General features: G+C 43.5%; 1 protein-coding gene across 1 annotated transcript; it reads right to left on the bottom strand.

Moving 5' to 3' along the window:
- Window positions 1-111,223: 111,223 nt before the first annotated feature.
- On the bottom strand, window positions 111,224-207,552 carry FGF10 (fibroblast growth factor 10). Its single transcript, XM_028748650.2, has 4 exons — window positions 207,060-207,552; window positions 205,971-206,903; window positions 123,159-123,262; window positions 111,224-116,898 (listed from the first exon to the last, which is right to left on the bottom strand). The coding sequence occupies exons 2-4, from the start codon at window positions 206,359-206,361 to the stop codon at window positions 116,680-116,682; spliced, it is 714 nt and encodes a 237-aa protein (XP_028604483.2). The 5' UTR covers window positions 206,362-206,903; window positions 207,060-207,552; the 3' UTR covers window positions 111,224-116,679.
- Between the last annotated feature and the right edge of the window lie 80,806 nt (window positions 207,553-288,358).

Below are 288,358 nucleotides of genomic sequence, written 5' to 3'. Positions count from 1 at the left end.
GTTTAAAACTTCTGCTGCACTTGGATGAGATTACTAAGGCTTTGCTAAGATGCCGTCTGTCAGATTTCTGGCTTACTAATCTTCACCATGTTCCACTACAACAAAATAATAACAAACAATTAAAACAACAACAGCAACTAAAGCTTACCGTCCTTTTATCAGGAAAGTGCAGGCAGTAAGCGAAGGGGATGGAGGCCAGTTGTCACACTAAATGGCAACAATGGGTGAAGCTACAAATTCAATTATGAAATGGGAAGTGTAAGGGAAAAATAAGAAAAAGGTGAAATGAACAATAGGAGTACAGAGGTAATTGGCATCTGGCAGTGCTTACTGCAATGAAGGATAGGCCAAAGGAGGTCACTCAAAAAAAGAAGAAGAAAAAAGAAATAAAGCCCAGGATCCAAAGAAATGTACAACTGGTTCCATCTGCCCAAAGGGCACATGTTTCTCAAACAGCAGCTTTTCACTGTGTACACACACAACATAGTCCAATGAGGTATGACTGAAATCAGCTTCCCAATTTAGATCCTCAGCCCACCTCCCTGGCCCTCTATAGGCCACACAAATTTATATAACTCTTACTCCAACTCTGTGAAGCAAAAATGGAAGTAGAAGCAAAATGTAACGGAGCAGACAAAATAGATACAGTGGTACCTCGGGTTACATATGCTTCAGGTTACATATGCTTCAGGTTACAGACTCCACTAACCCAGAAATAATACCTCGGGTTAAGAACTTAGCTTCAGGATGAGAATAGAAATCGTGCTCTGGCGGCGCGGCGGCAGCAGGAGGCCCCATTAGCTAAAGTGGTGCTTCAGGTTAAGAACAGTTTCAGGTTAAGAACAGACCTATGGAATGAATTAAGTACTTAATCTGAGGTACCACTGTATTTAGTGTTCCCATGTGGGAATACCAGTCCTTCTCTGAGAAAATTCAGAGAAATAAAAGATCCAACATTTAGATGTATGGTCACTTCTTATGCTTATGTAATCTAGCTTGCTGTTTACCTTGCTGCCAATGCTTGTATTACACAATCCCTCTCTATTTGGCTCTGTATCAGACTACAATGGTACCTCTGGTTATGAACTTAATTTGTTCCAGAGGTCCGTTCTTAACCTGAAACTGTTCTTAACCTGAGGTACCGCTTTAGCTAATGGGGCCACTCGCTGCTGCTGCACCGCCGTCGTCCGATTTCTGTTCTCATCCTGGGGCAAAGTTCTTAACCCGAGGTACTACTTTTGGGTTAGCAGAGTTTGTAACCTGAGGTACCACTGTAATACAGAAGGAGCCATCAAAAATGCAGTATCAGTTTTCCTGTATATGTCCATTCAGAAGTAAGCCCCATTGAGTTTGATGGGAGCTACTTCCAGTTAAAGACAGTGTTGCTCTCCCTGCAGCTTGCATGGAGTAGACTGGTATATGAGCCCACATAGAACTCAAAATTTTTTTATCTCTAAATCCTACAAGTGCTTTGTCTTAATGAAACAACTTGGTTTGCTGAATTCAGGTTCCATGCAAGTGCTGGTAATATAATTAGCTAGCTAACTAACTAACTGGGTTTTTATACAGAGCCCTGGCAAGATCCTGAATCTAGGCCTGCAGCCTTGGGCAGATGAGTTGGAGTGTCATGTATGACTTTATTGTTTAATTACTTTGACTTTCACTGCTAGGAAGGAGGGGTGGCACTTGTGAAATTTTCTGCCTTAGGTGCTGAAAAAGCTTGACTGGCCCTGGATACCACACACCTTGGTAGGGATGTGTGTGGCATGCACTGCCTCAGGGAGCAAATGACTTGGGTTGCCCTTTGTTGGGCTTAAATAGTATACAGTTGCTTCACTGAGCCTCAGTCCAGAGCAGAGGTGGACAGGCTTCAGGCTCGCAGGATCTACCAGAGGAGTGCAAAGGGGGTCACTGCCTTACCAACCTCAGCCTGCCCTCAACCAGCCCCTACCTGTCTGCCTCCTTATTTAACAACCAGTTCAAGGGGTGACATTGCCTGCCAACTTCATCTTCCTTTGCCTCAGTGTGACCCTTGAAGAACTCAGCTGGGGGGTGGATAGGCTCTGCTTGTCATTGACTCTGGCTCCACTTCCTGCTGGTTTCCCTGTCTTCTGCCCCACCAGCCCCTATGGAGACCAGCTGCCACGTGACTTGTTTGTGCTGGAGCTTTAAGAGCCACCAACCAGATCCAGGTGTGCTACACAGGCATTTGTTCTGAGTACCTGAACCAGATTGTTTTGAGTACCTGAACCAGCCACAACCAGGACCTTGGTGCTGAGAAGATTATGGTGTTCCCCACAAGTAATTTAAAATAAAAAACGATGCTAAACCGTTACACACACATATTGCAGATATTAATATTGCGCAGTTTGAAGCGACTGAATGGCCAAAAGACTGTTCCTTTTGGAATAATGCATTGTCCAGATCTGTAAGTTATTGTTCAAAATTTTACTTGCAGGACTTTCTTTAAAACAGAAAACATCAAATGTACATCAAAGATATCCATACAATAGCTTGTGCTGTCCAGCACTGGATCAGCATCTTAGAAAATATGAAATAATAATAACAGGCCTATAAGCAAAGGTCTCTCTCCTTCAGCATCCATTTTGCCTGGAGCTGTTTTCCTGGAAAGCTTCATTTTCATCCTCACTCCACAGAGTTTGAGAGCGAACAAAGACTAAAGGCAGCTCCTTTCAAAATGGCGATTTGCAACCAAATACCTTTGTCACCTGATCTAAGGTTAAAACACTCACGTGCTAGCTAGTTGCTAGAGAACAACTATCAGTTAATTATCAACTAGTAAAAGCTCAGAGAGACCCCTTCTTGCTGTTCATTAGCTTCAATGAAATCTCCCCATGTTAAACCTTCCACCAATAAAAATTTACCCATTCCCATTTCAGTGTAAATTAAACCAATTATACTTAACAACACACACACATGCATATATGATACAAAATGTACATGTATGCTGGAATCAAAATTCTGGATAAGTTGATCAAAGCTGACTCAACAAAGCATGTTAGTAGGATGCCCCCTAGTTTGGTGGGGGTGAGTAATAGAAGGAGAACAAAAAAAAATGGAGAAAGACCATGTAAGTCTACCAAAATTCTGATCATTTCCACAATGTCTGCTTTGGTGCTTTTTTCAAAATATCAAATGTAAAATTAATTCCAAAAACAGTCTCCTTTTTTGGGGTGGTGCCTTAAGCACATGCTTAGTCTGCCTGTTGGATAACCCAGCACCCAACTGAGCTCATGCACACACTCTGGGTTACCCTCCGCACCCCAGCTTTCAATTGGTTCTGCTTCAGATCACCCAGAGACCTACCCAATAGATCCGCCTTTTGCCCTCTGCTGTTCTAGACCACCAAGACCCCCCTGGGAAACACTCAGAGACCCCAACAGGCAGGTGGGCAGGAAGGATGGATTAGGCTGCAAATGACTGGAGTCCCTTTCCGAGTTCCATACTTGGGGGGGATTTTCATCAAACGCTGTGCCAGAAGGTAAGCCATTTCCTAGTCTGAGAAAGAGTTGTGTCTGGTTGAACATGCACGCTCTGGTTACGGGCTTCTAATGAAACCTGCCAAGACTGATTGGAAAAGCAACAGTTCAAGACGAGGTTGAGAAAGTAATTCTGACCAGGATGTCCTGTTTTACTGGTTTGGCTGTGCTGATTGAAACCGTCTGTGAAACAACAGGCTTTGCGTGATAGGCCCAGACACAAATTAATCGGCCGACAGTTTGTTGACCTACTAAACAGAAAGCACAACAGCTCCGTAACGACAAACAGACCCCAGTTCCTTTACTGCTTGGTTAAAAACTTCTCTCTGCAGAAGTGTTTCTTTTGCTAAAAAAAACCCCCAAAGCCCAACAACAACAACAACACTGTAACTTTTTGGGGGTTGAATGCAGAATTCTCTCGTAGACGCACACACCCATCTAAAGCTTATGTTTTGTATGATGCAACACGCCAGTCAAGGCATTTCTTAAAGCACATGAAAGGATGAAAATATAATAATTGCTTTGCTGGAGAGAAGCAAGGATCCATCTAATTGAGCACTGTGTTCCCAACCAGGGGCCAGCCAGATGCCTTTTAGAAGGCAAAAACAGCTCAGAGAGGCCAAAGCCTCTTTGGATAGTGTCTAGTTTCAGAGGTATACTGCCTTTGAATATGGCAGGTCCATTTAGCACTGCCACCCCTCCCCCAGGGCAGACCCACACCATCCATTTAAAGCAAATCCAATGTACATTCAAAACACACGGCCTCTTCTAAAGAATCCTGGGGACTATTGTTTGTTCAGGATTCCTGGGAATTGTAGCTCTGTGAGGTGTAAACTATAGTTCCCAGGGTTCTTTGGGGGAAGCCATCTTGTTTGAATGTTAATTAAATAGGTGGAGTGGATCTAGCCTTAGGGCCAAACTGCACCTGATACAACACCTGATAGCATCAGCTGAGGGTATGTGGGCTTATAATTAATGGAATCAGAGCAGACATGTAGAGAAAATTTATACATTCCTTCCCCTACTGCAATCCTCTTCTGCAGCTAGTGTGTTGGAAAAAGCTAGTGCTTAAAAAATAAATAAATCATGCTTGTGTTCTGAGCAAACTGTATACAATGATATATACAAAAGGAGAGTGTTTCTACTAACACCTGACCAGTTGAAGACATTTAAAACCAGTCTTTTCCAGAGGAGGTTAACGTTTGTTAACTGTTTGGACGTGAAATCCAGTCCACCTCTGCCCTCCCCAGAAATCTGGGGGGAAAAACCACCCTAGACTGAAGGAATAAAAACAAAAGGATGTCACAGATATGAGATGTTCCAAGTCCTGTTTTCATTTGTTATATGAGCGTTAGACAGGGAAGCAAATCAAAACTGTTTGGGGGTTTCAAGTATTAATCTCATTGTCAAATAGCCTATTCAATTTATTGCTTCTCCTTCCAATTTCTAAATTCCAAATTCAATTGGCCTAATGATTTCCATATTGAAGGTCGTCTCGCAGCATGAACAAAGTATGGATTTTCCCATGAAAAGTACAGACAGCAGAGGCTAACAACAACATCCATCAGTTTATCACCAACATTCTGGCACGAGGAAAAGAGCATTATTTGGTCTTAGCATTCTTTGGTTTGTATTCCTCTTGCCTTCATCCTACATCTTTCTGGGGTTAGTTTTATGTTGTAGCGAGAGTGATTGGAGAGTGCTGAAATGCTTATGCAGAAACACGCTAGAAAATGCGAACTGGTTCTGGATATCTAAGCCTTCGATATTATTGCATGCAATGCCACAAGCCAGGTGTTTTTAGAAGACTTCAACCGAGGGCTGTTTTCCACATTACCAGGTTTTGAGTTCACAAAGCTGCATTTGCCCACATTCATTTCTCCCTGCTCTTTGCTTCTCATTGCCTGCCTATTCCCCCCCCCCCTTCCATTGTCTTTTCTTAAGACGGTGAGCTCCTGGGAGAAGAGACCTGCTGAGTTTTGCCTGAATGACTATGTAAGGCATCATGTTCGCCGATGGTACTACTGTTTATATACTGTATACGATACATTATTGCAATGTGTTATAGGCAGGGCTGCCTCTGAAGCCGTTTCAGAAACTGCAGCTGGTGCAGAATTTGGTGGCCAGGCTGATCACTGGGGCAAGAGGGTTGGAGCATATTACTCTGATCCTGGACTGATTGCAGTGGCTTCCAATTAGTTTCAGGGCCCAATTCACAGTGCTAGTTTTGACCCATAAAGCCTTAAGTGGCTCAGGACCGCAGCATCTCAAGGACTGCTTCTCCACATATGAACTGATCTGGACTCTATGATCTTCACCTGAGGCAGTTCCCAAAAGCCTGTCCCATAACGCCCTACATAGGGGTAGCCAACGTGGTGCATTCTAAAGGACTACAACTGCCATTCATTTCTACAATGTACAAGAGGACTACATTGCTATGGGCTAAAACTCCCATCGTCCCATTGACCATCCTGGCTGGGGCTGATGAGAGTTGTAGTAGAAAACATCTGGAGGGTGCAGGCAGATTTGCCAAATGTATATGAATATACAAAGCTGAGTGAGATCGCTGAGGCATCTACCTGAGTTTAGACTTCACTGTATCTGTCAGAAGCCTTCCAGAGTCATAGGCAGAGTTCCATCACAACCTTGAAGATATAAGGTTCCAGGGGACTGATCGTTCAAAACATGTGCTCTACCACTGAGCTATGACTCCCAGTTAAGGCATGTATCTAAGGCATCATGAATCTTCTAAAGCAACAGTGCTTCCCAACACATTTTAGTGTGTGGATTAGGACAAGTAACGTAGTTAGTGGTCATAATAGCTGTTTTACCCAAGCAGTTTAATATAATGCAGCAAGCGCGATGACATTTTCAATGGATTTCAGACCACTGAGTTGGCTTTTGAGCACTCTTGTTTTGAGCGCTTATTTGAACACATATGTCAGAATATTCACAACCAGCCAATATCCACTCAGAGACCAAAGCTCGGTTGACCACAATGTAAACAAAATTTAACAAGTAAAATATTAGATCCCGAGAGCTGGTTCGCACATGCTCTGTTTGATGTGGTACAGTCCTGTGATGAGACTCAACCAACACAGGATTCAGTCAAAAGGACTGAGAAGGTTAAGAAATCTCTGGTGTCAGTTTTCTATGCTCAGGAACATAGTGATGAGAGAGAAACAATTTACGCATGTATTCTGAGACGCTATAAGCTCAAAGGAATGTACTATGACCCCTTTCTGAAAGCCAGGAGAAATGTACATCTACTATCAGGGCCAGCATGGTCAATGGACACATCTGAGGCTGTTGGGGACAGCTGAACAGGCAACTCCCATTTACGCAATGGCTACGTTCCAAGGCACTGTGCATTTTAGTGAAATCCCGTGTATTTGAAACGCCATTGAAAAAGCCTGCAAATACCCTCCCCTGCCCCATTTCACCCCTTTTGGTGATGTTTTTGTGACATTTTCAGTGTGATGCACATGGTCACAGTTGCGCACCTATTGGACTCACCTAAAATGGTCGCTACCTGGGGCAGTGTAGATTGACCAGAATGAAGAAGACTTTGAAGGCAGGTGGGAAACCAAAACAGATAGTATCAAAGAAGTGAAGTGATTGATAGGGAAATCAGCTACAGAGTTTATTCACCACAAAAAAGGATGTTGTAGAGTTGGAAAAGGTTCAGCATAGGGCAACCAAGGTGATCAAGGAGCTAGAGCAACTCCCTTATGACAACATCTGGGGCTTTTTAGTTCAAAGAAAAGACAAGTCAGAGGCTATGTGATAGAAGTACAGTGGTACCTCGGTTTAAGAACAGCCCTGTTAACAAACTATTCGGGTTACGAAGTCCGCAAAACCATAAGTATTGTTCCGGTTAGCAAACTTTATCTCGGTCTAAGAACGGAAGCTGAACGGTGGAAGGGCATCGGCGGTGGGAGGCCTCATTAAGGAAAGAGCACCTTGGTTTAAGAACGGTTTCAGTTTAAGAATGGATTTATGGAACGGATTAAGTTCGTAGACTGAGGTACCGCTGTATGTACAATTATGCCAGGTGTGGAGAAATTGAACAGAGATAACTTTTTCTCCCTCTCTTGTAACACTAGAACTCAGGGACATCCAATTAAGCTGAATGTTGAAACACATGCAAAAAAGTGCTTCTCCATGCACTACATAATTAAACTGTGGGATTTACTTGCACAAGAGACAGTGATGGCAACCAGCGTGGAAGGCTTTGAAAGAGGATTAGACAAATTCATGCAGGATAAGTGAAATATACTCGGAGTCGAGTGTGGATTTCATGCTCTTTATTCAGCTCATAGTAGTGAGGAATACCAGTTTCCCCGAAATGTCTGCTTTATATACATTATTTACGCAATGGGCCCCATGTGATTGGCTAATTCCTGTAGGCCAATCAGGTTGCGGATTCACTTCCACCTGGAGTTGGATTGGGTGGCTCCTGCGGACTAATCAGACTGCTGCATTCTGGATCCTATTCAACTCAGTACATAACAGTAAGGCTTGTCAATGGCTACTAACCCTGAGGGATATGTTCTACCTCCACAGGAGGGGAGAGGGCTCTTGTGCTCTGGTCCTGCTTGTGGGCTTTCCATGGGCATCTGGTTGGTCACTGTGAGAACAGGATGCTGGAGAAGATGGGCGACTAGCCTGGTTCAGCAGACTCCTCTTGCGTTCTTAGGTGCTCATCTAGGGTGCCTGTCTATTGCAGGTTGACCCTGTTTGCATTTGACCTGCTTCTATGAGCATATGCTTAAAAACATTTTTATTTAAAGCAGAGAAGAGGATCCCATGGACAGTTAAAAGTGGACAATTAAAAGTGGGGAAATATTTGGGTTTCAGCCATCTTACCGCTGCTTTTGGGAAAGAAGGGAGATGATGGTGAGATCTTTGGATTATTTCCAACCTGCTATTTTCATTTATAGGGCGGTCAATTGTCTGCTTGCTCCCAAAGTAGCTGCTGCCCTGCAGGAAGAAAGGAATTTTCACCAGAATCCTTTTCTATAATATGGATCCAAATACTTTAACATCTGACATTTATGGTTCCAATATTATTCACTTTCTTTTGATTAGGTGTGGGTCCTGGAACAGGAGTTTTGGGAGGGAAATGTAACCATTCTGAGTTAGAATGAGAGCCTTCTTGCCTTCTGTTCTCTTGGAAGTGAAACCTGGAAGTGGTTTCAGAATCTGACATTAACATCTAGGAACCCAAATCATCCCTATTACTAATTTACTAGGAATGCTTTCCTGCATGCCTACAAGTTGTGTGAATATCTCTGAGATATTATATGTATAATAATGTGCTTAATGATGTGCACATTATTTTTAGTGGACTGGAATTGGGGTGGGGGGTGGGACACCTCATTTCTCATTGTGGTTATGATGTGAGATGGGAATTAGACAAAAATCCGTGTGGATAAGCTTGCCATCAAGTTTTTCAGAAAACCACACCCCTTTTCTCTTCTTCCATGACTTCCCGTGGCATGAACTTTTGTAGGCAGCAGAGTCTGCTTTGTGAGATGCACGTCGTAAACACAAGCAGCTCCCTTTTTGTGCCTCACTGGTTTCTCAGTCCCTGACTCTGGAACTGTGCATAGCCAAGGGTCTGCCTGCCTGCAAAGCCACCTCTGGCAGAACTTGGACCAGGAGGGTTTAGTTCATGGGTTACACAGGCAATCTCTCCAGAAGGCAACACAGGGGACCAGAACGCCCAGGACTCTGGCCTGTGTTCTTTCAAAGACCACCCAGATTCTATTGGTAGCTCACTAGAATGCAGGCTGACCGACCTTTTGGCGCATGATGCAAGGCATGTCGTTGGAGTGAAATATTTGTTGGATTATGCAGCACTGGGATTTTTCCTATGATGTGCTGAGGTAATATAGGGAGGGGGCTGTTTATAATTGTCTCTTTTTTGGGGCCAGTTTCATACATTTATTGTTTCTCTTGTTTATAACGTCTTCTGTGCCCAGATGCTGTGGCATGCAAATATCATTACACTGAAATTAATAAGGACATGTGGCCAATAGTAGCCGTGAAGAATAGTTCCTTTGCTTGTTTGTTTTGCTTTAAGGCAGGCTGATTCGTCATGTCCCAAGCAGCTTGATCCTGCTACCAAAAGGAGTTGTCAGCTCAAGGCTTTGATCTAACAGTGTGAGATTCATGGCTTGATTCTATGGGCTCGTCAAACTGATTGATCTGAATTATCTCAGCTTGGAAAGTGTAGTAGCTATTTGTGCTGTTGTTCAGAGCTTGTCTCCTCTCTCTGGGGCAGTGTCAATGCCAGCAAGGCTGAAACCAGAGTCCTTTGTTTTTGGTCTTCCTGTAAGCAGGAGGCCAAACAGATCAACCCCAAGCATTTTTCTGCCTGAGCTAGAGCAACAAATGTCTAAATTATTTTGGCACCTGAGACAACCCCCCCCCCAAAGTCCTTTTCCCTGAGAGTAAAAATGCAACAATAACAAATTAAAACAACTGTGGGATAACCTGTCTCATATAACCAGCTTGCTTACATCTAATTAACACATGAAGGGGTTAAGATCATAGAGTAAGCTGTCCTGCCAGGCTTAGCATAGGTCCCTCCCCCTCACCTTGAGAGGAAGGGAATCAAGCCTATTGTTGTATCTCAGTCTACCTGAGAAGCTCAGCATGTGAAGAGGTTCTGAGCTGGTTGCTCCAGCTCAAACCAAATGGTTCTCATCAGCCATCCTTGAGTTCCTGTACCAATAATTTAGGAACTGCCTGTGCAACTTTTTCTGAATGATGTATGGGAAAGTACATGAAACTGACCTTTGGAGAATTTGTAAATAAACCATTTTTCACTCACCAAGCATGTGGTCTTTTTCTATGCTAGGGGAAGAGGGAAATTAAGGAACTCACAAGGGCATATTTTAAAGGTCTAACATCCTATATTTCCACACTTTACTTTGCTGCCTATTTTGTGATTTTTAATCTCTCACCAAAGTGTACTTGCCCCAAACTTGGATCTTGGCATGTAGGAATTCTCCTTTATATTTATATTTTTAACTTGAACCAAGAATAACGAGCAATTTGCTGCCCTTTCGTGTCACCTCAGATCAGCTGTCTGTCAAAGCAGCTTCACTCTGTTTAATGGTAGGGCTGGGCCTGCAAATCCAAGTACTTCGCAGGTAGCTTCAGCTCAGCATCGGAGTTAAAGAGTGACACCAGTTACAAATAATATGCCAGGCTGTTGCAAGATTGTCATTTTGAGTTTCTTTATTTCTTATATCACCAAATCTCTGCATTGGGGTGCCAGGTTGATCTCCTCAGAGAGGTCCTGTGTCTCTAAAACAGATTTGGGCAACTGGCAGACAATGGGCATGAACTGGTGTACCAAGCCTTCCTGATTGTCCTGCCAGCCCCATCCCAGTCTATCAGTGGTTGCATTGTCACTGGAGTGGGGGGGGGGGACCCCCAACCATACTGAATAGAGGTCACAGCTTCCTCTGTTAAGCAGCACAAAGTAGCGAAGCGCTTTGTGCCTCCTCTATTCCCTGTTCAGATGCTTTGTTTATTGCTAACTGTTGCTTTGGCAAAGAGGGTTGTTTGTGTGGCCACGGCCACTGTTGAACGTGTCCCCAAAAGGAGTGGCAAAGAGGGAATTTGGCCCTCCACTACTCTAAGAGTTGCACTGAGGGGAAATTCTGCCGGAATCCATTTCTGACCACATAGTAATTTGATGCCAGAATAACGATCCCTTCTTTGCAACTCTTAAAGACACAGAGATCTTTTTATGGGTAGAATCTGCTAACAATGTTGTTTAGTGTTCTGCAGACTGACCTCCTGGTTTATGACTTTTGCTTGCTTCTTGCACGGTGGATGGATTCTTTGAACAACTGCTTTGTACCTGTCCAGATGGGTTTGTGTTACTGTTTCTCTGAGCCTTCAGAAGTGCCTAGGAAAGATCTCTGGGCTTCCAATGTTCTGGATCATGATAGCTGGTCACTGAGCAATTCAGCATCTCAGAATTCTGGCACGACCTGACTGAACTGCACCTCTGATCAGGTTGGGCAGGCCCTGATCCTGCAGGTCTGATCCTGTCCAGATTTTGTTCTCAGCAGCAACCGCCACTAAAACACTGTAGAAATTGGATTTGGTAAGATAAAAATGCATTTTTCAACATGCATGTTGAAAAAGAATATCTATCCTAATGCATGTTTTCTGATTTAGAAAATTACATATGTACGGTATTTAAAAAATGATTTTTCTTTTAAATTGCAGACTCATGTGGAAAGGTCTGGAACAAACTTATGAATGAGCACATGTGGAATTGACACGGACTGGGAATACACTGATCCATCATTACCTCAATGAAGCAGAGCAGGGGCTGAGAGGGGGCAAGGCTGGTAAAAGCCAACATAACCCAATTCTTAAAAATCCATGCCAGCAGCCCAGATACTGATGTAATCTGTTCCGTATGAATGGAGTGTCTTAGCTAGTGGGACAGAGAGTGATGTGCCCAGTTAGCCAAGGGAGGCTTTTTAATGGGCTGTGATTCATAGCCTCTGACTCAAACTTCCTTTTGAGCCCTGAGAGCTAAAAATGTTCTCAGAGGCAGATATGTCTCTGTGCTCTAGTTCATACATTCATTCAGCAGAGATGCTGCAAAAGTGTGGCGAAAAAGCCATGTGTGTCCTTTCCCCCTTTGCCAGACAGTCAGGCCAAGCCAGGCCAGGCCAGGCAGGCAACAAGCAGGCAATGTTGACACCATGGCACTGGCTCCTTAAATGTGAACTTTCCAAATTCATATTTTCGGAAACAATATGCAGAACAACACACAGCCACCCTTCCAAATTCACACTTCTCTAAACTGGGCAATGCAGTTCTACCAGCCTAGCAAATGCATATACGAAGGTAAATTGTGCACAGAAAGGCATGGATTAGTGAAAGTAACATATATTAGAGAAAATTGGTTTGCAAAAAATGCACATGCTAGGCAAAATGACATCCTTAACTGTGTCTAATAGGAGACATTCTCACTAAAATGCAGATTAATTTTCGTGAGGATTTTTTTCAACAAACAAACAAACAAACAAATTGCAAATCGTGGAGGAGATGTGGAGAACTGGATTTAAGATGTGAAAAATGTGGGACCCTGAGGAGAACTTATTTTGGATTATATCCAATACAGAGGTGCCCCTGGTGGCTGCGCCGTATAACAAGCAAGATAGCAACAAAACCATTTTTACTGTATTGTCTTTTTCAACTCCCAATGGCTGAGTAGATGAAAGTTTAATTGCCTCAGAATGAGTGTACCATAGAATATTTTCACAAAACGGTTTTGCTTTGTTTTCTGATAATTTGTTGATATCACATCATGTCGGCCTTCCACAACCTGGTTCTTTCCAGATGTTTTGGACCACAGCTTTCATCAGTTCTAATCAGTGTGGCTAGATGGTCAGAGATGATGGGAGCTGTGGTCCTAAACATCTGGAAGACACCAGGTTGGGGAAGGCTGTTCTAGGCAACATTGTAGCTAGAATAAGTGTTGATGTTCTGTTGCATCTGCTGGATTCCTGAAGCTGAGTACAAATGTTCCAAGTACTGTACTACGTGGGACCTGGGTGGTGCTGTGGTCTAAAACACTGAGCCTCTTGAGTTTGCCAATCAGAAGGTTGAAGGTTCAAATCCCTGCAATGGGGTGAGCTCCCATTGCTTTGCCCCAGCTCCTGCCAACCTAATAGTTTGAAAGCACACCAGTGCAAGTAGATAAATAGGTACCGCTGTGGTGGGAAGGTAAACAGCCTTTCTGTGCGCTCTGGCTTCCATCACAGTGTTCCTTTGCGCCAGAAGCAGTTTAGCCATGCTGGCCACATGACCCGGAAAGCTGTCTGTGGACAAACACTCAGCCTGAAAGTGAGATGAGTGCCGCAACCCCATAGTTGCCTTTGACTGGACTTAACAGTCCAGGGGTCCTTTACTTTTTTTTTTTTAACTACATATGAGTATATGACCCCTGAACCCATAAAAATAAGTATATCCATCAGTGTGTTTTCAGTTATGATTGATTTCAGCCTGGAAATCCATAAGATAAGCCTTTGCTATGGTCAGCACAGAGGGTTATTATTTTCTTTTTAACAATCAAATATACCAAATATCAAGTCTGCGACAGGCCTTGCGAAATATGCTGTTCCTATAAGGAATGCGGAAGGAAAGCAAAGGTAAATGACAGGGGTAAATATTTTTCTTTCTTCTTGCAGCCTTTGGGACACAGATCTTTGACATTCTGTTTATGGATCCCAAGTGTAATTCAGTCTGGAAGACAGAATAATTGCCTGGCAGCTGCTCATGAATGTAAAATTGGGTCAGTCCATTGTGAAAGATTTAAGCATTGCCATAGTGGATCAGCCCTAGTTTTAATTCATCCACATTGGACAGGATCCAAAGAACTGTGAAACCAGTTCTATGGACCCAAGGGAACTTGAACTTGAGTTTCTCAAACAGCAGCAACAGCCTCCAACACCATGTGGCAAACGACTTTTGAAATTCAATTGAGTTTCAAAAGTTGTTTTTAATACACCACGGGAGTCATATCCTCAAAGAAAAATGGAGAGAGATTCCCACTAGACTACACTCCTTGTGGACCACCGCCATTGTCTTTCTTCTCTATCCCAGTATCTGGTGCAACATTGACCAAAGAAAATGTGTAAATCAAGAATAAGAAACCTGAACCTTCCTAAAAGCACAACCCCATACATATCTACTCAGAAGTCAGTCCCACTGAGCTCAACTGGGACGTTCCCCCCTTTAAATATGTATGGGATTGCAGCCAAAGTAGGGATGGAAGAATCTATCATTTTTGGTTTCTATTAGTTTCTCTCCCCCCCCCCCCCAGTCTCGGCTTCAGTTTGCCCAATTCTGAATTCACAAATTAGTTTGTGAAAATCTTCAGAAAACTCTGTATACACCTGAATGCACCTTTCTCCTAATCTTCTTCTCCTCCTCCTTTGGTGATCACTTGTAGCCGAGTAAGATTGTCTTCCATAAACACTGTTTTAACAATGAGTCCATAAGTGACTGTGGAGGCCAGTTCTGGATCCACACGTCCTTCCAAGTGGGGACATTGGTTTCCGGGCAGGAGTTAATCACGGTGTGGTTTAATCATTAGCGTGCCTTCCTCTTAGCATGTTTCTCCCTTGGGTCCTGAGTTTGAGTGTCTTCAAAGCCCATGACACCTTTGGTAAAGGCTCTTCTCCAATTGGAGCTCTCACAGGCCAGTGTTTCCCAATTGTTGGTGTTTATACTGCATTTTTTTAAAAAAATGCCTTAAGACAGTCCCAATAGACACATTTTGGCAAGTCATTTCCCCAGTATAATGTATCTCTGCATGCTGCTTTTGACAATAAAAACTTTTTTTGTGCACACCTACCCTTAATATAAACATTTTTAATATGCATTTTTTGGGGTTGGTGGACTGCATCACAAAATTCCGTGTTATATTCAACCAAGTCATCCCATGAGTGCAAGGACATCTGCTCACACTACAGAACTCTGCTTTCTCCTCTGGCTGCTGCTCTGGGGGTATTCCTAACTCTCTGGAACAAGTTTTTTTGGGGGGCGGGGTGGAGATGGAGGGTGCATGAGGAGAGGAGAGGAAGAGGAAGTTCCATTGTGAAAGTGGGAGGTCCTTGTGCGAACAGGACAATTTCATTGGATACAACTGTCAGAGTATTATTACAATAAGTTAAATTTATTGGTTGCTTTTTCACCAAAGTAGCTCAAAGCAGCTTGCAATATATAAACGAACAGACCGATACATTAAAATCAGTACAAAAGCATCGATAAAATGCTAAAAGATTATTCTATATTTTTTTAAAAATATATATATATATAAATTAAAATACCCCACCCACTCAAAGCTATAGAGAATTAATAACCAAAACCCTGGTGCTTTTTTGATTCACATATTGGTTTGAGAGATGCAATTTAGGTGACTTTTCATTGAAAAGTGAACCGAAACCAACTCCCGCCCCCCATTTCTAAACCTACATCAAGAAAGGGGCAGGGCTGCATAGAGGAGTATTGGAAAAAGTGGTGTCAATTGGCAACTTCCTTCACAGCATACATGGCAGCTTTGGAAGGGAGGGATATTTTTTCTTGGGACTGTGGCATGGGAGGGAAGTTTAAAGCCCACCTTCACTGCTGCTCTTCCACCTGCTATCTTAAAAAAAAAAAAAAGTTCAAGGCCAAACTATGCACTTAACTTAATGTGTAGTTTGGCCCATATGCACCTAATTTGGTATGGGATTGTGGCCCATGTAAACAATAATTTATTAAGCCCCATTAAATGATCTTCCAGGATTATTATCTCTGGTGGGTGGAATTCCTAGTTCCAAAAAGATACACAGTGACCTCCCATCCTGCTGAGTCATCTGGGAGAAGTCCATTGCTGTTACAGGCTTATCATCCACCACTGATGAAAACCCCTAAGTATGTAGGCCTGAGCGCCCAGATGCTCGTTGGTTTGTCCAGCACTGAGTGTGCAGGGGCAATGTGTTCTGCACCCTTTGCCAGGACTTCGCAAACCTGAGACGGCATCTTTCTTATTTTGGAAAGCGTATGCATTGCTTTCTGATTGATCAAGTGATCGTAGGCATCTCAATGCAGAACACTGGGTTCAGTGGGGTTACTTCCAGGTAAGTGGGTGCAGGATTGCAGCTTTAGCGAAGGATACAAAAAGGAGTGTACAAGGATTCTCCATAGCAACGGAAGCTTGTGCTGGCTACATTCCAGATTGTCCAGTGCACCCAAATGTGGGCTGTTAATTACCCTAGTAGCCACAGAATGATGCACCGGTGTGATTCATCAGAGTAGATAGGCAAAGGATGGATTAGTCATAGGGGGGGGGGAAACCCACTCCCCGGCTCCCCAAATTTGAGAAGAAAGATTGTGGTTGGCTAATTTCATGATGTGGTTGCCTTTTCACTGGATACACAAGAGTCAGGAGGATCACGTGGAGCCTAAATGTGTCTAAACTGTTTTGTACCAATGTCAGGGAATAATAAGAATGCCGTAAACAGTGCTCTCCTAAAGGACTTTTAGAATGATGGCCAGACTGCGTGCCAGAGGATGCCTCTCATTCCAAGGACATGGAAAGATGTTATTTCCACAGAGTGCTTGGCGCAGAGGGGAACAGGTGGTGAACAGACCGCAGAGAGGTCATGGAAGGGGGTGCCAATAGGAGGTAGCAGTTGGAAAGGATGCTCTGCAGTGTGTGAGGGCTAGCTGTCTTATGATGGGCTTGGAGAGCGCCGAGTGGATTAAATCAAATGCTTGGCTTTGCGAGCCAAAACCTTCCCACCCACACGTACCTTTCCAGCTATTGTCATGAGCCATGCTGAGATGTTCTTGAGTCAACGTCCGCTAATTTCAAAGGAACTTCCTCAGGAGATGTGCCACATGGATCTTAACGATAACATGTGTCTCTCTCATGGGCCTGATTGTTTAAGAACCAACACCCCACCCAGGCCTCTTACTTCCTTTGCCAAGTTGCATTTGGGATTTTCATGGCTTTGGAGAACTAAGAGTTTGGGGAAATTTTCGCCACTGGTAGGTGATGGACTTTGACGTAATTATATATAGGCACCGACACTGGGGGAGGGAAAGGGCACCTAACATGTGGCGAAAAAGATGGCTTTTTTATTATAAATTTCATGCTCTTCTGAGTTTCGAGAAGTTTTATAACCTGTTCTATGTGTAGCGGTTTATAAACACAATGCTCAGTGATTACATGATACAGGGCAGCAGATGTGTTCTATAAACAATTTTAACACTTTGGAAGATGGTAAACTACTTTGTACAACATGGGGAACTCATCAGCCTTTGCAGAATCAAGCCAGTGGAACAAATTAATGTCATGGGGTCCAGAGTCAGACATAGACGGCTCAATCCCAATTTAGCTCATGGCAAGCAACTACTCTGACTTTTGCCGGCTTCCCAGGGAATCGCTCCTATTTCACAGAAATGTATAGCTTTAGATATATGACTGGACACCTACTAATGCAAAGTGGGTTTTTTTTAAAAAAACCCACTTCAGTGACTTTGTGTGGTTAGCACATCTAGGATAATAAGGATGGTGGAGTGGCAAGTAAAATTTGGATGCCAAATGCCAGCTTTGGTCACGAAAGCCATAGCTCAGTTGTAGAGCATCAGCCTTTGATGCAGAAGGTTCAAGGTTCAATTCTCAGCATATCCAGGTGAAGCTGGGAGAAACCCCTGCCCCAAATCCTCAATAGCCTTTTTACCAGTCAGTGTGGACAGCAGTGAGCTACATGGACCAATGGTCTGACTCAATATAAAGCAGTTTCCTATGTTCCCAAGACATGGATGATCAGTTCCTTGAAAAGTCAGTACTTAACCAGAAAGGACATAAAACAGAAATGCAGCTTGATTTGCAGTAAATCAAAGAGCCAGTTCATGTGTTTATTCTTTTTATTTAAAACATTTGTACGTGAACTTTCAGTTTATCAAGACTCCCAGGCTTACAGTGTTTCACTTGAGTGTACTGAGTGACCACATGGAAGCCATTTCTCAGGAGTACCCAAGGCTAGGACCTCATAACCCTGGGCATATTTGCCCTCAGTGGTGATTCACCAGGGCTATTGTATGGAGCACCTCTAGCCAGGCAGTGGGGTTACTCTGCCCACCAAGCCGAACTGCTGGCCGCATTTTGCTACTGACCTCATTTCCTGAGGCCAAATATGCATGCAGGGTGAAGGTTATCACTTTAGAAGCCAAGAAACTCTGGCTCATGACTGAAGGAGGCCTGAATGCCTGTTTTGTGAGCAGAAATATGTGAGAATTGGAAATGTTGACAAGGCTTTAGCCCAGCTAAGACAATGCACTTGTGTGAAGAATGTTCGAGATGTGTTACTCCATGCCACTAGCAGAGCTGGGTGACCTTCATGAGTCTCCCTTTACCCCAATAAGGCTTGGGATCAATCAACCCCTAAAAAAGCAACTGTTTCTGGAGTGTTTGTCCCGAAACCTGTCATTTAACAATACAGAACTGAATTTTTAGTGAGAGAACAAGAAAATTAAGAAATTTTGGGATGTCACTGGGATTAAAAAAGAGATTGAACTCAATGTTAGAACTGATCTCTCCCCCTCCCCCCTTAGCTTCATGTTTTTCTAATGGATTTTTGCTTGTTCTGATCCGTTTGAATTCATTTGCTTTCTCTTTAATAGAAGATTTTTTTTTTTTTGCTTAGAACATGTCCCTTCTTCAGTTCTGGGGCTGCTTTCATAGCCATTCTCCTTTAAGCCAGTCCTTTGGGACTGAGGCTTTGATCAATAAACAACTTTGAACAGATTTTGATATTTGTTTGTTCCCAGGTAAGGTTTACACTTCAGCATTTTATTTTTCCAACCTTTCTCCCCTTCATCTTGATTCCTCTGGATCCCATGCAAAAGTTCACCCCTCAGCTCCTTGCTGAATCCACAGAAACTTTTATTTTAAAAATTCCTGCTCGGATTGGTAGCAATCGTATTATTTCTTTACCCTTTTCTTAATATTTAAGATAACTTACTATAAGGCTGGAATATAGCACAGCTTTTAACTGGTTTGGACTGGTGGAAGTTTTAGGGGGCAATAAAAGTAGAGTTGCATAATAGTTAAAATGTTATTAGTTTTGCATCCCATAATAACTGTAAAAGTTAAGCTGCACATAGTTCTTCTGAATAGAGTTGCATATTCAGACTCAATTTTGTTTTTTCACATAATCATTATTTGCAGATATCGTTCCTTATTTCCTCCTTCCCCAAGATTTGCATATGCTGTTGATTTCTCTTTGGTAGTATTCTCAAATCTCCCCTAAGCTGAAATGCATTCCCTGATCTTCTGCTGATGTATTTCAAATAAATATTTCCAAACAGATTCCAACCTCTTGGAACTTGTTCGGTCACCACCCTCTCATCCATTGGCGCAAATTAAGAACCTTGTTTTCACCTCCAGCAGAAAGGGCTATAAAGGCTTGCTGTTTAGACTGGGGCTTTGCAAAGACAAGGGCTGTCTTTCCTGCATATGCCTTGTTCCCTGGCTTGGCCCCCGTTGGCTTCAACCCTGGATGCATCTCCTGGCTCTGACTTTTGGCTCCACCTTGGCAACGCCCCCTTTCTGAATGTCTGGAATCCCAAACCCTTCCTCCAACTGGGTGGTCCAACATTCAGGGAAAGCTAGAGATGCTTGCCTGCCCCTCATTTCCCCCTGCGGTCGCCCAAGCCTCTGCGTGCTAATCCATGACAAGATGAAGTAGCTCCTTTTCAGAGTGAAGAGCTGGTGGTGATCAGGTTGTTTCTGATACAGCTAATGTTTTCTAAGGGGCGAGGGTAATGGCCTAGTAGATTAGTACAGATCCCTTCATACTTAGATGGAGGATGCATTCTACACGAATCCTTCACTTTTTAATGGAAATTTACAGGGCATGAAAGGAACGTAAGATGGGCCTTTCTGGATCAGGTCAAAGGACCATCTAGTCTAGCATTCTGCTCTCACAGTGGTTGTGTCTCTTCTGGGAAGCCCAAAAGCAGAGCCAGAGAGCAGCAGCTGAACTGCTGAACGCCCATGTACACAAAACTATAAAGGTCACAGTCCATGACGGAAAAGTTCCATTTGACAAACTCCATTGAAAAAATGGATAGAAGCAGTTCAAGAGCACAGAAATGTTCTTTGGGTCGGTGTAGAAATACTTCCTGGTGGATGGTGCCCAAAGTCTTGAATGCATTCAATTCAAATGTTCTGTTTTCAGCCAGAAAATCTGGACCTTAGTAGAAAGGCCTCTAGAGGAAAAGGATATTGGAGGCTGCTTCTGCCCATTGTCCATGTCAATCCACACAGTTCCTTGAAGGCCAGGACTCTGGGCCGGATCCACAGAACAGTTTTTGTGCTTCTGCTTCCACAAACAGAAGACCACGTTAGGAGTTAGTTTTACTTTGGGCTTATCCACACTTACTTTTCCTCTGCTTTCCCCAGGCACGATCCACTCTTTAAATAATAATAATAATAATAATAATAATAATAATAATAATAATAATAATAAATTTTATTTATATCCCGCCCTCCCCAGCCTTAGCCGGGCTCAGGGCGGCTAACAACAATAAAACAGTACAAAAGTACAGCATAGACAACACTCTAAAATCATTCATTCTAAAATTAATTAATTCAAGCCACTGGCAGCCATTGGGCCAGAGCTCCGCGAAGATTGCCGAAGGAGGGAGTCAGGCTGTGCCCTTGCCAAAGGCCTGGTGGAACAGCTCTGTCTTGCAGGCCCTGCGGAAAGATGTCAAGTCCCGCAGGGCCCTGGTCTCTTGTGACAGAGTGTTCCACCAGATCGGAGCCACAGCCGAAGAAGCCCTGGCTCTCGTTGAGGCCAGCCTAACTTCTCTGTGGCCTGGGACCTTCAAGATGTTTTTATTTGAAGACCGTAAGTTTCTCTGTGGGGCATACCAGGAGAGGCGGTCCCGTAGGTACGAGGGTCCTAAGCCGTATAGGGCTTTAAAGGTTAAAACCAGCACCTTAAACCTGATCCTGTACTCCACTGGGAGCCAGTGCAGCTGGTATAGCACCGGGTGAATGTGATCTCGCAGCGAAGACCTCGTAAGGAGTCTCGCTGCAGCATTCTGCACCCGCTGGAGTTTCTGGGTCAGTCTCAAGGGCAGCCCCACGTAGAGCGAGTTACAATAATCCAGTCTGGAGGTGACCGTCGCGTGGATCACAGTGGCTAGGTCAGGGCGAGAGAGGTAAGGAGCCAACTGCTTAGCTTGGCGGAGATGGAAAAATGCCGCCTTTGTTATAGCTGCAATCTGCGCCTCCATGGAAAGGGAGGTGTCGAAGATTACACCCAAACTCTTAACGGACGGTGCTGGCACTAATTGCGCCCCCGCAAGAGATGGGAGTTGCCCCCCCCCAATCCCATATCGCCCCGTCCCAGCCACAGGACCTCTGTCTTCGAAGGATTTAGCTTCAACCGGCTCCCACGTAACCATCCAGCCACAGCTTCCAAACATCTGGTCAGTGTGTCTGGGGCCAAGTCAGGATGGCCATCCATCAACAGATAGAGTTGGGTGTCATGAGCATACTGAAGCTCTGTATCCGAGCACCCCTGCCTGGTTTTTGTTTTTTTTGCTCCAGAGCTTTCGTTGTGTAAACCCATACTTTTAAAGCTTGATCAGCACAAATGGCAATCTGCAGAAAACCCAACTGGATGTTTGCTCTGGTTGAGCTGTTAAATGTGGACCTGCAGCTGGAAAGAATGGGACAAAAGGTAAGTGTAGATAAGCTGTAGCATGAGGTGTAACACAGCTCTTCAGTGAGTGAAAATGCTTAAAACGCAACTTTGAATCCAACCCCCTGAATGCCAGTGCCCAACAAGGGAAGTGCTAATGCCCCAAGTTGAAGAAATTACCAGAAGGACATGCATTTATACTCCAGTATGACCCCAAAGTTGCAAGTGATCTTGGGGTGTGCATCTCAGGTTTTGCTTTGCAGTCTCTTGAGATAGCACAATGCCTTTGGTCCAGTCATAGAATCATAGCACTGTAGAGTTGGAAGGGAATCCAAGTGTCATCTAGTCCAACCTCCCACAACGCAGGAATCTCAACTCAAGCATCCATGACAGATGGCCATCCAACCTCTGCTTAAAAACCTCCAAGGAAGGAGAACCCACAACCTTCCGTCCTGTCTATAGCATTTATATTGCATGGACCTTTGCTTCAAAAGGTTGATGGTTCTTCCAGCATCATATATACAAAGAGTGAGTACTCGGCCGTCTCTTATAATTCTGCACTCATCTACACCTTCTATCAGAGTTTTCGCCAATAATAATACAACCAAATTGAACTACGCTGGGATTAAATTTGGCCGAAGTGTTTGCTCGCCTGAGCATCATCTTGTAATTAACAAGTGTCCCACGATTTCCAGAAAGTAGCAAATTATAGCTTGCGGCATACCAGTCCTGTCATTGTTTTTCGCCAGCGAGGAGAAGAACTATTTATATGCAGCTGCCATGAGTAAAACTGTAGCTGTGCACGTAATTTGCTGCACACTTGGCCAAATAGTTGCACTTGAAAGCAAAAGGACCAAGAAGAAAAGACAGGGAAGAAATGGAGATGTTTACAACTAAGGGAAAAGAACAGAGAAAGATAGTCATAAGTCACTGTGGTGTTTGCCTCCTAGGATGGGTCATAAGGAAAGGGTTAAAATAGGTGTGATGTGATTGGCCAGTGAGAATGCAAGAGGGGAATAAAAGTTAGAGTGGGAGGTTTTGAAAGTCAGTTGAGTTGAGGTTTGGGAGTTGAAGTTGAGGTTTGGGAGCTGGGGGTTGAAGTTTGGGAGTTGAAGAAGAAAGAGGGAGGTTTAGGTGTGAGTTGGTAGAGTTGTATTGTGAGAGAGTGAGAGGAATTGTTAGGTGGAGTCAGATAGATAGTTGGAATAATCAGTTTGGAGTTGTTAGGAACTAAGAATAAGAAACTGACAAGAGAAAAATTAACTGAAACCATAAGCTTGTTCCTGCATTTAAAAATAAACTTGATTATTTGTTTATGTTAACAACTGACTGGACTCCATGTGTCCCCATGAGATACGGGGTGGTGGCAGCAGAAAAAGCAATCGCAGTGGCGGCACAGGGTCAATAGACCGTCAAACGTCCGGGGGCCCTGTGTGTGATTGCCACAGTCACAGCCATTGATCATTCAGCAATGGCTTGAAATCTGTTCTAGAGTTGCTCAGTAGAATAAGACAGGTAAAAGAGATAGGCACAAGTAAGCCAAGTAAGTTCCTATAACATTCTGCTACATCATTTTACTTTACATTTTTCAATCTTGGAGGCTTTAAAGTGGCATTGGTCATTGCTACTGGAGGCATGGAAGGTGCAAATGGGCCAATTTCAGTTTCTCATTTTTCCAATCTCACGTTCAATTCAGTTCAGCTCCACATCAGTTTAAATTTTCTAATCAGGAAATGATGTCAAGCTGATGTTTGGGCGGTTGAAATATTGCCTTCATCATTTATTCAGCCTCCCATTTAACAGGATGGTTCTTGGAACCCCTTCCACACACTACTCTCTGCACAATCTCAAAGAGGCACAGCAATAAAACTTGATGCACAGTCTCGATTCTGCTCTAAAAACACATAGGCTCCGACTCTGGAATTTTTAAAAGGGGAGGGACGGTTGTATTCACTTGTAAACACAGTAAAGCTGAAGTACCAAGATTTTGTGCTGCAGCAGAGGAGATAGGCTTCTTCTTCCTTTTGGTCTCTTGGAAGGGGATAGAAATGTTTAAGATTCTGAGAATAAATTCTCCTAACAGTGGGCAAGAGGTATGTAGTCAAATCCCTTCTCAAGAAATGGGATTTGTGCGTATGCTTCATGCATACCTGCTTTGCAAGTTTGGCCTTTGGGGTTTGCAAGGTCAGTGATCTGAGATTTTAACTCAGTAATGCCTATCATCTCTTATTCGTTGGTATCTAGTGACCTAATGAAACTGCATTCATAGATTTCTCTAATAGACAAATAAAGAAATACAGTCTTGTCTAGGATTTGCACTGGGCTTTCCTGTTAACAGTACCTAACAAAAGCACTTTGTGACATGGATACTGAATATTACTTGGTCTAGGGCCCTGAGCTCTTTCCTGTGCAGCAATGAGCCTCCATTTGGGAGACCACCTCATTGCTCCTTTATAGACCTGCAAGATCACGTAGGTGCTGAAACCATCCCAGCCAACAATTATGGTCACTCCCAAAATGGCCAAAGAGACATTACTGTAACCAGACAGTGTGTCATGACTATTCTATGGTGGTCAAATAGGCAAGAAGGGTACTGAGAAGTCTCTGACACTTTGTGGAACTGGATTTTAAAGCATTGGTCAGTCTCTGACTCATAATGAGGCACATGGTTACAGGGGTCAGCAAACTTTTTCAGCAGGGGGAGGTCCACTGTCCCTCAGAACTTGTGAGGGGCTGGACTATATTTTGAAGGGAAAAAAATGAAGAAATTCCTATGCCCCACAAATAACTCAGAGATGCATTTTAAATAACAGCACACATTCTACTCATGTAAAAACATGCTGATTCATGGGCCGGATTTAGAAGGTGATTGGGTCGGCTCCGGCCCCCGGGCCTTAGTTTGCCTACTTATGGGTTATAATGTAGCATTGGCTCATTTCAAAAACTTTTTGAAACCCGCAGTAGGCATGTTTTTGGTCATTTTGGGTGGACCTTCCTTCCATGGGCAGTGAAAAAATATGTCTCTGAGTTAGTCCTAATTAGTGTTGATTACCACAGAAGTGGTTTGTGACATATTTCAAGGGAATCCAGATTGCTGTGTGTTTTTTAAGAAAATTAAAAAATCTAGTAAAGACAGTTTTACTATAGAGATGAATACAGCAACACTGGTGTTAGCATCTTACTTCTCATAGTAACAAGCAATTCTGATCATTCCAATTAATGTTAAAAAATAAAACTTTTGTAGTGTGTTAATAAATTTAATCCTAACGACTCGCTTTCAGCAAAAGAAAGGGAGGGCGAGATTCAGCATGATTAAGAGTAGCCTTGGATGCTGGTCATTTTAGAAAAGCTGTCAGGGAATAGTTTTGGAATACATTTAGAATGCATGCTTCCAGGTTTACGGCGAAATATGCAACTTAGAAATTGGCTAATTCCTTCCAGTCTGCCTGGCTAAGCCCTCCCACGGCTGGGTATTGTACTAACCCAGTCATAGCCTCAGGTTAGGTAGGTATTGATGATGGATCACCTCAAGATATTTTAAATCTGAAGATATGTAGACATATACACAATTACTTTCCCTTTCCCGACACAAATAGCACGAAAAAGAAAGGTCACATCCAGTAACCAAAGGATGGAATGCTTAGACGTCAGATTGCGTTAGGCAAACAGTGGAAACTAGGCTAATTGCAGGCATTTACTGGAAGTTTTGCGATTTACAATGGCCTTTTGCAGGCCTTTTGTGTGTGTGTGTCAAAAGTTCATGTGCTTGACATTTATACATTTTAGGAAGAAGGCCTTCCCCCCCCATAAAAAAAACAATTTCCGTTTACACATCTTACATCACTAGAGATCATGAGCTAAGCCTTTTAATTGCGTATGCCTCTCCAACACAGTAGGATTTCAATTTTTTTTTGTATTGCACCATATATACAGGGAATCATGTGAGATGTTGGAATGGAGTTGGTGTTAACTGGAAGCAGCAGATGAACCGATGGGTTTCAGTTATGGGAAGTGAAGTGCAAAAAATATATATGGGCGGTGATCGAAGAGACTAGATTCTGGGGTTCAATTACTTTCCCCACTGCTGCCTTTGAAAAGAAGAGTTCTTGTCTGTGCCCACATGGCTTTGCCTTTTCAGCTGGAACTCTGTCGGCTCGTGGTTTTTGGCAGCAAGAAGCCAAGAAATGCACAGTCAGAATTTAGCTTCCCAGAGCCAAGTAGTTGAAGTTAAGATGAAGCCGGAATGAAACAGCAACAAGTCAGGAGTAAAGCCAAGGATTGGCTGGTAGTGCAGAATAGGAACCCTAGAAGTTTTATTCAGTTGTATGTGCATAGGATGATGGTGGTCAGGAGAGTCTAATATTAAACAAGAAATTAAATACCATAGCCATCCTAACAGGACTGCAAAAACAGTTCATAAATAGTCATTAAAATAACTAATGCACCATAGTCTAAGGGCCAGTTCACTCATTGCGTAGGATGAACCTGGTTTTGTCATGGAATCAGGGCTGGCCCTACCATTAGGTGAGGTGGCTGCCTCAGGTGGCAGATGATGCTGAGGGGCATGGAGCAAACAGAGCTGTGTGTGCAGCGTGGTTTGTCTGGCACACCCTAAAGCAAGCCAGCTGCCCCAAGTGCAGTGGAATATGCTATCCTGTGATGTTAAAGTTAGATTCAACTGCTGGTCCAGTGAGCTGCTGTATGTGGAATGAGGAACTGCTCCATCTTGTCCTTTGCCTCAGGCAGCAAAATGTCCTGGGCCAACACTGTGCAGAAGTGCACACTTGTCAGGAAGTCGTAGCCTCTCTTAGGTCACATCCACAACATACTTTCAAAGCAGTATTGTACCATTTTAACAGTCATGGTTTCCCCCAAAGAATCCTGGGAACTGTAGTTTATTAAGGGTGCTGGGAACTATAGCTCTGCAAGGGTTTTTTTTTTTGGGGGGGGGAGAGCCATGGTATAAGAATGCTTTAAATGAAGTGCTATTTAGAAAAAGAGGTGCTAGTACTCTCATAAATGCCTCCTTTCTTCTCTTATAATCGCAATGGTTCCCACCTTGAGAGGTGCTGGAACGGAGTTCCAGCAAGTTTCAGCTAAAAAAAGCCCTGTTTAAATGGATGGTGGGTGGGACCTTATCTCCCTTATGCATGCATGTGTTTGACACACTTGCTTGCAAAATTTGCATTTTACATTTTTATATGTTCCCTTAAAATATCTTAGATGATCACCTACGAAAATGATATTTGGAGAGACCCTAACATTCACTGCAAAGTTCTGATTATTTCTCTGCTTTTCTTGCACACTCCTAACCATCATGTGCCCTAATAAACAGTTTCGATTCTGCCACCCATGTCACTTTGCATTGCTCTTTTTGCATAACAAGTTCAGATTCTCTCATCCAGCTGCTAGATATGTTTACTTCCCTATTATGTTTGATCACAGAATGACATTCTCCAATGTTTCCTGCCTTCTAAAGAGTAAGCTGTAAGGGAGTAGGGCATGAATGAGAAGTGCTAGAAAGAACTGGCCAGTTAGTACCTTGAAGCAGCCACAGTCTGCAAGCTAGCTAGTGTTAATGGAAAGAATACAATAAATAGGGAAATTAGAGAATACAATGAAACTATAAAGCAAAAGATGGAACCAGATGGCTGGAGAAGGAAACACGACAAAACCAAACACAGGATTACACACACACACACACACACACACACACACACACACACAGAGAGAGAGAGAGAGAGAGAAAATAAGCATCTGAAATGCTGATGTGCATATTGACCCCTGCTCCTGAAGATTTACTAGCAATAAAAGCTGGAATGAAGGAAAATGCGAGCGGAAAATGGAAATGGAAAACTGGGCAAAGACAGAACTTTGGATCAATTGCTACAGGCCCTCGGGCTTTTACGGCATTCGATACGTATACCGCCCATGGTGCATGAAACAAGGGCTCTAAAATGTACTAGTCTTGCCTGCATTTGATACTTCATTTGCCAACTGCTAACAATGGATTGCCTTATGCTTCGTCAAAATGTAGACCGGCAGTGGAGTTCTCCTACAGCCTACCGCAGGCTGATGCAGCCCACCAGCCAGGCACCTTTAGTTATACTGCTGCTTGTCTTGCACAGTAGAAACAGTGAGAATTTCAGAGAGATGAGTCTGGAGTGTGTGGGGATGTGCATAGTTGCTCTGTGCATGACTTTTGCCCAGCAGAAGCCTCTCCCCAATGCTCTCCTTGCATTGGGTTCATGGCTGTGGGTAGGTAGTTTCTGAAGATATGGACGATGTCCCTGTGAGCTGGAACCATGAAAGCTCTGAATTCCAGCTTAAATGTGCTTAGCAGGCTACTGCACTGCAGACATGTCCTCAACGAACATACCCGCCAACATTTCTCCAATGAAAACAAGGATGTCCAATTCCATAATAATAATTTTATTTTTTATACCTTGCCCAACTTACTGGGTTGCCCCAGCCACTCTGGGTGGTTTCCAACATATATAAAAACATAATAAAACATTAAACATTTAAAAACTTCCCTATACAGGGTTGCCTTCAGATGTCTTCTAAAGGTTGTATAGTTCTCCTTGGCTCGGGGCCCACATAACTCCATGCCCTCCAACATTTCTCCAGTGAAAATAGGGACGTCCTCAGGAAAAGCAGGACATTCCAGGATCAAATAAAAAACTGGGGTGGCTTCTGTAAATTTGGGGCTGTCCCTGGAAAATAGGGACACTTGGAGGGTCTGATAGCACTGGGCTGGGTCAATGCAGGGAGCAGAGTGAATGTGTGTTGTCTTGTTGCATTGCATCAAGTGAATTACAGTGATGTGAGCCTGGACCCCCAAATAGGGCAGATATGGAAGTTCTACCTGTGATATGATGCCTGTAACAATGGCCTGTTCCCACCTCCAAGACATTATTTGCTTTTTCAGCCAAACTTAAGTATCATAGGATGAGTCGTAGTTCAGTGACAGTGCATCTCTTTTGCATGCAGAAGGTACCAGGTTCAATTCCCGACGTTTCCAAGCACAATTCAGTGTTGGTGCTGACCTTTAAAGCCCTAAACGGCCTCGGTCCAGTATATCTGAAGGAGCGTCTCCACCCCCATCGTTCTACCCTGACACTGAGGTCCAGCACCGAGGGCCTTCTGGTGGTTCCCTCACTGCGAGAAGCCAAGTTACAGGGAACCAGGCAGAGGGCCTTCTTGGTTGTGGCGCCCTCCCTGTGGAAGGCCCTCCCATCAGATGTCAAAGAGAACAACTGCCAGACTTTTAGAAGACATTTGAAGGCAGCCCTGTTTAGGGAAGCTTTTAATGTTTGATGTATTACATTATTTTAATATTTTCTGGAAGCCGCCCAGAGTGGCTGGGGAACCCCAGCCAGATGGGTGGGATATAAATAAATTATTATTATTATTATTATTATTATTATTATTATTATTATTAATCTCCAGGGGGTGGAGGAGAGACACCCCCTGTGCCTGAATTCCCGGAGAGCCACTGTCCATCATAGTAGATAATGAGCTACATGGACCAATGGTTTGGCTTCAGTATAAGACTGTTTCCTATGCTCCTAAATGATGAAGAATCTTATGTGAACCAAACCTATGGCCACAGAAGATAGATAGCAAATAGTGCAGAGTATCACCTCGGTATCAGCTGTGAAGTGCAGTTTTCAGCTTCATTTCAAATGCAGAACCATAGAAAAAAGGCTGGCTTTCCTTAGCAAGAGCACAGAGGCTCGCCTTGAAGGGTTCTCCTTCAAAAATTAAGAACTCTTTGTTTTTCCCCCCTTAACCAGTTAAAGCCGTTTCAGAATTTGGATCTGCTGCTCTTGCTGGAAGGAAAATGTCATTGATTACAAATCATGTACAAGGTTATAGTGAAAAATGCCTTCCTTCCTGGGTCTTTCTTTTACAAACACATTTGCCTGCCTCTGCATCATGAGATGCTGGTTGGGACCACCCAGTATGGGCCATTGCAAATTGGAAAATGCTTCATGTTGAACCAATTTATGGACTATCCATTTTCAAGGCGTACGAACGCAACAAATCCACTGAATTTTGTGCCTATGGCAATGCATCTATATGCGTATGTATATGTGTGTGCACATACACGAATACAGGAATTGTGAACGCGTTCTCTGAGTGCGGGTTGTTATGTAGTGCCCAAATCACAAAACAGTGCCATCCACAAACAAGAGCGAGGTATCAGTAGCTCCGAGAACCCAAACATTTACAGAACTACAAAAAAACCCCCAACACCTCTGTAAAAATAGCCTGGGGCAGGGGGCAACCCCTTAACAAAACGGAGTGGAAAATGCAGAAAATCAGGTAAGGGGGAAAGCAGTGGAGTATCATTGAAGTGGGCATGCCTGGATGTAACCCTGAAAAGGAACAATCCACACTGAAATGTGTTGCAGTTCCCACTTGTCCACTCTAGTCCCAGTGTTCAGCTGTGAGTGGCTATGTAGCATAAATAAAACCACCCAGCAGCCCAAGAAGGAGGTGCCAGTGGACTTGGGGGGAACCCTGATGCTTGCAGAAGTACAAAGAAATATTCACGGGGGGGGGGGGGACCTCAAAAGGGAGGGACACAAGAAACAGCCCGATGAGGACTGAGCATAATGAGAGGGCATGGACTGCTGGCTGAGAGGGAAGGAAGGAAAACTGGGTGGGAGGAAGGGAGGGAGAACAGACTATCTTGGAAGGATAGCTCAGCCTGTACAGCATGAGACTCTTCATCTCAGGGTCGTGGGTTTGAACCCCATCTTGGGCAAAAGATTCCTGCATTGCATTGCGGTTGGACTAGAACCCCTCTTTCTTTTTTCCTTTTTCCTTCTGTGATGGAACTCCTACTTGGGGACTTCCCTGGCTTTTTTTCTGGTCCACGTAGGACCAGTCTGGATAGTTAGCCTTGGTGAAGACTTGACATTTTCATCCCCCCAAAAGTTTTTGAGTTTCTGCCGAATTGAGGCTGCATTTTAATGTTGCATTTTAATCTTGTTTTTAAGTTGTATTTCAGTCAGTTGTTTTATATCTGGTGTTAGCCGCCCTGAGCCCGGTCCTGGCTGGGGAGGGCGGAGTATAAATAAAATTATTATTAATATTATTATTGTTATTATTGTTATTATTGTTATTATTGTTATTATTATAGATGATCCTCATGGTCCCTTCCAATTCTGCAATTCTTTTTTTAAAAAGCTTTTTTAAATTGAATTTTACAATTTACTCAGCATAATCCATAAACATAAATCACATAAGAAAGTAAGGATACATCCCCTTTCCAACCACCCATAGACTTCCCTCAACTCCCCCCTTCCGGTTCTTTCTAATATTTTCTCATTCTGCATATTCTAATCTAATCTTAATATCATTCTTCTTTACGTAAAAACTCTATTTTCTTCCAAAATCTTTTATATCAAACTATTTAAATCCCATATTCTACTTACTTATTTCCACATCATTTTTCAACATCTACCATATTCTATTTTGTTAATTGTAAAGGTTTACTCAAAACCTGCTAGTGAGTCTTGTTCTTTACAATATTTCTGTATATATAAAATAAATACATTCCAATCTTTTGTAAAGTCTTTGCTGTCCTTCTCTTTTGATCTTGCTGTAAATTTCGCCATCTCTGCATATTCCATCAACTCTGCAATTCTATGATTCTATGTTGGAAGAGAGCATGTTGGATTGAGTTGAACCATGAATAGCAGCAACTTTTTGTTTGTCGGCATACTTCTCTCTCTCTCTCTCTCTCTCTCTCTCTCTCTCTCTCTCTCTCTCTCTCTCTCTCTCTCTGTCTCTGTTAATCTAGCCAGCTAAGTAACATTATGAAGCAATGGCGCTTACTCTATCGGTATACATCAGCCTATTTTATAGTTGCTCTTTGTTGTTTCAGCTCAGTGAAACAGCACATGAAGCCAAAATTGGGTGTGTTTTAACTCACTGCTTTCCCCCCCATTTTCAAGGCTACATAGAGCAGAATTCAAGAGAAAGCAGCCACCCACCTCTTCCCCAGTCTCAAATTTGTATCCAATAGGATTAGGAAATTCCTAACAGATGTTTAATTGCATTTTTGTTTCAGAATCTGGATCTGCATACTGTATGTGGCCATCTGCAAAACCCATAGAGATGCAAAACGATGACCTAAGAATAGAAGGTTTGACCAAAGTCCTGTCCAGTCCAGCACCCTGTTTTCTAGAGTGGCCAGTGGGATGGCTTGGGAAGCCTACAAGCAGAATAGTCCTCTCCTGCTGATTTTCCCCAGCAATGTTTCCGATCCTAGAGGTGGCATACATCCATCATCAAGACTAATTGCTATGGAGAGCGTTATCCTCTATAAATTTGTCTAATTCCTTAAAAAAAACAACCACCTCTAAGTTTGTGGCCATCACCACATCTTATAGCAGGAAATTTCAGAGGTGAGTGATGAGCTGTGTAAATAAGGACACATCGTTTTGTCTGTTTTGAACCTTCCACCCCTCAGCTTCATTGGATGATCCCAGTTCCTAATGAAGTGAGAGGCAAATGCAAACTTAGTTATTTAAACTGTTTCTGTATTTCTCCACATCATGCCTGGCTTTAATGAAAGCTGGTGAGTTTGATGAACTTCTATCACACCACCCCTTGTTTTCCTCCCTCCTCCTTCTTAACTAAAACCAAACCAAACAACTGGCGTGCTATAGAAATACAGTTTAGAGAGTGGAATGGAAGCTGGACTGATTGGGAACAGATAAAAATAAAATAAGAGCTTTACACAGAGTCAGACCATTGCTCCATGTAGCTCAGTACTGTCTACACGGACTGGCAATGGCTGTCCAGGATTTCAGACCCTGTAATTGCTTGGAGGTTCAATCTGGGACCTTCTGTCTGCTCTACTACTGAACCTGTGTCTTTCCCCATACTCATGAAACAGCTAAAAGGCCAGGAGAATGTACCGCAGGGTTCATTTTGATTCCTCATCTATGGTGTATTGGAACTGTTGATGTGTGTGCAGCATCTACTCTTGGGTTTTCTTCTTTTAATTGACTTGCAGCAGAGTTTCCTTTTAATTGAGCTTCTTTATTATTTACAAAAAGTTCCACTGGCGAAATACAAATACCATAGCATGATCTTTTCTTCTTCCAACCATCTAACCAGAGACCCAATACTGACTTGTGCTCATTTACACACTGACACTTTACTCTGACCCTTATTGATCTCATGCCCTTAATAAAGGCACCTGTTGCTGGGTATATTTTTCTGTTGCCTAGCAACCTGTTCAAGACCAATTCTCAAGTTCTTTCTAGAATATCCCAACAGGAACACCAAGGGAAAGCCACCCCAAAGTGCTGGTTTCAATTTGGCCTCACGAGTAAAGCAACCACATTTATCTTCCTGTTTGTTAGAACTTTCTGAAATATGAGTCTTGAGACTATGAGGAAAGTGACAGGTTTTGATTTGCCATTAGAGTCCTCCAGAAACATAAGAAGAACCCTGCTAAATCAAACAGCATCTTTGTTCTGATACCTGATTATCTGTTGTTGTTCTTAGCTGTACTGGTTGTTCTCACTGTATTTAATTCTGGCGTTTAAAAAACTGTACCGCTGCCCTGGGATGCCTTGTTGATGAATGACGGCCTATAAATATTTTGAGTGGTAGCATTGCTCTGAGCAATGAACACAACATCATTGCAAGGAATCAGAGGACACAGCAGTAGCCCGAGGTAAGTACCCACCCCTTCCAGGGGAACACCACCCAATATACATCCCATAGTAGCTCTCCCTACCACTATGCATAATGGATCATGAAAGTGCAAACTTGAGGAGTCTGGAACTTCCATCGTATCTGATGAAAGCAGACACACTTATTTAGCACTTTATTTATTTATTCAACAAAATCTATATATAGCTTGATTGTACTGAAACCTCCAGACAATTTACAAAATGTAATTGACTCGAGGTAGTACCGAAGGCAGCCTCCACCAAGCTCAACCCCCTAGTAATTGGATGAAGTCTAAATTTCCATGTCCTCCACCTGCTCCCATGAGTGTGAATTCCGATTGGCCACTATCTCCCTGCCACTATGTGAGGGGAAAACTTGTCCTGATATGTCTGTAATGATGCAGAACTTGAATTAAACAACATTTAATCTCCCTTCTGTCCAGTCAAGAAGGAAAGCCTTTTCTATTTTCCAGCCATTGAGGGAGTTCCAAGGAGCACAGGGTGGAACCAGACTTTTGCTCATGGATGCCCTATGGAAGCTTGTCCAAGGCTGGTAACCCCTCCATACCAGGACACTGTTTTAGATCCACCACCCAGCAACCTGGACCCAGCTATGACAATGGATTTGCAGGTCATGGTGAGACCAAGGAAAACATTTCTATTTGCCCTCCCTTCCTTAACACAGGTAATTATTGGAGTTTCACTTCTTATATCCATCTCTGCCCCTCTTATTTCCCCAATTTCACTGTCTCTGAATCTTTGTGTTAGTCCAAACTGCAGTCATTTACAACTGAGCTATCCCCTAGGTGCTTAAGCTGATGGATTTGAGTAGCCTGTGCAACTTATAACCACTAAGCATCTTGATATTTTCTATTTCTGTGGTGGGGCTTCAAGCTGCACAGCCATTCACTTACTGCCTGCATTTTTTTGGTAAATAAACTGTTATATTAATTTAGTAAAGGTAAAGGTACCCCTGCCCGTACGGGCCAGTCTTGACAGACTCTAGGGTTGTGTGCTCATCTCACTCTAGAGGCCGGGAGCCAGCGCTGTCCGCAGACACTTCCGGGTCACGTGGCCAGCATGACATCGCTACTCTGGCGAGCCAGAGCCACACACGGAAACGCCATTTACCTTCCCGCTAGTAAGCGGACCCTATTTATCTACTTGCACCCTGGGGTGCTTTCGAATTGCTAGGTTGGCAGGCGCTGGGACCGAGCAGCGGGAGCGCACCCCGCCGCGGGGATTCGAACCGCTGACCATGAGATTGGCAAGTCCTAGGCGCTGAGGTTTTACCCACAGCGCCACCCGTGACCCTTAATTTAGATGGGCATTTATTGAATTTTCCCCAGATAAGCAAGACAAAATTTTAATAAGATAAGCAAGACAGTTTTAACAAATGTGCTCCACTCGGTTCATTGAAACGGGAATATTTTTTGTTTTCAGGTAATGGCTGCTACATGATTTGTTCAACTCACAACAGCTGCTGGCTGTATTTATTTTTCTTAAATGTCAGCTGTGTGATGAGTCTCTAGAATGCCTCTCAAACTTTTCATTTCTTTTCTCCTTTTATCATAATTCAAAGAAATATTCTGCAGGAGTTTGGGGTTTTTGTTGTTGTTATGGTGTGTGTGTGTGTGTGTGTGTGTGTGTGTGTGTGTGTAGAGAGAGAGAGAATGGAAAAAAACACTTCTCAACTTGGAAGGTCTTACAGGCAAAGGAAGAAAGAGTAATCTGAAATTGGGGGTGGTGCTTCTCTTTGCTACGACAAAGTCAGTTATACAAGAAATCTATCCAAAATGGATTAAAGTCAGAGGGAATGGTTCCATTTACTCGGCTGAAAATTGGAGCAGGCCTGCAGTTTTTCTTCACAGTGACCTGAGGTAAATCCCACAAAAGAAGAGAAAAAAAGAGTGTATTGTTCATTGGCAGAAGAATGGGACACACAGAGACTTTTGCAGGCTTGTTTTTCATTAAGAGGGGAAAGTTGCAGTTTGCTATAAACGAGCTGCGTGCCCATTTCCTCTTTCTTGGCAAATTTTCTTTCTCCTTCCAGTATGGATGTATGGATGAATGCCGCATGTTGAACAATTTCAATCTTGGCTGTTACCCTTTTATAAAACGTGTGTGTGTGTGTGTGTGTGTGTGTGTGTTTAAATGCTGTTACCCAAGAAATGCCCTAAAAGCATATGTGGAACAGCACCACCCAAGTTGCTGGAGCATACAGCCTTCGCAATTGCACCTACCATGTGTTTTAACAGAGAGTAGAAACACAAGGTCACTGTGTGGGCAGCAGCACTAGCGGATGTTGAGCAGCTTGCAATGTGATACCTGCTTATATCCCCGCCATGTTCTCATTTGTCCCACATGCCCATTGTACTTTCATTACTGAAGTCCAACGAATGTTGCATTCTCCATCACTGACTGCATGGGAGCAGAGCACTCATAATATTACTTTTCTTGCTTCTGAACTGCGCTTTGCTTCGCATGAGCTTGTAACTGAAGTAATTCAGCGTGGGTATGTTTGCTGTTTGCAGTGTTTAACGAAATTAATAAAATTTCTTTGTAAGAAACCACTGATCGCCTGATTCTCTATTTTCAATGCTATGTCTCAGATTTATAAATATTTGCCATATAAACTGACAGGAGTCGAGGTGAATTATCTTCATTCTGATTCTTTCAAAAGTAACCAGGAGCCTGTAACTTGAAAACTGGATCAGGCCATAGGGAAGCAACTGTGAACATAAGAAGAACCCTGCTTTATCAGATCATCTAGTCCAGCAACTCTGTTTTCCACAACCACCAATTAGATCCCTATGGCAGGGGTGGGGAACCTCAGGACCATGAGCTGAATGTGACCCCCGCCCAGGATACAAAATGCTGTCCTTGGTACTCTTCCCATTCTACACCCTCTCATATCCCTTACTCCGGACTTTTGTCTTGCTGGAATGGGACTTTGAACTGTGATTCTGCCTTTTGCTTTCCTGAATGGAGAGATGTGGAGGGACGTAGATGTAGGAATGGATTTAGGCACCAGGAGAGGATATATTGTTTAGTTACTGTCATTCCTTGACCATGTTAGTGAGATCAGCAGAGTACCATCCTTTGTAGCTTAAACTTGGAAGCTAAGACAAGGTTGATTTAACCTTCTAGCAACAATAATCCAGGGTGCTTTAAGGCAGACAGGATTTTCTTGGTTTTAGCCCTTTTCTCCCCCTGATAAACAACATTCTCTCTCTCTCTCTCTCTCTCTCTCTCTCTCTCTCTCTCACACACACACACACACACACACACACAGTTTTGTGAATAAATAAAAGTTGTATTTACTTACATAATCTAGGTACTGAAGCGTCAGCTACAGCAGCAAAATGAAGGCAGGTTTATAACCACTAAATTACAAAAGTACAAAATGTAAGCATTAAAATGGTGTCTGAGCTGCAGAGCTCAGATATGCATGCATGGTCAGCTTAGAAGCATGGTGAAAAAGAAGAGGCTGCCCAAGCTGGCAGGAATGATGTAGTGGTTTAGCATCTTGACAAGGAAAACAAAGGAAGTGATCTCACAGAGTTCTCTCTAGCAAATTTAACAGGGAAGCTCTGTGAGCTTCAGCCCCTTCATGTGCCCATCTGGCAAAACATGAATTGTTGATTTGATTGCAATAATGTCCCACAAGTAGAAGCCTCTTGACTTCCGTATGGCTGGTATGCAGGCGATTATGCAAAGGGACGCGGGTGGCGCTGTGGGTAAAACTTCAGCTCCTAGGACTTGCCAATCGTCAGGTCGGCGGTTCGAATCCCCGCGGCGGGGTGCGCTCCCGTTGCTTGGTCCCAGCGCCTGCCAACCTAGCAGTTCGAAAGCACCCCCGGGTGCAAGTAGATAAATAGGGACCGCTTACTATCGGGAAGGTAAACGGCGTTTCCATGTGCTGCGCTGGCTCGCCAGATGCAGCTTGTCACGCTGGCCACGTGACCTGGAAGTGTCTTCGGACAGCGCTGGCCCCCGGCCTCTTAAGCGAGATGGGTGCGCAACCCCAGAGTCGGACACGACTGGCCCGTACGGGCAGGGGTACCTTTACCTTTACCTTACTATTGTTCCACCTGCTGTTGTATCTGTCTGGCCCTACTCAGCACTGGCAAATTGCCATCAGGGAATGAGGTCCAGGCTCAGAGGCCAGTGTGGCTGTTGCTCATTGGGACTGATAGGGCAGAAGGCAGGGAGAACAACAGGAGGTAGAGCCAAAGTCAAGGACAGATAGAGCCCACTAATTCTAATTTTCTCCCCTTCTGATTCCTTGCTGGCTTCTAGCAAGCCTTCTGTCAGTTCCCTCACTGCAAGAAGTGAGGTTACAGGGAAACAGGCAGAGGACCTTCTCAGTAGTGGTGCCCGCCCTCTGGAATGCCCTCCTGTCAGATGTCAAGGAAATAAACATCTATCTGACTTTTAAAAGGCATCTGAAGGCAGCCCTGTTTAGGGAAGTTTTTAATGTTTGAAGTTTTATTCTGTTTTTAATGTTCTGCTGAAGGCTGCCAGATGGGCAGGGTAGAAATGATGATGATGATGATGATGATGATGATGATGATGATGATAATAATAATAATAATAATAATAATAATAATAATAATAATTCTACAGGGGCAACACTGAGATAGAGGAGGAGGAAGATGGAGCACTCATGTTCACATTCCCACTCAGGCATGAAGCTTGCTAGATGACCTTCAGTCTATTTCTTCATGGGGCACAAAAGTAGTAGTTCCTAGCAACACTTGCCTAGGAGTAAGTCCTACTGAATTCAATTCCATTGAGTGGACACGTATAGGATTATCCTCTTAAGACAATTTTATATTTAATCTGATATACGTTGCTCAGCTGAGCACAAGGTTTTCACAAGCCATGAATACTAGCCAACGATGAGCTTGATAAGCGTTTTGTTGGTGTTTTTATTTGTCTGATTGCAACTGCAAAAAATTGAGGGTAGGAAAAGGTTTTGTCATGTACTCAGGTGGCCACAGTGGATGACTAGATGACTACGTTAGATGTACAGGGTCACAGAGTCTGCAGGTGTGAACTGTACACACAAAAAACCTGTCTCTTTCTGTATGAGTGTGTCTTGCTTTTAATTAAGCATTTTTTCCGGAGCGGAGATGGCAAGAAACTACTTCATAAGTATATTCAATGTCTTTGAATTCTGTTATAAACCAGAAATTGACCACAAACTGGGCAACATCCAAAATACTTCCCCCTTCATCTAAGATTATGTGTGTTTCTTGGTATGTGCAGCAAGGCTTTCTAGTTTCATTCCAGCTAGCCACAAATGTGCTTTTTTAAAAAACTCACCGGCTAATATATTTGCATGGAAATAATGATAAATGCTCATTTTCTACTATCTTATCTATTAGTATGAAAGTACATTCTCCCCTTAGATCATCAAGTCCCGAGAAAAGGTTTTACAAGTTGCTGTTTTGCTGTTTGGACTTCCCAAGAATGCAAATGTTTTCTGGCAGAACTTGACTTCATGTTAGCTATTTACAAATTATAGCAACCTCTGGGGAAATTTGATTTAGTACAACAAGCCTGATCCACGATGCCTTCATCTCCCCTTCATGGCACAGCACAGAGAATTTTAAAATGGGTGGAGGATGAGCCGAAGAAGAGATTGTTGATCGGGGCTGTTATAAAAAACATATGACTCCCTTGCTAGAAGAACTCCACTGGCTACTGGTCTGTTTCAGGGCACAATTCAAAGTGCTGGTTATCCCTTATGAAGCCCTACACGGTTTAAGTCCAAGCTATCTGAAAGACCATAAAAACCTGCCTGGGTTTTGAGATCTTCAGGGAGGCCCTTCTCTCAGTCCCACCACCCTCCCAGGGATGCTTGGTGGGGACACGATACAGGACCTTTGTGGGAATGTTCAGGGGTGCAGGAGAGGATATATTGTTTGATTATAGCCTTTCCAACTTGTGTTAACAAGTTCACAATTTATCAGAGTAACATTCCCCTTTTTAAACTCACAGCGTATGCATTTGCTCAGGCTCGCTAAAGCCTCTATAATAACTGTTCTGGTATTTTCTCCATATTCCCTCATAAAAGATAAGACACGACACAGTCTTCTATAAAAGAATAAAAAGAGTTTACTCACATTCTGTTCACAATTGGAACCCAGAAGGCAGACTTATCTTAGAAAAGTAACATACACTTGGAAACTATCTCATAAGGAGACAGTCCCTTGTCCTCTCTTGGCTGGAAGCCAAGAGAGCATCTTTGGCTAAGCAGATGTTGCTTCTTCGATGCATGTAGTCAAAAAGAGAGAGATGGCTGCCCTGCCCTGTGCTTTTGTTGTTACCTGCACAGGTGAGGCCACGCCCACCTCTAGTCACATGCAGAGGAAGTCTGTCCCAGCCCAGAAGGAAACAGAAAGTTTACCTGCTGGCTGGACAAACATTCCTCCCCATGTGTAAACATGTTCACTCTAGGAATGTTGTACTTGACTGCTCTTGTGTTTCACATCCCACAACCTTTTCAGTGGCTGCTTCCAGATTTTGGAACTCCCTCCCTAGAAAATTTAGACTGGCCCCCTTCTTCCACTAGCAGGTGAATACTTCCTTGTCCAACAGGCATTTGGGAATTGACAGCTTTTGTGGGGGCTGTCTCTCAGCAGCTGCCTGAGGGGATCCCACCAGCACAACACCCAGCTGCTCACTTGCACATTTAGCAGGTGGAATCCGTGCCAGTGGGGTGACACTGTTACTCCCCTGTGGGCAGAGGTCCAAATCCCCTCCACCCCAGTGCAGTGGGAGTTTGGATTTCACCCTTAGTTTGTCAAGTAAATATGCTTCCCCCTCAAATATTACTTCACCAGTAGGGGGAGGAAAAAAAGCTCCAGTGGAAGGTTCCAGAATTTCTTCCCTCAAATGTTTCATGAGGGAAATTAATAGGACTCTTTTTAGGATTAGGATATCATATCTTGGAACCAGGCAAGGATTGGATTAGATAATCCACTGGGCCCTGCCAGCTATATGATTATCCTTCCGTGATTCCTGAGGAGAAAAATATAGCAGAAGACAGTAAATATGCAACTGTACAGTAAATCTTTCAAAATAGCTTTTGCAGCCCTTGGCCAAATGTACAGCTCAGCTTTATGACCCATTACCCCATCTCAAATTTATGAACCCCAAGACTGTTATTTGTTGACTTCAAACACTTATATCCTACTGTTGGGGGAAATAAAGTAGGGCCTTCATGGATAATTGGATGAGCAATATATATGCAGGTGAAAGTTCATGTTTTCATCAAACAATCCATGATAGCCTCCATTGTATACCCGGATCCTTTGTTATCCTTCCAAAGTTTCCCAAAGCTCTGGGAAACAGCAGATCCAGCTCACATCCCAGACAGTGTGTTTATTATATGGGTGAGACACTACCTGCCCCGCATTCCATAAACACAAATCCTCTTCAGGTGTTCTTAAGCCCTATGCACAGAGAAAGGGCATGGACAGCAGCGGACATTGTGGTGGGGCTACACTGCTCTCCTAGCCTCCGTCCAACTGAACTGCTGAAGATGGGAGAGGGACGTAGTGGCAGTGAAGTCAGCATGATGCAAACATGCCAGTGGACCTAATCCAGTGCTCCTGCCAGTACATTTGCACTGCACCAACCTTGATTCCTTAACACACCTCCCCCTCTCTGTCCAAATAAGTTGCAGCAACTCAGCCAGATGGAGGTCAATTGCTATATTGATAAATTGCCCAAAAGCAGTTTGAAGTCCACAATGTGATATCGGTTTCAAAAATTTCTGACCCGGCAATATATCGCAAATCATGATGTATGTGTGTGCTGTGCAAAAAATAATATGGGGGAAAAGATGAAGCCAGCCAATGCTTCTCTTGGTTTCTGCAGCCCCTGTTAGCTCTGCTGGCTCAACTTCCCCCTGCCTCCTGCAGGGGGGCAGCAAATCACAAGAGCTGGCAAAAATCACGATGTGGGAAAAACCATGAAGCCCGCCGATGCCTCTACATGGCTCCATCCTTACTTCAGACATTGTGATATAGCGGTATATCGCGATGTTTAGATGGTGATACATCATGATGTTGAAAACCACATATCATCCAGCCCTCGTGAGCAGCACATCAGCTGCTGGGATAAGGCTAAAGATTTCCAGTCCTGCTCCTTTCACCATATGAGAAGGTCTGGAAGAGGGATTGTAAGCATCTTCAGCTGAATTCTGCATGATCTAGATTTCTGATAGAGGTGAGGATTGAACATTCAGCTGAACAAGGACTGCATACACTTGAAGCCTTCCCAAAAAAGAATGATGGGAACTGTAGTCTACTCCTCATGGAGCTATAATTCCCAGCAGTGTTAAACTACAGTTCCCAGGATTCTTTGGGTGTGTGGGTGTGCTTTAATTTATTTATTTATTGCATTTATGCCTCACCTTTTTCTCCAAGGTAGTATACATGGTTCAAGGTAGTATACATGGTTCTACTCATTTAATCGCCCAACAACAATCCTGTGAGGTAGGTTAGGCTGACTGGCTAGTGACTGGCTCAAGATTACCCAGTGAGCTTCATGGCTGAGTAGGGATTTGAACCCTGGCCTCCCAGGTCCTAGTCTGATACTCTAACCACTATACCACACTGGCTCTTATATGTGCTCTGAGTAGTATGCAGTCAAAGCTTCACCCTCCTTTCAGATCTTCCTGCTCTGCAATGGAAGGGTGGAGGTGGAAAGAGTGTGGCTGTTGTACACAGTCCCCCTATTCATGGTTTGAGCTTAAGTATTGCTATGCCAATTTCTTTTTCCTACCTGCTTTGTTCTCACTGATTTTGTAACGATAAAAACAAAAGTCACTGTGAGAACCTGATTTTCCCGTTTGATCATTTTCCATTTGCCATAGAGACATCACAGTTTTGTCTACGATGAGAACGTGTGCTTCAAAGCTGCAATGCGAAATAAAAGGCTGTTTGGCCCTCGTTCCAAATGGAGACAACAGCAAGTTGATTCACAGATCTGTTAGGTAGGATGGGAATGGTTTCTTTGGACCAGCCTTTTGGCTATTTCCTTCAGGCTCTGGATAGGGGCTTCCAGGAATAATTTGGCTGACCGATGTCGGAAAAAGGAGAGCTCATCTTCTTAGGACTTTCCACAGACCTGAGCGGTTTTCTAGCCTGGCTTTCTTTAAAACAAGCAGTTTGACTCTTCCCCTTCGGCCAATAATCAGGGAGGGGGGGTACTCCTTTTGCTTTCCCAGAATTCTGTGAGTTGGACTTCGGCTCCTTTGAATTGACGGTTATGACATAGGGCCAGCTCCAAGCGGGCTTTCTGTTTTGTTTTTTTTAATAAGATATTTATTAAGCATTTTTCAAAAAAAAAAAAGGAAAAAGAAAAAGCACATAAATTTGCAAAGTAAGAAAATTACAAACAAAAGATTACAATATTAAAAAGATACATACAGAATGTAGAAAAACTAAGGAAAAAAAATAGAGATAGAAAATACATACAAAAACAAAAAAGACAAAATAGCTATAAAAGAAAAAAGTTTAAGAGCAAATTCAATTTTCAAATTTTTTAAACTCATTTGCTTATTTTCTTGACTTCCTCACACCTCCCCTTTTTGTATTCCCATTTATATAATTGCTTCAGCAAGTCCTTGCCTTCTTTCATTTATCTTAACTTCTGGTCTTAATCTATTATAACAATGTATTTTCATCCATTTATCAGTCCATATTTACATATTCTTATTACTCTTATTGCTTTCTGGTGGCCTACCAACTGGTAGACCCTGAAGGACTTATCTGACGGTGTCAGCAACAGTGGGCCTTGGTGTGCAATTGTGGGAAATATAAATGAGAACTTGACCTCGCCACCCAATGCTGCTTTGAGTGCCAGGCTGGAAAAATTAAAATGAAAGGAGAACCCAAGGCAGGTGACAGTGCTGGGGCTGCCAGCTACCTGAGGATATCAGGTGTGGATGCCATGACTGGAGAAAGGCCAGCTCAGAATGGGCCCTTTGTGTATGTGCGTGGGTGCTGTTTCTTCTTAACATGGCAGTTAAGCAAACATCGAAATGGCATTTCATGTGAGATCACACTTTTAAACAAAAAACTTGGCAGTTTCTTCCAGTCTGGCATTTATTGGCACCAGACAAATGCGAATAACAGCCTAAGCTTAAACCTATGTGTAAAATTACAACAGACTGAACACTTACTGTCATAACAGTTTATTTGATTTTGCTTCATTTTTATTTTATTTTTATTGATTCATATATTCTGTGCTATTTTCCGGTAAAACATATTCAGAGTGACTTAAACTGACTCCAGAATATATATATATATATATATATATATATATATATATATATATATATATGTGTGTGTGTGTGTGCGTGTGTGTGCGCGCGCGTGTGTGTGTGTGTGCGCGCACACACATTTTAATAACAATGAAAAACAACACCAACATAACTGCATACATGAAAAACATACTGGTGCATGTGTTTGTGTACACACATTGTTGGATATGAATTGGTCATAAACACAAGTAAATATCTGGTTATCGTACCGCTTCTGATTTCATTTGGGTTGGGGTAAGTCCTCAGAAAGCTTTAAGGATCCATTTCTGGATATATTCATAATTAAATGGGGAGAAAGCAAAGACTTAACTCTGAGCAAATATTCATAGAATTGTGCTACAGAATGTTTCAATTTGGCTGGATTGTGCCCTTAACAGGGTGGTGAACACACAATTTCTTATTATTATTGTATATATTTAAATCCAGTTAGTAAAAGTGTGTCTGCTTTCCTTATTTAAGTGGTATTCACGTCTGATTATCAGATCACTTTGATTTGTCCACAGCCACTCGGATGAACATGGCTGCATTCTGTTTACAATATGCCCTCCTTTCTATACTTCTTGGGATACTTTTGCTTTTAATATTGAAGAGCATGATTCAAAATGTCTTCAGATCTGGTCCTTGCATAGATGTTTCTCAAAATATACTCCCGTGGTCAAAACATTCCATTTCCTTAACCTACTTACCAGCTCCTTTTTACTCCTGAAGAAGGAGCTATTTGAATTGCTCAGGGCTACCATGTCGCATTGTTTAATTAGGCTGATTTGTTTTATGGATGGCTAAGAACCACACTCAGGCTCACAACCGAAGGTGTTTACATGGGAAGGCGTGTGGTGTGGGGAGGTAGTTTCTCTCAGATGTGATGGGCTGTTTCACAAGCAGATGAAAACACAGCAGCCCCGGCTAATTAACTTGCATCTTGCTGTCAAGGCACTTGAACCTGGTGACTAATTGAGCCTTTTCAAACCAAACGAGTTTCCTTCTGGATTCTCTCTCCCGCTCGCCCCCCTTGGCTACCTATTCAAACATACAATACGTATAAAGGTGTATTAAAAGTCATTCTGTTGAGTGAAAGTTGGATTCTGATACCCAGCAAAACCCTTTAGTCTAATCAAGGAGCAAAGGTGCTTCTTTTATAGTTTTGCTCCTCGGAGAATCTAACCCCTCAAGACAATTCTTTAAGAATCTGGAGAAAACATGCTTTTGTGAAGGGCCAAAATAACCCTAAGGGGTGCAATTTAATCTTTCTGTGACCTGCATATACTTTGTAAAGGCCAGTTTTCAACTGGAAGCAAAATGGAACATTAGGGACGAATTCGCAAAAATTGCTCACAAACATTCACATTTCTACTTTGAGTGTTTTTCTCTTACATCAGAGTTTCCTGTTCCCTTCCCATTTACACTGCTCTCCCTGAGCCCCTTTTGCAATTAGTTTCAGAGACGGGCTCTTAGCTGACATTCCTAGAGAGGCTGCAGTTCTTGCAGACTTCAAAGCAATAGACATGGCTTGTCACCCTGGGAAGGTAGCCATCTAGGAGAAGGAAAACTCTGATCCTAAACCTCCATTGCCTTGTGGGATATCTTTGGGAGATGAAAAGGCTATGGAGTAAATCCTACACAAAGCTGGAGCAGAGTCCCTAAGATGGTTGGATGGTGCCTCGTACGCCTCCTTCTGGCAATTCCGGCAGACATGTTGGTGCTAAATGTATTGCTCTGCTTTCCTTTGGACAACATCACTGAGGGTAAGATTGGGGTCTCATCATTTGGGCAGCCCAGGACCTCCCTACACACTGCCCTGGCTTGCAGCCCATGGTTGTCACTTTAGAGCAGAAAATGCAGCAATATGACTTCATACCCAGAGGTGCACTCCATTCTGTCTTAAGACAGGTGGATGCCAACAACAGCAGCAGCAAAGTTTTCCTGGAGAGAAAGCCTGGAGAACAGTTAGAAAAGGACCTAGCACTCAGCATGTTGAGTAAATAACAAATAGAACGTGCTGTTTTCATAAACTGGATCAGCATCTCCTTTGGAAAATAACCTGCCTGGCTAAACAGCTGGAGCAGGCAAAACAGCTTGCTGAGGGTGGTGAACCAGAGGGCAATGGAAGGGGAGGTAAAAAGAGGAAGAAGTTCATTTATCATCAGTTAACACAGCTTTTACCAAGGTAAAGTACCACAGTGTTCATGTAACTATTTGGTAAGCAGGTTGGCCTAGTTCATAGCAGGGAAATATTCGACAATGCATGAAAACACTGCCAACCACAGCACGTTATGTCAGTAATACTCATGCTGTTTTGCCAGGTTGCCAGATAATACCTCCACCACTAATTCTTGGTTGGCTGTCAACAGAATTAACCCTTAAGGTACTAACTGAATGACCCCTGCTGTTGCACTTCCAACAGATAGAGCAGAGACTGTTTTAGCATAGCACAACCGGTTGGACCGCACTGCAGGGGGTGCCACAACAATGCTGTAGAACAGAGCGCAAGAGGCAGGGGGTGCCAAATTTTAGCACTGCACAGGGTGCTGCTCAAAGTTGAGAGCCCAAAGTCTGCCACTGGATATACCGTAGTTTAGGATTTGTTCAGAGGTTCCTAGAACCCCTGACACTCTTATTTGTGCTAGATCAGGGGTCAGCAACCTTTTTCAGCCATGGGCTGGTCCATGGTCCCTCACACCATGTGGTGGGCCGAACTATATTTTTTAGGGGAAATTGAACGAATTCCTATGCCCCACAAATAACCCTGAGATGCATTTTAAATAAAAGGAGACATTCTACTCATGTAAAAATACTCTGATTCCTGGACCGTCCATGGGCCGGATTGAGAAGGCAATTGGGCTGCATCCAGCCCACGGGCCCTAGGTTGCCTACCTCTGTGTTAGACCAACCTAGAATGCCACTATTTACTGTTGTTGTTGTTGTTGTTTAGTCGTTTAGTCGTGTCCGACTCTTCGTGACCCCATGGACCAGAGCATGCCAGGCACCTCTGTCCTCCACTACTTCCCGCAGTTTGGTCAGACTCATGCTGGTAACCTCGAAAACACTATCCAACCATCTCGTCCTCTGTCGCCCCCTTCTCCTTGTGCCCTCCATCTTTCCCAGCATCAGTGTCTTCTCCAGGGAGTCTTCTCTTCTCATGAGGTGGCCAAAGTACTGGAGCCTCAGCTTCAGGATCTGCCCTTCCAGTGAGCACTCATGTCTGATTTCCTTAAGAATGGATGCGTTTGATCTTCTTGCAGTCCATGGGACTCTCAAGAGTCTTCTCCAGCACCATAATTCAAAAGCATCAATTCTTCGGCGATCAGCCTTCTTTATGGTCCAGCTCTCACTTCCATACATCACTAGCCACTATTTACTATCACTTTGCAATTCCTGCCAGAAAAGAACAGTCTTTTTCTGATTTGCCCTCGATCCATTGAAATGATACAGCACTGCTGTTTTGAGACTTGGCCATAAAATGCATCTTTTCTCCACAGCCACTCCCTGTTTCATCAGGCACATATCCATCCAGAAAGGCGGTTGTTCTGGACCTTGGACAAGACGCTTCGTTTCTGTATTATCCAAGCCAATTTGGGGCATATGGAAACACTATGCAGCATTCCCACTGAAAGGCCAACAATCCTAGCTCGGAGGGTTGAAAGCAGTCGACAGAGACCTCTCCCTTCTATCTACTCTTCTCACCTGCCTTGCCACTAATGCAGGGTCCAACTATTTGTCTCTTTGAAATACGGAGAGAAAGTGAGGTACGCACTCCTAAGGCAAGTGCGCGGTGAACATTGGCTAATTAAAACAAAGCCTTCCCGAACCCTCCTGACTGCGTACACTTGTCAGGAAATCTTTATTAGGATATTTATTCCTGTTGTGTCACAGATTGTTTGTATTAAGTTTCCCCTACCCTGTTTACTGTTCCAGGCGATTTTGGGTAGAATTGAAAGTGGAAGAGGTTGAGACAGGGAGCACGAGGCAGAGCAGCTGTCTCGTTCTTTCGATGTGTGTGTAGTATTTTAATGTGCTTCTAATTATTCATGTGTGGGAGTGTTGTCAAGAAAGGCAGGGTGTGTGGTTCCTCTTGTTCCTCGGCATCTATTGTGGTTTCAAAGTTTAAATGGGACACAAATGTGGTTTACAGTGCGTGGCAAGATGCAGTTAGAGAAAATTGGACTTTACAAGACAAACACAAGCAAGGAAGGAGAGTGTGTGCATGAACAGCGTGTTCCTGTTTGACGGGGGCTGGGAGGAATACGCCAGGCTAACTTAGCAGGATAATAATCAACACACAAAAAGCCTGCACGTAGAAATGGCTTACTTCCATGTAGTCCTAAAAATATACACAGCTGAGAAAGATGGGGCTGTGGTAGATCACAGATAATGCTGCCTTTAAGACAGATGAGCCCGAAGTGTGAGATGGCTCAAGGGAAAAAGGGAAAGTGCCACATATTTTCATGGAGAGCAAATACATTAACACAGCCACAAGCTTCTCCTTATTGCTTTAAGGCTCCATCAGGAAGTTGGAAGGGACCTGATGCATCCTCACAGCATTTGCTCACTGTGTCAGACGGTTTGTCCTTTAGAGTTTCTGTGCTCTGACCTTCAGGGGTAAGAAGAGGTGGCTCAAGACATTTTGCTGCCTGGTGCAAAGGTCAAGATGGCACCCCACCCATCCACCGCCATCCCATCCCACATACAGAAGTTGATTGGACAAGCAGTTGACTTACACTTCAGCAATGCTGCTGACGGCACAGCATCCTTCACTGTGCCTGGGGGCAGTAGGATAGCTTTGGAGGTGCAGAGCAGGCCATGTGACACACACAACTCTTTTCTGCAGCACCTCTTTTCTGCTTGCTCACTGCTCTCGCTGTTGTCCACTGGTGCCCACGTGTTAGCAAGACCCACATGTGGATGTGAGCAGAGGGACACCTCTGCAGTGACTGATGAAGTGTGTAGTCTGGGCATCATTTACCAGATGCAGGTGCCACTGTCTACTTTCTAGGTGCCCCAGAAGTGATAACCCTGCAGAGATGGAGCAAAAGAAACATTAATACATGTTCTTTTTCTATGCAACTTTTATAGTGAGGAGTGAAACAGATTGCTTTAGGGTTGCCATATTTTAAAAAAAATAAAATTCATGAAACCCGCAAATGTGCTTTTTTAAAGGAAGACCACAAAAGTGTTGAGATTTTTTTTGGAGAAACCTCCCCACAAAATAGTGATTTTAAGCTTTTGGAGCTGTTTTCCTCCCATTGTGTTGCCATACATCCAGGTTTCCCCTGACATTTCGCCAATCTTGTAAAATTCCACCCTGACGCCATTTTTACACCAGGACACGTCAAGAATTTCCCTAACGTATGGCAAGCCTAGATTGCTTACTCCTAGTAAAATATCAAGGAAGGACTTTTGAATGGTGTTTGGGTCACTTATTGGCTGGAACAAACAAAATAAGAACAGAAACCTTTGCTAGATTTCCCCTTTCTGCTGCTGCAAGGATCCAAAATAGAATTTTGTCTACTTAATCATATCTTAGTTTGCTTCTGTCCGTAGTACAATATGTTTTGTACATATGTTATAAATTGTATGATTTTGGTATTTTGATTGTTTGCTTAAGGAAAGAAAAATAATAAAAAGGCAACCCATGCTCAGACCACCCCATAAGGAATCTTTTTTAAAAACACAAAAACCCTTCACATCAAATGCAGAAATGGGACAAAATGGATGCGTTCATCCATAAATGCATTCTGTCCCATTTCAACATCGATCTACGCATTTTTGTGTTTTAAAAAACAAAAACATGAAAAGGAATGTTTAATTACACACATTAATAGGCATTTTAAATTGTATTTTCTTTCTACATTTTGAGTTCTATGCTGATATTTTTGAGCTGAAAATTGCACCTTTTTTGTGAAGCATGAAAACTTGTGGATAAGTAAGTTCCGGTCTGCACTTTTGTCCAGGAGGTGTGGATCAGGCCTCAAAATGGGAAAACATTAAATTCCTTAGCCATTTCTAATATGCTGCAGTAAAATCCAATTTATTGGGATTGTCATGATGTTGACAAATCACAGGATTGTTGCAGGTACACTTTTCTATGTTTACAAATGTTTCTCCATCCGCCTTCACCTCAGAAATGGCAAGGGGTTTTCTGTAGCTACTCTTGCAGATCTCAAAAGCTGTTAGAAATAGTGGCTAACCATTAGCCTCAAGAAATGACTTTGCTTGAAAGAAGTACATGAAAATACACCCAAAACAAAACAAACATAATTTATATCTCTCTCACATTTCATTTCTGTTTACCAGGGACATGGAACCTGTGGCCCTCCAGATGTTGTTGAACTCCAGCTCACATCTGCCCCAGTCAGCATAATAGAGTCCAACAACCTATGGTGGGACGCATACAAAAATCAAACAAGAAATGTATCTCACATCATTAGAATCATTTTCATTTGGTATCTTCCCGGGTCCATAGTCATAGAGCAATTTTCATTTATGCCATACTGAGGATATATTTTCCAATACTGAAAGAAGCTGTCCGTTATCCTAACGTTTTTGTGCCTGACTCGTTGCCTTCTCAAATGCCCCTTAGTCAATCACATGAATGCGCGCGTAAAAATCAACAACCCCCCTCCTCTTTTGACTATGTTATAGCAAAGAAAACTACAAGTTTTTCTGCCTTAGGGCATGCATGTTTTCACTGTACTGGATTATATTGTTTCATTCCACTAGTCTCTTCCACTTACTTAAAATGGTTCACAAAACATTTGATTAATGCACAGTAATTCAAAACACACGCGACTAGATGTCACACACAGTTTTTCTCTCTCTGGATTTTTCAGGGTTCCCCCGCCCCTCCTGCTAGCGCTCATGGCGAGCCTGGTACTCAGACCTTTTGATTTCTGAGTACAAATGACATTCAGGATTTTATTTATTTCATACGAAACGGCCAGGAAAAAGGCTTGCTGTGACCTACTCGGCAAAGGGCTTCCAGAAGAAGCTGCTTTCTTTCTACAAGGGGAATCTCAAGCTACCTCCATTCCCCAAAGCCCACACCCTTTACCCTATGGAGCCCCAAGCCCAGATGTGTGTGGGGGGGTTCTCAGTGGGGAACCAAAATAATTCCCGACCACTCAGCACGGAGACACCATGTATGGCAGTCAAAAGAACGGCAAGTCTTGCTCAATGCATTGTTGTACATTAGGGATGGGGAGCCACACATTCTCCCCAACAAACATCACTTCCTTCTCTTTAGCATACTCTCAACCTTTCCATAGTTCCAAACTATAGGGATAATGCTTATTAGATGGCCACACAGTGGTTCTAGACTATTTGGAAAGCTAAAACAACTGGAGGTGTGGAGGAGAGCAATTGGTGGAAGACAATAACTGAAGAGGAATGAGGGTCTCCCCCCCCCCCAATTTATGGTGGATGTGCGATCATAGAAACATAGAATTGTAAATTTGGAAGGGACCCCAAGGTCGTCTAGTCCAAGCCCATGAGATTAAGAGTCTCATATACAGTCGTACCTTGGTTGTTGAATGCCCTAGAACTCAAAGGTTTTGGCTCCCGAACACTGCATACCTGGAAGTGATTATTCCAGTTTGTAAATGTTCCTTTGGAACCCGGACGTCCGATGGGGCTTCCATGGCTTCTGATTGGCTGCAGGAGGTTTCCGAATGTTTTGGAAGTCGAACGAACTTCGGGAACGGATTCTGTTCTACCTCCAAGTTACGACTGTATTGCAAATTCTTTGGAAATTGGTAAAGAACGTAATAAATAAGACATTTCATGTACAAATCTCTATGCACCCTGTTGTTGTTTTTGCCTGTTAAATTTAAGTGAGTATAGCAACATCACAGTGATTCTGGGGGCTATATATTCTAAGATTAGTCATAATTTTGTATACCGAAGCATAGAAATAACAATTAAACCCAGTAAAATAGACTTGAATTAAAAAAAGAATCTGGGAACAAATGTACATGATAAAACTTACAATGATATGAAATAACAAGGAAAGGCTCTAGTAGCTTAATATGTCAGTAGAGAGTTTAGAGTACAGTGGTACCTCGCAAGATGAAATTAATTTGTTCTGCGAGTTTTTTCATCTTGCGAATTTTTCGTCTTGCGAAGCACGGTTTCAAAAGAAGTTTTGGAAAAGCTTCAAAAATCACCAAAGTCTTCAAAAACCTCAAAAAAGGCTACCACACCGCGTGCAACTGCACCTCTTCAAGCAATGCACCCTGGGTATTAACGGTTTTAAGAAAAAGGAAACAAACTTGCAAGACGTTTTCGTCTTGCAAAGCAAGCCCATAGGGAAATTCGTCTTGCGAAGCAACTCAAAAAACCAAAAACCCTTTCGTCTTGCGAGTTTTTCGTCTTGCGAGGCATTTGCCTTGCGAGGTACCACTGTATCAGGAAATGGTGTGGACTCTATATTAATGTAGAGGCATTGTAAAGGTAGAATAATCAATAGTATGGGAACCTGCTTTTAGTATAGGAATAAGGCTAAGTACTGGGTAAAGAATTTAAATATTCATGTGTGATAGTTGTTTCAAATGCACAATTCTGTATTATCTGTGTGATATATAGATGTTCTTGTTTTATGTTTATATATCATGTGGTTTTGTAAAAATTACATATTTGCATATATATACAGCGTGGACTGAAAAACAGAAGAGAATAACTAAACAACCTGATATGGATAAGCAACACTTTTGAGTTGCCAAGTGTATTTTGACCATATGGTCTTCTTCAGTGACAAATATTGATAAGTTGATTAGCTGCTCCAGAGTTGATCCAGAATACACACTATTTCAGGCTTGTTTGTAATCAGCAGATTGCAGTGACTGTTCACACACTTGAATCATAGCAATTTTTTTCACCCACCCCCACCAGTTTGGTGACTGGACAATTTTATTACTCAGTTTTATTTTAATTACTGGTATATGGTGAGTTCCATCTGTAATGTGTTTTACACAAAAAAAGGAGAGGAAATAAGTAGAAGAAAATATTAAATAATTCCACATCTTAGTTTTGCTAAGAGCTTGAGGCCTTATACATGATGGTACATGAATATTAAAATAGTCCATGAAGTCACTGCACTATAAGATTAGATGAATCTATTCTTCTTTCAAGGTTAGAATTAATTTCTTCTAATGAGGTGGAAATGCCTTAAATTAGCTTATCTAGACAGAACCTTTATTTTCTTTATTTATTGTAAGGATTAACAACTGGCCGCCCAGAAGCCCAGTCAGTCCCTCAGTGTAGTCATTGATCCAAAGACATCACTGCCTCTCAGCCTGATGTTTTTGGAGGAAGATCAAGATAAAAACAGCAAAATTATCCCGTTATGCTCACCCACTTCCTTAGGAGGTGAGGCGTTTGAGAGTGCTGTGGTTACTCAGCTTTGATTTCATTCAGAAGAAAGTCTTTGGAGGCTTTCTGGTGTTTTGTAATATAGTATATAGGTTGAACACAGGTGTGGCCGACACACCTTAATCAGCAGTGGGTAGAAGTCTAGTGCTTCTTTATTAGGTCTCCAAAGAGGCAGCCTAAAAGCTCAATTATCTGTATCTATCACATCTTCTATCTCCAATTCCAAATTTGTTTCTCCTCACACAGAGACATCTAGGTCAGCCCAACCTTGGCTGGAGTGGAGGGAGAAACAGTTTCCAGCCATTCAGAAGACCAGCTATTGATGGCGATTTCCCAATCTTCTTTCTAAAAAGGAAGGTTAAGTAGCAACTTTCCTGGGACTATTAAGACAGTCACCCACTCCCTTAACCTTCTCCTGTTGAAATACACACCCCTCAGTCTTTCAGCAATACAGTGGTACCTTGGGTTAAGTACTTAATTTGTTCCGGAGGTCCGTTCTTAACCTGAAACTGTTCTTAACCTGAAGCACCACTTTAGCTAATGGGGCCTCCTGCTGCCGCCGGGCCGCCGGAGCATGATTTCTGTTCTCATCCTGAAGCAAAGTTCTTAACCCGAGGTAATATTTCTGGGTTAGCAGAGTCTGTAACCTGAAGCGTATGTAACCTGAAGCGTATGTAACCCGAGGTACCACTGTATTGTGGTTGTAGTAAGCCATTGGGGTGCGCCACTTGTTTGAATCATTGATGTGACAACTGCAGTGTATCTCCCACTGGAGATTTTCAGGGGGAATTTAAAAGCATTCTTGTTTACCCAGGCATTTGGTGGTTGCAAGATATTGTTCCTGGCAACCTAGAAGATAATATTTTTAACTGTTTTAAAAATTCTTTTAAAATAATAATAATATTGATGTGCTTGCTGCACTGGCTTCCTTTGGGTAGAAGGGCAGGATTTAAACTAAATAAATAACTAAAAGCAATGATAACTGCTCATCATTTGCTAAGTGAAATGGCAGCCACCTGAGCACAGTTGGTCATTCTTATGTGTGAGCAAATGGGAATGAGCAGTTGAGGTAGATGAAGGGAGCATTATTCCAAAGTCCCTGCTGTTCTCACTGAAGATAAGTCCATTTGTTGGGTCTTAGCTTGTGAAGGATAGTCTGTGGACAAAATGAGTGTTGCATAGCCTTCAACGTTTATTCAAAATATGGCCTCAGTTTGAAAAGAGCTAATAATTACCCAGTTTGGGGACAGTTCAGAAAAACAACTACCGATATGCACTAAGTGTACTGGAAATTCACTGATTGCAGAAAATGTAGCTTCTATGAGGCAATTTGTCTTTGTAAGGAGATATGTCCATCAAGAATCCCAAGATGGAGCACACAATGTTGTTAGAAGATTTTTGCTTAATACTTTCCCCCAAGGTGCTTGACTGTATAAATGTATACAATTCATATAAATGGAGTCTATTGTTTGGTAATGGCACCAGAAAACAAATGGAACTGATGCATGCCCTGTTTTGTTTTGTTTTTTGTTTTGTTTAAAAGCATCAACAGATTCCCCAGAAGACTTGGCAGGGTTTTCTTCTAGCTTTGCGTCTCTTCATCGCTTCCTGCACCACAAAATTGAAATGTGGTCAATTGTTTGTTTTCATAATTCCCAGCCTCCAGTTCTTTCTCATTCAATTGGAGTCATTTTTTATTAGAGTAAAGTTAGGCTGTCTTCCAGAAAATGATAGCTATTTTGCCCACAAGAAACTTTCAGAAGATGACATGCTTATTAATCCAGTTTTGTTTGTGTTCCAAAATCCTTGAGAATTCCGGTTTCTAGTTCTCTCTAAGGATGGGCTCAGAGTGCAAGGCAACATCCACAATTAGCCTGTCTCTCTCTCTCTCTCTCTCTGCTGGAATCTGCTGCTGGACGCTTTGTCGGGAAGACTTGCATGGCTGAATACCTCAGTGAAGTGGGTCCCTGTTTATTGCTCAGCTTACTCCATCCTTTGCAAACCTAGTGCCCTCCAGATGTTCTGAACCACAATTCCCATCAGCTCCAGCCAGAACGTGGCTGATGAGAGTTGTAGTCCAAAACAGATGGAGGTGTCCAGTTGGTGAAGGCTGATTTACAGAGTGCCTCTAAAAAACACATATACAAGGCTTCATTCAAGGTGGCGATAAAGTTTTGTCAGGGTCCAGGCAGAAGAAAGAAAGTACTTCTTCACACAACACATCATCAATTTATGGAATTCACTGCCCCAGGATGTGGTGATAGCTGCTAGCTTACATGGCTTTAAAGGAGATCTGACAAATTCATGAAGTATTGGTGTCTCAGAGGTCTATTCACCATGATGGCTATATGGAATCTCCAGATTCAGAAGCCACATGCTGTTAAATGCCAGTTGCTGGATGAGCAACAACAGGCCCACATCCAGTCTACAGGCTGCCCAGAGGCATGTTAGATGGCTGTAAAAGCGAATTAAACAAATTCATAGAGAATAAGGCTTTTGATGGCTATTAGCCACAATGTTTATGTTCTAATTCCCCCGTTGGAGGCAGTGCCTCTGTGTCAGTTGCTGGGAATCAAAAGAAGGCAGAGTGCTTTTGTGCTCAGAGCCTGATTTTAAGAACAATTTTAAAATTACTTGGAGAATTCTGATTTGAATAATACTCTGCCTAGAATATGTGTGAAATTCCTTATTGCTCAATGGTGCCAGATTTCTCTTGCAAAAGAAACTGGCTGATATGTTGTTTTATATCACTTTGATTTAAACTGTTGCTCCATTTGTTTTGTTTTTTAAGATTTGTTATAATTTCTAATTACGTGTGCCTTCAGTTATTAGATTTTGATGTTGTTCTACTGTATTTTTTCTTTATAATTTCTTGGTGATCAGTCACATAATAATAATAATAATAATAATAATAATAATAATAATAATAATAATAATAATAATATCTTTATTGTCATTACCCCCTCTCGGGGACAACGAAATTACTTGACTGCTCCATAAAAACCCTACTTAAAACAATACAGTATAGTACAGCAAGGAAGATTAGATGACTTTCAAAGTCCAGGCTTTCCATTCAGGGCCGAGATCGCTCTGGAGAAGAAGCTGTTCTTAAGACGGTTTGTTCTTGTCTTCATCGTCCTGTATCTCCGTCCCGACGGCAGGAGCTTGAAGAGACAGTGACCAGGATGCGATGGATCTTTTACTATGTCCAGTGCCAGACATTTTGTTTGAAAAGCAGCAAAAATATTGTGTATCTATATCTATATCTATATCTAATCTATACTTCTAGTCCCTGGACTACTGTCTAGAGGCTAGGCTGGTTCTCAGATTGGCCAACCTTGCTGTAGACGAAACATGTTGCATCTGATATAATCCTAGATCTGCTAGAGCTTGAATAATAACTTACAATGTTCTGTCTTGCTTTCTGCCAGATCGACTTTCCTATACATGCTTTGATTATAGTGTTTGAGCTAAAAACACGCCCCCCCCGGGCCAAATGAAAACCACACATTATTGGAAAGTAGATATAGAAGGCAAGGTGGATGCTCTCATGAACAAAATTGTAGAATCAATACCTATAACCGCCTCTCTTTGTGTGTTCCATTTGCTGAGCAAGACCAGCCCAATGACTCAGGCAACTTAGTTACTGGAAAGGAGCTTACGCATACTATGAGCCAAAGGGCGACTGACTAATAGAATCTGCGGAGCCTCAGATCTTGTGTATATGAGTGGGGAGCTATTATATAAATATACATGTTTATTTATTCATCCATCCATCAGGATGCTTCCTAAACTGATAGCTCCAAGTCCTGTTTTCTTCTGAATTAAACTCAAAGGCACACTTCATTCTCAGAATAAGACCTACCCAGTCCCATACATCCACCTGCAGGTAAGTCTCACTGAACTCAGTGGGGCTTGTATTTGAGTAGACATATATAAGAATGCAACGTGAGTCAGTTTTCTGGGCATACAGAAAGTAGGAAATTGCAAGCCTGGAGCAGTTAGTCACTGTGATGTCATAGAAGTTCATAATTTCCTGGACTGGAATGTTCAGCATATTTATGAATTGAGCATCTGCACCCCCCCCCCCCAGTTTTAATGCTGCCCAAATTGTGAAATGGGATTGCGTGCATGGTACAGTCATCATTTAGCATACCCTTTCTCTTCATTCTCACTGCAGCATCTAGGAACATAAGCTGAGGCTGCTGGATCAGGACAATGGCTCAGCTAACCCAGCATCCTGTTCTCAGTGGCCAACCAGATGCTTATGGGAAGCTTGAAAGCATTATATTCTATGAAGGTGATCCATACTTTGGACAAACCTTTGTGATTAGAATTTTAAGGTCTTAGATGTATATTAAATGTTCATAAATGTACCAACCAAGCATGTACATAGATCAGCACAGGAAGACCGACCTGAAACCATTTTTGATTCCCAAACTGACGAAATGTTTTCTTTACAAGGAGGGAGGGGGTCAGGGAGCCTTCCCATTGTCTCAGGAATAGAGTAATCAGCATTTTAATGGGTGACAGACTATCAGGAAAGGCAATCAGATAACCTGGCAGACAGGAAAAACATTCAAATTTCTGTTTTAGACCACCATTTTTGTGATGTCTTTATGTGGCGGGTGGTCTTGGGTTACACCCCTTCTGTGATGTATGTATGATGTATGGAGGGGTGGTCTTGAGCTCCAGGGCAGGGAATTAAAAATGTCTATATAAGGGCAGGCACGCCTTGGTTTTGGGTTCCTCCTCCTTTCCAGCATGTGAGGGGAGACCCTGTTGCAACAGATCAATAAAGATCAGGCTTACTAGCCGCTTTGCTTCTCAATATTCTCTGGTTGGCCTCTGTTATTTTCTCCTATCAATAGGGACCTACGTAAGGACTTTATATGGGCTCTTGGATACCCCATGAGGGGAAAAGGGCAGATGTTTTGTTTACAATACCTTCCATTGATTGCAGTCCAGACTACTTAGACATTCACAGAATCATTGAGTTGGAAGGGATCTCAAACCTCATCTACTCCAACCCCAGCTGATGCAGGAAACCTGCTGTTACATTTCTGATAGGAGGCCATCCAGCCTCTGCAAAGAAACCTCTAAACACCTTCTGGAGCAACCTGTTCCATGCTGAACAGTTCATACCCAGTGGTGTAGGAAGGGGGGGTGCGGTGGGTGCGGGTCGCCCTGGGTGTCATCACTGAGGGGTGTGTGTGACAAAATGGCAAAAATATGTTGTCAGGGTTGCTTCAGGATCCTAGCTCACAGAGGATCACGCCAGCCAACGGTCATTAAGTAAAAGTCTTTATTGAGTTACAGTTTCCATTCTCAAGCTGCTGCGTGCAACCCTACGTCTAGTAGCTAGATCGGCGAAGCTCCGTCTGAATCTCCGCCCCTCGTACACCAACTTAATATCCTAGCCCTGCTCCACCTTTTCCGCCTGACTGTTCTTCTCTGGGTCCCTCTGCCCCCCTGGGTCTCTTCCTTCCGGGATTCTTCGGACGCTGACCCCCCGGACTCTCCTGTCTCCTTGCGCCGGGCTTTAGGACCCGGCTCTCTTTCCGGGCTGCCTACTGCGCCTCCTTCCTGTGCATTTGAACTTGGCGCGCGCGCCCAACCTTCCACCTTCCGTCTAACCGTTTCTTCGCTCCCAGATGGAGGTGTGGCCACCCCTGACTCGTGCCCTCCCTCCTGCTGTGAGCTGCCAGCGCTTGCCCCCTGGCTCCTTTCCTCTTCCCTGCTCTCTGGCGGTGACGCTGGACCCGATCTCCAACTGCTCTCCTCTGATTCCCCTCTGGCTCTATCTCCCTGGGGTGCCCCCCTAAACTCCCCCCTTGCCTTGGCCACTGGTGCTCCTTTCTGTGAATCCTCCGACTCACTGGAGAGACTCGGAGATCTCGGGTCGTCGTCATCACTCATCCTTTCTTCTGCCTCCTCCCCTTCGCTCTCTGTTTCCTCCCTTGCCCTTGCCTCTGCTCCTGAACCCCTGACATCCATCCCCCCCTCGAAGCCCCCCACTCCCCCTTCCCCTCCTTCCGGTGCTGGAGCTGGGTGCTGCTGCGTCAAGGAGACGAATGTCGGGTACCGTTCGGTTCCCGTAGCGGGCCTCCCTCCGAAGTCTTCCGGTTCTTCCTCCCTTCTCTCGTCGACGACGGTCACCTCTGCTTCCATCTCTGTGCCGCCGTGCTCGAAACCTGGATCGTCCCCGAAAATGTCCATGTCCGTCTCTCCCTCGCTTCCTCCAGGCGGCGTTGCTCGGCCTGGACCTTCTTGCCACTTCCTGCGCCACTGTTCCTCTGGTTTGTCGTCCCACCAATACGAGGGTTCTGAGGCAGATCCCGAGGGCGACCCCTCCGGGGAACGGACGTCTCGTATCGGGTCCTCGTCAGAGTCGAACCCCCGGAACGTGCTGCCCGAAAGCGTGGGTGTGAAAAGCCAGTCGTCGAAAAAGTCTGCTGGCATCGGTCTATGTGGGAAGAGGGCATGAAACTCGTCTTTGAGCAGAGGTTCGTCCAAGGCGTAGTCCGGCACCCAACTGTTCGCACTGGCCGGGGTGCCCTCCCTGGCGAGAAAGTATTCTACCCCTTCTTCCCCCCATCTGGAATCCAAAATCTCTGTGACTTCGTTGATGCGCTCCTTCTGTGCCACTCCTGCGTGCCCTGTTCTGTCTCTGGCCGGACTCTGCGCCGTTCCGGGTTCCTGAAACCTGTGCGGTGCCTTGTAGGGAGTGAGCACCGATCTGTGGAATACCGGATGCATTCTGGAACCCTCCGGAAGCGCCAGCCTGAAGGCCACCGGGTTGACCTGCTCTTCGACTTGATAGGGCCCCAGTTGCTTATGCCCTAGTTTCTTCTTGGCCAACGACCTGGCCGGCACTGCGTGGGCTGCTAACCAGACCCAGTCCCCCACGCGTAGCTCTTCGCCAACCCTTCTGCGTTTGTCCGCTTGTACCTTGTATGCGTGCTTGGCCAGCTCCAGGTGGCGCCTCAGCTGATCGTGGACTTCCTGCAGTTCCGACGCGAACGCATCTGCCGTCTGCGGCTCCCCTTCCCCCAGCCTTTCCAGTCCCGGGAAGGTTCTGGGGTGCCTCCCGTTGTTGGCGAAGAACGGTGTGACCCCCGTGGACACGTGCTTCGTGTTGTTGTAAGCGAACTCGGCGAGCGGCAGGTAATCCACCCACGTCGCAGGCTGTTGATTTGCATAGCACCTCAAGTACTGCTGCATGATGGCATTGACCCGCTCTGCTTGCCCGTTGGTTTGCGGGTGTCTCGCCGACGCCAGGTTGATCTTGACGTTCAGGAAGCCCATCAGCCGCTGCCAGAAATTTGAGATGAACTGCCGCCCCCGGTCGGACAGAATAGACCGTGGCAGACCGTGAACCTTGAACACGTGGTCTATGAACAGTTTGGCGGTTTGTTCCGCCGTGGCCACCTTCGCACACGGAATGAAATGTGCCATCTTGGAGAACAAGTCCACCACCACCAGCACTGCCGTCTTGCCCCTCGAGCTGGGCAGATCCGTGACAAAGTCCAGGGCCACCCTCTCCCAAGGTTCGGCCGGAGTTTGCAGCGGTTCCAACAGTCCGGCCGGCGGTCTAAGCACTGGCTTCGCCCTCTGGCAGGTGTCACACCTCGCCACGTAGTCCGCGACCTCCCTTCTCATTCCAGGCCACCAGAAATCCCTGGCTACTAGTTCCACCGTCTTCTCCTTGCCGAAGTGCCCTGCAGTGGGCGCGTCGTGCAGCTGCTGCAGTACCTTGGCGCGAAGTTCGTCTCCCGGCACGTAGATGGCCCCTTTACGGATGAGCAATCCATCTCTTAGCTGGAAACCGTCGGCCGCTGCCTTGCCCCTTTGCACCTCTGAGATCTTTGCTTGCGCGAAGGAGTCCCCTTGCAACGCTCGTCGCACCGCCTCCAGATCCACGGTTGCCGCGGCGCACGCCCACACTGTTGGTGCGAAGATGTGCATGGCGGCCGCTGGCGTTGCTTCCTCCAAATACTGCGGCTTGCGGGAGAGAGCGTCCGCCATGATGTTGGTGTCCCCCGGGACATACTCTATTCGGAAGTCGAAGTTCGCAAAGAACTCAGCCCAACGTATCTGCCTTTGGTTCAGGAACTGTGCTGTGCGCCAGTGCTCTAGGTTCTTGTGGTCCGTGCAAACCTGCACCGTGTGCTTGGCGCCGATCAGAAAGTGCCTCCACGCCTTGAACGCTGCATGAATGGCCAGCAACTCCCTGTCCCATATGGTGTAGTTCTGCTCGGACTTGCTGAGCTTCCTGGAGTAAAACGCTCCCGGTCGCCACACCCCCTGCGGGTCTTTCTGCAGCAGGACCGCCCCCACGGCTCTGTCCGAGGCGTCAGTCTCCACCCTCATCGGCTTGCTGGGGTTGACATGAAGCAGCTGCTCTTCCGACGCGAAGAGACGCTTGAGTGCCTGAAAGGACTGTTCCGCCTGCTCTGTCCAAATGAACTTCTTTTTCTTGGAGCTAAGCGTGTCAGTGATGGCCGCCGTCTGCATAGCGAAGCCCTTGATAAACTTGCGATAGAAGTTCGCAAAGCCGACAAACCGTTGGACCTCCTTCCGGTTGCGCGGGCTCTTCCAATCCAACACCGCTCGAACCTTGGCGCTGTCCATGGCGAGCCCCTTGTCAGACAGCTTGTAGCCCAGAAAATCCACCTCCGTCACGTCAAATTGGCACTTCTCCAGCTTGGCGTAGAGCCTATGGTGCTTCAGCCTGTTCAGTACTTCCTTGACGTGTTTGTCATGCTCCTGTTGCGACTCCGAAAAGATCAGGATGTCATCTAAGAAACAGACGCACGTCTTGTAGAGAAGTCCCGCCAACACGTGATGCATGAATGCTTGAAAAACGTGGGAGCCATTTTGCAATCCAAAAGGCATAACTCTATATTCGTAGGTCCCCAGTGGCGTGAACATGGCTGTTTTCCACTCGTCTCCCTCCCGCATGCGAATGAGGTTGTACGCACCTCGCAGATCCAATTTGGTGAACACTCTGCCCTTCCGCACCTTTGCGAGGAGGTCGTCAATTCGGGGCATGGGGAAGTCCGACGGCTTAGTCACACTGTTCAAGATCCTGTAATCCACTACGAGCCTCTTTTGGGGCGTATCCCGCTTCTTAACGAAGAACACCGGGCTGCCTCCCACCGCCTTGGACTCTCGGATGAAACCGCGCTCCAAATTATGATCTATGAACTCCTTGAGTTCTTGCAGCTCGTCCTCTGACATGGAATACAGTCTCCCCTTAGGCAGCGCCGCCCCTGGCAGCAGGTCAATCTTGCAGTCATATGGCCTGTGAGGGGGTAGCCTGTCTGCCTCCTTCTCGCAGAAAACTTCCAAAAATTCTGCGTACTTGTGGGGAATCGCTTGCAGCGTGCCTAGCAGTAGCTGTGACTCCTCTTCCTCTCCTTCCTGCCTGGGCACGATGCAGTGTTCAGCACAAAAGGAAGAGCCGAAGGTCAGCTGCCTCTGGTACCAAGCCAGCGTTGGGCTGTGTTTGTCCAGCCAACTCATGCCCAACACAATGGGCGTGTCCGACAATTGAGTGACGTTGAAGCTGATGACTTCTTGGTGATTCCCAAGTCGCATCACCATCGGTGGCGTCTGCTGCACCACTTGCCCTCCTAGCAGCTCCCTGCCATCCACCGTGACCACCTGCAGGGGCAGTGTGGCCGGCAGCAACTGTATAGCATGCTGGTTGACGAAGTCCTGCCCCATAAAGTCCGCATTGCTGCCTGAGTCAATGGTGATTGGCACGTCCATGGTGATGCCATTGGGCAGCTGGAGCGACGCGGTGAGCCTCACCACTGGTTTGGGCGGGAGGGGGTTCACGGGCTGTAAAATCTCTGGGGACTGCATCATTAATACGTCTGGCTGGGCCCCAGTGCCTCTTCCTCCAGCCAGACAGCGTCGTTTCCCTGCTGTGGTTCTCCTTGCTGCGTTGCTGCAGTCGCCATTGCTGAGGCTGCAGTGAGCTTGTGGAGCCTCTGGGGACACTCTTTCGCCATATGCCCTGGCTCCTCACAGACGTAACACTTCCTGTTCCCTCTAGGAGGCTTCGCTTTCACTGCTGCTGGTGCTAGGGCTCTGGTTGCTGACTGAGCCCTGGCACCTCCAACCTCCATCGGTTCAGCTCCTCCCCCTGGCGGAGGCGTGGATTGCGTACGTGCTGCTTCTCTGGGAAAGAAGGAGGAGCCCCTGGCTGGTTCGCGCCCTCCACGCCCTTCGTCCCTGCTCCACGGACGTCCTTCCAGCCGTACCCCCACTGCCAGCGCCCTCTGCACGACCTCCTGGGTGGTCCGGGGTCTCTCCCCCCTCGCAATCTCATCTTTTACAGAGCTGTTTAGTCCCTCCCAGAAAAGGTCTCTTACAGGGGTCGCATCTCTGTCCCATTCTAGGGCACTGGCCAAGGCGAAAAAGCGGGCATGGTACTGCCGTACGCTGGCCCTTCCCTGCTTCAGTCCATGAATCTGTTGCCGAGCAAGATCCACGTCAATGCTTGATAAAAAACACGCATCCATCGCTTTAATAAAGGCATTCGCATTTTGGAGCGCCGGATCGTTATCCCTCCATAAATTGCGCAGCCATGCTCTGGCATCCCCATGCAAATAAGACATGATGAACCCCACTTTCTCTTGCTCATCTCTAAAATCTTTACTCAGCAGTTGCAGTGCACACAGTACGTCTGCTTTAAAATTGGGATACTGTTGCAGGTTCCCATCGAAGTGAGAGACCAGACCACCTGTGCGTCTCCCCAACCCAATCCCCTCTGGTTTGGGTGTCTGTTGCCCTTGCTTCGTAAGCACTTCCAACCTGACCTGGAGATCCCTGTAGGCGGCAGCTGCGTCCTCCTCTCTCTTCCTGGATGCGAGAGCCTCGGCATTCAGCTGTGACACTGCTTCTCTGAGTTCCGCTATCTGCTGTTCAGCCGTCATGTCGGCTGCCGTTCGTGAGCTCACTAGTAGGCACCTGCTTCTCTCCTCTCCTCGAGGCTGTAGATGCCCACAATACAGTGAGACGGAGCTTACTGTCAAGGTTGCTTCAGGATCCTAGCTCACAGAGGATCACGCCAGCCAACGGTCATTAAGTAAAAGTCTTTATTGAGTTACAGTTTCCATTCTCAAGCTGCTGCGTGCAACCCTACGTCTAGTAGCTAGATCGGCGAAGCTCCGTCTGAATCTCCGCCCCTCGTACACCAACTTAATATCCTAGCCCTGCTCCACCTTTTCCGCCTGACTGTTCTTCTCTGGGTCCCTCTGCCCCCCTGGGTCTCTTCCTTCCGGGATTCTTCGGACGCTGACCCCCCGGACTCTCCTGTCTCCTTGCGCCGGGCTTTAGGACCCGGCTCTCTTTCCGGGCTGCCTACTGCGCCTCCTTCCTGTGCATTTGAACTTGGCGCGCGCGCCCAACCTTCCACCTTCCGTCTAACCGTTTCTTCGCTCCCAGATGGAGGTGTGGCCACCCCTGACTCGTGCCCTCCCTCCTGCTGTGAGCTGCCAGCGCTTGCCCCCTGGCTCCTTTCCTCTTCCCTGCTCTCTGGCGGTGACGCTGGACCCGATCTCCAACTGCTCTCCTCTGATTCCCCTCTGGCTCTATCTCCCTGGGGTGCCCCCCTAAACTCCCCCCTTGCCTTGGCCACTGGTGCTCCTTTCTGTGAATCCTCCGACTCACTGGAGAGACTCGGAGATCTCGGGTCGTCGTCATCACTCATCCTTTCTTCTGCCTCCTCCCCTTCGCTCTCTGTTTCCTCCCTTGCCCTTGCCTCTGCTCCTGAACCCCTGACATATGTGTTTTTAAAATAATTTTTTTTGGGGGGGCTCACGACACATTTGTGTGTGAAAAAAATAATATTATTTAAAACGAGTTTAATAACTTCATCTGACAATTAATTAAACTCAACAAGTCAACATAATATGTATTGAAACTTTTTAGTTCAGTCAACATTGCCCCTCAGGGGCAATGCAGTGCCCCACTGCTACTACTGCAGTAGGATTCACTACTGTATGTGGAATGAGTGCATGTGTGCACCAGTTTGCCCCTATGCCCCAGGCTGGAAAATGACTTGGGCTGGCTTTGAAGGCAATACACTTAAAATTTGTTGTTGTTTAGTCGTTTAGTCATGTCCGACTCTTCGTGACCCCATGGACCAGAGCACGCCAGGCACTTCTGTCTTCCACTGCCTCCCGCAGTTTGGTCAGACTCATGCTAGTAGCTTTGAGAACACTATCAAACCATCTCGTCCTCTGTCGTCCCCTTCTCCTTGTGCCCTCCATCTTTCCCACACTTAAAATTAAGCACATCTGAATAGATGCTCAAAGAAAGAATTCACTTTCAGTAGAAGTGAGCTTGCAGTCCTTTCAGACAAAAATCCACTCCTCGTTCCTTCCCCCAAATATATATATATATATTAAATTTCACCAGCAATGAAAGGGTGTGGAGGGAGAGGCTTTATTGTTAATGCTAGTGATAGAAGAATTGGGAGTAATATATTGTGAATCTTCTGAAAATCCATCAGAAAGCTGGTAGGTGGGGAGATCTATCTTCTGACTTCTTTTGGTTTAGAAGGTGCCCAATGGGATTATTTTTAAAAAATTAAAAAGAAGAGCACACTATGAAGAACAAAATGTTGACTCAGGGACCACTGCTTCCTTGGTAATGAAACCTGGCAGACTTGGATAAAAACTCGCAAGACAATTCCCTTTTACTATAGCCTATCCAACTATGCTCATAAACCACAGGCTATGTATCTAATAGGAGAACAATAGATCTAAATTTAGAATTTTCTGATCTGGTTTGTAAAAGACCAGTAAAAGCTAGCAATTTTGGTGATTGGCAAAAGTCCCCTTCACCTTTCCAGAGTCCTAGAGCAAATACCTGGATAACATGAAACATTTATTAGTCCTAAATGTTGCAAGATGGTTAAGCACTGTCACAGTCAAATCATCTAAGTTCTTTTTAAGCACACACACACACACACACACACACACACACACACACACGTTCTATCCAAAGCCAACATATACTTCCTAAGACCTGATCTGTCCTGAGGCAACAATTATACAATTTGTAAAGTGCCCAAGTTCAACAAGAGACATTCCTGTGAGTTCTCAAGTTTGAGACTAAGACGGGGAGTGGGGAGGAATCAACTTAGATTGACAGTGTTAGCACTTGTCTGAGTTGTGATGTCTATATTAGCACAATGGAGGGCAGCAGATGTAGACGGAAAGCTACTGGGTTGATCTGTTCCTCTACCTCAAAGGGACCAATATACTTTGGGTTCAACTTCTTGCTCAGTGGTACAGCATCTGCTTTGTATGCAGAAGAACACAGGGATAGGGATAGGAGAGATGTTGCCATATACAGTTACTGACTCACACTTGCATGCATGAAAGGGTTAACCTGAGCCTCAGCTCAAGTTAGCAGGCTCTCAACAGTCTCCCCTCCCTGCTTCTCTTTGTGCTTCCTGAAACACGTGAAGAAGGAGCCATGTGGCTATGGCTCCCTGCAAGTGAACTGAATCTCTAAAATGAGATTTTACAGCCTGAATCTTTGCTAATCCAAAGATTGTGCGATCCTTTTTGTTAGGAAACCAAATACTTTTCTTTTTAAGTCAGTTAGAACCTTTTCCTTTTCCTTTCTTTTACTGCCAACAGATGGAAACTGCTTTGATGCAATTTCTGGAAACTCTGTGAGCAAAACATTCACTTATTTTCAAAGCTAGGTGTCTGTGGTTTATTCTAGCCTAAGTGTTTTTGGTGGGAACATTTGTTTAAAGGTGGATGAGGGCAGATGTAAATCTAACCAAGTTTTAACGTGTTTGGAGTAGTCAACCTTGTGCTTAAATCTGCTATGAGAGAGTAAGGATCTCTCTCCCAAACCTCTCTTTTCAACAGGACACCCCTGCCTGAAACTCTGGAGAGTTGCTGCCAGTCTTACATGGAGACTTACTTGTAGCCTTACAGAGAGGTAAGATAAGCTTCCCTGAAAGACAGCTTGCACACTACCGGTGTAGCCATGTGCCCTACTTTCCAGAGGACACTTCCAAGACAGAAAAGGAACCATAATAAGGGGATGCAGGGGCCTTAACATTGCTGGTCAAGAATGATCTCCTGGACAGCAGACTGAACAGGTCAGCTTGTCACTGTCTTCTTCTCTATGGCAAAATGTGCTGCCTTTCTAGTTAAATTGCAGATATAATTTCTAAATTAGCATGCATACATTTTATGTGCATCTTTGGATTTTGGGGGGTATGTGTGTTAATGCATATCTTCTTCGTTTTTGCTATGCAAAGTTGCCACCCTACTGAAATTCCTATGCAACATACATGGAGTGTTGGGTGTCCCCCGGAGAACATTCTCAGTTTATGCAGGTGAAAACAGGACTGGCCACCAGCTCTAAAACAAGTTCAAAAACCCCATTTCCAAGTAATATAAGGCTTCCTTGGAGAAAACCAGATAGGGACAGGGCTTTGAGAAGAAAGAAGATTTCTGATTTAAGCCATTTCTGGCTCTTCTGAAGCAGGCATTTACAGTATCTACTTGCTGGTCTTCTCTGGTCGATTCCTCTACAGAATATATGTTCAAAAAGGATTTCAGTTTAATTCATAAACAGAAATGTAGGAAAGCCAGCTGTTGCTGTGGAGAGGGGGGAGCAACTGGGAAAAAAAAGAAAAAAGGAATGCACGACAGCTTGACTTGCTGTTGACTTCTTAAGTGACCAGTTCAAATAGCCAGGGGATATGTTAACTAAACCGACAACCAGATTCCAGCGGGTGGAGGTTATGACAACATTTGTCTTTCCAGCTGCGCGCTTGCCAAAATGGTCACAGGCAAATCTCTCTCGCTTCTGAAGCCAGCCTCTACCACACACTGTAGTTCTGTGTTTTTCATTCATTCAGCCGGTTGCTGAACTGTCACACAATTCAATCACTGGGTGAAAGACCAATTATGGAACAGTCCTAGTGCGCATTTTAAAGGCCAAATTAGATTTACTTATTATAACCAAGAATGTGTATCTGTGCCCTTTGGCAATTGTGGGGAGAAGTGTGGGGGAGAAGATTCAGATGTAAACTATCCATTGAACAAAAAGAAAAAGAAAAAAAACACAGAAGGGACATACATATGAAGCTGCTTAATGCTGAATGGGACCATTTTCCCTTCCAGTCCAGGGACTGATTCTGACCAACAGCTGTTCTCCAAAATCACAAGTGGGGATCTTATTTAGACTTTTGATTTTTTAGTGGCAGTACAAGGGATTGAATCTGGGATCTTCTGCCTAGAAGGCATGTGCCCATCCCCAACATTGCACTGTTTTACACTAGCAATGCTTAACTCGAGATGGGGCTTATGAGGCTTAGCTGCACCACCTGTTTTCAATGCCAGAGCACGAATCCATGGCACATGTGAAGCAATATGAAAGAAGGGAATAACTGAGTGCCTTCCTTCACTTTGATGTTTCTACATCTTGTTCCTCACATAGGAAGGGTTTAGCGGGTCAATGGGGATGACTTCTACGTGGCTTAGAGGCTTGATGCCCTTTTGTTTTGTACCTCAGTGGTAACAATGTTCCTGGCTCACAACCAACCTTACGGAAGTGTCCGTTGCAAAATGGTCCAGGCAACATTTGATACAAATGTCCCCATGTTCAGAGGTTAGGTGGGTAGCTACTGGCCAGAGGACCTTTTCTGTTGTTCCACCATCATTGTGGAACACCCTCTCCAGAAACACTTGTCTAGCATCATTTTTTAATAATTATTTACATGTGCACTAGATCCATCTGGTTTCTCTTGGTTTTAATACTGAACATTGATCCAATGTTAAAGTAAAGGTAAAGGTACCCCTGCCCGTACGGGCCAGTCTTGACAGACTCTGGGGTTGTGCGCCCATCTCACTCAAGAGGCGGGGGCCAGCGCTGTCCGGAGACACTTCCGGGTCACGTGGCCAGTGTGACAAAGCTGCATCTGGTGAGCCAGCGCAGCACACGGAACGCCGTTTACCTTCCCGCTGGTAAGCGGTCCCTATTTATCTACTTGCACCCGGGGGTGCTTTCGAACTGCTAGGTTGGCAGGCGCTGGGACCGAGTAGCGGGAGCGCACCCTGCCGTGGGAATTCGAACCGCCAACCTTTTGATCAGCAAGCCCTAGGCGCTGAGGCTTTTACCCACAGCGCCACTCGCGTCCCGATCCAATGTTAACCTCCTCCTATTTTTTGCTTTTTTGAACTGCTTGGGTTTTAAATCAGCTGGGATCAAGCTTCCATACCGTAAACCAGGGGTGGCTAATCTCTAGCCCTCCAGACTTTGTGGGATTACAATTCCCATCATCCATGGCCCTTAGCCATGTTGACAGGCTGGTAGGAGTTGGTCCTTCAACATCTAGAGGACTAGGTAAAGGTAAAGAGACCCCTGACCATTAGGTCCAGTTGTGACCGACTCTGGGGTTGCGGCGCTCATCTCGCTTTATTGGCTGAGGGAGCCGGCGTATAGCTTCCGGGTCATGTGGCCAGCATGACTAAGCCGCTTCTGGCGAACCAGAGCAACGCAAGGAAACACCGTTTACCTTCCCACCGGAGCGGTACCTATTTATCTACTTGCACTTTGACGTGGTTTCAAACTGCTAGGTTGGCAGGAACAGGGACCGAGCAACAGGAGCTCACCCCGTCGCGGGGATTCAAACCGCTGACCTTCTGATCGGCAAGCCCTAGGCTCTGTGGTTTAACCCACAGCACCACCCGCGTCCCTTTCTAGAGGGCTACATCTGCTCTAAACAGATAATGGCATTTAGAAGACTCAATAGAGCCTTCAGCAACTTGTAAACAGAAAAGAAGGCTCAGGAAGTGATCCTTGGTATCATAAGTGGGGAGTTACAACCATCTCCGTGCTTTCATATGTGAAATGATGGAGGGTATGAGACTGAGGCTAACACTTAAGGGAAGGGCCATCGCTCAATGGTACATTGCTATGCAAAAGGCCATAGGTTCAATTCTTAGTATCTCCTATTAGCGCTGGGAATGTGTCCCTATCCAAAACATTGGAGACCTGATGCCAAGTTGAAAATACTGACCTAGAAGGGGGAAATGATCTGACTTTGTATAAAACAGCTTCCTATGGACTGGAGTCATTTTCTTATAAGTCTTTCAGGGGAAAGCTTGTCTCATCGCTTATTTTAGCAGGGGCATAGTTGATGTTGATGCTAAGAAGAAGAACAATACGCAAAACACATTGGGATTATGGCATTTCAATACTTATTTCTTCATATATTGTTCAGGCTTGATATTTTTAATCCCACACATGTGTTTTTTCACATTTCCCCCCCTCTTTTTAAATGATTGTTGGTGCAGTCCTTTCTCTCAGTAAAAGACAGGTACCTATGTCTTTTGAATAGTCAAGTCTTGAACAGGAATACTCCTGTAAAAGCTACCTGTTGAAGGAGCAAGGCTGCATTCAGATTAGGGATGAGGGAGAACTTTGATTCCATTCTCATTCATCTAATTTGCACTTTCTGAAATAGCAATGTAGTCCTCCAGGCAAGTAATGTGTACAAAAATGCACATGCTATGTAATGTTTGCATATAAAGTGGTACCTCGGGTTACATACGCTTCAGGTTACAGACTCCACTAACCCAGAAATAGTACCTCGGGTTAAGAACTTTACCTCAGGATGTTAACAGAAGAAGAAGAAGAAGAAGAGTTTGGATTTGATATCCCGCCTTTCACTCCCTTTAAGGAGTCTCAAAGCGGCTAACATTCTCCTTTCCCTTCCTCCCCCACAACAAACACTCTGTGAGGTGAGTGGGGCTGAGAGACTTCAAGGAAGTGTGACTGGCCCAAGGTCACCCAGCAGCTGCAAGTGGAGGAGCAGAGACGCGAACCCGGTTCCCAAATTAGCAGACTACCGCTCTTAACCACTACACCACAGAAATCACGCGGCGGGAGCGGGAGGCCCCATTAGCTAAAGTGGTGCTTCAGGTTAAGAACAGTTTCAGGTTAAGAACAGACCTCTGGAACGAATTAAGTACGTAACCAGAGGTACCGCTGTACCGCTGTAAATACATATATGAATGAAAACACATACAATGCATATATTAGGAAGAATTGCTTTTCAAAAATGTGTCTATTAAGAGAAACTGGCATTAAATGTGGGTGAATTTTCATGAGGACTAATGTGGAAATGTAGAGAAACTGAATTTAAGACTGGAAAACTCAAAACTGAGAGAAACCAAAATTGGTACATTTACCCCTCCCTTATTCAAGTAAGATTACCTTCCCCCACTCTGAGCATCTCTGCAGATCCTAAAACACATTGCTGGTTTCTGAATTCCTTGACTTCAAGCTCCGCAATTGCCCCTTGAACCAATAACTTGCAGGTTAATTGCAGGATAGGAAGTGGAGGGGAAGTACAGTGATTTGCCAAATAAAGAATGGAGTTTTTCAGCAACAGAGCAATTACAGACACTGCTCCATGGTTCAGTGGGAATAATAATAATAATCATCCATCATTAACATTTATAAAATAGTTTTTTTTTAAATCAGAAATACACAAAGCGCTGTACAATTTAGAAAGCAGAAAGATAAAATCAGCAGTACAAATGCAAAGGGCACATGCATATTTTTTATGAAATAAATAAAAATAGCCTACTCAGATGCTTGTAAAGTTGAGGTAATTTAAATCTGTTTTGGTATATTAACTTTTGTATGTTTTAAATTATGGTTGTGAATTTACCCAGTTCCACTGGTTTTTTTTTTGTAAACCGCTTCAATTGTTTTTTTAAACAATCAAGCCATGTATAAATCTTATGAAATAAATAAATATGTAAATAAATGTCATAAGTCAACATAGTCATAACAAAATATAACCTGCTCACCAGCCCCAAGGAAAGCTTTACCAAAGTATGAACTTGGCTACATCTTAAGATAACATAGCCTCATTTTTCTTGATGGTTCCTGAGATCAAGGAGCTGGTATTTATGCATTTTGTATCTATGTTTGGATAAAATAAGATGCCATTTTGAATAAGCATGGTGGACCAAAGCTTTCAAAACTTCATTGATCTTAGGCACTGATTTCAAATTTTTGGTCCCTGAGAATTCCTGAGCAGCACTGGGTACAAGGCTGTGAGAAAATGATAAAACCAATATTCCAAACAGGCCCATTTAAGTGAAACAATATTCACTTAAAAACAGGCAATGATAGAATCAGATGTACCTCTCCTGGGAGGCCATTCTACATCACAGGTGCCACAACTGAAAAGGCCCTGTTTCAAATACTCACTCACGGTATTATCTCAGATGGTGGTGGGTCCCAAATGAGAGTGTCCAAAATGGAAGGGCCAAAGACTGCATAAATCAGCCACATTGCACAAGATTGCTGCCACTGGCTATACTAATACAATCACAGAATTGTAGAATTGGAAGGGAACCCAAGGGTTATCTAGATCAACCTCCTGCAATGCAGGAATCTTACCTAAAGGATCCATGACAGATGGCCACTCAACCTCTCTTTAAAAGACCTCAAAGAAAGGAGAGCCCACCGCCTTCTGAGCAAGTCCATCCCACTGTTGAACAGCTCTTACCACCATAAAGTTCGGCCTGATGTTGAGTCAGAATCTCTTTTCTTGTAAGTCAGAAGCTCCTTGCCGCCTGCTCACAAAATGGATGCCCTCTAAGAAAGTGCTTGAAATTGCATTTGCACAGGACAGCCTTTTCCAACCTGGTGCCTTCCAGGTGTTTTGGACAACTACAACCATGCTGGGTGTGGCTAATGGGAGCTGTAGTCCAAACATCTGGAGGACCCCAAGCCGGATGAAGGTTGGCGTAGGAGGTTCTCCACACAATGAACTTCTAGCATGAGGCATCTAGCCATATGTGCTGGCTGCCTGCAGTTGGCATGCAGTTTCCCTCCATGCTATTGCAAAGCACTGACAGAAATGTTTTGCGGCGATACAGAGAGTGCGGCAGTGGCCGATCTAAGGTGACAGCAAACGCTAATCCTTAAAAGCTGACGACTGATAAAACAGTGAAAAGAACAGTAGCATCCTCAGTTCCCACAGAGCCTTCTCCACACAGCTGCTATCTCAAATGCCGTCTGTGCGAAGTAGATCTGAGTCCATATCCAATCACCAATTCATTCTCTTTTCTGAAGCTGATTTGCAAGGCTCTTGACATCTGTTTCTACTCAGAAGATGAGTAAAAGTATGTAGGATTTTGAAAACGAGGGATGAGATAATAAATTGTGATAGAATTAAAAGCAATGCAGACTTTTGACTGAAACTTACATGGAACCAGAGCTGAAATGTTTTGTTCAGGTTGGGGAAGAAGCTTAAGTTAAAAAGCAATAACAAAGTTAGTGTTTGCGTGCCTTTGCTTTCCCTGGTTCTGGCAGATATGGGCAGCTAGAACGCCAAAATCCTGCAAGGCAGACTGTTTTTACTGTGTTTCTGGCCTAGTACTAGAGACTCTAAAATGTTTTAAAGGGGTTGGATAAAGCTTGACAAACACCTAAAAGCTTGGATGGTTATCACAGCCAAACCTCGGAATCCTTTGAAGTCTGTACATTCCCAGGGGGAGGAAAAAATCATCTGAAAAATATTTATTGTGGTATCTATTTTTCATTATTTTATCTTCATTATTCTATCTTCCTTAAAGGTAAAAGAGCCTACCAAATCTTCATGGGGTTGGGGTACATGCATGCAGTGGTTTCCATAAGGTTATATGGGCTCATGAAACAGGGGTCCTTAATTTACCCCAGTGGGAAACAGGGTTGTAACCAAACAGCTCCTGTTGAAAAGATTGATTTTAAATACACCAGCAGAAGAACAGCAAATGCATTTCAGCTTACAAAAGCTATGAGAATAATATAAAAGAGAAATCAACACCACATTGTACATGGATGAATCTTGGGGAACGGAAAAATAAGGAACAATCTATGCAACTAGGGATTACATGGGAAAAGATTTGAATATGCAGCTTAACAGTTTCCTCATAGGAACAACATGCAACTTAATTTGCAAACAATGATTATGGCATGCAAAACTAACATTTTTAACTATTATGCAACTGTATTTTTAATGGTCCTCTAAAACACCCCTCTTCTGAACTAGTTAAAAACCTTTGCTATGCTCCAGCTACATAGTAGGCAGCCCTGTTTAGGGAAGTTTTTAATGTCTGAAGTTTTATTCTCTTTTTAGTCCTTTGTTGGGAGCCACCCAGAGTGGCTGGGGAAACCCAGCCAGGTGGGCGGGGTATTAATAATAATAATAATAATAATAATAATAATAATAATCCTAAATGTTGAGGAAAGAGATACTATGGTAGCCACCTATCCAAGCAGGGATTCAAAGGAACCAGTTTCTGTGGGTTCAGGGACAAGCTGAGAGATGAATGTCAAGGTCCCTTGAGTAGGACCAGTGGATTCCAGATGAAGGAAAAACAGTTGGAAAAGTAAAATGGTGAAGTATAAACCTCACCCAGGAACAAGGAAAAATCAAAATCTGTTCAAAATTGTTTATTGCCACAGCCAACTTCAAATCTGAAGATGGGACAAGTTCAAAGCAAGATATCTCTTCCTCTCTTAAAAAGAAGGCAATAAGACAATCTGTCTCCCTGCAAAACAAAATGTATTTCTGTATTGGTAATCAAGAGGACACAGGACTGCAGAAACACGTTTCCATTATTTCAGGCATTGGCATGTTTCCAGGCCTTATTGGGGTACAGGGAGACCCTCAAAGGGACATTAATTGAGGAAGCATCCATAAACCAAGAGAAAGAGGGGTGAATTATATTATTGTGACGGTGAACAAGCACAATGTAGTATAAAAATCTAAGTTTGCAACAGGAGGCAGTTTGCCTGCTGAAAAATTATATTTGGATGTGTGAGAGCTTTCTCCTCTTTGCCTCAGATTGACCTGGAGATTATCAAGTTCTGTCTCCAAAACGAGAAGAACTCAAGATTGTTTTTCAAGCCAATCAGAGTCTTAGAAAATGATCCCTTTGTCAACCCTCTCAAATTTTCTCTTTCTGTTACTTTTCTGGCCAACACTGGTGGGAGAAGTGGCTGTGTGCCCAAGAGAGAAGATGTGAGGGCTGCCATTCCTCTACTTTCTATCAAGGTTTAATGGCCTATGAGGTTTGTAGGCTTCCAAATAGCTTTTGCAATGGTAATGAAGGCTTTGGGCTGGACGTCTTTGATGGGTGTGTATGTGAGAGAGAATTTGATGGCCTCCTCCAAGTGTCCTTTCTATGGTGAATTCTTTGGTGCTCATGACAGTACAGTGGTACCTCGGGTTAAGTACTTAATTCGTTCCGGAGGTCCGTTCTTAACCTGAAACTGTTCTTAACCTGAAGCACCACTTTAGCTAATGGGGCCTCCTGCTGCTGCCGCGCCACCAGAGCACGAGTTCTTAACTTGAGGTAATATTTCTGGGTTAGCGGAGTCTGTAACCTGAAGCGTGTGTAACCTGAAGCATATGTAACCCGAGGTACCACTGTATCAGGGGAGTTAAATGCAATCTTGCTTTCAATACTGTTTGTACACGCAAAACGTTTGGGGTGGACATACAGCTTTATTTCCAGTTCGCGTGTGTCTCATACCTTCCAGATGAAATCCCATAAAATTTCACAGCACAAATGCTCCAGGGCTGTTGTTTTTTTGTTCTGCTTTTGCAGTGTTGCGGCATAAGGGTGGCCCTCGAGATGGCAATAATACCATATAATTTTAATATGTGACATTTTGATGTATTTTTTAATCTTTGTTGGAAGGTGCCCAGAGTGGCTGGGGAAACCCATCCAGACGGGCGGGGTACAAATAATAAATTATTATTATTATTATTATTATTATTATTATTATTATTATTATTACACTGGGGGAAGTGTCACAGAACAACTAATAAAGCAGAATGATATGTGTCTGGTCCAGCACAAATCCCTCACTAATCAATTGCAGAATACAGTTGCGAAAAGAAAATCCTCACCACTTTGAAAGGTCCCTGAACCAATCTGATTCCATGTGGGGAACCCCATGCGCCACAGGGCAGCACTCACATGGCAGCAGCAATGTGTGTGAGAATTAGGCAGAAGTGTAATCCTGACAGCCTCACAGCTGATCTCACGTACTTCCTCTTTCCATTCAGAATATATGCCACAAATTCCAAGTAGCTGTGCCATTTGAGTGTGTTAGAACCTGTTCTTTCGGTGCTTTATTCCAGTTTCACCATACTATGCACCCACCTCATCTGATGTAGCTAGTACAGTTAGAATGATTAATTTTATTTATAGATAGATAAATCTCTCCCTTCCTTTCTGTCTCTGTCTTATGCATGCATCTCACCAACAAATAAAGTAAGTAATGAAAAAGAGGTGAATATTTATAGCTGTAGCTCTCAAGCAGGAAAAGAAAGAAAAAAGGATGATCCTGCACCATAAATTGTCACTACCTCTTCCTGCCCCTTTCATCTTTTCTTTCTTCCCCTTTGGTGCTTCTTAAAAGGATTATCACTGGTTCCCATTTGGGCCTCACAGGAAAACTCCCTTTTAAACTTCCAAGCCAAGTTGAAAACACTCTCTCTTGCACACACTTAACCATCAATCAAATTTGGAAGGAAAAAAAATCACAGGAAGGAACAGTTAAAAGCTAGGATGTAGCATTCTAGATAAGTTAAATCAATATTAAATCTCTCACAAAGAGTAAGTGTTGTGGACATTAATTGAAGAAGCCATAGATAGATAGATGATAGATATATAGACAGACAGACAGACAGATGATAGATCGATAGAAAGATGATAGATAACAATATTTATCAATCTAAAAAAAAAAATATTCTATACAGCCTTGGACACCCCAATCCAGAACATCTGTGTGAATGTATTTCCACTTTTAATGCTGGTATAACACCCTTCTAAGGTCAGTATAATGCCATATTGTTTGATATTACACTAGCATAGCTCATGATACATCCCAACTAATCATTCAGAACTGGTCTGTAAGCATGTTAATGAAATAATATATTTGTCATTGGTTAAGAACGTACTTGATTTCCTCATTTTTTCATGTATCTGTTTCTTATTATAAAACCCTCATTGAAATAAATGAGGCTTAAATAGTCTTACTTTTGAATGACCCACATATTTCCACCCACTACATTCATTATTATTATTTTTTTTTAAGATTCCGAGGGAGGGAATTGTCATTTCATTATATTTTTATGTGATGGGTCACAATTTGCTCAGGATTACAGAAGCCACCCCTCCATATGACCTGCACAAAGCTAACGTTGAAGTTAGATCATATCGGGTCTTCTCTGAGCCTTCATCCTGGTTTGTGGGGAAATGTCATGACCATGAGTATTTATCCTGAATTCATCCCAGCTTGCTTGACAAATGGCTGTAAGTCTTCCCATTAATCATTCGTTCATTTTACATAACTGCAAAAAGTCAATTTCATTTTTAAAGTGGCACCGTTACATGAAGGCAACAGAGCAGTTTAATCCACTTTAATTTGCGCCTACACCTCCTTTTTCCCTCCCACAAAATGAGCGACAACCTAAAGGCAAAAAGCAGAAAAGATCCAGAGAATTTGGAAGGCTTCTGCTTGAGAAATTTAAGCAGCGTTCCAGTAAAACCAGCAACATTTAGCAGGAATTGTGGGTGATGGTTGCACACCATGAGGTTCCCACCAAATTCCACCTACAGCTAAAACAGAGGCGTCAATCGGGTAAAAAATTATATGCTGTATAAAATGACACAGGGTGTGGAGAAAGTGGGTAGAGGAGGACATTTTCCTCCCTCTCAGAACTCAGGGTCACCCAGTGCAGCTGACTGGTTTGGCAGTAGATTCAGAAGAAAGTAGGTCACATAACACATACTTAAAATCTTCCTATGTTCTGAACATGTAAATGCATATGCAACCAGGGTGGTTAGCCTGTGGCCCTCTCATCACCACTGACCATTGCCCATGTTGGCTGGGCCTTATGAGAGTTTAGCCATCCCATAATATTTCAAAGTATACAATGCACAATGTAATTGTGAGGCTATGAAATTTATATTGCCGTGTAGGGGGCATCCGATGCTGTATGTCTGCTGATAGAAAGAATCTGTCAGTGGAACAGGGGACGCAGACAGGTGTGAGGCTCCCCCAGTTCTCAGGATAAGTTTTGGGGTGCGGGGGGACAGCCCTTGACACAACTCATGGCTGATGTGTGATATTTGTGTTTTGTTGCTGAGGTAATTTTGGCATGTATATATGTTTTAAATGTTGGACATGTTTTTGTTCAAAACAACCAAAAAATGAAAAATGAAAACAAAAGTGCACATGCAAAAATAAATCACAATCAAAAGCCACACATTTATAAAGGCAGCACAAAATGGTCAGCAGGCTCCAAATTTATTTGCATGACACCAAAAGGACAATAAAAGTTGTTTCTGGGTAGGGATGGCCACATTGTTCAGTTTCATTATCTCATTTATCAAATCTTTTATTCAGTTCTCCACATTTCCATATCAGTTTGCAATTCTTTAAAAATAAAAGTTCTCACAAAAGTTCTCTCTCACACACAAAAAACCCTCACATATATTTACCAGGATTTTAGCACATTTTCCTCCCACATCTATACATTCACATTCAATGTTGCCCAATATATACATTCTTGCAAACAATAATCTCTAATACAATGACTTTTTGCATGTTCTTTTCACTAATAAATGCATTTTTGAATACATATTCCACTAGCACATACATTTTTGTATGTGATGTTTGGTTAGAGGACCACATTGCAAAATTCAGAAAAGTATGAATTTCAAAGGGTAACTGCATTTCAGTTTGCGTATTGTTTCTGGAGACATGAATTGGACAGGTTCACAATATACCGTATTTTTCGCTCTATAAGACACACCATACCACAAGACACACCTAGTTTTTGGAGGAGGAAAACAAGAAAAAATATATTCTGAATCTCAGAAGCCAGAACAGCAAGAGGGATCGCTGCGCAGTGAAAGCAGTGATCTCTCTTGCTGGCTTCTGGGATAGCTGCACAGCCAGCATTCGCTCCATAAGACGCACACACATTTCCCCTTATTTTTTAGGAGGGAAAAAGTGAGTCTTATAGAGCAAAAAATATGGTAACAACAACAACAACAATAACCTGAATGAAATTTCTCACCCATCCCCAGTGCCAGGCAAACCTGTCTGGGGAGAGTCTTCCACAATCGGCCAACTGCACCTTCCGATGGCAAGGGCACCTGCAGAAGGTTAGGCATGGAGACAAGGAGTCCTTTGAGTACCCGGTTCCTACATTGTAAACTGGTTAAAAGATCAAAGTCTGCACTGTGAGTTGATCTCAGAAAAGATGGACTGGGAGCCAGTGAAGTTGGCACAGTCTAGGCAAGAAGCATGAAGACGTTCAACTGCCTACTAATTTGCTGTTTAGAGATAAGCCACCAATAAGTCTTAACTAACCGTTTTATTTAGCGTCTCCCAGACATTGCGCATTATAGACAAAATCCCCATCTTGCAAGGTGTTCAGATATCAGGGCTGTTCTGTATTGCCCGATAATATATAATTACCCCAACTGTTGTTTCAACAAAATTGACTCATACTTGATAATGTACAGTTTACATATAAAAAATATTTATCATGTGAATACATGAGAAAGGACCCTGCCTGCCAGATGTGTTGACATTGCTAAATTGGTTACACATGGATCCCCCTTTTCTAACTCTGATTTACTTAATGGCTTTGTTTTGCTTACTTTTCTCTCTCATCTTGCTTCTATTTTCTCTTTAATCTATGGAAAAAATGCCCCTAGGATTTTGTCACGACACTCTCTAAATGGACTTGGGTTAATGTATCTATGATAGCATAGGGAACTCCAAAAGTGTATTTATGCTTATATGTTTACATGAATATGCAGCAAAAGATTTACTGTATTAAGTTTCCAATAATAAATGAGAGCAATTAGCTCCCTGTGAGTTCAGCTCACTGGTGGGAAAAAAAAAAAGGCTAAAAGAGGGTGTACGTTAAAAATGTACCATCTTTCTTAAAATAAAAAGTGCCATTTCTAAGCTGAGTTACCTTAAACTCTTGCAAAAGGTTCTCAGAGTATTCAATACTTTCTCTTTGAAAATAGAAAAAAAAAAACAAAAAAAACATACCGGTATATCAAGTTAAGGGACGTAGGGATGAACCCATCTCAATTTTGGCTTCTCTCAGTTTCTCATTTCCCCACTCTTAACTTCAGTTCACATTTCCACATCAGTCTGTGATTTTTAAAATATAAAAATCCTCTTGAAAAATCCCTCAGCATTATAGTACAAATTCTTCTTAATATACACATTTCTGTATGCAATTTTACATAACAGAAACATTTTTGCAAGGCAATTTCCCCAAATACAATGCACACTTGTATGTTAGGTAAGTTCATATTTAAATGAGAATTGAATCAATTTTCTTCCCTATCTCTAGCTGTCAATTATATGCTGTAGAATGAGGAAAGATTTAGACTCCCCCATGCAACCAAACAGGTGATATGTGCTGTCGAAAGGACTGGTCTATCAATGCAGCTGGTACCATGTTCACATGGCATCGTGGACCATATTATACTACAGGAACCATCTAATTCAGTATCCTGTTTGCACAGTGGCCAATCAGATACCTGTGGGAAGCTCACAAGCAGAACCTGAGCACCCTCCTCTCCTGAAGTCCCCAACAACTGGTATTCAGAAGCACACTGCCTTCAACAGTGGAGGTAGAGCATAACTGTCAGGGTTAATAGCCATTGACGGCCTTATCCTCCCATGAATTTTTGTCTAATCCTCATTTAAAGTCATCCATGTTGGTGACCATGACTGTCTCTTGTGGGAGTGCATTTTACAGCTCAGCTTTGTGCTACGTGTGGAAGTACTTCTTATTGTCCAACCTGAATCTTCCAACATTCAGCTTCATTGAATGTCTGAGGGAGAAAGTTCTCTCTGTCCAATTTCTCTGCGCTGTGCATGCATGCTTTCATCCACCTCTCATCATGTGCCCTCTTGCCTTTTCTCTACCCTAAAAAACCCCAGTTGTCACCTTTCCTCAGAGGGCAGTTGCTCCATCCTCTGGGTCATTTTGGTTGCCCTTTTTGAACCTTTGCCAGATCCACAATATCCTTTTTGAGGTGAGCTGACCAGAACAGAACAGAACAGAACAGAACAGTATATAGTATAAAGTGCAGGCACATCATAGATTTGTATGACAACATTATGGTACCAGCAGTTTTATTTTCAATTCCTTTCCTAATGATTCCTCTCATGAAGTTCACCTTTTTTCAAACCTGTCACGCACTGAGTTGACATGTTCATCAAGTTATCCACTTCGACCCCAAGGTCTCATTCCTGCTCAGTCACCACCAGTTCAGACCCCATCAGGAGTTTTATTTTCAATTCCTTTCCTAATGATTCCTCTCATAGCACACATCCAATTGACACACAACCAACTTTGTAAATTAATACAAGGACATTGAACCTGAATTGGTAGTAGATGGGCAGCCATAATTGTTCTTTATACTGGAGTTGTGTAGCTTTTACGCAGTTACACTTCAGCTTTGCTAAACCAACTTTGAAAGGGACTTAGGAGCCTAGTGTAGAATAGGCCACAAGCTCTGCAGATATTATTGCTTCATGAGAAGAAGTCTGGATGAGAAATGAAGTGCTCTGTACTTTGATAGTTTCAAGATGTCTCCCTGAGGTTAAAATGTTGCTCAGTCGCATGGTATCGATGGGGTTAATTGGTGCTCTTGCCCTGTTCAACTGTTTGAGTGATTGGCCATGACTTTTGTCAAATTGCTGGTTGGTTCTTTCTGGGTTTAAAACACACTCAATCATTTAATGCCACAGACTGGGTTAAATTAAAAACTTTGTATCAGTAAATGGCTTTAACGGGTCATCAGCTTGCCCAGAAAAATCTAACATTAAAGCCAGAAATTATTTTCAAGTTTCCAAGACACAAATATCTGGTATTTAAGGTTTAATTTAATAAGAAACTATTAGCATACATGAAAGCCGAAACTCATCACTTCTATGGTCCCTCTCCAGCCTTTGTGGGAGATTGGAGGGTTTTTTTTGCACCAAAAAACATCATTAGTTATAATCTCTAATTAAGGATTTGCCTCTATTACTGTGCTTCCTATCTCCCAGAAAACAGTGAACCACAGACAGAAAATGGGGAACCAATTTGAAAAATGCCAAAAAAAGACATCTAACTTTGCCCACAGGAATGATGGAAACATTGTAGAGGGTAAACAAAGTAAGGTAACCATTATTCCATCTAGAGGCAGGCGCTATTCAGTGACCACTGAGAAGTCCTAATGTTTGAGAAAAGTCTGCATGGTGGAGGCAAATATTTAGCACAGTTCGCTGAAACTTTACAAAACTATGATGGTTTCAGCTGGATGGAGGCTGGAGTAAGGGTGGGGCAGAAACAATGAACAAACTGAAAATGAGCTACCCTTCAAAGTTCACACTTTTCTGAATTTTGCAATGCTGTTTTCCAACCAAAAATAAAGTCAATAAAGAGGCCCATAAAAACATCATTTGAAACATCAACAAAACCGATTGGATTTTTTTTAAAAAAAGAAAATTCATATTACAAAGGCCTGTCTTAAACAAAAAAAGTTTTCAAAAGGTGTCTAAAAGAGAGTAGAAGCATAAAAGAATTGAAGATGTATATTATTCTGATTATTTTCATCTTTCTCTTTTCTTCTCTCTGTTGCCTTCACTGTGCAGAAGATTGTAAGATCCTCCTGTCTGCAAAGGACCACATATAATAATGACACTATATTTTTCATCACCACCACCATCAAAAATTGTCCCTGACAATCCAGTCTGCGTAGAATGCCATGTAACTGAAAAACTTACAGGAATGAATTCCACAGTCCCAAATATTCTGAAGAAAATGTTTTATGAAATGAAGTTTCAACTAAACTCTAGTGAATCCTAGGTACTCAGTGTCTCTGGCTAGTCATGAACACACTGGATTCAAAGTCCCATAGAAATCAGGAGAATTTGTTCCCGAGTAAGGATTTTGTTGCATGGCCTCAAGATGCTAATGTGCAGTAATTATACTGTGAAGCCTGTTGGGTTACTTTGGAATAAATCATTTGAGTGTCAGAGCCACGCTCTCTGGTAGCATGACTGAAACCAAAATGGAAGCCAATCCCATAATGACAGCAGTCTAAGCTTTCTGGGGGGGGGGGGGGGGAATCCCCAAATGTGACTTGTTTGTGGAGAGGTTACCCTGCATATACACCAACAATAAAATCACGCTTTAACGTATTTTGGAACATGTTGTAAAAAGGTGGCTTTTCTATGATGGAGTAAAGAGTGATCCTAGTGGAATTACACAAAACTGTGTGCCAAAAGAAAAAGATGCCGTTGGGTGGGATGGTATGAAAGCATTTCTTCCTGTTTCACCAGATCTAGATATATTTAGTGTGGACCTTTAAAGTTAGATCCCCCTTGACATGCTTTCCCATAAGCTGAATCCTCCCTCAAATGCCTTCCTTTGACAAATCTGACCCAAGGCCCAAATTTGGGTTACCTATGCATCAAGAATAAAATGTCTTCCTTAGTTTTGGAGCTGGACTAGCCAGTATGGAATTGCTGTTGCTACAACTGCTGTCAACTCGCGGGGAGTGAATTAGGTGACGCACTTGTAAAGATGCAGTCAAGAGGCTGACATTATGAACAGAAGCATTTAGCCTGACAGCATATTTATTTTCATAAAAGTTTGAGAAGAGGAACCCATTCCGTCGAATGTGTGTGTCTATTTTTAAATTATAGGAGTGTAAGAAAGCAAACAAAATTGATAGGGGGGTGGGGGTAGAGGAAGTTACTACTTGCAGATGTCCCTCCACACTTCCATAACTCAAACATTGCTTTGTTTGCTCACACTGAAATCTTGCAGACACCCTTTTTCATAACATGGAGCTTGTAGACTGGTACTTTTGAGAAATAAACATCTACCATAGCTGAGCATATTTGTGGGGAACTGCCATGAAGTGACCCGTTTTTGCACTTGATTGCTTGCTGATGATCAGTGGATCTTTCTTCCCTGGGCATCTGGAAGATGGTTATTTAGATGGCCCATTAAAATTGGAGGTTACTCCCAACAAGGGCACACTTCCCAGCCTGGGTAGGGCGGAGAATGATAAATGTTCTGAAGGTTTGTATGTGTATGCGCGCAAAGAATTAAAAATAAAAAGATTGGTTTTGGAGATGCAATTTGACCAAAAGGACACAGAGATCTGAGATTTGCAGCTGGCTAGAAGACACAGCCTTGGGTGAAGCAACAGGGGTGAGACCAGATGGATGCTGTTTGCAATTGAGGGAAGGGATATTTTTGTTTTTTAAACAGACTAGTGTATCCTGTCTGCTCCCCCTTGCTCAACTGGTGTATTGGCGCTATGGGTTAAACCACAGAGCCTAGGACTTGCCGATCAGAAGGTCAGCGGTTTGAATCTCCATGATGGGGTGAGCTCCCATTGCTCGGTACCTGCTCCTGCCAACCTAGCAGTCGAAAGCATGTCAAAGTGCAAGTAGATAAATAGGAACCGCTCCGGCAGGAAGGTAAACGGCATTTCCGTGCGCTGCTCTGGTTCGCCAGAAGCGGCTTAGTCATGCTGGGCACATGACCACAAGCTCGCCACAAGCTGTACGCCGGCTCCCTCGGCCAATAAAGCGAGATGAGCGCCGCAACCCCAGAGTCGGCCATGACTGGACCTAATGGTCAGGGGTCCCTTTACCTTTACCTTACACACACATATAAAAAGGAGACACGAAAAGGAGACAGATTTTTGGGACTAAAATAGCAACACATTTTTTTTTACACTTAAAATATCTGCTAACAGGTAACAACTGCTATGTGAACTGAATCAGAACAGTGCTGGATCTTATAAATCTGAAGCATGCAAACATTTTGCCCATGCTTCAAGTTTTTGGGTGAATACCCTTGGCTCAGGGTCTCCAGGTAATTTCTGCTCCCTACTTTCCCCTGAAAGAGGCCTAACTGCCTGAATGAAACATTGGACCAGAGCACTTCATGCTGCAAATTTTTGTTGCTACTCCCATTTTTGTCTATTGGATTAAACCATTGTTTTAAACCAGAAACCAGCAGAGTTGAATTGCTGTCAGAAAGTGGTAAATTGATGTGGTTAGAAAAAAAGCCATGACAGTCAAACTGGTATCAAAGTGATACATGTCTGTAGTACAGGAATGTTCTAAGGGCTGTGTTATTCTTCCCAATGTAAGGGCATCACTTAAGAAAGGAATGTAATTTGTATTACTGTATCAATATATTTTAATATAATAAAATACATAGCCGCTATGTCCATGACTCAGAAGGTACAATTCCAGGCTCTGTTCTAATGAAAGGCCCACATAGGAAGATCTATTATTTCTTGGATATATAAAGCTCTTGTTAATTGCTTTCAATTTCCCCTCTTTGTTGAAAAGTTTTATTCTGCTGAGAAAGTATTCGTCTCTCTAGAAAAAGCTGGAAAATATGAATGCCTTTAAAATTCTTTTAAAAACCCACAGAGCCAAGTAATGGAAGATTCGTCTCAACCACAAATTATAGTTAGATTCCTTACTCAGCATATTCTGATTGTTTCATGGGGTCAGTGAATATTTGGAGACTGCGATTCATTGTTAGAACACGTGCATACACAAACAGATCTTAGGCCACTTGGCCTGAGGGAATAATTGTACAACCGCTTTAGGCTGAATTGCTCTAGTCTAGACACACTCTGAGTACAGAGGTACCTCGGTTTACGAACTTAATCCATTCCAGAAGTCTGTTTTAAAACCAAATCCATTCTTAAACCAAGGTGCGCTTTCCCTAATGAGGCCTCTCACCGCTGGTGCCTTTCCACCATTCGGCTTCCATTCATAGACTGAGATAAAGTTCACGAACTGGAGCACTAATTTTGGTTTTGCGGAGTTCGTAAACTGAATAGTTCGTAAACAGGAATTGTCATAAACCGAGGTACCACTGTATAGGCAGTCATGTAATTGTGCTGAAATCCACATGCTATTGATCAGAGAAGCAATACAGTGTTGTGTAGTGGTTAGAATGTTGGACTAGGACCTGGGTTCAAGTCCTGTCACCTTGGGCCAGTTGCTGCCTCTCAGACTAACCTGTCTCACAGGGTTGCTGTGGGGATTAAACAAGGGTGGAGGTAACCATCAAATTGGACTCCTTGAAAAAAAGGTAAGGTAGAAAAATAATGTAGATTATGTAAATGCATATGAAGTGTTGAAAATACGGGGGGGGGGGGGAGGTTTCCCAATACCATAGACACAGCTGTGCAGATAATTTCAGTTTAGTCCCAACAATGGGACCTGGGACAAAAAAGTTGCAGTGCACCCTCCCTCCAGCAGGAGTGCTGTTCTAGTTTGCTATTCCATCCATCCCCACCCACCCCAACTGATGCTCAACATTCTATGGCTACTTAGCATGCTCTGTACTCATTGGACTGTTTGCCTCCAGTTCCATCAGAACTCGCCACCTGAGTTTGCTCTTAGAAGAAGCGACTAATGGTCAAACAACCTGTTACATTAAAATATACCGCCATGCTTCATCCACCATCACACACATGCTACTCTGCAGACCCACTGCCACCAGTCACATGAATGAAACACACGAAGCACTGATTTCTAGTATTTCTAGCCTTGCTCTTCAGCTGAAAAGGCTACCGCTAACAGGTTAAATGGTGGCACTTCTTTGCAAGTTTTCTTGCATTGCAGCTGGCTAAATATATTTTTGTTGAAGCTCAAAGTACGTTAAAATTTAAACCAGGGCTGTCAGAGGTAAGTCCCACTCAGTTCAATGATGCTTACTTCCAGGAAACTATGAAAAGAGTTTTTCACTCATGCTGACCCCAGGAAAATAGATGTTGTGGTATGTACTTGCTGCTCTTTGATGTGAGATGGGTCAACACAGTAGTTTGCATGTTGGGTTTCTACTTATGGATGTGGCCACGGGGACTCTCATGAGCTCCTACCACACTAGGGAGTGGAGGAACCAAGAACAGGTAATCTCCCAACATAGCAGATGGATTTCCCTTCTTCCCATCTCTCCTTCTTCTGCAGCCGGATGGAATGGCTCCTTCCCTGCCCTCTAAATCATACTTACCAGGCCCTACTCCACCTCCTGTGATCATAACCGCTCACAGTATTGCTCCATAAATCACCTTAAAGCCAACTATCTGAACTCAGCTGGCTTGTGGATTGAAGTGGCAGTTTATATTGGCTATGAATCTGGGCTATTTTCCCCAGTTCCATTTATATAGCTGCTCAAAATAAAGCAGAGTTATTGTAAGAGATTGCATTGTATTGAGAAAATAAACTAGCTAAAAATGTCAGGAATTGTGGTCTTTCAACACTGCAAATTCTGAACTATTTTTAACCTTAGGGGGCAAACCCAGATCACTGTCAAGTGAATAACGCTCACTGAAACTTTGTTGTAAGGATCTGAAAAGTGTCTGGTAATTATTATTATTATTATGCCTAATGCTTTATCTTATTCCCCCCCCCAAGCCTAAATGATGAATGGAATAATATTATTATCCACAAATGCTGTTAAGTGTGTCAGTTTGTTATACATGGTTCCAGAATAATATCAATATTTCAGCACTGTATTTTACAGATACATAAATTAATGTCTCTGTGTCATTGTCCGTTCTCAATAGTCCCTTTGTCACCTTGACTAAGGCTGTAGTCCTACATGCAGTTACCTGGATGCAAGCCCCACTGAACTCAACAGGGTTTACTTCTGAGTAGAAATGCATAGGATTGTGGTGAAGGGCTACACAACCATGGGAGTAAGCCTCATTGAATTCAATGGGACTTATTTTTGTGTAACGTTTATAGGATTTGCCTGCACACAGTAGAACCCCGGCGGGTCTCTGAAGGTAGGTGACTTTGGTTGTTAGTTACCTCTTATGGAGTTCTATGTGACTGCAATTGGCAACACAGTTGGGGGAGGGCCTAAATGTTCCCTCCTCAAATAGGGGCAGGAAGTTGGTAACATCAGGAGAGAGGGATGAATCGTGCCAATTACAGTTTCTTTCTCTTTTCTTTCATTCTTGATCAGTTCAGTTCTACACATTTCGACATCAGTTTGCAATACCGATCTGGCCCACTGAAAGGCTGACCCGCTCCCCTCAAGCAAATGTTTCTGCTCATCCTTCAAGACTCCAACAATTTAGACAGGGATGGCAAAAAGAAAATAAAGAAGACACAGTGCTGGGGTGAGCAGTGGATTAAACGTATCTGTTCGACCCAGCACCCTGACTGGGGGAAGCAAATTGCCACATCTAATCAGATCAATGATTCAATGAGCTGAGAGGAGACAATAATATTAGCATGGATCAGCTGAGGGTGGGGGGGGGGGAGCTGTGAGGCGCACTTAAGAGTGAGCGTTCATGGGAAAGCCACTTCCGAGCTGGAGAGGAGGTGGGGTTGCGGGCTTCACGCCCTCCCCATGTGCGCAGGGGCTGGCTCACAGTCCCGGTGAGACTAAGGGAAGCCTCGGCAGCGTCATTTCCCTTGCCAGCCAATCGGCTGGCCCGGGAGGCGTGGCCTGTGCTATTTAGGGCTGGCTCGATCGGGTCATTTCCTCTTTCTTCGCACCAGCTGCTCCGGTTTCCCACTCCTCCCACCCTTTAGGCTTGGCTCTCTGACATTGCTATGGACTCTGGTTGGTCGCAGTCAAGGGGCCTGGTAGGAATTTTTTCCACTTGGCAAATTGGCACCAGCCATTTGGTTTTTCGCCTACCTCATAGCAAATCATCACAACTTCCTCGGCATTGGCGGTTAGGCATTGGTAAGGGGTATTGTTATGCAGATGGGGGGGGAGGAAGTGCTATCACCTTCCCCCATGTGGAAGGGTAGTCCGGTAAAGGATTCCGGGGGGCGTTGCCCTGTCCGAAGCCTATGGAGGTGTGAGCCTAAGGCATGCCCCCGAGTGGTGACCCCGGGGGATCTCCTAGTTGATGTGCATCAGCAGGACTCCCCCTACTGGCGATTAACCCTTCCCGGTCTTCAAGCAAGCAGGCTGAAGCCGGTTAGTCAATAGGACCAATGCCTAAGCCAATACCGCTCAATTCCTGTAACCAATAAAGTTGTGGCCAATTTTCGCCCATTAACCTAAAATGCTGGTGTCATGTGTCTTTATTTCCAAGGGGGGAGGCGGGAACTCACCACGCAAGGTGGGCTCCCATGCCCACTACTGGCACCCCCCCTCCCCGGAGGGTTATCCAAGCAATTATCCCGAAGGCTAATAGAATTAGCCACTCCTGGTTCTGGATAGTGTATGAGAAAAAAACCACAATAATTCTGCAGTATGCTGAGCGATGTTTCACTCAAGCCATTCTGCCACTAGATGAAACGCCGTCTTGTCAACATCCCTGCCGTTTCACTTCCACACTTCCATGGCTCCTTCCCAGCCCTGTTTTTGTTTTCAGATCTAGATGTTCTGCTGTCCAGCAGGAAATTCTCCAACTATGGTGTTGTTTAAAACTCACAAGCCCAAAATCAACATGGTAAATAAACTGGAATTACATCTGTCTGGAATTATAGTTATTTTTTCCCTCTTTCTCTTTTGTAATGTGTCTCACATGAAACTACTTTTCAATCCAATTAATAATTGAAAAGGATTTAACATAAACGGAGAAGATAAACAAAGACGGATAATTCTATTAGTGATCGCAAAATACAAACCTGATAGGAGAACTTGGGATCTTGGGGAGGAGGGAGGTAGCTTGTTCCCTGATTCCAGAACTAGCATGACCCTGGTCCCAGCCCTAGTAAGACGTTGCCCAGAACACATCAGCCGTTACTGCTGGGATGGAGAACTTGTAACACTCCAGATGTTTTGGGGCTCCAACTTTGATCAGTCCCAGCCAACCTGGCCAAGCATCAGGGATAATGGTAGCTGTAGTCCAACAACATCTGGGGAGGAGTGCAAGTTTCCCTCCCCATCTCTACTGTAAATGGCAAGGAGAGTATACTGTAAGCGGCATGTTTTGCATGCAGAAGATCCCAGATTTAGTCCTCAGCATTTCCAGGAAGGAATCGGAAATACTCCTGTCTGAAAGCTTGGGTCAGAGTAGACCAGGCATGTCCAAAGTCCATGCAGAATGTAGGCACCTTATATATAGAATTGAGCAAACCAGTGATATTTTAGGGAGCAGGCTAGCAAGCGGGACCCATGACTTACATCATAGGAGCCTACACGACACAAGACACTGTTGCTATATGTAGGTTTTATTTGTTTTGTTTTTTTATCTTATATTTTGGAAATGTACATCCAGTTGTTTTAATTTTTTGGGGGCCCCCCAAGAGAGTGGGGACCTAGGCTATAGCTTGTTTAGCTTATATGTAAATCCAGCACTGGATATCTCCCTTGTTCCAAATGTAATTAAGATCTACCCTTTCCAGTAGAAACTGGATAAGTTAAAAAAACCAAAAACACTGTTGCCAAACACCCATTTGTGATAATGTCCTGTTTGCAAATTAAGCTCCTTCCATCTTGAAGCAACCAGGACTGATCAGCTTTGAACAAAGCTGACCTGAGAAGCAATGCCTTAAAAGAACCTCAAGAAATAAGCCATGGCTCAATTTGTCTTCTTGAAAATGTGGTTGAAAACCAAGGGTGCCATAATTAAGTGCCACTTGCCAATATTTTCCAGTTTGGGGTAGTTAAATGCACATATAAAACATATTGTCCCCTGTTGTTGGCTTTTTACTTTTTATGATCCTCCGTCTATAGTAAACCCTAGACTTCAGGATGTAATTTTGTTCAGGAAACCACAATAAGGTCTTGGAATAATTGAAACGAAACACAAAGATTGAAAGTAAGATTTTGGGGTGGGTGAAGGATGAAAATTCTACGTAAAAATAACTTGTTAAGGGCAGCCATCGTAATGACCCATTTCTTTATGAAGACAAAGTCTAGCAAGCAAATGGGCATTTATGGTTGCCCCCCCCCCCACACACAGAGAGAAACACGACTGCATACAATTTGACTTAGGCATGAATTCTCCCCACAGCAGGCTTAATTCTCAACCAGAAAAAGAAAACATTTTGCTATGATAGTTTACAATCTCTTGCAGCTGCAAACAGTCCCCCTAAACAAAACAGCCAGCCCAAAGACAATATTGGACACTGCTGAAAATATAGTCTATATTAAATACTTAGAATTAGAGTTGATTTTGTTCTGATACATAAAGGCAAGGGAAGGCTGGAGGAGAACAGAGGCAGTTTGCTCAGTGGCTTTTATGGCTAGGATTTGGAATGTTATGGAGAATCTTGTACTCTGGTGCTTTCCATGATATTTCATTATAAAGACCTCCCTTAATTTGAGTCTTTATTTTTGCTGTACTGTTGCAGATGACCTGTTTACTGAACATGCATCCTGATTTGCTTGCACAAAGCTTACACAGAGGTTAGACAATGTCTGGTCTTTATTGAGCATTTGTTCCAATTTGTTTCCAGGGAGGTTACACAGCAATGAACATTTGTGCTAATTTGCTTGTGGGGTGTTTACACATCTTCTCATTAGTCATTCATCCCACATTTTTCAATGCCGATTTAAAACCCTGTCACTTTCGAAACCTCAAAATATCTGGGCTTTTTAAAAAGTGGATTTGTTGGACGAGGGTGACACAGAGCACTTGAAACACGCTAGTTCTCCATAACATCTAAGTCAGGAGAGGCTGTGCATGATGTGGACTGTTGTCTGGGTGCAATGGTGGAGTGGATAAAGGCCAAGAACCTGAGCTGTAACCCTGGAGTAACTGTGGGTTGGTGATCCCCATATCTGGAAGCTTGGTTAGTTGTCTGTTCTGGATGGGGTTGCCTCTGAAGGAACAGGTTCAGAGTTTGGGGGTACTCCTGAATCCATCTTGTTGCTGGAGGCTCAGGTGGCCTCAGTGGCTATGCATCTTGGGTAAACTGGTCAAGGTTTTCTACATTCAGTATTGATATTTACGAACTCCTATTATGGCGCCTGTTAGCTCATTTATTTAGATTTAGTGCAATACACACCTATCTGTCATTCCTTAAGTTGGGCAAGGGCCATATCACATCTGCTTTGCATGCAGAAGGTCCCAGGTCCAAAACCTGGCATCTCAAGGTAGGTGTGCTGGTCCGGGGGGGGGGGTACCGTGCTGCGTGATCTGAGTCCAGTCCAATGTCGAGGGTGTGGTATGGAGGCTGTCCGTCAAGGCTGAAGCAGAGTCCAAGGCAAGGAGTCAGCTGTGGTCAGGAACTCTGGCAGAAGAGCAGGACAGGGTGCCAGCAGGAACAGGTTACCAACAATGTTGCTCCCACAACCTGGGACTGGGCTGGCTGGCTTTTATCTGCCCCGAGGCATAGGGCGGTCCCGGTCCACAAGTGACTCGCCTCTCCTGGCCTGGAGGCGAGCACTCCTCCTGCGAGAACTTAGTTCCCTCCGCCTCTCTGTCCTGAGTGGCTCAGGTGGCCTCAGTGGCTATGCATCTTGGGTAAACTGGTCAGGGTTTTCTACATTCAATATTGAGATTTACGAACTCAAACCATGGCACCTATTAGCTCATTTATTTTGATTTAGTGCAGCTCAGGAGAAGCTGGAGGGTTACTGGACCCAGAGTCAACCTCAGCTTCCCCTGACGGGGCTGAGAGTGGAGCACCTGCAGGCAATGGGTCCTCCATCACTTCCAGAGCCAGAGCAGATTCAGCTGGTGTCTGCTCCTGAGGATCCGGCACAGGTGAGGGCCCTTCAGGTTCAAGCCCCAGTCCCGGCTCAGCTGGTCCTGGAGGCGGGGACTCCTGTGCAGGCTGAGATTCCTCAGGTTTAGCCTCTGAATCTGATTCCCAGGCCATCACAGTAGGGCTGAAAGAGAACTTGTGCTGGAGAACTGTTGCCAGTCAGTGTAGACAGCACTGTGCTAGATGGACCAATGACCTGACTGCGTATAAACCAGCTTCCTTAGTCCTGTGTTACATTTCCCACCCCTTCTGGCCACACTGAGTTTGTTTTCGCAGACCAGGTTAGGGTTCACTTAAGGATGGAAAACTCTTGGGAGCCATTTCCCCCTCAACAAACATAGCTGAGTTCAAAGCAGCAGAGGCTCAGCAGTACAAACATTATGACAGATTATGCAAAATATGTCAATTATTGGAAAAATAATTGACTTAATGATAATAATCCTGGCTTGGGAGTGGAGCAACCTCAAGAATACTCTGAGGTTGTCCTTTCCAGTTAGAAGAGGTTTCTATGACTGAGCTAGATCCAATGGATGCTAAAATATTCCCCGTGCTTGAATGTTCGTGATAGTAACATGGTGAGGTGTAAGAGCTGCCTAGGGCTGAAAACTAGGAGCCTTGCAGTATCTGGTTCAAATCTGGGGCTACCTTTGAAGGTGACCTGGAAACTGCAATTAATACAGAATGTGGCAGCTAGACTGGTGACTGGGAGTGGCTGCTGGGACCACATAACACCGGCCCTGAGAGATCTGCATTGGCTCCCAGCACATTTCCGAGCACAATTCAAAGTGTTGGTGCTGACCTTTAAAGCCCTAAACGGCCTCAGTCCTGTATACCTGAAGGAGCATCTCCACCCCCTTCGTTCAGCCCGGACACCGAGATCCAGTGCCAAGGGCCTTCTGGCAGTTCCCTCATTGTGAGTGGAGAGGTTACAGGGAACCAGACAGAGGGCCTTCTCGGTAGTGGTGCCCGCCCTGTGGAACACCCTCCCTTCAGATGTGAAGGAAATAAGCAGCTATCTTCTCTTTAAAAGGCATCTGAAGGCAGCCCTGTTCAGGGAAGTTTTTAATATTTGATGCTGTATTGTTTTTAACACTTGATTGGAAGCCGCCCAGAGTGGCTGGGGAAATTCAGCCAGATGGGCGGGTTGTTGTTGTTGTTGTTGTTGTTGTTGTTGTTGTTGTTGTTGTTGTTGTTCTTCTTCTTCTTCTTCTTCTTCTTCTTCTTCTTCTTCTTCTTCTTCTTCTTCTTCTTCTTCTTCTTCTTCTCACCTGACTAAGACACCATTTTCCTTGCCACCTGTAGTATGGGCTTAATAAAGCTGACTTCCCCCTACAGGGGTCTTACTAAGGCCTGATTTGAACATAGGTTTTCTCATACCACTGGGGTGGGGAGCCTTTTTCTGTATGAACCCCATAACACCCTGTGGGCAAATGTCTGGGGGCTGTTATGCCATGTGGTGGACAGGGCCAAACCAAATATTTCTGTAATAATAATAATGATAATAAACAATAATAATGATAAGAGTTTTATTATTTGTATCCTGCCCATCTGACTGGGTTGCCCTAGCCACTCTGGATGGCTTCCAACAAATATAAAAACAAAACAGCACACCAAACATTTAAAACTTCCCTATATAGGGCTGCCTTCAGATGTCTTCTAAATGTTGTATAGTTACTTATCTCCTTGACATCTAATTAAGGGCGTTCCACAAGGAGGGTGCCACTGCTGAGAAGGCCCTCTGCTTGGTTCCCTGTAACCTCACTTCTCGCAGCGAGGGAATCGCCAGAAGGCCCTCGGTGCTGGACCTCAGTGTCTGGGCTGAACATTGGGGGTGGAGATGCTCCTTCAGGTATACAGGGCCAAAGCCATTTAGGGCTTTAGAGGTCAGACCAAAATCTGACTTGTGCTCAGAAACATCCTGGGAGCCCATTTAAGTCTTTCAGGACCGGTATTACATGGTCCCGGCCGCTGTTCCCAGTCACCAGTGTAGCTGCTGCATTCTGGATTAGTTGTAGTTTCTGAGCCACCTTCGAAGGCAGCCCCACGTAGAGTGCATTGCAGTAGTCCAAGCTTTCTACATGCTATAGTTTTGCAAGGAAGGCAATTCAGTCCTATGAATCCCCACCCAAAGTCTAAAATGGTACAGACGAGACATATGTTTAGCAGCTCATTGAGGGCTAGGCCTGATGGCGCCATGTAGAGAGGCAACTGCTCCTGGAAAATAGAGGTAAGTATGGCTTACAAAGTGCTAGAAAGCCATGTCCCAAGAGCCTCTAACATTATGCAACGTGTGTGCGCTGGTTCTGAGTCTATGGGAACAATGAGATACAGAAGCATCCAAGAAATGATGTCATTGATGGTGACCTTTCAACAGACACAAGGCATTTCATAAGTGTTGATACATGCCATATGCACCAGTATACAGAGAGTGAGTGAGAGGGGGGGGGGGGCTCCTATTATTGTTTTCCTAATTGGAATTAAGCCTGAAATCCCAAGCACTGTTACAAGAGAGAAAGTCCCACTGAACTATGTGGGGCTTACATCTGAGTAAACACGCTTTGGACCATTCTCTAAATTAAATACACAGCCGTTCTAGAGTTTCCCATGCAGCTTCAATTCCTACAAGTAAAACAAGGCCTCCTTTTGAAATCTTTTGTTTAATTAAGAAAACAACTAAGGCATCACGGAGCAGTGGAAATGCAATGACTTCACCCAGTTAAAAAAAGAGGAAGAAGCAACCGTTGCTAATATATTATAACTTCTTGGGGCTGCCCCTGCCCTGTTCGGTTCCCATAAAACATGTACCAATACGTGTAACTACAAAGGGTTTTGCTCAAAGTACAGATGTGATCCATCCGGCACAGCACAGGTGCAGGGAACTACTGGGAAGCAAAACAGAGAACTTGATCCTCTGCTCATGGAGGAGGCTGGGGAGGGGGATGAGACGACCCAACAACAAACTGCTGTTCAGCCACCGACTTTCTCATAATTACTCAGACAAAGGCAGAACAAAAGAAGAGAGCGGATTTGTAGTGGGGAAGTCTCATCTGTGGCTGTTCAGAAATTGATGGCCGAGCTGCCAGAGTTAGTGTCTACACAGAGGGGGTTTCAGTTTCTTCTGTGTTTGGGAGCATACCAACCCATTTTGCCCCTCCCCAGGACCCATGCAAATCAAAATCTAGATATGAAGATCACCCTGCATAATCTAAAAACTGATACACTCTTGCTGTTGTTTAGTCGTTTAGTCGTGTCCGACTCTTCGTGACCCCATGGACCAGAGCACGCCAGGCACTCCTATCTTCCACTGCCTCCTGCAGTTTGGTCAGACTCATGTTTGTAGCTTCGAGAACACTGTCCAACCATCTCGTCCTCTGTCGTCCCCTTCTTCTTGTGTCCTCAATCTTTCCCAACATCAGGGTCTTTTCCAGGGAGTCTTCTCTTCTCATGAGGTGGCCAAAGTATTGGAGCCTCAGCTTCACGATCTGTCCTTCCAGTGAGCACTCAGGGCTGATTTCCTTAAGAATGGTACGTTTGATCTTCTTGCAGTCCATGGGACTCTCAAGAGTCTCCTCCAGCACCACAGTTCAAAAGCATCAATTCTTCGGCGATCGGCCTTCTTTATGGTCCAGCTCTCACTTCCATACATCACTGCTGGGAAAACCATGGCTTTTACTATACGGACCTTTGTTGGCAAGGTGATGTCTCTGCTTTTTAAGATGTTGTCTAGGTTTGCCATCGCCTTTCTCAGCCCAACAATTAGGGGTGGGGGAGAAATTTGATTCAGTTCGGATCTAAAGATGAACCTACTTAATTCACACTTTCTTTTTAAACAATATGCTATTCCAAACACAACTATCCTTCAAAACTTGTAGTTTTCTGAATTTTTCAGTGCATTTATCTGGCCAAGTAATGGGTAGCACATCTTTAAGGCAAATCATCACTTTTCGGTGATGTCTAAGTGCAATTTCTCACTCATACGGCAGCTAATGAGGCCTGCTAGAAACGGTTCAACCAACAAATTATGAGACAATTTGTATCTAGGCTGTGGCCGCACCATTTTTTTCTTTGTTGGCTAATTATATTGTGTTCATGGGCTATGTCTCTCCAAACCCCATCATAGCTACTTATCCAGATAGTGTGAGAAGAAATAAATAAAACAGGCATTTGGGCTACCACTATTCTGGAAGTACTATCACAGCCACTGTAAGATTAAGCCACTGTATTAAACATTAAAGAAATGGAGAGTGTTGTAGTTTCTTTACTAGCACACCAGCTTCAAAAGCCAACAGGGGACAGGTTATTGCAGGGTAAATGAATGCAGGCAGTAGAGGGGAGCATTTAGCACTGTGGATGGGAGAGAGATTAGGCAGTGGTTCTTGGTGTGAAGCTTGAGGTATTACAAATACACCATACTGTCACTTGGTTCACGTGTAAAACATTGGAAAATGGTGGATTGGATTATTGCCTGGGAGTCATTCTGGACTCACAGGTATCCATGGAGGTGCAGGTCAATTCCGCTTGGACTACTGCAATGTGCTCTATGTGGGGCTACCTTTGAAGGTGACTCAGAAACAACAGTTAATCCAGAATGCGGCAGCTAGACTGGTGACTGGGAGTGGCCGCCGAGACCATATAACACCGGTCTTGAAAGAACTACACTGGCTCCCAGTACGTTTCCAAGCACAATTCAAAGTGTTGGTGTTCTACACGGACACTGAAGTCCAGCGCCTAGGGCCTTCTGGCAGTTCCCTCGCTGCGAGAAGCCAAGTTACAGGGAACCAGGCAGAGGGCCTTCTCAGTAGTGGCCCCCCCCCCTGTGGAACGCCTTCCCACCAGATGTCAAAGAGAAAAATAACTACCCGACTTAAGACATCTGAAGGCAGCCCTGTTTAGGGAAGCTTTTAATGTTTAATAGGTTATTGTATTTTAGTGTTTTATTGGAAGCCGCCCAGAGTGGTTGGGGAAACCCAGCCATATGGGCAGGGTATAAATAATAAATTATTATTATTATTATTATTATTATTATTATTATTATTATTATTATTATTGCCTCCGATATGAGAAGAAGACAGAGTGCTAGAACATAGGGAGGTACCGTTGATCAATGGTAGAGCCCATACTTTGAACTGATGAGGTCTCCAGCTCAGACTTCTTTATCTCCAGTTAAAGGGTTTCAGATATGATATGAATGACACATGTGGGATTGCTCACCTCCTTTCTGCCGACCATAGCTGAATTGAATTTCAAAATAATTTTGAAAGACACTTTATGTGTCCTGCACATCACATCCAGTTTGGATTCCACATAGTGGGGTCGAAAATATGCTAATGATCGTTAGTGGTGCCACCAGGGCAGGACTTGGGGGAGGGTGCAGAAGTCCAGGGCCTCACCTAGCAGAATGAACAAGAGGACACCCCCCCAAAAAAAAATATCAGGGTTGGCTCACCATATTTTAAAGAAAGTGCACATGAACCATTTAAATAGCCCCTCCCCATTTATGACCATGAAGTCCTCCCTGCACCTCTGATGACTCTACTGTTTTGTGACATCCTGCAGAGGTTGGTTAGTAGAACTGGGCATTTACATTTTGCAACACAAAAGCACAAGTGACAATAGTGTTCGATACATGGAAATTCCAGGAGGATGGAATTATTTGCGCCCCTTGATCTGAATTTATCACCCGCCATCTTTATTAGATGAAAGTGATTTCCTGGGAGCTCCTGCATATCAAGCAACACTTCTGTATAAAATGTGAGAACAGCTGCATTTAAGTTATCCTTTTCCTAAGGCACTGAGGGGGGGGGGGGAAGAACAATAATTTACAAGCTCTCCTGGTTCTGAATTGTGTTAACCAGCTGCTCATAACTTTTATGGCCACTGCAGCCTTCCCCTACTTCAGCTCATGTAATATTTGTGGGTAATTATCAGAAAAAGGTCATTACTGAAGACATCTAAGGCAGTTATTTCCAGCCCCTAACAATATAACTTTTGGTTCATGGGATCATACTTAATTGCTAGAGCAACAGGGAGCTGCTTGTTTGGATTGTTGCAATGCTTTGTGTGTGAGATTGCCTTAGAAAATGGCCTGGGATCTTTGGTTGGTCCTGAATAGACTTAAGTGCAGAACTGTTAGATTGGAGTAGGCAATTCAACCATATTATGCCAGAACTTCGTTGGATGTCATTAAAAGAGCATTAGACACATCAATGGCCATCAAGAGCTACTAGCCACAATGGCTCTAAACCACCTCCAGTACTGGCTTCAAGTCTGTTTCCAGAGCTGTGTGTGTCATTTGGCTTCCCCTGTTCTCTCCCCCCCCCAAGCTATTCTGCCACCCTTTGGTGCAGGATGCTGTCCCATTGCCAGTGTTGAAATAAGACTCAACTGCCAACCTGGTTGGCTTCTGGATGGAGGTACCATCTTGTCAGGGACGCAGGTGGCGCTGTGGGTAAAAGCCTCAGCGCCTACGACTTGCCGATTGAAAGGTCGGCGGTTCGAATCCCCGCGGCGGGGTGCGCTCCCATCGCTCGGTCCCAGCACCTGCCAACCTAGCAGTTTGAAAGCACCCTTGGGTGCAAGTAGATAAATAGGGACCGCTTACTGGCGGGAAGGTAAACGGCGTTTCCGTGTGCTGCGCTGGCTCGCCAGAGCAGCGATGTCACGCTGGCCACGTGACCCAGAAGTGTCTGCGGACAGCGCTGGCCCCCGACCTCTTGAGTGAGATGGGCGCACAACCCCAGAGTATGACAAGACTGGCCCGTACGGGCAGGGGTACCTTTACCTTTACCATCTTGTAATTTGCCTCTTAGAAGCCTTTGAAGAGGGATTATGCAAATTCATGGGGGGACAGAGCCATGAATGGATTTGAGCCATGGAGCTCGCATCTCCATGAATACCAAACGCTGGGGGGAAATGAGAAAGGAGAAATATTGGTGGACCTTCTAGAAGCATCTCCTGGCCTCTGTAGAAAACAGAATGCTGGATTAGATGGACCCCCCCCCCCTTGATCCAGTATGGCTCTTCTTCATAGTCTTAAATGCCTTGTAGTTTGCAAATGAAAAAAGAAAAGAAAAGAAAAGCAGATTACGTCTTGCCTCTGAGATGTGTCATCAGGGAAAGAGATGACATCAGGGAAAGCTACTGTAATTCCAAAAATCACACGCTGAAGATGTCTCCGCAGTTAGTTTCATGGAGAAGCTTCTGAGAAACATGTCAGACTGACCTATCATCCTGGGACAAAAGACACCAATTTTAGTCAGAATTTAAATCATTTGTGGAGTTTGCAACCACAAGTGTATCAAAATCTGGTGCCCTTGTTGATCTAGCAAAGAAGAAGAAGAAGAAGAAGAAGAAGAAGAAGAAGAAGAAGAAGAAGAAGAAGAAGAAGAAGAAGAGTGAAATAAATCTTGAAAGTGCACCCTGAAGGGACACCTATGTTACACATCTTAAAACTTTTGAGACATAGCATATGATTGATAGTATTCCCTTGCTTATCCCATCACTGTTGCTGCACTATGAATGAGCTGTTCAGCGAAAGATCCATGGTGTCACAGCCATGGAAAGCAGTATAAGAAACTGCCTTATACTGACAGACCATTGGTCCTTCTGGTTCAGCTTTGTCTACACTGCCTAGGCTTCAGACAGGTAATTTCTCCTATCCCTACCTGGAGATGCCAGTGATTCAGTCTCAGTAGTTTAGTCATCAGTTACTCTTCACAGGGAATTCTGAGAACTGTAGCTCTGTGAGGGTAATAGCGGTCTCCTAATACCTCTGAGCACCTTTAACATACTGCAGTTCCCATAATTATTTGGGCAAAGCCATGGCTGTTTAAAATGGTGACCATAGCACTTTAAATGTATGGTGTGAATGTGGCCCTCTACTTAAAAGCAGGCCTCCCCAAGCACTCTAGAGTAGCTTCTCTCTTCCTGTGCCAGCCTAGATTGCTGCAATGTTAATAAAATATTGATTCGTTGAGGAATCTGACAGCACTTACTAGCAAAAAACAAACATTTCACCACCATATTGGCTTCACTATTAAGGCCCCATATTAATTCCATCAGAAAATACCCTTAACCACTCCTAAAACAATTAACTTCCTTTTGTTGTCTTAAAAAGGACCTCTAGTTGATGCTTTGATCAGTGGTACCTCGGGTTAAGTACTTAATTCGTTCCGGAGGTCCGTTATTAACCTGAAACTGTTCTTAACCTGAAGCACCACTTTGGCTAATGGGGCCTCCCACTGCTGCTGCACCGCCGGAGCACGATTTCTGTTCTCAACCTGAAGCAAAGTTCTTAACCTGAGGTACTATTTCTGGGTTAGCGGAGTCTGTAACCTGAAGCGTATGTAACCTGAAGCGTATGTAACCCGAGGTACCACTGTACCTGCAAATACCTCCAACAGTGGGCATATACCGGTAAATTAGCAAAATTCCCAACACCCGAACAGCTGCTTCTCTCTTTTGGGGCCAGCCTGGATTTCGGGAATCTTCTCAATGTAGTCAGTTGCTTCTCCAAATGCTACCTACTGAGCATGTTCAAACAGCTAGATCTAGGAAGAGAAGTGGAGGGGACAATTCTGTTGTACTGCATGCATGGATTCCTTGTGAATGGGCCCCAATGGGCCTTGTCTCCAAAGAGTGGAGGAGATGCTCTGTATTACAACCTTTGCCCCACCTTGATTTTTCTATTTCTTTGGTCACTGCTCTCAAAGAACTTGGGCTTTTCAAGTGTTTGCTCCAAAACCTTGAAAGCACAATTTTTGAAATTTATTTTTGCTCAGCGTGTTTCCAAAAGACTCTGCAAACGTGAAAGGGAAGAGGGAAGTTGTATCTCGTTCAATTCTACCTAGGTGGCAAGAAATCTGTTATGTATTTCATGCTCAATAAAAAAAGAGCAAACCTCACAAGATTTCTGTGTATTATATGAGGACCGCCATCTGTCCTCTATTTAATTAGGGCTGCACTAGTTATACGGTGAAGTATTAAAGGCGATCTGGCTCGACTTAAGAAAATTCTTTGTATTTACATGAGGCACAGCAATGTTACTGGAGAAATGTTAACAACACAGAGAAACTGGGAAGGCCTCAAACAAACAAAGACAACATCAATAATTAAAACCAAAAAGTGGCTGCGTGTTGCAGACAGGAGAAGCCGTTGGGATAAAATGCAGCTTGGGTCCATTCTGAAACTTTGCTGAACCTGAAAAAGGTATGGCATGGGATATTTAAGCAGCGAGAAAGTTAACCCTTAAACACCTCCTCCCACCAACCAGTACTCAGTCTCAGCCAAGAGTTTGGGGAGCGGGAGGAAGGAAACAACCTACTACTTGTGATGGTCTGTAAGCTCCAATTATCACTATTTAAAGGTAAAGGGACCCCTGACCATTAGGTCCAGTTGTGACCAACTCTGGGGTTGCAGCCCTCATCTTGCTTTATTGGCCGAGGGAGCCGGTGTACAGCTTCCGGGTCATGTGGCCAGCATGACTAAGCCGCTTCTGGCGAACTGGAGAAGAGCACAGAAACGCTGCTTACCTTCCCGCTGGAGTGGTACCTATTTATCTACTTGCACTTTGACATGCTTTCAAACTGCTAGGTTGGCAGGATCAGGGACAGAGCAACGGGAGTTCACCCCGTTGCGGGGATTCAAACTGCCGACCTTCTGATCGGCAAGTCCTAGGCTCTGTGGTTTAACTCACAGCGCCACCCACGTCCCTAGCTATTTACTAGTCACCATTTATGCCAAGCCTTTTTTTTTTTTGGTCAAAGTTCCTGGTAAATTGCTGTCACTAATTTGTCCCCACTTTTGCCTTTTGAGAATGCCTTGTTAAAGTTTTATTAGTTGCGAGTTGTAACTTGGTCAGACTTTGGTTTCCTCCAAAGATTCTCTAGAATAAAATCTCAGAATGAGGAGTGATCTTGTCTCCCGTGTAAGCAGCATGCTTCCCCCCACCTTTGGGGCAAATGGAATCCTTCCTGGACACAGAATATAAGGGTTCATCTTGATAGCCCATCAGGATGGAGAAGAGGTGATACGATAGCCGATTTCAAAAAGGACCCCAGTTAATGCTGCCATGTGAACTTAGGAGCAAATGGATCTTCTGTTGCTCCAGAACAGGCTCTCTCAACCTAGTGCCACCCAGATGTTTTCAGACTATAACACCCATCAGCTTAGCGTGGCCAATGGTCAGCAGTGTTTCAAAATATCTGGAAGGCACCAGGTTGGGGAAGGCAGCTCCAGAGGGGAGAGCCAGTGTGGTGTAGTGATTAAGAGCAGTAGACTCGTAACCTGGGGAATTGCAGCTGCTGGGTGACCTTGGGCTAGTCGCACTTCTTTGAAGGCTCTCGGCTCCACTCACCTCAAAGAGTGTTTGTTGTGGGGGAGGAAGGGAAAGGAGAATGTTAGCTGCTTTGAGACTCCTTCGGGTAGCGATAAAGCAGGATATCAAATCCAAACTCTTCTTCTCTTCTCAGAAGCCATAACACCAGATTCAAATGACAGGAAAGTGGATTTTGAAGAAACATTAGAAAGAACCTAAACGTTGTACAACAGTGTAACAGACTGCCTTGGAAGGTGATAAACTCTCCTTGATTGGAGGTTTGTTTGTTTGTTTGTTTGTTTGTTTTTAAAGCAGAGGCTGGATAGTCACCTTGCAGGTTGGCAGGCTGCATGGACAGAGGGTTGGACATGATAATCTTTGAGGGACTTTCCAACTCCATGATTCTACGGAGGCAGGTCCCTAACACTGCAAAGCACTCTCATTCTTCCTTGAATTGTCCCACCCTTTCATACGCGTAGCTCTATCTTAGGTTCTGTTTCTTGGACACACTTCCAATGTACATGTTTCATGTCCAATAACATCTGGGTGGCACTACATGGACCACCCCAATTCAGGAACTATGGAGTTCTCTCTGTGACCCCTCTCACTTCTAGGCTTCCTGTTCCTTGATCAACCATCTCATGGATAAGTCATCTCATGATTGTCAGCAATAATCAAGAGAGATCTGAACAAAAAGCACTGGTGGGCCAGATATAGCTGCCTTGCATACTTTGCCTACCATAACATGGTTGGTCTTGTTGCTCTCAAATTGCACCAGACATACATTTCACCACTTAGTCAGCAAAACAAAGAAACAAGCACAAAACTGCCCCCAAACAGAGTTGGGTTGGCTTCCATATCTTTTAAGTTGCTAAGGCTTTAGCTGCTTACGTTTCCCAGTCTGTTCAACACTCTAAGCACACTTGTACACTTAATTCTGGGAGACTGGATGGCTCAGGGGATTTGTAATAGGATATGGTGCACTTCCTTTCTAAGTTGTTGCCTTGCATTTGACCTCAGGTTGTTAATGATGGAAAACTATTACCAGTAATGGCTGTGTAGTGTTTTTACATGGGAGCACATGGCTGGTGGTCTCAGTCTTGTTCCCTGTGGACAGGTAAATGCACATTACATCACATAACAGCCACAACCACTGAAAATAACTAGCAGTTTTAACAGGCACTGAAGGCTAAATGAGAATTTGAAACACCTGCTCATCTGTCCATCTGATGGCCAGCTGTGTCCCCAAAACTTGTATAGATCAAGAAGCAAAACAGAAATGCAGATAACTTCACAAATGGTACCTCTGTGATAATGCAACAAATACCTCTGGAATACTGGTTTGCCCTGCATTTGCATGCATCATAAGCTCCTGGAAACAGTGGTTTATCACAACAGAGTCACAATGTAATGTAATGGTAATTAGATTACAACTGTCCAGAGGACTGCCAGGAACACTTTATGGAAAATAAGTACATTGTATGGGGAGGTGGAAAAGTAGTATAAACACCAACAATTGGGAAACACTTGCCTGCGAGTGTTCCAATTGGAGAACAGCCTATACCAAAGGTGCCATGGGCTTTGAAGACACTTGAAATCAGGACGCAAAGAAACATACTTAGAGGAAGGCATACTTGGCAAATCCACACCGTGATCAACTCTCGCCCAGAAACCAATGTCCCCACTGTGGAAGGATGTGTGGATCCAAAATTGGCCTCCACAGCCACCTACGGACTCATTGTTAAAACCGTGTTTATGGAAGGCAATCTTACTTTGCTATGAGTGATCGCCAGAGAAGAAGATGGAAAATATATTGCTATCCCCATAGATAAATATGGAAACCCATATTTTCCTGCATTCAAGGAAGCCCTTGGAGCACCTCATTAAGTTTTTTGAAAGTGCACAGATTTTTTTCCCAAGGTATAGGGATGGAATGAATTTGCTGATCTAATGTATAAAGGACATACACCAGATCAAGACTGTGTTGTTCACTGGTACGTGCAATACTCCTGAAAATGGGTGCAAATCATCCTGTCAGTTTCTTTCTTTCTTTCTTTTTATTTTCAGTGCAAAATTACAACAAAAATAACAAACATTGAAACCAAAATAAAGCTATACAAACAAGAAAGAAAAACAAAACACCAAAAAGGAAAAAGAAAAAAGAAAAGAAAACAAAAGAAAGAAAACAAAACCACACATACATGCAGGGTTAAAGAAAAAGAAAAATGATGTAAAAAGTATAAAGATAGAGGTAATCTACATTAGACACAACAATTTGAAAAGAGTAAAAAAAATTGAGGTCTTAGAACAAAGGAAGGAAGTCAATATGTGTATATGTATCTAATGACTAGATTAGAATGTAGATATGGTTTTATTTGTAGTCATCCTTTCAGTTTCGTTGGGACACGGGTGGCGCTGTGGGTAAAAGCCTCAGCGCCTAGGGCTTGCCGATCGAAAGGTCGGCGGTTCGAATCCCCGTGGCGGGGTGCGCTCCCATTGCTCGGTCCCAGTGCCTGCCAACCTAGCAGTTCGAAAGCACCCCCGGGTGCAAGTAGATAAATAGGGACCGCTTACTAGCGGGAAGGTAAACGCCGTTTCCGTGTGCGGCTCTGGCTCGCCAGAGCAGCGATGTCACGCTGGCCACATGACCCGGAAGTGTCTCCGGACAGCGCTGGCCCCCGGCCTCTTGAGTGAGATGGGCGCACAACCCTAGAGTCTGTCAAGACTGGCCCGTACGGGCAGGGGTACCTTTACCTTTTTTCAGTTTCGTAGTAATAGTCAAACAAGAAGAACTACATGTGCTGACACCATACCCTAAGAACCAATAGTCAAAACAGCAACCAATGCCACTCCAATGGCACTGGACATCCCTTTGCCTCCATAGAATTAACACATCACTTATCATCCCTCTACTGGAGAGGGTGCCTGAAATTGGCACTACCATTCATATGTGGTGGACCTGTACAAAGATGACCAACCTCTGAAGGGATATATTTGCCACCCAGTTCTCCATCTCTGGACACAGCACACTGCTCAGCCCAGTCACAGCCCTCCTGTCAATCACTGAAATAGTCAATATACCCACCCATATTAAAATGCTCCTCTCTGTGCTATTGGTGGCATCCAGATTGGAACGAGCATCACATTGAAAGTATGCAGCAGGCCTCCCATATGGCAAGTAGCTAAATAGAGTCTGGCAGGCAGCCCTGATAGAAAAACTAACTCACTATGCCTGGCTTGGAAGGGGCAACACCAAAACCAGGACTGGTCCCATGCTATATGCAGGGCCGTAGCTAGGGGGTGGTGAGGTGGGCCCCCACCAGGGGCGCAGGCGATGGAGGGGAGCAAAATTGGCTAAAAATATGTCCATAAATATAAATATTGATTACTGCATCATAAGAAATGGTTTTAAATAGAGGGTGGATTGAATGGGTGGAAGGGCAGGGGGCAGGATTTGAGGAGAGGCAGAAAGAAGAGGTAATTTGTCTGTGGATGGGGGACGCAATCTGCATGGTTCTGCCAGGGGTGCAAGATCACCTAGCTGCAGCTCTGGCTATATGGCAGCCATTTGTTGATTTTATCAACCATCAACAGGACTTAGGTCTAGTGGCGTAGCGTGGGTTGTCAGCACCCGGGGCAAGGCAAGTAATTTGCGCCCCCTAACCCATGGATTTGTGCCCCCTAACTCGTGGATTTGTGCCCCCTAACCTGTGGATTTGCCCTAACCCCAGATGTTGCACCCGGTGCGGCCGGCCCCCCCTGCACCCCCCACGCTACGCCACTGCTTAGGTCCCACCCCATACAATCTTTTTGAGAGGTCTCGTCCTTAACAAAGCCAACTCTGTATGAAGTGACACGCTCACTGCAAATGTTATGTAACCATTTTTATGTTAAAAGTTTAATAAAAATATTTTAACGCACCCACAACAAGAGCAACCAATTACAATAAAGATTGTAATGCACTTTGCAGATTAAAAAGTTTTGTCTAAAAGATGGCGAGTACCTCTTTTTTTTTTTTGCAAGACTGAAGGCTGTGGAAAGTGGGGTAAAGTAAAACAAGAAAAGGGTGATGAGATTCATTCTGGAACTGACAGGGAAGCCAGCAAAGAGAACTGAGAGATTGTAATGGCAAAGACTCTGTACTTTTATTTTCAAACAAATATGCTGATCTCAAGGCAAAGGATGCCAAAGGAGTCCTAAGAGCCTGGGAGGAAGGAGAAAAAAAGCCAAATCAGCAAGAAGAGCTGAAAGAAATGGATGACAAAAATCACAGAAAATTGGCACCGTTCAGAAATAATAAATTGGTTTGTGTGTTAGCGATTGTATTTGCCTTGAGTCTTTAAAAGGAGCTGTCAGATATGAGTCATACTCCGTAGGCATGCCAAAGTCCTCCTCTCAGTGGGGAGACAGCTGAGCAAATGATTTAACAGCCTACCTTCCACTGCATCAGTTCCTCTCCCCCCTGCTAACATCTGGTTGCATTAATATGTTGTAGCATCCAACCCCATTGCACGACATTTTCACATGTAACAATGGGCTCCTTTACTACCTGTGGGATTCAAAGTTAAGAGATTCAACAAGAGTCCATTTCCAGTGCAATAATAAAGGTATGAGCTAGATAATGGCATCTGACTGAACTCAAAGATAAGATACTCTTGGAAATAGGTTTGCAAAGGAGAAGGAGTAACCTATGAAAAAGGCTGCCCCGTTTCCTCGTGAGTAACATCAACTTGTACATAGAACAAAGTAGAATATCAAAAGGCATCAAAAATAAAATACATATAGACTCCACATATACAATTTATATATCCATATATAAGTATACAACCCAAAGTATACAATCCATACAATTTTGCATTTGCTTTTGCTAAATCAACTAGAATTTAAAACATTAAAAGTTAAATAGGGGAGGTGCATGTCCAACATAATCTATATCCTTAGAACAAGATTCTCTCTCACAATGGTCTAAAATGGATTCCAACTAGCTTTCCCTATAACTGGAGATCCTTTACCACAAAAGAGAGCACCTTTGGGCTAAGATCAGCCTTTATGTGCATGCATGGGTACATAAGGTGATTTATAGGGTGCTTGTGTGCTCCTTCAGGAAGATATAAATTCTAGAAACAGTAAAAAAGAAGAAGTTGCCGTAGCAGTATGGGACAAAGCCACCTAGAAGAACACCCCTCTCTGCTTGTCCTGAACCCCTGGTCTACTTGGCAGCAAGTCAGTATGCCAAGTCCAAAGTTCAAAGTCCAGGGATTAATCCACACAAGCAAAGTCCAAAGGTCAAGAGACACAGTACAGGGTCAACCCAAGGAGCCAAGTCTGAAGTCCAGCAGTCAGGATACGGTCCAGAGTCAAACACAAAGCACACTCCCATAGAGGTCCAGGAGCATCCAAGGCAATATCCATCAACGTGGGCAGTTGAGTAGACACAGCATCTCAGCGCTGTTTCTCTTTTCTACTTTGCATGCTGATTGCAGCATCTGGACTTGATGAGGCATGTGTCCCTCACCTGTTGTGAGCCTACTCCAGCTGAGGAATCACATACCTCCTCCCAGAGCTAGCAAGCCTCACATGGCCAGCTAGGGAGCTGGGCTGTGGGTACTTACCTGCCTCAGCCTCCTTGAACGCCCCTCCCAATGCTCCCTCAGAGCCTGCTGTGTTTGTGGAAACAGCGACCCCTCTGGCTCTGGTGATGGGTCCTGTTGCTCTGGTTCTTGTGCACCAACCCCCTATCCCCTTGCCATCCTCCATCAACCGGTGAGTACTTTCTTTCCCATCCCCTGCTTTCCCCAGTGTGTCCCAGTCCCGGCTATACCCTTCGCTATCCTCTTCCTCCTCTTCCTTCTCCCTGTCATCCTGCCAGTTCACAACATCACTCCAGTAATGTACAAAATGGGCTTCTATCTGTTGCCTTTCCCACATCCTAAAGACCCATGGAAGGATGTTCTTTCTTTGCTTTGGTGCAGCACTGATGCAAATCCTGGCAAAGCTGAGCTGACTTCGATCCTGCTTCAAACCAGTGGGACTGGTGGGGACACTTTAGCAGAGAGAGAAATAAGTTGTTTCACGCTCCAGGAAGAGAGTCTGCTGGTGTGGATATTGTTCCTCCCACCCCCTGGCTTGTAGGATTTCCTCCCTCTTTTTTACCTCCAGGCTCTGGTTATTACAATGTGGGGTTAATTGAGCATGTTGTTTCCTGGCTGGTAGGTTGTGGTGGAAGAGAGGAGGAGTTTCTGCCACAGGGAGAGAACCTGTTGGTGGAACAGGAGGGCAGTTTGTACCTGCTGGCATGTTGAGTGGTTTCCGTGTTTCTTAACAGAGGGTTAAGTGGCATTCCTAAGATATATTCAGTGTGACTGATGGGTAGTTTGAGACTTTGCTATTGTTTTGAATGATTGGTTGTGCTTTTATTGCATACAGTGGTACCTCGGGTTACAGATGCTTCAGGTTACAGACGCTTCAGGTTACAGACTCCGCTAACCCAGAAATAGTACCTCGGGTTAAGAACTTTGCTTCAGGATGAGAACAGAAATCATGCGGCGGCTGCACAAGGCCCCATTGGCTAAAATGGTACCTCAGGTTAAGAACAGTTTCAGGTTAAGAACGGACCTCCAGAACGAATTAAGTTCTTAACCCGAGGTACCACTGTATTTCTCTTGCATTAATATGCTGTTGACCAATGGGGGGGAGGGGCTTTGGTATATAAATCAACCCTTGAAGTTGATGGTTCTTGCACATTTGGGATTGTATTACTAGTGTTACCTGGAGGGGCACTCTTGTGTTATAATACTACTACTACTACTACTACTACTACTAATACTACTACTAATACTAATACTAATACTAATACTAATACTACTAATAATTTATTTATACCCCGCCCATCTGGCTGGGTTTCTCCAGCCACTCTGGGCGGCTTCCAATAAAACACTAAAATACAATAACCTATTAAACATTAAAAGCTTCCCTAAACAGGGCTGCCCTCAGATGTCTTCTAAAAGTTTGGTGGTTATTTTTCTCTTTGACATCTGGTGGGAGGGCATTCCACAGGGTGGGTGCCACTACCAAGAAGGCCCTCTGCCTGGTTCCCTGTAACTTGGCTTCTCGTAGCGAGGGAACCGCCAGAAGGCCCTCGGCGCTGGACCTCAGTGTCCAGGCAGAAAGATGGAGGTGGAGACGCTCCTTCAGGTATACTGGACCGAGGCCGTTTAGTACAGTGAAAGTGAACACCCCAACCACTCCAGGAACATTAGTGGTATAAAAAGTTACAGGAATTCAACGGGTAGTTGTGGGACATGTGGTAGATGGGAATGAAGCCAAAGGTCCACCCCAGAACTTTTGCAGGCACTAACAATATACCTTGATACCGCCATGAACAAAAATCATACTGATTACATAATAAAAAGGACCCTTGGACAACCCCTGCTGCAGTTCATCTTCCATGAAAAGTGATGTTTTTCATCCCACCACCCACTGTGGTGAAATTACATCATTACGTTATTACCACCCCATTAATTTCAATGGAAAGAAAACACAATGCAAAAGGGGGAGAAACATAATCAATTACCACCTATCATTTATGGACTGAAAGCAGCAACAGCAAATACCGATTGTATTCCTTGGTAATTTCTACTCCTGTTTCAATTTTTATCAAAATTCTCTGTACCCATCAGTGGCCATGGACTATGGCACTTCTTCTTCCATGAAATTCAGCTAATTATTATTATTATTATTTTTTTTAGTGTAATGGAGTCAGTCAAGGTGACTGTTCCAACCTGTATTAAATAAGTATATTTTTTATTTGATTTCCCCCTTACCCGGTGTTTGTATGGAGGCTCTCAAACCCCACCTTTCATTGCACAATGCCCTTTTCTTCCTTTGCATTTATCGGTTACAGTTCATGTTGTTTGAAAGTAGTAAAACAAAAACACACACATACAAAAACATTCTCTATTCCCAGAATTTTATTATTTTTTATTATTTAAATATACTATACATGTTCAATCTTTTTTTTTTAATAAAAAAAAACACCATACAATAACCTTCTTTTTATCTTGTCTCATATTTATGACGGAGACAGAAAAATACTTAGGGCACGTCTACCTGGGAACTTTCCTGGCACAAGCCTGTTTGAAATGAATGAGAATCCCACCAGTGCTCAGATTCATTTCAATTAGATTTGTGCACAAGAAATTCCTTGCGGATCATGCCGGTGTTCTGGTGGAACAGTATTACTCTGGGAAACCCAACTGCAGCGCAGTCCTGCAACAGAGGGCACCAAAGGACGTCAGCTGAACAAAGGCTTTTGGCAGCTTTGAGGGCGGGGGGAGGAGAAAAAAAATCCCCAGGAACCAGCAAAGTGGTTAAAAGCTTCCACTTAAAGAGGTATTCCCAAAATTTTGCTTAAAGCAAAATGCGAAGTGAATTTGGTGGTTCTTCCTCAAGTGAAACGCTACCTGGAGGATTTCAATGGAAACCCCAGAGGAATTTCAATAAGAATAGCAGAATTTATTAGGGAGTTTTACTTTCAACACACCCCAGGATTGTCTCCCAAGTTCACTGAAAGCAAACTAAAAATCAAATATGGATGTTTGCTCCTCAGGTGAAACATCAGCGGGATTTTGAGGTGGGAGGGGTAGAAGAAACAAATTTCTATAAGGCTATAAAAATAATAATCAGCTACTCCCACCCCAAAGAAAACACATATCCATACTCTTGTCTTTCTGCATGATGGGATGGGGTCTATTGCTTCCAAGCTTCTGCAAGCAGCAGTATATCTTTTTTTCTTTTTGCAAGAAGCTTTTTTTTTTTAAAAAAAGATTCTGAAATGCTATAATTATGAATGTTTACACACATCCCTCCCCCCCCCAGACCCCAAAGCAACGTTAATGGTTCTGTGACATGAGAACCTTGTTTGTACCCTAGATGCTGTTCAGAAGAGTGGTCATTCAATCCTTTATTTGCCAAACAAACATTTAATTTTTGTTGTGGGTGGTCCACGGTGCCTTGTCAGATGCAATTATCACTTTGAAAACAAAACAAAAGCAAATGTAACGCAAGAGAAGTGCTCTCCTGATATGACAACGAGCATTTCGTTATTCAGGCTGAGGTTACCAGATTTACCTCCAGCATCTCAAAACACCCACTGCCTGTAGCTTTACATATTATTTTTATTTTCCATCCACAAACGAAATTAAGGGTATGCATTAGCCCCAGGGTAGTCAGTGTGGTGCCCTCTATAAGTTGGTGGACCTCAGCTTCCATCAGCAAGGCCCAGTGGCGATGCGAGCTGTAGTCCAGCAAGATATGGAGCACACCATGTTAGCCACATGTCCTAAGGCTGCCTCGTCGGCTCAGGCTACATCAGACTGGGATTGCCATGCTGCCATGTGTTTCACTGGAGGGGGGGCGCCTTGTGTAGAAGAACTTCCTAGTGTATCCCATGTATAAGGGAAGCACTTTTTTAAAGGGAGACTTCAGAAAATACAGCTTGAACATTTCATACTTCGAGGAGAAAGCTGTAGGCACATTCCATCCTAGCACACATCTACGGTCCAAATAGGAAAGAACTGGCTTTGGGCTCAGTTGAATGTTCTGGCCCTTTTGGCCAAATGACTCTGAGTAACTCGCAACCAGGTGCGAGGGAAAGCCGGATGAGGATAGTTTGATGCACTCTCCTTCCATGGCCCACATCACTTGGCTCAGGTGTTGCATTGCACATCTGCCAAAAATGGGGCGAACAGCAGCCAGGCTGTGTTTCCCCTATACCAATCCCTTCCACACTATAATGGATTGTGCATATAGATTTTCCCCTCATGCTGGTTTAACAGGGACTCGGGTAAGTAGCTAATAGATAATAACAGATTGCAAAATCATCAGCCTTTGTAGAGGTTATACATTAGTTTGTTTTTTAAAAAAGGGAGACAATTAACAAATCTCTGTATCAAAATTCTATTTCCAAACAAAATGAGAAACCAAACTGACTTCTTTCGTGACGAGAAATATCAAAGTCACAGCATCGACATAGTCCCTTAAAGTATTTTGAACAAAATCAAAGTATTAACAAAACTACTTCTGTTTCCCGCTACAGACACTGCAAAGAAGACATACGCATTTATTCATTTATTTAGTGGAATACAATGTGAAGAGTGGTACATGTTGGCTTGATGTACAGTATTCTACTTAACTTGCTCTAACAAAATGAATCTCTTTATGGTTATATTGATGAACTATCCACAGCTTTCTAACGTTAAAGGAAAAAAAAAAGTAAAACAAAAAAATCATATAGGTGTTTTTTTTCAGATTGAACGAAGTTGATAATTATGTTTAACTGAAGATCGCATTTACTCAGTGTAAGCTGTGAAAATAGGAGCACTTCATTTTAAAAATGTGCCCAATATTGCATTTCAGAGCCATTGTATATATTGCGATAAATGAAGAACATTTAAGATGTTGCTTTTAGACTGGCTCTCAGAAGTTATATACACATATGAATAATAGTGGCTGCAATCCTCAAGTCACTTATGTCAGAGTAGATCTGTTCACTTTAGTGTGGTTATTCTAGTCAGTGTTAAAGTGGGCAAGAATGGCAGTATCCACCTTGCCAGTGAGGGGTTGTGAAACGTCTACCGCAAGAGGGCAAACAGCTTTATTCAGAATCATAGAGTTGGAAGGGAACTTGTAGGCCACACAGCCCATTCCCTACTAAATGCAGGAAATCCTGGCCTCTAGAGTTAGAATCATAGAGTTGGAGGGGACCTTGTACGCCATGTTGCCCAATCCAGAGCTAAAGCATCCCCAACAGCTTGAAGACCTCCAGTCTCACGTCTAGTCTACACAAACAGCAGATCACATGGTCAAACTGTTTCCAGGCTATACTGCCTCAGACTACTCTTTGAATATTCTCCCATGGAAAAGTCCCTACACATTTAAACAAAAAACAAAAAACCACTAGGAAGAATGGTAGAAAGGAATCTGGTATCTTCATGGTACCTTCATTTCACTACACTGAGTATATACAGTAGATGTTGATGCCCTCCCTAACGGACTCAAATGGCAAAGTCCAGGAATAGTTTTATCACATGGTCTGCTCTTTGTATAAGCTATCAGTGATTCAGAGGCACTTCGCAGGGAGGGGGTTCCAGATATCCCTATTTGTCCGAGTTGGTTTGAGAAAGGACTATGCAGTTCTTCCATGTTAGGTCCCAGTCAGACAGAGACACAAGGGCCTGTCACCGGCTCTCGACACATTGCCATGTGCATGGTGAGCAAAGCAAAGCTGGCTTGGGGTGCCTGATATGTCATTGGTTCTTTTCAGTGAAACAAAGAAAGGGATAAAATTAAAATGGCATAAAGCTGAAAGAATGCTCTCGCCCGCTCCTATCTCAGAGGTACAGCTAAATCTCCAAACTATCACAGTGTTGACATGAGAGAGGCACGAGACAACTGCTCGGTCTTGCTGATGTTTCTAGGAGTTTCTAGGGCACCCTGCTACCCATTTTGCACAAAAAGGTGACCACCCCACTTACATGTTCCGCCATTTTGCACTCAGCCATTGTTCCTCAGGTTTTCAAAAGCAAGGGAATGAGAACACAAGAGTTGATGCACAATGCTCTCATCAGATAGCAAATGAACACCCAACCCAACCCCATATCTTCAATTAAGGACATATTCCCTGTTGTTTCCAAATGATTGTAATAGGGGCTACCACTAACTTTTGCTATTTCACACCAGTGGTATGTATGTTGTATCCAAAGCCAGTATGATGATGAAGAGCTATAGGCCAGCTTCCAAATGTTACATAGGAGCAGCATGGGCCCACTCCTTGTTGGGATGTTAGTATCTTTCCCACAGATAGAGATATGAAGGACCTGCATCTCTCCAGAGGACCACAGGCAAGTTTTCATTACACTAGCAGAGCCATTCACTCCTACATCTTCTCCTTCAGGTCCTATGTAACATCTGAAGCTACCCTATGTTAAAAAGGGAAGATTATTCAGATTGAGGCTGCAATTTTTCAACACCACATACATCCCGTCTCTTCTGAAATTGTTTGACTGCAGTCAAAAGATTTGGCTCTTTTCTGTCTTACTTTTTTTTCAGGGGGAGAAGGAGAAGGCAAATTTGTTCCGTCAGATGTTAGCAACTCCATAGACTTAATTCAGCTTTAGTCTGAAAACATATAATCCCACCAATATAAGATGCAGTTGGATGCATTTACGGTCTGTTCCACAAAACCTGCCGAAGAGCTCTGATTAAATTTCAGCATCTTTGGGACCAGGCATTTAACTGAAATAAGTTGGAGAGAAATGTACATCTGGGTACCAGTTCAACTCAGCCCATTTCAAAACAGCAGCAAGACTCTTCAGATGATGCAGGATGAGAACTTTTGTTCCTGTGGCAAGGAAAGACTATCAGTGATGCTGACAAAAACCACACGCACACACACACACACACACACACACACACACACACACACACACAAACACACAGGTCACGTTGCAGTTCCCATGCATATCTGATCCTATTGATTTTAAGTGCAAAATTAAAAAAAGAAAAAAAGAAACCCAGTTTCAAGAGGAAAAACAAACAAACAAACAAACAAACAAACAAGATCAAACAAAAACCACAGCCCTAGCCTTATCTATTCTCTGCTCTTGGACACTTGTGTGAGCTTTTTGACATCTGACTTGGTCAATCTTGTATGAAACACAGAGAAGGAAAAAGAACAACAACGCAACAGGAAGCAACTGAGAAAATCCTTCAAACGAACAAACAAAAAAGAGAGAAGAAAGATATTTAACATCCTATTAAATAAATAACTTAGGGAGAAGTACAAAAGCATGGCATAAGCATACAAGGCGGGGGAACCATACTATTTATTTTGTTAGAACAGTTTTACTCTAATGTGCTTATATTTCTTAATCCTATTCATTTCTTTCACAAAACCATTCCAGAATCTTCTTTATCGCTGCATATGAGGATCCACGAATTTCCAGTAAATGCTTGCGTGCCTAACTGTTCATGGGATCATTAGGCTTGAATGAGCAATGAAGGTCTTTGATATGAGTTAGTATTCCATAAATAACTTTCCCCCAACATCATTCCATACATTGTCTCATGTCCTTTAAGTTCTATCGCGGAGATAAAAAATAATATTAATAATAATAATAATTTTGTTCACACTGGAAAGAGCTCCCATCCCATTTGATTCAGCTTGTGTCTTGATTATAAGATATGACACAGAACTAATTAGCAGTACTTCACGTGCCAGCAGAGAGCACAAAACCTTCAAAGGCTTCCCCCCTCTTTTCAATCAAGCAGACGTCTGCACTGTTTCTGCCTTTCCTCTTCAAGAGGATTACCAAGTATTCCTGACAAATGATCTTTGGTTCAACTGCTATCAATAGAACAGGCCCTTCATCTGTTGCTCGACGACCATGGGGAGAAAATGAGCGGTTGTATTTTTCCTCCTGGTTCTCTGTCCTTTCCTCGTGGCTCCCTTTCCATTCAAGGCCACAAACATTTGCCTCCCGTTGTTTCTCCAAAACAGCGACGCGTACGTATTGTATCCGTTTTCTTCTATTCTCTCCTTTAGTTTGCAGTCATTGTTAAACTCCCTCTGTTTCACACGAGAAAAAGAAACACATGCACAGAGAGAAGGTTAGAATGCAAAGTGATGCAAGAAAGAAAGAATTGGTAAACTTTGGGCACATCTGCACTGTACATTCAAAGCCCTATTATACCACTTTAACAGTCATAGAGAAACGTGTAAACTGTAGATTGTGTAGGGCAGGCTTCCTCAACCTCAGCTCTCCATTTGTTTTTGGCCTACAACTCCCATGATCCCTAGCTAGTGGTCAGGGATGATGGGAATTGTAGTCTCAAAACATCTAGAGCAGTGTTTCCCAACCTTGGGCCTCCAGCTGTTTTTGGACTACAACTCCCATCATCCCTAGCTAGCAAGACCAGTGGTCAGGGATGATGGGAATTGTAGTTCAAAAACAGCTGGAGGCCCAAGGTTGGGAAACACTGATCTAGAGGGCTGAGGTTGAGGAAGCCTAGTGTAGGGTATGTTTAGCCTGGAGAAGAGGAGGTTACGGGGTGATATGATAGCCATGTACAAATATATAAAAGGATGTCACATAGAGGAGGGAGAAAGGCTGTTTTCTGCTGCTCCAGAGAAGCGGACTCGGAGCAATGGATCCAAACTACAAGAAAGAAGATTCCACCTAAACATTAGGAAGAACTTCCTGACAGTAAGAGCTGTTCGACAGTGGAATTTGCTGCCAAGGAGTGTGGTGGAGTCTCCTTCTTTGGAGGTCTTTAAGCAGAGGCTTGACAACCATATGTCAGGAGTGCTCTGATGGTGTTTCCTGCTTGGCAGGGGGTTGGACTCGATGGCCCTTGTGGTCTCTTCCAACTCTATGATTCTATGATTCTATGATTCTATGATTCTAGGGTGAGGACGTCAAAGAGCTGCAATTCCCAGCACTCTTGACAAACTGCAATTCCCAGGATTCTCCATAACTGTTAATGTCATATAACAGTGCTTTAAATGCATGATTTCCAGCTGCACTGGCTCCCGGTGGAGTACAGGGTCAGATTTAAGGTGCTGGTTTTGACCTTTAAAGCCCTTCATGGCCTAGGACCCTCGTACCTATGGGACCGCCTCTCCCGGTGTGCCCCAAGGTCCATAAATAGCAACACCCTAGTGGTCCCGGGCCCTAAGTAAGTTAGATTAGCCTCAACCAGAGCCAGGGCTTTCTCAACACTGGCTCCAGCCTGGTGGAACGCTCTGTCTCATGAGACCAGGGCCCTGCAGGATCTGATTTCTTTCCACAGGGTCTGTAAGACAGAGTTGTTCTGCCTGGCCTTTGGCTTGGAGCCAATTTGATTCCCTCCCCCTCTTTCTTTTTTCTTTGTCCTTTCTCCTCCTGTGATGAGGCTGCATTTTAATATTTTAATGTTTCAATATTTTAATGTTTCAATATTTTAATGTTGTATTTTAATCTTGTTTTTAAGTTGTATTCATTCAACTTGTTTTTATTATTGCTTGTTAGCCGCCCTGAGCCCGGCCTTGGCTGGGGAGGGTGGGGCATAAATAAATATTATTATTATTATTATTATTATTATTATTATTATTATTATTATTTATTTGGATATGAACTTGCATGTACTTGGGGGGGGGCTGATTTTTTCACGACATCTTTCACAGGGTTGTGCCCCACACTGCAGCATTCATGCCTAGAAGGGAAAAACTTCAGAGTGCAGCTTGTCTCATGTGGGAAGCAATTGCACCACTCACCCAGCCACCTACCCAGTTGATTTCTCCCCCATGTCAAGTATTAGAGGAGTGTGGCATGGGATCTGATCACGCTGAAGCAGTATCCACCCATCAAAGACAGCGTGATGAGCATAAACTCAGGATAGTAGAGAAGATTCAGGCCACGTCTGCGTTGGGCACATTCTGGCATCTCTCAGTACAGCCAATTTGCACAAGCCACACCACACTTGGTGTCTAGCTTGTCTCACACATTCTTAGCTGCTCTGCTGTTCTTAAAGGAGAGGAGCTGTAGCTCTGGGGTGTAGCACTGGCTTAGCTTGCAGGTCCCAGGTCCAATTCCCCAGCATTACCAGGTAGGGCTGAGGGAGCCTCCTCTCTGAAATCCTCAAAAGCCACTGTCAATCACAGCAGACAATACTGAGGAAATGATCTGAATATGGACCAGTGATCTGACTCTGTATAAGGCAGACAGTATGAGGTAGTTTCCTGTGTGGTGGGTTTTTCTTTCTTCTTTTTAAAAAAGAAAGAAGCATAGGAAAGTAAATTTAATCTAATTCATTTAAAATGCCTTCCTCCTGCTTTCCAAGGAAGCTAACATAACAACAACAACAACAACAACAATGATATACCCCACCCATCTGGCTGGGTTTCCCCAGCCACTCTGGGTGGCTTCCAACAAAATATTAAAATACAGTAGTCCTTCAGATATTAAAAGCTTCCCTAAACAGGGCTGCCTTCAGATGTCTCCTAAAAGCCTGGTAGTTGTTTATTTCCTTGACATCTGATGGGAGGGCATTCCACAGGGTGGGCGCCACTACCGAGAAGGCCCTCTGCCTGATTCCCTGTAACTTTGCTTCTCACAGTGAGGGAACTGCCAGAAGGCCCTCAGCGCTCGACCTCAGTGTCCAGGCTGAATGATGGGGGTGGATACGCTCCTTCAGGTATACTGTACCGGGGCTGTTTAGGGCTTTTAGGGCCTAAACAGTGGTACATACAGTGGTACCTCGATTTACGAACTTAATCCGTTCCTGAAGTCTGTTCTGAAACCAAATCTGTTCTTATACTGAGGCATGCTTTCCTTCCCGCTGCCACTCCCCTTCCACCATTTGGATTCTGTTCGCAGACCGAGGTAAAGTTCGCAAACCGGAACACTACTTCCAGTTTTGCAGAGTTTGTAAACCGAATAGTTCGTAAACAGGACTGTTCGTAAACCGAGGTACCACTGTATGTGACTCAAACAAGAGGATAGGGATTGGCAAATTAGAGAATTTTGGTTTCTCTTTGTTTTTCATTTCCCCACTCTTATATTCTCCACATTTCCACATCAGTTTGTGATATTTTTTTAAAAGTTCTCGTAACAGTTCATCAGTGTTATAGCGTGAATTTCTCCTAATATGCACAGATTTGTATGCATTTTTTGCCTAATACACATTTTTGAAAATTATTTTCCCCTTATAGAATGCATTTTTGCTTGCGATTTGCACTAATATGTGGACTTTTATCCAAGCTTTATCCTAGTGAGTGCATATTTTCATAGACAGTACTTGCCAAGAGAACTGCATTGCAAAATTCAGAGAAGTGCAAATTTCAAAGTATGGCTGTATATGTGTGATGTGAATAGTCTCTCTCCCTGCATGAGGATAGCTCCATGGAGGTTCTGTTGAGCATCAAGTCTATGAACTGAATTCGCCTTTGCTTTACACATGTTCTGCACATGCCTCATATCTTATTGAAAAAACTGGGCTGGAAATCTTTGAGAGCTTTCCTTAGGAAAAATTTATTGAGGCTATTTTTCATATCCATCTGCTTATAAAAGCCAAACTTCTATGCCAGTCTGAATACAGGCATAGGAGGTCTTGTTGGGAATAACAGTTCTAACTAGAACATTCTGGAAAGGTTATAAAATAACCTGTTAATCATGGGTTTGGTGCTAAGGTACAAAACGTTCTGCATATCAGAGCCAATAGGGAGCTTTCACTCTCGACCCTCTGGTATTTTGATCTCAATTCCAGACAGCCAAATCTGGATCATAAGCATGTGGGTTCCATTGTTCTGACTATACGACGGCCTCTGGAAAAATATGCAATTTTTAAATACCTATTTTGCAGGCAGGCATTCCTTCTTTGACTTATGGGAGGAGGAAAGATCAATCTCCAACACCTTAATTTTTTAAAAATTAACATTAAATATTTTGTGAATTTTAGATCTTTGGAGTTGAGACTGCAATCCTAATCACATTTACCTGGGAGTAAGCCTCCATGAACTGAGTAAGATTTACTTCTGAGGAGACATTGTCAGGATTGCGCTGTGACATAGGAAGTCAACAGGTGGGCATAACTATGTTATGGATCAACGTCTAGCTTGGAGAACTGCAGCTTGATTAAATCAATCAATTAAATCATTTTTAAGAAGCCGAAAAGGCACACCTGATTTGTTGGGCAACAATATAAATTATTTTTAAAATAGAAGCATTTTTAGAAATTGCAAGCGGCAGGCATTGTCCCTTTTTTTGCAAACGGGGTGAGCTGATCTCAAATTCCACTGCTGCAGTCCTGCTTTCACATTACGTGATGTTACAACACAGTTGTGAGAGACATATCACGGCAAGTTTGTTTGGCAAAAAATGGTGAAAAGAAAACTGAACACACACCTGAGAATTACTTAAAAGCTTTTGATTATTTTAAAAAAAATTAATGCAGCTGGGCTTCAGTTTTATTCGAGATTTCATAACATGGCTTTCAAACTGTGTAGCTACTGAATGGCAGGTGTTTATTTTCATAGGCAGCAATGAAGTTTAAATAGCATGATATTTCAGGGGCTATTTAATCCAGGAAGCAAATATAAGCATTTCTTGAAATAATTAACACCCAGCTTCTTAGGCGAAATGAGCTGATGAGAGAATTCTCTAGCTGCTTGCTTGAGTCATGAGTGGATCATTGCCCACTCAAGAGTGAAGAGGTAGTTTTACCTTGAAAGGACAGACAATAGCTCAGTGGTAGAACACATGATTGGCAGGTAGAAGTTTCCAGGTTCTATCCCTGGCATCACCAGTTAAAGGGATCAAATAATAATAATAATAATTTATACCCCACTCATACGGCTGGGTTGCCCCAGCCACCATGGACAGCTTCCGACATACATAAAAACATAATAAAACGTCCTGATACAGGGCTGCCTTCGGGTGTCTTCTAAAAGCTATATTTATCTCCTTGACATCTGATGGGGGGGGGCATTCCACAGGGAGGGCGCCACTGCTGAGAAGGAAAATAGTTTGACCTAGTAGGAGGTGGCTTCATAGTTAGGGAAAGAGCCATAGCTCAATGGAAGGGCCTATGTTTTGGATTGCAAAGGGCCCCGTTCCAATCCCTGCCATCAACAAAGACTTCTGCAGTTTCAAGATTGACGCTTAAGCCACTCTCAGAATTGTAGCTCTGGGAGGGGAGCAGGATTCTCCTAACAACTCTCAGCACCCTTAACAAACTACAGCTTCCAGAAGTCTTTTGGGTAAGCCATGACAATTTAAAGAGGTTCCAAAGAGCTTTAGAATGTATGGCGTGAAGTGATAAAGCAAGCTTCCTATAGTTCAGGAATCAGGCAGAGTGAATATGGAATCTTGGAAGCTGCCTTATGCCATTGGTCCATGTAGCTCAATAATGTCTACACTGACTGGCAGTGGCTCTCTAGGGTGTCAGGCAGGGGGAATCTCCTGGTCTTACATTGAGATTGAATCTGGGATCTTCTTCATGCAAAGCAGTTGGCTCTACCACTGAGCTACGGTCCTGTATAATTGAGCATCTGGTACAACCTAGCAATGCTCGTTACATTAAAGAGACAATATGGTTAGAACAGTTGGGCATGAGAGAAGTGGAAGAAACCAGCTGGGGATTCCAACAAATTATGGGGCTTGGCCAGACAGCCACAAATATCTATTTATGACATCTTCTTGGGCTGAGTTGTAGATCATCAGTAAATGATACAGCTAATGATCCTAGAAAAGGGCAGGAACTCTCAAACCACTATGTTTGAAACTGTTTTAATGGTGGCTAAAAATAGAGCAAAAGGGTTGCTTTCTGAACTATACAGAGCATTAATAGACTGGGAAAATTTAATAGGGCTGCAAAAGGTTTGGGAAGAAGATTGAGGTGAGATGATAAGAGGATCAAGATTGGATATTTATATTTTTTCAAAACCAATATTCTTCAAACCTTGAGTCCCCAGATGTTTTGGGACTACAACTCCCAACTTCCCTGGCCATTGGTACATTGGCTTAGGATGATGGGAATTGTAGTCCAACAATATCTGGAGACCAAAGTTTGAAGAAGAGTGGTCTAAAACTTCAGTAAACATAACCTCAAATCAAATGCCATAATCTATGCCAAAACTTGTTCAGAGAGATGATATATTACTCCATTACTCCGGTATATATCGGTATATATATATATATATATATATATATAACCCCAACTGCTTCTGAAAACAAGTTAGCAGACTCTCTTTCAGCCCAATTCCAAAACCAGACCTGCTCAGTACAATGGGACCAGCGTAGGAACAGTATACAACAGATTAAATAAATAAAGGCAGAGAAACATACTTACCGAACCATAGACTTTTCCATTCTTGTTCATGGCTAGATAATAGTTGCTGCTAATGGATTTAACTGCTACAACTCCAATTTCCACTGATGTTATCTCCAATATGCCTACAATCCAAGGAGAAAAGGAAAAGGAAAATGAGAATGGTTCAGGTCTAAGATTTGGAATCTCATCATTAAAGCAGGGGGAGAGAGGTGGTGGTGGGGAGGGCGGATGTTTTGGATAACTATGATAAAGAGCTAGAATTAAAATGGATCTTTTCAAACCTCACTCAAATCCTGTTAATATCCAGAGCGACTGACAAACCCGCTTCAGAAACTTTCACGGCAAGAATATACACAAATGTTGTTTCAATTACAGTGTTTCCTTTCCTATTCCTCTATTTGAAACTCCATAAATATTGAAATAGCTCAACCCTTCTTAGTGTAGATTTTCACCGAAATTTATCAAAAGAGACATAGGAACCACAGCATTAAATTAAATCTATAGCATATGGCAATAGACCGGCAGAGTCATCCCAAAACACAGAAACAGTGGTAAGCACTTTATTCCTTTTAGGACATTAAGATAAAACTAAATCTCCCAGCCATATAAAGCTGATACATCCACTCTTGGCAAGCGTGTCTGACATTCTGGAGTATAGTTAGGCTAACTCTGATGCCACACATTGTCTCACTCAGTCAGATAACAGAAAAACCACTCCAGTCTGTTCATAATAAAATATGTTTAGCTTCCCTCACCCGCCCCAAACAACTATGGGCAGAGCTTCACAGGGATGGGCTGTGCGTACATGTCCAGCACTTCCAAATACACACTTAAAAAAGCAGATTAGCTTTATTGGCCATATACGCACAAACACAAAATATATCAACACTAATCTACATACCTCTTTGGTCTTAGTAGCTGTCTGAAAACTTGCATATTCATTTATTTATAAAATGTTTATACTACTTGATATAATCAAAATCTCTAAATGCTGGTAACATTTTCTAAAAGAGATGCATGGGTACAGATTTCAAGAGACCTTTGTGCTGTCCTAGACACTGTGTGTGAATTAGGACAAGTACAGTAGCATGTCATATACGAGACCCTTCCTAAATCAGATTGTGCCCTTGCATCAATTTCAAAGCCAACTTTCCTATATAGTCAAGTCTTTTGTTAAGGGTGGAGGAAGGGCAGAGTGCGAATGTGAGAATGAAAATAAATACGACCAGTGCTGGCTTCTCCAGTTAGAATCAAATGGAACTCAATCTTCAGAAAGGACTGGCTCCAAAAATGGACTCCAGAGCCACTGTTTGTTGGAAACGCTACAGTTATGTGGTTCAATGGTCATGGGGTGTGGAGCCCATCACAGGTTAAACGCCATACAGACAGACTGGTGCCGTCTGGTATCTGACTCACAGATGGCATGGCAGTCTTAAAAAGAAAGGGGCAAAAAAATTCTGTCCATTTTAATCTAGTTTTGTTAAATAGGAAGGAGAAAACGGTCAGGCTGATTATGTCCACTCTGCTGCAATCCACCGTTGGCAAATGGCAGGGCCGGCCTAGTTGTTTCCCACTGTCGCTTTAGCTGGCATCTTTTCCCTGTCGTGATTGATATGCTTTTGGTCCTTCACTTGTTAGACAGAAATGGGGAAGAACACAAGCTATTATTTCATAAGGACGTGTTTGTTTGTTGTGGCTTCTGTTGCAATGCCAGGTTGGATTAATTCCTCACAGCATTAGCATTTTCAAGGAATTTTATTAGTTTATGCTCAAACGGTTTCAAAATTGAATTATATATTTTTATCATATTATAGTTGTAAGGATTGCAACACATTAAAACAAACTGCAGTTGGATCGACTAATAAAGTATCATTTTTCAAATGTTTGTGAAACTTCTGGGTGCTGTAGAGTGGGAAAACAGATTGTTTAAATCTGAAACTGGCGAGTGTTGAGGACTGGAATGATCCAGCCATGTATTTTGCTTTGATACAGCCGCTTGGCCCGCGCAGTGCATTTTAGTACAATATATCATAATGCAACACTTTTCTAGAAACACTTGGTCGCATCCTCACATTTATCCTTTATAGCCTTATAGTTTTTGGTAACCTAGAAGAAGCTCATCAGAAGTGAAGTTATCACATTTACACTGTATGCCACAGGAATGAAATGTGAATGTGTTCCACTATGCTTGTTTAAATCAAACCAGATATGATGCTGTCACAGTCTAGCTGCATCAGCAACACTGCAAACCCTTTATGGACTGGGTTCACAATTCCCCAGAGTAAACAAAAGGCAGAGTTTTAATGAACAATGAAAACAAATCCACAGTAAACTGAAATCTGGGGTGGGTGCAATTAGGACCAGCAATCTACCAAACCAGGAATGGAGAACCTGAAGGCCAGTGGGTGTTGCTGGACTACAAGTCCCAATCATCCCAAACCATTGGCCAAGTTGACTGGGGCTAATGGGAGCTGAAGTCCAACAACATCCAAAAGACCACAGGTTTCCCATCCCATCCCTGCTCTAAACCCATCTGCACCCAGCTAGTTCCCTTTACCTACCACTGCCTTCCTTTTCCAACTGTCCATTGACAAAATCCCTCCACACTCCCTTCAAATCACCCCTCCTGCTTACATTAACACTCCAAGTTATCTCCACCCTTTTCTACTCCAAACACAATCCCTGACCTTGGGGTTTCATTGCATCAACTGTATTGGTTTGTGGTCTAGACCTGCGAAGTGCACACTATGTACTGTTAGGCTACACTGCATTTCTAGCTTAATTGGAAAAAAGTGAGATGGATCAGGATTGTGAGCACTGTGGCTTCTGAGGCCAACTCTCAAAGAGTGGTAAAATTCAAAGGTTAGGTATTAGCATGGGAGAGCTGGACTCAAATCCCTGCCTATAACCCTGTAGGTTGCATTAGCTCGGTCAAAATTCTTGGGGGTAACAGGAAAAGGGTGTTGTGAAGGTGGCGGAGATAAAAGTAGAGTGTACAAAAGTGTGGTTCCATTTTCCCTATGTAATGCCAGACCTTTAACCAACAGGCATAACAAAGGCTCACAAAAAGTGGCAATCACTTTCTAACTGTGAGGAGTCATGCTTCAAAACTCTTAACTTACTCTCCTGAAGAGTGTGCACTCCCACTCTTATAGTCTTCACTGGTTCTTAGAACCTTGATGAGAATTTCTGGGCTTACGTGAGTGACTTCTATATGGCTCAACCTGACAATCGTTGATATTTTCTGTTCAGTTTCACAATACCACAACATACACGAAACCCTGAAGCCTCTAGAATCTGCAGCAGTTAGTCGAATCACTCAAGAACTCTTCCCGGAGAATTTGTAATTCTTCACTAAGGCAGACCATACCTTAAACAGAACAACAGTATTCTTTCAACAGGTTATAAAACTTAGGATGCCGGACTAGTTGGATCCGCAAAGGAATCATCAGTCCATCTAGCATAATGCAGATATGACTCAAGAAAGAAAGAAAAATTCCAAGCAACAGTTGCCCTGGGACTACAAAACCAAAGAAAGCAAAGCTGTATTCATCAGCCAGAGATGTAAGGGCTGCTTCCCTGTGTATGTATGTGCAAATATTGGCTGTTGCTTTTTGTACTATTGCAACTTGTTGCAAGCCACCGTAAAAAGGCATTAGAATGAAAGACAGGATATAAATCATGAAAAGCAGCAAACAGCCACATGCCTGACATGTCTGAGTGTTTGAGCCATTTGCCTGCATGTTAAAGGAAAGTCAGGATCTGGGCCTTATCTTGTCAGTTTCCAAGCCTGGAGGGCTGGATTGAAGAAGCATGTCTAAAAAAGTACAAACTATAACAGAAAGCATGTGAGGACACTATTCTGTAAAAATGGAACATAAAAACACATCATTAGACTGCAGCAATGTTGTATAAGCTATGGGTTTGGAAGACAGATCTTAAATAGTTTCACAATTTCCCACAAAGTTCCTTATTGGTTTTTTTTAAGTTGCCAGTTTACTATTTCTCTAATAGGGCAGGAAATATTGATGCCCGGAGTAACGATATCCACTTAACATTTCTCTTAGTAATAATGCTGCAAAGCAGGTGTGGGGAACTTCAGGGCTTCCAGATGTTGAAGTACAACCCCCATCAGCCTCAGCAATCACAGCCAATGGGTAGGGATGATGGGAGTTGTAGTACAGCAACATCTGGAGGGTCAAAAGTTTTCCCAAACCCACAATAAAAGCTCCTAAGTCCAAACTACAGATGACATTTGTCCTTCAGTTTTTCTTTCACAAATTGGCAGGGTGGGGATGACCCAATCCAGATCAGAACCCTGATGTGGGTGATAGGGGGCATTAACCCTTTGCCTCCCCTGTAGCCTCAATACCTTTGCCTCCCCCCGACTCTGCCAATGCAAATAGCAGATGCAGGGGTGAACTTACCTCCTAAGTCATGGCCCTGATCCAGATTGCCATTTTATGAAAGAAAAAGCTTGCACTCAAGAGAAAACCACGCAATTAATGTCACATATAGTTTGGTCCCCAATAGCTCTCTGAAAATAGCACAAAATATCAGATGTACAAGGCATTTCTCCTTCTTGCCTCTCGGCAGATCCAGACCTCAGCTGTTCTACATATTATGCAGAATAAAGTACTTGCCAGAGGTGATGAAATTCTGGGATCTACCGTTTCAGGTTGCATGTGTGTCTGTCTGTCTTATTTTTTCATGTTTCCCTACATAAAAACACACTTCCTGCACACAATAAACTAGCAGATTGGGCAGAGCGCTATGCTAAATCTGTCAGTCTGGTTTGTTAGCTGGCTACATATGGATAATTTTGTTGTTGAAGAAGAAGAATTAGGGACATAATTGAAAAATGTGTGATGTAGTGGTATACCCAAACATTCTCCTACCATAGGATCTCCCATCTCATTCTGTGTAATTTATAAACTAGCTCTCAATGGGAATAATAGGACCCAATGTAAAATATTAAAAATACTGGCTGGAATTCAATGTAGCACAAAGTGCGGTATGCACACAGGGAACAAGGTCTCTGTGTGCAACAAGATTGCCTTCTTGCATGCACCCTGTGCACCCCCTAAACCTGTTCTGTTTTGCCTTTCAGGGAGTGGGAAGTGCCGTTGTGTGAATGGACCTCATTCTGCACATGCAACAACTGAGTCAAATCCCATGCATAGATGTTCAAAACAACACTGTGCTTGCTTAACCCAAACAACAAAGTATTTGAAAAGTTTCACTTCTGGAAAATATTCAAGCCAAGCGAAAGTAACAGTGCAGAGTACAAAGCTAGGGACGCTTGGGTTCAAACCCTGTTTCAGGCATGAAATCTTAGTCACTAGATCTCTGTCTAGAATTCTTGCTTGCAGGGAGGTTTCTTAGAGCATTCCATTGGACTTGCCTTAAAAAAAAACCCAACACCTTTGTGAAAGGACTTTTCTGCACTTATCATTTATAGTGGTATAGCTGCTGGGCTTTTAAAAAGATTCTCAAGATTTTCTGGCATGCTGCCGCACGACGTCACCATTATTCAGCTAATATTCAGGAATGACATACTATCCCCACCTCCACTTTTTCTTTTTCTGTAAAAAAAAATACAACTTTTTGTTAAAGATCTGTAAAGTCTGCTTGATATTTTAATTCACGTGGCATGTGTGCAAGCATCATCCCAGCTTCTGAGTGAAGGGGCTGGGGCTGATGGGCGTATCATGGAAGACACCACTTCCCTCTGACGGGTGCAAGCTGTGAGCTCAGTTCAGAGGAGAGATTTGGTAGATAAGAGACAGTGAGTCGAAGTGCTTCCCCATGACATCAGTCATTAGCTGCAGACAAAATGTCATTACAATAAGCTAGTTCACCATAGCTGAGGTGTACACAGAGTTTCCCTTCTAATCTACAAGATTAGAATTTGAGAATGCTAGGCATCATTCACACACACACACACACACACACACACACACACACACACAAATGCCCTCTTGCATGTTCTCATTCTCTGACACTTGCTGGCTGGAGGAATACGAGGGTAAATAAGGGGTGCGACTACAGCCTATTCACTTTTCTCAGTTTAGGAACAACTCGCTTCTAGTATGGAAATGAAAGCCTGTGACTCACTCTGTAATAACAGTGACATGTGACCAAAGGAACAGACCATCAGCTACAAATTCATTCTTAAAAACTCTGGGTTCAACAGCAACTGCATATGGTAAGTGCAGAAAGGTCCATAGTTGTGTGAAGATCTGATAAACAACCCAGCGCCAGACTGGGACCTTGTATGCGTACCCCTGCCCTGAATTTAACCTTTCAACTCTCACCTTAACATATCATCATTGTTATTATCATTATTTACTGGGGTGTACGGGGTGTTAGAGGAGGAGTAGTAGCTCTGGTAGGGGACACATCATACTCCTTCTGAGGTAGTTTGCCCACTTTTGGTCCTACCCTGCACTCAGTTCTCACCTGTGGCTCCTAGAAACTGCCAGCATGCAGCAGCGGCCACATCCTGGGAAATGGCTTCAACTGGCTGGCTAAACGAGGCAAGAGTAGTCAATTGTTCTCAGATCCTCAGTGACTTAGCAACTTCCCCTGCAGGCTCTGGTGGATGGAGAGGATGAGGCTAAGAGTTGGTCCAATGGTCAAGAAGGCAGTTTCTGCATGTGCTGTAGAAAGTGAGAGGCAGTTGGGCTTATCAACCTGGGGAGGTAGCCCATCTAGGAGAAGGAAAACTCTGATCCTAACGCTCTGCTGCCTTGCGGGATATCTTGAGAAGAAGAAAAGGCTAAGGAGTAAACTATACACAAATCTAGAGTGGAATCTCTAAGAGGGTTGGTTGTTGCCTTGTAGGTCTCCTTCCAGCCAAGCCTGCAGCCAAGCTGGTGCCAAACCTATTTCTCTGTTTTCCTTTGGACCACATCAGTGAGGCTGAGAAAGGGGGGAGGGTGTCTTGTCCAGTGGCGTAGCGTGGGGGGTGCAGGGGGGGGGGCTGGCCGCACCGGGCGCAACATCGGGGGGTGGGGGGGTGGAAGAGACTCGAGTGCTAAAATCCACGGGTTAGGGGGCACAAATTACTTGCCTTGCCCCGGGTGCTGACAACCCACGCTACGCCACTGGTCTTGTCATCTGGGCAGCCCATGACACCCATGCACACTGCCCAGGTTGCACCCCAGGGAGGTCACTTCAGTGCTGCTAACTTTACCCACAGAGGTACACTCCATTGTTTCTTGAGACAGCTGGATGTCAAAGTGTGTTCTCCTTCATGGAGAGCACGTGTTGCGGTGGGGTCTGCTGAGCCACCCCTCTGTTACCAGGCAGGGTCTCTAAAGATGGCCTGGGGCAGTGATTGGTTCACTGGGTTGCTGGGGTAAAAGTTATGTTGCAATTTTGGTGGGAGGGGTAAAATGTTTAAATACTCTGCATGCAGCCTGGAGCTTTCTCTTTGCTGCGTGCAACGGATCACCCGCCCACCCGCCCTTGAGTAAGGGGTTGTTGCATTGACCTTGCTATGCCTGTCATGGGGTCGTCTGCCGTTGGGGCAGGGGCCTGGTAGGAATTTTGTCCATCTGGCTGATTGGCTGGGCCATTTGGTTTTTGCCTACTGCGTAGCAAATCGTCACAACTTGTAAGGTTGCGGTTAGGCATTGGTGGAGGGGGGGTTAGGATAGGCCGGGCCTGCCCCTCCATGGTTGCTGCAGAAAGGGAATTCTGTTAAAGGAATCCTGGGGCTTGCCATCTTTTTGTCCAATCCCTGGAATGGAACTAGGGCCGGCAAGCCTTCGGGGAGCAGGCGGATGAGAATTGAGGGTCTGTGACTCAGCTCCATTTCTCCCCAACTTGCTTTCCCCCGCACTGTCTTTCGGTGGTGCCCGGAAGTCAGTTCTGTCCCCAGGCGGGGGAACAGATAGTCTTAACCAATGCCTAAACAACCACTCACAGTTTTGTATTTAAATAAAGTTGTGGCCAAAATTATGCCAAAAACCTTAAACAAAAATTAAGTGTGCGTTGTGAGTTATTTGGGGGGTGGCTTGGGGACCTCGACACGCAACAATTTATTTACAGTACACCCCACCTTTTCTCCCCAGTCTGGGACTCAAGGGGGCTTGAGTCACCACAGGTTTATTTATTATTTATACTCCACCTTTCCTCCAAGGAGCTCAAGGTACTGTACATTGTGCCCTTCCTCTCTGTTTTGTCCCCACAGCAACCCTGTGAGGTAAATTCGGCGGACAGGCTGGCTCAAGATCACCTAGTAAACTTCATGGTTGAGTAGGGATATGAACCCTGATCTGCCATACCCTTGGCCAACCCTCTACCTGCTACTCCACAGTGGCTCTCATGGTAGTTGCATGCATACAACGGGCTTATTCCTTGTTGAACGTCCTAAGCTCCTTGGATGAAAGCTGAGATACAAATGTCGTAAATGAATACAGTGGTACCTTGGGTTACAGACTCTTCAGGTTACAGACACTTCAGGTTACAGACTCCGCTAACCCAGAAATAGTACCTCGGGTTAAAAACTTTGCTTCAGGGTGAGAACAGAAATCGTGCTCCGGCGGCGCGGCAGCAGCGGGAGGCCCCATTAGCTAAAGTGGTACCTCAGGTTAAGAACAGTTTCAGGTTAAGAACGGACCTCCAGAACAATTAAGTTCTTAACCCGAGGTACCACTGTAAATGATTCCAATGAACCTCCAATGCAAGGCTTATAACCACAAAGGTTACAGACTAGCATAGGTACAAAACAGGATTTATTAAAAAGAAAATAAAAGAAAAAGGAACCCCAAAATGCTTTGTGCACATCAGAGGGGAATTCTACTCCCGATCATCACTGATTCTGTTCTTTTGGATCCCTGCTAACTGGGTGCTCCACCTTCTTAGTTTTTCTACATCTGTGATGCTGCAACCAAGGAAGAAGGAGGGGGAACGGACACATCTACTCAGGCTCTTGCCATTTGACCTGTGCAAGTGTGGTTGCATTAAGCTGGTGTTTCTGATTGATTTTAGTGATTGTGAAGGCTCACAGTCTCTAAGGCTCTGAGGTCCCCAGGAAGGTTCAGATAATAAAAGCTGGAAACAACGGTTTTAATGATAAAAAGCATTTACCTCTGCTAGATGTGTAAAACAGAAGACGACATCGCCAACAAGCAAAACAGCAATAAAACAATGTTACCGATTCTCGTCAGTAGTTGCTCAATTCATGTTTGCTCCCTGTGGAATTTTGGGAACACACACTTGTGGTCTCTATAATTGTTTTAAGACAGATAGCACACTGAGGGTTTTCTTTTGCAGTCGGAACTCTGTAAACTGCAACAATTATGGTAAATCCCACTTGACCACATCCACTGTAAAAGCATGGTTCTCAGTGCCCGAATCATTCCCAACTCATTATAATTAGAAACATTCCAAATATCAACATGAGATATGCCCTGTGGACATTACATGTGCTCACTTTATAGGTCCCTGAAGTCTGAAGCATGTTCCCCAAAGGAGCCAAATATACTTACCTTAAAATCAACTGCCCTTTTATAGTTAAAGCAAGTACTCATTACACAAAATGACAAGGGAGAGAAAGAATGGCTGGTCATCTTGCCCCACAAAGGGGAATCATTAGCAAGAGCCCTATGTGGTTGTGAGCATTGTTTCCTAACTTCTTTGCGCTCACATTTTTTCAGAAAATATTGACAAGCAAACTGAATGCATTCGGAGAAAATCGCAGGCAACTGTGGAAAGAGTCAAAGGTTGGTGATGAAACAGCAATTTGCTAAAACAGCAAATTACTACATAGGCTAGTACTACTGGTCTATCAAATGAATTTTCAGGAAATCTACATATTATAGCATTCAAGGAAGATCAGTTCCCAGATCCAGGAACAATTTGTTCATGGGTGGCACCAGGACTCTGGGAGTCCTTTGGCAAGAGTCCCACAACTGGGAGTGGGGGATTCAGAAAGAGCTTTACAGGTCCTTGGTAGGTCCACACAAACACCCCCGGTCCACCTAGGTCCTTTCTCCTAGTACATCCTATTCTTAGTGGCATTCAAAAAGAACCACAGTTCCAGGACCTCTCCAGTCCTGCTTAGCATCCAGCTTCTTTACCCAAGACTGATTATGTGATTGGCCGTGCTGGCTGGGGCTTCAACTTCTGGAAAGTACCACGTTGATGAATCCTGATCTCTATAAAACAAAGTGTCGCACTGCATTTTAATAATTTTGTCTGACAGGCAGAAGTAATTAAAATACATTTGCTATTTTTCTCCTTACTAATAGGACAGGATGCCCTTCCAAAATCAAGAGTGCTTGGAGGATGCTATTCAGCAGATCCTACATTTATACATGACAAGAAAGGGAACCAAGTTCACATAAATAAATCCAGTTTCGTGTGGTGTCATTTCCCCTGCTGATAAAAAGAAAGAAAACCAACAAATATCAACTGTGGGTAGAATAAATGTTCTCTTGGAATATTTCTGAAAGCATGAACCATTTCTCAACTTTTCAGTAGATGCAATTCACATTATTAACAGTTTGTTTTCATAGATGATCCCACTTCCTCATTTAAACCAAATGAAAATGTTACAGAGCCCACGGGAAAATGGTTATGCATTCATAATTCAAATACTTGCAAATAACTGGTTTCATTTTTAGTTCAGTTCCCATTTCAGATATTTGCAAAATTGGGAGTGCATTAGATATTATGGAACAGGCTTTCTGCTTCGCAGCATCAATTGAATATCATCAGGTTATGACATGAGCTTGGAAACTTGTCCTAAAATGAACCAAGAATTGTCCTTTGTGCCCCAGGGAGGTCACTTTGGCACTGCTAACACAGCAGTTCAACTTCACCCCTGAAGGAACACTCCATTGTCTCTTGAGACAGATGGATGCCAACCACTTCATTAAACGAAGTTTAGAACTTACCCACAGAAGGGAGGATGATTGATCAGAGTGCCTGTTTAGTTTAATATTGGAAAGAAAACACAGTGTTTGCCTGGCATGTAGCAAAAGATACACTCGTTTCCACCAGGATCATGCACAGGGTCACCCAGTAGTTATGGCAATAAGTGACTTTTGACTTCTAAAGAGTCATAGTTACGCCCACCAGTTTGCCCAGTGAGGATTGCAAGAATGTGGAGAAATTTATTCACAGCTATCCTTAATGCTCTGCTAGATCAGGAATAGTAGCCCTCCAGATGTTGTTAGCCTCCAAATCCCATCAACCATAGCCAGCGAAGCCAATGGTCAGGGATGATGGGAGCTGCAGTCTAGGAACATCTGGATGACTAGAGGTTAGAGGCCGCCCATCCCTGCACTAGAGACATCAGACCAAAGTTTGCATGTGAGGATATTCTGAAAGCACTGTGTTCTTCTGTTTGTTGGCTTTTGGTAGCTGAGGTTAAGCTAGTATTCAATATATGTGTTAAGTATTACTCTCTCCCTTGCAAGTGGCTTGCTTTGTAGTTTTTAAATGCATCGTTAGCTTTTGGGTATGAAGCAAGAGGAAGCTTCAAAAGCAAATAAGAAACAGAACCAAAGATACTTGTCGGATATATTTGTTTTGTTCGCCTTCACAGCGGGAAAGTAGCAAGAGCGTATTCTGGGCCCAAAATTAGATGCACCCTTTTCTCAACAGTGTTGCTGCGTACTCTTCGCAGTCACTCTCATGGGTGGGCTCATTTGAGTAAGCAAGTGAATATTTCTTAAGTGACTCGGTCCAGTAGCGTTAGTCATTCCATGCTGGAATGACTGTCAGATGAAGAAGAATGAGCACTGCTTCCAGCTGAAACAAATCGACAAATCTGCCTTGGTTTACTTTTCAACTAATTCTCCATGCCATGTTTGGTACTTCTTGTTTGCTTTCTTCAGCAATAAGTACTGGGAGCTGCCACTGCAGTATGGCAAGTAAGATCAGACCATGTTAAATTAGGCAGCCAGTAGCTTTGCCACCTCATGAATTCATGGGTCATGAATAACACAAGGGCACATCTGCACTACAACTGGTACATATTGTCATAGCCTCCCCACAGCGCAATAAGCCTAGGAATTATAGTCTGGTGAGGATGCTGAGAATTCTCTCTTGAAGGCCCCCAACTCCTTCACAGAACTACTTTCCTTGGTTTAGCAGTAGCCAGCTGTGGGTTAAACCACAGAGACTAGGACTTGCTGATCAGAAGGTCGGTGGTTCGAATCCCCGCAACGGAGTGAGCTCCTGTTGTTCGGTCCCTGCTCCTGCCCACCTAGCAGTTCGCAAGCATGTCAAAGTGCAAGTAAATAAATAGGTATTGCTCTGGCGGGAAGGTAAACGGCGTTTCCGTGTACTGCTCCGGTTCGCCAGAAGCGGCTTAGTCATGCTGGCCACGTGAGCCGGAAGCTGTACGCCAGCTCCCTCGGCCAATAAAACGAGATGAGCGCTGCAACCCCAGAGTCAGTCACGACTGGGCCTAATGGTCAGGGGTCCCTTTACCTTTACACACTCAACAGGGAGCGTCACCCAATCCAGTTTCCCCAAAAGTATAATACATGTTTGTCACATTCATGTTTTACATTTTTAGCTTTGCACTTATGCAACTACTGCACGACAACCTGCAGTTGCTGCTTGTTAATTTAGATCAGGGATTGTGAACCTGCAGCCTTCCATATGCTATTGGACTTCCAACTCCTTCAGCCTCACCCAGCATAATTATTGGCTAAGGATTATGGGAATTGTAGTCCAACAAAAACTAGAGGGCAATCCCAAGCAGGTATGAAAAACATAGTCATTGAGCCCATGATTGGTGAGTAGACCTTAGCTGACCTTACCTTAGCCCTTTTTTGGTGTATGCTGGGAGGTGTCCCATTAAGTTTAGTCAAAAGCACAAGAATGTACCATCTAGTCTGACCTGCTGGGAGACCGAGGGCCCCGTTCCTGCCTCTCTCCACCTGGCCCAGGGCGGGGCCTGACAGGCTTCATAAGAACTGCTGCTGCTGCTGCCACCCAGCAAGGACTGGGGTATTTTGGGGAAAGTTTTGCCGGGAGTTTTTGCTGTTATTGAAATTAATTTTTCGTATCTTTATTTTTATGTGGAAATTGTTCAGTTTGGTTATGTAGTTTTTGATGTGTTTTATTTATTTTTATGACTACTTTGCTACGTTTGTAACTATGTAAATCTTTTCATATTGTAAGCCACCTTGAGCATTGTTTTAACTGTGGAAAGGTGGCATACAAGTAAAATGATGATGATGATGATCTAGTGTACAGGATTGCATGTATGCAGCCCCAAACTGCCTAGGTGCGCTCCAAGTCTTCTGAGCCAGGAATCAGCACAGAATGGGACCGCCAGTTCCCAGGTGTGTGGTTCTTACTCAGATGTGACACACACTCCTGCCATGTATCATGCATGCTGCACTCATACCACAAGTTGGCCATTATCCATGCTTTGTTCCTTATCGGCAGCTCTGAGTCTGAGAGTTAAACAAGATGGGAAGTGATTTACCTCTAGAGACATGTCCCCCGCAATCCACTTACGGATTTTTGAATTTTTCTTATGGAGCAACATTCACAAATGGTTCCAACTTTCAATTGTTCTCCTCCCTTTTTATCAGCTCACTTAAAACCCCTAAGGATTGCAAACATAAACATGCCTAACCCCAATGTATATTTTATTTGCATCACTGGCTGTAAAATTCCTGAAGCCCTCTCTATGAACCATTTGGTCGGTGGGCTAGCCCAACTTAATGGTAATCCAATTAGGAGTCTGACCAGAAACCCCCTTCCCCTCCCTTCCCTTCGGAGCAACTGGGTGACAAGCACCACTGATAAAGCAGCTGTTGTGTTAAGAAGTCAAAAGACAGGCATTGGTTTGAGAGGGTGCAGGTTCCCTGCAGCAGAGCTACTTCAGGGAGGGCTTCTTATCAGTTCTCTTAGATCGCTACATACTTAGTCAAAACTATGTTATCTTACCAGATGGTCACCTACCAGTTAAATATTTCAGGAGCTCAAGGCAACGCTAAAAACTGAGGCCTTTGGGTTATTGGAACTTGCATTATTAATCCTCCGGCTGCGCCCCACTTAAAAGTTAATGATGCAAAATCATTCCAGTCCTCTGAATCACTTTTAGTGTCTCCTTTGCCTAGTGCTGCCTGTTGCTGCAAGACAGCCGTCCTTGCTGTCTTCTTTCCCTTGACCCACACAAGGCGCAGATCTCTCCTGCCACTTAAATTAGATTGTGTTCTAGCATTTACAAGGCCCGGGTAACTCAGTATTGCCCAATTTGCTATCATTTTCTCAAAATGATGCCAAGTGTCCGGTTATGAAGTCAGCCCACTACTCTCTTTTGCCTCTCTCTGTCCAAATTCATCTGCTTGACTTACTGGTCATCCCCCCCCCCCCCCCAAAAAAAGGTTATCAGACATGAAACATTTAGAAATGAACTGAAACACTCCATTTTTGTTGAGATGGGTTTTCATCCCCTAGTGCACTGTTGATATCTTCTTGAAACTGCTAGGAAGTGTGGTTGTATGAGAAGGACTGTAGCTCAGTGGTACAGCACTTGCTTTGCACACATAAGGCCCCAGATTCAATCCCTAGGATCTCCAGCTACAGCTGGAAATGCTTTCTGTCTGAAACCTTGGCAAACCACTATCAGTTAGTGTAGATAATATGAAGCAAGATGGAGCAACAGCCTGACTCAGTGTAAGGTAGGTAGCTTCCTGGGGTCTTACGTCTTGGGGGAAGGGCTGCAGCTCAATGGCTGTCAGGCTTCAGGGAATCAGCTTCCTCCTCGCTTTGGCAGTAGATAAGCAGAACAAAGGGAAAGGAGTCTTCTTACCAGTTAGAAACTTTAATGATCACAGCGAGAGAACAAATAATCTATTCATAGGAATGAAGGTGCTCCCAATTAAGGGTTCCACCCACTTCCCTCCTAGTCACCCACGTCACTACCGCGTCTTGTAACCTGATCTCGTAACCACTGTGCTTTCTGTGCTGCCACCTTATCTACTCTTTGACCTTGGGCTGAGCGGATGAACGCTTTCCAGAGATAGTGAACCTGTTAACCCTCTCTCTCCCAGTGCTTCTCCTAGCTGTTCCCCATCCAGTATTTCCCAGCTTCTGCCTTCTGAACTATGTCCCTCTGCAAACCACTGTTCCAAATCTATACTGGGAAGATTCAGGATCCTGATCCAGGAGCAGGGGGAGGCTCCCACCATTCCTCCTCATTGCAGCACTCCTCAGCACGGTCCCTGATAGTGGTAGAGCATCTGCTTTGCTGGCCAAATGTCCCAGAATCTCCCAGGTAGGCCTGCGAGAGAACCATTTCTGAAATCCTGGAAAGTCTCTGCCTGTCACTGCAGACAACACTGAGTTAGATGCACCAATGCTGTGACTCAGTATAAGGCAGCTTCCTTTATTTGTATAGGACACGCCTTCCAATAAAGTAAATATCCTTTATCTCAATCAGAATAAGAGCGTAATGAATTTCTACGGGTCATGGAGACATAGTGGACTTGGCTGTAGTTTTTATTGACTTCCTCTTCACCTTTGATGAGATCTCTGCACCCCAATGGCAACTTGCTGTGGTTCAAAAAAACTGCTCGTTGCTACGCTTTGGTTAACAAGGTGCCTTTCCACGCTCCCTATGCAATTGTAATAAAAACAACCCAAGACCGCTGACTCTCGGACACATATGTAAACAATTGCGCACTATACTGCATGCACCTGACATATGTCTTTCTCAGTATTTTCATCTTTTATACCCAACCGCTTGTCTGGATCATGTGGCTTGTCTCCCCGGAGCAAATGCTTTAACATTCACTCTGATGTAATAACAATAAGTACCATTTCCCTAAACATTCTTTCAACACCTCATTAAAACAAAACAAAACAAAAAAACCAGAACCAAAAGCAGGACGGCAAAGTTTCAAGCCTTGCTGGGAAACCTGGAAGGCCTGTCTGAAGAGCACAATTGTTTTGTGCCCCCTTCAGATCTCATTATGCACCAGTCTACTTCTGTATCGCTTTACCAGCTTGCTTTCCAATAGCCTCAGATGATAGGCAGTCATTGCATTCTGTGGAGTGGACCTCATGATCTGATTGCGCAAGCCTGTTGCCCCATGTCTCGGCTATCCACAATAATTCTACTTCCTCCTTTCAGAAATAAGGTGAAGACCCTCTTCCTAATACAAAACCTTTTCACACAGATTTCAAGCATTTACATGGAAAACAAAGCCCAGTTCTGTCCACGCTTACTTTGAGTATCATAGAACTTAAGCACGAACTTAATTTAGCTTAGTTGTATAGCCTCAGTGAAAAAGTGTAATCCAATGTGCTTTACCAAATGTAAAAGGTAAAGGTAAAGGGACCCCTGACCATTAGGTCCAGTCGTGACTGACTCTGGGCTTGCAGCACTCATCTCGCTTTATTGGCCGAGGGAGCCTGCGTACAGCTTCCGGGTCATGTGGCCAGCATGACTAAGCCACTTCTGGCGAACCAGAGCAGCGCACGGAAACGCCATTTACCTTCCCACCAGAGTGGTACCTATTTATCTACTTGCACTTTGACATGCTTTCGAACTGCTAGGTTGGGAGGAGCAGGGACCGAGCAACGGGAGCTCACCCTGTCCTGGGTATTCGAACCGCCGACCTTCTGATCGGCAAGTCCTAGGCTCTGTGGTTTAACCCACAGTGCCACCTGTGTCCCTTTACCAAATGTAGCTCTCCCCCAAGTCTGCTTTTCTTTCAGCAGTAGGAAGCAGTAATGCTTCTGAATACCAGTTGCTGAAAACTGCAAGAGAAGAGAGTGCTCTTGTGTTTGGGTCCTGCCTTGAGGGTTCCTCAGAGGCATCTGGTCGGCTATGGAGAGAACAGGATGCTGGACCAGATGGGCTTTGAGCCTGATCCAGAAGAGTTCTTCTTCCGTTCATTATCAACTATGATGGGACACTGCCATGCTGGAATCTCTGAGTCAAAATATCTCCACTGAATACTTCAGAGTAAACATTATCTTCTTGGCTATAGAAGTGAGTGGTTTCACCCCAAGTCACTTTAAATCTATTTCAGCGCAAGATCCCTATTATGTCAGCACTATGATTTGGAGAATATGATTTGTACAGAACGTATTTGGCTCTCCAGCAAATTTAGGGCGAACAATATGTTTTCTGCTGAAAGTCCCTGGCTAATGCCACGGGGACATTTTCAGTTCCAAACTCAAGTTTTGTTTACTTATTTAGGTTTTTAGCCTGCTGTATGCTGGGAGGCTTTACAGAAGTTGTTGGAACAGAACTGATAAAGTCCAACTGCACACAATGAACCAGACTTCTAATTTCAAACTTTAAAAACATTTCTATATGTGTGGTTTCATAGTGTTTCTGCCATTCTGGTGAAAGGTGGTAAAAAAGTGATTTTAAATAAATATTAATGGGGGGTGGGTGCCTGGTGGGCACTGACCTGTGACAGGTCCTTTTCAGTGATGGCTCCCCATTCATGGAACTTTCTTGTTGGTGAAATGTTTCTGTCTCCTACATTACTGACTTTCAGGAGGAAAATCAAAACATTCCTGTTTACTCAGGCTATTGATGGCTGAAAAATACAGTTCCCGGCAACCCTGGAAACATCAGTTGAGAAAATATTTGAAATCATTTTTAGAATGCTTTAAAAAAAAGTTGCACTGACGTATTTGCTGCCCTGGGCTCCTTCAGGAGCAAGAGCAGGATATAAATTGAATAAATAATACATGCATAGGAAACTTGTTTACTGCAAGCAAAATTGTCCTCATTCATAAATCTTTGCCATGCAGTTGAAAACAAGCCTTTTGTTTGTCCTCTACTATATACCTTAAATTTTTACTTACTTTCCCCAGCAATAGCTATTGTTCAGAATTGACTGGGTTCTGGCTGGCCCTCAGTTCAGTGGGATTTACTTCTAGGTAAGCCTGATTAGGACTGGATCATTTGGACATTTATTGAAAGATGCTGAGCTGAGCATATTCCAGAATCACACAGATCACGGAAGTTAATAGGGTCTTTGCAAGCCACTTTAGTGAGAGGAAGGAAAGGCCCTAAATCCAATAATATATGTGCATAGTTTAGCTCTCCCAAGACAACTTAGCTTGGACAAGAGACTGGTTAAGGGGGCGCTATAAACTATGCAGACTGTGACAGCTGGTTCCTACATGTGGATTATGTTACCATGCACACAATCTTGAACCTTTCATCTCAAGCCATTGCAAAGGTGAAAGCTTGTCGGGGCTCATTCTTTAATTAAGCCTGACTTAAAATTCACCTAAGTTAGACTAACATAGATAGGAAGTCAGGTTCTGTTAGGTGTGCCACCTTTCACTTTACCAGACATCTGGGAAATATTCAGTTCAAGATCATAACCTTGAAGTTTGGCATTAACTGCCTAAAACGAACAAAACATTAAGATATCACCAACAACTTGCCTTTGACTGGGAAAATTAGAAGCATATTTAGGATGTAAACACTGGTGTGCCACTAATATTGCTGGTAATGATTAAAGGCTGTGAACTTTTATTATAGGAGAGTAAAGCAAAGCTGACATTCTTCGTTTCTTTCTTTTTGTTAAAGCAAGATAAGGAAATCCCAAAAGTGTGGGGGCGGGGGCATGAGAATGAAATGCTCATGGGGGGATGCAGTTATGAGTAGTTCTTGAACAGAAGGGCATTAAAAAAGAAAAAAAGATTGCAGTCATAAAAAATCAGTGAAAGTGGAGTGGCGTAACCAATCTGTGGTGGGGAAAAAAAAAAAGAAATGGAAGAAAAAACGACTTAGGTTTATAGAATTACAAAAGTTGATAAAATTATACTTGACCTGGTTCACATATTAGGGTAAGCCAAACCTTGGCTTAGTCTTAACAAGGAACATGCAGGTTTCTGGAGCATAGGATTGCGATTGTGGCTAATATCTCTTTGGTCCTCCTGCTGCTGCTGTACCACCTGTGGCTGAGTCATGATTTGGCTTTGTGTCACATCTGAACCCAGGCTCATGATTTGTCTTGCTCCAGAAAAACCCCACAAGCTGTAGCCAAGGTTTGCTGCTGGTTTTCCACTCCTGGTTTGTCTGTGGGAGAAAAACCACGAGCCTGGGTTCTTCTGACATAATGCTAAGCCAAAACCATGGAATAGCTTTGGGTACTGTGGCAGCAGCATGGCCATGGGAGCAGTGCAGCACCTGTGATCTTTGCTCTGCATAACCGCCACGTTCGATCATTCCTGTTAAGCCATGGTGTGTGAACTGGGATATTTTGAAATCTTTTCACATTCCTCAAGGGGGGTTTGCAGAGGTTGAAAATATGTGTGAGAGGGATGCATGGATCCTGCCAGTGATGCCTGTGCTGGCTGTGGCTGCTTCTGGCCATCCATTTGGCAACAGCATGAAAGGGCCCTGTGCACTTAGGGGTAGCGTGCACATGAAGCTTTGTACAGTAGGCCAGTTTCGACATGCACTCATGCACCGCTGTCTGTCCTCCTCATTGAGACAAGCAAGAAGCGTGATCAGAGTGCAAGGAATGAGCCAACAAAGGCACCATTAAAGGAGTGTGGCCTGGCGAGAGCCCCGAAGGGCCAGAAGGAGAGGCTACAATTCCCAGAGTGGTTTAATAACCAACCCTTCTTCCCAGAGAAGTCTGGGCATTGGCACTCTGTGAGGGGGTAGGATCCTTTGTGGGAAATTGCAACTGTTTAGAGCAGTCTGATATGCACGGCTTTAAATGTTCAGTGCAGATGGGACCTTAGCTAGGTCCATTAATTTCCATGAGTCTGCTTGGAGTAAAACCTAGTTGAATTGCACCCTTTGTTTTAATCTAAAGCCAGTGCTCTTCATACAGCTGACACAATGGTGATATTTTAAAGTAGCCGTCAAGCAGCAGTTCTTTTCAGAGACAGGATGCCCTTACGTACCCTGGTCTTGGAAAGTTTACGATTCAAAAGGGAGAGACTCTTGAGTTTTTAACTGCCTGGATTTGACAGCACTGTGTTCATCCCCCAGTACATATGCATTTTATATTTGTTTCCACATAAAAAGAACCTCATGGTCCCCCTGGCTGCTCTCCTCTGGAAGAGGGCAATTGAGGCCCTGCTTGCAGAAAATAAGAGGTATTTTGGATGGTACTTTTAAAAGTTATTTATGAACTGCCCGTGTGTGGAAGTTTGGCAACAGGGAGAAGACAGTATTATATTCTACAGATGAGCAATTCCAAAAGAAAGTAATTTTTCAGTCTCCTCATTGTTCCCACAGACATGCCTCAGACAGATACTTTCAGTGCAAATGTTCAATTTCAGTAGAGCCTCTTGGTGAATAAAGCAAGGATTTCTACTTTTGAATAGGGATGTGCCATACAGTCCTGTTCTTTAAATCAAGGTCAGATCCACACTGACGACTCTCCAGCCTGCAAGTCAGCACTGGTATATCTTGCAAATACAATCACCACAACTGGTTCCCATTCATACTGTAGACTGCAACTCACATATTTATAATGTGATTCCATGTTATGAGGCAACTGGAAGTGCAATAAAAAGTGGGAGGGTGTTCATTCGTTCTTTTTTTAAAGCCAGGTCATGCTAATAAAACAGAGTTACACACACTTACACACACTGTTTTGTGTTTCTCCTTATGTATTAGTTACTTAGGAAACCTGGGACTCAGCTAGACTGGTTAAGAAAAAGCGATTTATATGCGTTGTACATGCGATATAACATTGTGCCACCAGATGGTGATGTGGAGCCCTGTTTTTCTCTGCCTGTTTTCCCTGTTGACATTTACGCTTTAAACTGAAATGTTTCTTTGATGCGTCTAGATCCAGCCCCGGAGTTAAATATATGCATATAATATTGTATGTGTAATAATGAACATAAAATGGGAGACTTGTTCCAAAAAAAGTAGCACAATCAGGGATTGGGGGGGTGGTAAGTTTGCTTAAGACTGCAGTCAGAAATTAGAAAATATATAGCTGGAAGCCTGACATGAGGCCTTCAGAAAATTTCATCCCTGGTAAATGCTCAGCACCACATATAAAGCATTTAAATGCATTTACACAAGCAAATGAGAAAAAACAAACAAACTGATTTCCCCATGGGATCAAACTTAAAAACACATGATTAAAACCCTGCTGGGTGTAACTAAAGAGCTACAGTGGTACCTCGGGTTACAGACACTACAGGTTACAGACGCTTCAGGTTACAGACTCTGCTAATCCAGAAATAGTACCTCGGGTTAACTTTGCTTCAGGATGAGAACAGAAATCGCGCGGCAGCAGCAGGAGGCCCCATTAGCTAAAGTGGTAGCTCAGGCTAAGAACAGTTTCAGGTTCAGAACGGACCTCCAGAATGAATTAAGTTCTTAACCCGAGGCACCACTGTATTTGGTCCAGCGTCTCACTCCTCACCTAGATCAATGAGGTGCTCATTGGAAGCCCATGGTATTCAGAGGCCTTTGATCCCAAATGTAGCATATAGCCATTCCTGGGAGCATCAGAGCAAGAAGCACCAGCAAGCAGGTATCCCTTTATCATCATGCCTGAAGACAGTTCCATCAGAAAGCTCCCTGTCCTGCTAGAGACTCTCCTCCCTGGAAGAGAGGGGAGTGGTTGTGGGCGGGAGCCCGAGCTCCACCCCTGGCCGGGGGCCTTAGCCCCCGCCCCTCCTCACCTGGCTGGTGCCCACGCCCACCGGAGGCAGCCAACCAGGTGTCTCCGGGGGGCGTGTTTAGCAGCTTAATGCTGCGGCTCCAGCTCCGCCTCCTCCTCAGTCGTCGTCGTCCATTGGATTCATGTGTGTCAAGGGCTAGGTGTGGCCATCGCCTATGCTATCTACCGTGGGTTATTCCGTTAAAGGAATTTAGCGGTCGTGTATTCCGTCCGATGCCTGCTTGGCGGGAGGCCATGGCACGACCCTCGGTGACATCAGGGGGTGAGCCTATAGTTGGATGAGCATCAACAGGCTCCACCTACTGTTGAATAAACCCACCACCTATAGTCATCCAATGCCTAAGCCAATACCTTTTCTCTGCTGTAATCAATAAAGTTGTGGCCTTTTCTTGCCCATTAACCTTATATCATGTGTCCTTGTGTGTTTATTTCACATAGTGGGGGTCGGGCCCTCGATCCACAACTACCAGCTGCCATTACTGAGGCTGCCAGAGGGAGAATAAGAAGCAGCCCTTCTTCCACTGCGCTTGGATCCACTTCCATGACCTGCTCAATTTCTGCCTGTCACGCGGATGTGAAGGGCTTTGGAGATGAAGCCAAGATGGTCTAAACCATGCCTGACGGTCTAACCATGATGTTCAAATTCCAAAACCTTTCCAGCGTTAGAACAAAAAATAAATCCACAGACAGGGTCCATCTGAGGTGGGTGCTGGAGCCAAAAGGGGAAGGTATAATATAAGGGTTCGGAACAACTTTGGTGGACGGACACAGAAGCATGCATCACAAGTGGATGTGGGGAAGGAAGATACGTAACTGAGGGGTCTGGACCATTGCAAGTGAAATGTAATGGGAATCATTTGGAAACACAATGTTTCTGCTATTAATTCGAAGCATATTTATCCTACTATGAATATCTGAAAATCTTTTTCTTTTGTTAGCTGTCTTGAGGGGTGTGTGTGTTGTCCTGAAAACTCTACAATTCCATAGTTAAGTATTTAAGTACTTATGTATATAAATATAATGGCTGATGACCAGCGATAGCTTTACCCTCTGTGAGTTTGTCTGATCCTTTTTTAAAGCCACCTAAATTGATGGCATTCACCACATCTTGCATAGTTTAGCTATGCACTGTGTGGAGAAACAAGTCCCCTTGTTCTTCTAACACTCAGCTTCATCGGATGAGCTAATTCTAGTATCCTGAAAGAGAGAAACTTCTTTCTGCACACTTTTCACCACACCCTGCAAAAGTTTACACACCCATTCCATGTTCCCCATTTGCTCACCATTTCTCTAAGTGAAAAAGCCCCAAACTTAATCTTGAATGTTACGATTAAAATCACAACATATTTCATCATGGCTATCAAAAGGTTTAACTCCCAAATAGTTTCACCAAGACAACTCACAAGCATCAGAAACTATATACCATATTTTTTGCTCTATAAGACGCACCAGACCACAAGACGCACCTAGTTTTTGGAGGAGGAAAACAAGAAAAAAAATAATTCTGAATCTCAGAAGCCAGAACAGCAAGAGGGATCGCTGCGCAGCAAAAGCAGCAATCCCTCTTGCTGTTCTGGCTTCTGGGATAGCTGCACAGCCTGCATTCGCTCCATAAGACGCACACACATTTCACCTTACTTTTTAGGAGGGGAAAAGTGAGTCTTATAGAGCAAAAAATACGGTATACTTCTTTGGCTGGTGTTCCTGTTGCACACCAAAATATACAAGCTATGCATCCTCTTAACTTGGAAGAGTGCCAATAATGTGATGTCATTGTGCTGTTCCAAGTTCATTTCTCCTATGAGATCATTGGATGCACCCACACAATCCATTGGAGAATGCCTGTTTTGTCAGAGTTTTGTCAAAAGGTCCTTGCAGTGACAACGCAGGGCTTTGCATGAGAAACAAACAAAGCAATGCTATATATAAGCTCTTCCTCTGCCCATGTTAAATCCTGCATTGGGCTCAATGCCTGCATACAGAAACTGCCAAATCACAAGCAGTAAGTTTTGTTGGGGTGGGATGTTGAGGACCATTGCTCGTCAGATAAGTTGCCGAGTGAAAAAGAAAAGAAAAGCAGAAGTATCCATGTTTCTGTAGTCTAAGGAAATGGCCAAGGTTTACCGGACACAGATCAACTGGTGCACCTGTTCCTTGAAATGAGGTGAGCAAAAGCCTCATTTCCCAGAAATAACAAATTCCTCTCTCTCTCCCCCCCCCCCCAGCCCGCCCACCCTTCAGCTTTGGCCAAAAGCTTAAAACACATTCCATATGCCTCTCTGATCATGTTGATTTGCTCTAGGGCTGCAGAGACAGGAAAGGAGAGCGCAAGATGCTGAAGCTGCGGAACAGAGGGCCAGCACTGTCACACGGAGGTAAAGTTCAGCCACAACCTCCTCTTCTCACCATTGTTTCAGCAGGTTTCTGTGGGGCATCGTCACTTGAACTGGCAGATGCCACGATGGATATTGACTGAGGCCCTGTATTATTATCCTGGTGTTGTGCTAGCACTCCCCCCCTTCTTATTGGTAGGAAACGGGAACGATTGTGCTGCGGAAGATGGGAAGAGGAGATATTCGCCAGGTCGACAAAAGCATCTGTCCAACGTGTTTAGTTTCTTAAGCCTTTGATGTGCTTAGAATTTCAGGAAAACCCTTTTCTCATCTTTCCCCCTCATTGAGGTACAAGTTCAAAGAACTACAAGGAGGTTAAATGTAACCAAAGCTTCCTAGCCGCTTTGAACTGCTGCAACACCAAAGAAGCATCAGTATAACTTTATTTATCAGAAATGCCTCCACATCCGAGTCAAAGGCATGTAGCCTATTAATTTTAGTGAGCGGTGTAATGATTAGTATATTCCGTTTCATCTAGCACACTCTGAAAGAGCTGCTTGGACCTCCTCTCCCTCCCTCAGGTGCGGAGACAAAGATAATGTAAAAAAGTTTGATGTGCATGTGGGAGGTGTTTGAACCCAGGATATGCCCCCCCCCATTCACTTTTTAAGTCCAATAAGATGTTTCCAAAGATTATAGCTGGAATGTTGTGAATAAAGGGAATCCAGTGATTCCCCCCTATTGATTATTAAAACTGAAATTTAAAATATGAGGGAGGGAGGGGGGAAAGCAAGTTGTAAAATAGGGTGGGTACTCCCTATGGCCTTCCAATCCCTGTGGCCTATCTGGCCCTCAGGAGTCCCTCTAAAGGCCACCCTCACTCTTCAGACACACACCTTCCCAGCTTCACACCCTCCCGGAGTGTTTTTACCTGGCTGCAATATGTCAAATCCTGATAGTGAAGTTATTACAGTCTTATTCAAAGCAGGGGACAAAGTCCCCATGGAGAATATTGGAGGGTCATGGGTTGTTACCAACCATACTTGCCCTTGCAATATCTACCGTATTTTTCGCCCTATAGGATGCACCAGCCCATAGGACGCACCTAGTTTTTTGGGGGGGAAATCAAGGGAATTTTTTTTATTCCCCCACCAGGTTTGCGCAGCAATCCCCAAGCTAGAAGAGGGAGACAGAGCGCTCCGTCTCCCTCTTCTGCCTTCAGGGACAGCCTCTCTAGCCTCCGTGGGGCAGTGGCTTGCCCCACTGTCCCCCGAGCTTGTGGGGCTGGCGATGGGGAGAAGCAAGCTTGCTTCTCCCCCCACCACCTCCAGATCAGGTCGGGAAATAGCAGGGTGGCGGCGCTCCGCCTCCCCGCTATTCCCTGAGGTTGTGGGGCTGGCGATGGGGAGAAGCAAGCTTGCTTCTCTTCCCCCCCGCCAGCCTCCAGATCAGGTCAGGGAATAGCGGGGTGGCGGCGCTGCGCCTCCCCGCTGTCCCCTGAGCTTGTGGGCTGCAGGCTGCTGCCCACAAGCCTTGCGAGCCCGCGGGACCTCCCGCCGGGCTTGCAAGGCTTGCGGATAGCTTCCTGAAGCCTGGAGAGCGAGAGGCGTCGGTGCGCACCAGGCTCTCGCTCTCCAGGCTTCAGGGAAAACCTACATTCACCTCTTAGGATGCACGCAGATACGGTATATCTTAACCTGAAATCAACTGAACTCTGTCAATAGCAATGTAATTTTAAGAACTAAATGTAAGTCAGAGATGAAGCTCAGCTACAGTCAAAACACATTGGGCCAGATCAAACTAAATAGATGCACTAGTGGGAGCCACTAGCACAATGATACAGTCTCTCCTCTCCTCCCCACACATGCCCCCCAACAGCTTGGTAGGGGCAGGAGAACTCCCAGAATAGTGCATGGGATGGAGAGGAGAGAGGATATTGTTCTGTCTGGCAAGCAGAATGCTTCCACTGATGGAACAATCAGTTCCATCCAAGCAATGTTGAATTCTTCTCAACTTCTCATTTGCAATTATTGGGAGGTATTCAACTAAGTCTTGCTAAGAGTAGACCTACTGAAATTAACAAACATGACTGAATTAGGGCCATTAATTTAAGTTGGGTCTACTCAGAGTAAAACTTGGTTGACTCTATCAATAATTTGGGGGAAGATTTTTCAGTATGGGTATCAAAGGACAAAAAATCTCTGCATTGGATCTTGAACTTGAGCTACAGGTTCTGCTTGTTGCAAAACAATATTTTGAGCTCCCTGCACCAATTATAAATGGCTATCCACAGGCCAGACAGCTAACTCTAAAGCAAGAGCTGTGATCACAAGTATGTCACACACCATAAGCATAATGATCACCCGCTGACAGATTAAAGTGCCTCTGCTCTCAAGTGCTTTTGAGCATTTGACACCTTCTCTATCTGTCAGAGTTATGTGAGCTGCCAGGTACTACATCAACTGAAAAGGTTAACTCTAATGCAATAGATTTTGTGTGTGTGTCTAAGCAGGGAAGGGGAAGGGGAAGGGGAAGGAGAAATTTATGATGATAGGAGTCACAGTGTGTGGGGCCACACTACCCAGCACAGGATTATGACAAGCTCTCCTGGCAACTTCCTCTACAGCAGCGGGGGGGTGGGGGTGGGGGGAGGGGGGGAGCTGGGATAAATAACTTCTACAGTTTCATGGAATTCAGTAGGGAAGTGGGTGATGGAACATCTTTCTTCACAAAATCCCCCTGCTCTAAAAGACAGCTGTTTCTTGAGGTCCAACTGATTAATGTGTTCCTAAATATTTTCCTAGACTGTGGCAAAAAAAAAAAAAAAAAAGGCAAGATCATATATTTTTTTAAAAAAATTAAAAGTACTACAAGAAATAGGATAGCATGAATTTTCCGCAGTCCTTGCATGCTGCAGCACCAGTTTTACACCTTGTAGAAGACCATGTTGCAAAGTCATGTTATAAATGTAAAGAAAGATTCGAAGGATTGTATCCAGTGTTAGTCTGACTCAGATTGGACTCACTGAATTTAATGGAAGTGACCAATTTCAGTGGGTCTACTCAGAGCGCAACTTAGTTTGATACAAAAGGCAAGAGTCACACCAGTTGTTTCACCCAATTTTGCCCCTGGCCCTGCCCCACTCCTAGCATGTGGGGCGCAGAAGGTTGCCCACAAAGGACTGTGGCCCATCGGCTGGAAAAAGGTCTTCACCTTTGTGTTACAAGTATGCACTGAATAAGCTGCTTCTAGCAGAGCAAACGCAGTAAGCTGCCTTGTACTGAGCTGGATTTGCTAGAGCTAGAATTACTTGCTCCAACTGGCAGAGGCACACCACAACTTAAGGCAGAGGTATTTTCTAGTCGCTGTATCTGAGATCCATTCAATTGGAGATACAAGGGATTGGACCTGGGACTTCCTGCATGTACGGGGAGCTGTTGCATATCTGTGGTCTGCATGGTAATTAAAATGAACCCTCTTTTTTACTAAGCTTTTGGAAATTGGTCCTTTTGGAACAAAGGCACTGGAAGCTAATTGTACGTGATAAAACCTGGTCAATAATGTGTGTTCTGCAGAATATGCACTCTGGCTGCTTTTAGGTGGCACTTTATTCCATCTTCATGGAATATCTGTTCATTTTCACGTTTTATGTGATTTTTTTACATTTTGTAAAAGGCCACTTCTGGAAATCTAGTGGAACCTAGTCGAAAGTTAGCTCTCATTTCCTAGACTAGGCCAAGAATTTATCTCTTCAGACAAGGTCAAGAAAAGAGGAGTGGTGATATATGCTAAGGAGAGTCTGGCACCAAAATTTGTATTTAAAGATGAACAAGGAAGAATTCTGGCGATTGAAATTCAGACACAAGGAGAAAAAATTTTGATATTAGGAATATATGCACCAAATGACGGGAAATCAGAATTTTTCAAGAAGCTGCATGAGACTATGTTGGATTATATGGACTACAACAATATCATAATGATGGGAGACATGAATGGAGTGGTGTCTACACATATGGATAAGTCTCAAAATCAAAACCTAACATCTGATGGCAGACTGCCGAAAACTTTTTTTGAACTGATTGACAACTTGGATTTGATTGACATATGGAGGACAAAGAACCCCCTAGGTAAAGAAGGAACTTTCTTCTCTGAGGCCCACCTGTCCTGGACAAGGATCGACCAAATTTGGACGTCTAGAGGGCTGGCACCCAAGACCAGAAAGGTGGAGATCTGCCCAAAAACATGCTCCGACCACAACGCTTTGAAATTAGAATTCAGACTTACTCAAATCGGCTCCTTCAGATGGAGGATGAATGACACCCTTTTAAGAGATCAAGAGATTGTGAAAAAGGCCCAAAAAACGTTAAAGGACTACTTTGAGATAAATTTGAACACTACTGTAGAAAAAAGAACGATCTGGGACGCTAGTAAAGCGGTTATGAGAGGGTTTCTCATACAACAAAATTCAATCAAGAAAAAGCTCTGGAATGGAAAGAAGGACAAAATAATGGAGAAGATTCACCAGGGAGAGAAAAAATTGAGAACCAACCCAAAGTCAAAAGAAGTGCTGAGAGAAATCAAGTTCCATCAAGCACAATATTCTAAACTGATAAATCAAGAAATCGAATGGAAGATTAAACAGATGAAGCAAAGATCGTTTGAATCAGCAAATAAATGTGGAAAGCTGCTAGCTTGGCAGCTGAAAAAAAGACAAAAGTTAAATACAGTTACAAATCTAGAGATCGAAGGGAGAATGGTTCAGAAACCAGAAGAAATTAGGAAGTGTTTTCATAGATATTTCAAAGAACTTTACGCACAGGGGCCTCAGAAAGAATCTGACATAGACCAATTCTTAAAGACAAATGGATTATCAAAAATAACTCAAGACAAAAGATCAATCTTGAACTCTAAAATAACCTCACAGGAAATTGAAGGTGCCATTCAAAATATGCAGCTAGGCAAATCTCCAGGCCCGGATGGGCTTACCTCCAAATACTATAAGACTCTGAAGGACTATTTGATACAACCTTTGCTGGAGGTATGCAACCAGATTATGGATGGGAAGAGGGCACCAGAAACGTGGAAGGAAGCTTTCATCACATTGATACCTAAGACTGAATCTGAAAAGACCCAGCTTAAGAACTACCGTCCCATCTCACTCCTGAATGTGGATTACAAAATATTTGCAGACATTTTGGCAAGTAGACTTAAAAAGGTCCTAAATGAAGTAATTCACAAGGACCAAGCAGGCTTTCTCCCTGGCAGACATTTATATGAAAACACTAGAAACATTATTGACATTTTGGAACTCTTGCAAACTAACCTTAATACAAGAGCAGTGTTAATTTTTATTGATGCGGAGAAGGCCTTTGACAACATTTCTTGGATGTTTATGAAAAAATTTTTGGAAGGGATGGGAGTGGGACGGGGGTTTGAGAATGGAATAGAGGCAATTTACTCAGAGCAAAAAGCTAAACTGATAGTTAATAATGTGGTGACAGAAGAGTTTAAAATTGAAAAAGGAACACGACAAGGGTGCCCTCTATCCCCTCTTTTATTTATATCAGTCCTGGAGGTGTTGCTGAACATGATTAGGGAGGACCGGTTGGTACAAGGGATAGAGGTCGGAGTGAAACAATACAAATTGAAAGCTTTTGCAGATGACTTAGTTTTGACACTACAGGAGCCAGAACCCAGTACAAAAAGAGTGTTAGAACTTATAGCAGAGTTTGGTCGGGTTGCGGGATTTAAGTTGAACAAACAAAAAACTAAGGTTTTGACCAAAAATTTGACATCTACAGAAACAGAGGGGTTCCAGAGAGAAACAGAATTAAGTGTGGTTAAAAAGGTGAAATACCTAGGGATTTATTTGTCTTCCAAAAACTTGAATTTATTTAAAGACAATTATGAAAAATGTTGGTTGGAAATTAAAAAGGACTTAGAAATTTGGTCAAGATTGAAACTTTCCTTGTTAGGAAGAATTGCAGCTATAAAAATGAATGTATTGCCAAAAATGTTATTTTTATTCCAAACCCTACAGATCGTGGACAGAGTGGAATGCTTCGGAAAATGGCAGAAGGATATATCTAAGTTTGTCTGGCAGGGCAAAAAGCCCCGAATTAAGTTTAAAATATTAACTGACTCGAAAGAAAGAGGGGGGTTTGCCCTGCCGGACTTGAGGTTATATTATGAATCCGCAGCCTTCTGCTGGATGAAAGACTGGCTCTTGCTAGAAAACACTGATGTCCTAGATCTGGAAGGCTTTGATAATGCTTTTGGCTGGCATGCATACCTATGGTATGACAAGGTTAAAGTTCATAAATTGTTTAAAAATCATATTGTGAGAAAAGCAATTTTTGCAGTCTGGATGAAATACAAAGACTTATTAGAGAATAAAACCCCGAGGTGGCTATCACCGATGGAGGCCAAGGCTCGAAAAAGGCCCAATATGGAGGCCCAATGGCCGAAATATTGGGAAATAATTGAAAAAATTGGAGACAATTGGAAACTGCAGAGCCAAGACAAATTAAAAGATAAGGTGCGAGACTGGTTACATTATGCTCAAATTCAAGAGGTTTTTAAGTTGGATAAAAAAGTTGGTTTCCAAGTGGAAAAATCGAAATTAGAGACAGAACTACTAGAACCAAAAACTAAGATACTATCGAGAATGTATAACTTGCTGCTGAAGTGGAATACACAGGATGAGACAGTTAAATCTGCCATGATAAAATGGGCACAGGATGTGGGACACAACATTATGTTTGAAGACTGGGAAAGGTTATGGAACACCGGAATAAAATTCACGGCGTGTAGTGCCCTGAAAGAAAACATTATGAAAATGATATACCGGTGGTACATGACCCCAGTCAAGCTAGCTAAGATATATCACCTGTCTGATAATAAATGTTGGAAATGTAAGGAGGCAGAAGGGACATTTTTTCATCTCTGGTGGACCTGCCCAAAAGTGAAGGCCTTCTGGGAAATGATTTACAATGAATTGAAAAAGGTATTTAGGTATACCTTCCCTAAGAAACCAGAGGCCTTCCTGCTGGGCATGGTAGACCAGAAAGTGTCAAAGAAAGATAGAACTTTGTTTATGTATGCTAGCACAGCAGCAAGAATACTCATCGCAAAGAATTGGAAGACACAAGATTTACCCACGTTGGAGGAATGGCAGACGCAGTTGATGGACTACATGGAATTAGCTGAAATGACCGGCAGAATTCGAGATTTGGATGAAGAATCAGTTCAGGGGGAATGGAAAAAATTTAAAGACTATCTACAAAAATATTATAAGTTGTATGAATCTTAAGATAGTGCATGTTATTGAAAATGTTATGCTTTAGCAAATATGAGTAAGCAAATGGTAAAATAAGTCACAAATGAGAAAAGAAGATAAATGAACCAAACATATTATGTTTATTTGAAAGGTATCAAAATTGAGATACAACATATTGAATGCGGAGACATAATAATTGAAAGTTGTAATAAGGTTTGAAATAAGGTAACAAATTGCTGATATTGTTATTACAAAGAACGCAGATTTGGAAGGTGCGGGGAAGTCCAATGGGGATTTACGGAAAGTGGAATGTTTATATATCTATAACTTTATCAAGGTTTCTTTTGTTAAAAAAATCAAAAAATGTTTCTTGTATTTGGTCTCTCCTGTATCATTGGGAATGTATAAAACTATGAAAAGAAACGCAATAAAAAATATTTTTTTAAAAAAAGAAAGTTAGCTCTCATTTCCCTGTTGTTTCCAGAAAAAAATATATCTTTGCAACCCATCTTAACTTAGAAAATCACAGGAGTTTTGAGGCAGTATTCTGGCATACAGTTCTTTCCTGTCATTTAAAATGTAGCACAACGGGACAATATATAGGTGAAAAAGCCACAGGTCCATAATGCAAACAGCTACTGTGGTGTAAAATGAATGTTGGAAACCAGGACAGATGCCCTATTGTTATAACCAGCAAAACCAATGCAATAAACCCATGTCAGAATGCAGTCTCAGTCGTAACTCTGTTGGGCATGGAGAACGTGTGTAACCAAAGTTAACTCATGATTATTATCCCCCAAGCCCTGGAAAATTCAAGCCTAGAGGAATTATTGCAGCTTTAGATTACTATCAAAAACTCAGGTGAGATAGTATAATATTTGGGGAGGGACCACACCTTAGTGCCAAAGCACTAAGATTCCATGTACAACCTCTTACTCTTCTAACTAAAAGCATCAGGCAGCAGCACCTGAGACTCTGGAGAGCAACCACAGGGCTTGTCAGATGTCTGCTGACCTAGCAGCAGACAGCTTCCTATGTTCTTACACTCTTTGAAGGGATTCGGCAATTGCTTTTTAATCCCAACAGGATTTCTGGGATGATTGAGACTGTGCTCAGGCACAAACTATGTCATTGTGAAGTCTTCGAATGTTCAAATACAGAACACTAATGCTGCAATGAAGGTGGCAATGAATAAGACTACAGCTAGTCATTTTTGGTGAGCATTGCTACACACTTTTTGAAGGTCAAGAAGAAGAGCCTCTCCACTTTGTCACTCCCATCCTAGATTCTTTGATTTAATATTCCAACCCCCCCCCCCCGATTAATCCATTTTTTGCCCGCTGATAAAAGTCTGGTCTGTATACTTTGGCCGAGGACTAATTATCTTAGTGATGGATCAATATAAGATAAGCACTCAAATTGTTGGCAGATTTGCTCTAATGACCTGAATGATTTCAGTATTTATCTTGCTGGAGTTGAGTTAAATAATAGGTGGATTATGACCAATAAATTCTGTGTCAAGGTTGATCCTGCTTTTTCTATCCATCTATCACCATGAGATACAATTCATTATAGAGACTAGAGTGAGAAAGACCTAAGAAATGTGGAATATATGAATAAAAAAAGGGTTTTTCTAGTGACCAGGCCTCAAGATATCAGCAAAACCTACGTAATCCAAGTGGGGTCCAAGAAGAAAGTAAGGGCTTTTGCTGAGATAAGGAAACAAACATTTCTGATTTGTCAAGGGCAAGTTCAGGGTCACATTGAAAATACTACCCCAAATGGAATGCTTTGAGTCTTAGACATTATCTGCACTATACATTTTAAGCAGTATCATACCACCTTAAACCGTTATGGCTTCTCTCAAAGAATCACAGCTAAGGGCTCTTCTAGGTGACATGTTTATTGAGCATTTATCTTGCTTGCACAAGGCTTACATGGTGGTTAAACTAAGACCCCATCTGCACCATACATTTAAATCAGTATCACACCACATTAAACAATCATGGCTCCCCCAGGTTGCCAACAGTCAGTCGCTCATCCCAGGAAACTCGGGGAATTGTAGCTCTCTGGGAGGAATATGAATCTCCTAACAATGATCAGCACCCTTTACACACTACAGTTCCCAATTTTTTTTTGTGGGAAGCCATGACTATTTATAGTGGTATGATACTGCTTTAATTGTATAGTGCAGATGGGTCCTGTTATTTGTATTTTGTGGGCCTGGACTACTTGTGATCAGCTAAGGTCTACTCACCAATCATGGGCTCAATGACTATGTTTTTCATACCTGCTTGGGATTGCCCTCTAGTTTTTGTTGGACTACAATTCCCATAATCCTTAGCCAATAATTATGCTGGGTGAGGCTGAAGGAGTTGGAAGTCCAATAGCATTTGGAAGGCTGCAGGTTCACAATCCCTGATCTAAATCAACAAGCAGCAACTGCAGGTTGTCGTGCAGTAGTTGCATAAGTGCAAAGCTAAAAATGTAAAACATGACTGTGACAAACGTGTATTATACTTTTGGGGAAACTGGATTGGGTGACGCTCCCTGTTGAGTGTGTAAAGGTAAAGGGACCCCTGACCATTAGGCCCAGTCGTGACTGACTCTGGGGTTGCAGCGCTCATCTCGTTTTATTGGCCGAGGGAGCCGGCGTACAGCTTTCAGGTCATGTGGCCAGCATGACTAAGCTGCTTCTGGTGAACCAGAGCAGCGCACGGAAACGCCATTTACCTTCCCGACGGAGCGGTACCTATTTATCTACTTGCACTTTGATGTGCTTTCGAACTGCTAGGTTGGCAGGAGCAGGGACCGAGCAATGGGAGCTCACCCCGTTGCGGGGATTCATTGAGTGTGTACGCAGTGGCAAATTTGGCTTGCCTTGCGTAATGTGTGAAACAGCTCTTTAGAAGTTATTGAGTGTAGCAAATATATTTTTCAGCGTTCAGCAGCAGGATTAGAATTAGCAGCAGATCCCAACCACGGAGCCCTGTTAAAACAAAAACAAAAACCCTGAATCCTTAGCTGAAAAAATTCCCATCTGCTGAAACATTTGTTTTTTATTTGGGCACCTCCCTATTTTGAATTGCACTTGGCACAATAATTTATCAGCAACTGTCTCACTCAGCAGCTCTCACTCACTCTTTTGGGACATAAATACTTACGAAGAGAGCAGGAGAACGTTTAGCAAGCAGCGAAGTTGGCAAAAGCTGACTGACAAGTACATACCACCTACTTTGAAACACTCCAATCAAATGAAGATGGAAGCACACCATCTAGCAATGGAATGCCCTCCTGTAACTAGTTCTTGCAGAGCTCTGCTTCACCACACGATGCATTCAAAACACATTTAAAATGACAGTTCTTCGGTTTCTTGGGGAAGACGTGTCATGCACTTTGATTGTATGGCGTGGATGTGACCCAGGATTAGTATTTCTTGAACAGAAGTGGGGGAAGACTACTCTCACAGATTTCTTAGAGAATTATGCTAAGTCATTAACAACATACACGTGTTAAATGTTCTTGGTCCAATTCTGTATGCCTCAGCAGCAGCCATGCCTTGCGCTCTACCATGTGCTTGATAACAGCTGGGTCGTCCCCCCGCCCAGTCACTGGCAGGCATCAAAAACAGGCGGTTTAATGAGCTCTGCTGGCTGGGCTCATGTGCTGTCTTCAGCTTGGGAGGGTCACACATTCAACAATCCTGGCAAGGACAGAAAGCAGGAAGATCCAAAGAGGCAAAAGAAAACATCCATCAGATTGCAATCCTAGCTGTGATGATTGTGAGTGACTGAATGACTAAGAATTCCAGGAGTCGGGCCCAGAGGCGGAGCTAGCTGCTCTGGCACCCAGAGCGGTGCACATGCTGTGCATCTGGAGGCGGGGCTAGCAATGTCACCCCCCCCCAGGGATGACACCTGGGGTGGACGGCACCCACCGCACCCCCTTCCTCCCCCATTGGTCAGGCCTAGGACAAAATCTGAGATGCCTCATGTGGGAAACAATAGGGGAGTACATGGTCCACCAATTTTCTGGCCGCATATGATGAAACTGTAGGACAGTATTGTTCAGTGATTGTTGATCAGATGGTAGCCACCCAAAAGCCAGATACTGCCTGTGAGTTGCTAGTTTTAGACACTGTATGGCACCACTACCATCCATATACCAAACTCACCCTGATTTCTTTCATGGCATATGAGCAGAAGAAGAAGAAGAAGAAGAAGAAGAAGAAGAAGAAGAAGAAGAAGAAGAAGAAGAAGAAGAAGAGTTTGGATTTGATATCCCGCCTTTCACTCCCTTTAAGGAGTCTCAAAGCGGCTAACATTCTCCTTTCCCTTCCTCCCCCACAACAAACACTCTGTGAGGTGAGTGGGGCTGAGAGACTTCACAGAAGTGTGACTGGCCCAAGGTCACCCAGCAGCTGCATGTGGAGGAGTGGAGACGCGAACCCGGTTCCCCAGATTACGAGACTACCGCGCTTAACCACTACACCACACATAAGGCCAAAGGTCCATCTAGTCTAACATTCCTGTTCTCATAGTTGCCAACCAAATGACCCAAAATGAAGCTTGCAAGCAGGTTGTGAGTGCATCACTACTCTCCCCACAAGTGTTCACCAGCAACTGGAAACAGAACATAGCCATCATGTCTAGTTGCCATTGATCACCTTACCCTCCATTAATTTGTCTAATCCTCTTTTAAAGCCATCCAAGTCAGTGGGCTCTTGGGGTGAATTCCGTAGTTTAACTATGCACTGTGTGAAGAACTACTTTATTTTGTCTGTTCTGAATCTGTTCTGAACATTCAGCTTCACTGGGTGTTCCCAAGTTCTAGCGTTATGCGAGAGGAAGAAAATCTTTCCCTCTATTCCTTTTCTTCACACCAATGCATCATTTTATACACCTCTATCATGCCTCCTTTGACTCACCTTTTCTCCAAACTTTTCTCCCATGAATCTCAAACCACTGTGTAGAAATGTGCTGACTGCATGTGCGATTCTCAGTTGAAACGAGAACACATCACCAGGCCAAGCCAAAGTTACTAAGTCTACATGAAAACAAATAATCTCTGCTTGACAGATGGAACAATCTTCTCTTTTCCTTCTCTGTTCTCAGGTGGCAGTGGTGGAAATGGGGTTTTTCCAACCTCCCTGAACCAATGGGATGGGTTGCACAGAAATGAAAGTGGGGAAAGTCCCATTGCACAAGCAGAAGTCCTTGCACAAGCTTCTGGTAGCGGCACTGGTTAGTGGACTACAGACCCATATGTCCAATAAGCAATAAAGTAGAAAGAAAGTTTATTTGCCCCATGGGGAAATTCTTTTGTACAATTAAGAGCTGTCATTGGCTGGATATATTTAGCTGGCACATAAAACTTTCCTCTAATGAGGGGTGTGTGTGGTGGAAATCATACAAATTTGAAAAGTTAAAAACTATCTGGAAACAGTAGAGAAGATACTCGAAATGCTTATAATGAACCAATTCACGTTCTGAAAATAAACGTTCTGGCATATACCTGTTTGTCAACCTTCTTCAGCACAGGTGTACTTGTCAAATCCAAAGTATGAAACAGTGGCATTCTAGTGCTCAGTACAAAGAGTACACTTACAGTCATCTTCACCCTGAGTTGAGTCCGCTGTACAGGTGGTGCATCTCCACGGGCAGAAGACAAACTGCCATGATTTCAGAAATTGTGCCAGTCGCATGCCCAACTTGTAAGTTCCATGCAATCTGCTCCTCTACACATGCAACGAGAGCCAACAAGCAGTCACCCTTGCTCCCAACTTGTGGGGGGCTGCCAAGTTTATAAACCCATTTTCAGCATTTGCTTAAACTGGCTGTGCTCCCCCGACCCCACAGACGCGATCCCACTTTATATGCCTTTTTCCTTAATAAATAAGTATCTATGTTATTATATCAGGACGTGGGTGGTGCTGTGGTCTAAACCACTGAGCCTCTTGGGCTTGCTGATCAGAAGGTCGGCGGTTCGACTCCCTGTGATGGGGTGAGCTCCCGTTGCTCAGTCCCAGCTCCTGCCCACCTAGTAGTTTGAAAGCACGTCAAAGTGCAAGTAGATAAATAGGTACCGCTCCGGCGGGAAGGTAAACGGCGTTTCCGTGCGCTGCTCTGGTTTTGGTGTTCCATTTCACCAGAAGCAGCTTAGTCATGCTGGCCACATGACCTGGAAAAACTGTCTGCAGATAAATGCCGGCTCCCTTGGTCTGTAAAGCGAGATGAGCACCGCCATCCCAGAGTCGTCTGCGACTGGACTTAACTGTCAGGGGTCCTTTACCTTTTTATGTTCTTATATAATATACTGAAGTAGTAAGCTTGTAGTTTTGAATGGTGCTATTCTTTATCTATTTATCTACGAATTGGAACACATGAAGCTGCCATAATAGTCAGGCTATTGGTGCATCTAGCTCAATATTGTCTACACTGACTGACAACAGTGGGTCTTGCCCAGTCTTACCCAGAGATGCCAGGGATGGCTCAATGGGACTTCAATTCCTAGTAGATTTGTATAGTACTGAGACACTGCTCTATGAATATACTACTTTGTGGATGTCCTAAGGCTAAACATGTTGATTGGACACCTGAAAAAGCCAGGGCATATTTCTGGGGGGGAAAGAAGGACCCATGAAGGACTGTTGCACATAGCCAAGGCTTCCAATTAGTTTTTGCTTCAGACACTGAGCTCCAACTAGCCCAATACCAGGGTGTTCATCTGAGCCAATTTCCCGCTTAGTCCAACAGACTGATTAAAGCTGCACTGCTCCATTCCATGCTAAGCCCTACTAAAACTTTATTGCTTCCTGTGCTTCTGGAACATTAATTAGTTTACATTTTCAAAGCTTTTGCAAATGTAAAGTGCACATGCTTGATATAATTAGCCTGTTGAATGGATGTGCCTTGCCAGAAAGTCACACATTCTTAAGCACTTGACAGAGAGATCCTCCAAAGAAGGTTATAAATTGAGAGACGTTAGAAAAATATTACAGTGCAAGGGGAAGTTGTTTTTCTTTCCGCAAATGATGAGAAAGTCACCTTCTTTAACATGCATATTTTGAGTCATTATAAAGTTTGCATATCCATTCCCCCATACCATTGCTGAACTATCAATGCAGAAATGTGAAATAACAATCTGAATCTTTTAAAATCTTCCCACAGCAGGCAGTTTGTTTATCAAACTGCAGATGATCAAAACATTCAGTCCTCCACACTTCCAGTTTGCAAATTCCATTTCTAAAGAAGTCCTCATGAACATTTGTCAGCATTTTAGAGCAGATTCTCATTTTTTATAAGGAATTTCCCCTAACATGATGCATTGCTGTATGTCTATGCACACTTCCCTCTAATGTATGTATTTTTGCACAGGTTACTTGGTTGGAGGGTTCAAAGTGATGGTTATAAAAGAAAAGAAATTAAGGTGATGGGAGCCAGGGAGCATGAATGCCCATATTGGAGGAGATGGCGGCTGAAACTCTGTTAGGATCTTTTTTTGTCCCAAACCTACAAGTTTAATACTAACTAAGCCCTGACAGTCCGTCACTATAATTCTGACATTCCCTGTGCTCTTTCTAGTGTGCCCAAAGCTTTGTCCTGATTCTAATCCATGTGGCATAAAAAGCACTAGAAATGTATGGAGAAACATTGGGAAAGGTCTTTCACTAATTCCAAATCTCCATAGGTTGTAGAGGCTAATTCCCAAATTGTGCATCACAAAAAGAGTCACTAGGGGCATATGGTCTATTCAGAGGCATATGGTCATCAGAGTTTTAGGGCAGCAGCTGAAGAAGGAACAAAAAGGGTTTTCTTGTAGGACCACTGTAGTCACCCCCAACGACACGTTCTCAAGATGGAGGGTGAGGGAACAGCTGCAGTCGCCTGTGGTTCCTGTGCAATGTTTGCCATCTTGCCAAAGGTTGCAGGCAGCTTTACCTGCAGCAATTGCATGTTGATTGCCCTCTTAAAAGACAAAGTCCAGCAACTGGAGGAACGTGTAGCTACGCTCCAAAGAATTAGAGACCTGGAACTCTTCTTGGAAGCAACAGAGCACACCGTCTCCACCAAGGAAGAGACAGGGGACTCCCCTGAGAAGGTGGCTAGTTCACCAACACAGGAGCCAGATATATGGAGAAACGTGACTCAAAGAAGTAGGAGGCCCAGGGTTCGCTCTGATTGTTTAGAAATACGCAATCGCTTTGAGGTCCTTTCCCCTACCATGGAAGACGAAGAGCAGACTCCATTTGAGGATCTCTCCCTCATTACAGTCGATCAGGTATATGAAGACGAGCAGCAAAGGCAGTCCTCAGGGAATGTCCAGGCGACCTTGGAACGGACAGCTCACAGAAGAACCCCGACCAGACCTAAGAGGAGGCGTGTGGTGGTGATAGGGGATTCCCTACTGAGGGGAACAGAAGCAGTGATCTGTGGGCCTGACAAGATGTCTCGGGAAGTGTGCTGTCTCCCCGGGGCTAAGATCCAAGATGTAACTGAACGACTGCAAGGAATCATAAAACCCACTGACAAATACCCCTTCCTCTTGGTTCATGTGGGAACCAATGACACTGCAAGCAATAGCCTCCAGAAGATCAAAAGAGATTACGAGGCTCTGGGCAGGAAATTGAAGCAATTAAATGCACAAATTGTCATCTCATCTGTCCTCCCAGTTGAACGACGTGGCCCAGGGAGAGAGGGAAAAATAGTGGAAGTGAACAACTGGCTTCGCAAATGGTGTAAACAGGAACGGTTTGGATTCTTAGATCACGGACTGCAGTTTCTTGAAGATGGACTTCTGGCAAGCGATGGGCTGCACCTCACAACGGTTGGGAGGAATGTTTTTGCAAAAAATCTCAGAAACCTCATCAGGAGGGCTTTAAACTGACTAATGTGGGGGAGGGAGACAGTGCTCCTGAAGGTAGGAGTCTATCAATTGATGAAGATGATCATCCAAATGTCATAGACCGAATGGAGCAAAGAGCATGCAGACCTAGTGGTGGGAGGAAAAAATCCTTAAATAAGAGACACGGGGGAATGATTAATGGACTTCAATGTCTGTACACTAACGCGCAAAGCATGGGAAATAAACAAGATGAGCTTGAGCTCCTGGTACAGCAAACTAAATATGACATAATAGGAATCACTGAAACCTGGTGGGATAAATCCCACGATTGGAATGTAATAATGGAGGGATACAATCTATTTCAAAGAAACAGACCAGACAAGAAAGGAGGAGGAGTGGCGTTATATGTCAGGGATGTGTATACCTGTGAAGAGATCCAAGATTTAGAACCTCAAAGCCAAAGTGAGAGCATTTGGGTGAAAATTAAGGGAGAGAAGAATAACAGTGACCTCATTGTGGGAGTTTACTATAGATCCCCAAGCCAAACGGAGGACATAGATGATGCCTTCCTGGAACAGATGGCCAAGCATGCAAAAGGAAGGGAGATAGTAGTAATGGGGGACTTCAATTACCCTGATATTTGTTGGATGTCAAACTCAGCCAAGAGCATAAGGTCAAACAGATTCCTCACTGCCCTTGCAGACAACTTCATTGTCCAGAAAGTGGGAGAAGCAACAAGAGGAACAGCCATTTTAGATCTGGTCCTAACCAATGTTGATGACCTGGTTAGTGGGGTAGAAGTGGAAGGATCATTAGGCGCGAGTGATCATGCTCTTCTGAAGTTTACTATACAGCGGAAAGGAGCAGCCAAGCATACTAGGACTCAATTTCTCGACTTTAAGAAAGCCGACTTCATAAAGCTTAGGGAAGTGCTGGGTGAGATCCCATGGACAGTAATACTAAAAGGAAAGGGAGTTCAAGATGGCTGGGAGTTTGTTAAGAGGGAGATAGTAAAAGCACAACTTCAGGCAATACCAATGAGACGGAAACATGGAAGGTGCCTAAAGAAGCCAGGGTGGCTATCTAAAGAACTTTTAACTGAGTTAAGATTAAAAAAGGATGTGTACAAAAAATGGAAAAGGGGGGAAACCACCAAAGAGGAATTCAAACAAATAGCCAGCACGTGTAGACACAAAGTCAGAAAAGCTAAAGCACAAAATGAACTCAGGCTTGCTAGAGAGGTTAAAAGCAACAAAAAAGGCTTTTATGGGTATGTTCGTAGCAAAAGGAAGAACAAAGAAACCGTGGGGTCACTCAGAGGAGAAGATGGTGAAATGCAAACAGGGGACACAGAAAGGGCTGAACTCCTCAATGCTTTCTTTGCCTCAGTCTTCTCCGATAAAGAAAACAATGCCCGACCTGAAGAATTTGGAGCAAATGATTCAGCAGAGGAAACACAACCCAGAATAACTAAGGAGATAGTACAAGAATACTTGGCTAGTCTAGATGTATTCAAGTCTCCAGGGCCAGATGAACTGCATCCAAGAGTATTAAAAGAACTGGCAGATGTGATTTCAGAACCACTGGCAGTCATCTTTGAGAATTCCTGGAGAACAGGCGAAGTCCCCGCAGACTGGAGGAGGGCAAATGTTGTCCCTATTTTCAAAAAGGGGAAAAGAGAGGACCCAAATAATTACCGCCCAGTCAGTCTGACATCAATACCAGGGAAGATTCTGGAGCAGATCATTAAGCAAACAGTCTGTGAGCACCTAGAAAGGAATGCTGTGATCACCAATAGTCAGCATGGATTTCTGAAAAATAAGTCATGTCAGACTAACCTGATCTCGTTTTTTGACAGAATTACAAGCCTGGTAGATGAAGGGAACGCAGTGGATGTAGTCTACCTTGATTTCAGCAAGGCATTTGACAAGGTGCCCCATGATATTCTTGTAAAGAAGCTGGTAAAATGCGGTCTTGACTATGCTACCACTCAGTGGATTTGTAACTGGCTGACTGACCGAACCCAAAGGGTGTTCATCAATGGTTCCTCTTCATCCTGGAGAAGAGTGACTAGTGGGGTGCCACAGGGTTCTGTCTTGGGCCCGGTCTTATTCAACATCTTTATCAACGACTTGGATGATGGACTCAAGGGCATCCTGATCAAATTTGCAGATGACACCAAACTGGGAGGGGTGACTAACACCCCAGAGGACAGGATCACACTTCAAAACGACCTTGACAGATTAGAGAACTGGGCCAAAACAAACAAGATGAATTTTAACAGGGAGAAATGTAAAGTATTGCACTTGGGCAAAAAAAATGAGAGGCACAAATACAAGATGGGGGACACCTGGCTTGAGAGCAGTACATGTGAAAAGGATCTAGGAGTCTTGGTTGACCACAAACTTGACATGAGCCAACAATGTGACGCGGCAGCTAAAAAAGCCAATGCAATTCTGGGCCTCATCAATAGGAGTATAGCATCTAGATCAAGGGAAGTAATAGTGCCACTGTATTCTGCTCTGGTCAGACCTCACCTGGAGTACTGTGTCCAGTTCTGGGCACCACAGTTCAAGAAGGACACTGACAAACTCGAACGTGTCCAGAGGAGGGCAACCAAAATGGTCAAAGGCCTGGAAACGATGCCTTATGAGGAACGGCTAAGGGAGCTGGGCATGTTTAGCCTGGAGAAGAGGAGGTTACGGGGTGATATGATAGCCATGTACAAATATATAAAAGGATGTCACATAGAGGAGGGAGAAAGGCTGTTTTCTGCTGCTCCAGAGAAGCGGACTCGGAGCAATGGATCCAAACTACAAGAAAGAAGATTCCACCTAAACATTAGGAAGAACTTCCTGACAGTAAGAGCTGTTCGACAGTGGAATTTGCTGCCAAGGAGTGTGGTGGAGTCTCCTTCTTTGGAGGTCTTTAAGCAGAGGCTTGACAACCATATGTCAGGAGTGCTCTGATGGTGTTTCCTGCTTGGCAGGGGGTTGGACTCGATGGCCCTTGTGGTCTCTTCCAACTCTATGATTCTATGATTCTATGATTCTATGATTCAGAGCAGGAACTGCCCTAGGCGCAAAGAGAGAAATGCTTCAATTTCCTGAGATTTGCAGTTTAGATAACGCTCTTATGATTTGTTTAAAAAATCAGTTTGACTCCAAAAGTTCAGCCCTTTGAGAATATGATGCACTGTGCGACAAGAGTGTATAGAGAAGGATCCTGAATTTTCTGGAAGTGTAATAAAGAAGACCTCCCACTTTTGACTGTCTTTCAGTGGCTGTATTAAGCATATATGCTTATATATGTTTTCTGAGTTGTTTTCTCCCGAGTTTTTCTCCAGTGTTTTTTGAATTGTTTTCTGAGTTTTTATCCAGTGACTTGTATGAATCATAAATCAAAATGCTGAAAAATTAAATTTAATAGCTCACATAAAGCATATTAGTATTTAACTCGTTATAGACATTGTTTATTCTCAAAAATGATAAGACTGAAAAAAGAACAAGGTTTGAAGGAGCCAGGAAAAAGAAATATGGGGTAAGGAGAAAAAGAAATAAGATAAGGCAGTGTAGCTCAGTTGTCGCTTTCAAATGTGTACCTCCTTTGCAGTCACACTGTTTTATACCTTGTTCTTTCCTTATTAAAAAAAAAATGCCCTGGTATAAGCACGGCCAAGGACTGCAGAAGCCTGAGTGTGGGTGTTGGTATTCAGCAGCTTACATGTTGTTTATTAGCAGAATCGGCTCTTAAAATGCTGATCTGGAGGATTTTAAACTGCAGCAATCGCCAAGCCTATTTCAATTACTTCGAAAGAAATGCTTTTCCATGAATAGCCTGAGATGTACACTCGGTTTAAATCCATGCAGCCCAGGACAGTAAGATTAATTATTCAATCAGCTTAACTACCTAGTTCTCTTCTTACACAACACATTAAAATGTTATAAACATCACTTTTGGCACAGAGGATTTCAGAATGAGAACCAAGTTGGACAGCACAGCGCAACATTTGGCGACTGACCATCTTGGATTTCGCATGCAGTATTAATGTATAAACAAATGCAGACATTTACTGGCACCTGACACCAGCAAAATGTGTACCTCTTTTCCCCTCCCCAACCCCCCGCAACATCCTGCTGGCCTCTGCTATACATTTCTAAGCACATTTTGACAGCAAGAAATGTCTTGCGTTATATCTCCACACTTTAACATGCATTTTCGTTTCTAACTTTAAAATGAAATCCATTATTATTATTATTTTGTCAAGGAATGCTTTGGGGGAAAGATTTTAATTGTATGTGCCTTGGCACTCTTGGCCCACAAGCTATTTCAGGAAAGCTAATAGGGCCCCCTCTGCACTATAAATGTAAAGCAGTCTCAAACCACAGCCAGGGCCTTCCTCAAGGAACCCTGGGAACTGTAGCGTGATAAAGGTGCTGAGAGTTGTTAGGAAAATGCTGTTCACCTCACAGAGCTACAATTCCCAGAAGAGGGACTGATAGTTAAAACACTGTGAGAACTGTAGCTCTGTGAGGGGAAATATAATTCACAGGATTCTTTGGAAGAAGGCATGGTGGTTTAAAGTGGTATGATACTGCTTTAAATGTAGAGTAAAGATGGGACCTATGCAAAATTGCACATTAACTATATCTGCTGTCCGCAGACAGTAACAACTGCACAGTGGCAGCCATGGCAGGTATCCTTGGGAGATGAGAGTTTATCCCATGGGGAAATGTGGCAACAGGACACACACGCCCCTGACAAGGTAGGTGACCTCTGAGGCTTGGGATTCCTTTAGTAATTAGTTAAATTTATTTAAGAACATATAATATAGGCAGACTTGGGTTGAGTAAAAGAAAAGAACTTGCAGGTATGTAGGCAACTCCAAGCTAAGGATATAAGGACTTAGGTATAGGGATGGGGGAGACATTTGGTGCAGTTTGCATTTATAGGTGAACCTTCTTAACTGGCATGTTCCAAAGCAACATGTGAACTGATACACAGTCATCCTTTGAAATGGACTCTTCTCTGAATTTTGCAATGCGAAGTAACATAGAAAAACGCAGGCAAAAAAGGCATATGAAAAAACATAATGTAAGATAAAATTGCTTTGCAGAAATGTTTCAATTGAACAAAACTGCATACAAAGATGTCTATATTGGGAGAAATTCACACTAAAGAGCAGTTGAATTTTCACGAGGCCTTAAAACTATCACAAACTGATGGGGAAATGTAGAGAACTGAACTTAAGATTGGAAAAATGAAAAACCAAGGGAAACCAGAATTTACAGATTCACCCACCCCTACACAGGAAGTTGTCTTACAGTAGGTTACACTATTTGACTGTCTAGTCTAGAGCTATCTGCTGTGACTTACAATGAACCCTAGGCCTTAGGCAGAGGACTTTACCAACACCTGCTGCCTCATCCTTTTTTAATGTGAAATGTTGGAAACTAAGCCTAGGACCTTACCCATGTGAAACAAACACATACATACATACATACATACATACATACATACATACATAATTTTATTTGTATGCCGCCTTTCCATAATTCAAACCATGCTCAAGGTGGCTAACAACACGACAAAAATACCTAACTGCTTTATCCCACTGTAGGCTCTGTAGGTTTTTGAAACAAGAGTAGCTTACTGAAACCTGTTTGCTGGTAGAAAAGGGAAATGAGAATACACATGGTGAGCTGCGATCTCTCTTTCAAACTGCTTTCAACTCTCTAGTGGGAAAACATACACACCACTTTCTCCATCTTCGGAGCAGCAACAGTCCACAGCATGACTCACAAACCAACTTCGTGCCAGCCTATAGCAAAAACTCAATTCAGCCCTCCTATGTCCAGAGAAGGCAGGATACTGGCCTCCGTCTCCACCCTGGCAGGCAGGTATGAACTGCACTCCTGGTTCTAGACACATCGAGTGAACATCAGTGCTCACGTAGCAAGCAAGTTCACTTATCCAGCTAATTAAATGCCTATGATCTCTTTCCTTTGCATGACTGAATGTCATAGCTCATCAACAGTGTTCAAATTGCGGCGGGGGGGGGGGGGAGGCAGGTTTCCCAACTCCTCCATCCTTCCTCCTCCTCCTCCCAGTTTTAGCTGATTCGTGCTCCTTACAGCTTTCTAAAAACAGTAATTAAGGGGGAAGCATCTCAAAAGGTAAGGAGGCAAGGGCAAACGGACTCAGGCCCTCTTGTAATCCGAGCACTGGACATGGATCTTTCTGGATAGATAGCACGAGTAAACAAAATGAGACTGAGCTGAAGACCAGACTGCCTACCTCAGCCAAGAACAGAGCCACAGAGAGAGATGTGGGATCAATGGCGTAGGGTGGGTTGTCAGCACCCGGGGCAAGGCAAGTAATTTGCGCCCCCTAACCCATGGATTTGCGCCCCCTAACCCTAACCCCAGATGTTGCGCCTGGTGCGGCCGGCCCCCCCCTGCACCCCCACGCTACGCCACTGTGTGGGATGTGTGGGAAATCATTCCCCCAAGCACTCCCAAGTTTAGAATCAAAACCAGGGGTAGGCAACCTAAGGCTGGATGCAGCCCAATCGCCTTATCAATCCGGCCCACGTGTTTTTACATGAGTAGAATGTGTGCTTTTATTTAAAATGCATCTCTGGGTTATTTGTGGGGCATAGGAATTCGTTCATTCCCCCTCCCCCCAAAAAAGTATAGTCCAGCCCCCCACATGGTCTGAGGGATGGTGGACTGGCCCACAGATGAAAATGGTTGCTGACCCCTGATCTAAACCAATAACTAAAGGGGGCCATTACAAAGGGGAAGAAGGGCACCCCGACCCTGTAATTTGCACACTGCCCATCACCCATGTTTTTAAAAGGTTACTTTGCTGCTGTTGAAGATGGCATGGAGGTTTGTTCTTATTCATGCCCAAAGCAAAGTAAAGAGTAATCTATATTTCTAGAGGTACCATGTAATCATCATGAGCAGTAGCTCACTTCCCGTAAAAGTCCTTAGTTTACTTTAATTGTTGGTACATGTGCACAGCAGAGTAAGATTCTTTCCAGTGTTGTCAAATCAGTGGATTCTGATCCTGTAGCTAAACTATTTAAACATGTAAAGAGTATTGGTACGATACACTTGTTGGGCTAGTGTTAAGACTGAAAGAAAAGCCGAAGGGTGCGTGGGCAGCCTTTCCCATCCTGGGGTTGGACCACAACCTCATCCAGCATGGCCAATGGTCAGGGATGATGGCAGTTGCAGTGCAAAATATCTGGAGAGCATCAGGTTTAGGAAGCCTGCATTACATCAATAAGAAGGGGAAAGGGAATCCTCCAGTGTCTGAATGTTTCAGAAGAGCTCTAATTTTTCAAGCATCTGCCAAAATGGTTTGAAACAGCTGCACTAATACGCTCAGCTCATCGATGTAGATATACTAGCCTAGGGAACCTTTCTTCATCCATTCCTCATGGCAGGCTGAAAAATGAATATTTCAAATTCCTAAGGGCTATCCCTCAAGTTTGAAGAGATAGCAGCACTTCCCCCTCACCCCCTATCCCCACTAAAACTGTTCGTTTCCCCAAGTATCAGCATCAAGCAGCTGGGTTGGAGATTTTCAGTTTTCTCCCTTCATACCCGTCTTTCCTGGCTGAATGCAAATGGAGGAGAAAGTATAGGCCAAAGAGGAAAGAAACAGAATAATGGGATGAATGATAAGGCGGAGGGGGCAGGAATACATAGAAAAAAATGCCAAAGGGTAGAGATGAAAGTGGTGGTTTGGGGCAGGGGCGTAATGGCAAGTTGATAAACACAGAGCTATTTAATTGGGCAATGGCCAGGTCTGGATTCTCAAATATTCTCTAATGTATTTGGATATTTTAGATATTTTATAGCATCTCTTATGTAATTAATCCCATACTTTGCAGATACAGAGGACCTGAGCATATCTACAGTACATGACATTCCTTTATCCTTGCCTCCCTCAAAGAGACAAGGAGGGTTTCCATTCACTTTTTGAATGGAGTTGTACATGGAGTTTTGAAGGTGTGCTGGTGAAACCTGGCTTCAAATGCCCATCTATCTATGAGGCTCACAGGGAGGCCTTGGATTTTTATCCTAACCAACTTCACATGGCTGTTGTGAAGGCAAAATAGGGTGGGTGATCTATGTTGTCTTCAGTTCCTAGGCTGAAGGGTCTATGTTCCTCTTAAAATCTCAAGTATCTGTCCTTAACTTCCTTAAACACAATTTACCATTTGACAGGGAGGAAAGACTGATAAACCTTTTAAATTACCAATCTCAGCAAGTGAGATTGCAGAGAATCTCAGCCACATCTCTCCAAGGAATCTGAAGTGGCAGTATATCGTTTTGGTTTACATACGCCTTAGTCATTCACCTGTGATCAGTACAGATGCAGCCTAAGAAAATTCTCAATCCTCCCTCTTTCAGGATAGGTTCCCCAATAAGAGCAGGGTGGAGGGGAGACAGTGCTAAGGTAATATGTAGTGAATCATTTGTTAAAGTCTTTAAGTTTACATTCACTGTTTCACACTACACAATGAATTGATGTTTGCTATTGTGTGGACAGTCTTCTATGACAGTTATCTATGACAGAAGATCTCCCACTGTAATAAAGTCCGCTAAGGAAACAGCATACCCTCCAACAAGACATGGCCCAAATCTGAAACAGCATCTTCCAGGTGATTGTGGACTGGGAAAAGTGCTTTTTCAGGGTGAGAGCTCGGCCCCCAATCACATGAGAGCAAGGTACCCAAAATGGCAGCCATGTTCCCACAGGAAAAAGCAACGTGTCCCTTATTTTTGCAGGGCAGTTGATGTGTATGAAACACATCACATGATGACACCAGCATGATGCCACATTATTTCCTCTCTAGATGACACACAGAGAGGATGAAGGAGATGCATGACTGCTGTTAATGGTGCCTTAAATTGACCTTTATGCTTGAGTTTCTTAGCAAGTGTGAATTGGCCAGAAAAGAAAGCTGACATCTTCTCTTCTTTCAAATCCTAATAGCTTTAGCAGTAAGGGAAGGTACATGACTTAGGGATAGAGCCAATGTTTTGCATACAGAAGGTTTCAGGTTCAGCCTTCAGTACTTTCTGTTGGGGATGGGAAAGACCCCTCTCAGAAACCCTGAAGAACTGCAGCCTGTTTGTAGAAAATCTCAGGCCTGGGGGCCAGATGTGGTCCTCCAGACCTCTCCACCTGGTATTTGGAACTCTCCCTGGTCCACACCCCTCATTATCCCTGCTTTGAACTCTGATAATTACTCTTGCTCGTCCAGGTGGAGGACACAGAGTGGAGTACTTGAGTATGCTGAAACTAGCTTACTGTACAAATGTAAAAATTACAATTGTTGCTCAGTCCACATTTGTCTCTGGTGTGTGGCTCTTGGAAGGGTTCTGAGAAAGGCTGAAAAATGTCCCCATCCCCTATTCTAGGCAATGCTAAGCTAGATGGCCCAGCAGTCTGATTCCACTTCCTTATATTCCTAGCTGTAGTTTATTTATTTTTTCACATATAGAAATGTACATTTTGTACAGTTTGCCCTGATGACTTGGCCCCCGAGAATACTCCTTCCAAGAAAGGAAAGGGAGAGAGAGAGAAAAAGGAGGAAGACAGAGGGAGAAAAGGGGTTGTCGAAAGGGACATAATGAAAGAAACAGTGCCCAGCGTTGCCCTTGCCAGGAAAAATTAGAAAAGCGGCAGCTCACTGAGTCTCCCTTGTGGTCTCAGAGCCACTGGCAAAGGGGGTAACCAGAGGGATGGAAGACCCATACGTCAGGAGGTGCAAAAGACAGTGGGAGAGGGCTTTGTACAGTCAGAGGCAGAACTTCGGCAGCCCTCCCAAAGATATTGCCGCCGGTTAAGGAAAATGCTGGCTGATTTCTCCTTCCACTAATAACACCTCCCCAATTGTTTATATAGCTTTCCGAGAGCGTCAGCTGATGCAGATAGCACTGGAAACCTTCAGGCATAATTAACTCCTGTAGTCTCTTAATGCAGCTTCACCTATAATCCACAGTTATATTCTACAGAAGAGTGTAATGGCTCTTCCAATCCAAGATTGCAACATTTCATGGATTAGTCAATGATTAAAGCCAGACGCGAAGATGGATTCTTAAAGGGGAAAAAACAAAAAGCCCAACCAAACCATGTGGTGTACATTATCTGCATACATCAGTTGTAATGGCGAACACTCTAGCCATGACATATTTTAAAAGTCAGTTTGCTGAGAATATCCCCTGTTGATACATCTGTCAGGAAAAGTGATGAACAGATAAAACGGCACACACTGGCCCCAGGAAATATTATATTAGAAAGATCTGTCACAATAGGAAAACACATCTATCAAGGTTTCTATTCATTTGTTTATTTTAAACGCTCCTGAAACAGAGGTATTGGTGGATCATAGATAGGAGGTGTTTATAGAAAGAATGATCTTATTAAATTTTGCTAAAATGTGTTCTTTGTGCTTTACATGCTCAAAGAGCCACATTACACACTAAAATAAAGATACGTTTTGATATTGAATAAGATTATGGAGCATTCATATCTCACCTTTCAAAAGAGAGAGAAAGAAATGGTACTCTTTAGTGGATAAGTCACTATTGGTGATTAAAAGTTAATTCATGCAAGTACCAGATATTAAATGCATTATGCTACTGTTTTTGAGTGGAGTAACAGTATAGAGCATGGACTATACATGCACAACAAAATTAGCTACAATATTATATCCGTCCTCTCCTGGAATAAAAATCTGTCTGTTACTCATTTCCATATGTTCACATAGTGCAGATAATTGTAAATACTGTTATTTGCTTAAAATGTGGTTGTTGCTTTTTAAGAGTGATGGTGACTGGTCAGCTTCAATCCTGGTTTGTAAATTCCAGGAGCTTTTTCATGACCTAAGGTTGATTTCTGTGGTACAAACAAGTTGTGCTTGGTGATTGCCCCAAACCCATGGGCCTCTGGCTAAGGAGCCACAGTAGCAATATTTGGGTTCTGATAGATTAAATGCTTAGATTAGGCTTTCAGAACACTAGATTTAATATTTTGGTCTGGCATCCTATTTCTGTTGCATAGTACAGGATGGGAAACTTCTAAAGGTTTCTGAGAACTTGTAGAGGTAAAACGATGAATGAAATATACAATAATGCAAACTTTGTGATCAGAACAGTGTGTAGCTCAGAGCTTCTGTCCATGTTCCAAAAAAAACTTCTAGATCTGTATCTTAAGATGCACCACACAGAGTTGGATCTCAGGAGCAAGCATGAGGCTTGCATGTGAATATTATCCAATGTTTAAGTTTTCAAACCCATAAAACATACAACATTATAAAATACAAAGAACTGCTCACAATATATCAACAATCATAAAAGTAATAGCAGACCTAAAACCTCCCTCCCGCCCTCCAATCATCATCTTAACAGCTCTTGAGTGATTAGCAAGTTAGGGATTTCTTGTACCGTGTATCCATTACTTTATATATATCTATCATCTATCTAGGGGATGCGGGCGGTACTGTGGTCTAAACCACTGAGCCTCTTGGGCTTGCCTGTGATGGGGTGAGCTCCCATTGCTCGGTCCCAGCTCCTGCCAACCTAGCAGTTCAAAAGCACACCAGACAATGCAAGTAGATAATAGGCACTGCTCCAATGGGAAGGTAAACAGCGTTTCCGTGCGCTGCTCTGGTTTCACCAGAAGTGGCTTAGTCATTCTGGCCACATGACCTGGGAAAACTGTCTGCAGACAAACGGCAGCTCCCTTGGCCTCTAAACTGAGATGAGCCGCAACCCCAGAGTCGTCTGCGACTGGACTTAACTGTCAGGGGTCCTTTACCTTTATCATCTATCTACTGGTACTGCAGGTAGGAGTCCCAAACATGAAGCAAAGTTACAAAAGCAATTGTAATTGTTGCAACCCTATACCAACTTTCTTGGGAGTGATTCCTACTGAACTCAGAGAGGCATGCTTTTAAATCATCTGCTTGGTAAACTGTTCCAAAATTGCATATCATTCCTGGAGCATTAAATGGCGAAGTGTATGATTGTATGTTTGAAGAAGCTATCACTGATGGTATGATTACCCCACATCAACTCATTCAGTTTATTGTGCATGACACTAGTTCATGTAAATCATGAGAGGCAATGAAGATGCAGGTCAGTGCTATGAAAATGCAGCAGCAAAGCTAATATGGCACTCCTGCTGGTTTGTTTGCACAGTGCCAATGTCCTCATTGCCTCACCCCCCACCCCACTGTCCTCATCCTGCCCCAGGAAAGAAGAAGTGGCTCAGTTGTTGGGACGTCACTCTATCTGCCACTGCTACCCTCTGAGGAAAATCGCAATGACTTGTTATGTTTTGATATAGCTTACAATAATTTGATTAAACTGCCTAGACAAGATTTGGTCCTGAAACTTGGGATATAATAAATAACTGAAATAAATGACTAATAAATAAAAAAGCATTGAGCAATAAGGTATGGGAGCCAGCCATCTCCCAGACCGTCTCATAAATGACAACAGTCTAGGATACATCTGCACCTCATAGAATCTAGGGACAAGTGAAAATCGCCTCCCAAAATTCTCCATGCTCTTTGTGGTCAGCAAGAGCGGGAAGAGGAATCTGCCAACAGTTTTTCTCAGAAAATTGTCATTTGGAAGATTTTGGCTCACTCAATATATGAAGGAGGTTTTGGTGCTGATGTTTGCTTTAGGGTGTTAGGATATTTCTATAATTCAGTTTTTATCTCTTCATTGGTGTGGGGTTCATCAACCTAGGAAGGTAGCACATCTAGGAGAAGGAAAAATTTGATACTTAAACCCCCACTGCCTTGTGGGATATCCTCAGGAGAAGAAAAGGAAGGAAACCCTTCACAAATCTGGAGTCGAATGCCTAAGACAGTCGGATGGTGCCTTGTAGGCGTTGTTTTGGCAACTTCTGCAACCAAGCTGGTGCCAAACATACTGCTGTGCTTTCCTTTTCCCCACATAAGTGAGGCCAAGAGTAGGGGTCTTGTGTCTGGGCAGCCCAGGACCTCCATATACACTGCCCAGGCTTATTCCCCAGGGAAATCACTTCAATGCTGTTAACACAGTGGTTTAACTTCACCCCCGGAGGTGCACTCCACTGTCTTTTGAGACAGACAGAGGCCAAAAAGAAACCATTCTTGAGTTAAACTCTGTTGCTAGTTCATTGTAGTGGATGAAGGATGCAATGCACTAGGAGAGGAAGGCAGGTAGGATTTGGGGACAAGTCCATTGCTTCCTTCAATACTATTAAAGTAACATTAATCGATATTACACCTGAATACAAAATTAATGGATGGTGAAACTGGGGAGGCACTGAATATTGTCCAGGAGGGACTGAAGTTCTGAAGTAGTTTGAAAAAAGAAAAACTGAGGAAAGTTTAATTTTTTTTTGTTAAGAACCAAATGTTAAGAGAAGCTAAAAGGAATGGCATACCATAAAGTTATGCACATATCATTTTAGGTTATTTGTGTAGATCTTCTGATCTTATTGTTTACCATTTCCTCCTTTCTCTCTGCCCAAACCCCTTTCTTTTGCTGGACTCAAAAGCTTAAGAAAAATATATATCCATAATTGGGTTTCAGGTTTGATTTGGAACAAAATAATGTTTCCAAACTCAGTGTCAGATGCTTGGAGGGGGTGTAGAAGAGACGAGGCAGGGAGGGAAGAGATGATTTTACGATGTCTGAGAAACTGCTTGAATATATTTTTGCAATCAATCTTTCTACAGAATATGTGCAGAGGCACAATATGTGGAGATGTTCCATTAAATCAATGATTTCCTGCCATGGATTCCATGCAGATCTCAGGAGATCTGTTATATTTGGGAAGAGATAATAAATTTCATCCTGTACCACCACTGCCACCAGTATGGGGTGTGCCAGAAAGTATTCCTTGTTTCTTGTTGATGCATTGCACATTTCAGATATAATATGTTCAGCAGACTGTCAAAGCAATTGCAGATGGAAGCAATGAGGCAAAAGGCATGGAACAACAAAGAAACGTATTCAATGAGCGCTCCATAGAGTTTGCTGCTTTTAATGCTGGACTTTAAAACTTTATTCAAAAATTGTGTGTGTGGCTGAAGAAACACTGAATGTTCTGTCCAGGTATACCCAAAATACACATTAAGGACATAAAAATATAAGAAGAACCTATTAGGTCAGGCCAAAGTCTCATCTTGCCCAGCACTTTGTTCTCACAGTGGCCAACCAGGTGCCCATGGGGTCAAGTGCACCAACTCCATGGGGACAAGGTGCCACCTGAATGTTGGACTTCCTGACAATTTCAAAGAGGCACGCCAGGGTGAAGCGCCTTCACTCTGCATGTCCCTTTGAAGATTGGGAAGGTGAGCTGGTGATCTCAAAGGGATGAACCAGGGCAGGTGCATACTTGGGGCCTTTTCACATCAGGAAGTACAGGCAGCCAGGGAGGCTGCAGAGTGCAGGAAAAACATTTAATGGAAAGATGAAGTGGTGGTGGTGAGGAACCCACCCAATGCACCAAAACCCTAAAGAAATTCTAAGGTGCCCTGAGAATGACATAGAAAACCAAAAGCATAAGGAAACTTTATGAAAATTGCACAACTGGTTTGGGCACAGCACTAATTAGTAATAACCACTGCAGGATAATAGTTTATATACATCGTTAATAAATCACCAAAGACTCTTTGGAAAACACAAGCTTAAACTTCAAACATACAGGATAGCTTTCAGTAGTGTTTAAACCTACAAATTCATTTTCTAGTGCATTACCTGGCACCTTCTTGATGTTCTTGGTTACAGCTCCAATCAGCCCTAGCCAGTAGAGTGAAGGGTGTTCTAGAAATGATCATTGTTAAAACTTCAGCCGTTTTCCAGAAAGGATTATACATGGCATATGTTGAGTATTTTTGGAGTGTTTTGCTTTTCTCTCATGGTCTATCTCAACTCATCACCATCATCATCACCACAATATTTATACCCCACCTAACTTGGATATCTTCTATGAAACCATGCACTAATCATGCACTGTTGCATGTGTGAGTTCAATTCACGACCAGAAGATTAGCAGCTCCATGTAGCACCATTAACATAATGTCCCTGAACTCTGAAAAGCAGCCTGGAATCCCTCCACCTGGAAAACTTGATTTGCTTTTTTAGGAAAGGAAGCAGCTAGGCTGAAGTGATTTGGCTGAGCAGCTAGCAATGCCTGTGCCAGGGAAGCCATTTTCAGAGATCTCTGGAAGGGTCTTCCAATAGTGTTGGCCCAAACTACAAGAGGTCTCCATGTGGGTGATTAGCTTTGCATCTCTCACAAGATTTCCACCATTTTCTGGCTCTGTCCTTTGCCCTAGGCTTCCTGCCTTTGCTACATCCCTTTGATCTGGGAGGAGGGCAAGGGAGAAGAGGGTGACCGTGTTGTAACTGTCAGGCAACCACCAGGCAATGGTGTCACCTCCATTCTCCTGGCCATGGCAGAGTAGCCTGGAATTGATGGTGCTGTTGCTTGAATAGGTAGAGGGCACTGCTATTATTATAGCCAACTTCATGCAGGTATGAAGATTATTATCAGGGGTGGAGGGGAAGAGGAAAGGGAATCAGCCTGTCTACCAAGCAAGAACATTTGCTACCTCTAGGTTATGTATACACGCCAACATTTCTCTGATAGACATAGGGATGTCCTATTCCATAACAACAACATCATTTTTATTTTTTATACCCCGCAGTATAAATGCTCCAGCCATTCTGGGCGACTTCCAACATATATAAAAACAAAATAAATCATTAAATACTAAAACTTCCCTATACAGGGCTGCCTTCAGATGTCTTCTAAAAGCTGTATAGTTACTTATCTCCTTGGCTTGGGGGTTGCAGAACTCTGTAACCTCCAACATCTCTCTCATGAAATAGGGACGTCCTACCATAACCTCCAACATTTCTCTCATGGAAATAGAGATGTCCTAAGGAAAAGCAGGACATTCTTCGATCAAATCAGAAACTGGGACAGCTCCTGTAAATCTTGGACTGTCTCTGGAAAACAGGGACCCTTGGAGGGTCTGGATTAGCTATGAAGTACTCAGTTCTCTACTTCCTCTTTCTTGAATGTAATTCCATGCCAACATGAAACTGGCTCTAACGCTATAGAAATTATGGCTACACAATCCGGTGCGGGGGAGCACAGGGACACAGAGGAGGACATTTTTTAAAGGCCACAATTGGCTTGGAGCTGCCAGATGTTGACCACGCCTGGACATTTTTGGGAAATACACATAAACATGATAGGCTGCTCCAAAGTACAGAACATTCCAGGGGCAGATAATTTGCAATACGGCATATCCCTTCTGGTCTTCCTTCCTTTCCCCTACGTTGCCACATTACAACATGCTGTGCCATTACCTTTATTGCTGGCCACTCTGTTCTGTTACTCTTGGGATTTCAGAATGTTTTCCCCACCCATGTGTCAAATAGGGCCAAAGTATATTATCTTTCTTCCTAGAGCTTTATGAAAACATGTTGGGTAGATGCTAGACTCACAGCATGAGCACTTTAGTTCCCTGGGTTTGCCAAGTGTAAAGTACAAAGGAATGATTTTTTTATTTATTTGTGTTTTTTTCTTTTTCATTTCTTGAAAAAAGAAAGATAGATTGAGATTTTGGCTTGCAACACTGAAATTTTGGGCCAAGCCCACCCTCTCAGTTCAAAGCAGGAGTAATATTTAAGATTTTTTTTAACCTGAACATACCACACAGCCCAGTTTTTGTTTTCTACCCCTGGGGTCCTTTTATACCTGTTTTAATCCATCACTGGTGAAAACAGGAAATGCCATAAAGAATCGTCAAACTAATACAGCATCTAAGTTGTCAGTGTAACAGCCTAAGGTTTTGGAGTTCAGCATCCATAACCAAAAAAGATGTTAAGTAGAGAGAGATGGAATGCCCTGTATGCATGGAAAATTCCCCCTCTCCCTGACTTCTTATTTAGGAGCCATTTTGGAGTCTAAACATGAAGGAATTAATTCCTTCCAAATGTTTGATTTTGAAAAACGAGCACTAGCATATTATTATATTTCTGAAAGTGTACTAGGCATGTGCCTTCTTTATTCCTTTACACAATTCACTGAAACAAGATGAGGTGATGGTTGCTAGCCAACAAAGCATCTCAACCTCCCTTTATGGCAGGCTCATAGGGTTGGAATGGGTGGAAATGCCCCTTTCTCCTGCCCTACCAGCCTTTGTTGGCGTTCAGTTGGTTGTTGCCTATGGAGTGATACAAGCTCATTCTGCCCACTGGACTTGTGAGCAGCCAGAACTGCAGTTGGTAGGATCCATGTCAATGGCAGCTAGCCATTGGATCCCATGCTGGCTTAGGTGCTGTCATGTGACAGAATTTAGCCCAATCACTGTGGTAGCTCCAAGCTGGCACAGCAATCTGCCTGCCTGCCTGCCCCCGCTCCCCACCCTGGTGGGATTTAATCACATAACAGCAAACCAGGTTGCCCAATTAAAACTGTTTGGAGAAAACCTGCTTCCCTGAAAAAAAAATCAAACTTTTTGCAATAAGGAAAGTGACAGTGAAATGTGCTGGAAAGTATAGGATGACAACCTGCCTTGACATCATACAGCAAACAAATCAGAATGAATGCTCATTAAATAGCCAATGTTGTCAAATCTACATGCAAACAAATCAGGCCGAATGCTTGGTAAACACATCATCTGGAAGCACCCATAGATAGAGAAAAAGATAGGCAAACAGATGTGATTCTATTGCAAAGGAATATAGCTCTGTAGAAGCAAGACCTGCCTAATTCTCTTGACTGTATATGTGGAACATTCCCCACACTGAAAGAGATGTGCAGAGAGTCATGTGGAGCTTGGGATCTCAGCCAATGGGTCTATAGCACTGGCCACAGAAACTAGAATCAGTAATTCCCAAGGCATACCTAGGAAATTCTGAATAATGAGCAAAAATAATTGCTTTGTAAGGTATGCCATCTATGGAACAGGGTAATACATGGCAAAATAACTAAAATATTTAAAACAGATCAAACTGATTAGCCACCCAAAACTGAAAACAGAGTGTAAGGAACATGTTGACTGATGGATGAGAGATGCCTTAAAGATTTCAAGTTCAGTGTTTGCTGTCAACACCTTTGCAACAGAGGGGTGTCAGAATGAGCTACTGTAAAACAGAAGTGAAGTAACTGATCTGAGGTGATGTCAGGGACAGGCAGGAGTCCGAAGGGTGGGCAAAGGAGGCAGCAGAGGCGGCAGGAGGAGGATACAGAGGAAGGGGCCAGTGATTTGGGGGTTCTGTGCCACCCATGAGGCAGGGAGGAAGGGAATGGGTCAGGCAGAGAAGGGAGAAGAGGAGGGAGGTGCAGAGGTGGAAGATACAGTCCCAGAGAGAGTTGGACCATTAAAATCTCCCCCCTCCAACACTGTCCCCAAGGACAGCGATGGGATTGAAGTGGCAGGGGCAGCTGGGACTAATGCACAGGAGAGGTTGTTGGTTGCTTGCAGGGGTTTTAACTGTGGTTGTGCTGTTGCTCCAACGTCTGGGTTGAGGCCCAGGTCTGAAGAAGGTGATGCCTAGCTAGCTATTTAGCAGGAACGGTGCCTGCTGTTCTTGCACCTTAGGAGCTGATGTACTTTGCCAATAAAGAACTAAATTTCCAATTGTCGTATCATCACTGGGGAGCTAGATATGTTTGGGACGGGTCCCTAGTTGAAATCTCCTCTTTGCCATGAATATACTGGGTGGCCTTAGGTAAATATTTCTATGCTTTCAGCTTTGGATTTTCCTAACTGTCCAGACTGCATTTAGGATTATTCTTTTTACACGGTGCAGATAATAGTTTAGAAGATAGCAGGAAGGTGAGGGTGGAAGGAAACCAGTTACAGAATGCCTTTTTTTTTTTTGTATATGAACCCCCCCCTTCCAATAACTACAGATTCAATTTTTCCGCATGTGTGACATCTGAGAGACCACAGACAGAAAAACATCGTAGTTCATGTTGAAATGGTTGAAGCCAGAAAAGGAGGAGGTGAAAAAAGAAGGCAGGACTTGTAAACGTTGACGCTGTTTAGAGGTTTCACCATTGAGGGCATGGCTTTCATTATATTTAAGTGAATTAGGCTGTTTCCTTGAAAGGAGAAGATATTAACAAGCCACCAAAAGCCTGCTGTGGGATTCTGACACTTTTAGTGGCTTCTGACATACGATTTGTGAGTACCAGCCGCCCCCCATCCGCCCACTCAACACACGCCAGAAAAAACAAATCTACCATTTGTACACAGAATGCTAACATTCAGTTGCAAATTACTGAAAACTGATATAAAGAGGGAAGGTCATTAACAAGGCGTTTGCTGAAACAGGAAAAGACTTTATCTGAATGAAATTTGGGATTAGTTTTAGGCATCCTGTAAATCTGTGGGAAATCTGTCAAACATGAAGCCATTCTACCATGAGGGAGGGGAAACTCTACGTCAAAGGGGTGAACAAGGCTTCTCTCATCTCAGAAGACATTTAGCCTCAAGGTGCAGCCATTTTCCAACCCTCTCCCAGTTGGTCCTGCTCATGATTGGTTATACTTCACGCCAGGCCAGTTTTGGAAACGTGAGGTTTGATTTGGGATGTTAAGGCTGGGATTACATTCAGTGTATGGCTGCTATGTGCAAAGTATTTGTTTTGTGGGGAATCTTCTGCCAGTTTACAATTGTCCCAGAGAAAGAGATTTGTGAATTGGCGATGAAACTTAGGAGTCCGGTACTTGGGGAATTCAGACACAAACGGAAGTGGGAACAGAAATTGCGAGTGTTCGTTTATTTGTCCCATGTCTGGAATGGAAATCAATCCACCAAATACAACCGCTATTGCTTTCAGTCTGCAAACAATATGCAACTGATTATGGCTTTTCCACATTTGCATTGCGTTTCTTCTGCATTGAAATGAAAGGGCTGGAATAACATAATGACAACGTAATTTACACAAATTACTTAAGTTGTGTATTTTCACCAAGGGAAGACAGCAAGAACCAATAATGTACCTTTTGGCAGAAGATGGATTGCAGTGGAACAGAAACAGAGCTGCATGCGACAAACACAGGATGGAATGAAAAACAATGCGTACTTACATCCTTATCTGTAGGAAAAGCTGTCAGACTTATAGGAGTAGATGCTACAGACAAAACAAGGCTGTGTTTTGGTTGAGCACACAACTCTGTGGACTGAATACAATACACACACACATGATTTTTCCTCCTTCGGGAGCTCTTTTTCAATTGTTGGAAAACTTCAGTCCTTGTCTGGAAAATTATTTTTTTTGCAACACAGCCTTCTGACTTTCACCACCCATGAATTTTGGGTGTAACTGTGGGTCCAGTTTTAATATTGTTTATATTAATATTCTTGAAGGAAGCAATAGGGTTGTCTCCTAATCCTCCCAATCCTCCACTTTCGGCTAATTAATTCCATTATTCATCAATATGAAATAGCAACAGAGTTTTAAACAGCATTAACTGAGCCAAAATCTCTCAGAGATTCTTTATTTCTTTCTTTGGAAAAAAAAAAGTCTTGGAAAATTAACCCCACAAATGCTTGTTCCATGTTTACCACTCACGAATAGCACTCAGTTCTATTTATTTATTGCTGTTTACCCTTTGCATCACTCTCTGTACATGTACAGAGTGTGGTCAGTAAGGGGTTCCATGAAGAAAAGAGACTGTTTCCAAATGCAGCTTGCTGTTGCTGGATTGTGCCAAACTGTGGTGAAAAAGAATCTCCTGCTTTTTGTCAATTTTATGAATTGGCTGCTAGGAAGTAACCCAAAATGGCATCATAGAGAGGCACTGTGCCAATTATAGCATTAGATGTAACTTCACAGGATATAACAAATTGTCTTCCCAAGCTCCATAACAAAAAACAAAAACACACACCAAAGAAAAACTTTTAACATTCATTTGCCCAGCCACATTTAGTTTATTAGATTGATCACCCCTTAATACTCTGCAGATTGTAGTTAATAGCAAGTGCTGTAAACAGCCAAAGGCCCTTAAGCATATCTGATTAATTTTATTGCGTAACTGGAGCTGTACAAAACAATATTTGCAAAAGAAAATTTCAACCTGCCTTCAAAGTGGGTAATAATATTACACAGCAAACAGGAATTATATACTAACATTTTAATGGCTCACCTTTTTACATTAAAAGCATAACATGAACAATTTTTTGTGCACAATCAATCCGGTCTTGAAGAATTTTGGAGAGGATAATCTGCACCTGCTCAACAACACCGTCTCTCTAGCCCCAGATTATTTGACCACTGTTAGTCCAACACAAATTTAAGTTCCCAGATGGCCTCTTCGCAAGAGGTCCTGCAGCTGCTCAAAATCATTGGCCAACTCAAGTTGCTGGATAGCCAGTTTGCTGAGATCAACTGAACCAGGATTGCAAAACTTTCCTTCAAACAAGACATCCTTCAGGCAGCAGTAAGGATCTGGCTGGCTGTGAGGCAAGCATGTCTGGTTTTCTTATATCCCATGAAGTCTTACAAAGTGAGCATGATTACTTGGCAGGAATATTTTGATACAAGCAAGGGGGGAAACACATTAGTGCTGGTAGTGACCATGTTTTGGGTAGTTTCACAAGCAGTGTATTTTCTGGTGCTGTGTTTTAAGTCAGGGTTGTGGCCCTCAGATTTTGTAGGATGCCAACTCCCAACAGCTCCACCCAGCATGGCCATTGGTCAGAGATTATAGGAACTGAAAGCCAGGAACATCTGAAAAGCCACAAGTTCCCAACTCTGGTCAACATGATATTATATTTCGAATTCATTCCATGCATGTGTATTTTGCTTCCCCTATAAACATACACACATTGGCTCCTACTTGCTGCCAATTCTAGATCCTATACCCATTTGAAGGCTGAACAGGCATGCTTTGTTCTTTCTCTGGTGTATCCCTGCCCTCATTCGTGTTGCGTTTTTAGTACGAAGGTTTGCTCAGAAAACAAGCGCTATCAATATTGGATTATTGGAAGAAAGGTGGTGAGAGGCCATTTTTGGTGTGGAGGTGGGGGTCCTGGAGACTGACTTTTATAAGGTATGCCTGTGTATGTCTAGCCTGAATAAGGCTCCATTACAGGGTGATATGGTGGCCATGTTCAAATATTTAAAGATCTCTCACAAAAAATGATGGAGCAAGTTGGTCTTCTGTAGCTCTAGGACCTGAACAAAGGTTGAAACTGTGAGAGAGGAGATTAGGAGGAATGTCCTGACGGTATGGACTGTTTGACAATAGAACAGATTGCCTTGGAAGATGATGGACCATCCTCCTTTGGAGACTGTTTAGCAGAGCCCCAGAAGGCCACCAATCAGAGATGCTGTAGCAGCAGATATGCTATATCAGCAGAGGGTTGGACTAGATGAGCTCTGAGGTCGCTTCCAGCTCCAGGATTCACCATTGTGAATTGTTGTAATGCAGTGAACGAATGATGAATATACTGACTTCTCATGTCAACAGCACGGCCTATGGCTTAGTATGAAAAAAGATTCTTAAGGTGCACTGGAAATAGTTTGGAAACACATTCATCTTCAAACCCCTTTGCCACATCAGAATGTCTTTTTTTATTATTCTTACCCCAAGACAGGCCATCCTGTCTGAGCCTTATTCACTGTCACAACACATGCACAGAACTGGTGGTGAAGGGAACATTGCCTTTTTCAAAATAATCTCTTTGTAGAAGCCCTCATTCTCTTTCCTACTCCTCCTCCCTTTGTGAACCTTTTGCCATTGCAAAACACTTCCTGTTCCATAAGCAGAATCAGCTGTGAGCTCTGTCTGCAAGTGTATATGTGGCAAAATGTGAGAAGCAAAGCCAATACGGTAAATTTTGAGCAAAAATCTGGATGCTTCTTTCTGGGTGTGTGGTCTGAGGCGCAAAGCCACAGAATACCGTTTACTAACTGAAATGAATTTCACATATTCCCTTAAGTCAGGTCATGGAGAAGTGGCCATACAGATAGGAGGGGCTCGTTACACATCTAATACCAGACTAGATCAATTCCTTTCTGAATTTTTGAACACTTCCAGATGCTGTTTTATTATATAATCAGGACTTCAGGATGGTGCAGTTGTTAATGGAATAAACCAGGGATAAGCAACCTGGTGCCCTCCATTGACCATGCTGACTGGGGCTGAAGAGAGAAGTAATCTGGAATATCTGTAGCTCATCCCAATGTCTATCTTTGGAATAACCCAACTTCTCTCCAGGTTGGGAGAGGGAGGGGAAAAAACTGTCCCCGATAGGAGGGGTGATGGGAAAGTTGCCAAAAAAGCACTGAAGCTGCGTTATTTGTTCCTTCAGGCATTATCAGGCAGAACTGTTTAGTAAGCAATAGTTGTGTTATAAGGAGAGACCACTTTGGTAGATAGTTCCGAACTCATGGCTGGCTAGATTACAAAATCAACCTAAGCCAGCCTTCCTCAACCAGGTGCCCTCCAGCGAAGCTGGTCTACAAATACCATTCTACCTGACCACTGGCTGTGTTGGTTGATGCAAACTTGGGGGTGGCTAATCAAAGTTGTTGCTTGATGCAGAAATCTTTTTAGGGGTGCCCATGAAGGCATCACATGATCTTAGAGGGATGCCTCCCTCGGGATCCCCTATAAAGGATTCAGCTTAAAGTTGCACCCCAGAATCCAAAGCTACATAGGAGAGCAAGCTATCCTGGGCTGCACCTGTCCAAATTGGCAGATCCCTTGCTAAGGTATGCTGTGCAGGTTAATCCAGTTTGCAGCTTGCCTGCTAAATAGCCTGTGGGATGACAAATGAGAACCTGCAAGGGAACATGGCAGCATCCGTCTGCTTACATTCTTTATTCTACCCCAGGGTTGATTTGATTTTGCTTTACTTTCTCTGATTTATGTGGGCACACGATAAAAAAAAATGCTGGTCCTGGTATATGTCCGTTCGGCATATAAATGACCTTCAAGAAGTTTTACGCAGTTCCATTCTCAAACTAATGAGGTTCTTTGGCTTGCAGCACTGTTCTACGCAAACGATTCAGCTTTTATTTGATCTCCAAGTTAGATTTATTAATGAACCTTATATAACCTTACCATAGGGGCCTCACTGGTGAGTGAAATTTCTCCACTATGTTCTGTTGTATTCCTTGAGGTAATTATCCAATATAGATTACATCTCCACCCTTCACTCTCAGTGGTCTTTCGTTTTTCCTTTCCCCTTGTTGAACACACTTTTTTTTTTTACATTCTTGAAATGCTTGTGCAGAAAAACAAATTGTAGCATCAAAAAAAAAATAATAAAAAAAAATCAAAACCAGAAATATTATTCTCCTGATGAGTAAAGTGGGTCAAGTGTGAGTTAGCATTTATAGCAGGGATAGGGAACCTGTGTTGGTCCAGATGTCGATGGACTCCTCCAACTCCTATCAGTCCTGATCACTGGCCATGTTGGCTTGAGGCTGATGTGATTTGCAGTTCAACAACATCTGGAGAGCCACAGACTCTTCCCATCCCTGAATCATAGTGTCAGACTTGAAATGGGGAGTCCCAGATTCAAATCCCCACTCAGCCATGAAGGTTTCGGGGTGACTCTGGGCACAGTTACTATCTCTCAGCTTAACCTAGTGACCAAGGCTGTTTATGAGGAAGCAATGATCATAACTATGTATGCTACCTTGAGTTTCTTGGAGGCAAGGCAAGGTAAAAGTAAAATTTAATAAATAAAAGTGCAGTATCAATGGGTGCCAAAACAGGCATCGAGTGAAGGGGAATAGGAAGAAGAAAGACAGAAAACCAAGGACAGGAATATTTGCTTAAAAATACAAATAAATGTCACTCCAAGCACAACATGGGCTCAAGCTGGACCTCAGATCCAAAAAGGTTTAAAGCTATTGAACTATGCCATCATCGAGCCCCTTAAACACATTCCAGACCCCGCAAGTGCAGAAATACATGCAATTGTGTTGCTGCAGGTCAAAAAGGCAACTGGGGGTGTAATGCCCCCTTTCCAAATCTATTGCATGAGGTAGTGTACACACATTCTGCTGTCTTCTCCAGAAAGGAGGTGGGGTGAAAACAAGAAAGAAAAGAAGAATAAAAAACATGTTTTTGAGAGAACGCATGGGAAGGGAGGAAAATCAGGGACAGAGTTCTCCATGGGACAAGTGGTGAAAACCCATATTCAGATGTTAAATGCAGATGTTATTTGATATGTTTCCCTCCTTCCTGCCAGAGAGAGAGACAGAGAGACAGGACTTTTAGGGCCAAGATAGGCTTTCCAAAGTACCACAATCAACTGCTGTTTATCTTGCAATTGCTGGTTTTGTGTGAAACCATATTCACAGAGGATTGCGTCTGCAGGAGAGAGAAACAATTATGATAATGTTCAAGGTTACAAATGGTGCCAAATATCAAACCACATTAACTCAAATCATACTGGAAATCTACCACTAGGAGCACTCGGTTTCCAACTGGTGCTTTTACTACGAAATGATTGATTTTCCTGCATTGTGCCAGAGATCTTTTAGTTTTGGGCTACAGTTATTGATTTGTGTGTGATACAGATAGTAACTAAGATGCTTTAAGCATGGAGGTGAATTTCTTTCAGTCCCTGTTTTTAAGGAAGTAACCTAATTCACAAGTCCCAGTCTAATGCATAGATGAGGATGCTATTCTCCTTCAGATTTCACACTTATCTGAATTTTGCAACAGGGTTTTCAGCTCAAAGAAATGCATACATTAAGATAATATACTTATTTCAATATTATTGAGGTGTGTATCTAAATATTACTTTTCATGGTGGTTGGGGTTTTTTTTTTAAAAAAATGCAGATTTATGCAGAAATGGGGCAGAATGGATTTATGAATCAACATATGGTAAAATTAAAATGGAGTACAAAAATGATGTGGGTGGTGCTGTGGTCTAAACCACTGAGCCTCTTGGGCTTGCCTATCAGAAGGTCAGTGGTTCGAATCCCCACAACGGGGTGAGCTCCCGTTGCTCGGTCCCAGATCATGTCAACCTAGCAGTTCGAAAGCATGCCAAAAAGTGCAAGTAGATAAATAGGTGGGATAAATCTGGCGGGAACGTAAACGGCATTTCTGTGCACTGCTCTGGTTTCGGTGTTCCGTTATGACAGAAGTGGCTTAGTCATGCCGGCCACATGACCTGGAAAAACTGTCTGCAGACAAATGCCAGCTCCCTCGGCCTGTAAAGCGGGATGAGCGCCGCAACCCCAGAGTCATCTGCGACTGGACTTAACTGTCAGGGGTCCTTTACCTTTACAAAGAGACAAATCCATCCATAAGAGGCATAGATTCTCAGTGCTTCAAGGGCTGCCTAATTTTGACAATGAAATGTTGCATAAAGAGAGCCAGCGTGGTGTAGAAATTAAGAGTGGTGGACTCATAATCTGGTGAACTGGGTTCGCTTCCCCACTCCTCCACATGCAGCTTCTGGGTGACCTTGGGCTAGTCACACTTCTCTGAAGTCTCTCAGTCTCACTCAGCTCACAGAGTGTTTGTTGTGGGGGAGGAAAGGAAAGGAGATTGTTAGCTGCTTTGAGACTCCTTAAGGGGAGTGAAAGGCAGGATATCAAGTCCAAACTCCTCCTCCTCCTCCTTCTTAGTACCCAATACCTTGATGGTGGCATACAGGTGTGCAGGTGGGTTACACATTACTCCCAAGAAGATAAGGCACTGCATGATCAGATTGGTGCACTGCTACAGTCCACTCCCAGTCTTTTAACTGTGGTTAACAGGAAGCCTATACTACTTGGCACCTGGTCCAATAAGTTTCATCTGGCTGCATGGCAAAACAATTTCTACCACATACACGCCACTGATCAGAACCCGATCAGAAAAGGTTGTGATAGGATCAAGTCCACCATACGACATGGCCACAGATGACTGGCTCTCCAGATGAATGCACGTATGCCAATGGCTGCCAAACCTCCAGAAACATTTGGCTAAATGCATGCGTACGTGCCTAGAAAGATGCTTCCACGCCACAGCCAAAAAATATACTGGGCAGAACTGAATTTTATTTTATTTCTTTCTGATGACACAACATGACTTTGCAATATTCTCTCTGGAAAGCATAAAGAGAAAACAACAGCTGCCCAAGGGAAGGTAACTACCAGGAAGACGTTATTAATTCATTCCTTTTCTTGCATACCACACATTTTTGAACCAAAAACTCATGTGAAATAGGTATCTTAAAGGGCAGCACTTCACTTCTATGGACATTTGAAAAGGGGGTTGGGGTGGGGATTGTAAAGTTATTCAGGCACCTTTGTCAGATTGTTTAGCCCAGTAGTGGAGGCTATGTCTATATGACAGTTCTCCATGGAAGGGACACAGAAATTGCTGGTCATTGGAGCAGACTGCAATCTGTTTTCCCCTATTTTTTATACAGTGGTACCTGAGATTACATACGCTTCAGGTTACAGACTCTGCTAACCCAGAAATAGTACCTCAGATTAAAAACTTTGCTTCAGGATGAGAACAGAAATTGTGCGGCGGCGGCGCAACAGCAGCGGGAAGCCCCATTAGTTAAAGTCGTGCTTCAGGTTAAGAACAATTTCAGAATAATAATAATAATAATAATAATAATAATAATAATTTATTATTTATACCCCGCCCATCTGGCTGAGTTTCCCCAGCCAGAAAAAACAATACAGCATCAAATATTAAAACTTCCCTAAACAGGGCTGCCTTCAGAAGTCTTTTAAAGAGAAGATAGCTGCTTATTTCCTTCACATCTGAAGGGAGGGTGTTCCACGGGGCAGGCGCCACTACCGAGAAGGCCCTCTGTCTGGTTCCCTGTAACCTCACTTCTCGCAATGAGGGAACCGCCAGAAGGCCCTCGGCGCTGGATCTCAGTGTCCGGGCTGAACGATGGGAGTGGAGATTCTCCTTCAGAATGTTAAGAACGGACCTCCAGAACGAATTAAGTACGTAACCAGAGGTACCACTGTACTTGAATCTCATCTCAAACAATACTTTTCAGTTGAGACAATTCACACATTAACCGAGAGTCATCGGGCACTGAAGAATCAAGTAAAGGGAGAAATGTATTTGTGCACTAGCACCCTTTCTCTCTGTGTGTGTGTGTTAAAAGTTGTAACTTAAATTGAAGGCATTCCTGATATCTTCAGTTGTGCCTTTATGTTTTACTTTAATTTTTGTAAGCTGTATTGAGAGCCAATAAAATAAGCAGGCCAACAGATTTTAAGCCTATGCAACTTCCCCTAGCATGCTGCCTAAGAAAGGATTTAGCTGGGGGCTGAACTGTGCCTGCCTTCCCCCTCAGCACAGTTTCCAAACCAATTCCAACCTACGCCATGCTGAAATATCATCACTTAGTGCCAGAACTGGACAAGGCTATGTCAAACATTGTTATTTTGGCATCTCGCAGGCTTCTGTGTTTGGCAGGATACACTGAAGTTTCTCTCTCTCAACTTGCCAATTTCTATGCACCACACAAAAGTTGTGGATACTACTTTTGAACGAGTGTATATAATATCTTAATATTAACTAAAAGGCATAAGGTAATATTTCACCTCAGTATTTGAAATGTCTGAGTTTAATTGCAGAGTAGCTCAGGGAAGCATATAACATGCTGAATTATCATAACATTTCTTTCGTTTGCTTTACTTAATTCGTTTCTAGAAAGCAAAGGTAGTGAGCCTTAGAGTTCCAGATGTTCTTCAACTCCAACTACAAGCATGGCCAATTGTCAGGGATGAAGAAAGCCTAGTCTAGCAACTTCAGAGGGGTCACAGGTTCCCCAGCCCTGTTACAAAGTCTCACCATTTTTTAAAAGCTAGCTTAACACATTCACAAAGTATATATTTCAAGTTGCAAGGCTAATTTGGACAATATAACCAGAAGTAGCAACACATTCCGAGGTTCTTCTCAGCCATTTAAAATGGCTATGAATTGTAGTCTTCTTCACTAGGGATGGATGGATCTGACAATTTTGATTTTTTCATTTTTCCATTTTTCTAACCTTGGGAAATGAAATTATGTGGTATTTTTTAGTCCTCATGAAAATTAACCAGCATTTTACTGCACATTTCTCCTTATAGACACATTTTTGCCTAACATAGATAGGTTTGTAAAGCCATTTTCCTGAATATAAGGCATTTTTTATATGTTAGTTTCACTAATATATGCCTTTATGTGCTCACGTCAACCTATTACATGCATTTCGGTACATATTGCTTGTCTGGAGAAATTCTGCACTGCAAAATTTGGAGAAGTGTGAAGTTTGCATATTGTTGTGAAGAGTGTGGCTTGTGTTAGGTTCGCATTTAAATGCTGAATCAAAATTCTTCCTCATTCCCACTCTTCACACATGCATACACCTAAAAATGTAGCATTTGAATGTGAAAAATGCAAGTCATAACAAATTCATTAGAGCACTGGTTTTCAACTTGTGGGTCAGGACCCACTAGTGGTCTGATCCAATGTGGGTCACAAGAGGAGCACGAGCACCATGCAAATATATAGTAAATGATTAAGAAATGGATCCCCCAGGTGCATGTTTGGATAAAAAGTGGATCCTGGGTCTGAAAAGGTTGAAGATGCCTGCATCAGTGGGGTGGTGATGTTTGATGGTAACACTCAATTATTCAGAATGGTTGGGGTGTTTTTTTTAAAGGATTGTGATTAGCTCTGAAATGATTTCTCGAAACTGAGCATTTATCTATATCCAAAGTGTGCATAGGCTTCTGTTACTTAAACTGTCATGGCCCAAGAATCCTGGAAAATATAGTTTGAAGAGGTGCTGAAAATTCCCCAATCCCTATAGAAACTTCTATTGAGACAAGTAAGTGACTGATAACAGTCTAATTATGTGGTCCCCTTAAAAGGATGAAATAAGGACTGCGCCAACCATCAGCCAAGAGTAAATGCCAGGAAACCTCAGAAAGAGAATTCTGGATAGGCTGAAGAAGAGAAGATAGACTAGAAAGCGAAGCGAAGAGGAAACAATGATATTTCCACCGGAAACCTGATGCATCTAAGATCTCAGCATGTGAACAGAACTCCTCTTTCCTATAACAAAAATTAAGTCCAAAAAGAAGCTTTCCAATATACTAATCACTGTAGATTAACTAAATATCCACAACAACTCCGAAGGAATTCACAGGTTTATACCATGACAATGTTCTGCCAACACTTATCATTAGAACATCTGGGAGGTGGGGATGTGAAAATAGGCTTCTTAACACCATGGCTACAACATGTAGTTTTCTTGGCCTATAGCTACTCAGTGACCCTATCCCAATCCATTGCCCCATGCTTTTGTTTCTGATTTACCACCCAGCAGAGTGGTAAACAGAAAACATGTCTATTTGCTGCTGCATCAACAGGGCTTGGAAAGCCACTCAAGGCTATGCAACAAACATGGATCAATTTTACATCAGGGTAGACAAATATTTATTCATTACCTATTAAACACACTTATAAACCGCTTCATAGCTTAAAAACATCAAGGCAGTGTACAGTACAGAAAACAAAAAACACAGGCCCTAAAAACAATAATATCAATCCAACACTAAAAAGGATAAACCCATCCACACAAGCTTTAAAAGCAACAAAACCATCTCACTAGCTATAAAATTTATCTTCCATTAATGACTGGCTTTCACCTTGGAGAAAGCCTTTCTAAGCAGAAATGTCTTCAGTAGGCACCTAAACAGCAACATGCTAGCTGCCTGCCTGATTTTGTCAGGTAAATAATTCCAGGGAGCTGCACCTCCAGCACTAAAAGCCTGTTTTCTTTTATAGGCTAAGTCCACCGCTGGGTCTTGCACCACAACATCTGACATGTGAGGACAAATCTGCTCACATTTCAAAAGCCATTTGAGCAGCCTGATCTGAACGTGTATGCACACAGGAGTCAGTAAATTTACCCCTCCCCTCCTGCAGTCGTGTTACTTGATCAAAGCTAGTTTTCTAACCAAGCTATGTACGCTAGCTCCAGTAGTTGTATAGGGAGAAGAACCATCAAGTCCAACTAGGGTGTGCAGCTACCAATAAGTATTGCCCGTATTTAACAAGCTTTCAACTCTGATTATGGAAAACACAGCTTTTCCAGGTGCAATCTGGAGCTGTTTCCACTTGGGGTGGGGGACAGAAGAAACACTCGTTTCTCTGTCCAGATGTGTACAGTCAAATCCAATGCAGAATTCAGTCAGAAGTAACTCAAGTTGACTTCGATGTAACCTACTCCTAAATAGATGTACACTAGATTAAGAGGATTTGAATAATCTCATGGATTGATGCAATAAAAGGGTAGGGATCAACACTACAAACTGAAAATAAATGGACTTGAATAACATACCGTAGATCCAAATGGCTAAAAGTGGAAGAACAATCAAAGGCTATTACTTTCCACCAGTGTGATTTGCCTATAAAGCAAACCCAGTTGATGAACGCACTCTGCCTCGGCCTGAATGCAAAACTCTGAGGTATGAACATGTTAGATATAGCTAGCTTCTGCACTATTTACATATGTCATGTTCATATATTAGAGTAATAACCAGAAGGATGTGAAGAATCTGGCTGTATTACAAATTTGCAATTCGCTTAGCTGAAAAATCCCCCCCCCCTCCGGCTGGGTTGGAAGAACTGAAAAGCTGGAGAAAATTGAGATAGAATTAATAAACTACATTTAACTGTCTAGTCCTATACATGCCTACTCAGTCATAAGCCCCACTGAGTTCAGTGAGAATTCTTCCCAGGTAAATAAGCAGAGGACTGTGATATAACAAAAGGAAATACATTTTCTGAACGAGGAACCCAGAATGATACGGTGATCAGTCAATGGAAGTGAAATAAAGAGAATCCTTTGCATGTAGGTATGGGATGGGTAAGTCATGACCTATGCAAAGGGTTAAGAGAAAAATCTATTTGCTACTCCCCCCCCCCCCCGCTTTCACAAATATCTAAGCTTGAGAACATAAATGCTTATCTGCAAGTGTGATATCTCTTATGTCATCTACGACCCTGATTTAACATATCTTAGGGCACCCTAAGCTCTTCTTCCAGCAAAAGGCATGTAGAAGGTATGCCTCAATTCATTAATTAACGTCAAGTAGACGCAGGAGGAGATTGGCTTTAGCTGAACAATGAAACAAGGCAATGCTTTCATACTGACACCATGTCTCTTAACAGGCAATAACAGAATGCACTGCACATGTTAGGAGCAGTAATAAGGCACAGTCCAGTTGTCCACCTTAGAAGGGAATCTATTCTGCATATCGTCAATGATTTATTGTTCCAATTAGAACAGAGTGTTCAAAGAAAGAACACCAGTGACCTAATTTAAAAGCAAAGAATGCCTGTAAAGCTGTTATTTAAATGTGTGACCCAAGTCACATTTTAAAGGTCCTCATATCTCCTAGATCACATTTGAGTAAAAATAAAAATAAAAATCTGGACCAAATATAATTAACCTTGCTTTAATAACCCATCCACTGGAGAAGGAGAATACAGAATTCTGAGAAATGGTTTGTACTTTCTTTTTGTGTGTGCTTTAGAATGTATCCTGATTTATTCCAAAGCAGATTGGAGCATGATAAGTAAAAAAAAAAAATGGGGGGGGGGAGTAAGTGCAAAAAGGTTTAAGATTTTAAGATTTTGTAGTAAAAGTTATCCCTAAACAAATTAGATCCCAAAACTGGAGTAATCCAAGGCAGCCTTATGCATTTCACCATAGATTGAGAAGCAGGGGGTAGGTGGGTGTCCAGTTCATGTACATGTGTGAATCCACACACATTTTTGGGGTTAATAATTATGTTATTCATATTACAGTGAGGTACATGTACAAGCTCTCATCACCCAGCTCTACTGTAGATTGTTGTGCCTTAAGTACAAGAGTGAAGGTAGACTATGGTCCCCATCAAACTTTTCACTGAAGCCAATGGAAAACTACACAGTATTTGTAGGGCTTGTTAAACTTGTTGTTTCAAAGGTTTAAAAAACTGAATGCAATTCCCTAACGTATTACCTCCCAAAGGCTTAAACAATCTAGTGAAAGTACTTTAGATGTGAGTGCTTTGCATACAAAAACATTTATTTCTAAGCTAAAGGTGCAACGCCAGATCGATACACACAAAGAGAGAGACACGTGTACACTTGGCTTCTCAACCCTTCAGTGGCTGAATGGGTGACTTGAAGTTCAGTGGCTGAATATGAAAGTTTTACCTGATGGCATTTTAATATCTGATGACTCAGATATGCAGATCTTCACGAAAAGTTGAAGATGTGTTAACCATCCCTGATCATCACAGTATCACTGAGGGTCCACCTAAACCACCTGTGGAGAAACCACCTTTATCACTGAGCAGCTGGCACCATTTTTAAACCTTTACCAGAGCTCTTAGACCAGCTGCAATTGTCAGTTTGTAGTTCTCCACTTTTTATAATGAGTTTTCTTGAGGTTGAGAACTTGTACCAGCACGGTGACGATGAGACTAAGGAGGGGGACAGCTGACAGGCAGTGTCACCCACCAAACTGGTTGTAAGTACGAAGGCAGGTGACAGGAGCAAACCTGCGGTAAATCGCACCAAGCAAGTGGAGTTAGCAAAAAAACAGGATCTGCACAGGAGTGTCAGGCCTAATGGGCACAGCAACTCATCTTTGGTAAGTCTTTCCCCTATAAAGCAGTTGCTAAGTCTGAAGGTCCCTGGCTCCCGACAGCTGCTTAAGTCCCCCTCTCTCCAAGGTTTCCCCCAAGCAATCTGAGACTGTGGCCGCATGAAACTACCTTCTCCTCTCACTAAACCCTGTAACCTCTTCAGCTCTTGATACCTCCTCCTCCTCCCAGTCTTCTCCCTCTGACTTCTCATCATCATCCCACCACCTCTCCCTGGGCACTGAGCCTTCTTCACTTGGTGGCTCGCCAGCTGGTTCCTCCAGCATTCCTCTGCGTCCAACTCGTTTCTGACAGCAGGTAAGGGGTGGTACTGGTGCTGGCTGAGGACAGACTGAGGTTGGTGGGGCCATGACCCATTTCCCCTACTTTATGTTCCTATGTGATGCTCCACCTCCCTGTGCAAAATCCCCACCAGAGCATGTGTTCTTTGCTTATGTAAGGGCCGTAAGATTAGCCCTGCTTAAATAGCGTGGGACACTCAAGCTCCTTTGGCCTTTGTGTTGTACTCCTCTCAGGTTGTCAGGGTGATTCCTACCAAATGTTTTCATAGTCATCTTTAGCAGGTGGCTATAAATCAGATTTATGAAGACAAAGGCTCCTTGCAACTGTATATTTTTAATAGATTTATGATAAAGCTTTGGTGATGTGTGTGGAGGGTCTACCCTATGGGAATGTGGTAAAGGTAACAGGAGAGTGTCATGTAGACACTAAAGAATACAATCCCTTCCGCATTCATAAATCCTACATGCCCACAGTTGTAAGTCACTGGCTATAAATTATGTAACCTGGGTCCAGGCTTAAATGAGAAAGCAGTTGGTATAATAAAAAGCAACAACTTCCCTACCCAGGAAACAGCAGTATCTATTAGAAGGCCGTATATAATTTTCTGTTTTCTGCATGTCATGTTTGTTTGTTTGTTTATCTATCAGCAACATGAACAAACCTTTATTACAAAGTAAAAAACAGTAATATTGTGAAGACTTATTTCTAAGAAAAACCAATTTACTTGTTTAACATGCAAAATGAGACTTTGAAGGAACATTAAATGTGATTTTACAGAAGCATTTTCATTCAGTATAAAACAGCACACATTGCTCATTCTGCTTTTATTCTGTTTAAGGCTTTAGCTCTGAATTTACCATGCCATTATCTCACTTATTTTTATAAAATTGTTGAAATTATTTAATTACTCTTGACAACAGGTAAAATCTGTCTCTTAATGTGGAAGCTACTGAAAGAAAATAACCAAATAGCAGTTTTCCATATATATATATATATATATATATATATATATATATATATATATATATGCTTTCGTAGATATATATATATATATGAAGTCCTCCCTTCCTCAAAATGAAAGAAACTAAGCAGTTCCCCATTAAATTTCAAAACAATCAGAGCAAGACTGGAAACTGATACTCAAGATTGCCGACATGGACAAATTTACAGATTGGATCCAATCTCGAAATAAGACGAGCAGTGTTGATGGCAGAGAAAAAAGAGAGCAGCATATTAATGCAATGCTTTAGTACAATGAAAACCAATTGCTGCATTTCCATTCAAAGTCTTATGTTACTACAACGAAGCCTTATTCCAGGCATAGGCAAACTCGGCCCTCCAGATGTTTTGGGACTACAACTCCCATCATTCCTGACCACTGGTCCTGTTAGCTAGGGGAGTTGTAGTCCCAGAACATCTGGAGTTTGCCTATGCCTGCCTTATCCCAAGCTGGGACACAATCTGCAGCAATCAGTGATTTCTAAGTGACATGGTTAGAATGAGACATATAACTGCATCACTAATAATGCTGTAGCCAGGGGAACATCCAAACACCAGTTATAAATAATATAGGAGTCCTAATTTGAAGGAAGACTCAAGTAACACTTATTTATTTAATAATTTTATCCCTCTCTTCATCCGAAGAAGGCTCCCAGAGCAGCTTGAAGACCAATAAAGGAAAAGATGGTCCCTGGCCTCAGGATTACAATCTAAAGATGCAACGCAAATGGAAAGTGGATTGGAAGGCAGAAGCATATTGAATAGGACATACGTACTATTTAAAAAACAAATAAGTGCCTAATTTATTGCATTCAGGCTGCATTTAACATTTATTGCTTAGAGAATGTTAACTCGGGTCAACCCTAAATGATGCATCCCTGCGTCAGTGGTGTGTAATAACCTTCACAACAAATCCAGGAACAGAATGCTACTCTGGTGTAGGAAGCACCGTAACAGTATTTCAGCAAGTGGATTGACCTGTCCACTTATCCTTCTCCCATAAAGCATCCAAGAACTGCTGCCTGATCCAAAAGATTAATTCCTTCTCATGGTCACCTGTTGTTCGTCACATTCTTATTTCCATTTTAACCTTTCCAACAGTCCTTCAAGTTAATATAATGGCCAGCAAAGACTCGAGAGGAACCAACGTTTTTATGTAACCAGACACTGCAAAGCCTGTTCAGCAAGTGCAAACCGGCCATACTATTGTTGGATGGTTTTAAAACTGAGGAGCTGGACTCAGGCTATGTTGGGAAGAAACCCCCTGTGACATGAATTATGCTGCACAGCAGTAGCTTTCAAACTAAATACTAGGGAGCTTCAGGAACCCATCAGAGTTTGTCAATGACAAGAGCAATGGCAGACAAACTTCCCAGAAAGACAGTTCGTGCAGCCATGTGGAGAACAATGGGTGTGTTCTCGGGCGTAGGTGCAACAGAAGCCAACTTTGTTCAAAGCAGAAGAACAGGGATGAGGAACCAGTGGACCTCCAGATGAGGTGAGACTTCCAGTTCCCATCAATCCCAACCAGCATGGCCAGTGGCGAGGGATGATGGGAAGTACAGTACCGCAGCACCTGGAGGGCCACAGGTTTCTTAGCCCTAGCTTACAATATGTCCCAGAATCCTCTGCAAGTACACAGAGGGCTTCCACGGCAGGCGGGAAGCGTCTCTTCAGTATACAAGCTGAAGTTGAAAGTGATTCTTTAAGGAGAAGTTTGGAAAACACTGTTCAACATAGCTGTCAACTTTTCTCTTTTCTTGCAAGGAATCCTATTCAGTATAAGGGAATTTCCCTTAAAGAAAGGGAAAAGTTGACAGCTATGCAGTTCAATAGCACATACCCCTGTGAATATGCAACCCCCTTTTTGTGAAATTATTTATTATTTAATATTGTGTTTATGTTCCACATTTCCCCATGAGATGCATGGCTGAGTGAGGATTTGGATCCTGGTCTTAAAGGACCTTGTCAACAGTTGCCACTGGTGAAGCCATAGTGTGTGCATGTGTGTGTTTAACCTTTTAGGTGGCTGTCATTTCTCCCACTGCAGCTCCTTCTCCCCTTGATGCTTCTCTTCCTGGGGGTTACAATTTAACCCCCAGGCTGGGTGCCTGTATCAGCTTAGGGAGTACAAAAGCGCAGTACAAAAGTGGCAAGAGGAGAAATCACTGAAGAAGAGCGGCAGGAGGAGAATGGGTTAGGCACCCCTCCCCTGCACTTCTCTGCTCAAAACTGTCCCCTACCAAATGGGCTTTTCCCTAGGAAAAAGCAGCTGTCAAGGTTTATATGTAATGCATCCTTAGGCTATTGACTCGCTTTGCTCCCCAGTTTCAAATTGCTTTTGACAACTTTTATTATTCGGAGCCTGAAGCCCCCAAAACTATCGCTTGGAAGATCAGCAGAACATATTCCTAATGCAACCCCAAGATTGCAACTACAAAAACAAGCACCTATCATCCCCCCCCCATCATTAGCTTATCACTGTGAAATTCACATGGGTCTACATTTTCCATCTTTAGACCCATACTGGGGTTGCAATCCTATACGAACTTATCCAGAATGGAAGTAAGACAGATTAAACTCTTTAGGGCTTAATTCTGAGTAATCATGTTTAGGACAGAATTGCAAACATCCCAAAATTTGGTCCTCTATTTTGCAATCTACTACAGATGAGAGAGACCCATGAGCCGTCTCTGGGGTGAAGTTGGAGTGCTTGCTCCTAACTATTATTTCACACATGTTATAAGTCATCATCATCAGAGAGAGACTTACAGCTGCTTTGTTCACTCCTGGAAATCAGCTTCTCAAGAGCAGCTTTTCAGGGGGACCTTTGCAGCTGCAACACTGAGGTAAGAAGGAGTGCTGAGTGGTCAAGTTTCAGGGCAAAGCTCTAACTGCAAAGAAAATAAAACAAAACCCAAGCCATCCTACGCGTATCTAGTGACAGATATACTCCAGCAATGTTAAATTATGCAAGCTGTCCCAGACTTTTGACAGAACCACCATAATTCACCCCCAATTCCCATTATCCTAAAGGTATAGAAAAGGCTGAGGTAATAGCTCTGTGTAATCAAGTTGGAAAACATCTGCCAAAGTAAACCTTTATTTAGTGCTTAATATACAGTATTTATAGAGCAAACCTGCTATGGAAATGAATCTTGTTGAAGCTACTTTAATCAGCGGGTGCTGGTTACTCTCCCCAACTTTCTGTTTATTCTCCCCACCCCACCCCCCTCTGAAACCCTAAGCATAACCTAGGAAATCAGGCCCAGTGAAGTCAGGACCCATTTAAATGACTCCACAATTGGCACAAAGTATTAGCCCAGGTGGCATTGCACATGCCCCATGCCTTGTCAAAACAGATACTTAGCCACTATGTGCGCAAAAGCAGCAACTGACATAGTAGCCCGCCCTGAACTCTGCTGTGCTAGTGCTGCATACACAGACAAGAAAAATAAGTTTAAATAAGGCTCCAAGTTATGTCCTCCTTGTTCACCTGGCATCACTCTGAACTTTGCTCCCAAGCACCCATCTTTAAACTGCTGTCATTATGTTCATCCTCAGCATCTTCCCAAGATAATGGCAACTGTGGTAGAAAGCTCAGATTGCAAACAAACGGACAACTGGCAATTTGCTGCCATTAGGTGCAGCCATTACCTGCCACCTGAAGTGCTCTGCATCCCTGATTACCCATGTGGCAAACGTTCCATGTGAATGCTACTTGCAACAGGCCCCATGGAGCAAGAAATGCAAAAAAAACAACAACTGAAGAGCATCCAAAATGAACCCCAAAACAAAAGAGAATGTGTCCCAAAGGACTGAAAATAAAATGTGGGTTTTATTTTTGTGAATATCTGTTCAAAGGTCTTCTTCTGCGGCTACACTGAGAAACAGCCTGCAGGGTTCTCTGTTAGATACATCTCCTGTTAACATAAAGTCACAAGTTAATTTTAATGGGAGATGTATCTAACAGATATCTTCCTATGAGAAGCGTTGACCAATGGTGCATTCAGACCATTTGCACCCACATTGGTCATCAACTCATGAGTCGGGACCTACTCCTTCACCACAGCCTGATCTAAGGTGGGTTGCAACGGCAGTACTACCACCCTACACACCTCTGTGTCAAGTTGTGGGTCATGTTAAAAAGCTAGAGAGGCAGAGAGGCAGAGAGCCAGGTGGCAACCATGTCACCATGTTATTTTCCAAGGACAGAATTATGACCAAACAAAATTCTATTTCCAAAAGCAAAATGCATAGGAAGACAGAATGCACTGTGGCTGAGAAGGCAGCTAATTCAGAATGGGAAAGAATGAGAAATGCCCTGTTGGATCTGACCCAAACACTATCCAGATAGCTCTGGGAAGCTAACAGGCAGGGCATGAAACCAATAGCCTTCTCTAGCATGTTTGTCCAGCACCTGGTACTAAGGGGTATACTCCACTTGTTTGTGGAGGTTCCATTAAGCTATCATGGCTAATAGCTGTTGACAGACCTCCATGAGTCTAATAATCCTTTTCAAAGCAGTTTAAGCTGTCAGCCATCACTATATCTTGCAGCGGTTGAATTCTGCAAGTTACGCAAAGAAGCCTGCCTTGAAAAGGGCTGCCCTGTCAGCTTCATTTGGTAAATCTTAATTCTAGGGTTGTGAGACAGAGAAGGAGCAGAGGGGAACTTCTGATCAGAATACATGCAGCCTACTTCTAACATAAGGTGACGACAGATGGCAACATCTCTAGGATAAAACTAATATACCCTAGAGAAAATCCTGCAAAGGCAAAAAAAGAAAAAAGAAAAGCACAAGCCCTAAGAACTGCACTTTCCGTAAACACAATGAGCCAGCTCTGTAAGAGGAGATGCCTACATGAATAAAGATAACAGCCAGTCGAAAACAAAGGTCTGCTTCATATGTCAACGCCGGCTTGACACAAGTACACAGTAAATATTTAGCATGCAGAATTTAATACTACCACCACATAAAACAGGGGCAACTGTATGTGCTCAGTTTCTCAAATGGCATACCCAGCACACACCTGGGGAGCAACTCTGGTGCCCTGCAATGTGCTTTCACGAACACAGCAGGACGAATGTGCAGAGCTAAGGCTGTCTTTAGAGAAAAGAGGCTCATGGCCTCAACCATACTGCATTCTCACTGTGCACAAAGCTCTCAAGAAGGTTTGGCTGGCTGTTCACACAGATCTGTGAAAGGGGCTCATGCCACCAGCCACACTGCCCCTCAACACCAGCACTGGCCAGCCACTGACAGTTTGTGTATGTTTGGCATGAGTGTGCATGCAAGGCTCTGAGCAGGAACCCTGGCCAATCCCATTCTAACATTTGCAGATTCACTGAACACATGAAAAGGGGTTTGTTGTCTAGACAGCTCTGTTCAGAGGCAGTATTAGAAAACTATGAGTTTGCTTGCCGCACCTTTGTCACAAGCATAACCACTTAAGCTGTCATGACTCCTAATGCTTTGAGCCTGTTGGATATTATTATTTATTTGAAAACAAAAAATATTAATAATATCATTTCCATGGATCTCAAGGTGGTTGTCCAATTTCTGTGTCACAACAGCCCTGCAAAGTAGGTGAAGCTGAGCGAAGATGACTGCTCTAGTCATTTGGACCCAGGTCTCCATTGTCTGAACTCCCAGTTTATCACTGCCCCAATACAATATGCTGCACTGTACAATATTTAATATGTACCTGCTTCTCCTGGAACCCATGAAGCAGTCCTCAGACATCCCAGAATACTCTGTCCTATGATTGCTTTCTGGCACTACTGTTTCACAAAGCCTGAACTAAACAATGTCTCTGGCATATACAGTGGTTCTTCAACGGAGCAAGCATTTCCCGCTGCACACATTGACACATGTGATAATAAATAACACAAGCCTGTGAAAGCAGACAGAGAGTCAAGTGTAGCCAGCCAGCAGGGGCCACAGCAGAGGAATGCAAGAGTTGTTAAAAGCACAGCTGCTTTAACCAACTAAGCACAAATAAATGGGTTGGTGAGAGTTATACGGTAGTTATCTTCTGCAAGATGCAACATTGTCCACACTTCTCAAAACTGCACATTGCCTTCTGTTTAAAGAAGGCCCCCATTAGCTATGCTTCTTGTTTGGATTAAATTGGCACTGCTCTGTCCAGCTATAGCTGTGAGGCGCAGAGTTAATCACACACTATTTATAGGGGGTGTGTGTGTGTGTGTGTGTGTGTGTGTGTAGCAGTGTACTTAAAAAAAGAAGTGTACCTGTTTCTCCCTTGACTGTCTCCTGAGGCTAGTGTGGTAGACTGATTTGGCCAGGAAAGATCAGTATTCACACCTTCACACACTCCCTGAAACAAACGGATCAAGCTGCTCACATTCACCATGCTGTCATTAGGTCTAATCTACTTTGTAGGGTTGTTGTGAGGATAAACCTGAGGTGAGTGAGTGAGAAAGGGCCATGCGTGAACAAAACAATGAATAAAATGAATTTGCTGGATTCCCAACCAATATCAAGAGGCAATTTTTTTTAATTTTCTTTTTTAAAATCAGCTTATCTAGAGACATTTGTCTTGGCAGTTATTTATTTATCTACCCACCAGGACAGAGTCGTTTAAAACTATCCTGAAACAGGCTGTGCGAAACAACTAAAAAAAGAGCTACCTTTATCCACTTCAATCTGGATAGAGAGCTATACACATGACTTTCGAGATATATATGTGAGAATGACTTCTTTTTTAAAAAGAAAAAAAAATGACAGCGAGATGTGTGTGAGGTCTGGATGACTTGATGCAGCCCCAGATGTTTACAAGACTCTCTCAGGGATGCAACTTGAGACCGTTTAAAGCAGGGCGAGGGGGAGAAAGAAAGGACTGACAGGACGCCACCAAGCCACACATAGAATTTGACAACACAAAACACACACACACACACACACACACACACACACACACAAAACCCGTGTGTGTCACGGTATAAACTCCATAGGGTACCAGCTTTTCCAGCTAATGAAATTTTTAGGGGGGAATTGAGAAGAGAACCCACTGGCCATATAAAAGAGATCTTGCTCGTTTTATCTGCCAGTTGCCCTCCCCTCCCTTTGAAGAGATCGCCCCTCAATTTAAAAGCACTGTCAAAAGAGAGCATTTGCTTCGTGTCAGGATACCGCCAGAGCTCCCTCCGCCCCAGCCCCTTCCTTCACTTCGCCGAGCCTTTTGATGTGCCGGGTCTGAGTGTGAGCAGACACACTCGCGCACACCGGTTTTATTAATTCATTTTTGACACTTTCTAAGTCGTGCTCGGAACTTTCCTGGCTCTTGCCGTCTTTCCCGACGACCTCACACTTTCCTGCCCCGGCTGAGGCGCAGCAAAGGGCCGGTTGGTTATTCCAGTGAGGAGGGAGAGACAGCGCTGACCTGAAGGGATGCTGAGAGAGGCAGGGGCAGAGAGAGAGAGAAAGCTTCACGATGAAAGCTTCTCTCTTTCTTCTCCACAGTGATTCCAACCTCTGAGAGAGATGGAAAGGACGGTAACAGTAACGCTCTAAGCCATTTCAACAATGCCTGGGAAGGAGTTTGTGAAGAGAACTTCGCTCACACACATAAAACCAGGGCGCAATTCCTCTCGCGCGCTCGGTTCCAAACCCCTCAAAAGGGCGAGGGCGCCTCTGAGCGCGCGCAGAGCGCCAACTTTCCTTGCGCGACGCCACCCTCCCCGCGTTTCGAGGGAAAGGCGAAGAGGAGGAAAAAAAGAAAAGAGAGAGAGACTTACTATAAGGGCAGTTCTCCCTCTTGGTGCCGCTGACGTTGCCGTTCTTCTCAATCCGGAGGAAGAACTTGTTGTAAGAGTAGAGCTTCCTCCAGCGCACGTCTCCTCGGAGGTGGTTGTAGCTCCGCACGTGTCTCCCCGCGCTGGCGGGCGAGGAGGAGGAAGAGGAGGAGGATGGCGACGACGACGACGAAGAGGAGTTGGTGGCCTTGAGGAGCAGCATGCCTTGGCCGTGCTCATGGCAGGGGGCAGCCAGGGACGACGACATCCAGAGCAGCAGCAGGAAGACGAAGCTGCGGCGGCGGCGGGAGGAGGAGGAGGAGGAAGAAGAGGAGGAGGAGGAAGGCAGGTGGGCGAAGGCTGAGGCACCCTGTATCAGTCTCCATTTGCACATTGTACTGAAGCTCTGGGCGCGGGGAGATGCCTCATGAAAAGAAACATACTGGAAGGGGGAACCCCGGGGAGAGGCGAGGGGACAGCTGATGGGGAGCCCTCCTGCTCACAGACCTCGGCGCGCTGATCTGGCCTGGAGGGAGGGCGCCGACTTCCATGCCTCAGGGGGCCAAGCGCTCCGCAGGAAACGGTGCCTTCGCTCCACTTTGGGTTCCCCCACTTCCACTCGCTCTCCTTGGTTCGGTTTCCTTCGCCCTCCTTTTATTAATCCTTCGAGTCCTTTCCAAAGACGCACAAGCGCGCACACACGCACACACACACAAAGTTGCCTTACAGTTTTCTGGGCGAGCTGAGGCGGTGGTTTGGCTTGCAGGTTTTCTTGGCGCTCTTTCTCTTTCTTTCTCTTCCCTCAGGACTTTCAGCCCCCCATCACCAAACTCCTGGGGGTTGGTTTGCCGCTTTGCTGCTGTTGCTGCTGCTGCGAGCGCGCGAGGCTATTTCGCCCTGTGCACCATCTCTCGCAGAGAGGCAAGGAGGGAAAGTCTGCAGAGAGAGAGAGAGAGAGAGATGACAAGGCGGGTGAGCGACGACACTTGCAGCGGAGGAGGTGGTGGTGGACCAGGGGGAAAAAATCCGGGAGAAAGCAAAAACGAAACGGGAGGGGGGTCAGCGCCCCCCCACCCTGAACAACTTCTGCACCTTCCTCTCGCCGAAGCCCAGAAACGCAGTCCTTCTCAGAAGCAGAAAACAGGGGCTTGCACCCCCCTCTCTTGAATCTTCCAGAAATAGATAGATATCTGTATCTCAAATATATACTGTATATATTTTTTTTCTGAAAAAAGAAAAAGAAAAAAAGATTGCAAAACAAGTCCTTTCCCCCCTCTCTCTCCGTAGGGTTGCCAACAGGTTGGAAGCTGTATCCTAAATGCTAGAGATTAGGAAGGAGAGAGGTGGGACGTGCCTCTGGTGGTCAAGTTTTATTTGCAGGGGGTCAAGCAGCGGTGCTGGGACATCTGAAACCCTTTTGCAAGTTGCAATGAGCAAGCGCCTACTGGGAGCGGGAGAGAGAGAGAGAGACTCCAGCAGAATCTGCCCTTTTTCCTTTTCCTTTCTTTTTTTCTTTTTTGCTTCTTCTCCTATAGCAGCAGCAGCAGCAGCAGCAAGCAGCAGCCTTCAGCTAATTGCTCCTCAAGCAGTCCTTCTGGCCACCAGCATGGCTTGAGAGACTCATGCTTTACTAATTTTCCTGTCTTCCCCTCTCAGCCAATCCCCTCTAGGGAGCCCTCCTCCTTCTCCCCCTCTTTTTAAAACTTGTTTTCTAGAGAAGGATTTTTATTTTATTTTTTTGGCAGTGTGTAGTTGAGAGCCACCTGGTGCTTGTTGCTTTGCTGACGGACTCTCTCTCCCTCCTCCCGCCCCAAGCACCCCTTCTATAAAGAAAGGAGGCCGTGTGGGTAAGATCTGGAAGAAAGGATATAAGTGCAGACAAATTCTAAGAAAGCAGTTTATAAGCTGGTCAGAGGGAAATACAGATATCCATAATTAGCTCCCTTTGCTTCCCCTCCTGCTAACTTCCCTGGAGGTCTCCAGCGCGCTCTCGCTCTCTCTTTTCCTTTCTTTCTTTCTCTCTTACTCCCTCTCCCATTTATTTTAACGAATCAATGATTTCTGGCTTCCGTTGCTGAAACAAAAAAAGGGGGGACTACACTTTTAAAGCTTACTCTTCCTTTTGAGCGTCTCGAGATTTATCACTCCCCAACTCACCGTGAAATAAGCCCCCCTTAAATGAGCCAATTTCTAATTGCTAACATGACTCAACTTACCAAATCACGCCTTGGACTTCAAAAGAAAATAAGAGGGGGAAATGGGGGGGGGGGGACGACGACTTTTATTGGCATTGCAAAGGTTTGCCCATAAAATCTGTCTGTTTTTTTTATTATTAATGCAATTTCCTTTACCAGAAAGAAGCACATTTTCCATTTTGAAACCTTTTTTTTTTTGGTAACCATCTATTGTTTATGAAGGGCAAGTAGTGATTTATTTCCCACAGAAGGTGCTGTTATTATCCACCCCTCCCAGGGAATTTGTCATGTTCCACAAGGGCTATCATGACAGATATACTAGGCTTTTCCTGTGATGAACTCTGTTGTTGCCAACACTTAACAGGCTTCCAGTGGGATGTGCCAAATTTGTATACCTTCCTCGATGTTAAGGAATCAGAGACTGCCTCTCTCTCTCTCTCTCTCTCTCTCTCTCTAGTTCCTAAGGACCTGTGAGATTACTCTGCTGTTAGAGAGTTACATGCCATGACAGTGTTGTGCTGGCATACGCCAGCATAAAGTAATTATTGCAACATTAGCCTTCCAAATTAAAAGACAGAAAGAAGGAAATTCTCTCATATGTAAACATACGGATTACTTGGAAGAAAGCATGATCTGAATAAAATGCTGATCCATGGAATGCAATGGAAAAATAGCCAGGGCATTTATATTATATGCATTTGGAATCAATTTTTCCTTGACTAGCAGAACATATGTACAGAACAAATAGTTCTCAGATTGGATTGATTCATTAGCTTGGGCTTTCGGGTGTATTGGGAATGCTGCAGCAGAAAATTAGGAATTATTTTCTTTAATTATGATGTGCACTTTGTTACCAAAGACTCATTTCTGAAATTTATGGGCTATGATTCTGGAGGAAACATTTAAACAGCCTTCAAAATGAAAAAGAAAAAGAAAAGTCTAGTTCTGGAATTCATGTGTTTTATTACGTTGTTTGTGCCATTCTGAAATAGCTGTTCTAAATGTTCTAAACGCTTTGAAAAGTTGTGGGGTTGCATTTGATTTAGGGAATGGTTGAGGTCTTTATTTACAGAGAAAAGGGGAGAAGCTATTGGGAACATACAGAAGCATAGCCATGTCTGTCTGTAAAAACAACAAAGAATTGTGCGGCACCTTTTTCAATTTTATTATGGCATACGTTTTCATGGACTACTACATCAGTTGCATAGTCCTCAACTGGCAAGTTTATATAATACAGGAGGGGGAATGTGTACACTGGGAAAGTACATAGAGGCCCCAGAAATTATGGATATCTACTATCATCCAACTCACTCAGTGATATAACTAGCTGCTTAATAGGGTTATGAATGAAACGTCTGATGATCAGGCCAATGGCCCATCTAGTTCTCACAGTGGCCAGTGCCGGATTTATGAATAAGCCAAACAAGCTATAGCTTAGGGCCCCACTCTCTTGGGGGCCCTCAAAAAATGTAAAGGAAAAAAACCCTGGATGTACATTTCCAAAATATAAGATAAAAAACAAATAAAATAAAGCTTATATACAGCAACAGTTTTTTGTGTTGTGTAGGCTCCTAAGATGTAAGTAATGGGCCCCGCCTGCTAGCCTGCTCCCTAAAATATCACTGGTTTGCTCATTTCTATATATAGGGTGCCTACATTCTGCATGGACTGGTTGCATGGCATCGTGCAAATGGCTTTAGATACCCATTAGGTCCATAAATTACCATATAGCATATATGCAACACAAAAAAACAGCGACAATTTGTTGTTGACAAAGGACAGCTGGACATATAAAGGGCCCCATTACCTGTAGTAGCTTAGGGCCTCATCAAACCTAAATCCAGCCCTGACAGCGGCTGTGATACATTTTACCCTTGTAGAGGTAAATTTCAGCCCAATGGATAGGTTGACCCCCTTTATAAAGATACTTTTGCCCTAATCTAGAAAGAGAGCCACCCAAGGGATGCATGCTTTGGTTTATGTGCATGTACATGGTGGCATTTATCTATGCCCATCGAACTGCTTGAATGTGATCTTTGATATGGCCAATTACATAAGACAAGTCTTGTTGGATCAGACCAATGGGCCCATCTAGTCCAGTATTTTGTTCTTACAGTGGCCAACCAGATGTCTATGGGAAGCCCACGAGAAGGTGCATTCCCCAGTTGTGATTTCAGCAAATGGTTTTCAGAGGCATGCTGCCTCTGACTGTGGTGGTAGAACACACACATCAGAGTTAGTAGCTGCTGATAGATTCATCCCTCATGATTTTGTCTAATCCAGGCTTCCTCAACCTCAGCCCTCCAGATGTTTTTGGCCTACAACTCCCATGATCCCTAGCTAGCAGGACCAGTGGTCAGGGATGATGGGAATTGTAGTCTCAAAACATCTGTTGGGCCGAGGTTGGATTCAGGCAACAAGAGATGATGTGTGTGACTAGTTGCACATCAGTAGAGCTGGTCAGCTGCTGGAGGAGACTCTTGAGAGTCCCATGGACTGCAAGAAGATCAAACACATCCATTCTTAAGGAAATCAGCCCTGAGTGCTCACTGGAAGGACAGATCGTGAAGCTGAGGCTCCAGTACTTTGGCCACCTCATGAGAAGAGAAGACTCCCTGGAAAAGACCCTGATGCTGGGAAAGATGGAGGGCACAAGGAGAAGGGGGCGACAGAGGACGAGATGGTTGGATAGTGTTTTTGAGGTTACCAGCATGAGTTTGACCAAACTGCGGGAGGTAGTGGAGGACAGAGGTGCCTGGCGTGCTCTGGTCCATGGGGTCATGAAGAGTCGGACACAACTAAACGACTAAACAACAACAACAACAAAAGAGTTGGTCAGTGGCCTTTATCTAAACAAGATCTGTGATACAATAGTGATGAAAACTGCAAGCAGTGTTCCATTTTTCAGTAGTGCTAATTCGTTAACTATTACTTCAGTAATTTTGCAGGCAAATCCTATTTATCTTTTTTAAAAAACAACAACTATGAAGCCCCATTGAGTTCAGTGAGGCTTACTCCTAATAAGTGCACATATAGGACTGCAGCCTTAATGTGCAATGTGCTTTCAGATTTTGGTTTTGTGGGGTTTTTTTGAGGGAGGAGGGGAGTTACATTTTTAAGATATGTACAGTTTTCTTACATTTTTTAAAAAAGAAACAATGAAGACTTTATTATATGCAGCAGTTGGGGGCATTACTAGGTACTCTGGGACAGATGCCCATGGTGCAAGTGTTTCGTTGTGTTACATTGCATAAAAATACCCTAATTTATCTGTATAGCTCCCCCTGGGAAATTAAGATGGGTGGCAGCGGCTGGGAACTCACGCACCCACTTGGTTATTACGTCGCCTCAATGTGAGTCTCCCCTTCCACCTGGTCTAGAAGCTGCAGCTGGTGCAAAATGTTGTGATCGGACTATTGATGGGGTCAGACTACCACCAGCACAGCACACTAGTGCTTAAAAGCTTGTACTAGGTATCCAGGTTCAAGGTTCTTGTAGTAATGTACAAGGCCATTAGCAACTTGGGCCCAGGATAACACGCAAGTACTCATTAGGGTATTTGGGTCTCTTCCTCCATGACATCTGAAGCAGGAGAGTCCCTGCAGGTCCTGGACTGGTGTCTAGATGAAGGCAAATAAGCTGAGCTTGAATCCCAGCAAGATAAAGGCTCTGTGGGTGAGTAGATCTTGTGTGTGTCAGGCTTCAGCTGGTTAGACAACTGCGGCTGTTCCTGGACCAGGGCTGCTTGTCCACAGTGATTTAGGAACCGCTAACTTCAGAACTAGACTACTCCAATGCACTCTGCATGGGGCTTCCCTTTTGCTTGATGTTAGTGCAAAATTCTACAGCATAATTGCTTACAGGAGTGAGAGTCTGTAAGTGTGTTGCACCTGTGCTCAAACATCTGCTCTGGCTGCCAGTTCAATACCAGGTTGAGTTCAAAGTGTTACTACTCGTATATACATCCCTGACTGGCTTGGGACCAGTTTACTTAAGGGATTGTCTTACCTTATATGTGCTGTCTCAATCAGTCTACAGAACTTGACTTCTACAAGTGTGATGCAATGTCCATTCTGCAGTCATGGCCTTAGTCTAGCAGCACTTGCAGTTTGGGCAGGTGCCATCTTTGTGTTCTTCTAAATGTCTGTTGAAAACATTTCTGGTTGGCTTCCGGTCGGTGCCAGCGCTTAATGGCGGTCCTACCTCCGGGCTCCGGAGAAGGACTGCTCCGCAAGTTCGGGTCTTACCCGCTACGGCGAGTGGGGGACCCCTAAAATCCCAGGCGCGGAAGCCTGAGAGCAAGGAGACTCGGTGGGCACCTTTGCGCCCCCCGGTACTGCGAAAGAGCCTTTTTAAAGGCTCCGGAGCGGCATCGGGAGTGAGCGCGGTGCTGAGAGTCGCTACCCAGCCTGCGGAGTGAAGCCGCGTCGCCATTAGCGGAGAGCGCCGATTCCTTCCTGAAAAGAAAATCTGGACTGGATTCCCGTGAGTAAGAAGGGAAAAAAATTAGGAACCTTTAAAATTAGAAAATTTGGCTGAAAACGGGAGGGCAAAAAATAAGGAAGTCTGCCCCCCCCCGGACTGCAGGAATTTAAAGCAACGAAAGACCTCGCTGCAGTTATAAGAAACTTAGTTGCGAACTGTCAACCCTGAGCTGTCAAAAGTATCTCTTCCCTCCAGATCGGCAGGAGAAGGGGGGAAAAAGACAGTCTTGCGAAGATACTTTTAATTTAAAGGGAAACAAAGTTTTTCACTGCTCTGATCCCCGGGGACGATCTGCCAGGACTTAACACCGGGAAAACTGTTCTTTAAAATAACTTTGAAGTGGATATAGACTATACCTTAAATGGTGAAAAAGTTTTAAGACTCTTAAGAGAATGGGACTTTGTTACTGATATTGGACTATCTAAATTTAAACTGGAGAAAAAGTTTTACAACTTTAATGGCGGACTTGAGATTTCTTACATCCGGCTTTCTGTCTCTTTGTTGTCTCTAACTTGGAAACTTTTAATTGCTCCCTCTTGAGGGCTAAGAGGGAAAAAACTGCAAAGTAACTGACTAATAGTGGGATTTTCCATTGCAAGTTTTTCCTGTGAGAACGGCCTTGGGATATGAGTGGCACGGCAGAGGAGATAAGAACCAGATCTAAAGCTAAACTAACACAAAAGAAAAGAGGTTCAATCTCTGGTAACACAGTGCCTGCACCGGATAGTGCGACAGCAGCATCAATGGAATCTATGACACAGGCACTGCTTAAAATAAATCAATCCCTAGAGGCCTTAACAAAGCAATCCACAGAAAACTCAAAGAAATTGACAGAACTTACAGCAAGATTGGATTTGAACACTACATCAGTGGCAACAAATACAGAATCTATAAATAGACTGATTCAGGAATCTTCAGAAACAAGGAAAATTGCAGAGAGTGCGAAATCTGTTGCAGGTGAGACACAGGAAAGACTTGTGCCGATTGAGAAAAAGGTGAATGAGCATGAAGCGGCCCTCTCCTTACTGGAATTACAACGGAAAGAACGGAATCTGAAATTAAGACAGGTTCCAGAGAAAGAAGAGGACAATCTGGCGGAATTTCTCACAGAGGCAATTCTGGAAAATTGGCAAGGAGATCTGGAGGAAGATGAAGTAGAGATAACAACTGCTTTCAGACTTGGTAGAAAGCAAAGCAAGAAGTCAAGGGATTGTCTGATTACCTTCAGAACCAAAGAGGAAAGAGACAAGATACTGAACCTTCACTATCAAAAAGCTTTGGTGATTGGAAACATTCAAGTTCAAATCTTTAAGGACATCCCTAAATACATCTTGGAAGTGAGGACTTTTTACAGAGACCTTGCCAATTTGTTGAGGAAGAACTTTATACCCTTCAGGTGGGAATTTCCACAGGGGTTGTCCTTTAACTACAAAGGGAAGAAAGTAAGAATAAGAACAGTACAGGAGAAAGAGTACTTTTTGGAGAGAAACCTAGAGGACCTACAGAAAGGTACGGTGGACCCGGCAAAAGAAGGACAAGGATTAACACCAGAAGGAGGAGGGCTAACGGACATTGCAAATCTATCATTTGGACTACCACAACCGCCAACTGAAGAGGAAGAAAAGCTTGGAGCAGTCGGAGGATCAAACATCTAACAAACAAAATGTCTCTGCAACTTCTAAGCTGGAATTGCAATGGTTTGAACCATCCCAGAAAAAAACGACAAGTTTTTCACATTTTGAAAAGGGAACAACTGGATCTGATATGTCTACAGGAAACTCATATAACCAGAGCACACAGGAAACTGTTGGTGAACAAAAGATTAGGACAAGAATTTATATCTTCCAATAAAGTAAAAAAGAGAGGAGTAGTGATTTATGCAAAAGAAAAATTGGACCCAAAATTAAAATTTAAGGATGAAGAAGGAAGATATCTGGCAATTGAAGTACAGATCCAGGGGGAAAAATATTTGATAATTGGAATATATGCACCAAATGATGGGAAGGCAGAATTTTTTAAGAAGTTGCATGAGACTTTACTAGACTATCTCGACTGCAAAATAATAATGATGGGGGACATGAACGGAGTGGTTTCTACAAATATGGATAAGGCACAAAGACAGACAATATCTAAAGAAGGAAGACTACCAAAGACTTTCTTCGAGATGACGGAAAATATGGACTTGATTGACATTTGGAGAACAAAGAATCCTCTCGAGAGAGAGGGAACTTTTTTCTCGGAATCTAAAATGACATGGACAAGAATTGATCAAATCTGGGTATCTAGTGTGATGGCTACAAAGATTAAAAAAGTAGAAATCTGCCCAAAAACCTGCTCTGACCATAATGCTGTAAAGATGGAAATGAAAATGACAACAACTGGATCCTTTAGATGGAGATTGAATGACTCCTTATTTAGAGATGAACAATTCTGTAAAAAGGCCCTAAAGACATTGAAAGATTACTTTGAGATAAATTTGAGAACAGATGTGGAAAAAAGAACAATTTGGGACGCGAGTAAAGCCGTGATGAGAGGCTTCCTGATACAACAGAATTCAATCAAGAGGAAAAAGCAAAATGAAAGGAAAGAAAGAATTTTAGAAAAAATGAAGGAAGGAGAAAAGAAACTGAGGTCAAAACCAAAGTCTCAAGAAATTTTGAGAGAGATAAAATATTACCAGACGCAATATATGGAATTGACAAATCAAGAGATAGAATGGAAAATTAAACAAATGAGACAAAGGACTTTTGAGTCAGCAGACAAATGTGGGAAGCTCCTTGCATGGCAATTGAAAAAGAGGCAAAAATTGAATACAGTTACCTGTTTGGAGATAGAGGGAAAGAATATTCATAAGCCAAATGAGATAAGTAATTGTTTCCAAAGTTTTTTTAGGAAATTATACACACAAGGGCCAGTGAACGAACAAGAAATAGAAGAATTCCTTAAAAATCATGGACTACCGAAAATTTCATAACAGGGCAAGTTGACTTTGAATGAGAAAATAACAGAACAAGAAATAGAGGAGGCCATTCAAAAGGCACAACTGGGAAAGTCTCCAGGACCAGATGGATTGACGGCCAGATATTATAAAGCTTTGAGAGAATGTTTAGTGCAACCATTGAAAGAAGTCTGCAACGAAATACTGGAGGGGAAAAAGGCACCTGATACGTGGAAAGAGGCTTTCATCTCACTTATACCAAAGACCGAGACTGAAAAGAATCAGGTTAAGAACTACCGCCCGATATCATTACTAAATGTGGATTACAAAATTTTTGCAGACATTTTAGCAAAAAGACTGAAGAAAGTATTGATAGGTGAGATTCATAAAGATCAAACTGGCTTTCTCCCGGGAAGACACATGTCTGACAATGTGAGGAACATAATAGACATTGTGGAACTGCTGGAAATGAATATTAACAGAAAAGCGGTTTTGATTTTTGTGGACGCGGAGAAAGCCTTTGACAATATTTGCTGGAGTTTTATGAAAAAGAATCTCCAAGGGATGGGGGTAGGCCAAGGTTTTGAAAATGGTATAGGTGCAATTTACTCTGAGCAGAAGGCAAAGCTAATTGTGAATAATGTGGTAACGGAAGAGATAGCTATAGAGAAAGGAACACGACAGGGATGCCCTATTTCCCCTCTACTTTTCATACTGGTCCTGGAGGTTTTGTTAAATATGATTAGAAAGGACCAGTTGGTTAAAGGAATTCAGGTCGGAGTGAGAGAGTATAAACTAAGGGCATTTGCAGATGACCTAGTTTTGACTTTGCAGCAGCCAAACACTAGTACAAAAAGAGTTTTAGAACTGATCGAGATATTTGGTCAAGTTGCAGGATTTAAATTGAACAAACAAAAAACTAAAGTCTTGGAGAAAAATCTAACAAATGAAGAAAAAGAGACATTTCAGAATGAAACAGGTTTGGAGATAGCAAAAAAAGTGAAGTACTTGGGGGTGAATTTGACTGCGAAAAATGTGAATCTTTTTAAAGACAATTATGATAAATGTTGGACAGAAGTTAAGAAAGATTTAGACATATGGTCAAGGCTGAAACTTTCCTTGTTAGGCAGAATTGCGGTTATCAAAATGAATGTATTGCCTAGAATGTTATTTTTGTTTCAGACATTACAAATAATAGACAAGATGGACTGTTTCAAGAGGTGGCAGAAAGACATATCGAAATTTGTTTGGCAGGGCAAAAAGCCAAGAATAAAATTTAAGACATTAACAGATGCAAAAGATAGAGGGGGTTTTGCCCTGCCGGACTTAAGACTTTACTATGAATCAGCAGCGTTTTGCTGGTTGAAAGATTGGCTGCTCCTCGAGAATACAGACATTTTGGATCTTGAAGGATTTGATAACAGATTTGGTTGGCATGCATATATATGGTATGACAAGGTAAAATTGCATAAAGGTTTTAAGAACCATATGGTGAGGAAAGCTTTGTATAATGTTTGGATAAGGTATAAAGATCTGTTTGAAAGTAGAACCCCCAGGTGGCCGTCACCAATGGAAGCAAAAGAGGTGAAAAAATTGAATATGGGTTCTAATTGGCCTAAATATTTTGAAATTATAGAACAAGATGGTGAAAATGTAAAATTGCAGAGTTTTGAGAAACTGAAGTTTAAGGTGAGAGATTGGTTACATTATCGACAGATAAATGAAGTATTCAAACAGGACAGAAAGAAAGGCTTCCAAGTGGAGAAGTCAAAACTAGAAACAGAACTGTTAGAACCCAATACTAAAAACTTGTCAAGAATGTACAACTTGCTGTTGAAATGGAATACCCAAGATGAAATGGTGAAATCCAGTATGATCAAATGGGCACAGGATATTGGGCATGACATTGAGCTTGCTGACTGGGAGCAGTTATGGACCACTGGTGTTAAATTTACGGCATGTAATGCCTTAAGAGAAAACATTATGAAAATGATCTACAGGTGGTACATGACTCCTGCTAAGTTAGCAAAGATCTATCATTTGCCCAACAACAAGTGTTGGAAGTGTAATGAAACGGAGGGAACCTTCTATCACCTTTGGTGGACCTGCCCGAAGATTAAGGCTTTCTGGGAAATGATCTATAATGAAATAAAAAAAGTTCTGAAGAGAACCTTTGTTAAAAAACCAGAAGCCTTTCTCTTGGGCATGGTGGGCCAAATGGTGCTAAAGAAGGATAGGACATTTTTTATGTATGCCACTACAGCAGCAAGAATTCTTCTAGCAAAGTATTGGAAGACGCAAGATTTACCCACGTTGGAAGAATGGCAGACGAAGGTGATTGATTATATGGGACTGGCAGAGATGACTGGCAGAATTCGAGACCGGGGGAAAGAGGCGGTGGATGAAGATTGGAACAAATTTAAAGTTTATCTCAAAAACTGTTGTAATTTGGAAAATTAGGGGCTCAGAGTTATAAGAGATAAAGAACTACAGTTGTTTTAATAACTAACAGAAGTTAAATTTATGAAATATAACCAAGTTTATTATCAGAGGGTTGCTGAAAAATCTTGAAACAAGAATGCAGAAAAGGGGTGGTATGGGGAAGTCGATTTTGTGTTTGTTTATGTTTATGTTTTTGCTTTGTTTTTTCTTTACTTATGGAAAACTAATAAAAATTTATTATAAAAAAAAAAAGAAAACATTTCTGGTTGGGTGAGTATTCGGACACATGGTTAGTTACCTGTTTAATTGTTTTTAGATGTTTTTAACAATTATATATATTAATTTTAATTGCATTTCCCCCCTGATATGTTTCCTGCCCTGGGGTGCTTTTTTGGGGGGGGATATTTGCTAAGAAATACCTGATCACTTGTGGGTAAAAGCCTCAGCGCCTAGGGCTTGCCGATCGAAAGGTCGGCGGTTCGAATCCCCGCGGCGGGGTGCGCTCCCATCGCTCGGTCCCAGCGCCTGCCAACCTAGCAGTTCGAAAGCACCTCCGGGTGCAAGTAGATAAATAGGGACCGCTTTCTAGCGGGAAGGTAAACGGCGTTTCCGTGTGCGGCTCTGGCTCGCCAGAGCAGCGATGTCACGCTGGCCACGTGACCCGGAAGTGTCTCCGGACAGCGCTGGCCCCTGGCCTCTTGAGTGAGATGGGCGCACAACCCCAGAGTCTGTCAAGACTGGCCCGTACGGGCAGGGGTACCTTTACCTTTACCTTTTTACCTGATCACTTGTAGATCACAGAGAACTTTTGGGGGCTTTCTGTTGGTTTGGATGCATGGCTCATAACTCCTAGAATCTGTGCTTTCAGTGTTGTGGGCCCAAGCCTGCGGAACCCACTTCCAGCTGAGATTAGACAGGCACCCTCCATGTTGAACTTCCAGTGCATGACAAATTGTTTCTTCTTCCATCAGGCATTTTCAGGTAGTGGTTCACGTTCCTGTTCAGTTTTATGATGATTCTTATTGTTCTATTCTGTATGGTTACTTTCGGTTCAGCTCTTAGAAATGCTAGTGGGCAAGTGGTATATAAATGCTTTAAATAAATAAAGCGGCAAATTTATAAAGTTTAAAAAAGAGCAAAGGAAAGAGTAGGAGATCCAGGACCATTTGCAAAAGACCTGGGTCGAAAGCCCCTTGGGCCACCCCCCACCCCAACAATGCTCCTGCTGTTACGAGTTCTGCTTAGATCCTCTTTGCAGCTTTGGTTTGATTGCATGAACAAAATGTTTTATTTAAAAATAATCTTAGAAACTACCCTATTAAATCCAGCTACAGCAGGTGCAATATTTGGTGAAGAAACACTCACGGACTCCTTTTTTCTGTATACTGTGTGATGACAGGATGGGCACTTACAAAACAGAGGCCCAATGAAAAGCTGACATAGCTTTTTAGATGATATCTCACTCCTTTTTTCCTACTTTCTGTATAGCCTTTCTTTTATAGCACAGTGGAATCCCTAAGTACCCTACTACTTTGTATTGTTAGGCCCCCTCTTAGGTTAGCCTGAAAAAGCCTGAGAAAAGTTCCAGAGGAAAGATGCACTATTTAACGGAATTCAATCTGCCCCAATAGATCTGAATCACTAACATAAATGTATGAATGTAGATTATATCTCTGTAATGAGGCCTGAATCATTCTCAGTTACTTCAAAGGACTGAAATTCAACCTTCCTTTTTAGCAGCAACAATCAGACCTTAATGGGTTCCTTTATTAATTGTTCCCCCTGCTAGGTTTGAAAGGGAGCTATCTTCAGTACAGGTCCTAGGTTAGAAGAGGTACCTACTACCTCTAAAATTGTGTTTCATTCTCTCTCTCTCTCTCTCTCTCTCTCTCTCTCTCTCTCTCTCTCCAAGACCTTTGCAAATTTGCAAATTATTCATCTTGATGTAGTCCTACAAACATTTGTGAACTCTGACACATCCGTGCTGCAACGGGCTCATAATACAATTCAGAAAACAGAAAAGAGGTGTCACAATTTCACTTTATCAACTCAGTGTTTTGTTTTGCTTTTTCAGGGCAAAGAATAAACCCTGAGCTTTTCACATTGAAGCAATAGGCTACCCCAGCAGAGGATATATGCTCAATCCATTTTAAATGATTTTGTAACATGATGAAACTGTATTCCTATTGTCTACTTTGTTTTTCACTTGAAAGTATTACCTTTACCCAAAGTTTATAACAAAGCAGTAGCCAGCCCCTGCCCTGCTATTTTAGCTATCAGACATAGGAAGCTGCCTTATACAACACACACACACACACACACACACACACACACACACACAGAGAGAGAGAGAGAGAGAGAGAGAGAGAGAGAGAGAGATGTATAAACTGAGTCATGTCACCAATTTTTGCATTACAGCAGGAATGAGAAAACTTTGGTCAGAGATTATGGGAGTTTTAATCCCACAACTTCTGCAGGGCCACAGGTTTCCCATCCCTGCATCAGAGAGATCATGTGGTTTCTCTTATGGAAACCATTACACATAAGGATTATCCTTTAAAGACTAAGGGTTGTATATGACCCTAAGGTCACACACCTATGTCACGGCATACCCATTAAAACCAACAGGCCAGATTCCGCCAGCGGAGGTCCCTGCAAGGACTTCCAAAAGTGCAATGGGGCATTCCGTGCCTCTCCTCTCTCTGCAAAACCCCCTGTGCAAAATTGTCTTGGTGGAGTCAGGAGAGCCCCTGGAAAAGCAGATTGCTTAGGTAATAATACTTGGGTAATAAGGCACCCTGAGCGATGACAAAATTTGGTGCCCCCCCCCACTAAATATTTATTATTTTCACAATAATTCATTTTGGTACAGTTGCTTGTTTATGGATCTTCTCTGTATGTACCCGTATAAATATAGGTTTTACTATTGTGTCATGCACCCCCTTGGCTCAGCATTCTGTGTGGGAGAACAGCCCACACCATGCTAAATCTGGCACTGTCGTTCCATCAGGGACGCACAAATGCTTGCACTGATGGAGTGATCTGCTTAGTGCTGTCATAGCATGGTAAAAAATGTGGTGCACTAGGAAGGAAGAAAAGTTAGCATATAGAAAACCGCAGTACAAAGGGAGGGCAGGTGGTTGTTCTTTAACCAACCGCAGTCCCAAGATCAGGTACAGCTGGCCTTTATAGGCAGGGGGCAAACCGGAGTGAAGTCTGCTCCATTTAAGTCCTCTCCCAGGCCACACCCACCCAGTCTGCCTGGATTGGTTGGTTTGGAATTCTGTATGGTGGGAAAACCCAACATTCCAAGCGGCCAGCCAGGGGAATTCCCAATTGCTGACTGACCAGCATGGTATTGCTCTCCTGGGCCTGGGGCTTGCCACAAAGGGCTGCAACCGCCACCTACCCCAGGACTGGGTAAGTGGTCAAATCCCTCCCAATGGAGTTAAATTAGACTACCTTAACTCTATTATTTAAATGAGTTGCTATGAATATTACAAAGTTGAATATAACCCATATTTACAGAGTGAATGGAAAGTCTTTTCATTTTCATATCCTTGTCTAAGGTTGAATTGAATGAAGTCCAGTTGCCTAGACTATGTGACAAGTTGGACAGAATTCAGTGCCCAAACTTATGAAATTTTATGGACTAAACACAGCAAAGAACGAGCTAAAACAGGCATAGGCAAACTCCGGCCCTCCAGATGTTTGGGACTACAATTCCCATCATCCCTAGCTAACAGGACCAGAGGTCAGGGATGATGGGAATTGTAGCCCCAAACATCTGGAGGGCCGGAATTTGCCTATGCCTGAGCTAAAATATTTTCCCCCTCCATGTGAAACACAGGGGCAGTGTTTATATCAGTTCTCTTAATTATCTTGGAAAGTAACACTTAAAGCACACATCAGAATTGGATAGTCTTAGTGTGTGCATAGCTACCATACTTTTTTAGCTAATGATGCTAAGAGCTGCTTTCCCCCCTTGGGAATGAGGAAAGAAAGTAGAAAGCAAATGTCATCACGCAATAGTTTTGCCGAAACTCCCCCCCTCCAATTTTCTGATTTGTCTGGTTTTCTTAGAGATGTATTAGCCAGCAGCACATTTGGCTTTTGTGCCTTAGGTACAAGGCATATCCTTCATATGTTTTGCTGATTCATATCTAGGAGAAGGTTATCTATGAGAAGGAAACAATCAGGAATGTTTGTGAAAAAGTCATGTCTTCACCCAGGGGTGGACTTGAGTATTTCAAACATCAGTGGTGCCCTGTGGGAAGCCAAAATTTGGTGCCCTCTCACCTTCCATTCTGCATGTGCACTATGACATAGTTGTGATAGCCTACGGTGCCCCTCCCCCCAACTTGGCGCCCAGAGCGGGGAAGCCAATCACGCTGCCTGAAATCCACCTCTGTGGGCACCATAGGTAGCCATCTAATTCTGATTTGATTAAAATAATCCAAAGGTAGAAAACAAAATGCTAATCTAGAACAGCCACATAACAAACTGAAAGATGCTAGACCCATTCATAGTTTTGGGAAACAATGTTATTCAGTAGCCATACTTCAGTTTATGAGTTTTTAATAACTTAATTTGTTCTTCACAGTGTGTCTCAATGTAATCTCTGATTCTGAGTTAAGAGTCGTTTTAACTTCCTTTGAACCTTTAAATCTCAATGTTAAATCTTACCCACAGTTCATGTTGACTGTGCACCAGATCACTGTTACCCAACGATAGCACATAATCAACCCAGTAGCATTTGATTTCATTATTTGAAACTTATATGAAGATTGATGTCGACAGGATAGTTGACATGTAGCCGTGTTTCATATTTGACAGCTGTCAGCTGGTTATATTTTATATTTGATGCCTTCAAAAGCCAAAAATCTGGAGAATTTCAACATACAAATGTTGAAAATTGGACTAATATTGAATAACTGCAATAACTAATTTCATTTTTTACTATGGAGGCCAGCTTTATATTTTAGGGTATTTCCTCAGAGCTATCCCAATGGATGAGAGAGATCAGGAGTTTGGGGGAGGGCTGTAAGTTTCAGTATCTGTTCTATATCATTCATAGAGGAAAATTAGACCATGCTACAATGAGGAAAGGGAAAGAGAGAAAAACAGGTATCTGTGCATAAGGCACTCAGTTTGATGTTCCTCAGTTCTGCACATGTATTGCAAGGTCATAGGTAGATTGGCAATTGCATTCAGCAGTATTGAGACCACGCTGTTGCAGAATTGTGACCCATCTTGCTTCCTCAAGAAGGGCTCCTGAAAAAGCGACCTCTGGAAATTGGTAACAGGTACCTGGTTGCTGGTTTGAGAAAAAAATGTTGAAATATGGTGCCTCATTTCCTATAAAGAACTGCTGGAGGGCAACTGGTCAGTCAGGTTCAGTCTTTGTTTTATGGACTCCCAAGCCAGCTTCGATTTGAAGGGGAGAGCTAAGGTGTATATAAACGCTACTGCTCATTCCCAGCATTGCTATTGCCATTTATTTTACTGTATTTTATTTTTTGTATCTTTGTGAAGCTTAATTACCTGCCATTGCTGTAGGCCACATGGCTTGGGATGGACGGTACTTTTACAAGTTTGCTCTGGTTAGAATAATCTAATTAAATTGTGGGAAATGTCAGATTAAATCAGAACCTCTAAATACTGAAATGAATCAGGATTTAGAGCTATTAGCAAATTGCTTAGGCTTTCACAAACATCAGAGTGCATGAGCAAAAGCTTAATGATACGGTATCTTCTTTCGAGCATTATTTCAAATTCATCCAGCATGTTAGTTAGATTTAGTAGGCTGTCTGAAGTTTAGTCATTCTATCTTATAACCCTTTGAGAAATTGGCCACACAGATCCAAATCACTGCAGCCTCATGCTAAACTCCCCCTAAACACGCCACGAGGTTTGATGTGCACCTCATCCCAATGCAAACAATGGGATTTGCATTGCTTATGTTTCTATTTGCATGTGGAAAATGGCATCTTCTTCTGAAAAATTGCAGCATATTAGAAAAGCCCAGCGGGCGCTTTTCCAGAATCCACAGAGCAGCTAGCCACAGACTGTCCTAGCAAACCTACTTTGCCAACAGACAAGGCGTTTCTCCCATGTTTGTGAGCGTTGGAGCCACTTCTTACAAAAGTGGTCTCACTCTGGTCATTTCCCAGAAGCAAAGGGGTCGAACACATTACACCAAAACAGGCTGGGCTCCGGGAAAAAAGAAAGAAAGGAAATATCTGTGTTTCCTTGTCTTTGCTAGAACACACACTGCCCCTCCCTGCTCTGCTCTTTACTATTTGCACGCCACCCTTCTATTATTGAGATCGTTTTTGTGAAAGATGATTCACCCAATGTATTACTTCAATGTCCTGTGTTTGACTGAGCTCCTGGTATGTCTCTAAGAAGCCAGCATCCCTTCCCACCCAATCTCTGCCTCAGAGACTCTGGGGCTTCAATAGGGTGGTCATGTGTCCTACAGTACTGAGGACATTCTATAGATTCTCAGTGGGCATTCTTATATTTTTTTGGGGGGGAATCCCTGTTTGAAAAGCTGTCTATTCCAAGCGCAATTTAAAGACAATTTAAATAATCATAAGAAAGGATAACAGGGGTCTTCAGTTGCACACCAGCAGTTAGTCCCTGATCAAAAGCCTGAGCAGGCACACTCACCTGATCTTGGGAATATAGAAAGCGTTTACTTCTATTTAAATTATACTACTTAAAACTTGCATATATACATATAAATTAGTATTTGCAAATTTTATGCAAACCACAAATAATACATACAGTGATACCTCTGGTTATGTACTTAATTCGTTCTGGAGGTCCGTTCTTAACCAATCTCAGGTACCACTTTAGCTAGTGGGACCTCCTGCTGCTGCTGCCACCGCTGCCGCGTGATTTCTGTTCTCATCCTGAAGCAAAGTTCTTAACCCAAGGTACTATATCTGGGTTAGCGGAGTCTGTAACCTGAAGCGTATGTAACCTGAAGTGTATGTAACCCGAGGTACCACTGTACTGTATGTGGCCACTTAGGTTTGAATTAGGAAACAGGCTATCATCTGTGTGCCGGCTAGAATTGAGCTCTAGGGCTGGACAATGTATCAATATATTATCCAAAATACTCCAGCCGGGGAGGGCAGGGTGCAAATAAATTATTATTATTATTATTATTATTATTATTATTATTATTATTATTATTATTATTAGAAGTCCGCATCATGATAATGGTTTCATCATATTTGACATGGCAAATATATATTGTGAATCACAATGCGTGTGTGTGCTATGTAAAAAATTGTGATATGGGGAAAACAGTGAAGCCTGTCACCACTTTTCTCATGATTCTTGCTGCCTCTGTTCCTCTGTACTATAAAATAACAGTTGTAGCAATATGTTAAAGGTAAGTAAAAATGTATTGGTTTTAGACCCCTAAGTAGTAGCTGTTGCCAGGACATTACTCCATTCTTTTCTACACAGTTCCACACTTATTTCAGACATCATGATATATCGGCGTGTCGCAATGTTTAGCTGGTGATATAATATTTTAAATCTTTTTCTTTGCATGGCAGCGCCACCCCCAGACCCAAATTTCTTATCACAAACTGATGTCAAACCTCCCTTCCATTTCGAAAACAACCGTCTCCGTGGCAGGGGGGGCAATTGTTTGTGATAAGGGCCACACCAAATGTCAAGACCTCTTGGGCTCACAGAATTAGTTTGACAGCTCTTTGGAGCTGCGCCAGCATCAGGCGGCACTGTGCTGTGAGAGGCAGGGCCTTCCTGATCACAGGGGAAACCAAGGCCCTCCTGACCTCTGTAGGCTTGTTATGCAGAACACCTTCACATTTAGCCTGCCAAGATATCCTGGCCAGAACGAAAATCTTCTCCACCTATATTTATGTTCCCTTTATTGTTCTTCCTTTGACCGGGCAGGTATTGGCCTCAGTGCCTTGTTCAAAGACGACTGGGAAATAAGGCTGGCAGTAAGATTGTGCACATGTTTTGACTGTGCGCACCGAATGCACATAGGGCATTGGTGGGAGAGTGGAGTCATGCCTGCCTGCTCCTGTTGCATGGTCAGCACAAATTCCGAAAGGGTCTACACTCATGTCAAAGCTGTAGGATCTTTCCAGAGTTATTCTAGAGACACATGGGGTGGGCCAGGACAGGGGAACAATTCAGTTTTCACAATTATGACATGTACACAGTCCTGTTTTATTACAGCGATGCCCCACATATATGCAGTTCAGGTTTCGTAATGTAAACGGCATATATATACAACAAAGTGTATATCATATATTAATATTTAAAAAATTATGCTGCAGAAATATAGCATTATATCCAACTTAATCGTTGTGTGCATGGGACAACTGCAGCAATTTGTTAATTCTGTAATTCATGAAAATTCTTTAGCATTTTAGTGCAAATTTCTACTAATAAACACCTTTGGGTGAGCAGTTCTGACAAATGTATGCATTTTTGCAAGCATTTCCCACCCCCAATGTAATGCATTTTGTTATGTTATTTTGACTAATAGGTGCATTTTTGTAAATGTTGGTTGGATAACTCCATTACAAAATTCAGGTAAATTTGTATTTCAATGAATGGCTGTGTTTCAGTTCTCGTGCTGCTTTGAAAAGTGCAGATTTGATAGATTTGCCTTTAAATACAAACGGAATCAACCCCCCCCCCAAATTCCTAGATAGGACACATTCTGTTGCCCTCCCTCCCCGAACTTGAAATGCATCAGGCTGCAGCAAACAACACTGGAATGAATCCACAATTTTACTTTCATGAATCTTAATTTCATGAATCCAAAATCCTACTTTCCAAACATTTTGGATATATCTGGATCAATAAACGAAGCTTTTCTGTGCATCCACACAATCATTTCAATCAAGCAACCTGATTCTTTTGACATTTCATATTGCCAGACTAAAGGGAAATGTGTGACATTTTGTGCTACCAATAAGCCCACAGAAATCCATCCATTTCATTGTGGCTAAAGGGCTCACCACAACTATCTCCTAGCCAGAGCCCAGCCCAAACCCCATCCGCTATGCTCGGGATAATTTTAGAGCTGCAGAAGGAAACCAGACAGTTTTGGGCCACAAATCCGTATCTTCTTTAAGTGGCTTAAACTCTTCTTTCATTTGAGGTTAGTAAAAAAAATGAATTTGTGGGATTTTGTGGTTGAGGCATTTGTCTTTATATGAAAACTTGAGGCTGATTTAGCTGCATGTTAGCAGTGATGGGTAAATGAACCCTCCGTGTTCTAAGGCAGCATACTTCTGAATACTACAACAAGGGAGGGATATTGTGCCTGTGTCGTCTTTAGCAGCCAGCCCTACCATTGGGTAGAATGAGGAAGCCACATCAAGCAGCTGGTTTTGAGTGCTATGAAAGTGAAGCAAACTGTTGGTGTATTATTGTTGTATTCTTACTGCCAGGAAAAGGAAGGTGTGCTTTGGGGGTTTTCTGCCGTAGGTGCTTATAAACTTTGATCGGCCTTGGATACTATGGACCATGACTTGAGTGGGGAGAGTTTGATACTCTGACTCAGGCAGCAAAATGCCAGATCAATGTGCCTCACCCAGGGGTGGAGCAAGATGATTGGGTGCCTGGGGCTGCTTGCATGCCTGTGCCCTGGGGCAGGGCCAGCCGCTTGTGGGGTGGGGGTCAGCTGGAGCAGGATGCTCCACGGGGCCTCTAAGGAGTCTGCCTGCCTCCTCCCACTCAGCCACCCTACAGCTGAAGGGGAGGCATCAGGCAAACTGTTTGGGGCAGTGTGGAGCCTGTGGGCACCCAAGCCACTGTGTCTCTCCCAGGAGAGATGCATGGCTCGGGCGCGCTGCAGACCCCACGGTGAGTGCCACCTGGCATTTTGTCACCCAGCCCCTCAGAGGTGACACCCGAGGGGGGGGGCCTGTCCCGACCGCAGACACCCTTCCTCCACCCCTGGCCTCATCATCATCACCATCTCTGCATTTTTGCTGCTGCTTCAATAGCACCAACACAGGCAAAATATGGGCTCTCACTCCACAATGCCTCACTCTGAGGAAGGACCCTATGTCCAGACAGCCCTTCCTTGGACTGAATCATTGCGGTGACCAGGGCGAAATGGCCTCAGGCGGCCCCATAAGAGCAGCACCAGTCAGATTGCTGCAACAGCAAATACTGACTAAGATTGTAATAGTGAGGAGGAGGAGGAGGAGGAGGAGGAGAAGAAGAAGAAGAAGAAGAAGAAGAAGAAGAAGAAGAAGAAGAGGAGGAGGAGGAGTTTGGATTTGATATCCCGCTTTATCACTACCCAAAGGAGTTTCAAAGCGGCTAACATTCTCCTTTCCCTTCCTCCCCCACAACAAACACTCTGTGAGGTGAGTGGGGCTGAGAGACTTCAAAGAAGTGTGACTAACCCAAGGTCACCCAGCAGCTGCATGTGGAGGAGCGGAGACGCGAACCCGGTTCCCAAGATTACGAGTCTATCGCTCTGAACCACTACACCACACTGGCTCTCAGTGTGAGCATTGTGGGAGCTCCCTGGGGCCATCTTGCCCCACAATATCTCAATCTAAAAATCACCCCTCCTAAAATCAAGGCATTGGGGTGGCAGGGAAGTGGAGATGAGCCATGGGTGTAGGCTATGGGGGCACCACTCTGCCACCCCACCCAGTCCACCTCCTGAGACAAATGTCTTAGGCTGCCTCAGGTTGCTTAATGGGACGGCCACTCTGATCATTGAGGAAAAAGTTCTTGACTAGATGGCAGAGCAGTATTTTCCTTATGAGTAATAGGTGGTAGGATTGCAGCCTCTGTAATTTTGCTACTTTTCCTGCAATAGGAAAACACTTTTCATCGGTTTCACTGGCAGTGACAGCAAATTGATGCATCCACAAATGGCAAAGTTATTAGCTCAGTCTTCCTGCTCCATCGGCCTTATAGTAACATAGCTTCCAGCTAAGAAAAGAAGGAAACACCTTTTGTTTATTCTATGGCACGTGAAAAAGACTCCTTCCTTTACAGCTCCAGTGGAAATACTGATTGCTTCATAAACTACATTTTGGGTTATTAGAGTTGCAAAAAAATGTCAGAGGTTGCCCGGACGAAGAGTGAAATTTCCCTGTAACAGGCATTCAGTTAGTCAGCACATATTTTTGCTTCCTTGAACTGGGAGGGAAAAAAAATAAGAAACTTTAGAGTAAAAGCGGTATTGTGGTGCCACGTTCTTTCTGAAGGGATTGGGTTTCCGACAGTTGATTTTAATTATAAAAAGAAAGAAGAGATGCCTCAACGCATTGTATGTTTTGGAGTCCAAAGCCTAAAAGCTTAATATAACATATTACTTTTGGAAGATGTAATTTTCTCCCACAAAGAACACACAAAAAAGCAAGGCCAAAAACATGTCTTAAGTGCTCATGGCCTGTTAGGCAAAACAGACAGAACCAAGTGCAAAAAGCCCAGGACTTTGAAACACTAACCAGCTGGAATTTTACTGGTTTGAGCAGTAAACCTGCATTGTGCTGGTTTGCTAGTATTCAGGAGTGAAAACTCACACAATCCAGGTTTTATCAGGATGTAGGGCACCATATTCTTCCATGCCCTACCACGTTCTTCCATGCTTTGCCCATAATCCACCAAGTTCCCCCCTCTCTCTGCCTCCTAGCTCCACCTAGAGGTCCAGTATCTTTTAAAACTTAGAACTGGCAAGCTGGCTTCTACTAGTGCAACTTGGGTGAGTTGTGCTTTAGATGTATTTTGTACTGTGGCACAGTGCTTTGAAGTGTTGGATTGGGCCAGACAGTCACAGAAGTCCACAGTTTTCAGGTTTTGCTCATTGTAATTGCGCTTTCAGGGCTTCTGGCATCTAATCAGCATCACAAGAGAGAATTTGTAGCTTGGAGGTGCCCCTCTTCCCTCTGGGGTGGTATGCTTTCAATTTTTTTAAAAAGGTTTGCTTTCCACTGCTTATAAAAACACACAGAGACACACACAGTTAAATGGCTTTTGGCAAATGCACCTTCCTATCATGCTGTACACTGTGTCCACAGTGTGTGCTTGCTGATCTGTTCCTCTGATACGGTGAAGGCTGATAAACTTCCCTCGGGACATCTATGCTTTGGGTTTCTTTTGGAGGGATGGGGGCGTTGGCTGGATGCTTTCCCAACACAGATTTGACTGCTGTGGTCCAAGCAAAAGCATCCTTCTGAAAGAGGGGCCCTTTGTCCTCCAGTATTGCCCAAAGAACCACCACTGGTGATAAGTGGGATGGTGGGCATGACTGGCAGCATGGGCAACATTGGTGCGGGCTTCTCCTGTGCCATATAGGGCAGGGGTGGCCAACTCCCAAGAGACGGCGATCTACTCACAGAATTAAAAACTGGCATTGATCTACCCCTGGTTTTTTTTTGGGTTAAGGTCAAGGTTGTTGAGCTTTTTTTAAGGGAGGAACTTGAGTTCAAGGTTAAGCTGTTGGCCATTTATAGGGTCAAAGGGGAACAGCCACTCGCGAACAGATAAACTCCATCTTTCATTCTGCAAATAATGCAACAATGGAGGGCGCGGCTAAGAAAAGGGACCCAGCGATTGACTGCGATCTACCAAAACCTCCCGGAGATCTACCAGTAGATCACGATCAGCCTGTTGGACATCCCTGATATAGGGACTTAGGAAGCTGCGTTCTACTGAGTCAGACCGCCTGCATTGGCTGGCAGCGGTTCGCCATGACTTCAGGCAGGGGTCTATCCCAACCCTGCCAGGAGATGCTAGTGGACCTAAGACCTTCTGCTCTAACACTGAGCTACAGCCCTTCCCTGTGAGACCTGCCTCTATGTCAGGAACAGCTAAATCTGTTTGTCGTTTCCCTCATTTGCTGAGCCTTTCAACTGTAGGTAGCAGCTTCACAGTGAAGCATTTTCAGGTCCTGAAGACTCCGCCCACTCAGGCACCTGTTGGGCTGTGCCACTTAAGGATGAAAACAGGGGACTCTTCACCTTGTAAGAGTCTTCACCTTGCTTGGTTGCTGATGAAGGGACAATGGGAATAGGGGTAAAATTCTACTCTGGGCTCCACTGCTTATAAATTTGCAGTCACTTCCCTCCAAAGTGGACCTAAGTTCAGGATCTGGTCTACCATATTAAAAAGTGCCTAAGATGCACACAGAGCATTTTTATTTTATAATGAGAGTAAATTATGAGAAGTTAAATTGCACAGCCATGGGAAGCAGATGTTGATCATTAATATATTGGCATATTTTTTGTGCTGCTCTCCCCTGTGTTCATTTCACATTGGTGTGGGCTCTTTAAAACAAAGCTGGGGGGGGGGACACCCTAAACGCCTGCCATCCCTTATTTCTGTCTTTACAGCACTTTCACTACATTGCAATACAACTTGAAGCTATTGAATGCAACCCTTTTTTTCTTTCCTATTTCTCTGCTCTCTTAAAGGATACATCAGACTCCAAGCTTTCTGACATATTAATTGCCAGTATGGTTTGTGTGTACAGATTTTGCACTGGGTAATTCACAGATTGTGAAAACATGTCCTGTTATGTATTCAAGGATGGCAAATAACTCCATAAATGCATCCATTACACCAAATGGCCGGTTTCATAAATGCTAACCCACCCCATCTGAACACTGCAGCATTTTGTAAAATGCTAGATGGCACTGCTAGTCAGGGATTTCTTTGAAACAGCTGGATTTCATAAAGCTAATTCTGCAAGCTACAAAAGGGCATGTAAGGCATTATTTCAGCCTGACAGCTAGTGCTACAATGCACTTGTGGAAATGTTTCCGCTATGGCATTAGCAAATTTGGAATCCAGGACTTAGCAGTGCTAAGCAGAATTTGTCCTTATTGATTCTATCCCTTTAAGCAGCATAACCTGGTCCTGGTCTCTCTCACTTGGTGTAGGATTGTAGTGGCTGTGACTCTGATACCTGTTTTATAAATATTGGGATGCAGCCAATGCCAGTCCTACTCAGAGTAGACCCATTTATGTTAATAGCCATGACTAACTTGCATTCATTAATATCAAAAGGTCTACTCTGAGTAGAATTTATTTGGCTACAACCCATTATGACTAAACTGAAACCCCCCCAAAAAATAATTTCCCACAATGTTCAGGGGCAAATTGGGGTTCCTGAAACTAGGGGGTCCATTCTTTTTGTGGGGGTGGGAAGTATTTCAGTTGCAGGCAATAGGATAACGTACATGGCAACACAGGTAAGGGGTAGAGGATTAGCTCTTGGCACAATAATATCACCAAGCACATTCTTTTCATATGTGTGTGTTTTAATTTGATTCTACACAAATTAATGCTCTTCCCTACTATGGGAACTGTCAAGCGTTGCCCCTTTGAACTGTGATTTGATAGCTATGATTGTCATTTTGCAGGCGTTGAATAAATGATGTATTGTAGTGAATTTGATGCTGAATACTGATTTCCTGTTCAGAGGTTGTTTGTCTGTAGCCAATGAACAAATAAGCACAGCTTTCCAGAAAATATTTTTGTATATTGGTGTTTTGTGGACCTTTATTTTGAAGGCCTGGGCTTATTCTAAACACAATAGATGCCTCTTGTTTCAGGACATGATCACTCAACATTGTCACTGATTTGCAGTTAATTTAAGGCAATCTGAGAGCAACTTTGCATGCTCACTACTGCAAATCATTATTATTTGAAATCATAAGGATGTGCTCAGCTGTCCATCCAAGGCCATATTTCATGAGCATGAGACATTAACTCAACTAAAGTCTGTTCTTCTAAATCCATGAAGTTATATCAGTTTGGCTGTAATCAGTACAGTGGTACCTTGGGTTCCATACGCTTCAGGTTCCATACGCTTCAGGTTACAGACTCTGCTAACCCAGAAATAGTGCTTCAGGTTAAGAACTTTGCTTCAGGATGAGAACAGAAATCGTGCTCTGGCAGCGCAGTGGCAGCAAGAGGCCCCATTAGCTAAAGTGGTGCTTCAGGAGAAGAACAGTTTCAGGTTAAGAACAGACCTCCGGAACAAATTAAGTACTTAACCCGAGGTACCACTGTATATTTTGTGGATAATCATGAGCAAACAAATGTAATAATCTCATACTGAATCGGTGTGACTCCATTAATTCATTTGTCTGTTGTCCTTTAATTCTGCATAATTTAGTTGCTGTAAACTGGAGAGGTGCTCATTAATCATAAATAATGTAGGTGTGGATTAGTTTCATAGAAGAGCAAGTTGAGTAAACAGAAATACTCAAAAGCATCCACTCTATTATTAATTAGTGCAATAGAATAACTTATAATGGACACACATCATCCTAAAGTTCCAAAAGCTTAAGATTTGGGACAAATGAATCTAATATTTAAACTCTCCTAATGTTGATAATGGCATTTCCCTAACAGAAGACAATCCTCTATGAAGGTACAATTAATAATGCACTGAAAATTTCTTTCACAGTTTCCCCCACCATCAATTAAAGAGAAAAGTAATTGCATCTGAAAATTATCAAGTGAGGAGAGAAAAATTTGGTGAAGTTCTGAGTAGGGTATCAGGGTTTTTTTTTTTTTTGCACTTCGACTTTTGAGATGGCTGAGAGATTTTGTTAGAGTCTTTTCTTCCATTCTCCAAGTTATCTCTCTGATGGTCTGCATTCTGCCATCTTCCTGAGTGCTCCCATTTCCTGAAAACCTTGTGATATCTTTGACTTGGCTTTATTCTAAGTGTGAGGTGGTAGGGAAGCTGCCTACTAAGCACATGATACTTTTCTTTTTCTTTTTCTGAAGTGAATGGGTTTTTTTATTTTGCTTTTAAAGAAATCAGCACCTAAAGTGTTGTTGTTTTTAAGGTAAATGTTTTTTGTTCTTTCATTTAGTTGAAAACAAACAAAAAAACTGTTATGTAATGAAGTTCTCACCCTGGACCAGCAGGGGGATACTGTAGATAGTTATGCAAATAAGGGATCGAAAGTGACGTTCGGTGATTGGATAGTTTTAGAGAATTGATACAGTTACGTTGTACCGGAGCTCTATATAAGCAGGCTGACTGAACCCTTCAGTTCTGTTCTGTTCTGGCCTGTGAATAAACAAGAGCTGTTTGAAGAATCGCTGTGTCGTCTGATATGTTCACCCACAACTTAACAAAAACCACACAAACAGACGAACTTCCTGACAATAAGAGCTGTTCGACAGTGGAATTTGCTGCCAAGGAGTGTGGTGGAGTCTCCTTCTTTGGAGGTCTTTAAGCAGAGGCTTGACAACCATATGTCAGGAGTGCTCTGATGGTGTTTCCTGCTTGGCAGGGGGTTGGACTCGATGGCCCTTGTGGTCTATTCCAACTCTATGATTCTGTGATTCTATGAAACCAAACCAGTGAATCACCACTCTTGGGCACTTAGTAGCCCGTCTTCCCAGCATGTAGCAGCAGTTTTCAAACAGGTGAAAGCAGGGATGAAGTTCCACCCCTCTGTTATCACCTTTCTGCTTAGACTTTCAGTCTTTCAAATGCTCAGACTAGTACTAATGCCATGGGAGGTCATTGACAAAAGCCCCCCCCCCTTTCTCACCACTTAAGTTCCAGAACTCACAGGTGGCTGGGACCATTTTTAAAGTTCTGCTCCTTTATGCATACCCTGCAAGAACCTATTCCAGATCCTTTCAAGTCCCACTTTTCACCTTTATTTTCTTGTTTCCCTTTCCCTCTGGAACCCCCTTCCCCTCTATTCAGCACCAATATATGCTAGGGCTTTTTTCAGCTGCAACACATTGGAGCTCAGTTCTGGCACTTCTCAGGTAGGCACCATTGCCATTATAAGAGAACAAGGGAGGTGTTTGTGGTGAGTTCCAGCTCCTCTTTATTTCTAGAAAAATAGCCCTGAATATATGCACTCTGCTCCCACCATCTCACCACTCCCATTTACTATATTTTTCAACCATCCCCATGATCATCTCTCTGTCCAATGGATGAGCCATCTGAAGGATATTCTGTAACTTCCTTCTAGAGCGACTGATCAGATTTCATTTGTTTGCACACACATAGTAAATTCAAAGACATGCCAGGTGTTAGCTGACACCTACAGTGCTCTCTCTCTCTCAAGGCAAAACTGCTTCATTATTTTTATTTTTAAAAGGACTAAGCAAATTAATGCAAGAGTGAGCATGATGTTTTTATACCCCTTTTAATATTCTCGTTGCAGAGTGATACTTGCCTGAGGTCGAAGTGTTTTTGATTAACTCCCTGCGCTAATGAAAGCCATGAGAACGGCCGCATGCAGGAGTTCGCTCTTTCTGGTGTTACTTATAAAACTGCAGAAGTTTTACAATCTTGAACATGGCAGGCTCCCCTTCTCCCACACACACTCATTCCTCCTCTCAGCTTTCTCCAAGGCAGAGTTCTGGCTAATCATGGAAGTGTTTCAAACAATTTCATCCAAAAAGTATGAGGCAAGAGTTCGGCCATATTGTCTGAAGTGGGAAGGGAAGGAGGGGCAAGATGTTAGGACATGTCAACAGGTGGAGACTCTGTGCTGTTGAGTTACCATGCTAAATCACGATATGAAGTGAATCAGGCTACATTCACTCCACACGTTTAAAACACCACGATGACACTTTAAACAGTCATGGCTTCCATCAAAGAATTCTGGGAGCTGTGGTTTGTTAAGCGTTCTGAGTTGTTAGGAGACCCCATAGTTCCCTATTCTGGGAACTGCAGCTCTGGGAAGGGAATAGGATTCCCTTAACAACTCTCTGCACCCCATTTTATTTTTTGTTTATTCAACTTATACACCACCCTATATCCAGAGGTCTTAGGACGGTTCACAACAAGACCACAACATACAAAATCAAACCAACCCCCCCTAAAAAACAATAACAACTCCCAGAATTCTTTAGAGGAAGCCATGACTCTTGGTATCACAGTGTTTTACATGTATGGCGTGAATGTGGCCTCTGTTTGACCAGCAGTGCACACAGAGTGGCAGTAGGAGAACCATATTGGCTTAGGGTGCAATCCTTAGCACTGTCTGTCTGTGGCAGGAGTTGATGTAGTGGCACAGCCAGCACCGCATGCAGAGCACTAACACTTGCATCATCCATGATGGAAGTTGTAGGGGCACGCATAACAAAGAGGTCCGAATAGAGCCCAATGCCATCATGTTAGGGCAGCAGGATCTGTCCAGGATCCTGTGGATCTTATGTTGGCGCAGCCCAATCCTGCCCCCCAGATGCCCTGTTATGAGGGTTTATTCTGCCTTTTGCCACAACTCTTCTTCAAGGAAAGTTTGCAGTAATGGGGGCTTTTTAGTTCAGAGAAAAGGCAACAAGAGGTGACATGGTAGAAATTTATGAAATTATGCATGGCATGGAGAAAACGGATAGAGAAAATGGCAAAATAAGTCAATTTGTCTTTAAAAGTGAAGTTAATTTCTCCACTATCCTGTCTGCACTACAGAGCAATGATCCCTTGTCTGAAGAGTGCAGGCTTGACACTTCATAGACCCTCTTGCAATGGTTCTTGTGGCCTGTAATAACTCATTGTTGCTTCTGTGGTTCCTTTGCCTCAGGATGGCCAGCCATATAGCTAGCTAGTCATTATTCATCAACTTTAGATGATATTCAGGTATTGTACTTGTGGTTACTAAATCTTGAAAGCTGGCCCTGGTCATGTGAGACAGGTGTTTTTTTTAAAAAGACACACCAATAATTCACATGGGAATTAAATATAAAAGAATATATGGACTCCAAAAAGAAGAAGGTGACCACTAAATGAGTGTGAATCCCTCTTTAATTGTTGACATTAAGAAAGCAAGCTAATAAAGACTACAAAGCCAATAAATTAGATAAAAATTGGTGCCATCTTAAAAGAAATCCATCCTGGCTCATTGAAGTCTAACATCTGAAACAACTAAGCTATCTGTTTCTTTAAACTGCTGTACTACAAAAGAGCTAAATTACAGGGATCAGCTTTAGTCTCTCTATACATTCAAGTTACGGTTTTTTGTTTTGTTTTGTTTTTGTCTGCAGGTAACCCCTTCATGTTCAAAGCAGGCATATTTACTTGGGGGGGGGGGAGCTGAGTTAAATTTGTGTTTTTAACACTGCAGCCCAAGTATAGTAAACAGATGCCCATTAACTTTTGACTGATACGTTTGTGTCCTGCAGCCCTGTTGTCTGTTGCCTGGAGTTCAACTATATGCAAATTTGATTGCACATTGCCCTGTTGAGTCCAGACAAAAAGGAACATTAGATAAAACACTATTCCTGATAGTTGCATCAACAAAATCACTTTAGCTTTCCCAACCTAAACCAGGGAAGACTGTTCAGATCAGTGTTAGTCAACATAGTTGCCGTCAGATGCTGCTGAACTAAAACTCCCGTCACCCCTGACCATTGGCCATGCTGGCTGAGGCTGATGGGAGCTGGAGTCTAATAACACCTGGACATTGGCTATGTTGGTTTAGAGGTAGGTCCAGTGGAAACAGCCATCCGGTGCATTGAAAGGGAACAACCTTGCACTTCTCTACTTGCTCTTAAAAAGCATGGTATAAAGCAGGTACAATTGACCAAAGATACATATTTTCATGTTAGATGGATTTTCATGATAGGAACGCACATACTAAATTAATTGTAAAAAGCTTGCAATCACTAGTTAGGCTTAGGACTTAAATGAGTAATGTGATGAATTATCATGTTTAATGCGGAATTGGAAAGAAAAAGAGATGTTAAGTGATTAAGTTCAGATTAGAAGAACTTTGATTTGGAAAACCGTTAAAATGATATGCATTGGAATTCAACTAGGGGGATACGAAGAAGTCACTTAACAATGTTAAGAAGATTAGTTTTAATAAGGTTATGATTCCTGTTTGTTTGTTTGTTTGTTTGTTTGTTTGTTATTGTGTTTTTAATTTTGTGAAAACCAATAAAAAAAATTTGGGTGGGGAAAAGGAACGCACATACTGGCTTGGTTCACGTGTCACTGTAAGCCAAACCAAGGTTTAGCACATGCACATGAGCAAGTGGGATCTGGAAGAGGAGCTACAATTCTCAGAGCTCCCTTGGAAGAGAGAATGATTATTAAGCCACTCGGTAAACTGTAGCTCTGTGTGCAAGATAGGGAACTCCAAGCAAGTGCAGTTCCCAGGATTCTTTGAGGGAAGCCATGACTGTTAAAGTGGTATCAGAGTGCTTTAAATGGGAGCAAATGGGGTTTGTCAAACTGGCAAGGTAGCCCATCTAAGGAGAAGGAAAACTGTGGTCCTAAACTTCACCTGCCTTGTGGAATATCTTTGGGAGAAGAAGAGGTTAAGGAGCAAACCCTACACAAATCCTTAGTGAGTTCCTAAGACAGTTGGATGGCACTTTGTACGCCTCCTTCTGGCAACTCCTGCAGCTAGTCTGGTGTCAAACGTATTGCTCTGCTTTCCTTTGGACCACATGAGCAAGGCTGAGAGGGAAGAAGAAGAAGAAGAGTTTGGATTTGATATCCCGCTTTATCACTACCCAAAGGAGTCTCAAAGTGGCTAACATTCTCCTTTCCCTTCCTCCCCCACAACAAACACTCTGTGAGGTGAGTGGGGCTGAGAGATTCAGAGAGAAGTGTGACTAGCCCAAGGTCACCCAGCAGCTGCATTTGGAGGAGCAGAGATGCGAACCTGGTTCCCCAGATTACGAGACTACCACTCTTAACCACTACACCACACCATCATCTGGGCAGCCCGGGACCTCCACACACACTGTCCAGGCTTGCACCCTGGGGAGGTCACTTTGACGCTGGCAATGCACCGGTTTGACTTCACTCCCAGAGCAGCACTCCACTGTCTCTCAAAGCAGACAGATGCCAACAAGTGTTTTAAATGTATGGCCTCACTCATAGTTAACAGAGATTTGTATTCAGTTTCCTTATCAGAAGTATCATACTTTCCACTACACTAGCTCTTTAAATGACCCATTGACCCATATATCATTTTGAAATATATTCCACCCTCATCAAAATAAAGCAGAAAGTTCCTTTGATTTTAATATTGTTAAGTAGGTAGTATGTCCATCCATTCTTTAAAGAGCCTCCCCTTCTATTGGGAAACACATAGGTGAACAAGAAGCTGCCTTATAATGAGTGAGGCCACTGGTATTATCTATACCAGGAAAAAAGCTCACCAAGAACTCAGGCCAGTGTAAGTTTCAATAGTGGGAGTGGTCCCTACTCGCAAGTCACTAGTCAATAGTAACAAAAACTAATCCATTCAAAAGTATGTATTCTGACAAGGATTACAAACTCAAATAGAGATTACAAACTCTAACAGAGATTATAAACTCAAACTCATAAAGATATGTATAACACAATAATTTGTAACAGAATTAGAAATACAGTGGTACCTCGGGTTACATACGCTTAAGGTTACAGACACTTCAGGTTACAGACACCGCTAACCCAGAAATAGTGCTTCAAGTTAAGAACTTTACTTCAGGATGAGAACAGAAATCGTGCTCCGGCGGTGCAGCAGCAGTTGGAGGCCCCATTAGCTAAAGTGGTGCTTCAGGTTAAGAACAGTTTCAGGTTAAGTACGGACCTCCAGAATGAATTAAGTACTTAACCCGAGGTACCACTGTAAGGGTTTGTGAGTAGAGATAAGTTCATGCTAGTCCATAGTCAGATTCGATGTGGAGGTCTTAGTTTCAATCATTGAGCAAAAGTCAGAAGTCAGTTATGGAACAGAAACCAGTAGGTTCATGTTACTCCATAGTCTATTGAAACTTACATTGGCCTGAGTTCTTGGTGTGCTTTTTTCTTGGAATATTTAATAACAAGAACTCTAACTTATTTAACACTGGTCTTATCTAGTGCAATTTGTTCTACCCTGACTGGCAGTGGCACTCCAAGGTTTCAGGCAGGGTTCTCTCCCAGATCTGCACATGGAGATGTTGGGGATTGTACCTGAAGAAGATTTTGGATTTGATATCCCGCTTTAACACTCCCCGAAGGAGTCTCAAAGCGGCTAACAATCTCCTTTTCCCTTCCTCTCCCACAACAAACACTCTGTGAGGTGAGTGGGGCTGAGAGACTTCAGAGAAGTGTGACTAGCCCAAGGTCACCCAGCAGCTGCATGTGGAGGAGCGGGGAAGCGAACCCGGTTCACCAGATTACGAGTCTGCTGCTCTTAACCACTACACCACACTGGCTCTCAATGAGACATTCTGCATGCAAAACAGATTCTCTACCACTGAGCTACAGCTCTTCCCTGAAGTATGGTTGTTGCAGAATGAATCTTGGACCCTAGTGCTCTACACAGAGATGCAATAGTTATATAACAAAATTCATTTTTTTGTCAATGATTGTCCATGTCTAGCATTATCGTCTTTCTTTGGTTGGGAAGATCCTTCCAGAAATGATTAAGCCTTTAATATACTCAAATAAATTATTCTGTAAATATTTAACTTTTTGATAGAGCTACATCCATGTATCAGCTGTTCAATGCACAACATCTGTAACTCCTAGAACCTCATGCCTACTGTGCACTCCAGACTTTTATAGCTTAATCTGCTGTTTGTTTTGACAGCATCAAATTTTTTACTGAAGCAGGGAATAAAAAGATTTTTAAGACTTATCAGAGGTCCAACTCCTGCAACTCTTCATCACAGGGTTATAACTTATTCCCGGATGTAGTTAACAGTGTTGCAGCTAGTTTACATTTTTGTGTAGGATAGGAATATTGTGGAAGAGAAGATAATTATTGGTGGAGAAAAAGGTTGCACAGTCAATCAATCTGGGTTATTAAATAAAGCAAATGGGGAAATTGCTCAGTTTTAAAGGTGGGGTTCACAACTGCATGCACCTGTTGACCTTTCTAGTAATTTCATTGGTGCAAGTGACTATCCAACGCCAAGTGTCACAGTCAAATGATTACTCCCTTGGGGGAGCATTCTACAAACATTGTATTAGATCAACCTTCCCTAACCTGGTGCCCTCCATCTTGAATAAACAGTTCTCTGCTCATTCATGTGGCACCTCACCCAAGTTGAACTACTTTTAGGAATGAATAAACATTTCACTTTGATTGCATTTTGAAAGGGAACTGACTTGTTTTTCACCTCCCAGACTAATGTACAAGTCAGAATGTAATAGCCCTCTCTGAGTTTTGTGTTCTGGTTGTCAGCTCAAAGTATATCCCCAAAGGCATAGAAGTGTGTATATTAAATAAAATATATTTAGAAGTGTGTACATTTAGAAGTCTGTACAATAATTAAATGTGTACTGTATTTAAGTACTTTTTAAAAAAATCTATAGATTAATGTGGAAATTGTGACAGAATGAATTTAGGAAATTGACACAGTTCATAAATAGACTGATTTGTGTATTCCTAACTACTATATATGCAAAAAAAAAATTCTCTGTATGTATGGAGACATCAAAAGTTATATATTATTAACTAAGTCCCTTAATTATGGAATTAAGTTTGCAGTACTGTGAATATTCATTTGCGTATCAGCCCCACTGAACTCAGTGGAAGTTATGCTAGGATAAGCTAAGGATCAGACTGTTAGGTGTGGCTGTCTTTCATCCCATAGATCTCATTAGAAAATAGATTTTGTTTCTAATTTTGCTAGCTAAACCCTACAACTTTCAGATTGAGATGCTGGTCTAGGAATGATAAACTGAATGATCATAACTGCAATAAACAAATAAATCTGAAACTTATATAAGTAAAATACAGTTTTCTGGTATACTGTATACGGTAATCTCCTTCAGCTGTTTACCTTAATTGCACATCTAGTCTGGTGATATTCATCTGTTTTAAATGTTATAGTGGAATTTGGACATCAAATATAAAAGTCATAAAAATCCCAATTAAAGGCCTACTGAAGCAGGTGCAGCAGTTTAAGAAATTTACAGAAAAGGATATGATGTTAAGGGAGATGAAAGGTGAATCTCGTTTTGACGACAATAAATAAAGTTCAAAAGGGCTTTTCTTGACATTTCTGATGTGGTCTGAGCATCTAAGCTGTTTAAGAATCAGCATCTGTTGCCTGCAAGGATTTTATCTTCTTGATTGATGGGAAATGCTCATCAGGAGGATACAATCCTGAAGACATTTACTCAGCTTGGCAGAAAATATAGGATCACCAAGTTGCTTTACCCTTAACAGGACACTAGTTGGTGCAGATTAGGTAAAGGTAAAGGGACCCCTGACAATTATACATTATCTATTTCACTGGATGTCCAAAATTTGGTGAATGCTGACATGCTGACAATCCCAGGGGAATTTTGTGAAGGCCCCCCATTATCTCACTTTGGGGGCATTTGAAAGAGACAATCACTATTAGATGAGGGTCTACAATATGTGCACCAGTGTATCCCTGACATTTTGGACATTTACAATTATTTATTTGGGATGGCTGGCATTCACCAGATTTCAGACCCTTCACCGTCACATGCATTGCCCTAAAGGATCCTGGCCACATAGTCATACAAGCTGAAACTTGTTTTCAGCATTGTATGTAAAAGAGTGGCGTGATTCATTAAGTTGCATGTGTTTGAAATTAAAATAACTTGTGAAACAGTCCCTTTTATTAAATTGCTAGTAAACCTTTTTGGGGTGGGGGGGGGGGAATAAATCCAGGATTGCTTTCTCATAAGAGGAGCTGGGGGGGGGGGTAGAGATAGCATTACATAATCACCCTGTTGCATCCATTTAACAGCCTTCATTTCACACACACGGAAAGAACCTTCCTAACATCCTGGTCATTAGAAAACGTGCAGCTGCATTCCACATCCGGTGTAAGCAGACATTTGAGCGGGGAGACATTTCTCCCAAAGTTTCTACTGAACATGCTGTGCCTCTGGATTTTAACACCTTGGAGCTTTAGTCCATCTTCTTTTATCTACAGAATCTATTACACCACTCCTTTCAAATGCCTGTTTATTACCCCCTCCCCGAATGATTCCTTGTAAGAATGTTCCTACTTTAGCGTTTCTCATCAAGGTGACTAGAAATACAGTGGTACCTCGGGTTACATATGCTTCAGGTTACATACGCTTCAGGTTACAGACTCCGCTAACCCAGAAATAGTGCTTCAGGTTAAGAACTTTGCTTCAGGATGAGAACAGAAATCGGGCTCTGGCGGCGCAGCAGCAGCTGGAGGCCCCATTTGCTAAAGCGTGTTCTCACTAAAAGAGAGCACGTGTTGCGGATGGGGCCAGACAAAACACCCACAGTTGCCAGCCAGGTTGAGCCAGGAGACTTGGCTCAGATTGGTGGCTGGTGTTACTGGGGTAAATTTGATGTTGCTAATTTAGGGGTGTGGCCAGAGGTTATTTAAGCTAAGTCCACAGAAATTCCTTTCTCTTTTGCTGTGGACACCGGATCACCTGGAGCACTTGGACTGTCTGGAGGACAGTGGAGCGATCTTCTCATTGTCTGGTTACATTTCTTTATTTTCCCCTTCTTTTCAGTCTTCTCTAGTCCCTTAATTAATTTAATTTCCCCCCTTTTTTCTGTTTGATTTCCCACCCCACTCCTTACCCTGCCCTTTGGGAAGATGCTCCCTGTACCTGTGAGTGCTGCCTGTGCATAATCCTCCTGGGCTTGCCTTTCCCAATAGGGAGAGAGCCCCCATTAGGGGCTTTCTTTTGCAAAAAGGTTTTCCCCATTTTCGTCCATGCAGTGCTGTTGGCCGAGTTTTAATCTAGCCTTGGGCGGGAGCACTATATTGAGTTCCTTTAATATTGCAATGAGACTATAAAAGGCAGAGAGCAGAGCAGGGAGGCCTTCACGGCCTGCTCGGCCTGCACATATCATTCAAGCCTAAGCCTGCTACAGTTAGCAGTACAGTAAATTCCCAGCTTACCTGTAATCACTTTCGTTTATAGTATCCTCATAAGTTGGCTTTATTTTGGGTGCATGCAGTGCTGTTGGCTGAATTTTAATCTAGCCTTGGGCGGGAGCACTATATTAAGTTCCTTTAATATTGCAATGAGACAAAAAAGGCAGAGAGCAGAGCAGGGAGGCCTTCACGGCCTGCTCGGCCTGCACATATCTTTCAAGCCTAAGCCTGCTACAGTTAGCAGTACAGTAATTGTTAAGTCACTGTGACATGTGACTCAGTCTCTCTATAAGAATTTATCTGCTTGTTTGCAGGCTCACTTGTTGCTAATGTATATCTTAGGCAGACAGAGTGGAGCCAGAGGCTCTCTGTGCCTCCAATGAGCACTCTGTGTATGCTCTTTAACTATGCTGTTTCAGAACAAGTTTATTTTCTTCAAGTTTGTTTTGCCCTGATAGTGGCAATTGCCATTTTAGAGATGAGCCATTGTGGCTTAGTGGCTAGAGCGCAGGACTAGTACCTGGGAGACAAGGTTCATATCCCCCACTTAGCCATTGTTATAACAAAGCAAAACAAGCTGCTCCTTTTGGACTATTTTGTTGCTGGGTAGTTTGGCCCATTTGTGATATTGCTCTCAAAATGAACTTTGGGTTTCTTGAGGAAGTGCTTCCCTCTAAAGGGCAAGCAGGAGTACCTGGACAGGCGGCGGGCTGCCTCAAGTTTGTTATCTCATTGGAAACATTTTTGTCTGGCCTAGCAGGTGATCCTAGGTCTTGGCCCACTTGGCCCTATAATTTGATGGCCTCTGGCAGCGTTTCTGGCCTGAATAGCGTCCCCATGTGGTGCACAAAACATTGGTTTCACCTGTTCCTCACATTGTTTAGGTTTTTTCTTTTGCAGACTATGACAGGGCCTTTGCAGATACCTCCAGAGCTTGCCTCTCCTGCAGAGGATGACTTGCTGATGCCCCAAGTGCCTTCTTCCAGAAGGAAGCGTCTTCAGAGGCAGAAAAAGCGGAGCAGGGATGATGCTTACACCTCCTTGCAGGTAAATCATCCCTGGGCTCTGATGATGATGCAGACATCACCTTAGACCTCTTCAGGGGTCAGGGTGAGGCTGTTCCGGGTCTTTAGGGATCATCCTGGATAGCTCAGCTGGTCAGCATATGGTGCCGGTAATGCCTAGGTTGCAGGATTGGTCCCTGTATGGGACAGCTGCATGCTCCCTCATCACTCTACCCGGACACTGAGGTCCAGCGCCGAGGGCCTTTCTGGTGGTTCACTCAATGTGAGAAGCCAAGTTACAGGGAACCAGGTGGAGGGCCCTCTCAGAAGTGGCACCCGCCCTGTGGTACACACTCCCACCAGATGTCTACTACCAGACTTTTAGAAGACATCTAAGGCAGCCCCGTTTAGGGAAGCTTTTAATGTTTGATGCACTACTGTATTTTAATATTTATTTATTTATTGGACGCTGCCCTGAGTGGCTGGGGAAGCCCAGCCAAATGGGCGGGGTACAAATAGATTATTATTATTATTATTATCATTATTATTAAGTGGGAGAGTGGACTAGATGATCCTTGGAGTCCCTTCCAACCCCACTATTCTATAAGTGGTAATTCACTATGAGGGGAATGTTAGACGCAGGGCTGCCATAATCCCCTCAGCTTGCTAGGATCCCAGGGACGGGGACATGTGGACCACTTGCGCAGCTCCACATTTCAAATGGAAATTCCCTGAGCAATAGAACCTGAAGCTGGTATGCAGGAAGCTGGCCCGGTGGCAGATTTGTTGGGACTTCTTTAGGGTTTCTGGCCAGCGTTGGCCCTGTAAATTTACACATCATGGTGGCAACACAAGGCAGGGCATCTTGCCCAAGCGGGAGCCGGCAAGCAATAACTCAATACCTCTTGCCCATATTTCCATAAAAATATCTCCTTGAAAGCCTGGCTAAAAGGTTATCTAGATGGGTCAGTGGCTTTGTGCTTGTGGGAAGGGTTTTTCCCAATGTTTGGGATTCCTCTGGCTTTTCAGCCAGTGGCTCGGAATACAGCAACTCAAAAGCCAGTTAGAGAGCTACCGGTGGTAGCCTGAAAGAAGGTTAGGAAGCAGCTTGCATTGGGACGTATGGTGGGATCCCCTTTATTCTCCTTCTAGTCCCGATTTTCATTTATCCCCATTGGGGATTGTCCCTAAGGAAGCCCCATATAATTCCATCTGATCCATATTTATCGCACCCCAAAGGCACCTCAGTGAATGATGCTATCCCTCCGGAATTGTTCCGTGAAATATGCATCTTTGGATCAGGCAGTTGAGCTTACCAACAAATTGGAGGAGGTGCCTTGTTGGCATTATGCAATATTGAATCGGCTGTTAGGCTGCTGCCGGTTCACCCTCAAGATTTTAAGTAGGCTTTAATTGGATGGTCCTTATATTGATAAGGCGATGCCAGTGGGTTGCTCAATAGGCTGTGCAGCACTGAGTCCTTTAGCGCCTTTCTGGATTGAACATTGCGAGTCAAGACTCGTTTAACTGGGGGTGTTGTTATGTGGATTATTTTACTGGCTGGTTCATGTGACACCAGCCACTGCTTAGGCTAACTGGACGCCCCTTTATTCCCTGAGGAGCTGGGTGTTCTGTTGGCAGTGGAGGACAGTGGGTCCTACTGCCCCTTTTAACGTATTTGGAGGCTAGCTGGATACCATTGCTCAAACATCTGCTTGCCTGTGGAAAAGCTGTTTGCCTTGAAGGACGTTATTCTTGTAATACTTCATCTGAAGCAAGTGTTGCTTTGTCAGATCCTAGGTCAGTTAAATTTCTATCATTCCTAGGTCAGTTAAATTTTGCATGCAGGGTGGTTGCTCCAGGCTGCCCCTTCCATTCCTGCTTGGCCAGGTGGTTTCATGGCCCGGGGTCCCTTCATCATCATGTACAGTGGCCTTGAGCTTGGTAGGGGAAGGCAATCACATGTGACCTAACTTTTCTTGAGTTTTCTCCATTGTAGTGTCAGCGCACATCTGGATTGAGGAGTTTAGGGACCGTCAGGTCTGTCTTGGTCTGATAACCAAGCAGTGTGAGAGTCCTGGCAAAATGGTCCTCGTGCTCTGGCAGAGTCTTCGCACTGCTTAAGGTTTAATATTGCGTTTCTGCTCTCTTTATTTCGGGATCATCTAATGTTTTCGCTGTCGCTCTATCCCGGTTGTTTTTTTGTTTTGTTTTTTCAGTTGGAGAGCTTCAGATCCTGGGTTCTGGATGCCCAGCTATAGCCGGATTTTTCCGGAGCTCCTGTGGCACTTGGCAACAATTAATAATTATGAGGAGTAGTAGCTTACGTTTCCCCATCCGCTTTCAGGTTTTATGAGAAGGCCTGGACTGATTTCTTAAAATTTAGCTGGCAGTCCTCGGCCATTCAGAGGAACCTGCCCCCTTCTTCCGAGCAGGACCTGCAGTAATTCGCCCACCTGCTGCAGATCGGATGCACTGTTAAAACTATCAGAATTCAGTCCGCTGCAATGTCTGCTAGAGTAAAGCTTTAAATTTTCAGAGACCCTTCTAAAAGTGTTTCGTGCAGGGTCTCGGAGGGTTGGAATAGGCTCCAACCTTCACAGGACAGCAGGCAGGAAGCCGGTCAATCTTTGACCTATGCAGTATCCGCAACAAGTTAAGACTTGTCGGCTGGTTCAAGATCAAGATGAGACTTCTTTCAGTATTCCATTGTAATTTTGGTGTACTGAGGGTTGGGGAAATTGTATCGGAGCCAGCACCGGGCTGAGAGTTTGGAGGCTTATTGCCTCAGGACTTTTCCTTATCTGCTTTGGAGCTTGTCATAAGTGTCTGGAGCTCTAAGTCAGACCTAGTGAGCAGGGTTGCCACCATCAGGCTTCCATTCACAGGTGAGGTGGGCCCTTGCCCTGTTATTGGATACTGGAAATATTTGGTTTTTCGTTCCCCTGGGGGCTGGCTCGATCTTAGTGCACAGAAATGGGTTCCAGTTCGACAGGCATCTAATTGCTCACGTCGTGTGCCAGTTATTGCAGCCTGCAGCTTGCCTACCGCCCGGCAACTGGGGAAGCTGGCCCTTGTCCGGTAAGGGATCTTAGGAGGCACTTGGCTTTGCGACCTTCGAGCGAAGGGGCCCTGTTTATTCACGAAAATGGGCACCCCTTGGTGCGGCAACAATTCACTAAGGTGTTGCGTAAAGCTGTTGCGGCATGTGGCCTTGAGGCAGCGGAATTTGCTCCTCATTCCTTCCGGATTGGTGCTGCAACGACAGCTGCTCATTGGGGTTTATCTGTGAAGCGGATAAAAGACTTGGGTCGGTGGAGGTCGGATGCGTTTAAAGTTTATGTGCGGAAATAATGTGGTTTGTGTACTTACATCTTTGTTTTAACCCTAGGTCCGGACACTATCCGTATCTGGATAGTGGGGCACAGTATTGTGCATTGGGCTGCTGTCAGAGCTCGCCAGTCTGGATTGGGAGATGGCCTGGGCCTTCCGCAGCACGTGCAGGTGTCCTGGATTTCCAGAAGGGGGATGCTGTGGAAGGAATTCTTACCACTTATGCAAAGGCGTGTCCGCCTGGTTGGTTCTCCCACGGCGATCATGGTGCAGCTTGGGGAAAATGATGTGGTTTCCTCTTCTTGCTATGGGTTGCGTAATGCTATTCTGCAGGACCTAAGGGATTTGGCGGCTATAGTACCCACTTCCACATTGATTTGGTCACAGTTGCTGCAACGCCGCATTTGGCGTGGTAGTCCCAGCCCAACGACTGCCGAGAGAGCTAGGAAGCGGATTAATCCCGCAGCAGGCAAGTTGGTGGTGGGCTTGGGCGGATTCGTCATTCCTCACCCTCTGATTTCATTCAAGACTGCTGAATTATACAGGACTGATGGGGTCCATTTTCCCCGGTTGGGAATGATGTGTGGCTGGATTCAGTGAGGTCCAAGTTGAGGGTGTGGTTTGATGTGTGAGTGGTTGGCGGCGAGCGTAAGGGCTCGAATGGCGGTTAGGCATTGGTTAAATTGGTTGGTGGAGGGGTATGGATAGGCTGGGCCTGCCCCTCCAATGCTGCTGCTGCATGGGAATTCCGTTAAAGGAATTCTGGGGCTTACCATCCCCTTGTCCAAACCCCTGGAATCGGGTGCGGGCCGCGTAAGACCCCAAGGAGCATGCGGGGAGGAACTGAAGGGCCTGTTTCGCAGCCCCAGTTGCCCTGATCTTGTTCCTCCACACTGACTCACGCTGGAATCCGGGAGTCAGTGCTATCCCCCAAGGCGGGGGGGATAGCTAGTCATAACCAATGCCTAAGCAACCACTCACAATTTGTATGATAATAAAGTTGTGGCCAAAATTATGCCAAAAACCTTAAACAAAAATCATGTGTAATGTGTGAGTTATTTGGGGTATGGGTGTTTTGGGGGACCTCAGCACGCAAAGCGTGTTCTCACTAAAAGAGAGCACGTGTTGCGGATGGGGCCAGACAAAACACCCACAGTTGCCAGCCAGGTTGAGCCAGGAGACTTGGCTCAGATTGGTGGCTGGTGTTACTGGGGTAAATTTGATGTTGCTAATTTAGGGGTGTGGCCAGAGGTTATTTAAGCTAAGTCCACAGAAATTCCTTTCTCTTTTGCTGTGGACACCGGATCACCCGCCCGCCCTCCCTTGATTGGGCTTTCGCTTTGACCTTGCTATTGCCTGTCATGGGGTCGTCCGCATTGGTGCGGGGGCCTGGTAGGAATTTTCCTTTTGGCTGATTAGTGCGTGCCAATTGGGTTTTGCCTACTACGTAGCAAATCGTCACAACTTGTAAGGTTGGCGGTTAGGCATTGGTTAAATTGGTTGGTGGAGGGGTATGGATAGGCTGGGCCTGCCCCTCCAATGCTGCTGCTGCATGGGAATTCCGTTAAAGGAATTCTGGGGCTTACCATCCCCTTGTCCAAACCCCTGGAATCGGGTGCGGGCCGCGTAAGACCCCAAGGAGCATGCGGGGAGGAACTGAAGGGCCTGTTTCGCAGCCCCAGTTGCCCTGATCTTGTTCCTCCACACTGACTCACGCTGGAATCCGGGAGTCAGTGCTATCCCCCAAGGCGGGGGGGATAGCTAGTCATAACCAATGCCTAAGCAACCACTCACAATTTGTATGATAATAAAGTTGTGGCCAAAATTATGCCAAAAACCTTAAACAAAAATCATGTGTAATGTGTGAGTTATTTGGGGTATGGGTGTTTTGGGGGACCTCAGCACGCAAAGTGGTGCTTCAGGTTAAGAACAGTTTCAGGTTAAGTACGGACCTCCGGAACGAATTAAGTACTTAACCCGAGGTACCACTGTAGAGAGAATCTTGTTTGGATACATTTGTACCCATTGCTCTCGCATAGCCCACTAAGCAACATGAGAATAGCAATTCTCAGCTCTCTTGTTATTCCAGCCTTCCCAGCCTCATTCATGCTGCAGCAGTACAGGCGAGGGATACTGTAAAGGAGATGATAAGCTTTAAAACACACTCACCCTGCAGGGCAGAGGATAAAGAAGATCACAGCTGTCCAACTATTGGCTCTGGATCTTATTAATGTCACCGAGCACCGACTCCTCTGGAGCTGCAAGCTGGGATTTTCCTGCCTTCCACACACAGGCCTCTGAATGAACCGGAGCCAGCCAAACTTTATGCAGCTAAATAAACTCACTATTACTCAAGAGGTTTCCTCCAGAGCATAAAAGTACAACAAATGGGGTGGTGTTAGGACAATGACCCCATGGAACCATGTGAAGTCTGCAAATTGACTCCTCTGTTCAAGTATATCAATTATGTGGAGGGGGGGGGCGGTGTTCATCTGTCCCTCCTCCTGACTCTAAAATGTACTCTTCAGTGGAGTACAATATGAAGCCCCCTGCAGTGGGCTTGCAAAGAGACGCTGCTGTATTCCTCCATTGCCTTCTTGTAAACCTTCCCTGTGATCAGAACCATAGAAATCTCAGCCTACCGTATGCTTCCTCATTATGTTTCAAGTGGAAAAGCAAAAGACATGGTTTAAGAGTGGTGTTAAATACCATACCTGCAGGGTATAACACGCACATGAAGCAAGTGTTTGAACTTTTCCCTCTTTATGATACATTTCATTAACCAAAACATTTTTTTAAAAAAGAGCTCCCTTTGAGGGAGTTAAGTTCACGGCAAACCTGATACCTTCCCCGTTGTCCCACTGTTAACAAATTCGAGGCTGCTTCAAATGACTGATTGTAAAGTGGGATCAACACATATCATGTTCTATGTGTGCCTTGCAGGTTGAATCTAACCAGAATCAAGGAAGGTGGACTGAAAAATATAGCTGTTAACAGGACCATTGAGTGCAGCAGCGTGTGTGGACCGGAAAGCGAGCTATTGCCTAAGCTTTCCGTTTTTAAAAAAAGAGCCCTATATTTATATAATAAAACCAGCACTGTTCAGCAGTTGAGGCACTCCACTCATATACTACAATGTGTTTGCAAAAAAAAAAAAAAAAGTTGAGTGTGGTGAGCAATAAAAGTGAAATGACTTCCCTTCTCCTGGGGATTGTCTGCCTCCAGGGTTCCTCCGCCCTCAGTTTTTCTCTGCCCCATCTTGAGGTCAATTAAAAGGCTAAGAAGAAAGGGATCTTGGAACCTAAAAGAGAATCTTGGTGGACTTTGATGAAATGTATCCATGGGTTGGATCCAATAATTCATAGTCAGAGTAGACCCATTGTGTGGGATTCATGTGTGCTGGAATAAGGTTCACTCGCTCAAAGCATTTCAGCCCCCTTAATTTGCTCCGGGGGGTTGGGAGAACACATTTAGGGGATACATGGGCATGTGGGGGAAAGTAGAAGTTGAAAAAGTCACATTGCGCGAACAGATCTTATTCCATGTATACAGACCCCACTTTGTGCTACATTGAATTCCACCCACTGATGGTCTTATTCAAACGTTGTAGACCATCTAGTTCAAGAACCTGCTCAGTGCAGGAAATCCAGAGCTAGAGCACTCCCCGCCAAAACAAGACCTATCCAGATTCTGCTTGAGGCAGGACTCACCTACCACAGAGGAGGCTGGTCCATTAAAGTGAATGGGGCACCAACAGACCAATCTCAGTCTGCCTTCAGCCATACATCACCCTGTTTGCCTTCTTATGTACAACCAGTCCAGCAGGCTCTGCTGCTGCCTGTCAGCTTCCTTCACCTTAGTCTGAGTGTTGCCCTTGTAGAACTCAGGAAGGAGGATAGAGACAAAGCTAGAATTAGTTGGCTCTTCCTGTCCTTGGATCTGGCACCACCAGTTGTTAAGCGCCTTGACCAATGGGCACCAGCTGCCAATGCTCTACCGTCAGGCAAAATGATGCAGCTGCGGTGGGGCAGTAGTGAGGCCTTGGAGGAAAGCGTGGTTTGTACAGTCTGCCATGTGCCCTCTTGGCTACCTTGCTGGCCACAGGTATGATGGCGCATGCATCCCCATTGTCGGTGTAGAAGTACGATTGAAGTGCCCCTTGAGTCAGTTACTGTATGTGAAATGGAGGGTGCTTGAGCTGACCTTGGCTTGAAGACCACCAGTGAGCAAGACCCTTCCCATGCAATGGGTCCGTTGTTGAACTGCCCTTATTGTCAACAAGTTTATCCCATTGTTCAATTGAAATCTGCCCTATTAAGCTCATTAGATCTAGTCCTCCTCTCTAGGGCAGCAAAGAATCGGGTATTTTGTTTGAGCAGTGCTACCATGTCTCCCCAGAGTCTTCTCTTCTCCAGGCTAAAAATATTTGGCCTCTTCAACCTTTCCTCATGGGACTTACTTTTCATACCCCTGACCATCTTTGTTGCTCTACTCTGGACGCTTTTGAATTTATCTGTAAGTGGGGCCAAAATTATGCTGGCATTGAATGGCAAGTATGTTAACAACAACAACAAAAATACTGGATGATCAGTAGGATTTATTTGAAGTAAACATGTTTAGGACTGGGATCCAAGAAGACTTAACATAGGAAAGTGCTTTAAGCTGAGCCAGGCCATCAATCCATCCAGCTAGTTCAGTACAATACTAGGGATAGGGAACCTATGGCCCACTTGATGTTTATGGACTCCAACTCCTATCAACCCCAGCCAGCATGGACAGCAGTCAGGGATGATGGGATTTGTAGTTCAGCAATATCTGGAAGGCCACAGGTTCCCCATGCCTGGTCTTCACTGATTGGCAGCATTTCTCCAGGGGTTCAGGCAAGAGACCTCTCCAGCCCTGCTTGGAGATTCTGGGGTCTAAACTGGGCCCTTCTGCAATCAAGGTGTGCGTTTTGCCTCTGTGGTATGTATGGTCCTTCTCTAGTGTGGAAGCCCCATTGAACTCAATGGCATTCTGGGTAAAACATGATTAGGACTGCACTGCAAGTTCCTCTGAGTTCAGCAGGGTTTTCTTCTGAGCAAATATGTTTAGAATTAGGCTAAAAGGATAAGAAAATGACTTGTCCTTGTTGACTTGGCGCCAATGGCAGGTTTTACTGTATACGTCTCATTTTCTTGAGCAAGTGGCCCTCTCATTTACTGCCCCCTGCCCATTAAACCATGTAGACCAGGTTTTTGGTTCACACTAGTCTGGGGAATGATATGCAACCAATGGGACTAAAATGGGTTTGTGAAAATAGACTCTTGATCCTCTCTTGGATAGATTGCTTGAAGTCCATCGGCTGTTATCTTCAGAGAGTCGGCAGTTGATTATGGTGGGCCAAATATTTTCCCAGTATACAAAAGGAGTAAACATGGAACAATGATAGTCACTGCTGTTGTGCTTTAACAAAAATACTCAAACATGATGATTAAAAGAAAGAAGTGCCAGCAGAAATCGCACCAATTGGTTTGGTGCCATAGACCTTATCCGCACATCAATGAAGCACAATCTTAAATTAATTAAGACACTACAATAGACTGTTGACTTTTGAAGAATTCTCCAAAAATGTTCTGTGACACAGGGTTTGTTGGAATTGGTTATGATTTAAGTTTCCCATAACTAATTGCTTGAGAGATAGCACTCCATCAGTTGCTTTTCAGAGGGTTGAATATTGTAAATAAGGATTGCCATTTGGCTTCTGGATCAAGTTCTATGTTCTGGTAGTACAAGGGCCAGCATAGCTCAGGACCAAGTTATTTAAGAAACTATCTAATCCCTTATATACCCACTAGGTCACTGCATTATGCAGGTGATATTCACCTTAAAGCCCCCCAAATATCAGAATCCTACTTCAGAACAACTTGGAGCAACACTTTCAGTGTGCTTGCCTCTGTTTGTGGCTTGGCATCCCTGTTGATACATGACAGGCACCCACTAGTTGTAGTTTTTGCAAACATTGAAGACTTTTTGTTTTGATAAGGCTTTCCAGCATGCGGGTTGTTTTCTTGGTTTTTTTTTTAATGTCTTGACTATTTAATGATATGTTTAAAAACAGCACAAATAGTTGTTTTCTGTATTGTTTTTAAACCTATTTTTAGTTTCTTTATTATTATATGTTTGTACATTGCTTTGAGATTTATGTGAAGGCATCATAATAAAAATAAAAATAATAGAATCGTGTAAACATTTCATACATCAGTAGGACAATTCTAGGCAAGTATACAAAGACCAAAAATAATAACTCTGTTTCAAGTGATTTAAATGTTTTCCAGTTCCATTTTTCACATGTTACCATTTTAATGAGAGGAGATTTTTAATGAAGTCTGCCAGGGATGTTACACCAGGTATGACTTGTATCTGTAGCTCTAGGAAAGCAGCCTGACTTTCCAATTCAACCTGCTATTCCCCCCATAGAGCTACAATTCTTCCCTGGGAAGAGGGACTGGTGGTCATACAGCTGTGAGAATTGCAGCTTGGGGTGTGTGTGTGTGTGTGTGAATAGGGGTCTCCTAACTACCCTCAGCACCCTTAACAAACTACAGTTCCCAGGATTCTTTGGGGGAAGTTATGACTGTTTAAAGTGGTACGTTGCTGTCTTAAATGTATGATACAGTTGGCTCAGTGAGCCAGCTGGAAATATGCAATGTTATAATATTAAAATCTGAACATTCTCCAACCCGATTGGCCTGCATCAGTTCCAGGGAGGACTGGCTACTCTGAGTACAGCAGGCTGTTTGGTTACATGGCGCCCACACAACAAGAAAGTTTCCCTATTGTTTCTCACCTGGATCATGCCCCTCTTGTTTCTCTCTTCCTGTGTGTGGTGGGGCTTGTTTTCCTCTTGAGCCTAGAATCTCCATTCAAAGTTCAGGTCTTCCCTTTGTACTTCCCTGCCTTTGAGGCGACCTCTTTGAACCACAGTCTGCCTCTTGATCTCCTGTTTGGCGTTACCACTGTAAGGCTGGTTTTCTATCTTTGATCTCTGGCTTGGCAGGTTTATTTTGCCGAGGCTATGTCTGATCTGACCAAGTTCCTTTCCCCACTAGATCTGATCTGCTCAATGCGCCCCATTCCCTCTCTTGCTTCTTCAATAACGAATGATGCCTGCTACTTTCCCCCCTCATTCTAAAGTGCAACTCCCTGGTGTCTTTCTACACTGTAGGTTTTTTGAGAAATAAGGTGTTATGTACTGAGCTGAATCCTAGAACAATAGGATCCAGAATGCAACTGTCTGATTGGTCGGCAGGAGCCACCCGGTCCAGCTCCAGGTGGAAGTGAATCAGCAACCAGGCTTCTGGAAGAGGTGAATCTGCAACCTGATTGGCCTACAGGAGCAGCCCGGAATTAGCCAATCACATGGGGCCCATTGTGTAAATAATGTATATATAGCTAGACGTTTTGGGGGAAGTTTCATTCATTGCTACTATGAGCTGAATAAAGAGCATGAAATTCACACTCGACCCCGAGTATATTTCATAAGGCAAAAAATCATTACCACTTTGATACCAATCAACAATAACCATAAAAACCCATGGAATGGAAAACATGATTTAAAAGAATTTATTGACATACATCTATGCATCTTCTTTTGGTGAGAAATAATTTGCTTTCGGTACTTGATTTGTTTGCAAAATGCAACTGCCAGCACCACCTCCCCCCACCCAAAGTCTGTACTCCAACAAATCCCATAGTATCCAACATCAATTACTTTTTCATTTTCTGGATCAGTGCTTCTCTGAGAATGGGGTGGCTTTTGGTACAACAGCTTCTGATAGATGAGTTGGGTTTCTTGAACCCCAGTCAGATGCTGATTTTATACAGTACATGAACTTTGTTATTTCCAATGCCTTTCTCACTGAGCTACCAAAAGATCTGAAAACTGTAGTTATAATTACTGGTTTCCAGGCCCAAAGCCAAGTGCATCATTTTGCTTGATTTTGATGTAAGCTCTGTCCTTTGGGTAATAATAACAGGAATGTGCTTTATTGCTCACTCCTCATTTCTGGAATCAGATAGCTGTGACTTCCTTTGGATGGAGCCCTTCCGTGGTGTCTTTGAGATATTTCTGTTAGTTGCATTTGCTTCAGTGTTGGCATCAACCCAATGAGGATCCAGGATAGAGGGAAGTGCCTGGGAATGGCCATAGCTCTGCAGCAGACCATCTGTTTTCCATGCACAAGGTCTCATCGTCAGTCCCCAGCAACTCCAGGCAGGACTGGGAGAGACTCCTGCCTGAAAACCTGGAACATCTCTGCCAGTCAGTGTAGACAATACTGAGCTGGATTCACCCATGGTCTGACCTGGTATAAGGTGGCTTCCTATGTCCTCATGTATTGTGGTCTGCAAACTGTCATGAACAACTTGCTGAGCCAAATCTCCACTGGGCAGGTGGAAACAGTGAATCTTATGTACATTTACTTTGGATTAAGCATGTGCAGAGGTGAAATGCTAAAACTACTAATAACTAGGGGTGCTGTGAAAAATCGAGGCGAGCTGCTAGCGTAAATTATTCAGAGGCTCCCAGATTTCCTTTCTCATGGAAGGGAGAAATGTCCTGCTCCATTTGACAGAGGACAAAAGTTGTCTTGCTGCAGTTACATTAAATATGAAAGGTGTTCTTTCAAGCCAAATCCCATTTTAGATGCCAACCTGTCGGAGGAACTTCGTTGTTTTTTTTAACCAATCAAACCTCACTGATGACACAACATCTATATATATATCCCCATACTAGTGTTTTCTCTAGATAGATTGATTACATGAATAAACCTGAATGGGTTACACTTAACTCTGGAATACAACTACAAGGTTACTGGGTTAATGAGCATCTGCTGGTATCAAGTGACACAAGGAGAGAGAGAGAGAGAGAGAAAGAGAGAGAGAGAGAGAGTTGATCCTGGTAATAGGATCCTATGAAAGAAAAACAACCCACCAATCACGTGCAGTTAAAATATTTACATTACAGCAATTATTCTTTAAAGAGAATCTTTATGCGAAGGGAACTATGGAGCTGATATTTCTTTAAAAAGAAACTACCATAAACAAAAGCAAAAACAAAAAAAACTTGTTAATTCTTGCTGCAGTCCTTACTACATACAGTTTTGGGTGGGCAGTATAGACAAGCAATGTACAGTGGTACCTCGGGTTCCATACGCTTCAGGTTACATACGCTTCAGGTTACAGACTCCGCTAACCCAGAAATAGTGCTTCAGGTTAAGAACGTTGCTTCAAGATGAGAACAGAAATCGTGCTCTGGCGGCGTGGTGGCAGGAGGAGGCCTCATTAGCTAAATTGGTGCTTCAGGTTAAGAACAGTTTCAGGTTAAGAACGGACCTCCGGAACAAATTAAGTACTTAACCCGAGGTACCACTATACTAGTGATGAGTAGAATTCAGGTGATTTCCATGTTTTAATGAAATATTGATTATAAATGGAATGTACACTACATACAGAGGGGACTTCATGGTAGGTTCATTGACTTCCCACAGAGGTTTGTGGGTCGGTGGCAGTGGCAAGGAAGTGGGCATTCTCTGTGGCAGCCCCCAAGTTGTGGGATTCCCTCCCCACAGAGGCATGTCTGGCACCTTCACTGAGCAGCATTTTCATGAATGCTAACAATGTACCTCTTTGCTACCTGAGCTGTGTGTGGTTCAGGACTCACCCTATTCCTGTGAATCTATTTTAACTGTTATTAAAAGTGATTTTTAAATTCTTGCAACCCACCCTGGCTCCCACTGGTGAAAGGTCGGTAATAAATGTAACACCAACACCAACAACAGTATAAAATATTTTTTAAAATATTAAGCAGTACATAAGTGCTTTTAAACAAACAAAAATGTTAGAGCCGACCCAGAACATTTGGCCACCTGAAGTGAGTGGCAAGATAGCCTCTGCCACATTCTACATTCAGAAGCTGACTGAACTTGCAGCTGAATCATATCTCAGCCCTGGCTACAGGACAGCAAACCTGAGGGCATCAGGTCACCCTACAGAATGCAGGGCAGGTGGTACAGTGCACACACACAACAGCAGCAGCAGCAGCAACAACAACAACAACAGCAACCACCACCACCTCACTGCTTGTTCCTCAGCAAAAGCTGCCAGAGGTTAGCTCCCTCACTCTGCCTCAGTTTTCATTTATATAAATATTAGTATACCACAGACTCATATGAAATATCAAGGCAGCGCACAGCAACACACAGACACAGACACACACAGACACCCTTCCCATAAAAACAATACAAAATAATAATTGAAATGACTGGCTAACAGGGCTGACCCACCCATGAGATATATATCAGGATCAAATCTGTCAACTTTTCCCTCTTCTTGTGAGGAATCCTATTCGGAATAAGGGAATTTCCCTTAAAAAAAGGGAAATGTTGACAGCTATGATCAGGATCTGCTGCCTCTGTAGATCCTGCCACCTGAGAAGATCACCCTACTTAGCCTCATGAGTGGGCTGGCGCTCTCTCTCTCTCTCTCTCTCTCTCTCTCTCTCTCTCTCTCTCACACACACACACACACACACACACACACACACACACACCTCCCACCCTGGAAGGATTTTGTTGTTGTTTAGTCGTTTAGTCGTGTCTGACTCTTCGTGACCCCATGGACCAGAGCACGCCAGGCACCTCTGTCCTCCACTACCTCCCGCAGTTTGGTCAAACTCATGCTGGTAACCTCGAAAACACTATCCAACCATCTCGTTCTCTGTCGCCCCCTTCTCCTTGTGCCCTCCATCTTTCCCAGCATCAGTGTCTTCTCCTGGGAGTCTTCTCTTCTAAAGAGGTGGCCAAAGTACTGGAGCCTCAGCTTCAGGATCTGTCCTTCGAGTGAGCACTCAGGGCTGATTTCCTTAAGAATGGATGCATTTGATCTTCTTGCAGTCCATGGGACTCTCAAGAGTCTTCTCCAGCACCATAATTCAAAAGCATCAATTCTTCAGCGATCAGCCTTCTTTATGGTCCAGCTCTCACTTCCATACATTACTACTGGGAAAACCATGGCTTTAACTATACGGACCTTTGTTGGCAAGGTGACGTCTCTACTTCTCAAGATGCTGTCTAGGCCTGTCATTGCCCTTCTCCCAAGAAGCACTATCTGACACTTTGTGCTAACACACATTCCAAACGTCACACCTCTCTCTCTCTCTCTCTCTCTCTCTCTCTCTCTCTCTATATATATATATATATATATATACATATATAGTGTATGTTTTGGGGACTAGAGTCCACAACCTCCCAGAAATATGTTTTCCCTCGCTGTTTCCCTGAAATGAATATGCTTCAAGAAAACAAACAAACATGGAATGCCAGTTCCTGTTCTGTCTTAGATAGAGAGATATGGTAGTTTCGGATGGTGCGTAGGAATAACACTGCCCCAACTGCTCTGGGTGACTCTTTTAGCAAACTTTTACGGTGCATTTGGATGTTCTTACCACTCCATCTAATTCTCTACAGGTTCTTTCAAAAACATTATGCAATGCATATTTTACTTTTTATAGCTTTTCCCAAGGCTCTAAAGTTTCAACTAATGCAGTTCTGAAAACACACTATTTATGCAACTGGACTATAATATCTTTATTTTTATGCAATTCCGAATGCAAAAGAGAGTGACATAATGGGCTCCTCCCTGTGTGCCTATTGAGACACTGGAGAGTTTCATCCGAAGCATTTTATTGTAAAGGCAATGTTATTCCCATCAATTTTAAAGGGTTTGGGGCCATTCCCATAACATGCAGCTTTCTATGCTTGTCCTGGTTGCAAGAAGCACACAGAGATTCGCCCAGCAATAATGGAAAGACAGAAAACACACGATGCATTATTTGAAGCTGAAGACTAACAAGGAAGTTTATTCATAGGCTTTATCCCAGGGACTGAAACATTTGTGTACATTGTCTCTTTGGATTTTCAGGATATAGAGAGGTAAGATTGGTTTGTCCATTGTGAATGTGGGTTCAGGCTGCAGGGCACCTTAGTAAAAATGAATATATATACATATGAATATGTATACATATACATATACATATACATATACATATACACGCACAAACCAGATTAAGCTTAATTTTTAATCAAAGGCAGGCATATTTACAGCCTTTGTGTTCCAGTTTTGCACAAGTCTGTTCAATGGACTCTTCAAATGCAGCGCATTAATTTTCAGTCACTGCTTGTGCATTTGGGAGTTCCATTATTATGAACTAATAATAAAAAATAAAGGTGGTATCAAACTAAGTGCTTCTGCTTGAGCAAAGATTTCCGCTTGTGCAGTGGAACTTCTCCCCCCTCTTCTCTCTCTGCATGCTCCCTAAACCCTCCCAAAATCTCTTGTCTATTACATTTATATCCCACGTTTTCTCCAAAGAGCTCAAGGCAACATACAGCAGGGAGAGTAGAGTGCACAAGTGGAGAAGCTTTTTCAGCCTGACAATCACAGTTCCTTCTGAAGAACCTTCTGAGGGGCTCATGCCAGTGGTACTACTACTACTACTACTACTACTACTACTACTACTACTTCTACTAATACCCCACCTGCCTGACTGGGTTGCCCTAGCCACTCTGGACTGTTTCCAACACATATGAAAACATATGAAAACATTAAACATTAAAAAAATGTTTTATACAGGGCTGCCTTCAGGTGTCTTCTAAAGGTTGTGTAGTTACTTATCTTTTTGGCTTGGGGGTCGCATAATTGAGTCTGGGACCTTTGCATAGAAAGCAGATACTCTACCACTGAGCTATGACCTTTCTCCATCAGGCAAAGAGGGGCCAGACAGAGCTCTCAGGTGCATTAGGAATTGATATGGTAAGTGCAAATGTCCGATTTATATCCCCAAGCAAGTTCTGATAGCTACCGTGGCCCCAGGAAAGTTAAGGGGCAGTGCTCTGACTTAGTTCCATACACGGTGATGAAACTGAATGACCTAGAATCATGGCATTTAGCTTTTCCTCTGGAGAAGATCATGAAGAAGAAGTTTGGATTTGACATCCTGCTTTATCACTACCCAAAGGAGTCTCAAAGCGGCTAACAATCTCCTTTCCCTTTCTCCCCCACAGCAAACACTCTGTGAGGTGAGTGGGGCTGAGAGACTTCAGAGAAGTGTGACTAGCCCAAGGTCACCCAGCAGCTGCATGTGGAGGAGCGGAGACGCGAACCCGGTTCCCCAGATTACGAGTCCACCGCTCTTAACCACTACACCACGCTGGCTCTCCTGCTCAAGCAAAGCCAACAGCTTTCTGTAAGCTTTATAATGCGCAAGCAATTAATAGGCATTATGTATTCAGAAGACAGTTTCAGGCAAATGTGTAATGTGAGCTGCTTTAGGATAGTTCATAAGGAGGCCTTGGACTTCAGGATATTATTTTAGCAGAGCCTGTCAGTGTAGGCCCAAATCCAGCACAAAGTTAGTCATGCTTAAATCCCATTAAGAGCCATAGGACAAAGTTAGTTGTGAATCATTCATATCCTCCCAATTTCAACGGCCCTTTTTCTTTTCTTTTCTTTTTCTGGATTTGGGCCATCGTCAGTTTAAAACTTGCAAATATTAGAACGAGTGAATGAATGTATGTAAATGAGACACAGCTGACTGCCTCGTCTTTGGCAGCAACTCTATGCGGTCACCACCTCTCCCACCAGTCTCAATGTGGCATCGCTTAACACCAAGCATGGTATGTGAATTTTCCTCTTAAAGCAGAAAAATATGGTTGAGAGGTCAGCATCAGTTTTGCTTCGTGATCAGCGTCTCTAGGCTGCCCCATGTTACTTTTTCCAACATGGGGAACAAGCTCTGGAAGAGCTCTCCTGCACAGGCTCCACTGGAATGAATGAGAACTGTTTTGGGGGCTCTTGCAGGTGTCCCTTTTTGTTGTGCATTCATGATTTCTGCTCATGATACTATTGGGGCAATCACATGTGATTCCACTTTCAACGCTACTTGCATACCCTCCAAGTGCCCCTATTTTCCAGGGACAGTCCTGGAATTATGAAAGCCGTCCTGGCTTCTGATGTCCCTATTTCCCCTGCACTCTTCCCACTTTGGATCAAATCTATGCTTTCAGGTGTCATAAGAAAGCTGCAGAGATAGTACGCACCCTGGCAATGATCTCTTTCAGCTTCTGCCTTCTGGAAGAAGGTATAGGGTTATAAAGACTAGGACTAGCCGCCTGAGAAACAGTTTTTATCCAAATGTGATTTTGGTTTTAAATGCAGTGTAAGGTAGTCTCTGTGGGCGTATATTGTATTTAATTATGGGGTATCAGAGTTTTTAGGGGGTTAACCAGGCTGGGATAGCTGGGATAGCTGGGATAGCAGGCTTGTTGGTTTCTGAATATCTGATGCAGATTTTTTCAATTTCGTTGTTCTGTATGGGACAATGACAATAAAGATTATTGTATCAAGCGCTGCCAATGCCAAGTTCGTGGAGGAGGGTGAGCTGCTGCTTGCCCCGAGTGGTGGCAAGGGAGCACCCTGTTGCCACTCCATCGCCACCGCTGGCGGCCTCCTCCCTTGGGCAGTTTGTAGCAGCTGCTGAAGAGCAGGCGAGGAGAAGGAGAGGCTAAGCCTTATGCTGCTGAAGCCCAGCCTCATGTGACATGCGGGCTCTGAGGTGCAAGCTGAGGGCAGGGCCACCCTGGGTGGGAAGAAAGGGGGAGTGGGGCAGAATGCAAGGAGTCTCCATTTTTTTTAAAAAAAGCTTTGTGAGTCCACGTCTAATCTTGCCCACTTTCTAAAATCCATTTAATGATGTGTGCTTTTCTTTTTGTAAATCAACCAAAGAATAAAATTAAATCAGGGTTAAGGGGTTTTCTCAGGACGGTGGAGAGTGTGTGTCCCGTTGGTGTATGTAATGGTTCTAGGGGTTGCTCGTGCGTAAGCCGGTGCCCACACCTGGCTGGGTTGCCTAAGTGAACCTTTTCTGTCCGGACAGCCACTCATCCGTGGCTGTCTCAATTGCTGGCAGAATCCGTCAGTGGGAGTTTCTTAAACTTCTTCCAACAAAGAAGTTCCTTCACGCCCAGTCTCCTCCTACTTTCCCTGCGTGGAAGCCTTCTGCGCAAGGAGGGCGTAGGCAGCGGAGGACCCTTCCTCCCCCCGCTGGTCCCTGGCAAGGAGTCATGTGACTCCCTCTCAGATTCCCCCATCTGCCCCCCTTCTCCACTGGAGCTACGCTGATTCCCTTCCCCAGAAGATGGGCTGCCTCTCCCAACCCCGGGACGCTCTCTGGGATCCCTCTGGAGCTTGCTCTCTCCCTCTGCCACTGATGGCAGTTCCCTGACAGTGTAGTGGTGGAAATGCTCTCAGGGTGTGTGTGTGGGTGTGTGTGAGAGAGAAAAAATGGAGGGGCTCAAGGAGGGTCAGTTGTGGGGAGTGAGAAATACTCCTGATTTCAACTGAGGAATTTTGGAGGGTATGTATTTGCACCTGCTAAGATTTTGGAGTGGTCACACAGCTCCATTTCCAATCAGGGCCTACAGGTTGAAATCCCATGAAAGGAATCCAGCATAGCACGAAGCAGATCGCTCTGTCAGTGCAAGTATTTCTGCTTGCCTGATGGAACGATCTGCTCTCTCTTCCTCACCATGAACTGTTCTGAGATTCTACCAACACCTCCTCCCAGAGCCAATGGGTGGGGGAGGGGAGGGGAGGGGAAGAAAGACCAATTGTGCTAGTGGACGTCCTTGCAAGGGCTTTCCATTGGCAGGGCTCATTAGATGAATCCCGCCCCAGGCCTGATGGAATACAGCTTTCCATTTGTGGGCGAATAAAAAGAATACTGTCAGGATTCTGCTCGACTGTGCCCAGCCCTGCCTACCATAAGGTGCCAGCGAGTTGTGACCAAAGGCTAGTGTAACACTGTTTCTAACAAAGCTTAAGTTTGTTGAAAACTGGAAACAATCAAGAGAGGACAAGTGTGTCCTTATTAATGCCACCTGTGCTGTTGAATATTTGTTCAGAAATGATGCCAACATGGGTGATCATGAAGGTACCACACAAGGCTAGATTGATTGCCGGTCAGCTCCAGTAGATGCTTGTTCTTATTATGTTCTTTGTGTTGCTATCAAGGAAACCCTGCATATTTTCTGCTTGCGTTAAACCTCTGACACACTGCAGGCTACTTGCTAAACCACACTGAACAGCTGCATAAAACCTGGAGCCGCTGGCACTGCACTTTTGATTGCACATAATAAAGACAGTGTGCGTACGCATCACTTTGTGTTGTGCTTTGTTTACTTGCTTACATGGGGTTCAGCGCAGGGCACTGTGTGTGTTCTCATTCAGCAGAAGGATCTAGGATTGCACGATACCAGAAGCAGCCAAATGCAGCTTAAAAGAAAAGCAAAGCAAGGAGGATTGCTCTTAATTGCTATTGGCCTCCATATCTTCAGCGATGGATGAGAAGAAATCAGTCTCCATATAAGGGCCTTGGCAAACTGCTGCCCTCCAGATGTTTTGAACAACAACTGTCTGGGACTGATGGGAGTTGTTGTCCAAAACATCTGGAGGGCACCAGCTTGGCAAAGTCTACCATATAGAATCAGTCCCCAAAGAATCTGCCTCTGAAACACAGAGGAAACATACCATGTGTGTCAATGCATGACATTAAGAGAAGTTGCAGAAAAACCCATTTTCCTTCCAGGCCTTTCCGAAGCCCCATCTACACTGTGCATTTAAAGCAGTATCATACCACTTTAAATTAACATGGCTCCTCCCCACACCCCAAGAATTCTGGGAACTGAAGTTTGTTAAGGGTGCTGAGCGGAGTTAGGAAACTTCTATTCTCCCCACAGAGCTACAATTTTCAGAGCGGTTTAACAATAGATTCCTCTTCTCAGGGAACTATGAGAATTGTAGCTCTGTGAGCTACAGCTCTCCCGTAGAAAGTTAGCCCTATCTTTTATCGCTCTCTTTTAGCACCATAGTAGTGAGCATCAAACCCAGCAGATGCCTTTGTGTTTTCAAGGGTTTTTTTGTTTTCTTGTGTTGCATTGTCTCCACTGTAAGTGGAATACACTTCCAATTAACATCTGGAAGGTACTTGCAGTATTGATATTTAGGTGCCTGCTTAATCTTTGTCTCTTTACCTAGGCTTTCCAGAGTGAGGGTGGATCCAGCTACATTGATGCACTAATCTCATCTCCTGGTTTGTATTTTGCATTTGCTTACATGTATGCCAATTTAATGTTGATTTTTATGTCATTTACCACCATGTTATTTTGCTTAAGATTGGCAGCACACTTTTTTTCCCAAAGCAGGGAGAAAAATATAATAAAATTAAGCAGTTTCAAACAAGTGGAACATTTTTCAGACAGGAGTGAATCTTGTGGGAAACAATCACCTGATCACACACTTAAAAGTGCTCTAGCTTTGAGACAAAGGGTGGATCTAAACATGGGGGGGGCAGGGGCGACTATAAATAACTCAGAAATTAGACCATTTTAAGAAAAGAAAAAAAATCTCTATGGAAAATCAAGTTTTAAAATTTCCTGCTCTCTGGCACCATCTGGTATTGCATGTTTATAGCACATTCAAATCACTGTTTCTTTACTAATATAGCTGAGTCCAAAGACATCAGACAACTGTTTTGCCATGTAGTGCATATTGACATCATGGTGCTCATTTTTCAGTCGTTAATTTGGATTCAGAAATGAAAGAAAGGGAGCTGCTCAACACATGGTCAACATTCAAACGTGACTCACACAAGCGTGTACATCATTTCCTGTCACAATTTGATTACACCAGAAGCAGCACACTGGGTGAGGCAGAGCCTCTAGGCTAGCTGTTGCTTACAATGATGGAGAGTTGAAATGAGTGAGGCGGCAGGGATGTCAATGCACTGCAAACATGCGACCTTTTTGGACATTAACAGGGAAGCTTTGGAGAAATGGAATAAACTACCCTTACTTGCTTACACAGTGGCACACAGAATTCGCTGCAGCAATATGTGGTGGGGGTCAAGATGACCTTTAAAAAGTGCTTAGCCAGAGTCATGGAGGATAAGAATATCAATGGCTTACTACTCAGAAGAGCTGCTCTGAACCTCTGGGATCGGAGGCTGCAGGCCTTGGAATACTGTTTAATAAGGAACATGCCCTTTCAGTGGGCTTCCTGTAGACATCCTACTGGCCACTATGGGAAACAGGGAACTGGCCTCGATTTAGTTGGGCACATCTCTTCTGACGCTCTTACACTCATTTTAAAGGAGTATATTTCAGGTGACGTTGGCTCCTCCTCCTAAGAAGTAGCTCCTGAGGAATCCGTGCCCGACCCCCTACCCACACACTGGGCCTTGGATTCTGCCCAGCAAAACTGACCCCTTTCACACATTCGGGTCATCATTTGCCGAGTGCAAAAGTGATGGATAATGTAGAGCTGGACCTCAGCCCGCCTGATAAGAGGACTCCTATCGTGGGAATCTGCTGACTTCACCTTCATTTTTCTCGCTGCATTATCAAACTGGTAAAACGTAATTGTTTCAAACTGGCTTGAGGTCAACTGGTGCTTGTCTAGAAGCCAATGCAGGGATAATTCATTCTCTCTCTCTCTCTCTCTCTCTCTCTCTCTCTCTCTCACACACACACACACACACACACAGAGATTTTGCTGCCATTTTGTTAAGTGTGATTCATGCGGTGTTTGGCACAGGCCGAAGCGATCATATGGCTGATTCAGCACATACTCCCCTGTAACTCAAGCCACACTTACCATAAAGTGGTTAGGCGCCAGGGCTGAGTGCTGCCAAAGTCCGGTATCCGGACTGGAGAGCTGGCAAGGACCTGGAGCAGAGGGAGCCGCAGGATGTGGGGAGTGGGTCCCAGAGGCACAGCCAACCCCCCACCTCTAAAATACAACAATAACTGCCCAGACTGAGCAAGAAATCTGGAAGCTATAGCAGGCTCACGGGAGGTGTTACTTGACTCCCAGTAGTAGGGAGATTCTGATCTATGGAGTCAGCATCCCAACTTGATTTGTCCATGGTTCCTTCTTCCAGCCAGTGCTCTAAGAACATGAGAGAATCACTGACTAACTCACACGAATCCTGGTTTCCTACTTTCTTACAATTATTTATGCCCCACCTTTCAGGATACCAGTCCTTCCGAGGCGTCTTCCAAGACGCAGCAAAATAAAGAAAGAAAATCACAGTAAGCAATATTAGAATCTAGCGCCAGGGTCCTTCCCACTGGTATATGGGCAGGGGCAGTAGCCGTGCGTGTGGTGGGGTTGCCCTCCTGACGCTCACTGGCAGAGGTGCCAACTTGCACACAAGACTGGGGAGCGATGACATGCGCATGACCTCAGGATGTTGAGGAGCCAGAGGTGGAGCCAAATGCAGCGGCAGCGAGGCTTCAATGGCTGGTGGCTCCTCCTCTCTCATGTTCGGCCTCCTCTGATTTATACTGCAGCCAGGGGCTACTTTCCCCATCGTTTGCTTATGCTTAAGCTGTGCCACACTCCACAATGGACCTCTTCTTCTTCTTCCTGCCATCACCAGCAGCCAGGGGCTGCTTGCTCCCTCCTTCCCCTCCACAGCAGCAGCAGGAGGAGCCAGCAACTGAAGCTGTGCCTCACTCAGCTCCATGTTCAACCTCCTCTGCCTCCTGATGGTTCTAAACATTGGTGGGCTGGCCCCCCCAAAATATTACTGGGGGCTCAAAAGAGCTGGGCCCCTAGGAGCTAGCACCTATGCTCACTGACATCGCTGCTACTACTAGTTGTCCTACTATAATAATAATAATTAATAATACCTTTATTGTCAATGTACAATCTGTGTACAATGAAATTAACCGAGCCTCCCCCCCTCCCACAAACACTCAATTTCCTTGCACTCTGTGTGCTTGTCGCACAACACACCAACCCCGAAAGTCAGCTGCACTATATTATTTTCCGTTCAGCAGCCTAACAGCCCACGGATAGAAACTGTTTTTTGGCCTGTTGGTACAACTGATTATACTTCTATATCTCCTGCCTGAGGGTAGAAGATTAAAGAGGTGCTGGCCAGGGTTTGAATTGTCCCTGAGAATTTTTCTCGCTCCCCTAAGGCAACTACTAAAAAAGCAATAATTTTGTGTACTCCGCCCATGTGACTGAGTTGCCCCAGCCATATAACACTGGTCCTGAAAGACCTACATTGGCTCCCAGTACGTTTCTGGGCACAATTCAAAGTGTTGATGCTGACCTTTAAAGCCCTAAATGGCCTCGGCCCAGTATATCTGAAGGAGTGTCTCCACCCACCATCGTTCAGCCCGGACACTGAGGTCCAGCTGTGCGGGTTCCCTCCCTGTGAGAAGTGAGGTTACGTGGAACCAGGAAGAGGGCCTTCTCGGTAGTGGCACCCTCCCTGTGGAACGCCCTCCCACCAGATGTCAAGGAAATAAACAACTATCTGACTTTTAGAAGACATCTGAAGGCAGCCCTGTTTAAGGAAGTTTTTTAATGTTTGTTGTTATACAGTGGTACCTCGCAAGACGAATGCCTCACAAGATGGAAAACTTGCAAGACGAAAGGGTTTTTTGTTTTTTGAGCTGCTTCGCAAGACGATTTTCCCTATGGGCTTGCTTCGCAAGACGGAAACGTCTTGCAAGTTTGTTTCCTTTTTCTTAACACCGTTAATACAGTTGCGACTTGACTTTGAGGAGCAACTCATAGCACGCGGTGTGGTAGCCTTTTTTGAGGTTTTTGAAGACTTTGGTGATTTTTGAAGCTTATCCAAAACTTTTCAGACACCGTGCTTCGCAAGACGAAAAAAATCGCAAGATGACAAAACTCGCGGAACGAATTAATTTCGTCTTGCGAGGCACCACTGTATCATGTTTAATATTCTGTTGGGAGCTGCCCAGAGTGGCTGGGGAAACCCAGCCAGATGGGCAGAGTGTTAAATAATAAATTATTAAATTATTATTACTCTGGGAAACTTAACTCAGGCCACATTCACACCATACATTTAAAGCACTAGAATACCACAGTCATGGCTTCCTCCAAAGAATCCTGTTAAGGCTGTTACAATTCCTAGAAAACCCTAAGAAGAGGCATTGGTTTTTAAAACCACTCTGGGAATTTGTAGCTCTGGAAGGAGAGTAGGGGCCTCCTCAAAACTCTCAGCACCCTTAAACAAACTACAGCTCCCAGGCATGTTAAGGGGAAGCCGCCTGACTGGGGTGGGGTGTGAATGCCAGGAGGGCACGGGTGCTTGCAGGTGCCCTGCTGGCAATCCCTGCCCTATTTCCCCCACTGTAAATACTCAATAAAGCCTAAAGTCAATGAAGAATATGTCTGCATGACAAACGGATATCGCTTTTAGACCATCTCCCTCATCCAAAAATCCTGGCAATTGCCATTGTGGGAATAGTTTCAGGGGATCCTTAGCTCCCCTCACAGCCTACTGTTCCTCCGCTTCCCTGTTTAAACCCGAGAATACCGCTTCTTATTCTTGTGTCTATTTTTATGCACCACCAAATTCATTGCAATGCAGGAATTACAATTCAGCTGTTATTTTGGAAAATGTCGGTTTAGGGAGGTTTCTTCCCCTCACCCTACGCCCAGCACCACCACCTCACCTCTCTCTCCCCCCACTTGTATCCTGAAGAACTCGCAAATTATGTAAGAAATGAGATTCCCTTTTTCCTTCGCAAGCACGGCTGTCCATTTTCCTACACCTGCCTGGCCCAGGAGAGACGCTTCTCCCCAGATGCCATTATGCTGGAGATGTTCCATGCAAGACACGTGAGTTCTTTTGTATTCCTGATCTTTTACAATAGTAAAACTAAAGGAAATTTATGAGTCACTGCAATCTTGGAATGCAATGCCAAACAAATGAGAAGCAGACTGCAAACAACCAAGCCAAGTACATCATTACAGAGTGAGTAATGCAGACAACTTACATAAACTTTGGCCGAAGCTCAGATTTTAGCAGAAGACCATAACCCTTTGATTGCATCAAGAACAGTTAAAAGGTCTTTAATCTGCATGTTGTCTTTCAGGAATGGCAGGCTCATCAATCCAAACCATCATATTTAAGACTTGTGATTTTTCAAGTCCGGTTTAACCCTTCCTCCCCCTCTCCCCCTGATTCCTCTGCACCCTTTTGCGTATAATGTGAGCTCAGCCTCGCAGATGTCTTCCAGGAATTAATGACTCCTTTCCAATAAATTTCTCATTGAGATTCAGCGACAATGACATCTACATATTCCTACATCCGAGCACTTTTGAAAGCACAGCATCGATTTGTACACACACACACAACTCCGTATAGTTGGAGCACTATGATACCAATTTAACCAGTTATGACTTCACCCAGAGATTTCTGGGAACTGTAGTTTTTAAAGGGTGCTGAGAGTTGTAAGGAGACTCCTATCCCTCTCACAGAGCTACAATTGTGCTTTAACTATCAGTGCCTCTTTGCGGAAATCTCTGAGAACTGTAGATTTGAGAGGAACAGGGTTTCTTGACAACTCTCAGTACCCGTAATAAAGCTCTAAGCAGTTTACACAAAACCTAAGAAGGGTTCTCCTTTATTTATTATCTTGCGAGCCTATATCTAACTTATAAATTATTATTATTTATATGTCAATTGGCATATAAATTTATTTTTATTCTTTTGCATGATTGGACCAATGAAATACATAATTGATATTGAGATGATTCGTACAACGGCTCTGCATTTGTATCTGTGTTTGTATTTGGGGCTATTATTTAATGTTATTATAAAAAACTGAAATAAAATTCAAAAATAAGAATACTGTAAATAAATATCCAAGTGGACCGAGAAGCACTTCCAAATAAGAATAAAATCATTAGTTAAAATTATAATGATCAAAAAAGAAAATTACCTATTGAAATGCATGTCAGCTTTACATATCTGATTAAGCTTGCAAAGACAAAAAAAAAGTGTGTTTTTTTAAAGCAAGCTTTGGAAACTACGGCAAAGGCAACTGCCTGGTGTCAATGGGCAGGGAGTTCCATAGTGTCTGTACAACCACAACTGGTTCTTTACAAGTGCAGAATGGACATTGTGTGGCACTTGAAAAATGCTCTGCAGCTCTGCATATTGAAGTCATCTAGTGCAGTGTTCCCCAACCTTGGGCCTCCAGCTGTTTTTGGACTACAACTCCCATCATCCCTCGCTAGCAAGAACAGTGGTCAAGGATGATGGGAACTGTAGTCCAAAAACAGCTGGCGGCCCAAGGTTGGGGAACACTGATCTAGTGGGCATGTATTGAGTAAGATGATCTTACTGTTTTCAAGCTGTTAAGGGCTTTATGTACTAAGAGTAACACCTTGAATCTGAGACAGTAACAAATTAGCAGCCAGTATAGATCTCTGAGGGACGCGGGTGGCGCTGTGGGTAAAAGCCTCAGCGCCTAGGGCTTGCCGAGCGAAAGGTTGGCGGTTTGAATCCCCGCGGCGGGGTGCGCTCCCGCTGCTCGGTCCCAGCGCCTGCCAACCTAGCAGTTCGAAAGCACGTCAAAGTGCAAGTGGATAAATAGGGACCGCTTACCAGCGGGAAGGTAAACGGCGTTCCGTGTGCTGCGCTGGCTCGCCAGATGCAGCTTTGTCACGCTGGCCACGTGACCCGGAAGTGTCTCCGGACAGTGCTGGCCCCCGGCCTCTTGAGTGAGATGGGCGCACAACCCCAGAGTCTGTCAAGACTGGCCCGTACGGGCAGGGGTACCTTTACCTTTACCTTTTTATAGATCTCTGAGGAGAGGTGTAAAACGCTGGTGGGATTGCAGTCCTGTCAAACAATTGTGCTATAGCATTCTGCTCTAGACGCAGTTTCTGAATGAAGCACAGGGGAAGCCCTCTATACAGGGCATTAAAATAATAATACTTTAACGCCTTTCAGCACCAGAGTGGTATAGTGGTTAGAGTATCAGACTAGAACCCAGGAGACCAGGATCCAAATCCCCACTCGGTCATGGAACTCAATGGGTGACTGCCTCTCAGCCTAACCTACCTCACAGGGCAGTGGGGATTAAATGAGGAGAGAGGAGAGCCATGTAAATAAAAATAGGAGGGAGGCAGTGAGACTGTGTACATGCAACCTCCATAGGGTGAATAGCAGTTAAAGATTTTCAAACTATTAAGCAGTTTATAAATGGTTTTCAGAATAAGTGAATAAGGTCTGAAAACAGCTGCACATGTACAGTTGTGTGTTTTTAGAACTGCTCCAAGTAATGGGAATCCTGGCTTTTTTGCAGGAAGGCTAAAAGAATCTGAAATATGTTAACTATTGTTTGATATTTCAGTCATTCTGATTTGTGGGGTGTTGCCACATCTTCCCATTAATCGTGCGTTTCCACAACACTTTCCTAACTGCAAAAAATCCCTTTGCTTTAAAGTGGATTTGTTACACGAGGGCAATAGAGTGCTTGAATCCACTTTAAGCAGGCAAGCCTAAATTTCTGGTTTAGGCTTGCCCAGTTAAATCACTCCTACAAAATGATGGCAGTCTTGAGGCATTCTCCTGACTTAGAAACAATAAAGACTAACATATTACGACTCTGGTGTCCCCCCCCCCCCCAACAGACTTAACAACCCTTCTGCTTTTTTTTTAATACAGTGGTACCTTGGTACACTGGAAGGACAGGTCCTGAAGCTGAGGCTCCAATACTTTGGCCATCTCATGGGAAGAGAAGACTCCCTGAAAAGACCCTGATGTTGGGAAAGATGGAGGGCACAAGGAGAAGGGGACGGCAGAGGATGAGATGGTTGGACAGTGTTCTCGAAGCTACGAACATGAGTTTGACCAAACTGCGGGAGGCAGTGGAAGACAGGAGTACCTGGCGTGCTCTGGTCCATGGGGTCATGAAGAGTCGGACACGACTAAACGACTAAACAACAACAACACCTTGGTTTTTGAACTTAATCTGTTCCAGAAGTCTGTTCTTAAACCAAAGCGTTCTTAAACCAAGGCGTGCTTTCCCATAGCAGTGGGGGACTCAATTTACAAATGGAACACACTCAACTGGAAGCAAAACATGTTATTATTCCAAGGCAAAGTTCACAAACCAAAACACCTACTTCTAGGGTTTGCAGAAGTAATCCAAGTTGTTCATAAACTAAGCTGTTCTTAAACCAAGGTACCACTGTACCAATTTTCTATCTTGGTTTTTACCAGCTTCTTGGAAAACTGGTAATGTCACCCTTATGGTGAGGTCAGCAGAAATGGATCCGAGGACTGAATAATAATAATAATAATAATAATAATAATAATAATAATAATAATAATAACTTCCATTCCTCTATCCTGGGCACCTATCTGACGCTATCATCACTAAGCATGGCATAGATTACAGGGGTCAGTACACTTTTTCAGCAGGGGGCCGGTCCACTATCCCTCAGACCTTATGGGGGGCCGGACTATATATTGGGGGGGAAATGAATGAATTCCTATGCCCCACAAATAACCGAGAGATGCATTTTAAATAAAAGGACACATTCTACTCATGTCAAAACACACTGATCCCTGGACCATCCGTGGGCCGGATTTAGAAGGGGATTGGGCCAGATCCAGCCCCAGGCCTTAGTTTGCCTACCCATGGTGTAGAAGCTTCATTTGACTGCCAGTGAGCAGGTGATCAGCAGTCATCTTTGCTGATCCCATTTATTTAGTCTCTGCAGAGTTCATCAAACCAACAGCATCCCCCCCGCCCCCTTCAGCCGAAGGTCAAATATTAACAGCTGGTTTTGAGTACCATGAAATCATATGGCTCAAGTTTCAAATGGTACCTCATGAACTCTCTAAGGATCTATCTCTAGCCTAACCATGGAGCACACTAGCTGGTACAGTGTGTTTTGTAAACAGAATGATAGTGTTCAGGATTATGTAGATATTATTGTGCAGCGGTTTGGATCACCTCATTAAAAAAAACACCACAGGATGTAGAAGGATAAGCATAAATATAGGTGGGGTTCAGAGCTTGGACAGTTAATTTTTTTAAGGAGGTAGCAAAGGAACTAATTCTAGCTAACATTCAGTCCTTTTACAAAATAAGCAAATTTTGCTCCCAGTTTGAGGTCATCCAAATGATTCCCAGCAATTTCTCCCCAGCAATCAGAATGTTACAAGATGCTGTATTGAAGTACAGTATAAAATGTACCTAAGAAGATGAACAAAACAACAAAACATTAAGAACGTAAGAATATAAGAATATAAGTCTAGTTTGCTGGATCAGGCCAGTGGCCCTTTCTCACGGTGGCAATAGTGCCAACTCCAGGGGGCATAAAAGTGGATTAGAGCGTTATGCTGCCCTGGTGCAACAAATCTGCAACAAACAAACAAAAACTGTAACTTTACGTGGTTTGGAAAGGGGTGAGGAAATGAACTGAAAAATGTGGGGTGAAATAATGAATAGTAATGCATGCAAACACCTAAAAGCAAATAAGAAGAAATGCTTAGTGCTGCATTTGTATTAGAATAATAATTTCATTTATATACCGTTGTATTAGATAAGTATCTACAGTGGTACCTCGGGTTACATACGCTTCAGGTTACATACGCTTCAGGTTACAGACTCTGCTAAGCCAGAAATAGTACCTCGGGTTAAGAACTTTGCTTCAGGATGAGAACAGAAATCGTGCTCCGGTGGCGCGGTGGCAGCAGGAGGCCCCATTAGCTAAAGTGGTGCTTCAGGTTAAGAACAGTTTCAGGTTAAGAACGGACCTCCGGAACGAATTAAGTACTTAACCCAAGGTACCACTGTACCTGCCAACCTAGCAGTTCGAAAGCACCTCCGAGTGCAAGTAGATAAATAGGGACCGCTTACTAGCGGGAAGGTAAACGGCGTTTCCGTGTGCGGCTCTGGCTCGCCAGATGCAGCTTGTCACGCTGGCCACGTGACCCGGAAGTGTCTGCGGACAGCGCTGGCTCCCGGCCTATAGAGTGAGATGAGCGCACAACCCCAGAGTCTGGCAAGACTGGCCCATACGGGCAGGGGTACCTTTACCTTTACCTTTACCTTACCACTGTATTGTTGTATAACCGCCCAACAAACAAATCAAAATGGATGCTGAGTAAAGATCAGATATAATCTAAACTCTATGTAAACTTTGTGAAAACCAATCATGATGAATGCTCAGTAAATAGTTCATCTGGACAGACCCTCAGGTTTTATTTTTGTGTGTTTTTTTAAAAAAAATGGAAATAAAGAGGATGAAAATGTCTATAACAGCAATGTTTTCTTCCCCCAAAGCGTTATGAAATCTTTGTAGTCTAGGTATTTCAAAAAGCTTGGGAAACCTTAGCTTGTGTAAGCAGCACGTACTCATCAAACCTCACTGACCTTGGCAACAAGACCATGGTCATATTTTTCTATGAAGAAAGTGTGTAGGAACAAAAACACCTGGAAATATCTGCTGTCTGTTAAAACAATTGGAATGAAATTATAACAATAAATCATAACAAGGCAAAGCAAAAAAAAAGAAAAAGAAAGGGAGGACATCAGGGTGACAACTTGTCAAGAGGGCAGAATGGAGGCATGTGAAGAAGGGGGAAAGAGCAACCAGAGTTATTTGGGTTGGAAGGAAGGAGAAAAAAACTGGAAATATATGTATATGAGATCCACTAACCATGTGTCAAGGCTGGTAGGACGTAAGAGCAGCCAGCTTTAATTTATAGCACACCTGATAATCCATCACCTGTCCCCTCAAAAAGGGAATGGTACCTAATTCTCTGCCAAACTCCCAGTGGTCCATATGTTTGACGGGGCAAGACTGTTCCAAATGTTGGAACAAGGCAGCATCTGAAGTGCACAAATCATTGGACCAGCTTTCCGCAGGCTATTTCCTGCACCACAGAGCCAAACCAGGAGTGTAAGTTTGTCCATGTCTGTAGACTGACCAGCAGTGCTGGCTGAAGCTTATGAGAGTTGTACCACAAAACAGATGGAGGGCACCAGCTGACATAATCCATAAAAGCAGCTGAAGAGGACAACCCATTCAGAAATTCCCTCCAGCAAGCCCTGCTAAAATGATGTCAATATCCATGCAAAACTCACATTTACATCAACAGGCAGTCCTTTTTTTCTGGGGGTACACATACCCCTAAACATTTTGTGAATCTAAGTTTGGCCTCATTGAGGGACAGTATTTCAATATGAGTAGGAAAATGAGAGTACCCCTAAACATTTTTTAAAAAGAAAAAAAGCACTGTCCACAGGCTTGTGAATGAAGCCTTCAAGAGGGACTCTGAAAACACTTTAAAGACTTAACTGCACAAACCTTTGCATGTCTACTCGGAATGGAGGCTGCAATCTTCTGTTCACTTATCTGGCAACCCACACCCCCTCAGGGAAGGGGCATAGCTCAGTGCATCGGCTTTGCAGGACCCAGCTTCGATCCTCTGCACCTGAGGTTTGGGCTGCAAACATCTCCTGTCTGGAACCATGAGAAAGCTGCGGCCAGTCAGTGAGGCAATGCTGAGTAAGATGGACCAATGGGCTGACTTGGTATAAGGCAAGAACACAGGAAGCTTGTTTATGTTGAGTCAGACTCCTGGTCCATCTCACTAATAAATAATAATAATAGTAATAATAATTTATTATTTGTACCCCACCCATCTGGCTGGGTTTCCCCAGCCACTCTGGGCGGCTTCCAACAAAGATCACAAATACATTAAAATGCCACACATTAAAAACTTCCCTGAACAGGGCTGCCTTCAGATGTCTTCTAAATGTCAGGTAGTTGTTTATCTCTTTGACATCTGATGGGAGGGTGTTCCACAGGGCGGGTGCCACTACCGATAAGGCCCTCTGCTTGGTTCCCTGTAGCTTTGCTTCTCACAGTGAGGGAACTGCCAGAAGGCCCTCGGTGCTGGACCTCAGCATCCGGACAGAACGATGGGGGTGGAGATCCAGTACCATCTACACTTGCTGGCAGCTGCTCTCCAGGATTTCAGAACCTGGGACCCTCTGTTTCAAGGCAGATTCTCTACCACTGGGTTTCAGCCTTGCGTTCCTAATGGTAGCAGCAATGAGATGCACCAAGGTTCTTTCCCCTCTGCTTTTCTTCTCTTCCCTATGTTGTTTCTTCGTCCCTGTGCTGGAACTGAACTGGGCTAATAGATCGCTCTAGCAACTTGGTTTTTAAAAAATGCCCCCATGGCCTTATTAGGTTGCATAGGCTAGCTCTTTTCACCTGCAGCACCAAACAACTAGTTTCCTGGAAAGAGAGCAGGAAAGTGAGTCAAGACAGAAGGCCCTTTTGGGGGGAGTCAATTCCTTGATTCTCTTTAATCCCAACCACCTGCCCCCTCCCACACCCAGTGAGTTTCAGTCTTACAGTATCTGATATTTGGCAGATGAGTCTTCCTTTTCCTAGGAGGTCTGGATCTTTCCAAAGTTTGCCTTTCCTCCCACCTCTCCAGTTTCATACCTGGTCAATATTAAACAGGGCACTCTGTTTACTGTATGTCAAGCTTTATCTCAACTTTGAATGCTCCTTTTACTGGCTCGTACACCTAAAGATAGGGTGTTGGTTGGCCTATACATTCAACATTCGACTCGAGACTACTTCCAAATTATATGTTTAAACAAAATGGGAGGCATACATTCCACAGACTCCAATAAAGCCCTAGAAAAGATAATGTTGTTTTATACAGATAAAAAAGAGGGCCGCAACTTAACCGCAGTAGCTCATTGCTGTGATTACTGGGGACAAGAAAGCAGACGTTTCTTGTCAAACAAACAAGCTGGGCTGTTGGAGGGGCTACTTTTGCATACCAGACGTAGTCCTAACAGCTTGATTTTGATCTTGCCTTCCCTGATGTAAATCAGGAGTAATTCAATCAAAGTCGGTGTGGTTTACGTCATTCAGAAGGCATGACGGCCGGCTGGAAATCAGACGGCAAGTTTACCGCCTTGAGAACGTGGTGTTCATTTAAATCGACACCTCGTCTAAGTTTAAACTCGGTTCCAACTTTTGCCCCCTCCATTCGTCATTCCTTAGCTGCTCGGCTACAATATTTTTCAGCCGCTGAGGAATTTGACTTGATTGCCATCTCTGTCTAAAGGTGAGAGCCTACAGAATGCTTGAGTAAAAACAGTTGGGTTCTTTGAGACTTGCTCCACCTTCACCCCATTTTACTAATACACACACATCTTTTTGAAGGTTTGTTTTAAAGATGTGCCATCATCAAGATGGGAATGTCAAATGTAAATCAGTGTTGGATAAGGGTGCTCTTCATGTCATGAAGAAGAAGGCCAAGACAACATAGTGTCCAGATCAAGGCAAGTAATAGTATTGCTCTATTCTGCCTTAGACTACAACTGAAGTGCTCTATTCAGTTCTGGGCACCACAGTTTAAGAAGGGAATTCACAAGCTGGAACGTGTACAGAGGAGAGCTACCAAGATAGACAAGGGTCTGGAAACCAAGCCTTATGAGGAACAGTTGAGGGAGTTGGGTATGTTTAGCCTTGATATGATAGCCATCTTCAAGCACCAAAATTAAAGATGCAATTTGAGTGACAAGGCTGTGTGTTAGATAGGGAGTCATGCTGGCTCTGCGGTGGAAGCCTAATTTGCCTGCCAAATAATCATGTCCAATTAAAGCCAGGAACTGTCCATCAAGCTACATGTGAGGGAGAAAAGGTCAATGTAAATTCTGAGCAACTACAATGGGAACTGATATTACATCTTCATAAAACAGTGGAGAGGAAGAAAAAGGCTACTGTCCCCAAACAGGTCCCACTGGGTTGGGGATAAAATGGATCTTAGGTATTTTCATTTGCAAAGCTCAAAATTCAGCAGAGAAGGTGTAAGCATGGAGCGGAGCTCACATCAGCAGTAGAGGAAACTGAACTAGTGATGGTATCTTCAAATTTAATCTGGTTGGCTCTAGGGAAATATTGAACAGGGTTCAATAGTACAAAGTCTGGGAACATGTAACATAGAATGAATAGCCGGGAATCCAAGCTAGACCGTGAAAACTTCTGTTGCTGTGCCATTGCCTTCATCCAAGAATAGCTAAAGCCAGGAGACCATGGATGTTTTGCCATTGTCTTAAACGGGAATAGAATTGAGTTCAGGAATATCCTGTTTGTATGTATTCTTTTGTAAAAATAAAAATGAAATGGAATTGCATAAGTCGGTCATTTAGAGGACTGGATGTAATGCAAAACGGGGCACTGAAATATAAAGAAGCCAAGTGACAAGTAATATGAAACATATTCATGATCTGCTCTGCAATGGCTGGCTACCCTGTACACGCAACATGATGGTGGATGGCATTGCATCTGTTTCTCATTGGAATGTTTCCTGGGAGGACTCGTCCTCCAGAGCTCTATTCTTACACTTGTGCATGCAAGGTTTTATTGCCACAAAGTAAAAGCAGTATAAATTTGAACAAGAGTATTGTATGCACTGAATAGTAAAAAGGGCTAGTAATTGAAGCAAAGCCAATTCGAGGGAATGAGGTGCCTGGAGCTGAGATTGAGCTTCATGCTTTCGCCACCCAACTCTGAACATCATCCTTACATAGGACCCCAACCCTCAATCCATCCTTCTTATAAAAACAACAGTATAATGACAACAGCAGTCAAAACTTCATGGGAAAGTATTATTTCCAGTGGCAAGCAGGCATCTAGCAAGCTGAGCAGGTATCACCTTTTCGCAGTGTCTGATGATTGTAGGTAGGGATGTTGGAGAATTCCAATGAAAACAAATGGGAGCAAAAAGTATAGTTGTTGGCTTATTCGTCCCATGCCTGGATTGGAAATCAATCCAGTGAATACAATCAGTAGTCAGTGTTGTAGCTTCCGGGAGCAAATGATATGCACTTGATTACAGGCCCTGCCTCCAATGGCAATGTGTTTCCTCTGCATTGAAATGAACGGGATGGAATAGCATAATAACAACGTTAGTCACATAATTTTAACTGTGTAAGTTACGTAGTTTCGCCACAGCAGACAGTGAGACAAATAATGTAGCTTTTAGCAGAAGACGGACTGCAGAGGAACAGAAACAGTGGTGCATGTGACAAACACAGGGCAGAACATAAAAGGATGCCTTCTTACATCTTCTATTTGCAGGTGATAGTAAATTAGCTTTTTTTTTAACATAGTAGGGAGGTGCACTGACCACTCTCACATGGCCTGCTCTTTTCTGCTTGCCTGGATATTGTAGGGGTGGGTCAGGGTGATGCTCAAGTTAGGGGCCAATCCAGTATTCCCACCAGTGCAGACTCAACCTTGCTGCCACACTTGGCCATCCAGGAAAGCTCCACAGCACTGCCCCACCACACTAGGTACTGCTGTTCTTTTCATCAGGAAACACCAGTGCTGACTGAGTCAGAGCTAATGCAGAAGGTACAGGGAATGACTACCAACTTATCAATAGTAGTTAAGGAGGACATACTTTCCGTCTTCATCCGAAAGCATCTTACAATGGGTCAAAATCTTGCATCACAGTAGGCTCCAGTTAGCAAATTGCATAGCAGTTGGAGCTGGTGAGACAGCTATAGTTATTTCTGGGTGGTGATAGGTTGCACATGGTAGTCCATGTGCTGGAAGGGAAGGGGCTCCTCTTGGATATGGTCCAGAAGCTTCAGCTGGTGTTGGATGGAACAGCTCAATTACTGATGGGAATAACCTCCCAACAGCATATAATACCTGCCCAACAGGGACTGTGCTAGCCTCCCATATGCTACCAGGCCAGTTTTAAGATTTTGGTACTAGTGAAAAACACTATAGATATTTTGGGACCAGGTATTTGGAAAGAGTGTCTCACTGAGATTGTCAGGGTGTGCGTTTTCGTAGGTGCATCATGTCCCAAAAGTCAAATCTCTCTATACTAAGAAGAAGGCATCCTCTCAGTGGAAGTGAAGCAAAAACCAACATAGTCATGCCATGAAAAATTCCTACCCCAGCAAGCATTTCTGGAATGTTAAGTTTCTCTGGTCACTTTTAATACTCTGTGGATTTATCTATGATGTATGTTATTCTGTATATAATTTTGTTGTGAAATTCTTAGAGATCTCTGATTAAGGGCAATTAATGGATATTTGTTAATATTATGAATTGTTGATTTCAGGTATACTTTGGAGACGAAATGATCAAATGCAATATCATAACTCCTAATTCAGAGATCAGGGATCTTGCCAGATTGGGGCTCTGAGTAGCCATATCCAAATCCAGACCTGCTCAGAATCTCCAATATCAATGAATTGAAGAGGTGACTCAAGGAAGTGTGACATACACAGGAAACATTATTTTGCTGACTAAGCAAAGGAAAAAGGCCACACCTGCCCAAACCAGGAGTTTCAACCAGGATGCCACTTGCAAGAGGCTGGCATTACAAAGTCCTGCTCCCTTATGTCACAGGTGGGTTACATGTGGTCCCAACATCATTTTAGGCAGCTCTCAATGGTTCCTAAAGCTGTTCTTCCACCCTGTTCTTCCATCACACCAGCGCTCTCTGCTTGGTGGCAAATTATACAGTTTGTGGAGCAGAATGCTCAGTGGATAATCTGCCAGCATCTTCTACAGAATGAGGGGAGTTGGGCCATGTTAGTTGTATGTTTTATATGAGGATTTTTTTTATTAGGTTCTGCATTTTTATTGTTATCTGCTTTGGGCCAAATGAGACAGGGCAACCTGGAAAGTGAATCAGTAAATAAAATGATCAAGGACGTCATCAGCTAGACAGAAAAGGGAGATTTACATCCAAGTCTTTGCATCCAGTGACACTATTCTGCTACAGATGCCAAAGAAAAGGAAAGAACACGCCTGGGGCAGAGGAATAATGCGTAAATATCTCCAATGTCCTGATAACTCCTTTGTCTCAATTCATGCTTAAGGCTTCCTCAGGCTCCTACTATGGTCAGATATATCCTACTAATCATTCTCCCCCCTCTTCCTGAAGATATACAAATTAAAAGTGACACTGGATTATGTCAGCTAAATACTTGTTGGGTTTATTTTTGTTATGACCTTCTAGGATCAGGATTATGTTTTGTTAGAAGTTCTTGTGTTGGAAGGATATCAATTGTAAGTCTTAGATTGTTGAGGAAATCGCTAGTTCAGCAACCTGACCTTCCTCCTTCATGTTGCTTGATTAAAAGACTCCAGGGCACACTTGAATGTACTGACCTATACATGCTTAGGGAAAGGAGCAATGAGGTGAGAGAGTTGCCTGTCTTCCAGCTTTCTGCTTGTGATATTGGAAACTTGGACTCCATATTCTAAAATTCTTGATTTGAAAGGGAGATGGGATAAGGGTTGAGGAGTTAAAATTCTAATAAATTAAAGGTGCACAGTGACATGAGAAGAAGCATGAGAGTGAATTTTAAAGGACTTTGTAAAATCATACTTGTGATGGTGAGAAGATTTGTCAGGAATCCAATCCATAGCTCCTTGGTGGCAGCAGTAGTCATTGTGATGCCCTCCAGCATGGCCAATGGGAGTTTCAGTCCAACACCATATGGAAAGCACCACATTGGGTACTGCTGTCTTTGGGGTTCCCAAGAGGACAGGGAACCCCAAAGCTCAATGCAATTGAAATCATTATTTCCTAGTCAACTCTCAGTTGGCCAAGGGGTGCACATGATAGGTTTTCGTTATTAATATCCTCTTCCACCCAGTTTCTCATTTTTTCTGCTGCTCTGGGAGGGACCCCTCTGGAGTCTCAGGTGGGGATGGTCAACATCGCTTCCCCTGGTTGCTTAGCAACAGTGATTAAGCATCCTTAAGTGATGCTGCCTGCCAAGTGCTGAAGCATTAGAATTGTTTCCATATTTTAAAAGCTTTATTTAGAAATGTCTATTTGTCCTGCTTAAAGCAAGCAAGCAAGCATTCAAGCAGTTGCTCCATTTGAAATAGAAGAGGGAATGTGAGCATAGGAAAGGAGGGGAGCACATTGATGCCGGTGCTCCCTTTACAAGAGCCTATTGGGTCAGCATCCTGTTCTCACTGTGGCCAACCAGATGCCCGTGGGAAGACTAAGAGGGGAACCTGAGTGCAACAGCACTATTCTCACTTATGAATCCTAGCAACTGGAGAATAAAACCCCCTGAAAACCTGAGTCTCAGGTGTAAAGACTGAGATCTCACAACCATAGCCCCTGTCCACTCTATAAATCTGCAGTAGTGCTTTGCATGGCAGAGCATAATGAATGGGACCAATCCTGCAAAAGTTTAGTGTGTGTAAACTGATTGAAATGGATGGAACCACAGCACACAGGGAAATGCTTCACACTTGCTGAATTATGCCCAATATATATTTTACAAAATAATACGAAGAAGAAGAAGAAGAAGAGGAGGAGGGGGGGGGAGGAAGAGGTGGAAAAGAAGTCGTCTCAAGCTCACTAGCACTTATAGGCATGGTTGCAGGGAAAGGATGGCTTATTTTTTTTAATATATAAATTGCCTTGAGAAAAAATAGCCTGATCCACAAGTCAGAGAAGCCAGGGAAATTCGTTTTAAACCAAACTAATCCTGCTTGCTTTTAAAGGGCTATTCATCAGCATAAATCCATGTATTCCAGTAAGTTCATCTGGTTCGTGGTTCATGACAGGAGGAGTTTAGTAACTTCCAGAAGTGTTATATATCACAATTCTTCACCATGAGAGAGGCGATAGAGTTCCGAGGCTGCTTGCTCAATTGCAGATCATGTTTCTTATGTGAGTTCACAATTACATGATGACCTTCTTATGACTTGTGCAGATAAATCTCTTTGTGGGGGGAGACAATGGGGATTCCATTCTGCTTAGCACTGCGCTTCTGCTAGATAGCTCCAGTTGGGAAGTGATTGGAAAAGATCAATAAAAACATAAAAGGGAGGGTAGCACTGATATAAGAAACAAAGCCTGTTTGGCCCCTCCAGGCCCACAAAGAAATAGAAGGTTCCTACTCTACCACTGCAATGTGAACCATATATCTATCTAACGCAATTAAAAACTAGTAAGAAAATGTTCTAAAAATGGCTATGTACCCCTGCATGTGCGACAATGTAAATATTATTTGTGCTTACCATTTTCATGCATTGTAAGATGGAGTTGCCAACTGACCCGGAAAAGGAAAACCATGGCCTGCTCCTGTGTGTTTAACTGCAGTTTCTTTGCTTCATCAATAGATTATGGTTTTATTAATATTATTAAAGCACGGAGATGAAAATCTTCACCTGCTAAGTGCATCGGAACAAATTGCTCTCTGTGGTGCAGCTACAGGGATCAGCTCAAATGTTGGCAACCCTAGTGGGGGGGGGGGGGGAAATCATTGTACTCCTAGAGTCCTGAAAGAACAAGTGTAGAAGCCATACAAATGAATGAGAAACACCTGGGCACTATTGTGACTTCAGCTGTGTTCCTAAAAGAACCACAAACATCTGGGGTCAGGTCTGGAGTCTGAGGTTCCTGAAATGCTGTATATATATATAGTGCGTCATTGAAAGATCCTCTAATTAATGACTAGAGTGTAAAGAATGCCGTTCACATGGGACGTTTGTACCATTAGAAGAATCACTCACAATAAGGGTATTTTATGACAATGTTTCAACACTGGAATTATGCATCTGCTGAAACTCTATCCAGTCATCAGACCTTTACCCGCCTTCGTGTCCTAACAATTTTGAGTGATTAAATTTGAGCAGACAATGCTCCCTTCTGGTCATATCGAGGATTTTTAAAAATTCCCAGATGAATAATATGATGATGACTCTCCCAGCTTTGATCAGAAACCACTATATGGCCCTTGCAGTAGTAACATTTTAAAGGAAGTATTGCAACTGTAAATTGAGTTGCCTACCAGAAAGCAATTCTAATTATTGTTAATGTGATTTTAAAAGCAGTTTATTCACAACGACACACAGGCCAGCACATTCTAGGTGCTCAGCCATCATAACTCCCTTTGACAACGGCTCTTCCTGTGACATACTACAAATGTTGTCCTGAAGGAAAGTCACACAATGGTGCCCTGAGCATGGGCATCTTTCCAAGAACCATTAGGGATGCTTCGTATAAGCGGTTTATAAATGCTTTTAAATAAACATGGCAGTGCCACATCCATGGAATTGTAAGACTCTAGGTCAGAGATGTGGAACCTGTGGCCCTTAAGATGTTGTTAGATGCCAGCTCAAGAGTGAGGGGCTCTTGGGATGGGTGGTCACCAATGCTTTAAACACACAAATGTATGTTCATGTCAAAGACTCAAATCCCTTTTCCTTGAAAAAGAGAGAGAGAGAAGGGTAGTCATTTGACCTATGCTGATAACCTTGCTGTTATGACTTATAAATACATAACCACAACAAATGTGCTTTGGATGCATGGCGTGCTTCTAAACAATTTAACCTTGAATTTACCCAAGTATGGGCAATTGAACCTTGGTTGCAATAAATGTCTTTTGACATCTTGTACACACACACCAAATAAAAATCTGAAATACCACATCTGACATTGCCAGATTTAGGGCAGTGCGGGTGTCCCCCCCCCCCCCCACAGGATGTCAACATGAAGGGGCCAAATGAGAAGACCCATAATTGAGAGGATCCGTTTGGGAGCATCAAATTTTGGCCTTGCAGAATGAGCGCCATATTACGAAAGATTAGCAAAGTCCGCCCCTGCGCCTGGTGATGCACTGAATGCTGTTTTGCTGGTCCAAGATGGATTAATGAAATACATACAGTCACATAACTGTTTTACCGCACATAAAACAAGAGCAAAACCACTCTCTCCTCCTGCAGCTTCCAGCAACTAGCATTCAGGAACATGCTGCTTCCGACTATTGGGGACGAAGCATTGCCATCAAGGTTAGCAGCCTTTGTTGTTGTTGTTTAGTCGTGCCCGACTCTTCGTGACCCCGTGGACCAGAGCACGACAGGCACTCCTGTCTTCCACTGCCTCCCGCAGTTTGGTCAGACTCATGCTGGTAGCTTCGAGAACACTGTCCAACCATCTTGTCCTCTGTCGTCCCCTTCTCCTTGTGCCCTCCATCTTTCCCAACATCAGGGTCTTTTCCAGGGGGTCTTCTCTTTTCAAGAGGTGGCCAAAGCAGCCTTTACCTCCATGAATCTGTCTAATCTTTTTAAGCCATCCAAGTTAGTGACTGTCATTGCCTCTTTGGGAAATAAATGCCATAGTTTAACTACACATGGTGTGAAAATGTACTTTCTTTTGCCTATTCTGAATCTTCCCAACTTTCAGCTTCATTGGATGCCCATGAGTTCTTGTGTTATGAAAGAGAGAGGAAAGCATGCTCAGCCTTCATTAAACTGTTTCAGGGTTCCTCCTCTTAGGGCTTCCTCTTCAAAGAGCCAGCATGGTGTAGTGGTTAAGAGCAGTACTCTCGTAATCTGGGGAACCGGGTTCGCGTCTCCGCTCCTCCACATGCAGCTGCTGGGTGACCTTGGGCCAGTCACACTTCTCTGAAGTCTCTCAGCCCCACTTACCTCACAGAGTGTTTGTTGTGGGGGAGGAAGGGAAAGGAGAACGTTAGCCGCTTTGAGACTCCTTAAAGGGAGTGAAAGGCGGGATATCAAATCCAAACTCCTCCTCCTCCTCCTCCTCCTCCTCCTCCTCCTCTTCTTCTTTACTTCTGCAAAACTTGGGAGTTTCCCCAAAGCCTGTGGATGCCTCCATCTTGAGCAAGGGTGTTGTTGTTTTGGTTACACGAGGGGCAGTGCTCAGAGAGCTGAGGTTGCTGCTGGTATATCTAGTTTTCTCATAGCCCTGAGTTAGCGCCAGTGACTACACCTCCATCTATTTCCCCCTATGCTCTAAGCGAGATTGTATCTGATGCTAAACAGCACGGAGGGTACTTATTTCCCCAGATGCAAGGGATAAAGGAGTCTGGATCCAATCACAGGTTTGATGTGAATGGTGTGTGGTGTGCACTTTCCCCTTGATACCTAAGCAGCTCCTAAATCCTGCTGTTCCTCCAATTAGCAGATGACAAGAAACAGGCATCCTCCTGCCTGCATGTGTCTGGTGGCAGATGGACCAAGCCACTAAATATCTGCGGCAGCTGAACTTTCATCTGTTTTGTTTGAAATGGGCCATATTGGCTGTTTCGCACCATGTCATTCCAAAAATAAAATTAAAGGGGGGAGGACCCCACCTGCAATGTATGAGACAAATGAGGGTGGCCATGAATGTAAAGATAAAACATGTACATAATTAAAACAAATAGAAAGGGGGGAGGGGGAGGAAACAGCAGTCTGTAAATCCCAGGAAAAATGAAAATTGCTGTCAATAGCCATTCTGAAAACCGTAAGAATTATACCAGGGATGTGGAATTATTGTAGTTGCTCAGCTTGGGTGGGCACCTCCCCCCAAAAGAGCCACATTCTAAAGGGGAATAGGATGTCAATCAGATCAACCAAAGGCCTGGTTAAAAAAGGAACGTTTTTGCCTGGCGCTTAAAGGTGTATAACGAAGGCACCAGGCAATTGTCAGCTGAATTACTGGATGCTGACAATGAGGAAATCAACCGCCATCTTGTTCAAAGAAACGACAACTCTGTGCTGATTGATGACTTATTATACAAAAACGGACGCCACAGTGAAACTGCAGGAATCCATCATTTAAACGGCCAGACTATTATAAAAGCAGAAGCAGCCTCAAGGGCAAACAAACAAAAAATCACAAAAAGCCCAAACTTGCAATAAATGAGTTAAATAATCAATTATTTTTGTCCCAATGCTTTCTGCTGCTATTAATGGAGATGCTTTGTGTATTATTATTATTGTTAATTATTCAATAAATTGCATGTGCCTTTGTGTAAGTGTGTTTATATTATAACACATTTTTTACTCCCGCTTTTAAAAATGTAAGTCACTTGGAGATCTGCAAGCCAACTCTTTTGTTTAAAAGCAAATGGCAGAGGTGATAGGGCTCTGTCCCCGGGGGAGGGAAGTTTTGGTCTAGCCTGGGCTCCGGTTGTGGCTGCTGCTGTTTTCTGCACCAGGGCTTTCCAGGCAGGGTCCCCCCACAAGCTCACGGATTGGCCAGCGGCACCCAGAACCACACAGATCGGGTGCTGCACACAGCTATACAGGCACCTGCCAGAATTTGTCTGTTTCTGGGAACACGAAGAGATCAGGGTAGACTTCGTGGCTCAAGGCTTACCAGCAGCAGACGAGACAGGGTGGGGAATTGCCACTCATTGTTGCTCTGTATAAAGGGGTCACACAATCTCCCTGCAGGGAGAAAACTAG

The sequence above is a fragment of the Podarcis muralis genome, chromosome 11 (assembly GCF_964188315.1).
Source record: "Podarcis muralis chromosome 11, rPodMur119.hap1.1, whole genome shotgun sequence".
NCBI lineage: Eukaryota > Metazoa > Chordata > Lepidosauria > Squamata > Lacertidae > Podarcis > Podarcis muralis.
Note: the sequence above shows the minus strand (reverse complement) of the source record. Positions and strands in the feature narration are given on the sequence as shown.

Coding starts and splice junctions, on each gene's coding strand:
- FGF10 (XM_028748650.2), bottom strand. CDS start 206,361: ATGTGCAAATGGAGACTGATACAGGGTGCCTCAGCCTTCGCCCACCTG. Junction 123,263..205,970: donor GAGGGAGAACTGCCCTTATA/GTAAGTCTCTCT, acceptor CTTGGATTGTAG/GCATATTGGAGATAACATCA. Junction 116,899..123,158: donor ATGGAAAAGTCTATGGTTCG/GTAAGTATGTTT, acceptor CGTGTGAAACAG/AGGGAGTTTAACAATGACTG.